This window comes from Maniola hyperantus, chromosome 28 (genome assembly GCF_902806685.2).
Source record: "Maniola hyperantus chromosome 28, iAphHyp1.2, whole genome shotgun sequence".
Classification (NCBI taxonomy): domain Eukaryota; kingdom Metazoa; phylum Arthropoda; class Insecta; order Lepidoptera; family Nymphalidae; genus Maniola; species Maniola hyperantus.
This window is the reverse complement of record NC_048563.1, coordinates 1,009,288-1,281,445: the sequence shown is the minus strand read 5'-3', so window position 1 is coordinate 1,281,445 and position 272,158 is coordinate 1,009,288. Positions and strand designations below refer to the sequence as shown.

The 272,158-nt window shown below is 38.5% G+C and overlaps 9 protein-coding genes across 15 annotated transcripts; 4 read left to right on the top strand and 5 right to left on the bottom strand.

Annotated features, from left to right (window-relative positions):
• Positions 1 to 37,721: 37,721 nt before the first annotated feature.
• On the bottom strand, positions 37,722 to 41,383 carry LOC138404372 (uncharacterized). The gene is made up of 2 exons (XM_069508097.1): positions 41,271 to 41,383; positions 37,722 to 38,723 (listed from the first exon to the last, which is right to left on the bottom strand). Exons 1-2 carry the CDS (start codon positions 41,289 to 41,291, stop codon positions 37,722 to 37,724), a joined length of 1,023 nt encoding a protein of 340 aa, XP_069364198.1. The 5' UTR covers positions 41,292 to 41,383.
• A 95,202-nt stretch (positions 41,384 to 136,585) lies between these two features.
• Positions 136,586 to 137,978, bottom strand: LOC117994894 (uncharacterized). The gene is given in 5 exon segments (XM_069508096.1): positions 136,586 to 137,289; positions 137,378 to 137,390; positions 137,562 to 137,665; positions 137,769 to 137,815; positions 137,818 to 137,978. Coding segments are annotated over 5 exon segments (444 nt in total). The 5' UTR covers positions 137,918 to 137,978; the 3' UTR covers positions 136,586 to 137,109.
• A 1,564-nt stretch (positions 137,979 to 139,542) lies between these two features.
• hrm (solute carrier family 16 member hermes) lies at positions 139,543 to 182,794 on the top strand. 3 transcript variants are annotated; one of them, XM_069508388.1, is made up of 8 exons: positions 139,543 to 139,765; positions 153,866 to 154,160; positions 160,127 to 160,246; positions 161,421 to 161,564; positions 163,767 to 163,893; positions 165,841 to 166,020; positions 166,901 to 167,027; positions 176,926 to 182,794. In XM_069508388.1, exons 2-8 carry the CDS (start codon positions 154,025 to 154,027, stop codon positions 178,141 to 178,143), a joined length of 2,052 nt encoding a protein of 683 aa, XP_069364489.1. In that variant the 5' UTR covers positions 139,543 to 139,765; positions 153,866 to 154,024; the 3' UTR covers positions 178,144 to 182,794. The 3 variants fall into 3 exon arrangements, with proteins under 3 accessions (XP_069364489.1, XP_069364490.1, XP_069364491.1); XM_069508389.1 differs by lacking the exon at positions 176,926 to 182,794 and adding an exon at positions 171,410 to 173,253 and having other exon boundaries at positions 139,549 to 139,765; XM_069508390.1 differs by lacking the exons at positions 139,543 to 139,765; positions 153,866 to 154,160 and adding an exon at positions 155,453 to 156,064.
• A 2,702-nt stretch (positions 182,795 to 185,496) lies between these two features.
• Positions 185,497 to 198,562, bottom strand: LOC117995151 (putative uncharacterized protein DDB_G0282133). The gene is made up of 15 exons (XM_034983149.2): positions 198,334 to 198,562; positions 195,230 to 195,369; positions 194,757 to 194,992; positions 194,369 to 194,539; positions 193,139 to 193,741; positions 192,553 to 192,690; positions 190,663 to 191,678; positions 190,158 to 190,287; positions 189,981 to 190,072; positions 189,549 to 189,705; positions 188,621 to 188,753; positions 187,475 to 187,547; positions 187,263 to 187,393; positions 186,244 to 186,371; positions 185,497 to 185,739 (listed from the first exon to the last, which is right to left on the bottom strand). Exons 2-15 carry the CDS (start codon positions 195,344 to 195,346, stop codon positions 185,736 to 185,738), a joined length of 3,129 nt encoding a protein of 1,042 aa, XP_034839040.1. The 5' UTR covers positions 195,347 to 195,369; positions 198,334 to 198,562; the 3' UTR covers positions 185,497 to 185,735.
• A 544-nt stretch (positions 198,563 to 199,106) lies between these two features.
• LOC117995152 (xaa-Pro aminopeptidase ApepP-like) lies at positions 199,107 to 237,562 on the top strand. Of its 5 annotated transcripts, none has more exons than XM_069508395.1 (18): positions 199,107 to 199,215; positions 212,592 to 212,647; positions 216,104 to 216,204; positions 216,885 to 217,056; positions 217,979 to 218,091; positions 222,089 to 222,224; positions 223,186 to 223,281; positions 224,072 to 224,271; positions 226,228 to 226,314; positions 226,403 to 226,492; positions 227,285 to 227,415; positions 228,917 to 229,069; positions 229,613 to 229,742; positions 231,179 to 231,356; positions 232,467 to 232,558; positions 233,955 to 234,068; positions 236,796 to 236,914; positions 237,407 to 237,562. In XM_069508395.1, coding segments are annotated over exons 3-18 (1,908 nt in total). In that variant the 5' UTR covers positions 199,107 to 199,215; positions 212,592 to 212,647; positions 216,104 to 216,108; the 3' UTR covers positions 237,408 to 237,562. The 5 variants fall into 5 exon arrangements, with proteins under 5 accessions (XP_069364496.1, XP_069364497.1, XP_069364498.1 ...); XM_069508394.1 differs by lacking the exon at positions 199,107 to 199,215 and adding an exon at positions 205,599 to 205,672; XM_069508396.1 differs by lacking the exon at positions 212,592 to 212,647 and having other exon boundaries at positions 199,172 to 199,215.
• asf1 (histone chaperone asf1) lies at positions 199,421 to 204,097 on the top strand. Its single transcript, XM_034983154.2, has 3 exons — positions 199,421 to 200,122; positions 201,010 to 201,159; positions 202,232 to 204,097. Exons 1-2 carry the CDS (start codon positions 199,624 to 199,626, stop codon positions 201,156 to 201,158), a joined length of 648 nt encoding a protein of 215 aa, XP_034839045.1. The 5' UTR covers positions 199,421 to 199,623; the 3' UTR covers position 201,159; positions 202,232 to 204,097.
• A 3,546-nt stretch (positions 237,563 to 241,108) lies between the features above and the next one.
• On the top strand, positions 241,109 to 256,712 carry LOC117994892 (xaa-Pro aminopeptidase ApepP-like). Its single transcript, XM_069508387.1, has 18 exons — positions 241,109 to 241,153; positions 242,443 to 242,528; positions 243,476 to 243,597; positions 243,893 to 244,064; positions 244,227 to 244,333; positions 245,329 to 245,464; positions 245,878 to 245,973; positions 246,420 to 246,496; positions 247,383 to 247,517; positions 247,959 to 248,033; positions 248,889 to 248,966; positions 249,303 to 249,433; positions 250,189 to 250,341; positions 251,750 to 251,882; positions 253,142 to 253,319; positions 253,860 to 253,954; positions 254,568 to 254,681; positions 256,223 to 256,712. Exons 1-18 carry the CDS (start codon positions 241,110 to 241,112, stop codon positions 256,412 to 256,414), a joined length of 2,124 nt encoding a protein of 707 aa, XP_069364488.1. The 5' UTR covers position 241,109; the 3' UTR covers positions 256,415 to 256,712.
• A 129-nt stretch (positions 256,713 to 256,841) lies between these two features.
• LOC117994891 (uncharacterized) lies at positions 256,842 to 257,784 on the bottom strand. Its single transcript, XM_034982866.1, has 2 exons — positions 257,747 to 257,784; positions 256,842 to 257,628 (listed from the first exon to the last, which is right to left on the bottom strand). Exons 1-2 carry the CDS (start codon positions 257,782 to 257,784, stop codon positions 256,842 to 256,844), a joined length of 825 nt encoding a protein of 274 aa, XP_034838757.1.
• Positions 257,785 to 259,510: 1,726 nt separating this feature from the next.
• Positions 259,511 to 268,461, bottom strand: rept (RuvB-like helicase 2 rept). The gene is made up of 11 exons (XM_034983152.2): positions 268,306 to 268,461; positions 267,952 to 268,138; positions 267,089 to 267,205; positions 266,034 to 266,115; positions 265,403 to 265,565; positions 264,860 to 264,956; positions 264,019 to 264,263; positions 262,830 to 263,050; positions 262,135 to 262,273; positions 261,349 to 261,460; positions 259,511 to 259,559 (listed from the first exon to the last, which is right to left on the bottom strand). The coding sequence occupies exons 1-11, from the start codon at positions 268,309 to 268,311 to the stop codon at positions 259,528 to 259,530; spliced, it is 1,401 nt and encodes a 466-aa protein (XP_034839043.1). The 5' UTR covers positions 268,312 to 268,461; the 3' UTR covers positions 259,511 to 259,527.
• Positions 268,462 to 272,158: the final 3,697 nt, after the last annotated feature.

The window sequence follows — 272,158 nt, the reverse complement described above, 5'->3', positions numbered from 1 at the left end:
TTTCAACAACAAAATTCAAGATTTCTTCAAGTAATTTGACGAGTATGGAGAGTAGATTTTTAAGATTGTCCCCGAGCATGTCGCCCTTGTCTGCTATAAGCTTTTTGAGTGCTTCCAGAGTTGTTGCAACAATTTTATAGAGAGCTTCACACTTTTTCAGGTCTTCAGCGGTTCCAGTGGTGATCGTTATACAAACACATTTGAAAAGTGCTATGATTCTGTCTAATAGATCTCTTATAAGGCATTTAAGTTGAGATAAGAACGCTATGACATCTTCACTAAGGTTACCATCAGCCAAAAGCTCGTCTAAAGCCTTTATAATAACAGCTACAAGTTCTTTAACTTTAATAAGCAGTTGTTCTAGAAGTACAAAGAGTTTGGTAAGGGCCTGTCGTAGTGCTTCAATTACCTTGTCGAGGATGTGCGTAATAACAGTAATTAGGCTATCGTTATTTGGGAATTCTTCCAAGACATTAGGGATAGCTGCTAAGATCTTTCCAACGAGAGCCTCCAATTTCGGGATATCTTCAACAACAATGTTACCAAGAACTAATTTTAGAAGTTCACTAAGAAGTTTTACTATTCTAGCAACAAGTTCTTTAACTTCACTTCTAAGTTTTTCACCAAGTTTTTCAAGTTTAGCTTTAAGTCCGATTAAGAATTTATCAGCATTTCCTTTGACGTTGGCAACTGCTTCCGTAAGCTTCTCTTTGATGGCTGTTTTAAGATCGTCGAGGGCATTAGGCGCGCTGGAAGTTTCCAGGAAAAGGCTGGTGAACACCGTCTGCAACAAGCCAAATTAAAAATTCAAAACCGGTCAGGTGCGAGTCGAGCGTATTTGGGTATTTTTTTCGACATTTTGCGCGATAAATCAAAAAATATTTTGCATAAAAATAAATAAAAATCCGTTTTAGAATGTAACAGGTACAGCCCGCTCATATGATACCCCACTTGGTATAGTTATCTTACTTTGAAAATACTAATTTTATTATTTTGTTCATTAACACATTTTTTTGTGATGTAACCACAAACTCACTGTTTTCAGATTGTTTTCTTTGTGCCAAGTGGGCCATGTGCGGATTGGCAGACTTCACACACCTTTGAGAAGATTATGGGGAACTCTCAGGCATGCAGGTTTCCTCACGATGTTTTCCTTCACCGCTAATGCTTAGTGATATTTAATGATGTACTTAAAACGCACATAACTCCGAAAAGTTAGAGGTGCGTGCCCGGGATCGAACCCCCGACCTCCGATTAGGAGGCGGACGTCCTAAGCATTAGGGCTAGGCTATCACCTATCAAAACAAGTGCGAGTCAGGCTCGCGTAACGAGGGTTCCGTAATACAGACGTATTTTTTCCACATTTTGCACGATAATTCAAAAACTATGATTTGACTTTCATAATATGATATCCCACTTGATATAGTTATCTTATTTTGAAAATTGAAATTACTACTTATTAGTTCATGACCACAATTTAATTTTTTTTTCTAAAAATGATATGAAATGTCCACATTTCATACCCTGTAGATTGGTTCGAAAGTTTAACTTCCCGGACAGTATTACAACTGTCCAAAAAAGAACTTAAGTGTGGGATTTCATTTCTGTACAGTAGGTACAACAGCTGTTCAGAAAAGTAAGTTTGTATGTTTCATTTCATATCATAAGTTTGAATTTGGAATAAATAATCTTTCTTCCTGAATATTAGCTTTTAACGTCAGTGGCATCTCACACAGACAGCCATATTATCAGCGACTGGCTGAGTTTAACATGACATCTCTTCGAAATAGGCGCGAAATACTTGACTTGTGCTTTTTACATAAAATATTACGAAATAAAGTTAAATGTAGTAACCGTCTCAATCGAATATCCTTATTTGTTCCACATAGACACTCCCGTAGTTTTATATCCCCAAAAATCTTCCATATACCTTTCACCAAACCTCATCTAGGAAATCAAGCCCCAATTATGCGTATATGTGCAAAATTTAACGAAATATCAATAAAGATACCTGGTATCGACATATTTCATGACTCAGCTACTGCATTCAAAAAAAAGCTCTTATCATTTTACGGTGGGTTCATCTCCTAAGTAACTTAGTTATTTGTTTAGTTAAGTAGTTAGTTAAGTTCTTTTTATTTGTCTAGATATTTTGCAAATGCTGTGTTCACATTTTATAGATACATTTATCAGCCTGTGTTTGTTTATAAGTGTCATAGTTTGTGTTAAATTAATGTATTGTGTGTGTTCCTAATAAATAAAAATAAAATAAAATAAATATTATCGTATTAATATTCTTTTTTTTTCTTTAGCTTAAATAGTTTGAATATGGAACTCTACCGAGTAGCGATTTCAGTTAGTATAGGATCCCGACATAGAAAGACCTTCACCGAGCTGGTAAATGGATGAAACGTATTTTATATTCAATTTAATATGTCAATAAATATATTGCATATGTGTTGCCTAAAAAATTTCAATTTAATCATTTCAAAATTCTACACCAATCGAAAGTATGAAGCCCATAGAATATGCAAACGTTAGGTTAATGAAATAATGTTTATTTTCATTTAACTTTTATTCATTAACGCGGTGTAAGTTACTAGTATCGATTTACCTGTTTATACTTGCCTACCCGGGGAAAAATAAACGTTTGCATATTCTATGGGCTTCCCATACTTTCGATTGGTATGGAATTTGTCAATTAAACAAACCGGTGAAATTATTTAAAAAAATAATATTTTTTTAATTATTAATTAATCATATCCTGGCCTGAAATTTTTTAGGCAACTCATATGCAATACATTTATTGACATATTAAATCTATATATATGGAAATTCAAAGTCCTGACTGACTGACTGATATATATATCAACGCACAGCCTAAACCGCTGGTTCTAAAGACATGAAATTTGAAGGGTCTATTCTTTGTAAAGAATAGGTATCCACCAAGAAAGGATTTTTCGAAATTCCACCCCTAAGTGGGTTAAATGGGGGATGAAAGTTTGTATGAAAGTCCGTCATTTTTCAAGTTATTTGCATGAAAATTGGTATTTGTGTTGTCGATTACAAATGAAGAAAATTGTGATTTAGGAGTTTTGGAAAAAGCGTCCATAAGGGTGGTAAAATAGGGGATGAAAGTTTGTATGGGACAGTTTTAATTATTGATATTAATTACTTGAAATTTGGAAAGTAGGTTTTTTCTCGAGGTTAGATGTCAGCTAAGAAACGACTATGAGAAAATTCAAAGAAGAGTTCAAGTGAGGAAAGTATAGAATTTGATTGGACACCTCCTAATTTGAGAGCAGAGCCCGAATTAGCAAAAAAATTATTTTTTTAAATAATTGACTTGTTTCATTTTTTAGAAAAGCACTATACATGCCTCGACCGGGAGTGCCTTTCTGGCCTCGTGTTATAGATGTCCTCGCCAAGGCTCGGCCGTCTAACTCATACTCGACTAGAAAACGCTTACTTCCCGGTCTCGTGCAGTAATGCACTATTGTGTGATGTAACCACAAATTCAGATTTTTCCCCTAATGTCTGCTATAAGACCAGGTAGGTCTTATAGCAGACATTGCCACCTACCAAATTTCATGATTCTAGGTCAACGGGAAGTACCCTGTAGGTTTCGTGACAGACCTACAGACAGACAATAAAGTGATCCTATAAATTATTAAAGAAAAAAAAGAAAATGCATTTATTTGTTGTTGGTGTCACAGATAAAAACAAAGTACAAATGTAACATTTTCATCTGTGACACCACCCCACATGGGTGTACAGCTCAGCATAATGTCTTGCATCATATGCGTTAACACACATAAAATGCAGGACGATGATTTTCAGCTGTGAAAAATAAGAAATAAAATATATTTAATATAAATATATTTTATATAAATATATTTTATACAGGGGTTCCGTTTTTCCTTTTGAGGTACGGAACCTTCAAAAGTAAACGAAAACAAATTAAAAAATAATAATTTAATAAAAAGTTATTTTCTTACCACAGCAACTATGAGGATGGTTGCAGTCTTCATGTTGAAAGTTGTAGTAGCTTTCAGTAGTGTAATGAATACCTCTCGCTGCACCCCCTTTATATACTCAGTTAGAACAATAACTTAAAGACGTCAGTGAAAAAAGTCAATATTGTACTCAAAATTAATATTAAAATTTTCATGTCAATAATGTATCAATTGTGCAAACACTTTTTACAGTTTTTTTCAGGGCTGCTGTAATCATCATCATCATTATTTATTTATTTATTTTATATCTACAATGAACCAAATCTTAATCTTATATATATAAAAGGAAAAGGTGACTGACTAACTGACTGACTAATCTATCAACGCACAGCTCAAATTACTGGACGCATCGCGCTGAAATTCGGCATGCAGATAGCTTTTATGACGTAGGCATCCGCTATGGATTTTTCAAAATTCAAAACAGGGGTTTGAAGTTTGTATGAAAGTGTGTCAGTTTTGAAGTTAGAATCGCGAAATTTTGCAATTCACACTAATCTCAAAAGTCAACCCCTAAAGGGGGAAAATAGGGGTTTAAGTTTGTATGAAAGTCTGTCAGTTTTGAAGTGCTTATAAAAAAGTTTTGTAAATAATTTTTGCAACTAGAAGTATGACATATTTTATTAAGCTCATTATGTTAAAGATCAATCCTAAGGGTGTAAAATAGGGGTTTAAAATTGGTTTAGTCCACGCGGACATAACCTAGTTGGATATAATCCGCTGAAACAGGTCGAATCTGTATGGTGCAACATGCAGCATGCGAAATGCACCGCCCGCCCTCCCACTGCTAAACTTTGTAAAGCTTTGCAATTGTGCATTGTAAGGTCTACATCTCCTGAGGATGCTCCGGTGTCGGGGCGGAACGTGCGTCGAGTGTGTTTGGGATTTGTGTGGTGCTGCGTGGTGGTGGTGCGTATTGCTTGCCTGGTGGCTGCTTCTTCCTGCATGTTTAGCAGTGGGAGGGCGGGCGGTGCATGTTGCATCATACAGATTCGACCTGTTTCAGCGGATTATAGCAAATTAAGCTTTTGGTTCATTGTATATCATGGACTTCTGCAAAGTAACGCCTGGTTCTTTACAATATTTTATATCTAACTGGCTTATGCTCGCGACTTTGTCCGCGTGGACTACACAAATTTCAAACCCCTATTTCACTCCCTTAGGGGTTGAATTTTCAAAAATCCTTTCTTAGCGGATGCCTACATCATAATAGCTATCTGCATGCCGAATTTCAGCCCGATCCGTCCAGTAGTTTGAGCTGTGCGTTGATAGATCATTCAGTCAGTCAGTCAGTCACATTTTCCTTCTATATATTTAGACTAGCTTATGCTCGCGACTTCGTCCGCGTGGACTACACAAAGTTCAAACCCCTATTTTACACGCTTAGGGGTTGAATTTTCAAAAATCCTTTCTTAGCGGATGCCTACATCATAATAGCTATCTGCATGCCGAATTTAAGCCCGATCATCCAGTAGTTTGAGCTGTGCGTTGATAGATCAGTCAGCCAGTCAGTCAGTCACCTTTTCTTTCTATATATTTAGACTAGCTTATGCTCGCGACTTCATCCGCGTGGACTACACAAAGTTCAAACCCCTATTTCACTCCCTTAGGGGTTGAATTTTCAAAAATCCTTTCTTAGCGGATGCCTACATCATAATATCTATCTGCATGCCAAATTTCAGCCCGAACCGTCCAGTAGTTTGAGCTGTGCGTTGATAGATCAGTCAGTCAGTCAGTCAGTCAGTACTTTCCTTTTATATATTTAGAAGAAGAAGAAGAAGAAGCATCACTGTCGTGGGCTAGTGATGTGCAATGTGTGATAGAAGCTATGTGGATAACTTCTTGTGATAATGCCAAAAAATATACTAACCCAAGAAAGACAGTTGTCATGGGAAAGTTGTAAAAAAAGGAATCAGTTCTCATCAATGGCGTGCAGCTCATAGAAGCGCTGCTTACCCTAATTAAAATATCTCAATGCTAATTTTTTTTATTTTTTTATTTTTATTCAGATACAAGTTAGCCGTTAACTGCAATCTCACCTGGTGGTACGTGACGATGCAGTCTAAGATGATAGCGGGCTAACCTGGAAGGGGTATGGCAGTTTTTAATAAACCCAAGCCCCTTTGGTTTCTACACGGCACCGTGCCGGAACGCTAAATCGCTTGGCGGCACGGCTTTGCCGGTAGGGTGGTAACTAGCTACGGCCGAAGCCTCCCCACCAGACCAGACCAGAAATTTAGAAATTATAAAATTCCAAATCCCTGCCAGGAATCGAACCCGGGACCTCCCACTAATAAGACCACAGCGCTTAACACTGCGCCATGGGAGTCGTCAATTTATTATGAACTGACAGTAAATAGGTAATTATCTAACTAATACCTACCCTGACTTCAACCACCTGTGCAGGCCACTGGTTTCCATAGTTGTGCTTGTGCCACGAGTTAGTAGGTCTACGACAATAGTGCAACGGGTGGGGTATTGAACCGGTAACCTTTCGGATTTCAGTCCGCTCCTTTAACCGCTGAGCTATCGAGAAAGAAGGATCTGGCACGACGGACGGACGTTGGGTGGATCCGTCATCAATGGTGTGGTGGTATGTTCAAGAAAACGTACCTATTAGGCAGTGGTCCGACCGCCGGCGAGAAAACGACTAACTGTCGGCGATTTTCTCTCTCAAGAAACGCATTATAAATGTAGGTACATTCCGTGTAAACGAAAGAGATGCATATATCAAAAGTTGCTCTCTGACTGTTCACACTGCCGGCGACGACTCGCTTTACTAGTCTTGTCACTGAGCGACGAGCTTTCAAAAATAAACTCGCTCAGCGATGCTCGCTCGCTGTTGTTGTAAACACGTGACGCGCGCGCAGGTTTGCACAGGACTGAGCGACCGCGGGCGAATGGCGCGAGTAATCGCTCGTCGCACATGCACACTCGCTTATAGCCCGGCGACAAAACTATCGAAACTACACACTCGCTTCCCGCTGATCGCCAACTCGTTTATAGTTTCTAGTTCTACTCGTTTCTCGTTCATCGTCGCCGGTCGGACCACTGCCTTAATAATAGGTAGATACTTAGGTATAGTCTGCGACAGGTTCAGATGACAATCGGGGTATGAGGCGGGGGTTTCCTCCCCGATTCCAACCTGTCGCGTACTATAGGCGACCTTGGCGCCCCGAAGTGTCAACCCTAACCTAGCAGACTGCATTTTGTGCCACATTAGTTTATTTGCCCTCCCATTGTCATTAAGATTAATTGCTGGAAACGTCTGCACTTGTTATGTGACCCTGAACACATTCCTGCACTTTTGCAATTATTGGGCCACGTATTGCAAAAACGAATAAAATAAAATAAAATAAAATAAACGTCTTTAATACGGTATTTATCTTTTCAAGGCGTATTGTCAATCTTTCTACTCGAGCGGTCTGTGGGTCAGATTTTTTTTTATTTATTCATTATAGATATACGCTTGACCACAATCACACCTGATGGGAAGTGATGATGTGGCCTAAGATGGGACGCGTTTACCTAGAAGATGCCTATTCACTTTTGTTTTAAAGATACCCGGGTTGTAATTGGTAGGAAACACACATCGCGGAAGAGTTTTCCAAACCTTAGCCATACGTATGAGGAATGATGACGCAAAACGTTTCGTGCGTGTAGATGGGATGTCGACGACATAAGGATGGAAACTCGCCCGACGACGTCTTGCGGTTCGGTGGTAAAATGGTGAAGGGAGGACAAGATCGAAAAGTTCCACGATACTCCAATAGCGCTGAACTCACTGAGAGAGAACTCACTTGTCTGGTGGGAGGCTTCGGCCGTGGCTAGTTACCACCCTACCGGCAAAGCCGTGCCGCCAAGCGATTTAGCGTTCTGGTACGATGCCGTGTAGAAACCAAAGGGGTATGGGGTTTAATAAAAGCTGCCATACGCCTTCCAGGTTAGCCCGCTATCATCTTAGACTGCATCATCACTTACCATCAGGTGAGATTGCAGTCAAGGGCTAACTTGTATCTGAATAAAAAAATAAAAAAATAAAAAAAGAGTACAATACAATAATGCATTCAGAATGCTGCTGGGGCTGCCGAGGGGCTGTAGCGCTAGTGGAATGTTCACGGAGGCCAGGACTATGTTTCTTATGTTCTATTGAACATATTATATATAAAACTAGATGATGCCCGTGACTTCGCCCGCGTGGATTTAGGTTTCTAAAATCCCGTGGGAACTCTTTGATTTTTCGGGATAAAAAGTAGCCCATGTCTTTCCCCGGGATGCAAGCTATCACTGTACCAAATTTCCTCAAAATCGGTTAAACGGATGGGCCTTTAAGAATCCCGTGGGAACTCATTGATTTTCCGGGATAAAAAGTAGCCTATATCCTTCCCCAGGATGCCCGGGCTACCTCTGTACCAAATTTCATCCAAAACGGTTAAACTGTTCGGCCGTGAAAAGCTAGCAGACAGACAGACAGACACACATTCGTATTTATAATATTATTAGTATGGATTGCGTTAAAAATCATCATCCAGCTTCATAAGCTTGGATTTGACTCCCTCGTTCTTCTCGGTAGGAACGGCATTCTGAACCAGTGGTAAATTAAACTAGTTGACGATTCAAAAGTACTTGTAAAAGTTTACTTGAATAAAAATATATTCTATTCTATTCTATCATAATCAATCCATCGCCGGTTCACTACTGAGTACAGGTATCTTCTTAGAATGAGAAGAGTTTGGCCATATTCTACCACGTTGGCCAAATGCGGACTGGTAGGCTTCACACACCTATGAGAACATTATGGACTCATCTCAGAGAGAAACATCCGCCTCTTTTTCGAAAAATCTTGGGTTCGATCCCAGGCACGCACCTCTAACTTTCGGAGTTATGTGCGTTCAAGCAATTAAATATCACTAACTTTAACGGTGAAGCAAAATATCGTGAGGAAACCTGCATGCCTGAGAGTTCTCCATAATGTTCTCAAAGATGTGTGAAGTCTACCAATCCACACTTGGCTGTAAAAGTGACAAATAAAAACAAATAAAAATTTGCAATGTAATTTATTTATTTGTAAGCAAGTAATTTGGTGATATGAACATCATGTATTATAACAGGATTAATTTTAAAACAATTATTAACATTTATAACAAAAATCTTTCTCAAATATTAACATATTATAACAAAAATCTATCTCAGAATTACATTTTAATTCTTCAAAAGATATACAATACTTAAAAAATATAATAACAAAAGTATAGGCTTCACGTAGACGTTCGATTTTCACCCAATGACGGCGAGAAAGCTGTGTCCGATTTTATGGCCATACCTACAACATTTGGCATTATTTGATATGTTTGGATGCCAAAAATTTAGGTCATTCATTTCATCATTCCAATTTCAAATGGTTCTTATTCATTGATAAACAGGACAATTTACGGACGTAGCTTTCATGATTCATGGATTCGGATTTTGATAAAGAACTTTGATTTTCTGCGGTAGCTACAATTGCCCGATATCCCTACAAAGTCAATTCCGTATTCGCGGTCAAGTGACACGTCGACATTACGCTGGATCCTGGTGGTCACGAAATGACCGTGGATTAAAAACCAAAATTTGACTTATAGATTCGACGCTCGCTATCTTTGGCTATATTTTGGTTTTTAACGAGTTTTTCTTGATTGTTTGTCGCGATGAACTGACTGAGTGTAAAGACTGTTTTGTTCTATTAGTCTTTATCAAAATTCGGCTTGAAGTCGGTGACAGTTGGTCAGTATATTTCGATGTTTTCTGAACCGTTTCTTATGCGATGACTTCGTTGGCAAAAATACATGTCTTGAGTTTTATGTTCGCCGAATTTCGTCGAATCGATAAACTTTTCGGTTGTCTGCGATGATCGTGTATAAATTTATCTTTTCTTGTTGGATGGAGGAATGGGGAAATTGTGTTCTGACTTATGTTCTAGTTCTTGAGTAGCCTGTAAATAGAAACAGATATAGATAATAATAATATTACATTGTTGATTCTTAGCCCAGTTAGCCAGCTTCCATCTTAGACTGCATCATTACTTAATACTAGGCGAGCGCATTCAAGGGTTAACTTATAAAATTCAAAGTCCTGACTGACTGGCTGACTGACTTATATTATATCAACGCACAGGCTGGTCTTAGAGACATGAAATTTTGAGGGTGTGTTTTTTGTAAAGAGTAGGTATCCACTAAGAAAGGAATTTTTCGAAATTCCCCCCTAAGTGGGTGAAATAGAGGATGAAAGTTTGTATGAAAGTCTGTAATTTTTCAAGTCATTTGCATGAAAATTGGTATTTGGGTTTTCGGTTACAAATGAAGAAATACGTGTTTCAGGATTTTTGGGAATTCAACCCCCACCTCGATTTTCTAAATTCCACCCGATCGAAGTGAAGAATTTAAAAAAAAAAACTTACTTGTTAAGCAACGGTGATTCCTTGTAAGGAGCCCCCGAGTGCAGCGACAAGTTTACCAACATTCACCAAGATGATTCCAGCTGTCTGGATCACGGTAGTTAGTATACCCTTAAGGGTGGCTCCGAGGAGGCCTGTATCGCTTTCTACAATTTGTTTGAGCTCAGCCAGAATAGTTTTAAGCTTGTTCAGTACAGCTTCAAGTTTAGTCAGAGCGTCAGTGGTACCGGTGGCGATGAATTCTTCGACAGCTTTGAGTAATTCAGCGATAGTTACTCCTAAATTCTTCAAAAGCTCTTTAACTTTAGTGATAAGCGCTTTGACCTCTCCTGTAGCGGTGGCCAATTTCTCGTCTAAAGCTTTTACAATGCCACCTAAAAGTGTGTCAAGTTTGGCGACAGCTTCCTTTATAATAGTACCGAGATTGGTAATGATAGAATTTAAAGCCTCTTCTAGCTTCTTCTCAATGTTACCGATTACTGTGAGAACGTTTTCAAGAATAGCCTTAGCTTCGTCACTGATTTCTTGTAAGGCAGCAGCAATGACTGCTTTAAGTGCTGCAATATCTTCCTTAAGATCCTTGATATCTTGAATAGCAAGATCAGCACCTGCTTTAAGAATGTTATCCAACTTTTCTTTTAGTTTTTCTAAACCGGTTAAAATGTCTGCGACCAATGCTTCGCCGAGTGCTGCAACTTCTTGAATAGCAGCTTCAATAGTAGCTTTAACTTCGCTTAGAACTTGAGCTAGGGCATTCTTGAGAGTTTGAAGGTCTGCAGCTACTTTATCAGCGATAGCTGTCACGGCTTCCTTAACACCAGCCAAGGCGCCCTTGAGTAACTCGATAAGGCCAGCAACCTTAGCCAAAACTGCGTCAACTGCATTAACGACGAGAGTAAGTGTTTCCTTAAGACCACCCACGAGGAGGGCTGCGTCTTTTGCTAGAAGTTCTTTAAGTGCAGCCAGACTTGTTCCAACCTTGTTAAGGACAGCTTCGAGATCAATCAAGGCTTCATCAGTTTTGCTGGCAATTGCTACTTCAATAGCTTTAAGTAATTCAGGAATACCTGCTAATAATTCTTTTACAATCTGTTTGAGTTTGATGAGAAGATCTTTTGCCTCTCCAGTAGCATTGACCAAAGCCTTGTCGATAGCTCCTACAACGCCAGCTAGAACTTCTTTAAGTTTGTTGATAGTTTGTTTTACACCAGTAACGATTTCGGCAACAATAGATTCTACAGCCTTAAGTACCTTGGCCACAACAGTGTCGACTACATTGAGAACTTTATCAAGGACAGCCTTAACGTTGACGTTTCCTCCGAATTTTTCCAATACACCAGCAATTAATGCTTTAAGTTTTGCGATTTCTTCAGCAAGGAGAGATTTAAGTGCTGTGACGTCTTGAATAGCACCGTCAGCAACTGCTTTTAGAAGTTTAGCAACAGTTTCTTTGACTTTTTCGAGAGCACTTAGAACTTCATTAAGGGATTCTTTAGCTTCACCTTCGATAGCTGCAACTGATTTGATAAGGCCATCAAGAGCAGCTTTAGCTTCGCTTGCGATTTTCTCAGCCTTTGCTTTAGCAGCACTAGCGGTTTTAACTAAGAGATCTGCGACTATTTGAATGTCACTAGCTACCTTATTTAAAATAGCACCTATAAGGTCACCAACTGCATCGATGGTGTTTTTAACACCATCGATGACACCACTTATGATGGGGAAACCAAAACTAGTTGCAGGCGCTGTTGAAGATTCCAGGAAAAGTGTGGCGAACACGGTCTGAAACAAGTCAAATTCGAAATTCAAAATCTATACCCGGTGTTTTTAATAGGGTCTTGTACTGTAATAATAAAATAATGTGATGTTTTGTATAGCAGTAGGCTAGAATTCAATAATTAACAAATTATGATTTATTTATTTTGATCATGAACGTCACGCTGTTCGGATGGTGATTAATGATGTCACATATTGAAAAATATTTGACAAATACTCGCAAATGACAAATATTTTTTTATATAACAAATTAACTGCCCCGGCGAACTTCGTACCGCCTAACAGTCGATTCAAATTTTTAATTTTTTTCTCTCCGTAAGAACCATCCTCGTACTTCAAGGAATATTATAAAAAAAGAATTAGCAAAATCGGTTCAGCTGTTCTCGAGATTTGCGATCAGCAACACAATTAACGATTCATTGATAATAGGCAGAATTTGGCTGAACCTTTTCGTTTGAAATTGGAATTGAATTGAATTGAATTTAAAGTAATTGACTCTGTGTCTACTTGAGTGAAATTGTACTTGGCCGTCTGGCCGCCTGTCCGTCTGTCAGAGTGAAATTGTTTCATTTTAATGTACATTAGTATGTTTAACATAACGTCACAATAATGATAATAGATGGCGCTGTTATGGGATAATGGAATTGGGTATTTGACTACATCAAAAATAAATTATTTCTCAGTGATAATTAAATAGAGGGTCTTCCAAAATACGTAAAATCCACGTCTTTTGATGGTTTTAAGTATAATAATCATTTTAAATTATCGATTAAACTAAAAAAAGCACGTCAAATGATTGTGACGTCACACACCGGTATCTCATAGAATCTCGCATACAAAGCGCCCGTTTTGACATTTGATAAAAAGTTACTGATTTGACTAGTTGTCAAATGCCGTATATTATGGTTTATAACGGAATTTTTAATCTTTATAAAGACTTACAAGAAGTCATAATGTCTAGCTAGGTAGGTATATTTTTGTAAAGGTTATGTTAACTTGTAAATGGCGGCTACATTTAGTAAGTTATATAAGTTCAGAATAAGTAATTTTTAATATATTAGTGTAAGTAGCCGAAAGTTAACCTAAAAAATAATAAAAAATAAAAATAAAAAATTTCTTATGAAGTTAGTTTAATTTTATATCTGGTATTATTTTAATTATAGATTTTAATTTATTAAAATTTACAAATTATCAAGTAATAATTTGATTTATTAACTATAATTGCCTTTAAGTTTACTTATGTTTTTTATCTTCATTCATGGCTGAAGTTACGGTGGTATCCTATTGCTCTGTTCACTCACCGATTCAGCAGAACCAATCTAGGTTCGTTAAAACCTAGATTTAGTAATACATACAAGGAATTTTTAGTCAAGGAAAAAAGGCCTTCGATCTGTTTTGTGATAAATTGCCCAAATTTAAACCCAAGCTACTTAATCTTAAACCACTTGATTCCTCAGTAGGATAATTATTATGTCAGGCCCTAGTTGTAAGAATTAATATATATAGCTGTTCGTGCTGATTCACTGATTGACTGACTGACTCACTCATTGATCACCTCTCCTGAACATTTATGTATGAAAAAAAAATTTTTTGACTGATGGTTTCGTATAGAAGACAAAAATTCATTCGGAGGAAAAATACGGAGAGAGCTGATGATTGAGGATTTCGGAGACGGCTGAAGAGCACGCTTAAGGTATTGAAGATAGGTGGGTGGTGCTCGAGCAAATGTCACTCGAAACGTCATCCAATTGCCAATAAGCTGAAAAAAAATCAAAATGGCGAAAAAACGATGGCCGCCATACAAAGTTCGTCGGTGTCTATCTCGGAGAGTATAAAAGATGGAAGAGTAGTTTCTTCACAAAAGATGATCAGGATCCAAAGGTCTACTAGATGAATAAAAAAAATTCAAGATGGCGGAATTTATTTTTCCATAGAAAATGCATGGCGAATAAAGTCCACATTTTGAAAAACCAACGCTGCATGCTGACGGACCACTTCAGTGGTCCGCGCACCCACGCAACCTACTAGTTGTATATAATATTACATAATTTTAGTTTAATTATAATATTCTCTTAGTACCTACCTATTCGTTTTGTATTTTATAGCTTAGGTATATTTTTCATGTTCAGGTTAGGTTATTTTAATGTACCTACGACTTGTTTTTTCTTAATGCTAGTTGTGACTGTCCGTAAATTGAGTTACACGAGATCTATATAAATCTCAAAAAACGTTTGATGTAATTTTAAGTGTGTAAGTTCTTTGACAAATAAAAATAAAAGTTTACATTGCCGTGCGAAGGCTGGGCGACTCACTAGTTAATTAATAATAAGTTAATCACTTACCACTGCCACTACGAAAACTGTTGCACACTTCATTTTGAGGGTTGGAGTTACTTTCACTAATGATACCACTTTCTACCATTACCCACATTATATAGTTTGTGGAACAATAGCTTTAAAGACGTCAGATTAATAAGTGAATAATATTGATTTATTAGATATTTAAATTTCAATATAATCAATAACATATTTGGTCTAATATCATTTGTGTAAATAATAAAACTCGTATAATTACAAGTAGGTAGAATTTTTTTCAGGGCTGCTGCCTTTTTCTTATTGCGAGATAAGCTTGCGAGAAAATCATGAAAAAAAAGAAAAAAATAAAAAAAAAATCTTTTTTATTCAAATAAACTTTTACAAGTACTTTCGAATAGTCGGATGCATCTACCACTGGTTCGGAATGCCTTTCCTACCGAGAAGAACCAGCAAGAAACTCGAAGGTTGCTCTTTTCAAATATTTGATATAGCTATGCATGCTAGCATGCTATGCAAAATGCGGTAGGTATTCTACACCAAGCGCGAAAAAAATTAAAAATAGTATTCATTATCATCATCATTCATCATCAGCCTGTGGACGTCCACTGTTGGACATAGGCCTTCCCTAAAGAGCGCCACCGCACCCGGTCCTCATCCAGCCGCTTCCCGTTAGCCTCTTTATATCGTCGGTCCATCGTGCTGGAGGGCGTCCCACACTACGCTTGCTTAAACGCGGTCTCCACTCCAGGACTTTCCGGCTCCAACGGCCATCGCCTCTACGATAGGCATGACCTCCCACTGCCACTTCAGCTTGCTAATAGTTTGGGCTATGTCAGTGACCTTGGTTCTCCTGCGGATCTCCTCATTTCGGATCTTATCCCTCAGGGAAACTCCTAACATAGCCCTCTCCATAGCTCGCTGTGCGACTTTCAATTTGTGAACAAGGCTGTTTGTCAGTGTCCACGTTTCAGCACCACACATCCTGTATAGTTAAAAAAACCGGTCAATTCCGAGTCAGGCTCGCGCAACGAGGGTCCCGTACTACAGTCGTATTTTTTAGCCATTTAGCACCATAATTCAAAAACTATGATGCATAAAAATAAATAAAAATCTGTTTAGAATGTACAGGTGAAGACCTTTCATAATATGATACCCCACTTGATATAGTTATCTCACTTCGAAAGTTGAAAATACTAATTATTAGTTCATGACCACAATTTAATTTTTTTTGTGTGATCTAACCCTAAATTCACGGTTTTCAGATTTTTCCCCAAATGTCAGCTATAAGATCTACCTACTTGCCAAATTTCATGATTCTAGGTGAACGGGAAGTACCCTATAGGTTTCTTGGCAGACAGACAGACAGACAACAAAGTGATCCTATAAGGGTTCCGTTTTTCCTTTTGAGGTACGGAACCCTAAAAAAAGAATTAGCGAAATCGGTTCAGCTGTTCATTCATTCATTTTCATTTTTATACTATAGAGGAGATGTGCTTGGTTTATTTAATTTTACCCGAAGTGACAGCCCTGAGGAAGTAAACACCTTAATTTTACCCTATTTTATTTTTCCGTTTCATTGTTTTCAAAATGTAACTACTGGAAACTTCTACGCGTGTTTTGTGACCCTGAAACACCCATATTTAATAAACACCATGCAGGAACTGAATGCTCACTCCAGTACGCTTAGTACGAAATTTTGCGCTAGTTCAGACATGCGGGAACCGCGCGTTTACGAATCGCGCGGTTTGAACCCGCAAAATTGTGATGCTATTCAGACACCGGCGGTTATTACTTATGCGACCTTTGTGCGGGGATAACGTCAGTTTGAAAAAGGATGTCGACGAAGAAGTGTTAGTCTTTTCCTTCTTAATAATCACTAATATTCTTCTTCTTTATAATTTTACTAGCTTATGCTCGCGACTTCGTCCGCGTGGACTACAAAATTTCAAAACCCTATTTCACCCCCTTAGGAGTTGAATTTTCAAAAATCCTTTCTTAGCGGATGCCTACGTCATAACAGCTATCTGCATGCCAAATTTCAGCCCGATCCGTCCAGTAGTTTGAGCTGTACGTTGATAGATCAGTCAGTCAGTCAGTCAGTCATTCATTCAGTCAGTCAGTCAGTCACCTTTTCCTTTTATATATATATAGATTTGAGTAATCTTCACACTGAAGATCTCATATTGCAGGTCTCTTCTCCACTTCCTCAATAAATAGTTCAGTGTCGAAACGATCCATGGCGAACTCACCAACTGTGACGTGCGAACCGTGCGGTATCCGCAACGCAACTGAACGCGAAGTAAAGACTCCATAGTAATAGAAACACGCGGCAGCAGCGCGATTCTATTATCTGGTGGTTGGGTTGCGGTAACCGCGCGGGTTGATTAACCTCGCGGTTATGTCTGAACGATTGCTTTTTTTTTTTTTTTTTAATTCAGATACAAGTTAGCCCTTGACTGCAATCTCACCTGGTGGTAAGTGATGATGCAGTCTAAGATGATAGCGGGCTAACCTGGAAGGGGTATGGCAGTTTTTATTAAACCCTTTGGTTTCTACACGGCATCGTACCGGAACGCTAAATCGCTTGGCGGCACGGCTTTGCCGGTAGGGTGGTAACTAGCCACGGCCGAAGCCTCCCACCAGACGAGACCAGAAATTTAGAAATTATAAAATTCCAAACCCCTGCCAGGAATCGAACCCGGGACCTCCCACTATTAAGACCACAGCGCTCACCACTGCGCCAGGGAGGTCGTCAACTCATTCTTCACTTACGAACTTATTTAAATAAGACCCGCGCGATTTCCATGCGATTCTAAAATCGCGCGGTTCCCGCCGTGTCTGAACTAGCGCTTTATGTCTCACAAACGTTGATAGTATTCGAGTGTCGAAACACTTCCGCGTTACAGTAAACTGGATCTTATGAGCCTTGTTTTAAAGCTCAAGTTTGTCTACACATCTACAGCCAGCGCTCCAAGCGGAAACGTTGCGAAATTAAAATCAGTGGAATTGAATTTATGACTTCAATTCAAGGCTCTTTAGGTCCATTTTACTTTGATGTTATTGTGTTTCGAGTCTTGAATTCTAACAACGTTTGGTGAGACGTAAAATCTTATACTAAGAGTACGGAAAGACGTTTAAATGAAAAATGAAAATATTTTATATTTAAGTAAACATTTTTTTTTTCTTTGTTTTTAAAGAATATTAGCCATGTTAAATGACTAATATTCCCCTTTTTCCTCTCCAACTAAGCGTCAAGCTTGTGCTAGGAGTAGGTACGACAATAGTGCAACGGGCGGGGTTTGAACCGTCGACCTTTCGGTTTTCAGTCCACTACTATACCGGTTGAGCTATTGAGGCTCTGAGGCTTTCACAAGTACTTTTGAATCGTCGGACGCATCTACCACTGGTTCGGAATGCCTTACAAAATACATACTAGCTGACCCGCCCCGTCTTTGCTCGGGTGGAATTTAGAAAATCGACGTGGGGGTTGAATTTGTAAAAATCTTGAACCAAGTATTTCTTCAGTTGTGACTAGGGTTGCCAGATGTCCGGTTTTCGACCGGACAGTCCGTTTTTCTTTATGCTTGTCCAGTCAAGAAAATCTTGGTAAACCGGACAAAAGATTGTCCGGTTTTAGTAAAAATTACGAGTAGTTCATTCACCTGGCGCTTAAACCACTCTCGAACGCTTCGTTCGACGCGCCGCCCGCCACCCCCGACCCGCTCCCACGCACTTGTTTCACTTCAGTCGCTTAATAGTTACAAGTGAAAGTAGTCGCGCCCTAAAGTATTTTTAGCGACGCTTGCAGCGTGTTATTATTGTTATTATATTTTGTTTCCTGTGCTGTGTTTCATCGTTATCTTGTTTGTGTGTGGCTTTGTCAATCAAAATGGAAGACGAGGAAGCATCAACAAGTAAAGAAACTCCACCTAAAAAAGTAAGAAGGGTTTGCCACTATAATGTTGACTGGGAATCTCGATTTTCGTGGTTAAATAAATGTTACGAAGACAACACAAAAGGCTACTGCAAATTGTGTAAAAATAAGTTCACGGTGGCTTATGATGGCTTGAAAGCATTAACGCATCATGCTGCGTCAAAGAAGCACAAAGATTCAGAAAGTGCTGCAGCCATGTCTCAGCGAATGAGTTCTTTCTTTACACGAAAAGGCAGCGCACAAAGTGAAAAAGTTAGTATTGCCGAATTGACTGAAGTTTATCATGGTATCAAGCACCATATTTCGTATCTTGCTCAAGATTGCTCATTTAAAGTTTTAAAAAAAATAATTATAGATTCAGATATCGTAAAGCAAATGACAGGAGGACGCACTAAATGTACTGCTATCGCAAACCAAGTTTTATATCCATATTCGATGGAACTTGTGCAGGAGGATTTAAAGAATGAAGTTCCGTTTTCCATTGCTACCGATGCTTCTAATAAAGGAAACAGAAAGTTCTTTCCAGTTGCGATTCAATATTTCTCACCAAGAAACGGTATTTGTCATAAAATTTTGGACTTTTATGAAGACTCATTCGAAGATTCAAGATCTATTAAGGAACAATTATGTCAAGTCATGAATAATTCACAACTGTCGTGGAGTAGAGTAACAGCATATGGAGCAGATAATGCCTCTGTAAATTTTGGAGTTAATAATTCCGTTTTTCAAAAGCTAAAATCTGAAGAAAATAATGAAATTATAGCTGCTCACTGTAATGACCACATATTTCACAACTGCGCAAAAATCGCTTTGAAAGTAATGCCTGTTGATGTCGAAAATATAGTGATGAAAGTATTTGCAGAGTTTTCTTGTTCCGCGAAGAAACGAGAAGAGTTGAAGGCGTGCTTTGATTTCTTTGAGAGCGAATACAGAGAAGTTATACGACATGTTCCTACAAGATGGCTTAGTTTGTTTAAAGCTCTTGATAGGATGCTTTTGTCGTGGGGACCATTGAAAAGGTACTTCTTAGAACAAGGTTCTGATAATTGTCCTAGGGCTCTTTGGGCTATCTTGTCTGATCAAGTAGACGAAATTGCAAGTGAAACCACTCCTACTTACAATGAATTATATTTATATTTCACTCATAATTTTATGGCTTCTTTTCAAGAAATTTTACTTTTGTTAGAAAAACGTACCACAGCAGCATTTCATTTGCACAATATAATGGTGAAATTCCGGGACAGTATTGCAAAGAAAATAAGTGACAAACATTTCGGAATGAAAGTTCATATGGCATTAAGACAAGGCTATCTTTCAGAAAATCAATCAAGAGAATTTACTAAAAACGCTCTAATAGTTTACCAAAGAGCACTAGCATATATAGAACAGTGGTATTCTTTTGAAAATAACAATTATAAGGCATTTAGTTGTTTAGATCTCGAATGCGGAAGATTTCCTACGCTGGATCAATTGATTGAGTTATGGTCATTGTCTCCATGGAAGCAGCAAAATCCCCCTGAAAACATTTATGAAGAACTGGCTGCACTTCAAAGTGTTTTCTCTTCACTTGAAGGAAACTCTATTAATATGTGGTGCAAGTTTTTTACCAACGAAGCAGCGCCTAATTTATTGAAAATAGTGCAGTATGTGTGTAGTATTCCCATATCTAATGCTTTTGTGGAACGAATCTTTAGCGTCATGGGAAATGTATGGACAGACGAAAGAAATCGTCTCGCCGTTAATACTGTGAAGAGTGAATTGTGCGTTTTCTTTAATATATCTGCTAGTTGCACTGAATTCAAAGATGCCATCTCAGACAATACATCTTTATTGAAAGCAGTGGCATCTAATACAAAATATATTAAAAAAGTTTAAGTAGATTTACCTACTGTTATTGGAAATAATGATTTTCTCTTCTCTTTTGATCGTTTTTTTTTCTTATTCAATGTAAATTTAGTTAAGATAGAAAGTTACCTTTTTAGGTAAGTTAATTTTATGTTAATAATATTAAAATTAAAAACTGGTCCGGTTTTTTTTTTTCAACACATCTGGCAACCCTAGTTGTGACCGAAAACCCAAATATAAATTTTCTTGGAAATAACTTGAAAAAATGACGGACTTTCATACAAACTTTCATCCCCTATTTAACCCCCTTGGTAGTAGAATTTTCTAAAATCGTGAAATACGCATTTTTAGGGTCCCGTACCTCAAAAGGAAAAACGGAACCCTTATAGGATCACTTTGTTGTCTGTCTGTCTGTCTGTGGGTCCGTTAAGAAACCTACAGGGTACTTCCCGTTGACCTAGAATCATGAAATTTGGCAGGTAGGTAGATCTTATAGCTGACATTTGGGGAAAAATCTAAAAACCGTGAATTTAGGGTTAGATCACACAAAAAAAATTAAATTGTGGTCATGAACTAATAATTAGTATTTTCAACTTTCGAAGTGAGATAACTATATCAAGTGGGGTATTATATTATGAAAGGTCTTCACCTGTACATTCTAAACAGATTTTTATTTATTTTTATGCATCATAATTTTTGAATTATGGTGCTAAATGGCTAAAAAATACGACTGTAGTACGGGACCCTCGTTGCGCGAGCCTGACTCGGACTTGACCGGTTTTTTTAACACCGGTTACATCACACAAAAAAAAATTGTTGTTATGAACTACGCTGTGATAGCCTAGTGGTTAGGACGTCCGCCTTCTAATTGGAGGTCGGGGGTTCGATCCCGGGCACGCACCTCTAACTTTTCGGAGTTATGTGCGTTTTATGTAATTAAATATCACTTGCTTTAATGGTGAAGGAAGACATCGTGAGGAAACCTGCATGCCTGAGAGTTCTCCATAATGTTCTCAAAGGTGTGTGAAGTCTACCAATCCACACATGGCCAGCGTGGTAGACTATGGCCAAAACCCTTCTCTCTGAGAGGAGACCCGTGCTCTGTAGTGAGCCGGCGATGGGTTGATCATGATGATATGAATTAAAATTACCTAGTTGAATTAGAAAATATGTGAAAGTGTGGATATTTGAATGTTTGTTACTCAATCACGCAAAAACGGCTGAACGGATTTCTATGAAATTTGGAATGGAGAAAGATTATACCCTGGATTAACACATAGGCTACTTTTTATCCCGGAAATTTAAAGAGTTCCTGCGGGATTTTGAAAAATGTAAATCCACGTGGACGAAGTCGTGGGCATCAACTAGTAGGTCTATAGTATAACAAACACCATGTACCCGTGGCTGCCGTCACAAGAGTCGCTGTAGTCTTTATCTGACTGACTGACTGACTGACTTATATATAATATCAACGTATAGCCTAAACCACGGGTCTAGAGACATGAAATTTGGAGGGTGTGTTCTTTGTAAATTAGTATCCACTAAGATAGGATTTTTTGAAATTTCACCCCTAAGTGGGTTAAATGGGGGATAGAAGTTTGTATGAAAGTCCGTCATTTTTAAAGTTAATCGATGAGAATAAAGCTTTCAATCAAAAATAAAAAAAAACTGGCCAAGTGCGAGTCAGGCTCGCGCAACGAGGTTTCCGTACTACAGTCGTATTCTTTCGACATTTTGCGTGATAATTCAAAAACTATGATGCATAAAAATAAATAAAAATCTTTTTTAGAATGTACAGGTGAAGATCTTTCATATTATTATACACCACTTGATATAGTTATCTCACTTCCAAAATTGAAAATACTATTTATTAGTTCATAACCACGATTTTTTTTTGTGTGATGTAACCACATTTTCGCGGTTTTCAGAATGTTCCCCTAATGTCAGCTATAAAACCTACCTACCTGCCATATTTCATGATTCTAGGTCAACGGGAAGTACCCTGTAGGTTTCTTGACAGACAGACAACAAAGTGATCCGTACCGTATTAGGGTACCGTAATAGGTAGAGAGTTGAAAATTTTACACAATATTATGTGATTCTATTGTCGCTATAACAACAAATATTAAAAACTAGATGATGCCCGCGACTTCGTCCGCGTGGATTTAGGTTTTTAAAAATCCTGTGGGAACTATTTGATTTTCCGGGATAAAAAGCCTATGTCCTTCCCCGGGATGCAAGCTATCGCTGTACCAAATTTCGTCAAAATCGGTTGAACGGATGGGCCGTGAAAGGCTAGCAGACAGTCAGACCGACAGACACACTTTCGCATTTATAATATTAGTATGGAGGATATGGATTGTACGAAAAAAAAACACGTAAGTTACTTTTTTATTTTGTTAATTATTTTTTATTTTATCAAACTTAGATTACCTACCTAGTTAGGTTTCAGCTGTAACTTCACTGTTACTTTCGATTACATTTTCGGGTTTACTTTACTGTACTGAAGCAATAAAATCTTCGAAACCATCTAACCAGTCTCTAATTTGGGTTAAACCATCCTTCACATCACCCCAGTAGCTGCACCTTAAGCTTTGTCTACAGCTATTTTGTGTGTCAGCCAATCAGAGGTGCTTGCGGTCGTCACTCTGTACCTACTTAGCTGTCAAAGTTAACTACAGTTCTTGCAGTTCACGAAGGCGAGTCGACTTTACTTGTGGTTACGTCGGATGTACACGGGCATTGCATAAGTGTGCGTGCATGTCGGACCAATCAGTCGCGAGCAAGCGCTCGCAAACGCACACATTTAGCGTACCTTACTTATATCGACACGACTTAAACACAAGCATGAGCCACTCGCCTTCGTGAATTGCAAGAACTGTACTGTGGGAGGCAAACTTAAAATCTATAAAAAACTAGCTGACCCGCCCCGGCTTTTCTCGAGTGGAATTTATAAAATCGAGGTGGGGGTTGAATTTCCAAAAATCCTGAAATACATATTTCTTCATTTGTTGCCGAAAACCCAATTACCAATTTTCATGCAAATAACTTGAAAAATGACGGACTTTCATACAAACTTTCATCCCCTATTTAACCCCCTTGGTAGTAGAATTTTCAAAAATCGTGAAATACGTATTTTTTTAACTGAAAGCATGCTGAAAGCTTAAATACCAATTTTCATCGATGTAACTTCAAAAATGACGAACTTTCATACAAACTTCCATCCCCCATTTAACCCACTTAGGGGTGGAATTTCAAAAAGTCCTTTCTTAATGGATACCTACTCTTTACAAAGAACACACCCTCCAAATTTTATGTCTCTATGACCAGCAGTTTAGGCAGTGCGGTGATATATATGTCAGTCAGTCAGTCAGTCAGGACTTTGAATTTTATATATATAGAAGATAGATGGACACCTGGACCTAAGGCATTTTTAGTTAATTGTAAGAAAATAAAACATGTAATTAAGTAACTTTTTTATTTTGTTAATTATTTTTTATTTTCTCAAACTTGGATTACCTATTTAGGTACTTTTGACCACTTTTTTGGGTTTACTTTACTGTACTGAAGCAATAAAATCTTCAAAACCATCTAACCAGTCTCTAATTTGGGTTAAACCATCCTTCACATCACCAGAAGCTGCATCTGAAGCTTTGTCTACAGCTACTTTAACGCCAGCAAGCAAAGTTTTTAGAGCATCTACAGCAAATTTCGCTTTAGCATCGCTAGCGAATTGAGCTGCAGTATCCTTTACAGTTTCTATATCTTTCACTGCTTTATCATGGATATTCTTGACAGTTTTTTTAACGTTTTCAGTGACAGTTTTTATATCTTTAACGGCTTCTTCTTGGACATTTTTGACAGCTTTATGAACGTTTTCTTGGACATTTTTGACAGTGTTATGAATATTTTCAGTGACAGTTTTTATATCTTTCGCTACTTTCTCTTGGACATTTTTTTGAACATTTTCAGCTGCTTCGCTAATATTTTTTCCAACTTTGTCTACAGCCGTTTTAACGTCCGTGGCAACGTCTCTGATGACATCACCAGCGAATTTTCTGGCTTTTTCAACAGCGTTGGCAAAGGGTCCAGTTAGGGCAATTGTTGCGGACTCCGCAGGCACGGCGGAAGACTCCAGGAAGAGGGTGGTGAAAACAGCCTGAAAGAAGTTAAATTCAAATTTAAATATCCAAAAAAAAATTACAAACGGTCCAGAAACCTCGAAAAAATGGGTGAACATACATTTAAAAAAAAACGGGCGGAATTGAGAACCACCTCCTTTTTGGAAATCGGTTAAAATCAAAGAGTTCCCACGGGATTTTTAAAAACGTAATTCCAAGCGGGCGAAGTCGCGGGCATCAGCTATTAAAACATATTTTTATTTATTTATTTATTACTAGCTGATGCCCGCGACTTCGTCCGTGTGGATTTACATTCTTCAAAATCCCAAGGGAACTCTTTGATTTTCCAGGATATAAAGTAGCCTATGTCACTCTCCAGGTGCTAAACTATACCCATGCAATAAATCACGTCAATCCGTTGCTCCGTTGTGACGTGATTGAAGAACTAACCAACAAACCAACACCATTATATATTCTGTGCCAACACTCCAACAAATCTACAAACCAATAAACCAACAAACAAACACACCTTCGCATTTATAAAAGGGGTACTGATTTTTTACTAAATTGAACTTTTACAAGTACTTTTAAATAGTCGGATGCATCTACCACTGGTTCGGAATGCCTTTCCTACCGAGAAGAACCAGCAACTCGGCAGAAATCGGACAGACAGACGGACAGATAGACGACCGTTTTTCCTTTTGAGGTACGGAACCCTAAAAAAGGAGAGAGAGCAACCAGAGGGTCAGCACGAAGTAATGTAATACGGTTCCGTGCTGATCTCGCAAAGGGGGAGGTGTTTTTAGTCCGTGCGAGTCAGACACACACTGTCGATAGACAGAAGTCCGTTAGGGATTTTTCCTCCTCCTAGAGAAAAAAAAATAGGCAGGTGAGCGTTGACCTTTATTTTTTATTTTATTTTATTTTATTATAAAGGCACACAAAACAGGTTTCAGCTATAAATGGTCCAAATAAAAATAAAAAACAATAGATTAAGATCTAAGCGGTAACCCTAAATATGTGTACACAACAATTCTTAAATAAATATATGCACTAACTAACTGATAAGATACAATTTATAAAAACACAGAAAAAAGAAATACAAGAAAATTAACTATGAAAAATATACTTAAAGTGGAGGAGATGCAAAATGTTGATTAATATGTTTTTTAAATGTGTTCAAATTATTATTAAAATTTACTTTACATAGTCTAGCCAACTACGCAGGAAGAAATGTACACAAGTGTGTGCACCATGTGCACAAACACAAGTGATCATATAATGTGATCACTTCAAAAACATATTTATAGTATACTAGCGCTCGCTTATCCCCACGACTTCGTCCGCATGGACTACACAAATTTGAAACCCCTATTTTACCCCGGAAAGTCCTTGAGTGAAGACCGTGTGTGTGTGGGACGCCCTCCAGCACGATGTAAATATAAATAAATAAATAAAAATCTTATTCGTAATAAATAAAATTTTTATTCGTATAAACTTTTACAAGTACTTACGAATGGTCGGATGCATCTACCACTGGTTCGGAATGCCTTTCCTACCGAGAAGAACAAGCATATTTGATATAGGTACAAGATTATGCCATGTATAAAATAGTATTTGCAGTCTTGTGCGTTGCTGGAACGAGCTGCAGGTCAAATCCACGCTCTTTTATCATTTAGATAATCTTCAATTGTGTAATATGCTTTTTTCAGGAGCATATTTTTAATAGATTTTTTAAACTTGTGCAAAAATAAGTCCAAAATAGTTTGCGGGATTTTATTATAAAAGGTAATACCCATACCCACAAATGACTTTTGGACTTTCCTGAGGCGGAAGGCAGGAGCTGCAAGTTTGTCTCTGTTTCTAGTTAGCCTATTGTGTAGATCACCAATTTTCTTGTAACTAAGAATATTTTGTCTTACAAAAATTATGTTATTATAAATATATTGAGAGGCTACAGTAAGGATATCTATTTCCTTAAATTTCTCTCAAAGGGAATCGCGTGGTCTTAAGTTATAAATTGCGCGTATTGCCCTTTTTTGTAATACAAAAATTCTCCCAATATCTGCCGCTTTACCCCATATTAAAATTCCATAAGACATAATACTATGGAAGTAAGCAAAATATACTATCTTTGCGGTTTCCACGTCAGTTAACTGCCGAATCTTTCTAACAGCGTAAGCGGCAGAGTTTAATTTGCTAGCAAGAGTTGATATATGGGTGCCCCATTGAAGCTTCGCATCTAAGGTTATCCCCAAAAATGTTGTAGCCTCCGACCGACCGTCGATGGACCGACGATATAAAGAGGCTGGCGGGAAGTGGCTGGATGAGGAAGGCTGAGGACCGGGTGCGGTGGCGCTCTTTAGGGAAGGCCTATGTCCAACAGTGGAAGTCCACAGGATGATGATGATTATGATGATGATTTTACCCCTTTAAGGTGTTGTCCTAACTCCTAATCTAACGCGATTACGCGATCATCGCAGGTTCGCGCGAAATTTACTCGTACGAACTACGAACGCGCGATCAATCATTCAGCTGCTCGATTGTAGCTGTCATTCTGACAGCTACAATGTCTCGATCGCAATCACCTCTGATTGGTTGACGCTCGCTCACTATTGGCTACAATGCATTGTTGCAACAAGAATCGCACAAATTCAGCCAATCACAACACATTGAGCTTGTGCGTTGATAGATTAGTCAGTCAGTCAGTCAGCTTTTCCTATTATTTATTACTGCTCGCGACTTCGTCCGCGTGGTCTACACAAATTTCAGACAACTATTTTACCCCTTTAGGGGTTGAACACATTGAGTTTGTGCGTTGATAGATTAGTCAGTCAGTCAGTCAGCTTTTCCTATTATATATTACTGCTCGCGACTTCGTCCGCGTGTTCTACACATATTTCAAACAAACATTTTACCCCTTTAGGGGTTGAACACATTGAGCTTGTGCGTTGAAAGATTAGTCAGTCAGTCAGTCAGCTTTTCCTATTATTTATTACTGCCCGCGACTTCGTCCGCGTGGTCTACACATATTTCAAACAACCATTTTACCCCTTTAGGGGTTGAATTTTCTCTTTAGCGGATATCTACGTCATAATAGCTATCTGCATGCCTTTCAGCCCGATTCGTCCAGTAGTTCGAGTGCGTTGATAGGTCAGACAGCCAGTCAGTCAGTCAGTAACCTTTTTCTTTTATATTTTTTTTAAATAATAAGAAATGGTTACAAAATACCAAGAAAAATAAAAGTTGAAGTAGATAACATTATTATGAATATTAAACGTGTCTGCGTAAACACAGGTGTTACCCCCTCTCTTAATCTGTTTGCGCAAGATTCGTCCTTGAATTCTCCGTGAAAGTGATCATGATCATGTTGTATAGAAGCAGGCGTTACTTTGCGGAAGTCCATGATATACAATGAACCAAAAGCTTAATTTGCTGTAATCCGCTGAAACAGGTCGAATCTGTATGGTGCAACATGCAGCATGCGAAATGCACCGCCCGCCCTCCCCACTGCTAAACATGCAGGAAGAAGCAGCCACCAGACAAGCAATACGCACCACCACCACGCAGCACCACACAAATCCCAAACACACTCGACGCACGTTTCGCCCCGACACCGAAGCATCCTCAGGAGATGTACACCTTACAATGCACAATTGCAAAGCTTTACAAAGTTTAGCAGTTGGAGGGCGGGCGGTGCATTTCGCATGCTGCATGTTGCACCATACAGATTCGACCTGTTTCAGCGGATAACAGCAAATTAAGCTTTTGGTTCATTGCATGATCATGATGATCATCATCCTCAGTATCAACCGCCAAATGTTACCTACTAGTTATTGACGAGTTAGTGATCTACACAATAGGCTAACTAGAAACCGTAATAAGCTTGCAACTCCTACCTTCCGCCTCAGGAAAGTCCAAAAGTCATTTGTGATATAGGTATGATATAGATACTATAGGTATTATTTTTTATCTTTAGTGGTGAAAGGTGAAAAAAAAAAAGTCTATTGTATTATGCCCTTTTGCCATTAATTAGATTATAATAATTTTATGACTTACTTAATATTAAACTTTTTTTTTTTTTTAAATGCAAAATAATAATAAATGATTAAATATAATGAATAATATGTTAATAATGAGATATTTGAGCTATTGTATTAATAAATAATTGTTGTGTTGCCTATTGTTGTAGTAAGGATTCCTATTAATAATTCTATTTGTGTACCTATTCAAATTTGCACACCATAGTATGGTAGATTGTAGCTCGAAACAAAAATTGTAATTGACAACTTATAAATGTACCTACAATCAGCAAAAAAAAAAAAAAAAAAAAGCATTCAGCGCCATCTATGAAAATTATCTCAAATGTTGCCTGGAAACCTCCTCATTATTAAACGGACAACGGACCGTACGAGCACCTCCACGGCACCGCTCCACTCACCCCTAGACCGCCGACCGGACAGTGCGAACGCCGCCGCCCGCGCGCGGAGAACAAACAAACAGAACAAGTCCCCTAGGGCCATAAGCCAAGATTGGCAGGCCCAAGTCGGTGTAATTCCGACTTAAAAACAGTCACCAGGGCACAAAGTTGCCCTGCGCCCCACCCGGGTAAGGAGGCCATGCCTCGAGGCCCGTACCCCCGCTTGGCCGTTCCGGCCAAACGGAGAAAACCCGCAATGTCATTATTAAAAGATCCTGTACCAGATCCTCACCGCAAGCCTCTCACTGAAGACCAAGCTCCGGATCTACGGAGCCTATGTCCGCTCACGTCTGACGTACGCGGCTCCTGCATGGTATGCTCTCTGTTCAGAACACCAGAAGAGCCGCTTACAAGTCCAGCAGAACAAGTGCCTACGCATGATCGTAGGAGCGCCGAGGTACGTGAGGAATGATGTCATTCATCGCGACCTCAAGACGCCCACCGTGGAGGAGTACGTCCACACACACCTTCACGGCATCGCTCTGCTGATCATTCGACCACCGACCGGGCGTCCTCTGCCTCGGGAACTCCTACGATCGCCACCACTAGCGTGGCACGCAGGCGATCCTAGCGATGATGATGACGACGCGAGACGAGAGACGGCCAGCCTATCGTCCGCAACGCGGAGATCACGACCGGACCAGACACCACCCCCGCGCGCGACGGCGACTCTATCGCCCTCAGCGCGGGGAACACAACCAGCCACGAGGCCCCAAGCCAAGATGGCGGGCCCTAGCCGGTGAAATTTCGGCTAGAAGACCAACACCGGGGTAACATGAATACCCCGCGCCTTGCCCGGGTAAGGAGGCTACGCCTCGAAGAAGAAGAGAAGACCCTGTCGTCGTCATTATTAATAAAAACCTACTAAAGAAGTTTGATCACTTTAAATTAAATAAAATTTTTTTACAAAAAAAATAAAAACCGACTTCGTTACACAAACACTAAAAATTTTAAAATTATTTAATTTATTACCGAATATATTATGTACTAGCTGACCCTGCGAACTTCGTTCCGCCTAACAGTCGATTCAAATTTTTTAATTTTTTTTTAAATCCCCACGATTTAGGACTTCAGTACTTTGCAGCATCAGGATTGAGGAGTTAGGATCCGAAGTTCAATGATGTAGCCTATGCTTGGTACCCAAAATAATTTTGCATCATCCGCAGTTCCTGAAACATTATAGTTTAGGAGTGCTGTACCCTACATCATCAGGGTTGAGGAGTTGAGACTTGAAGTCTGAGAATAAAGTCGTTGCTTGGTACCTACAATATGAATTCACTATGAACACTTCCTGAATCTTGATAACTCAGGCGGGCAGTAACCCTGCAGCATCAAGATTAAGGAGTTGAATCCAGAATTTTTTATGTGACCACCACGAAAACTTTTTTTGTTGATTTAAAAAAAAAAATTGCAAATCGGTCCAGAAACCTCGAAAAAATCGATGTAGAAAAAAGAACCACCTCCTTTTTGACAGTCGGTTGAAAACTGATTACCTTGAAATATTTACGGAACAATTTTTAAAATATCCCCTTTCTAACAAAAAAAGAATGAATGAAATCGGACTACGCGTTAATGAATTACAACTCAGTATACATTTTAACTTTCATCCCCTCTCCTACGGGAACCATGCTGAATTTCGGGATAAAAAGTATCCTATATTCTTCCTCATAGTATGACCTCAAATCGTACCAAGTTTCATTGGAATCCATTCAGTAGTTTCAGCGTGATGCGCGGCCGTGATACAGACAGACAGACAGACAGACAGACAGATAGACAGACAGACAGACAAAAATGAAAAGAATTACAGTTTTGGGTTCAGTATCGATTATAGAGTGCCCTCGAAAAAAAATTTTCAAAATATCTTCAATGTACAGAATTTGACCTGTTACAGTTTTATTATAAGTATTGAGTATGATTGATACAAGAGTTAATATAGTTCCATAATAATACTTTTTGGTGCCGGTGCCAATTAGCTTTAGCTGCGCGAATCGTCTAGACTTCATATTTTTATGGGACTCCACCATGGCACCTCATTGGCACCGACCCCAAAAAATATTATTATGGAACTATATTAACTCTTGTATACATAATATATTCGGTAATAAATTAAATTATTTTTCAATTTTTAGTGTTTGTGTAACGAAGTCGGTTTTTATTTTTTTTTGTAAAAAAAATTTATTTCACAATTTTTAGTGGCCCCATGGAATTATGCTATGACTGGTTAAAAGTCTACTGTTTACTAAGCTATTACACTGATCGCGAGCAATTTACTCTTATCCGTTGAGGAGTTCCAGTATCTATCTTCGAAGATGTTCATCAGATCTTCACCAAATTGAAATGGGACCAACTTTGAAGTATACCCTTTCAAACAAAAAAAGAATTTTCAAAATCGGTCTAGGCGTTTTCGAGTAATCGGGGAACATACATAAAAAATTAAAAAAAAAAAAAAAAAAAGATTCCGACGAATTGAGAACCTCCTCCTTTTTTTGAAGTCGGTTAAAAAAAGCTTAAAACAATATCTTACCAGTCCCACTAGCAAGATGGTTGCGCTGTTCATTTTAGGAGGTGATGTAACTTTCAATAATGATACCTTCAGCTTGTTTTTACAGACTTTTATACCTAATTAGAACAAATTTTACACGTAATATAAAGTCAATATCAATAGCCGCAACAGAAACGACTGAAAACGGCAAGCGGCGCAAGTATGCCTCTCTTATCGAGAGTTACATTTTTCGTAGCCAAATGGCAAAAAACTGAACCCTTATATTATGTCTATTAGAGCGAACATGATCGCTCGCAGGTTTGCTCGTTGTTCTGTCCCTGTAAAAGTAACGCTCTTTAAAGCTTACTGCACTTCTTTTTACACGAGCAGCCTGTGGGTGGACTACACGCAGAAACAGTACAATGCCCTGCGTGTTCAGTTCAATAATGCATTCACGATGCTAATGGGTCTACCTCGTTACTGCAGCGCGTCGGGTATGTTCGCGGATGCGCATGTGGATGGTTTCTTCACTACCATGCGTAAACGGTTCACATCCCTGGTGCGCAGGGTACGGGCTAGCTTCAGTGGCATCCTGAGGGCATTTGCTGACAGGTTTGATTGTCAGTACCTGAACCAATAAAATCCCGCAAACTATTTTGGACTTACCTTTGCACAAGTTTAAAAAATCTATTAAAAATATGCTGCTGAAAAAAGCATATTACACAATTGAAGATTATCTAAATGATAAAAGAGCGTGGATTTGACCTGCAGCTCGTTCCAGCAACGCACAAGACTGCAAATACTATTTTTAACCGACTTCAAAAAAAGGAGGAGGTTCTCAATTCGTCGGAATCTTTTTTTTTCTTTATACATGGCATAATCTTGTACCTATATCAAATATTTGAAAAGAGCAACCGCCGAGTTTCTTGCTGGTTCTTCTCGGCAGGAAAGGCATTCCGAACCAGTGGTAGATGCATCCGACTATTCGTAAGCACTTGTAAAAGTTTATACGAATAAAAAAAGATTTTCATTTTCATTTTCATTGTCATAATATGGTGCACGTGCTGACTAATCAAGCCTGTCTTAGATATAGTATTAGGATTAGGTAAATAGTTATAAGATTACTAACATTAGTTTTTAAGGCGTGTGTTATTACTAACAAATTATGATCAAGTTTTATGGTCGAATTAAAGGATTTTTTTTTAAATATTTATTTATAGATTCGTCATGTCTGTGTGTCTGTCCGTACGTATGTCACAGACACCTTTCTCCGAAACTATAAGAGCTATACTGTTGAAACCTGGTAAGTACATAATATTCTGTGAACCGCATTAAGATTTTCACACAAAAATAGAAAAAAACAATAAATTTTGGGGGTTCCCCATACTTAGAACTGAAACTCAAAATTTTGTTGGAAAAACGGAACCCTTATAGGATCACTTTGTTGTCTGTCTGTCTGTCTGTCTGTCCGTCTGTCTGTCAAGAAACCTACAGGGTACTTCCCGTTGACCTAGAATCATGAAATTTGGTAGGTAGATAGATCTTATAGCTGACATTTGGGGAAAAATCTGAAAACCGTGAATTTAGGGTTAGATCACACAAAAAAAAATTAAATTGTGGTCATGAACTAACAATTAGTATTTTCAACCTTCGAAGTGAGTGACTATATCAAGTGGGGTATCATATGAAAGTTCTTCACCTGCCTACATTCTAAAACAGATTTTTATTTATTTTTATGCATCATAGCTTTTGAATTATCGTGCAAAATGTCGAAAAAATACGACTGTAGTACGGAACCCTCATTGCGCGAGCCTGACTCGCACTTGGCCGGTTTTTTTCATCAAACCCATACGTGTGGGGTATTTATGCATAGGTCTTCAGAAATGATATTGAGGTTTCCAGAACATTTTTTTCTAAACTGAATAGTTTGCGCGAGAGACACTTCCAAAGTGGTAAAATGTGTATCCCCCCCCCCCTGTAACTTCTAAAATAAGGGAATGCTAAAACTAAAAAAAATATATGATGTACATTACCATGCAAACTTCCACCGAAAATTGGTTTGAACGAGATCTAGTAACTAGTTTTCGATTTATCGTGCAAAATGTCGACTCAGTGCGCGAGTCTGATTCGCACTTGGTTGGTTTTCGTTCCGTTTGCCGTGGAGACCATGCCATGGAGTCCTAGGTTCTTCTTACATTACGATACTTACAGACGACTAGTATCCTACGCGAGTCTCGAAGATGAGTTGATAATATTCCCCTTTTTCCTCTCCAACTAAGCGTAAAGCTTGTGCTAGGAGTAGGTACGACAATAGTGCAACGGGCGGGGTTTGAACCGTCGACCTTTCGGTTTTCAGTCCACTCCTTTACCTGTTGAGCTATTGAGGCTCTAATATCACACATACATTTGTATGGTGATTCGCACACTTCGCTACCGGTATCAGAGGCGTCTCTAGCCCTTGTGGCGCCCGTGTGCAACCAGTACCCTGGCGCCCTCTAGTCTAGTCGGAGCAGGGTCAAAATGGAATACTAAAAGTTAAATTTTCGAACGGAAATTCGGATGCAAATGGTGCAATTTTAAATGATGATTTTAAATGATGACGGCGTCGGCCATAACACGAGCGCAGGGTCTTTGAGAGCGCCGGCATCGACGCATCTTTAGAGGTGTCACATTAGAGGGCGCTCGGCGCCCCCTTAGACCCGGCGCCCGTGTGCGCCGCAGCCCGCACACCCTGCACCATAGGTAAAGACGCCTCTGACCGATATCCACGCATCTGCTACTAGTCTCATATCCACCTTGTCGTCGCCCGCGCGTCGCGTCTTCTACGAATCTCGGTAAAATGGCGACGGATGAGCAGACTAAGAATTCTTTGTTGTTAGTAGCATAATGTACGAAACTCGAACGAAACTCGAGTAGCGAACATGTATTCTACTGGCATGCGACTGCGGTATCGTCTCTTGCGAGTAACGCATGAAATATGTAAAACTAGCTGGATGGAATTTAGAAAATCGAGGCGGGCGACGAGGGTTGAATTTCCAAAAAATCTGAAACACGTATTTCTTCATTTGGGGTCGAAAATCCAAACACAAATTTTCATGCAAATAACTTGAAAAATGACGGACTTTCATACAAACTTTCATTAACCCACTTATAGGGATGAAATTTTGAAAAATCCTTTCTTAGTGGATTGGATTTCTACTTTTTACAAAGAACACACCCTTAAAATTTCACATCTCTAGGACCAGTGGTTTAGGCTGTGCGTAATATAAATTTTATAATATAACTAGCTTATGCTAGCGACTTCGTCCGCGTGGACAACACAAATTTCAAACCCCTATTTCACCCCCTTAGGAGTTAAATTTTCAAAAATCCTTTCTTAGCGGATGGCTACGTCATAATAGCTATCTGCATGCCAAATTTCAGCCCGATCCGTCCAGTAGTTTGAGCTGTGCGTTGATAGATCAGTCAGTCAGTCAGTCAATCAATCAGTCAGTCAGTCCTTTTCCTTTTATATATATTTAGATTAGAAGAGAGAAGATGTATGAAGGGCATTAGTGCAAAAAACAATTACAGACATAATTCACCGCGATTAAAAGCTCCATCTGTTGGCAGAAAGGCTGGCTCATTTATTGCGCAAAGGTTCAGAAGAAAGAAGAAGAAGAAGAAAATATATTTAGATTAGAAGAGAGAAGATGTATGAAGGGCCTTAGTGCAAAAAACAATTACAGACATAATTCACCGCGATTAAAAGCTCCATCTGTTGGCAGAAAGGCTGGCTCATTTATTGCGCAAAGGTTCAGAAGTAAGAAGAAGAAGAAGAAAACCCTCTTCTTCTGCTTTCTGATAAAACCCCGATAAACAGGTGACATTTCTGTAAAATCTGTTCTGTAACATAGTGTAGCGTACATCCGCAGGCGCTTGTCATTTTGCTTTTATTACATTATAAATTTTCACTGTGTTTGTCAAATAGATTGTTTTCTATACTGAGAATAAAACAGAATTTTATATTATTCTTATGGTTATAGTAATAAAATACGAATATAATAAATAATAAACACAGGTTGGGTAGCGAGTAGCGACACTATGTTATTTAACAGACTTTAAGCTGAGCAATTTCTCCTGCGTAAGTAATTGATAGCAAAATTCTTCTGGCGCAGCGATCTGATGAGTAGGTACTTAATGAGTATTGCATCGAGTTGGTACAACTTCAAAACAAACCCGTTGCACTATTGTCAAAAAAAAAAAACAACCGGCCAAGTGCGAGTCAGGCTCGCGCAACGAGGGTTCCGTACTACAGTCATATTTTTCGACATTTTGTACGATAACTCAAAAACTATGATGCATAAAAATAAATAAAAATCTGTTTTAGAATGCACAGGTGAAGACCTTTCATATGATACCCCACTTGATATAGTCACTCACTTCGAAAGTTGATACTAATTATTAGTTCATGACCACAATTTAATTTTTTTTGTGTGTTGTAACCACAAATTCACGGTTTTCAGATTTTTCCCCTAATGTCAGCTATAAGACCTACCTACCTGCCAAATTTCATGATTAAAGCTCAACGGGAAGTACCGTAGGCGTCATGACAGACCGACAGACAGACAACAAAGTGATGCTATAAGGGTTCCGTTTTTCCTTTTGAGGTACGGAACCCTAAAAAACAAAAAAACTTGGCAGAGCCCTCTGAATGAGCCATTAAAGATGTCACCAGTACTCCATGCCAGACTCAACTCTGATCAGTATTTAAAATTCTCTCACACAAGCTTATGCGTCCTTAGGTACCTCGTCCGCGTGGACTACACAAACTCAAGCCGCTATTTTACGCCCTTAGGGGTTGAATTTTCAAAAATCTTTTCTTAGCGGATGTCTACGTCATAATAGTTATCTGCATGCCAAATTTCAGCCCGATCCGTCCAGTAGTTTGAGCTGTGCGTTGATAGATCAGCCAGACAGTTAGCTGTACCTTTTCCTTTTTAGAGTTCCGTAGTAGGAACCCTTATAGTTTCGCCATGTCCGTCAGTCTGTCTGTCTGTCCGTCCGTCCGTCCTCGGTTAATCTCAGAGTCTATTAGTGCTAGAAATCTGTTATTTGGCATGGGTATAAATATTAATCACGCCGACAAAGTGGTGAAATAAAATTTTGATAAACATTTTTTTTAGGGTAGCTCCCCTACATGTAAAGTGGGGATGAAATTTTTTTTTCTCGTCTACCCCATAGTGTGGGGTATCGTTGAATAGGTCTTTTAAAAATACTGTGGGTCTGGGAACATCATTTATTGATTACTAGATCCGTTTGTAACATAATATGATGTTTTAAAGTGTTAATTTTTAATTAGAGTCAAGTGTCCCCCCCTCTATCAGCCAAATGGTAGTATATAGGAACGTGAAAAAATTCACACCAGTAGTATATATAATCAATTTTAAAAGAAAACTATCATGGCTAAGCTAAGTAGGGTTCACAGGTTAAGGAGTTACATCTGTTTTTCGAGGATTGTGACTACGGAACCCTACACTGCGCGTGGCCCGCCACGCACTTGGTCGGTTTTATAATTATTTTAGAAGATGTTGGGAAGTAAATAGTAATAGCCAATATGGCGGAAAGGGCCAAGAGGCACACATATGAAAATATAAATATCCGCCTCGGGAAAGTGGGAAAGTCATTTGTGGGAAAGAGTGTAATATTTTTTATAATAAAATTCCACAATCAATTTTAGATTTGCTTTTACACAAGTTTAAAAATCTATTAAAAAGTATGCTCTTAAAATAGGCATAGGTATTATACAGTCGAAGACTATGTAAATAATAAAAAACCGGCCAAGTGCGAATCAGACTCGCGCACTGAGGGTTCCGTAGTGCAATCGTATTTTATCGACATTATGCACAATAAATCAAAAATTACTTACTTTTTTTTTCTATTTTTGTGTAAAAATCTTAATGCGGTTCACAGAATACATCTACCTACCAAGTTTCAACAGTATAGCTCTTATAGTTTCGGAGAAAAGTGGCTGCGACATACGGACGGACGTACAGACAGACAGACATGACGAATCTATAAGGGTTAAGGGTAAGCTTTGATTTGACTCGCTCCAGCAATGCACGGGGCTGCAATTATTGAACAGTATGGTATAATAATATTGCAAACTGGCTGAAAAATCCTGTTTTTTTTTTTAATTATACTCTTTAACAATTGAATTCTAGTCCCATAAACTACCGCTATACAAAAAAATCACGTTATTTTATTTTATTTCAACACTCCAAGACCCTAGTATAAAATAAAAAATGTCACAACAAAAATATACCTTAGTCTAATTAATTATTAATTAGTCCAATAATTTGTAACTCAGCAAAAGTTTTAGAGCTTTTTTAAGAGTTTCACTTTTTTTGCTGGCTTCGATTTTTTTGTAAATTAATTGTTTTAGATCAAATTTTTTTGGTTTATTTTCTGGACATTCTAAATTCTCGAGTACTTGAATAACGTCTAACGCATTACCCACTATAGTTTCAATAATATTCTCTTCCAGGATTGCCCTAAGTTCATCGGGAATTCGCTTGAAGCTAGCAACGGTAGCCTCCGTGTCATTGACAGCAATTTCTAATTTCTTTATATTCTCATCGCGATCTTTGCAAGGTTCGCCGTTGACCAAGTTTTCGAGGTCATTGTGTCTATTAGCAACCAAGTCTTCGAAACCCGTTAACCATTGACCTACTTGGTTAAGACCTTTTTTGTACTCATTAGAACCGTTAGCCATAGCGCATTCAAACGCTTCTATAAACTCAGCCAGAGCGTCATTGCTAGTTCCGATTCTTTCGAAAATAAAGTCTTTAAGAGCATTTCCAGTACTGTTTTCTGGACACTCTAAATTCTCGAGTACTTGAATAACGTCTAACGCATTACCCACTATAGTTTCAATAATATTCTTTTCCAGGATTGCCCTAAGTTCATCGGGAATTCGCTTGAAGCTAGCAACGGTAGCCTCCGTGTCATTGACAGCAATTTTCAATTTCTTTATATTCTCATCGCGATCTTCGCAAGGTTCGCCGTTGACCAAGTTTTCGAGGTCATTGTGTCTATTTGCGACCAAATCTTCGAAACCCGTTAACCATTGACCTACTTGGTTAAGACCTTTTTTGTACTCATTAGAAGCGTTAGCCATAGCGCATTCAAACGCTTCTATAAACTCAGCAAGAGCTTCATTGCTAGTTCCGATTCTTTCGTAGATGAATTCTTTTAGAGTTTCATTAACACAGTCTTTAATAGTGACGTTAGCGGTTGAATCCACAGGCGCAGTGGAAGATTTCAGGAATTGACTGCTGAAGACAATCTGGAACAAGCCAAATTAAAATGAGGAGATGGGTAACAAAATTATGTAATTTTGCATGAAATAAAATTTACAGCTGAAGTGGCAGTGGGCAGGCTACGTCTGCCGCAGAACCGATGGCCGATGGGGCAGACGTGTTCTGGAGTGGAGACCGCGTATCGGCAAGCGCAGTGTGGGTACCTCCAGCCCGCTGGACTGACGACCTTAAGAAGGTAGCAGGAAGTGGGTGGATGAGGAAAGCAGAGGGCGCCCTCTTGGGAAGGCCTATGTCCAGCAGTGGACGCAAACAGGCTGATTGATTGAAAATTTACAGGGGGAGCTGAAAAGCTGTTGAAACTTTAATGTACTTTTATCTACACCCCATGCTTTAAATCCTCTATAAAAGATTCTGAAACAGTTAGCTTATTGCCAGCATTAAAACACCCAATGGCACCGATTCTAAGCACAACCTAATTTTAGAGTATTCGCACCCTCTTCTTACTATTGTAGTATGAAAAGGACAGAAGCAGTTTGACATTTCTAAATTTAATTTTTAGATGGTAAAACCCGTGATTTTAGCACGCACTCGCGAATCTACTGTTTAAATTTGTATTGTGCACTAAAATTTAGAGTCTTTAAATGTGAAAGTCATGTTCCGTTCCTTTTTTAGCATTAGTAAAAAGAAAAGGATGCAGATACTCTAAATTTAGTTTAGAGAGAGACTAGAGAATCGGGGCCAATATCTTAATAACCATTAAAGCATTTAAACGAGTGTTATAATGTTGTACTGAATTTCATTATAACACTCCTGTGAAAAAGAGACAGCGCTATACTGCTGATGCTGGCATAAATCTGTCTCGTTCTAACCGAACCTTAAGTCGTGATCCGTGGTATTTATGGGTATTTCTATGAATTTCAAAAAAAGAACATTGACATTCACGCGCGTTTCACTACCAGAACGCCGTGCGTTTTTAAAAAAAAGTAAGTTATTTGAATCCCCGCCATTTTTCTTCGATATTTTTATTGTTTTGTTTACAAAAAAATGAGGGATTTATGTTTAGAGAGGACACTGCTAGATTTTTCAGATATTTTATATTCTATAGTGAAGTGGTATTTAAATATAAATATTCCGCCGAGTAACTATATCGGGATCGGGACCTTCCAACATTAAAATAAAATAAAATAAAAATCTTTTTTATTCGAATAAACTTTTACACGTACTTTCGAATAGTCGGATGCATCTACCACTGAAACGAACATAATATTCAAGTAAATTTTAATAAGTGCACTATACAAAATGTAAATTACTACTACAATAAATAACTCTTTCATAAACATTTAGTTTATTTGTATAAACTCAGTAATGGATGATGTTAAGTTACTAGGACTGGCTGTTTTAATGTTAGCAGTACCAGTAAGCTAACTGTTTCAGAATCTTTTATAGAGGATTCATAATAATATTATGGGTGTAGATAAAGTCTTGTATGCAACTGTTTATAATTAGGTATTAAAACACTCAAACCGTCTTTCGTGTTTTAATGCCCCTCTTTATACAACAGTTGCATAAATAACTATACTGATACATGTATAAATAGCTGTGGTAGCCTAGTGGTAAGGACGTCCGCCTTCCAATCGGAGGTCGGGGGTTCGATCCCGGGCACGCACCTTAACTTTTCGGAGTTGTGTGCGTTTTTAAGTAATTAAAATATCACTTGCTTTAACGGTGAAGGAAAACATCGTGAGGAAACCTGCATGCCTGAGAGTTCTCCATAATGTTCTCAAACGTGTGTGAAGTCTGCCAATCCGCACTTGGCCAGCGTGGTAGACTATGGCCAAACCCTTCTCACTTTGAGAGGAGACCCGTGCTCTGTAGTGGGCCGGCGATGGGTTGATCATGATGATGATGATGATGTATAAATAAATAAATAAAAATATTTTTATTCAATCAAACGTTTACAAGTACTTTGAATCGTCAAATGCATCTACCACTGGTTCGGAATGCCTTTCCTACCGAGAAGAACCAGCAAGAAACTCGAAGGAGAAGAATCGGCGCCAATGGTACTGATTCTGAGCTCAACCTAATTTTAGAGTATTCGCATACCTACTCTTCTTACTAATGTAATATGAAAAGGACAGACGCAGTTTGAGAGTTTTAAATTTTATTTTAAAATGGTAAAACCCGTGATTTTAGCGCACAGTCGCGAGCCTACAGCTGTTTAAATTTGTAGCGTGCACTAAAATTTAGATTCTTTAAATGTAAAGTTCATGTTCTGTCCCTTTCTAGCATTGTTAAAAAGAAAAGGATGCAGATACTCTAAATTTAGTTTAGAGAAAGACAACGGAATCGGTGCCGATCGATCCCCTAAAATAATCAAACTTTTTATACTTTGGGTCGACTGACTCGAAAATTCTGTGCTTAAAATTAAATAAGTAACAATTTAGGTATGTACATATAAGGTATTTTGGATCAGCTTATTAAAAGGATAATGTGTTGCTCTGAAATACAAGATTTATTTTGTTACTTTTTATAGGTTTCTACATACTTATATTTAACATCACAATAACACACACCTGAAATACAAGAAACGACATTAAAGTTTATACTTTAATTAGTTAAGCTGTTATCCTTATTAGTAAATTTTGATTCTTTTTATTAATAATTAATCTTTTCACGTAATCCCAAACTTCTAACCTCCCATCTTGTCAAAATCCTCGTCCCTTTAAAACACAGATTAATAATACAACTCGCTGACAAATGACAGTCCTGAATGACTAAGAAAATAGGAACGTATTTTCTTTACATACATTATTGCTAGCTACGTTCAAATAAATTACATTTGCAAATTAATTTTTTTCTTCGCAGTATTGTTTTTTTTTTTAGTCAAACGGCATGACATTAATTCTATTTCTCGACTCTAGTATCATAAGGTCGGATGTGTACTTCCGACCAAACTCACTTTTTTACATAAAGGTAATGAGCATTTCGGGCTCTTTCTGCCAAGCTGACACCAGTATTTCTATCTCTTTTCGTTGCAAAGATAAATACATGCATAATGTCGTATCTGAACACATTCTAAAAATTTGGAGAACCATAATTATATTTTTTGACTTGCGTATGTATGCACCAAAGCAATGGAGAAAATTATAGGTGTATTTTGACTTCGACCATTATGCTACGAAATAAGTTTATTTGTCATACTAGCTGGTACTGCAGTTACGCACTTCTGCTTCTAAAATATGTAATAATTTTGTTAGGTAAAATCACAACAGATGTTATGCTTCGAATTTTTTGTATTAATATTTGGACTGTGAATCATTTAAGACTTTTTGCCTTGTAATATAAATAATTTTACAATAAAATTCATGGAAGTAAGTTGAAATAAAGCTTTTTGTTTGTGACTACATTAAAGTTGATGTGATTAATAGGTAAGAGATCCATCCTATTTCACCAAAATTTTGGACTAAACTGCGGGAAAAAAGTAAAGAGCCAGAATAAAGCTGAAGACATTTTGAAAATGTAGACTAGAAAATCTTTTAGGACCACGAAAATTACACCATGGAAATCTAAACATATATTATAATAATAATACCCCACTAAGCAAAAACCGTGCATTTATGGTGTTTTTTATGAATCATAGTTCAAATCATCAGTTCAAAAATTTATTGCCCTAGTTTTTAAGGTAGCCTTAAAAAATGAGAGTACCTAATCAATTTTTTTCTTCTTTGCCCGTCTTATAATCGACCGAATTTGATATTAATCGAGAGCAGAAATTATAAGGCACCTACAATATGTGATGATAGTGATTCTAACGAAACATTCCTAACTATAGGAAGCTTTAGATTATGTTAATTTAAATATATATGTAGTATAAATTAATTTATTAATTAAACAACTAATAAAAGTGAAAGTAAAAAATAAAAAAACTTAACTAAAACACGAAAGAAACAGTTTAAAAAAGTATCTGTTAAAAAAAACAGTCGAAACAGAAGCAATGGAATTTTCAAAAAAGCAGAAAGTATTTTTTTTTATTACAAAAGTGGCAATGCCAGATTTGACTAACAGTAAATCCTTATACCTGCGTAGTTTCTGCACCTTAAAAACGATTCATGATGCTACCAGTAGTGTTGCTACTTTAATGTAGTCTGAAAACATCAGCTGCAGCGGAAGGAATAAAACAGTATCTTGTCTTATTTCATTAATCTACTAGAGAAGAAACAAAGTATTCTCGAAATTGTTAAAGAATTGACTTTGTGGTCTGATATTTGTGTCGGTCATAATCGGAGCATGATAATCGTTATGGCTTACTTATGATTATTATAAGGATTACCACACTAAAAGGTGATAAATCACAAGCTTTATGCTAAAATGCAACATGTACCTACGTGGAGTAAGATGTAATCCATGCACAAATAGAAAAAAAGGGAACAGCTGAAAACAATGCAGATTACTAAACTAAGAGATTGGTCACAGTTTACAAGAACATGCGAAGGAAACAAAACTTTTTGATAAGTTTGATTTGGCACTACAACATATTTTTAAAGACCACATCCCTTTACAAAGGTGATATATCAGGACCGTTTGTTATATCAAAAAAAAATAAGAACGGCGGGGATTTTCAGATTTCGGAATATAATACCTGGCTACAACTAACGCAATAATGCTGGGTGTTATTATTTTATAAAAACTACTTTAAAGAAGACTTTTTTGTATTTCATTAGTAAGTTATAGGTACATATAAACTTAAAATTCTTCCCCGCTTTCGCCCAATATACGACATAATGAGAAACCATTATCCACTATAAAATATAAGCAATTTTTGCAGTAGGTACCTGCTGACCTCCATTCTTACTTTACGTACCTAATCATTATAAGGAAAATCAGGCTATGTTGGCATGTTTTAGATTTCTATATTGATGTAACCGCAATGTATGCAATTCCACAAAAAATTTTTGGCCCACTGTAGGTTTCTAATTACTTTGTATTTTTTTTCCAATTTTTGGCCGTTGTTTTTAATTAATGGGCTTTATTTGTGAATTTGTAAATGTTATTTTCATTCATTCAGAAGTCATAAGGTTTACACGGATGCAATGGTCAGACTATCGGGTGAATGCAATTATTATGTTTCAGATCTAACTAATCAGTTTCAGAAAAATCAGATAGGTACATTGTTGCTATCTCACAAAACTCCTAAATGATTTTTGTGAGATAACTACTGTGATCTTTTGTCCGAATATTACTTATGTATAATCAGTTAAGACGTATTATGAAATATTAAGTAATAGATCCGACTTTTATTTCAAATTTGTAATAGTAAAAATTGCAGCCATAAAGTCGGTTTACAACTTATGCACACAATTTTTTAGCACAGTTACGAATATTACCAGCATAAAGTCGCATATCGTCCATTTTGAAGAAATTGTGAGTTTATATTTTATTTATTAATGATAAAGTATTTCTAGTAATGGTTAATGATAGATACAGTTAAGTGTTAAACATTACAAAAACAACTGAAATTGTATCTCAAGTAGTTTAGAAATTATGACCCGATTTCCCTAGCATTTTTGTTTTGGCTCTCCTGAAAAGTAGCAAAAATCCACATCCGACCTTATGATACTAGAGTCGAGATTTATGTTTTTATGTTTTCTGCAATCAACAGCGATACATACAATATAATTTTACATAATAACAGACTGAAAATAAGGCCAAATAGGATTACAATTTTTCACAGATTACTTAAATATATATTAATTATAAATTAATAACAGTACGTTTGATAATTTAAACAAGCTTTACAATAATATAATAATATGAAAATATAAAAGTCAATTTAACTAGTAAAAATACCTAGTAGGTGATTCACAACATATGCATGTGTGTGTGTATATGTGAGTGTATGTGTGTCTGTGTGTTTGTGTGTGGGAGAGAGAGAGAATACGTGAGAGAGTATGCGTGAGTGCGTGCTTGTGGATTATGATATGCGAATTTATGTACTATTATAGATACTAGTATAATTATTATTAGTTACATATTATTATTTTTCCGATGCAGTTTAATTATTTCCTTTTTTAATTGCATTTTGGACAGGTGGAAAAGGTCGAAGTCTGAGTAAATTTTATTATAGGTTCGCGCCAGGTGTAAAATTACGGAATTTTGGGCGTAGGTTGTATTTGATTTCGGATTTCGGATTTCTCAGCCTATTTTTAAATTTACTATTTTAATACAAGTTACTTACCACTGCTACCAGAAAGAAAGTTGTAATATTCATCTTGAGTCTAATATTAAATAATTAATAGATAATTTATCTTTGTACAATATTTGTTTCAAGACTGGATGTGTTAATTGAATGCCTTCGTCTATGAATTCTAATGAATATAAAGTAATCTATTATTTTTTATAGTACACTTACAAAAGACAAAAATATTAGATACTAGCTTATACTCGCGACTTCGTTCGCGTGGACTACACAAAATTCAAACCCCTACTTTACCCCCTAGAAGTTGAATTTTCAAAAATCCTTTCTTAGCGGATGTCTAAGTCATAATAGCATGCCTTTCAGCCCGATCCGTCCAGTAGTTTGAGCTGTGTGGACTACACAAAATTCAAACCCCTACTTTACCCCCTAGAAGTTGAATTTTCAAAAATCCTTTCTTAGCGGATGTCTAAGTCATAATAGCATGCCTTTCAGCCCGATCCGTCCAGTAGTTTGAGCTGTGCATTGATAGATCAATCAGTCAGTCAGTCACTTTTCCTTTTATATATTTAGACTAGTTCACCTGCCCTGGTTTCGCTTAAATGTAATTCATGAAAACCTTCCGTAGTGAGATTCTTATAGTAATTTTGACCCAAGTAGGTAATGAACCCAAAAATCTGTGATAGCCTAGTGGTTAGGACGTCCGCCTTCCAATCGGAGGTCGGGGGTTCGATCCCGGGCACGCACCTCTAACTTTTCGGAGTTATGTGCGTTTTAATTAATTAAAAAACACTTGCTTTAACGGTGAAGGAAAACATCGTGAGGAAACATGCATGCCTGAGAGTTCTCCATAATGTTCTCAAAGGTGTGTGAAGTCTACCAATCCGCACATGGCCAGCGTGATAGACTATGACCAAAACCCTTCTCACTCTGAGAGGAGACCCGTGCTCTGTAGCCGGCGATGTGTTCATGAACAAATAATTAGTATTTTCAACTTATGATAACTATAATTATATCAAGTGGGGTATCATATGAAAGGGCTTCACCTGTACCTACATTCTAAAATACATTTTTATTTATTTTAATGCATAATAGTTTTTGATTTATCGTGCAAAATGTCGAAAAAATACGACTGTAGTACGGAACCCTCGGCGCGCGAGTCTGTCTCGCACTTGGCTGTTTTTTTAAGACAGGGACAATATTATAAATGGTCGAAATGGATGCGGGTTTGGTTTTTAGCAAATTACACATATCTACATTTTTAGCAAATTACACATATCTACATTTTTAGCAAATTACACATATCTACATTTTTAGCAAATTACACATATCTACATTTTTAGCAAATTACACATATCTACATTTTTAGCAAATTACACATATCTACATTTTTAGCAAATTACACATATCTACATTTTTAGCAAATTACACATATCTACATTTTTAGCAAATTACACATATCTACATTTTTAGCAAATTACACATATCTACATTTTTAGCAAATTACACATATCTACATTTTTAACCGACTTCAAAAAAGGAGGAGGTTCTCAATTCGTCGGAATCTTTTTATTTTGTACCAGATGATGCCCGCAACTTTGTCCGCGTGGATTTTGGTTTTTAAATTCCTGTGGGAACTCTTTGATTTTCCGGGATAAAAAGTAGCGCATGTCCTTCGCCGGGATGCAAGCTATATCTGTACCAAATTTCGTCAAAATCGGTTGGGACAGGATAGCAGACAGACAGACAGACACATTTTCGCATTTATAATAAAAGTCAAAAGTCAAATGATTTATTCAAAATCCATACTTAATATTATAAATGCGAAAGTGTGTCTGTCTGTCTGGTAGCCTTTCACGGCCCATCTGTTCAACCGTACTGTAGGCTACTTTATATCCCGGAAAATCAAAGAGTTCCCGCGGGATTTTTAAAATCCTAAATCCACGCGGACGAAGTCGCGGGCGTCGTCTAGTAGGTAATAAATTACTCTTTTTGATAGTCAGTAATATTATTATTAATAATTATATTATTAGTAATTAGTATATTAGTATACCTACTAGCTAATGCCTGCGACTTCCTTCGCGTGGATTTAGGTTTTTAAAAATCCCGTGGGAACTCCTAAATTTTCCGTAAAAAGTAGCCTATGTCCTTCCCCGGGTTGCAAGCTACCTCTGTAGTAAATTTCGTCAAAATCGGTTGAATGGTTGAGCCGTGAGAAGTTAGCAGACAGACAGACAGACACACTTTCGCATTTATAATATTAGTATGGATTAGTATATTAGTATTGTAACACTTGTTACGTAGGGGAAGGGCTGCTGCGAGTATAGTAATAGCGTATATTCGATACTACAGACTATTACATGTCCTACTAGACCAGCACTAGGACACCGAGGGCAGTGCCGACTCGGCGGCTGCAAACCCAGGGTAAACCGTTATACCGGTATATTAGGCAAGTGGCAAGTCTCAAGAGTGCCGACTCGGCGGCTGCAAACCCAGGGTAAACCGTAGCAAGTCTCAGGAGTGCCGACTCGGCGGCTGCAAACCCAGGGTAAACCGTAGCAAGTCCCAAGAGTGCCGACTCGGCGGCTGCAAACCCAGGGTAAACCGTAGCAAGTCCCAAGAGTGCCGACTCGGCGGCTGCAAAGTGCAAACCCAGGGTAAACTGTTGCAAGTCCCAAGAGTGCCGACTCGGCGGCTGCAAACCCAGGGTAAACCGTAGCAAGTCCCAAGAGTGCCGACTCGGCGGCTGCAAAGTGCAAACCCAGGGTAAACTGTAGCAAGTCCCAAGAGTGCCGACTCGGCGGCTGCAACTTGTTACTTGCGGACGAAGGATACAGAACATTTTTTTTGTGTTGTTTCGGATTGACTATGCTGCGTAGGCCCTACTGGCCGCTACAACGTCACCGGGGGGGGACCATTGTACAGCTTTAAGATATATGGGGCCCAACAGCGTTGGGGGATCGCGCGTTATATCCACCTAGTGGCGCCATCTGTTATCGCCGTTGTAACTACTTATATGTTACAGTATGGAGACATGGATTTTATTTTTTTATGTATGGTCCTCGATTATTTGTACAGAAATCGTTCAATTACAGTTTAATTATAAGTGGTTAGGTATACTAGGTATATACAGGTTGTCACAAAAAAACAAAAAAACACATTTTAATACTCATTGATAGATACGCACATTAATTACAATAATTAAGTAGTGTGTTACTTATCATTAATTAACGATGTCAATGCAAACATTATTATTTAGATGTTGCATACGTGTTACTTACCTAGAACCTATTTTTAGGGTTCCGTAAGTACCTCAAAAGGAAAAACGGAACCCTTATAGGATCACTTTGTTGCCTGTCTGTCGGTCGGTCTGTCTGAAATCTGCAGGGTACTTCCCGTTGACCTAGAATCATGAAATTTGGCAGGTAGGTAGGTCTTATAGCAGACATTAGGGGAAAAATCTGAAAACCGTGAATTTGTGGTTACATCACACAAAAAAATTTAAATTGTGGTCATGAACTAAAAACTAGTATTTTCAATCATCGAAGCAAAATAACTATATCAAGTGGGGTATCATATGAAAGGTCTTCACCTGTACATTCTAAAACAGATTTTTATTAATTTTTATGCATCATAGTTTTTGAATTATGGTGCTAAATGGCTAAAAAATACGACTGTAGTACGGGACCCTCGTTGCGCGAGCCTGACTCGGACTTGACCGGTTTTTTAACTATACAGGATGCGTGGTGCTGAAACGTGGACACTGACAAACAGCCTTGTTAACAAATTGAAAGTCGCACAGCGAGCTATGGAGAGGGCTATGTTAGGAGTTTCCCTGAGGGATAAGATCCGAAATGAGGAGATCCGCAGGAGAACCAAGGTCACTGACATAGCCCAAACTATTAGCAAGCTGAAGTGGCAGTGGGAGGTCATGCCTGTCGTAGAGGCGATGGCCGTTGGAGCCGGAAACTCCTGGAGTGGAGACCGCGTGTGTGGGACGCCCTCCAGCACGATGGACCGACGATATAAAGAGGCTGGCGGGAAGTGGCTGGATGAGGAAGCATAAAAAAAGCATAATTTATTATACAGTCGAAGACTATGTAAATGATAAAAAAGCTTGGATTTGACTCGCTCCAGCAATGCACGGGGCTGCAATGGCTTCTATCTTCATCATCATCATCATGATCAACCCATCGCCGGCTCACTACAGAGCACGGGTCTCCTCTCAGAGTGAGAAGGATTTTGGCCATAGTCTACCACGCTGGCCATGTGCGGATTGGTGGACTTCACACACCTTTGAGAACATTATGGAGAACTCTCAGGCATGCAGGTTTCCTCACGATGTTTTCCTTTACCGTTAAAGCAAGTGATATTTCTCGACTCTAGTATCATAAGGTCGGATGTGGATTTTTGCTACTTTTCAGGAGAGCCAAAACAAAAATGCTAGGGAAATCGGGTCATAATTTCTAAACTACTAGAGATACGATATCAGTTGTTTTTGTAATATTTAACACTTAACTGTACCTATCATTAACCATTACTAGAAATACTTTATCATTAATAAATAAAATATAAACTCACAATTTCTTCAAAATGGACGATATGCGACTTTATGCTGGTAATAATCGTAACTGTGCTAAAAAATTGTGTGCATAAGTTGTAAACCGACTTTATGGCTGCAATTTTTACTATTACAAATTTGAAATAAAAGTCGGATCTATTACTTAATATTTCATAATACGTCTTAACTGATTATACATAAGTAATATTCGGACAAAAGATCACAGCAGTTATCTCACAAAAATCATTAAGGAGTTTTGTGAGATAGCAACAATGTACCTATCTGATTTTTCTGAAACTGATTAGTTAGATCTGAAACATAATAATTGCATTCGCCCGATAGTCTGACCATTGCATCCGTGTAAACCTTGTGACTTCTGAATGAATGAAAATAACATTTACAAATTCACAAATAAAGCCCATTAATTAAAAACAACGGCCAAAAATTGGAAAAAAAAATTACAAAGTAATTAGAAACCTACAGTGGGCCAAACATTTTTTGTGGAATTGCATACATGACAGTTACATCAATATAGAAATCTAAAACATGCCAACATAGCCTGATTTTCCTTATAATGATTAGGTACGTAAAGTAAGAATGGAGGTCATCAGGTACCTACTGCAAAAGTTGGTTATATTTTACAGTGGATAATGGTTTCTCATTAGAGCTCGTCTAATAACTATAGGCCTATTTCTCTGGGCACCGTAGTGGGCAAGGTGTTTGAGAGACTGCTGCAGCCCGAACTGCTGCAGAAGGTGTGTATAGATGATGCACAGTTTGGATTCCGTCCCGGTGTCTCAACAGACTCTGCCATCGTCAGCCTCAAGTACACGGTTGACTATTATGTCAGCCGTAACACGTCAGTCTATGCGTGCTTCCTGGATCTGAGCCGCGCTTTTGATCTAGTGAATTATGAAATCCTCTGGAGCAAACTGCGCGGCTCAGGTGTCCCGGAATCAGTGGTAGAGGTGTTGAGTTACTGGTACGGGGGACAAACGAATCATGTAAGGTGGGGTGACACGACCTCTGATGCCTACAGGTCAGAGTGCGGGGTTCGTCAGGGCGGACTGACCTCTCCGGACCTTTTTAACGCGTACGTCAATGGACTGATTGGCGAGCTGAGGGGCACTGGAGTCGGCTGCCATATCGATGGTGTTTGCTTTAACAACCTGAGCTATGCGGACGACATGGTGCTCCTTAGCCCGTCAGTCAAAGGTCTTAGAAAGTTACTGTCAGTCTGTGAGAGTTATGCCAACTCTCATGGACTGAAGTACAATGGCCTGAAGACCGAAATGCTGATTTTTAAAGCGGGAAAGGGTCCGGAGAGAGTTCCCGAAGTGTTTTTGGATGGAACAGCGGTTCGGATTGTTAGGCAGTTCAAATACCTTGGTCACATCGTCACTGACGATCGCAAGGACGACCTTGACATGGAGCGGGAAGGGCGGGCATTGTCGGTTCGGTGCAACATGCTCGCGCGCAGATTTGCTAAATGCAGTAAGGAAGTCAAGGACACCCTCTTCAGGGCTTACTGTCAGTGTTTCTATACCTGTCAGCTATGGTACCGGTACAAGAGGGCGTCCTTCAGCACCATAAGGGTGCAATATAATGATGCATACCGCATCCTTATGAAGTTTCCCAGATACTGCAGCGCATCGAGCATGTTCGCCGAGGCGGGAATGCCCGACTTCTTTGCTGTTATTAGGGCGCGTATATCTTCCTTTTGGGAAAGATTGCGTAGCTCTGATAACAGCATCCTCCGAGTGGTGGGCCAGGACCTACGTAGTCCAATGGTAGCACATTGGATCTTGACACATCGAAATGCGAATAGAAAATAGCTCAGCACACCTTTAGTGTGCAATTTTGACTTAAATAATCTTATTTTATTTTACTTTATATACCTAATTAATTTGCAAAAAATTACTTTTGGCTATTTATTTTATTTTAATTTAATTTCATTTAAACGTTATTTTATTATATTGTATAACTGGATTTTTATCTGAAAATAAAGATTTATTATTATTATTATATACATCTACTCTCACGCCCGCGTACAAAATAGATACATATAAAAGCCAAAAGAGTTATAATATACTTACATACATAAAAATAAATAAACCTACATAAACATTACATACATACATATTTGTACCGGGCGGAGGATTACACCCCGGCAGGGGAGACCAAACGGCCGGGGGTCAGGGCGACAGGTGAAGAAATCGGCGGACTATCCTAGCCGAGTCCAGCAAGACCGCTTTTTGCATCCTGGCTGCGAGCGAACTGCCACGGAAACCCAGTCGCCTCAGATGTTGAGCGAGGCTGACTGGGATCAACCCATTCGCAGATATGACGATTGGGATGATTTCAGTGGACTCCACATGCCACATGTCGGAAACCTCGTGAGCCAGATCGAGATACTTGCGCTTTTTCTCCGTCTCAGCTCTCACGAGGTTCTCGTCATACGGAATGGTGATGTCCACCAAAAACACCCTCGACTGTGCCCGGTCCACCACCACGATGTCAGGCTTATTCGCTAGAATAGTCCTGTCCGTGATGATGGACCGGTCCCAATAGAGCCGGACTCCGTCGCGCTCGAGTACCGGCACCGGTGTGTACTTGTAATACGGCAGCCTCTCATCCAGGAGACCGTACTTCAGAGCAAGCTCTTGGTGAAGGATTTTGGCTGCTTGGTTGTGTCTGTGCAGATACTCAGTGTTGGCAAGCGCTGAGCATCCCGAAAGCACATGTCTGAGTGACTCGCCGGGATGGCGACAAGCTCGACAGATGTCATGAGTGCCATCCTTCAGAATGTACTTTCGGTAGTTCCGCGTCTTGACCACCTGATCTTGTATCGCACAGACAAAACCCTCGGTTTCCCCGAAGAGGTCACCAAAGCGCAACCACTGCACGGACGCTTTTTTATCTACGTGTGGCTCATTAAGAGCTTTAAAAAAGCGTCCGTGCAGCTCCTTCTCCCTCCATACGGCCTCCCGGTCAGAGGTGCTAAGTACCACCGGTTTCTGCCACTCGGTTTGGGCCAAGGATAGTGGGGTGAGTCCTTTATCACATTCTATGACCTCTCTATGCATGGGGGACCCCCTCATCGTCTCAAAGTAGGTTCTGAGGTTGGCTATCTCCCGGTTATGCATGGTCTTGACGCTCAATACGCCTCGACCACCACACTTCCGGGGGATATACAACCTCATCACAGACGATTTTGGGTGGTGCATGCGATAAAGAGTCATAGTTGTGCGGACTTTTCTGTCCAGGGCGTCAAGTTCGGTCTGAGTCCATCTGAGCACGCCAAAGGTGTACATGAGAACGGGCATGACCCAGCCGTTATAAGCTCGGATTTTATTGGCGCCTGACAAATAACTTTTACAGATTTTTGTCAGACGGCTAAAAAAGGCCTCGCAAACAGACTGTTTCACGTCCGTCTCTTTTACCCCTAGCGACTGTGACATGCCCAGATACCGGTATGACTCAGCTTCAGAGAGGGTTCTGATGGTGGACGGCTCGAGACTCATCTCAGCCGAATGAGTTACCTGTCCCCTTTCCACATGCATGACCGCACACTTGTCCAGCCCAAGCTCCATCCTGATGGAATTGCTAAAGTCAGTGGTGACATTCAGCAGCTCCTGCAGGCGGGTGGCATTGGGTGCCAGCAGTTTGAGGTCATCCATGTAGAGAAGGTGAGGCACTTTTGTCCCTCCTCTCCGAAACTGAAAGCCTGTCCCCGAACCCTCCAGCAAAGTGCTGAGTGGGTTCAGAGACAGACAGAACCAAAGCGGGCTCAGACAATCACCCTGGAAGATACCCCTTCCTATCCTTATCCGGTCATCGGCATCCGCCAGCCGCTCGCCATGGAGACACAGAATCGTACTCCACTGCCCCATGCATTCTCCGAGGAAGTCTCGAACTGTACCATCGACTTTGTACAGCTCAAGGACCCTCAGGAGCCATGAATGGGGCACCGAGTCGAATGCCTTTCTGTAGTCGATCCAGGCGGCGGAGAAATTCCGACGGTTGCGTTTGACCAGTTGGCCCGCAACGGAGTCGATGAGAAGGAGCTCCTTAGTACCACGACTACCGCCCCGACATCCGTTTTGAGCCCCAGATATGATGTTATTCTCGTCCACGTGACGGGAGATCTTGAGGCTCAAAACAGATGTCAGTGTCTTATAGATGGTAGTAAGACACGTAATAGGACGGTACTTAGCCGGATCAGTGGTATCGGTGGACTTTGGAGCTAAATGAGTGATCCCGGTAGTGAAAAGGCTCGGGAGTGTCCTCTGCTCGAGAGCCTCTTGAAATTGTCGAGCCAAGGTCGCATGGCAAACCGAAAAACCCTTCAGCCAGTAGTGATGTAGTCCGTCGGGTCCCGGGCTTTTCCAGTTCGGGGCCCGCCTTACTGCACCAGCTACATCCTCCGTAGAGATGGCGATCGGGTTCATCGGCTCTATTGAGGCACATGCTTCCTCTATCGCCTCAATCCAAGGGCCCTCCTCATGCTCTACCTCCCTCGACCACACACCCCGCCAAAAAGTGACGAGGTCGGCCGGGTCCGGTCGCTGAGAGGTAGAGCAGACTGCTGGGCACTCCAGTCTCTTGTAGAACCTTTTCTGATCACTCAAGAAGAGGCGATTTTGCTGAAATCGCTCGACTCTTTCCGAATTTATTATTATTATTATTATTATTATTATGTCGTATATTGGGCGAAAGCGGGGAAGAATTTTAAGTTTATATGTACCTATAACATACTAATGAAATACAAAAAAGTCTTCTTTAAAGTAGTTTTTATAAAATAATAACACCCAGCATTATTGCGTTAGTTGTAGCCAGGTAATATATTCCGAAATCTGAAAATCCCCGCCGTTCTTTTTTTTATTATATATAACAAACGGTCCTGATATATCACCTTTGTAAAGGGATGTGGTCTTTAAAAATATGTTGTAGTGCCAAATCAAACTTATTAAAAAGTTATGTTTCCTTCGCATGTTCTTGTAAACTGTGACCAATCTCTTAGTTTAGTAATCTGCATTGTTTTCAGCTGTTCTCTTTTTTTCTATTTGTGCATGGATTACATCTTACTCCACGTAGGTACATGTTGCATTTTAGCATAAAGCTTGTGATTTATCACCTTTTAGTGTGGTAATCCTTATAATAATCATAAGTAAGCCATAACGATTATCATGCTCCTAATATGACCGACACAATTATCAGACCACAAAGTCAATTCTTCAACAATTTCGAGAATACTTTGTTTCTTCTCTAGTAGATTAATGAAATAAGACAAGATACTGTTTTATTCCTTCCGCTGCAGCTGATGTTTTCAGACCACATTAAAGTAGCAACACTGCTGGTAGCATCATGAATCGTTTTTAAGGTGCAGAAACTACGCAGGTATAAGGATTTACTGTTAGTCAAATCCGGCATTGCCACTTTTGTAATAAAAAAAATACTTTCTGCTTTCTTGAAAATTCCATTGCTTCTGTTTCGACTGTTCTTTTTAACAGATACTTTTTTAAACTGTTTCTTTCGTGTTTTAGTTAAGTTTTTTTATTTTTTTACTTTCACTTTTATTAGTTGTTTAATTAATAAATTAATTTATACTACATTTATATTTAAATTAACATAATCGAAAGCTTCCTATAATTTGGTATGTTTCGTTAGAATCACTATCATCACATATTGTAGGTGCCTTATAATTTCTGCTCTGGATTAATATCAAATTCGGTCGATTATAAGACGGGTAAAGAAGAAAAAAATTGATTAGGTACTCTAATTTTTTAAGGCTACCTTAAAAACTAGGGCAATAAATTTTTGAACTGATGATTTGAACTATGATTCATAAAAAACACCATAAATGCACGGTTTTTTGCTTAGTGGGGTATTATTATAATATATGCTTAGATTTCCATGGTGTGATTTTCGTGATCCTAAAAGATTTTCTAGTCTACATTTTCAAAATGTCTTCAGCTTTATTCTGGCTCTTTACTTTTTTCCCGCAGTTTAGTCCAAAATTTTGGTGAAATAGGATGGATCTCTTACCTATTAATCACATCAACTTTAATGTAGTCACAAACAAAAAGCTTTATTTCAACTTACTTCCATGAATTTTATTGCAAAATTATTTATATTACAAGGCAAAAAGTCTTAAATGATTCACAGTCCAAATATTAATACAAAAAATTCGAAGCATAACATCTGTTGTGATTTTACCTAACAAAATTATTACATATTTTAGAAGCAGAAGTGCGTAACTGCAGTACCAGCTAGTATTACAAATAAACTTATTTCGTAGCATAATGGTCGAACTCAAAATACATCTATCATTTTTCTCCATTGCTTTGGTGCATACATACGCAAGTCAAAAAATATAATTATGGTTCTCCAAATTTTTAGAATGTGTTCAGATACGACATTATGCATGTATTTATCTTTGCAACGAAAAGAGATAGAAATACTGGTGTCAGCTTGGCAGAAAGAGCCCGAAATGCTCATTACCTTTATGTAAAAAAGTGAGTTTGGTCGGAAGTACACATCCGACCTTATGATACTAGAGTCGAGATTTAATTACTTAAAACGCACGTAACTTCGAAAAGTTAGAGGTGCGTGCCCGGGATCGAACCCCCGACCTCCGATTAGAAGGCGGACGTCCTAACCATTAGGCTATCACAGCTGTTTTATGGCTTGTATAGTATGGTATAATAACCTTGTATATTGAAAAATTAAAAAGAGCAACCGCCGAGTTTCTTGCTGGTTCTTCTCGGTAGGAACGGCATTTCGAACCAGTGGTAAATTACAACTACCCGACGATTCATAAGCGCTTGTAAAGAGTTTACTTAAATAAAACAATATTCTATTCTATTCTATTCTAGAAGGCTGAGGACCGGGTGTGGTGGCGCTCTTTAGGGAAGGCCTACAGTGGACGTCCACAGGCTGCATGCTAGGCATATGCTATTAGAAATTTTTGCTTTTGCTAGCGCTTTTACGACAGGCGATAGTAAAAATCAAATAATATTCAAATTGGGCATCATTGTACACTTTTTGACTGTCAAATAATTGTGGAATTTGTAACTTGGACAGCGCGTCGCTCGCTGCGCTCTGAGATCCTTAAGGCCTCGTTTACGGAGACGCCGTCGCGCGTCGCGTGTGGCGTGGCGTCCCGCGGCGCGTCGTACTGTTATAAACTAATAATTTTAACATGTGCTAATTCACTGCTTCAGCATTTCAATTTATATAAAGTAAACAAAACAACCAGCGAGGCGGCGAAGCAGTCCACATTTCCATATTGAATAGTTAACATTGAAACTACTGTATTCGCGTGAAGTAAAAGTTCCGTGTGTGTGAATTTCCAAATTAAATTAGTTGGACATTTCTTGTGGTTTTTTTTTCTCAAAAGACTGTCGAAGCGGACCTCCTAACAGTACGTTTTTAGGGTTCCGTAGCCAAATGGAAAAAAACGAATTCGTCATGTCTGTCTGTCTATCCGTCTGGCCGTCCGTATGTCACAGCCACTTTTCTCCAAAACTATAAGAGCTATACTGTTGAAACTTGGTAAGTAGATGTATTCTGTAAACCGCTTTAAGATTTTTACACAAAAATAGAAAAAAAAACCATAAAATTTTGGGGTGAAACTGAAACTCAAAATTTTTTTTCATCAAATCCATATGTGTGGGGTTATCTATGGATAGGTCTTCAAAAATGATATTGAGGTTTTTAATATAATTTTTTTCTAAACAGAATAGTTTGCGCGAGAGACACTTCCAAAGTGGTAAAATGTGTCTCCCCCCCTGTAACTTCTAACTTAAAATAAGAGAATGATAAAACTAAAAAAATATATGATGTACAAACATGCAAACTTCCAACGAAAATTGGTTGAACGAGATCTAGTAAGTAGTTTTTGATTTATCGTGCAAAATGTCGATAAAATACGATTGTAGTACGAAACCCTCAGTGCGCGAGTCTAATTCGCATTTGGCTGGTTTTTTTGTTAACGGTGCGGCGGCGCGTTAAGCGGCAATTAGCATCGCATGCGTAATCACAAACATATGTCAATATACGATGTTGTTCATTGAGATGCGAGGCAGGAAGAGTGGCGGTGCGCGCGGCGGGCGCGTCTGCGTTATGCGATTTCCAAATAAAGACTGGCAGAAGGTTCCGCTGCGGGCATCGCTTCATCGAGAATTGCCGCCGCGATGAACGCCGCGTGGGACGCGTCGATGCCATCCGCGGGCTCGGCCGCAAAAAACGCCCCATCTCAAACAGACGCGTATAAAATTGCTTCTCCGTAAACGCACTCATACAACGCCATATGTGCGGGCCGCGCCGGCCATCGTAACGCGCGACGCTCCGCGTCTCTGTAAACGAGGCCTGAGATGCTGTGCCTGTGTGCGCACACCTTATTACACACATATACACATATACAGTATGGGGCCACGAGAGTCGCTGAGAACTAAATTTAGGGAAGTTAAAATTATGACAGTGCATAATCAATATATTTTTGAACATTTACTGTACGTACATAAAAACATAAATAAATTTAAAAAAAAGTGACTGTCATAATATAAATATTAGAAATAAAAATAAACTTGTAATTCCCGCCTCTAGGCTCAGTAAAGTTAGCAATTCATTTGCTCGTAATTCCATACGTTTCTATAATAAGCTTCCAGAAGACATATTGGAGATGTCTCTCAACAAGTTCAAAGTTTTCATAAAACGTAAACTAATTGAAAAATCCTATTACAATGTAAAGGATTATTTAAATGATAAGCAAGCTTGGGAATGAGTTGCTTAACGACTTTGTGATAGTTCTAATAAGTTTCAATAAATTTGTAAAGTGGTGATAATAAAAAGAATACCCGGCTGAGTTTGTTGTGGGCTCTTCTCAGACCTGGGCGCGTTTGGAACCCTCGTAGCTTTAGTTTTAAGTTTGCGTTATAATTATCACCACTATATTATCTTACAAATCTAACACTATACCAGACAATCAATAAGAGTAATTTATTACCTATTTTGAATAAATCATTTGACTTTGACTTTATTATGTAAAGCTGTCAATTATTGGATAAAGGAGTTAAATAAAATAAATTAAAATTCTGGCATGCAATTTATTTATTTTCGTTACCTTTAAGTACATGCCTAAATTAAATATGTATTAATTTTAAAACATTTATTAATAGAGGATGCAAGTGGTTTCGTCCGCGTGGATTCAGGATCAAACCGAGAGTTCACTCTGACAAAACACTGTATCTGAAGATACATTTATTGTCAAGACAGCGCGTCGCTCGCAGCGCTCCGAGATCCTTAAGGTGACGCAGTACGCTCGACCGAAATTGGCAGCGCACGTGGGTAATCTGTTTGCTTTTCACTTGACATTGTATGAGAAAGGTGAGAGGCAGGATGATTTTCACCGAAATCCAGCGCACGAAAAGGGTTTAGGAAAAGTATTTTAGAGAAAAAAATACTAAATGTATTGTGGCGATTGCCACAGTACAAACTAGATGGCGCTGTTCAGTCGATGACGTAGTCCCGAAAAAATGTACCGTCGACATTACTCGCACTAACAGAGTGTTCGGCAATCTGGACTATATATAGAAGTTTCAAAATACAACCGTCGGCCCAGCTGGCGCTACCGAGCACGACCAACCGCTCGGTGGGAGATCTCCCCTTTAGTACCGTGAGCTTGCACACCGTTCACGTACAGTATGTTTGCAAAATAAAGATATTTCAACTAATAAATAAATAAACTATGTCTTATGTTAAATTGTTTTACAATTTTCACACTCCTAATCTTATTTATTTGCGCCTAAAGTTGTCATAAATTTAGTGTGAAAATAGGAATATTTAGGCTCGTAACTTTAATATCAATATTTTTCAATGTTTTATATATCATTAAACCTAGATAATTACGAGATAAATCGATATAATACTTAGTTTTGAGCGTACAGTAACAAATATTGTTGTGATTACCCTCCTACGTTTGTATGGAGAAAGCACCGGCCTGAGTGACCTTAAGATTCTGCACCTGTGTGCGCACACCCTAATTATGTAAAGCTGATATTATTGGACAAAAGAGGTAAATAAAATAAAATTAAAATTCTGGTATGCAATTTATTTATTTCCGTTACTTTTAAGGATGTGCCTGAATATTATGTATTAATTTAAAAAAAAATAGAAATACAGTATGCCTGTGGTTTCGCCCGCGTGGATTTAGGTTTTTAAAAAATCCCATATACCTTTTACGGCATAAAAATAAATAAATAAATAAATAAAATAAAAATCTTTTTTATTCAAATAGACTTTTACAAGTACTTTCGAATAGTCGGATGCATTTACCACTGGTTCGGAATGCCTTTCCTACCGAGAAGAACCAGCAAGAAACTCGGCGGATGCTGTTTTCAAATATTTGATATAAGTACAAGATTATGCCATGTATAAAATAGTATTTGCAGTCTTGTGCGTTGCTGGAACGAGCTGCAGGTCAAATCCACGCTCTTTTATCATTTAGATAATCTTCAATTTGTGTAATATGCTTTTTTCAGGAGCATATTTTTAATAGATTTTTTAAACTTGTGCAAAGGTAAGTCCAAAATAGTTTGCGGGATTTTATTATAAAAGGTTATACCCATACCCACAAATGACTTTTGGACTTTCCTGAGGCGGAAGGCAGGAGCTGCAAGCTTGTTTCTGTTTCTAGTCAGCCTATTGTGTAGATCACCAGAAAAGTAGCTTAAGTCCGTCTCTAGGATGCATGCTACTCGTGTCTACAAAATTTTGTCCAAGTCAGTTAAATGGGCAAGGATAGGCATTTAAAAATCCCTTGGGAACTTTGACTTTCTGGGACAAAAAAGTAACCCATGTCCATTTCTGCGAAGCAAGCTATCTCTGTACAAAATTTCGTCAGAATCGGATAAGCGGATGGGCCGTGAAAGCTAACAGACGGACAGACACACTTCTGCATTCTAATATTATATATGGATTAACAATTTACTAGTACAATAATAGTAATGAAATGTTAGGTTACAACAAAATTCTACATTAGTCTAATTTATAATTCACCAAAAGATCTTCAAAAGCATTTAACAATCAGCCAACGCTTCTTCGCCAGTTCCAGTTCTTTCGTTGATTTGTTGAGCATCTTCTGAACAGTTTAAACTCTCGAGTACTTTGATACAATCTATTGCATTGCCTACAATGGTTTCTATAATTGTCTTTTCCATTATTGCCTTGAGTTCGTCAGGAATTCTTTTGAAGCTAGCAACCTTAGCCTTAGTGTCTTTGACAGCGATTTCCAACTTCTTTACAACTTCATCGCGATCTTCACAAGGGTCTCCGTTGACCAAGTTTTTGAGATCATTGTGTCTATCAGCGACCAGTTCTTTAAACATTTTATACAACCACTGACCCACTCGAGGTAGATCTTCTGTTTTATCACCACAATCGTTAGCAATAGTGTCTTCATAAGCTTTTATAAACTCAGCAAGCGCTTTATTGCTAGTTCTGATTCGTCGATAGACGAATTGTTTAAGAGCATTACTAGCTCTATTTTTCGTACATTTTAAACTCTCGAGTACTTTAATACAATCTTCCCCATTACCTACAATAGTTTCTATAATCGTCTTATGCATTATTGCCTTGAGTTCGTCAGGAATTCGTTTGAAGCTAGCGACATTAGCCGTAGTGTCTTTGACAGCAAGTTCTAACTTCTTCACAACTTCATCGCGATCTTCACAAGGATCTCCGTTGACCAAGTTTTCGAGATCATTGTGTCTATCAGCGACCAGTTCTATAAATTTTTTGTACAGCCACTGACCCACTCGAGGTAGATCTTCTGTTTTATCACCACAATCGTTAGCAGTAGTGTCTTCATAAGCTTTTATAAACTCAGCAAGCACTTTATTGCTAGTTCTGATTCGTTTATAGACAAATTGTCGGAGAGCATCTTCAACACTGATTTCTTTAGATTCCTCAGCAGATTTACCTGCGGATTGAAAATAGTTTGCTACTTTCTCAAAAACGAGTTGTACGATTGAATGCACAGGCGCAGTGGAAGATTCCAGGAATTGGCTGCTGAGGACAATCTGGAACAAGTCAAATTCAAAATTGAGGAGGTGGTAAACAAAATGGTATGAGCAATTGCACGTAATAAAACTAACGTAGGAGCAAAAAACCGAATGAAAGCTGTTGAAATAGTTATTATTAGTTTATGATGAGTATTGTAAGATTGAGTAAGTTGTGATAGCCTAGTGGTTAGAACGTCCGCTTTCTAATCGGAGGTCGGGGGTTCGAGCCCGGGCACGCACCTCTCACTTTTCGGAGTTATGTGCGTTTTAAGTAATTAAACATCACTTGCTCTAACGGTGAAGGAAAACATCGTGCGGAAACCTACATGCCTGAGATTTCTCCATAATGTTCTCAAAGGTGTGTGAAGTCTACCAATCCGCACATGGCCAGCGTGGTAGACTATGGCGAAACCCCTTCTCACTCTGAGAGGAGACCCGGCGATGGGTTGATCATGGTGGTGGATGAGTATTGTAGATTTTTATAATTTTTTTTAGTGTTTTACCTACACTTCAAGGAAATCTAAATATATAAAAGGAAAAGGTGACTGACTGACTGACTGACTGACTGAATGACTGACTGACTGACTGATCTATCAACGCACAGCTTAAACTACTGGACGGATCGGGCTGAAATTTGGCATGCTATTATGACGTAGGCATCCGCTAAGAAAGGATTTTTGAAAATTCAATACCTAAGGGGGTGAAATAGGGGTTTGGAATTTGTGTAGACCACGCGGACGAAGTCGCGAGCATAAGCTAGTTACTAAATAATTTTAAATACATTCAAAAATTGCGTAACCGGCAGGAATCGAACCTCCATCTTCTGGGTTTGCGCCCTATGCAATTTTTGAATGTATTTAAAATTATTGAGTATTGTAGAATTATTGTTAGTTTATGATTCCGTGGCGTCACCCGGATCAGGGTACTAGCTTAAAATATAATAGCTGTATGTTCTTGTGCAACAAGGCATACAGCATAACGCTGAGCTGGGACCCTTGTTCGGGTTGTGCCATATATGACAGTTTGTTCCGGCGCTTCTTTTGCTTGAAGCGCGTTGGTCTTATGCTCAGGTGGAAGAAGCGCCGGAATAACCAACTCTTAGCTACAAGATGTAATGTGTGGCATAGTTTGGTAAATAAACGTCTTTTCTTTCCTTTAAATGGTCTCTCGATTGACACATGTTTTATCATTGGCCGCCAATGCGAGGTTTTTTCAAAATGTAGGACGTTTAGGTATGCCAGGTTCCATGAAAAAATGTTCAACCCCCTTTAAATACTCTATGATTTAATAATATTTTTTTTTTATAATTCTTACCGCTGTTACCATTAAGATGGTTGTGATCTTCATTTTGAGTCTTGAGAGTTGGCAATTAACTTTCTTCAATATACACTTTATATGTCTAATATTATGGTGAAATAGTGGTTTTAGAGCCGTAGGCTATGTGAAGCACCTTAAGCAGTACTATCGACTACAATTGTTTTTTTTTTTTTGGATAACTAGGCACTTTTTTGGATAATAAAATATCTTGACACAAACTACCTACTTCCTTAGACTTAGAATCATGAAACTTGGTAGATAGGGAGGTCATATAGAGCAGACATTAGGGTAAAAATCTGAAAACCGTGAATTTGTGGTTACATCACACAAAAAAAATTGTCGTTATGAACCAATATAATTAGTATTTTCAATTTTCAAACTAAGATAACTATATCAAGTGGGGTATCAAATGAAAAGGCTTCACCTGTGCATTCTAAAACAGATTTTTATTTATTTTTATGCATCATAGTTTTTGATTTATCGTGCAAAATGTCAAAAAAGACTGTACGGAACCCTCGGTGCGCGAGCCTGACTCGTACTACGACTACGACAGACAACAAAGTGGTCTTATAAGGGTTCCGTTTTTGATTTTGAGGTACGGAACCCTAAAAACAAAAAAATCTCCTGTAGTCGAGTAAACAGATTACATTTTATGTGGCTAATGAGAGCTATGCCTTAACAGTGCGTGGTGACGATGCACCCTTAAAGTGGCCCAAATATATATATGTACTAGCTGATGCCCGCGACTTCGTCCGCGTGGAATCAGGTTTTTAAAAATCCTGTGGGAACTCTTTGATTTTCCGGGATAAAAAGTAGCATATTATGTCACTTTCCAGGTCTTTATCTATACACACGCAAAAAATCGCGTCGATCCGTAGCACCGTTGCGACGTGATTTAAGGACAAACCAATTTTTTTTTATTTAAGGATTTAAGGACTTTTTATCCCGGAAAATCAAAGAGCTCCCAAGGGATTTTTAAAAATCTAATTCCACGCGGACGAAGTCGTGGGCATCAACTAGTTAATAATAAGAATAAGATAAGAAGTACTGAAAGTACGAATAGGAAGGTACTGATTTAAAGGTACCACGTCCACTAAACTCAAGGTGTCGATTAAAGGCACACTAGGTGTACACAACTACATTTTCAATGCATTTCGATTGCTTTTTATAGCATTTTTATAAGCATAGGTAATTTTGGAGTTCCGTTCCTCATTTTTTTATTTTATTTTATTCATTTATTTGCAATCAACAGCGATAATCTATATAAAAGGAAAAGGTGACTGACTGACTGACTGACTGATCTATCAACGCACAGCTCAAACTACTGGACGGATCGGGCTGAAAGACATGCAGATAGCTATTATGACGTAGGCGTCCGCTAAGAAAGGATTTTTGAAAATTCAATCCCTAAAAGGGTGAAATAGGGTTTTGAAATTTTGTAGTCCACGCGGACGAAGTCGCGAGCATAAGCTAGTTTCATATAAATCGGTTAAACGAATGGGCCTTTAAGAATCCCGTGAGAACTCATTGATTTTCCGGGATAAAAAGTAGCCTATATATCCTTCCCCAGGATTATTATTATGACGACCTCCCTGGCGCAGTGGTGAGCGCTGTGGTCTTAATAGTGGGAGGTCCCGGGTTCGATTCCTGGCAGGGGTTTGGAATTTTATAATTTCTAAATTTCTGGTCTGGTCTGGTGGGAGGCTTCGGCTGTGGCTAGTTTTACATAATAACAAACTGAAAATAAGGCCAAAAAGGATTACAATTTTGTTTTACATAAACAGTGACAGGCACTACGGTACGGTACGGTACTAAGGGTTGGGGTGTCTAAAAATAAAATCGGGGTATGAGGCGGAGGGATGCTACACCCGTACGTCATCCGCGATGGCCCGCACCGGGTTTGCGCGGGGGCTGTGCGGGTGTGCGAGGTGTTCCCTCTCCGATTGCCATCTCTCTATACAATAGACATATCTATACAAGAGAACTATGCTCCTGAAAAAAGCATATTTAGAGCCTCAATAGCTCAACCGGTATAGGAGTGGACTGAAAACCGAAAGGTCGACGGTTCAAACCCCGCCCGTTGCACTATTGTCGTACCTACTCCTAGCACAAGCCTGACGCTTAATTGGAGAGGAAAGGGGAATATTAGCCATTTAATATGGCTAATATTCTTAATAAAAAAATAAAAAAATAAAAAATAATAATTACACAATTGAAGATTATCTAAATGATAAAAGAGCGTGGATTTGACCTGCAGCTCGTTCCAGCAACGCACAAGACTGCAAATACTATTTTACACATGGCATAATCTTGTACCTATATCAAATATTTGAAAAGAGCAACCGCTGAGTTTCTTGCTGGTTCTTCTCCGTAGGAAAGGCATTCCGAACCAGTGGTAGATGCATCCGACTATTCGTAAGTACTTGTAAAAGTTTATTCGAATAAAAAAGATTTTTATTTTATTTTATGTCCAACTATCTAAAAACTATATTGAGAAAGCCATTAGACACCCTAACCCCCTAGTAGTTTAGGCAGCAACATACACCCCCGAGCAAAACGACCCCCCTATAAAAGACGCCCTAAGCACGTCCTTAACGATCCCGACGATCAAATCATGACCGACAATGCAGGTTGCATTCTCTCGTAGGGCTACGCAACTCAACTTTAAGTACTACATTGTCTTCGCCGGCTAAGACGAGGTCCCCGATTTCTAACCAACCACCATTAATAGTTCAACAAATCCACCCATCCCAACGTCATCCTAAGCCGAGGTCCGAGCCTCACAGGAGGCGCCCTTAGGAGGACGTTGCCCCCCCCGACCTCTTATAATAATTCTTCGAGCCCTAGGGCTCACCCCCAGGCGGAGCTTCGCGCTCGGCGCCTCTCCTAGTGAAAAATGGTCAATATGGCCTACGCAGCATCCCATTAACCCATCGCCGGCTCACTACAGAGCACGGGTCTCCTCTCAGAATGAGAAGGGTTTTGTCTATAGTCTACCACGCTACCCATGTGCGGATTGGCAGACTTGACACACCTTTGAGAACTTTATGGAGAACTCTCAGGCATGTAGGTTTCCTCACGATGTTTTCCTTCACCGTTAAATCTTATATTTAATTAATTGAAACGCTTATAACTCGGAAAAGTTAGAGGTGCGTGCCCGGGATCGAACCCCCGACCTCCGATTAGAAGGCGGACGTCCTAACCACTAGGCTATCACAGCTAATAGTCAGTCCTAAACAATACACATCCAACAGTTGACGTCTATCGGTTAATGATGATGATGATGATCTTGTGTGATGGTACGGAACCCCTCGTGTGCGACTCCAATTAGTTGACTGGTTTTCCTTAATTATGTCACAATTTCATACAAATGACGTCTTTGCACACAATCAGTAATTAATATTAGGTACTATTTTAATTTGACACCAAAACTAATTGAAAAAAACCGGCCAAGTGCGAGTCAGGCTCGCGCAACGAGGGTTCCGTACCTACTACAGTCGTATTTTTTCGACATTTTGCACGATAATTCAAAAAGGATGATGCATAAAAATAAATAAAAATCTGTTTTAGAATGCCCAAGTGAAGACCTTTCATATGACACCCGACTTGATATATGTAGTTATTTTACTTCCAAAATTGAAAATATGTACTAATTTTTAGTTCATGGCCACAATTTAATTTTTTTTGTGTGATGTAAACCACAAATTCATCGTTTTCAGATTTTTCCCCTAATATCTGCTATAAGACCTACCTACCTGCCAAACTTCATGATTCTAGGTCAACGGGAAGTAGGTACCCTGTAGGTGTCTAGAAAGACAGAAAGACATCAAAGTGATCCTATAAAGGGTCCGTTTTTCCGTACGGAACCCTAAAAAGGAACCCTTATAGGATCACTTCTTTGTCTGTCTGTCGTCTGTCAAAACCCGTCAAGGATCAAATTACCACTTCTATATTTCACCCCTTGGGGGTTGAATTTTCAAAAATCCTTTCTTAGCGAATGTCTACGTCTTAATAGCATCTGCATGCCAAATTTCAGACAGACAGACAACAAAGTGATCCTATAAGGGTTCCGTTTTTCCTTTTGAGGTACGGAACCCTAATTAACTAATTAGGTAACCACATAAATGATTATGGCGTGTATGACGTGGGTAGATATAAATATATGTCGTCTTGCAATCTACATTAGTTATAACTAGACAATGCCCGCGACTTCGTTAGCGTAGATTTAGGTTTTTGAAAATCCCGTGGGAACTCTTTGATTTTTAAAAAAAAAAAAGAAAAAAAAAAAAACAAAAAAAAAAAAAAAGAAAAGAAAAGAAAAGAAAAGAAAAGAAAAGAAAAGAAAAGAAAAGAAAAGAAAAGAAAAGAAAAGAAAAGAAAAGAAAAGAAAAAAGAAAAGAAAAGAAAAGAAAAGAAAAGAAAAGAAAATACGACCTTTCAGATTTCAGTCTAGCTGTTGAGGTATTGAATCTCTTAATAAATAAAATAAATTAAAATTCTGATAATAATATATGCCATTTATATTTTAATTTCAAACAGTTATGAAAAACGTTAACAAATTATAACGGTAACAAAATTTAAAACAAAATTCTACTTTAGCAGTTAATACAATATATATTATAATAATAATTATTGAGCAAAAGAAGTTATAATCTTATAGAATTGACTTGACTTGACGCAGACAACCGATTTTTATCCACCTCCGATTTTACACCGAATCAACGCACATTGGTACTGACTCTGGTCGCAACTAAACTGTACGATATTCGCAACTTTTTCTTACCAATGTCATGAAAAAAGGACAGACAAACTTAATTTAAATTAAAACTGTCAAACCTCGTTAATTTAGATGCCAGTATTGGCATGGTGTTTAACTTTGTAGAGTAGCACTAAGGACTCTTCCGTCCTTTTTTAGCAATACTAAAAAGAAAAAGATGCTCTTTAGAGCATTTAAATTTATTTAGTTAGAGAAAAACACTAAAATCAATGCCATTGTTGTCATCTCTTTGTCAAAAATCGGATTGAGTCGATGAAACTAAGTCATACTTCGATTTTTGTATGACCGTTTTTATGTGGGACGTCGTTCAAGTAGTAAATGTCCCGTGTTCCATGTTGGCCGATTTTCGTCGAACCGACTAAATTTTTGGATGTTGGCCAATTTTCGTCGAACTGACTTTTCGGATGTCTGTGATGAGCTTTAGTCTGTGATTGTAATTGTTATCTTCAATTAGGATGAATGAGGGGTTGTGTTTCAATAACCTGCAAAAAATAGCTGTATATTATTATTAGTCTACTAGCTGATGCCCGCGACGTCGTCCGCGTGGATTTATATTTTTCAAAATCCCACAGGAACTCTTTGATTTTCCGGGATAAAAAGTAGCTTATGTGTGAATCCAGGGTATAATCTATATCCATTCCAAATTTCATCGAAATCCGTTCAGCCGTTTTTGCGTGATTGGATAACAAACATCCAAACATCCACATTTTCACATTTATAATTATTATTAGGATATTAGTTCGGTGCAGTTTTATTGACTGTCTTTTAGGGTTCCGTGTGTCTCCATAGAAAAAACCGGGCAGGTGCGAGTCAGGCTCGCGCTCCGAGGGTTCCGTACCACAGTCTTATTTTTTAGACATTTTGCACGATAAATCAAAAACCATGACGCATACAAATAAATAAAAATCTGGTTTAGAACGCATAGGTGAAGCCCTTTCATAATATCATAATTCATACCCCACTTGATATAGTTATCTAACTTTGAAAATTGAAAACACTAATTATTAGTTCATGACCACAATATTTTTTTTGTGTGATGAAACAACAAATTCACAGTTTTCAGATTTTTCCCCTTGTGTCAGCTATAAGACTTACCTACCTGCCAAATTTCATGATTCTAGGTCAATGGGAAGTACCCTATAGGTTTCTTGAAAGACAGAAAGACAACAAAGTGATCCTATAAAGGGTCCGTTTTTCCTTTTGAGGTACGGAACCCTAAAAAGGGACCCTTATAGGATCACTTCTTTGTCTGTCTGTCGTCTGCCAAAACCCGTCAAGGCAATCAAATTACCACTTCTATATTTCACCCCTTGGGGGCTGAATTTTCAAAAATCCTTTCTTAGCGAATGTCTACGTCTTAATAGCTATTTCATGCCAAATTTCAGTCCGATCCGTCCAGTAGTTTTAGCTGTGCGTTGGTAGATCAGTCAGTCGGTCAGTCACCTTTTCCTTTTATATACCTAATATTTAGACAAGCTCGCGACTTCGTCCGCGTGGACAACACAAATTTCAAACCCCTATTTCACCCCCCTTAGGGGTTGAATTTTGAAAAATCCTTTCTTAGCAGATGCCTACGTCATTGGTTGATTCGCTGTTTACATTTTTTCACAGCCAATCAGAGGGCAGAATTTGTTGACTATTACGATAACGATGAATACATTTTTCTTACACAATCGGGGGGCTGGTCACGCTAGAAGAAATTAAAATTTTGACGACCTCCCTGGCGCAGTGGTAAGCGCTGTGGTCTTATTATTGGGAGGTCCCGGGTTCGATTCCTGGCAGGGATTTGGAATTTTATAATTTCTAAATTTCTGGTCTGGTCTGGTGGGAGGCCTCGGCCGTAGCTAGTTACCACCCTACCGGCAAAGCCGTGCCGCCAAGCGATTTAGCGTTCCGGTACGATGCCATGTAGAAACCAAAGATGTATGGGTTTAATAAAAACTGCCATACTCCTTCCAGGTTAGCCCGCTTCCATCTTAGACTGCATCGTCACTTACCATTAGGTGAGATTGCAGTCAAGGGCTAACTTGTATCCGAATAAATAAAATAAAAAAATAGAAAAGAACGCCACGCCAAAAAAGATCTTCACTTACTTGCATCTTAATGTTTGCTCAGTATTTCAACAACAATATCACAATTGGGTATCATGATTCCTTCTATGTATTGGCTCAAACATTTCTTGACTTCCGGAATGTTTTGGAGGCTATCCAGATTAGCCTTAGTATCTTTGCTAGCTTTGCGCAACTCAATTATAAGCTCACCACGGCCTTCACAAGACTTACTATTCGTACATTTATTGAGTTTTCCAACTAGACCAAGGAAAAGTTCTTCTAGATCTTTTAAAAAGACGTCAGCTGGGGTTAACTGATCTTTTTCATCCCCAGTAGCATTAGCCAGGCACTTTTTGGCTTCCTCTAGAGCGTCGGCGTTAGCTTGGATTCGTGCATCGATTTCTTGTTTTTGATCTTTGCTAACAACGTTTTCTTTACAGTCGAGTACTTCATAGACGTCAAGTGCATCATACACGATGATTCCTATGTTCTTTTCGAAGACCGCTTGGAAGCCAGCTGGGATATCTTCTAAGTTGGCCATAAAAGTCTGCGTGTCTTCAATAGCTGTCTTCATTTCAGGAATAACTGCTGCACGCTCAGCTTCGGAGCCACCGTTGCACAATTTCTTAATATTATCGTGTAATTCAGGGACTAAGGAATTAAATTTATTCAAAAACTCAGTCACTTTGGTAAGACCTACTTTATGTTCATCACCAGCGTCAGCCAGAGCCTTTTCTTTAGCCATGTTAACTTCAGCTAGAGATTTTTCACTCGTTTCGATTCGTTCGTGGATCATTTTACATTTCTCATCATCTAAAGTACAGTAGTTCGCTTTAACATCTTTAGTACCGATGACATCTAAAACATCATCAACAACAACATCAACCATTCCAAACATTCCACCTATTAATGATGGCGCTGGCGTAGCGGAAGATTCCAGGAAAATGGTACTGAACACGGTCTGTAATAAAACAAATTATATTTTCATCTCACTCGCTCGGAAACAATCATTTTGCCCTTTAAAATCTGAGTGGAAAGTAGTAATTTTGCTCACTTGCGTGCAAAGTACGAGTTGAAATTCGAACGTGACGAACTGTCGTCTATGGATTCGTACCGTAGATAGATTTCTATTGTTTTGGTTTTGGTGTACAACGTCGATAGAATAATAGGTAGATTTAAGTACTGTGTAACCGCGTATGAGATAGCGATAGCACGACGTAACGACGTAACACGACAATATTATTACCATTTGTTTAGTATATTTGTATTAACCGATCAACAATGTTCGTATTAAACTTGAGAATTCGTGGCGTAATAATTTTGGTTCTCATGAGTTATTTACTTGTTTTCACATAAAACACTTATGTGAATTCTCAAAGTTTTTTTTTTGCAACTTCTTGTATGTAAGTTGTATGTATTCTTGAAAAAAACCAGTTACACGATAAGGGACAAAAAATAGGTTAGCTGCGTCTCTGTTTATCATATTAGTAACTTTATCTGTGCTCTCTTTTTAGTGCGAATGAGAAAGCAAACGTTCCTGCATCTACCTTTATTACTCTATCTACGTGCCCTATTAATATATAGAAACTTTTTATTGAAACCTCCACGGTACCGGCGCCTCTTGTATCGAGCATCAAGCGTTTTCCTCGCTGTAGTGAGATGAAAAGTTGTGTGTTTTGCACGGCTGCTAATTTATATGCGCCCGAGCCTCTGAATTCAAACTTTCGCGACAAAATAACAATTTTGCAGCCTTGCAAAACAAAAAACTATTATTTACTACTAGCTTAAGCCCGCGACTTCGTCCGCGTGGACTACACAAATTCCAAACCCCTGTTTTACCCCTTTAGGGGTTGAATTTTCAAAAATCCATTTAGCGCCATGCCAAATTTCAGTCCGATTCGTCCAGTAGTTTGAGCTGTGCATTGATAGATCAGTCAGTCAGTCTTATAACAGCTCATAGTATAGGCATCAGCTAGTAACATAATAAAAGCAAAATAATATTAAGTGTGCCTGTCGCAGGTGTAGCGACATTGTCAGCGAACAGACTTTAACCGAGCTGGGTGCTGCAAGCGCTATTTGGTAGAGTTCCGAAATCAATTTATAGCTAAAGAAAAAAAAACCGGCCAAGTGCGAGTCAGGCTCACGCAACGAGGGTTCTGTCCTACAGTCGTATTTTTTCGACATTTTGCACGATAATTCAAAAACTATGATGCAAAAAAATAAATAAAAATCTGTTCTAGAATGCACAGGTGAAGACCTTTCATATGATACCCCACTTGATATAGTTGTCTTACTTCAAAAGTTGAAAATACTAATTATTAGTTCATGACCACAATTTAATTTTTTTTTTGTTTTATTATTTTTTTATTATTATATTTTGTGTGATGTAACTACAAATTCACGGTTTTCAGATTTTTCCCCGAACGTCAGCTATGAGACCTACCTATCTGCCAAATTTCATGATTCTAGGTCAACGGGATGTACCCTGTCGGTTTCTTGACAGACCGACAGACAGACAGACAACAAAGTGATCCGAATAAGGGTTCCGTTTTTCCTTTTGAGGTACGGAACCCTAAAAACAGGTCTTACAGTTCTATAAGGTTCTTAAGTATAGGTTGCCTGGAAGAGATCACTGTAGTGATAAGACCTAAGTAGGTATATCCCGTATTTTAGGGTTCCGTAGCCGAATGGCAAAAAACGGAACCCTTATAGATTCGTCATGTCTGTCTGTCCGTTCGTATGTCACAGCCACTTTTCTCCGAAAGTATAAGAGCTATACTGTTGAAACTTGGCAAGTAGATGTACTCTGTGAACCGCATTAAGATTTTTTTTTTTCATCATACCCATATTATGTGTAAGTATCTATGGATAAGTCTTCAAAAATGATATTGAAGTTTCTAATATCATTTTTTTTTTCTAAACTGAATAGTTTGCGCAAGAGACACTTCCAAAGTGGTATATTGTGGCGTCGTCCCCCCCCCCCTTACCCCCCCCGTAACTTCTAAAATAAGAGAATGATAAAACTAAAAAAAATCTGTGATGTCCATTACCATGCAAACTTCCACCGAAAATTGGTTTGAATGAGATTCTAGTAAGTAGTTTTTGATTTATCGTGACAAAATGTCGATACAATACGATTGTACTACGGAACCCTCAGTGCGCGAGTCTGATTCGCGCTTGGCCGGTTTTTATTTATTCTTTGTCATAGTACCCTAAGTATTAAGAAATAAACATTTTTAATTTTTTTAATTAAATTAAAAATGAAAAAAAGTTAATTCTTACCAGTGCCGCTACGAAAATGCTTGTAGTCTTCATGTTGAGAGAATCTTGAGAGCTGCGAGATACTTTCAATAATAAAATAAATGGATACCATACTGACCTTTTATACATATTGAGAACAATAGTTGCACATATTATCGTAACGAAAGTCAACAATAAATTAATATTAAAATTGTAATGTCAATAGTATATTGAGTAAATATTAAATATTAATTATATTATGCAGTAATTTTCTTTCAGGGCTGGTGCAGTTTTTGCACTGAAAATTCCTATAAAGAGCTACCTGCCTGCTTCCTGCCAGGCCTGGGTGCTTGCCTAGTGGCTGCTTTTTCCTGCATGTTTAGCTGTGGGAGGGCGGGCGGTGCATGTTGGTAAAATATCAATTCACCAGCAAAACTTTCCAAATCAACACGAGGAGAGTTGAGACTTGGAATTCAATAACAAAGTCTATGCTTGGCATTTACAATATTACTTCACCAGGAACAGTTCCTGAACCTCTATGGTTTAGGAGTGCTGTACCCTACATCATCAGGGTTGAGGAGTTGGGACTTGGAGTCTAAGCATGAAGTCGTTGCTTGGTAGGTACCTACAATATTAATTCACTATGAACACTTCCTGAATCCTGATAACCTTAGGTGGGCAGTAACTCTGCAGCATCAGGATTAAGGAGTTGGAACCAGAAATGTTTATGGGACCACCACTGAAACTTCTTCTGTTGATTAAAAAATAAAATTGCAAATCGGTCCAGAAACCTCGACAAAATCGATGTAGGTACCTACATAAAAATAAAACGTGCCACGTGAATTGAGAACCACCTCCTTTTTGGAAGTCGGTTAGAAACATAGGTTCGTTTGAGATTGTTTGATTTTTCAAAATGGTTAACGCCTGACTTTTTGTCTTTTTTAGGATTCCGTACCTCAAAAGGAAAAACGGAACCCTTATAGGATCACTTTGTTGTCTGCCTGTCGGTCTTGGTAGACTATGGCCTATTTATATATATATTTATTTATTTATTATTATATATTTATTTCTATTTATATATATATATATATATATATATATATGTATATTTTGACGACCTCCCTGGCGCAGTGGTGAGCGCTGTGGTCTTAATAGTGGGAGGTCCCGGGTTCGATTCCTGGCAGGGGTTTGGAATTTTATAATTTTATAATTTCTGGTCTGGTCTGGTGGGAGGCTTCGGCCGTGGCTAGTTACCACCCTACCGGCAAAGCCGTGCCGCCAAGCGGTTTAGCGTTCCGGTACGATGCCGTGTAGAAACCAAAGGGGTATGGGTTTAATAAAAACTGCCATACCCCTTCCAGGTTAGCCCGCTATCATCTTAGACTGCATCATCACTTACCATCAGGTGAGATTACAGTCAAGGGCTAACTTGTATCTGAATAAAAAAAAATGGCCAAAACCCTTCTCACTCTGAGAGGAGACCCGCGCTCTGTAGTGAGCCGGTGATGGGTTGATCGTGACGACTGTAACAGAGAGAGCCATATAGTTATCTTCTCTCCATGAATAGAGGATAGTGACAGCCCTGATTGAGTAGAATATCATATTCTCCGCCAAATTATCTCAATTGCTGTCTCATTGTTCGCCATATTAACAAATAAGGTAATGGAAACTTTTGCACTTGTTATTGTACCCACAAAGTAGCAGTGCACTAAAATCGCTTCACAGGTAGCACTGTGAAAAATCATATGAAAGTAATTTCATAGTAGCATCTATACATTTACATCACTGAAAAAAATTAAATCATGAACTTCTGTCTCTGTCTGTCTGTCTGCCTGTCTGTCTGTCTGTCTGTCTGTCTGTCTGTCGGTCCGTCCGTCCGTCCGTCCGTCTGTCTGTCAAGAAACCTACAGGGTACTTCCCGTTGACCTAGAATCATGAAATTTGGCAGGTAGGTAGATCTTATAGCTGCCATTTGGGGAAAAAATCTAAAAACCGTGAATTTAGGATTAGATCACACAAAAAAAATTAAATTGTGGTCATGAACTAATAATTAGTATTTTCAATTTTTGAAGTAAGATAACTATATCAAATGGGGTATCATAATATGAAAGGTCTTTTTTTGCATCATAGTTTTTGAATTATCGTGCAAAATGTCAAAAAAATACGACTGTAGAACAGAACCCTCGTTGCACGAGCCTGACTCAAATTCAAATTCAAATTCAAATTCAAATTCAAATTTCTTTATTGCGAATCTGGGTAAACAGTGGAGATGTTACAAAACAAAAAGGTACAGCCAAATTCTGCCTATTAGCATGCAATATGATATTCCTAACAAACGTGTACATAGTTTTGATAAAATTTGCCAAATTTAATACTTAGTCACAAAAGAATAGAAAAAACAAGATAGTACTTAATACAAAATATGTCAAAAGGTAACCAAATACACACTAAAGGAAAAAATGTCATCTTAGATATTCGTCAACACTATAAAAAATGTTTTTAATTAAATATTCGAATAACTTCTTTTTAAGGCTTTCTATTTTATTTATATTTACAAGTTCTCTTATTTCCAAAGGTAGTTTGTTAACAATTTTTACTGTCATAACGTTAAAACTATTATTGATGAGAGCGGTTTTATGTGATGGGAATTTTAATTTATGTTTTTGTCTTTTGTTAAGTTCTGTAAACATATTTTTATTATTAGCAACAAACAAAATGGTTTCATAGATATATAATGAAGGTACTGTTAATAAACGAAGTTTTTGGAAGTAAGGTACGCAGCTATCTCGCTGGGACAACCTACAAATGACTCTCACACATCTTTTTTGGGCCAGTAACACGCTTTTTATGTTAGAACCGTTGCCCCAAAATATTATACCATATCTTAACACAGAGGCTACATGACCATGATAAGCCGTCATTAGTACTTCAGGGCTAACTTTTTTTGACTCGCACTTGGCTGGTTTTTTTAATAAATAAAATTGAAGTGTCTGTCTGTAGTTTCGAAATAACTACCCCAGTTTTACCCCTGTGGGATTGAATTTTCGAAAATCCTTGCTTAGCGGATGTCTACGTCATAATAGCTATCTGCATGCCATTCAGCCCGTTCCGTCTAGTAGTTTGAGCTGTGCGTTGATAGATCAGTCAGTTAGTCAGTCAGCTTTTCCATATAATCATTCTAAATATTTCTTTTTTACGACCAAAATCATTGTCTGTGAAAATTCACTTGTGAAGGAAAAATGGTTTTAAAGTAGCAATCATTAATTTCAACAAAGAGATGGGTCTTTGTTTGTACAGTTGTTGTTAGCAGTTGAGAAAATATCGCCATTTTCATCTGGCATCACTTAAAAATAACTCAGACCTTGAATTTTCTGAATGTTATAGATGCATGGAAGCAATAATTGGTTTCTTTTTATAACCGACTTCAAAAAAAGGAGGAGGTTCTCAATTCGACTGTATGTTTTTTGTTTTGGTATACAATGCTAAAAGGCCGACAACGCATCGGCGGTTCCTCTGGTGCTGCAAATGTTCATGGGCGGCGGTAATCACTTAACATCAGGTGACCCGCCTGCTCGTTTGCTCGCTATATCTATTAAAAAAAAAAAAAAAAAACAATGAACCAAAAGCTTAATCAGTAGGTACCCTTATTATCAGTATCCTTATTATAAATGCGAAAGTGTGTTTGTTTGTTGGTTTGTTGGTTTATTGGTTTATTGGTTTGTTGGTTTGTCATTCAATCACGTCGCAACGGTGCAACGTATTGACGTGATTTTTTGCACGAGTATAGATAAACACCTGGAGAGTGACATAGGCTACTTTTATCCCGGGAAATCAAAGATTTCCCACGGAATTTAAAAAAACATGCAGTTTGCGACGTGCACCGCCCGCCCTCCCACTGCTAAACATGCAGGAAAAACCAGCTACCATTGGATGATGTACGGAGATGTAGACCTTACAATCCACCATGCATTGTAAGGTCTACATCTCCTAAGGATGCTCCGGTGTCGGGGCGAAACGTACGTCGAGTGTGTTTTGGGATTTGTGTGGTGCTGCGTGGCTACTTTTTCCTGCATGTTTAACAGTGGGAGGGCGGGCGGTGCATTTCGCATGTTGCATGTTGCACCATACAGATTCGACCTGTTTCAGCGGATTACAGCAAATTAAGTTTTTGGTTCATTGTATATCATTGACTTCTGCAAAGTACCTAACCCTGCTTCCGGCTCCAAAAAATATTGCTATAGAACTACAATAACTCTTGTATACATAAAATATTGGGTAGGTAATAAATTAAATTATTTTTAAATTTTTAGTGTTTGTGGTTATTGAAGTCGTTTATAATTTTTTTTTTGTTTTTTTTTTTATTAGGTATTTATTAGGTTTACTATGATGTCGGTTCCCTACGTCAGAATAGCTATCTGCATGCTAAATTTCAGCCCTATCCGTCCAGTAGTTTGAGCTGTGCGTTGATAGATCAGTCAGTCAGTCAGTCACCTTTTCGTTTTATATAAATGTATTTAGATTTAGATTTGCAGGTATAAATAAAATATACTTACGGATTCCGAGCACGGATCTCCTCTCAGAGTGAGAAGGGCTTAGGCCATAGTCTTCCACGCTGTCGCAAAGCGGATTGGCAGACTTTACACACCTTTGGGAACATTATGGAGAACTCTCAGGTATGCAGGTTTCCTCACGATGTTTTCCAAGTGATATTATTTTTGTTGCTTAAAACGCTCATAACTTAGAGGTGCGTGCCTTGAATCGAACCCAGGACCTCTCCACTAGATGGCTAACTTTTTAACCACTAGGCTATCATCGCTTGAAGGAATGAGATGAGAAGGAAAATGGGAAGAGTCATAAAGTATTAATTAATAAAAGAAATTAAAATTCTGATAATTATCATGCATATTTAATTTAAAAAATGTAATAAATTACGAAAAACGTTAACAATTTATAACAGTAACAAAATTTAAAAACCAAAATTTTACCTTAGTAGATATAAAACAATGGGGCCGATTCTCTAGGCGGTTTTCTAATTTTAAAATGTCTAATATTAGACTTAGAAAGGTGTGTTATTCTGAAAACCCACTTAAATGACAGGTCTAACCTAAAATTGAATTTGACAGCACTAAACTATTCAATTTAGATTTTAAAGAGCAAAAGTTATTCTGTTGCACGAACTAAATGCCTAAATTAAGAAACGTCAACCTAAAATTTTCTAAAATTAGAGTGGACCTCGCGAGGTGCCCACTAAATTTAAAGAGTCTGCTTAAATGGCAAAATGGACGTGTTTTGAAAGAAATATTTTTATTTGAGTTTAGAATTGTTATATTTAAGATAAAAAAAGTGTCTTTTAAGTGTTTTAATTTAATTTAAACTTTATAAAATGGAAATATACGTGGTTTCTCTGGCTCGTCGTTAATTCACAAAAAATAATTAGGTTGGTTATCTACTTTGTTGTCTAAGAGTATCAGACACCTCCACAGACATCCTGGCGGCTTCAGCAAGGCAAACCTAAGATCCTTAAGTCTCCTTATTTCTTAACTAGCAAGTGGCAGCTGTTCGAAAATCCTGTGGGACTAGGATACTTTTCTGTAGGTACTTAGCTTACCTACCTACCTAATAAAAGTAGCCTATAAGTATATCCTTCACTAGTATGTGTCCTTGTGAAAAATCTCTGTGCCCAACTAGGTTAGATGCATAAAGGAACATACCCAGAGACAAAAACTTGCATAGGTAGCTACCTAAATATTAGTGTGAACATAAATCTTTGCCAATTAGGTATGCCAAGGTAAAACTTGATGCCTTGTTATCATTATCAATGAGATTAATTCCTACTACCTACTACTTATTGCTAAACATATCAATAATAAAGCAGAATAAGTGTGGTGGTAGAGTAGGTACTTATAATAAAGTTTAAGTTCTAAAATCTTAATGAGTTCACCTAAAGGTTTATTTATAGGCTAAATTAACAGATTTTACATTTAGTTATGTCTTATACTTACATACCCCTAGTATTGAACTAAGTACTTGAGTAGTACCCAGTTACTGCTTTATTTTCAACTCAGTAGATACCTGCTTGAAATCTGCGCCGTGGAACCAAATCCTGGAGGAATTCAAGAGGAGAAAATTTCCTGGGTACATCAGCAATATTATTAGCAGTTACCTGGATCAGAGGACCATTATAGTTACTGACTCTGCGGGGACTTCAGAGACAATCAAAGTAACTAGCGGAGTACCACAGGGCTCCATTCTTGGGCCCACGTTATGGAATATCCTGTACGACGGCGTATTTAAACTAGACATTGGTGATGAGGCCCGCCTCATTGGTTTTGCGGACGATTTGGCTCTGGTAGTATGCGCCAGAACAGACCAACTACTCATACAAAGGACGAACAGGGCCCTTAAGAAAATAAATGAATGGATGGTCAAAAAGAAACTGAAACTGGCTCCAGAAAAAACAGAAGCAATAATCCTAAGTGGAAGGAAAAAGCACGGCCCCATCACCTTCAACGTTGAGGGAGTGCAAATAAAACCAGGTGACAAGCTAAAATATCTTGGAGTGTGGCTAGACCGTAGCTTGAAGTTTGACAAGCATGTGGCCCAAACTGCTGAAAAAGCCGAAAAGTTAACAACAGCACTAAGCCAGCTTATGCCCAGGAAAGGAGGACCAAGAGCCAGCAAAAGAAGGATCCTAGCATCAGTGGCACACTCGGTGATGCTGTACGGAGCACCAGTCTGGGGCCAAGCACTCCAAATGGCTAAATATAGCGACATGCTTGGCAAAATACAGCGGCGACTGGCTATCCGAATCTGTGGTGCATACCGGACAATATCTAAAGAAGCGGTCATGGTCATAGCAGGGACGATACCCATAGAAAGGCTAGTCATGGAAAGAATGAGGATATTCAAAGGAAAAGACCAAAAAACCCCACAGGAACAGCGGCAACGGACCCTAGAAGAGTGGGAAAAGGAGTGGAAGGAAAGAGGAAAGGGGCAATGGACTAGAGACCTCATACAGGACCTCCGAAAATGGATTAATAGGAAACACGGGGAAGGCGATAAATTAATCACACAGGCACTGAGCGGGCACGGAGTATTCAACACTTACCTGCATGCCATCGGCAAGGCACCCAGCGACAACTGTCCCTACTGCGGTGAGGAGGACACACCGCACCACGCAATTTTTGAGTGCAGTATGTTCGCAGATATAAGGAACGAAGCACGTGGAAACGGAGAACCTCTCACCAAGGACAGTTTGGTGCCACAGATGCTAAACGATGAAGAGGGGTGGAATAAGGGTGCAAAAATGCTCCAGGAAATAATGAGGAAGCGTGTGAACGACGAATGGTCCAGGCAAAGGGCAAACGAGGCCTGACCGGACAGCCCCTTTCCTGAAGATTTGCGTATTGCAGTACCGGGGAAGGACGGCCAGCGAAGGGAGGAGGTTTTAGTCCGTAGGTCGCTGAGGAAGCCTCAGCGAAGTCGGGCATGCCAATTGGTATCCATGAGGATTTCCTCCTACCCAATTAAAAAAAAAAAAAAAAAAAAAAAAAAAAAAAGATACCTGCTTGAAAGACTACCTATTACATGCATAAGTAGGTACTTATACTAGCTACAGTACAGTATAGATAACTACAACTAACTGACATAGCCTGGGTTCACTTTAATCATCTGATAAGTTTTAGTTGAGAAGTACCTAGTAGATACATCTTGTAATTCCTAAACATATCATGATAGGATCTTGTTGAGTTTACCTATATAGGTATACCCATAGCCATATGGGTATCACATTTCAGGTTAACTAGCTGACCTGCCTGAGTTGTACCTGCCCCAGCTTTGTTCGGGTGGAATAAGTACCTATGTAAGTATCTGAAAATTATGTCGTAGTGGTCTATATAGGTACTTAAAGTAAACGTTCCTTACATGCAAATTCTCAAGTTTTTAAACTCAGCAGCTTAATAAACTACTAGACTCAGGAGTCAGCAGCTTATATGCTGATGTCAGTCAGTCAGTTTATATTTTTACATTTACATAATATGTACAGAAGAGAGAGAGAAAAGCTAGGACTTCTCCATAACATCCTCAAAAATGTGTGAAGTCTGCCAATCCGCACTTGGTCAGTGTGGTAGATTATGGCCAAAACACCTTATTCTGAGAGGTGACCCGTGCTCAGTAGTAGTGACCCGGCGATGGATTGATAATGATGATGATGATGATGATGTACTGACCTAGCTACCTGCCTTTAGGTCACAAGAAGTATATAGGGTACTTCTAGTACCTAAAGTGATCCTATAATGGTTCCTTTTGAGGTATGGAACCCATGGTTAGAAGAGAAATAACGTCAAAAAATAATTTGATTTCTTTTATCTTTTCTAGATCTATTTTATTGAAAACGGACTAAAGTTTTCTACACATTCCTATAATTCTACAAATTAATACAGAAATCTATAGACTCAACCTTTATTTAGTTTGAAATCTATAGATCTCTGACTTTGCATAGACTTAAGATACTGATAAAAGAGACAGAGTTATATCATTGGCATAAATCTGTCTCGTTTTAACTGAAACTTACGTCAGAGCAAAGTCAAAGTATGCTCTCTATACATATCTGTGCTTAAAGTATTATGTTTTAACTATGTCTAGTCTGAGCTAATTCAAAGTATGAGTACTCTATAGATTTTAGCCAAAGAATATGCAAACCTCAAAAAATGATTTTATAATTGTTATGGTGAAGACTGCATTGAAATTGATATAAATAGGGACTGAAAACTAATTTTGAACTATTTATACCTATAGATTATAAATTTCATTTTTCAGGTAGTACTAGTACAACTAAGTCATACTACAGCTGCTCAGTATGATGAAGGCAAGAATTTCCTAACAAAAGCAAGAAAACTTCAATCAGATACTTAATTAACAATTACTTTTATTAAATAAAATAATAAAATATATACATATGTTTCATTCTGTACTGTACATAATTAATATTTATTTCAATAACATTTAAATAAAAATTAAGTTTAGGAAACAACTGTTCATTTTTGGTAGATGAGTGACGGAACATCTTTTTAACTCGCAGGCTCCATATACTTGGTTTCATAAAATGGGCTGAAATAAAAATTATCAACGTTGAAAGTTTGTTATGATGATGTGTTGAAAGGTGTAATGTATCCTACACTTCAATTTTTTGCTATGCATACTAGCTGTTTACTATGCAATTAAGCATCACTTTCTTTAACGGTGAACCAAACCATTGTGAGGAAACCTAAATGCCTGAGAGTTCTCCATAGTGTTCTCAAAGGTGTGTGAAATCAAGGTGTGTGTGTTGACAAATGTGCACTCGGCCAGAGTGGTGGACAATGGCCAAACTCTTCCCGTTTTGAGAGGAGTCCCCTGCTCAGTAGTCAGCCGGCAATGAGTTGATCGTGTGATGATACTAACTGTTGCCTGTAATTATTATTTTTATATAGGTATGCTACACTTCCATTTTTTGCTATATTATAATATGTACTAGCTGTTTAATAAGCAATTAAGTATCACTTTCTTTAACCGTGAAGGAAAACATTGTGAGGAAACCTACATGCCTGAGAGTTCTCCATAGTGTTCTCAAAGGTGTGTGAAGTCTGTCAATCTGCACTTGGACAGAGTGGTGGACTATGGCCAAACTACATTTTGAGAGGTGAGCTGGCAATGAGTTGATCATTATGATGATACCAGCTGTTACCTGTTATTATTATTATTATACACGTAGGTATATACATTCAATCTTGATCTTGTAGGTACTTTCATGCCTTAAATCACATTACCGCCTTAGTTTGTTGAATTCATAGCAGAATTCATGGATACCTCGTTCCACGTCCTTGCACGCCAGATTTGTAAGTATACCGCCAAGTTTCAGAACTTCCTCGCTGTATATTCCTTTACCTGTATATTCAATGTACTCTGTGGCAGTCAGTTATTTAGGATGATTGCTTTTCATCTGTTTGCATTGATTTCCTAGCAAGAGTTTGACAATTAGGTACCTCGGTGATTTCAAGGTAAGGTAGGTAGGTAAGATTCCAAGCAAAATTCTTTGCTTTTATCTATTTTATGCACATAACCACTATTTTCACAAAGTTTTGTAACAAAAACTAAGATTCTTTAACCACAAAACATAAAGAAATTAGGTTAGAAATTATATTTGCAACAAAAATAATAGATCTGTTTTTTTAACTGGTTTTACGGCTCTGGGTTCTAGCACTTTTGATCAAACACTTAAGCCTACTTCACACGATAAAATGAACAAAACTTCAATTTTCGACACTTTTATTGTGATTCGACCTAAATAAATCAAGTTAAGTTATTATTTTTGTATTTCAAGTAACATCGTTCGATATTTTTCGCAAAAAATAGTTTTAAGATTAAAGGGGAAAATCAAACACAACATTAGTGCAGTTCTTGTTATCTTAAATAGCAACACTTACTATTCAATTCAAACGTCATTTTAGACGGCCATTTAGGATGTTTAAATTTAGTTGAAGCAAAATTGCGAATGCAGCTTAGAAATAGAAATCCTAAAATTAAAGAATCTAAAATTTAGTTTAGGTTTAGGTTAGGGTACAACAGAATTACCACCAATATATTATAATTCACCAAAAGACAGAAGAGGCTGCATTCAAAGCGCAAGAGAAATGTTTTAAATGGATAATGGTGGTAATTCTGTTGTACCCTAACCTAAACCTAAACTAAATTTTAGATTCTTTAATTTTAGGATTTCTATTTCTAAGCTGCATTCGCAATTTTGCTTCAACTAAATTTAAACATCCTAAATGGCCGTCTAAAATGACGTTTGAATTGAATAGTAAGTGTTGCTATTTAAGATAACAAGAACTGCACTAATGTTGTGTTTGATTTTCCCCTTTAAGGTTCGTACGCACCTGAGCGGCGCGGCGCGGCGCTTCAGTCCGACTGCAGAACGCTTCACCTCAGGCCGCTCGACGGTGCCTACCGCACTACAACTTCAGTACGCGGCAGCTCGCGTCACTTGCGCGTCACTTTTACACCCGTTCGCGTACGAGCAACAACGTCGCAAGATGAGCGACAGTGAAGAGGATTTGATTATTATTTCTTTGTTGTGCAGAAGAAGAACGAATTATCGAAGAGAAAAAACCGGCCAAGTGCGAGTCAGGCTCGCGCAATGAGGGTTCCGTACTACAGTCGTATGATTTCGATAATTCAAAAACTATGATGCATAAAAATAAATAAAAATCTGTTTTAGAATGTACAGGTGAAGACCTTTCATATGATACCCCACTTGGTATAGTCACTCACTTCGAAAGTTGAAAATACTAATTATTAGTTCATGACCACAATTTAATTTTTTTTGTGTGATCTAACCCTAAATTCACGGTTTTCAGATTTTTCCCCAAATGTCAGCTATAAGATCTACCTACCTGCCAAATTTCATGATTCTAGGTCAACGGGAAGTACCCTGTAGGTTTCTTGACAGACAGACGGACAGACAGACAGACAGACAGACAGACAGACAGACAACAAAGTGAAAGTGAAAGTGAAAGTGAAAAAAAAATGCAACTAGATGATGCCTGCGACTTCGTCCGCGTGGATTTAGATTTTTCTATAGGTGAGCACATTTCCGGGAATTACCTACTAGTACCTATATACCTGAGATAGATTATACCCTGTAGGATAAAAGTAGCCTATGTGTACCTACACATAGGCTAGTTTTATCCCGAAAATCAAAAAGTTTCCACGGGATTTTTAAAAAACCTACATCTACGCGAACGAAGTTGCGGGCATCAGCTAGTCCCTTAGGTTCTGTGGAAATTACATTAGAAAAAGCATTTTCGCAAAATGTCTTTGTTTTATGTGCAATAGAATATATAAAATAGGCAGGTAAACACAGGTACATATTATATCTAAATACCTATATAAAAGAAAAAGGTGACTGACTGACTGATCTATCAACGCACAGCTCAAACTACTTGACGGATCGGGCTGAAATTTGGCATGCTGGCTAGCTAACTAGCTAATATGACGTAGACATCCGCTAAAAAGGGATTTATGAAAATTCAACCCCTAAGGGGGTAAAATAGGGGTTCGAGATTTGTGTAGTCCACGCGGACGACGTCGCGGGCATAAGCTAGTATAATATAAATACAAGTACAACAATAGGTAGGCATATTTCCGAAACTATTAATTCTACCTAGATGAAGTAGGTAGGTATAATATGTACATAATATATTATAGTTATTTAATCAGGATTATTTTTACCATTGATGTTTTCTCATAACGCTCGGAGAGACATTTATACATTTAGACACTGGGAAGGGGGGAAGCCGACATCCTAGGGGTTGGGACCTTTGAGGATATACTTCTAAGAGCATGAGGAACACGTCATGTGTCAAAAATTAAACCTACGTTATTTATTTTGAGGTCTATCTTGCCGATTCTTGCCTGTACTTTAAATACCTAACAAGATGCGCGTGTATCTTATTCGAGCGACGTACGCATACTGAAGCGCCGCGCCGCGCCGCTGGGTATGTCGCACTAGCGTCACTGCACTGCGCGTCGCTTCAGTGCGCTTCAAAATATTCTCTCCAGCCGTGCCGCGCGGCAACGCGCGGTGAAGCGCCGCGCCGCGCCGCTCTAGTGCGATATGCGCCATACAAAATGATAGAAATGATATTTTGAAGCTCTGTGCCGCGACGTGAAGCTCACTGAAGCGCCGCGCCGCGCCGCTCAGGTGCGTACGAACCTTAAATCTTAAAACTATTTTTTGCGAAAAATATCGAACGATGTTACTTGAAATACAAAAATAATAACTTAACTTGATTTATTTAGGTCGAATCACAATAAAAGTGTCGAAAATTGAAGTTTTGTTCATTTTATCGTGTGAAGTAGGCTTAAGTGTTTGATCAAAAGTGCTAGAACCCAGAGCCGTAAAACCAGTTAAAAAAACAGATCTATTATTTTTGTTGCAAATATAATTTCTAACCTAATTTCTTTATGTTTTGTGGTTAAAGAATCTTAGTTTTTGTTACAAAACTTTGTGAAAATAGTGGTTATGTGCATAAAATAGATAAAAGCAAAGAATTTTGCTTGGAATCTTACCTACCTACCTTACCTTGAAATCACCGAGGTACCTAATTGTCAAACTCTTGCTAGGAAATCAATGCAAACAGATGAAAAGCAATCATCCTAAATAACTGACTGCCACAGAGTACATTGAATATACAGGTAAAGGAATATACAGCGAGGAAGTTCTGAAACTTGGCGGTATACTTACAAATCTGGCGTGCAAGGACGTGGAACGAGGTATCCATGAATTCTGCTATGAATTCAACAAACTAAGGCGGTAATGTGATTTAAGGCATGAAAGTACCTACAAGATCAAGATTGAATGTATATACCTACGTGTATAATAATAATAATAACAGGTAACAGCTGGTATCATCATAATGATCAACTCATTGCCAGCTCACCTCTCAAAATGTAGTTTGGCCATAGTCCACCACTCTGTCCAATTGCAGATTGACAGACTTCACACACCTTTGAGAACACTATGGAGAACTCTCAGGCATGTAGGTTTCCTCACAATGTTTTCCTTCACGGTTAAAGAAAGTGATACTTAATTGCTTATTAAACAGCTAGTACATATTATAATATAGCAAAAAATGGAAGTGTAGCATACCTATATAAAAATAATAATTACAGGCAACAGTTAGTATCATCACACGATCAACTCATTGCCGGCTGACTACTGAGCAGGGGACTCCTCTCAAAACGGGAAGAGTTTGGCCATTGTCCACCACTCTGGCCGAGTGCACATTTGTCAACACACACACCTTGATTTCACACACCTTTGAGAACACTATGGAGAACTCTCAGGCATTTAGGTTTCCTCACAATGGTTTGGTTCACCGTTAAAGAAAGTGATGCTTAATTGCATAGTAAACAGCTAGTATGCATAGCAAAAAATTGAAGTGTAGGATACATTACACCTTTCAACACATCATCATAACAAACTTTCAACGTTGATAATTTTTATTTCAGCCCATTTTATGAAACCAAGTATATGGAGCCTGCGAGTTAAAAAGATGTTCCGTCACTCATCTACCAAAAATGAACAGTTGTTTCCTAAACTTAATTTTTATTTAAATGTTATTGAAATAAATATTAATTATGTACAGTACAGAATGAAACATATGTATATATTTTATTATTTTATTTAATAAAAGTAATTGTTAATTAAGTATCTGATTGAAGTTTTCTTGCTTTTGTTAGGAAATTCTTGCCTTCATCATACTGAGCAGCTGTAGTATGACTTAGTTGTACTAGTACTACCTGAAAAATGAAATTTATAATCTATAGGTATAAATAGTTCAAAATTAGTTTTCAGTCCCTATTTATATCAATTTCAATGCAGTCTTCACCATAACAATTATAAAATCATTTTTTGAGGTTTGCATATTCTTTGGCTAAAATCTATAAGTACTCTACTTTGAATTAGCTCAGACTAGACATAGTTAAAACATAATACTTTAAGCCACAGATATGTATAGAGAGCATACTTGACTTTGCTCTGACGTAAGTTTCAGTGTAAAACGAGACAGATTTATGCCAATGATATAACTCTGTCTCTTTTATCAGTATCTTAAGTCTATGCAAAGTCAGAGATCTATAGATTTCAAACTAAATAAAGGTTGAGTCTATAGATTTCTGTATTAATTTGTAGAATTATAGGAATGTGTAGAAAACTTTAGTCCGTTTTCAATAAAATAGATCTAGAAAAGATAAAAGAAATCAAATTATTTTTTGACGTTATTTCTCTTCTAACCATGGGTTCCATACCTCAAAAGGAACCATTATAGGATCACTTTAGGTACTAGAAGTACCCTATATACTTCTTGTGGACCTAAAGGCAGGTAGCTAGGTCAGTACATCATCATCATCATCATCATTATCAATCCATCGCCGGGTCACTACTACTGAGCACGGGTCACCTCTCAGAATAAGGTGTTTTGGCCATAATCTACCACACTGACCAAGTGCGGATTGGCAGACTTCACACATTTTTGAGGATGTTATGGAGAAGTCCTAGCTTTTTCTCTCTCTCTTCTGTACATATTATGTAAATGTAAAATATAAACTGACTGACTGACATCAGCATATAAGCTGCTGACTCCTGAGTCTAGTAGTTTATTAAGCTGCTGAGTTTAAAAACTTGAGAATTTGCATGTAAGGAACGTTTACTTTAAGTACCTATATAGACCACTACGACATAATTTTCAGATACTTACATAGGTACTTATTCCACCCGAAAAAAGCTGGGGCAGGTACAACTCAGGCAGGTCAGCTAGTTAACCTGAAATGTGATACCCATATGGCTATGGGTATACCTATATAGGTAAACTCAACAAGATCCTATCATGATATGTTTAGGAATTACAAGATGTATCTACTAGGTACTTCTCAACTAAAACTTATCAGATGATTAAAGTGAACCCAGGCTATGTCAGTTAGTTGTAGTTATCTATACTGTACTGTAGCTAGTATAAGTACCTACTTATGCATGTAATAGGTAGTCTTTCAAGCAGGTATCTTTTTTTTTTTTTTTTTTTTTTTTTTTTTTTTTTTTTTTTTTTTAATTGGGTAGGAGGAAATCCTCATGGATACCAATTGGCATGCCCGACTTCGCTGAGGCTTCCTCAGCGACCTACGGACTAAAACCTCCTCCCTTCGCTGGCCGTCCTTCCCCGGTACTGCAATACGCAAATCTTCAGGAAAGGGGCTGTCCGGTCAGGCCTCGTTTGCCCTTTGCCTGGACCATTCGTCGTTCACACGCTTCCTCATTATTTCCTGGAGCATTTTTGCACCCTTATTCCACCCCTCTTCATCGTTTAGCATCTGTGGCACCAAACTGTCCTTGGTGAGAGGTTCTCCGTTTCCACGTGCTTCGTTCCTTATATCTGCGAACATACTGCACTCAAAAATTGCGTGGTGCGGTGTGTCCTCCTCACCGCAGTAGGGACAGTTGTCGCTGGGTGCCTTGCCGATGGCATGCAGGTAAGTGTTGAATACTCCGTGCCCGCTCAGTGCCTGTGTGATTAATTTATCGCCTTCCCCGTGTTTCCTATTAATCCATTTTCGGAGGTCCTGTATGAGGTCTCTAGTCCATTGCCCCTTTCCTCTTTCCTTCCACTCCTTTTCCCACTCTTCTAGGGTCCGTTGCCGCTGTTCCTGTGGGGTTTTTTTGGTCTTTTCCTTTGAATATCCTCATTCTTTCCATGACTAGCCTTTCTATGGGTATCGTCCCTGCTATGACCATGACCGCTTCTTTAGATATTGTCCGGTATGCACCACAGATTCGGATAGCCAGTCGCCGCTGTATTTTGCCAAGCATGTCGCTATATTTAGCCATTTGGAGTGCTTGGCCCCAGACTGGTGCTCCGTACAGCATCACCGAGTGTGCCACTGATGCTAGGATCCTTCTTTTGCTGGCTCTTGGTCCTCCTTTCCTGGGCATAAGCTGGCTTAGTGCTGTTGTTAACTTTTCGGCTTTTTCAGCAGTTTGGGCCACATGCTTGTCAAACTTCAAGCTACGGTCTAGCCACACTCCAAGATATTTTAGCTTGTCACCTGGTTTTATTTGCACTCCCTCAACGTTGAAGGTGATGGGGCCGTGCTTTTTCCTTCCACTTAGGATTATTGCTTCTGTTTTTTCTGGAGCCAGTTTCAGTTTCTTTTTGACCATCCATTCATTTATTTTCTTAAGGGCCCTGTTCGTCCTTTGTATGAGTAGTTGGTCTGTTCTGGCGCATACTACCAGAGCCAAATCGTCCGCAAAACCAATGAGGCGGGCCTCATCACCAATGTCTAGTTTAAATACGCCGTCGTACAGGATATTCCATAACGTGGGCCCAAGAATGGAGCCCTGTGGTACTCCGCTAGTTACTTTGATTGTCTCTGAAGTCCCCGCAGAGTCAGTAACTATAATGGTCCTCTGATCCAGTAACTGCTAATAATATTGCTGATGTACCCAGGAAATTTTCTCCTCTTGAATTCCTCCAGGATTTGGTTCCACGGCGCAGATTTCAAGCAGGTATCTACTGAGTTGAAAATAAAGAAGTAACTGGGTACTACTCAAGTACTTAGTTCAATACTAGGGGTATGTAAGTATAAGACATAACTAAATGTAAAATCTGTTAATTTAGCCTATAAATAAACCTTTAGGTGAACTCATTAAGATTTTAGAACTTAAACTTTATTATAAGTACCTACTCTACCACCACACTTATTCTGCTTTATTATTGATATGTTTAGCAATAAGTAGTAGGTAGTAGGAATTAATCTCATTGATAATGATAACAAGGCATCAAGTTTTACCTTGGCATACCTAATTGGCAAAGATTTATGTTCACACTAATATTTAGGTAGCTACCTATGCAAGTTTTTGTCTCTGGGTATGTTCCTTTATGCATCTAACCTAGTTGGGCACAGAGATTTTTCACAAGGACACATACTAGTGAAGGATATACTTATAGGCTACTTTTATTAGGTAGGTAGGTAAGCTAAGTACCTACAGAAAAGTATCCTAGTCCCACAGGATTTTCGAACAGCTGCCACTTGCTAGTTAAGAAATAAGGAGACTTAAGGATCTTAGGTTTGCCTTGCTGAAGCCGCCAGGATGTCTGTGGAGGTGTCTGATACTCTTAGACAACAAAGTAGATAACCAACCTAATTATTTTTTGTGAATTAACGACGAGCCAGAGAAACCACGTATATTTCCATTTTATAAAGTTTAAATTAAATTAAAACACTTAAAAGACACTTTTTTATCTTAAATATAACAATTCTAAACTCAAATAAAAATATTTCTTTCAAAACACGTCCATTTTGCCATTTAAGCAGACTCTTTAAATTTAGTGGGCACCTCGCGAGGTCCACTCTAATTTTAGAAAATTTTAGGTTGACGTTTCTTAATTTAGGCATTTAGTTCGTGCAACAGAATAACTTTTGCTCTTTAAAATCTAAATTGAATAGTTTAGTGCTGTCAAATTCAATTTTAGGTTAGACCTGTCATTTAAGTGGGTTTTCAGAATAACACACCTTTCTAAGTCTAATATTAGACATTTTAAAATTAGAAAACCGCCTAGAGAATCGGCCCCAATATTTAGATTAAAAATGACGGACAGCTGTTGTAAACCCTATTTTAAGAAATATAATATTTTGACCATGCCACGCATATATATTTATGAGACTATCATTTTTATTAAACGAAACTTGAATTTATATGAAAACCTTAAAAGTAAAAGGCATGTGCTTAAACTGCGGCACCCTCCTAGTAGAACCGCTCATTTCTCCAAAAGTTTTTCTCCACTGGGCCACTCTTGTATAATCACTTGCCCAAATATATAATTGTGACGCGAGAAAAAACTACTGTAAGACATAAAATATGTCTTTCTAAAAAAAAAAAAAAAATTCTCTACAAGGTAATCATTAATCGAGTAACTCGATTAATGATTACCTTGTAGAGAAATTTTATTTTTATTTTTATTTTTGACATTTATTTTGTAATATTATTATTTAAATTTGTATTTTTTTTTGTGACCAAGTATTTAATGTGACTAATTTTATCAAAACTATGTACACGTTGTTACATACATAAGCATAAAAAATAGGTTTGACGTCTTGTCATAGGCTTAGAATTTTTTCGCTAATTTATCCGCTTTGATGGTTAGGTAGGATCCGATTTTACACACATCTGATTCTGATCACAATTAAATTGTAGAGCATTTGCATCTTTTTCTTACCAAATGTATAAAAAAAACCGACATACTTAATTTAAATTAAAACTATCAAACCTCCTGAATTTAGGTTTCAGTCTTGCGGCATAGAGACTTTAATTTAAAACTCGTTTCCGTCCTTTTTTAGCAATACTAAAAGGAAAAAGATGCAGCTACCCTCCAAATTTACATTGTTGTTATTTCTTTGTCAAAAATCGGATTCTATCGACGAGAATAAGTCAAAGTTCGATTTTTGTATGACCGTTTTTATGTAGTAGTAAATGTCCTATGTTCTATGTTGAACGATTTTCGTCGAACTTATTTTGATTTTTCGTCGACTTTTTCTGGTGTTTGCGATTAGTTTTGGTCTGCGTTTGTAATAGTTGTCTTCAAAGTGGGGTGAATGGGGGTTGTAATTAGGGTTCCCTATCTCCAGAGGATAGAAGGAAGCCTTATCAGTACCCTTCACGTACACTTTTTGGATCGCATTGGAGTGATGCATAGACGGCATTTGACTTATCCATGCAATTGTCAAAGTCCGCTTTCAAGATAGCAGGTGCCCTCAGATTGCCCATAATAAATTTAGTGGTTCCTATAGCAGTATTCAACTTATCGCAAAGTGCTACACGATCTGATTCTGAGCCGCCATTGCACACATTTTTCTTCAGTAACTTGTGAACTGAAGGGACTCTCCTAAAAGTACCCAACAGTCCCATACCTTCTGCTAACTCTAATGCTCCACCATTTTTTTTGTCATGCATAAGCTCAAAGAAACGGTCGTTAACTGCATCAATGCATTTGTTGCTGCTGTCGAGTTGTCCGCCGATCGTTTCGCATGTTTCATCTGCAGTACATTCCAGGACAATTGTACTGAATAAAAGAAACACCGTCTGGAATAAAACACATTATTTTTATTTATCACTAGCTTATGCTCGCGACTTCGTCCGCTTGGACTACACAAACAAACCCCCATCATCATCAACCGATAGACGTCCCTGCTGGACATAGTCCTGTCGGGACTTCCAAACGCCACGGTCTAGCGCCGCCCGCCTGAATACAGCGGCTCCCTGCGACTCGTCTGATGTCATCCGTCCACCTAGTGGGGGGGGAGAGTTCCAACGCTACGTCTTCTGGTGCGAGGTCGCCATTCCAGCACCTTGGGACCCCAACGTCTATCGGTTTTACGAACTATGTGCCCTACCCATTGCCACTTCAGCTTCGCAAGACGCAACCCGTTGAGCTACGTCGGTTACTCTAGTTCTCCTACGGATCTCCTCATGTCTGATTTGATCACGTAGAGAAACTCCGCACATAGCTCTCTCCATCGTCCGCTGAGTGACTCTGAGTTTTCTTATGAGGCCCATAGAACTAGTGACAATGTTTCGGACCCATATTATGTCAAAACCCATATGGGTAGTGTTTTCAAAAATCCTTTTTTAGTGGATACCAACGTTATAATAGCTACCTGCATGCCAAATTTCAGCCCGATCCATCCAGTAGCAAGCTGTGCATTGTGTTTTATGTGTGTCTATTCTACTGCCAAGGGGGTTAAATAAGGGATTAAAGTTTGTATGAAAGTGCGTCATTTTTCAAGTTATTTCTATGAAAATTGATACTTGGGTTTTCGGTTACAAAAGAAATAAAATACGTTTTCTAAATTCCACCCGAGCGAAGCCGGGAAGGGTCAGCTAGTAGTATTATAGAGATCATCATCATCATTATTATCAACCCATCACCGGCTCACTACAGAGCACGGGTCTCCTCTCAGAGTGAGAAGAGTTTTGGCCATAGTCTACCACGCTAGCCATGTGCGGATTGGTAGACGTCACACACCTTTGAGAACATTATGGAGAACTCTCAGGCATGCAGGTTTCCTCACGATGTTTTCCTTCACCGTTAAAGCAAGTGATATTTAATTACATAAAACGCACATAACTCCGAAAAGTTAGAGGTGCGACTGCGTGCCCGGGATCGAACCCCCGACCTCCTATTAGACCTACTAGGCGGACGTCCTAACCACTAGGCTATCACAGCTTATTATAGAGATCAATCAAAAACAAAACCTAAAGAAAGTTAATTCTTACCAGAGCTACTACGACAATGCTTGTAGTCTTCATGTTGAGAGAATCTTGAGAGCTTCAAGTTACTTTCAATAATACAATATCTGGGAGCTATACTCACCTTTTATACGTATTGAGAACAAGAGTTTTGCAGATGTAGGTCCTACCGGTAGCTATCGAATTAAAATCAACAACACTAAATTAATATTCAAATTTTAATGAGGGAATTCCAGTCGTGACTGACCTTTACTGTTAATCACCTTGACACTAGCAATTTTTGTTTAGGCGTGGTTTTGGCGCAATGTATTGACAGTTAATCAGCGGGGCGACTGTCTAAAACCTGCATCAATCATTATTACAATCTCAATTGTTCTGATTGGCTGAATTTGTGCGATTCTTGTTGCAACAATGAGCAACAATGCATTGTGGCCAATAGTGAGCGAGCATTAACCAATCAGAGATGATTGCGATCGTGACATTGTAGCTGTCAAACAACCGCGGTAGGGCCACAGATACTAATACGCTGACATTTAGTACTTTTACGTACCTACTAGGGTAAAGGGCTCCAGTAAATAAACGAATTTAACTAAAATTAAGGTATTATTAGATCACATATAAAACCTACTGTAAGTATGTGATCTGATACTGGTCATGATTCTGAAAAGCTGTGCCATCAAGACGTTGCTATTGGATACGTCATTGTCAAACAAATTTTTATTAACTAGCTGATGCCCGCGACTTCGTACGCGTGGATTTAGGTTTTTAAAAATCCCGTGGGAATTCATCAATTTTCCGGGATGAAAAGTAGCCTATGTCCTTCCCCGGGATATAAGCTAACTCTGTACCAAATTTCATCAATATCGGTTGAACGGTTGGGCCGTGAAAATCTAGCAGACAGACACACTTTCGCATTTATAATATTAAGTATGGATTATTGTTGATATCTCTGAAGCTCAACTAATTCAAATTCGATATCTTCCTACGATTATATTATTCAAAATTGCCCTATTTTCCTTATATTATGTAACATCAGAAGTGGGATAGAAGGCCTATTCTGCTCGATACCATCTCTGAGGAGTATTATCTAAATTTCGAAGATTTTTATGTGTTCTAAAATTTTCGAGAAAATTTTTCATAGTTCTGTTAACGTTGAGCAGATATACTTACAATGCCGTCTGATATCTAGCAGACGTAGTAAAACAAAAGGGAGACGTCCTTACGGACTCTCTAATCCACTAATTGCTTGAAAAAGTTTTTACAGAGTTTCCATGTTCGAAGAAATGTCACGTGCGGGTACGAAGCAGCCAGTCGCGATCTGTGTCGGTGCCGATAGCGGAGCCTAGCCAGGCTGTGCTGGTCAGCACGCCACTGTGAGCTTCGCCGCGTTTCGCGAGCGCGAGGCCTTGCTGTCATGCCGTGGCGCGATGTCACGACTGTCTTTGCGAGCTTCAGCGCTCTCCGGAGCGCGGCGTTGCTACGAGTTTCGACGCACTCCGCCATAGATAACACAGTACGAGGCCCATAGAGTAAAGTAATACACTGGAAATAGAGAGCCTTCTCATAAGATTTTAATGTCACCCAAATTCCTAATGCAAACCTAGCACCATCTATTAGTTGGTCACCTACAACTGTAACTGTATACATACCTATAGGTATCTACATACATATATACCTACTATACCTATAAATAAATAGGTGGTACCTACTACGTGCATTATATAGGTAAACCAAAACCACAATAGACCTTTGACTTTACAGTGTTTTATTGAGTTTCAAAACAAGTATGAATTTAACAATAATACTTAATTTATTAGTGAATTGAAAACAATAAAACACTGAAAAGTCAAAGATCCATGTGATTTTGGTTTATCTATTTAATGCACGCAGTGTAACAGGACCACCTTTTTATTGGCACCTTAATTATTATAGGTTCATTGGAATAACAACACTGATTGTGATTTACTTTTTATTTTTATTATGTCTCACAGATCACTAAATGTTAATTTCACGAGAAGACGAAGAAGAAACCACTCGACTCGACGTACTAGTAACGGAATTTACCTTTCGCCAAAACAGAAAAAACAAAACACCATGCCGATTCAAAACACAAATGGCAGCCATTTGCAATCTCTGACCATAGAGTAGTAAATCAAGCAATAATTTAGTTCAGGTGACCACTATAGACGGCGCTAATAAAACTACATAGGTGATAATAAGCGACTTTCCGGCCCCCTGACGAGCCTAATTGCTACAAAATCGATGCCGCGCTGTGCAGCGACAGGTAACGCTGCCGACTGTTTTGTTTAAATCTATCGTTCCCTTTTAGGGTTCCGTAGTAAACAAGGAACCCTTATAGTTCGGCAATTGTCCGTCCGTCTGCCTGTCCGCCGTCCTCGTTAATCTCAGAGACTATTAGTGCTAGAAAATCTGTTTATTTGGCATGGGTATAAATATTAATTACGCCGACAAAGTGGTGAAATAAAATTATGATAAATATTTTTTTAGGTAGCTCCCCTACATGTAAAGTGGGGATGAATTTTTTTTTTCTTGTCTACCCCTTAGTGGTGGGGTATCGTTGAATAGGTCTTTTAAAATAACTGTGGGTGTGGACATCAGTTTTCGATTTCTAGATCCGTTTGTAAAATATGATGTTTTAAAGTGCTAATTTTTATTAGAGTCAAGTTGTCCCCCCCCCCCCCTATCAGCCAAATGGTAGTATATAGGAACGTGAAAAAATTTACAGCAGTAGTATATATAATCAATTTTAAAGGAAAACTATCATGGCTAAGAAGGGTTCACAGGTAAAGGAGTTATATCTGTTTTTCGAAGATTGTGACTACGGAACCCTACATTGCGCGTGGCCCGCCACGCACTTGGCCGGTTTTAATAATATGAGTGTTCATGATATCGATAGATGGTGTCGTAAAGCACTTTCTTTGTATAGTTGGAAAATAATTAGCGCCGATCTTTGCCTTAAGAGTGAAAAATACCTAGCTCAATGAATGCGAGTGGTCTAGCACTGCACACATAGTCACTATTAATTATTTAAATTTTGCTCTCGAGTTGTCGACATTAAGAACATTCTTTATTAATTGTTTATAGTGACAAACTTTCCAATTTTTGCTGAAACTTTGTTGATTTTTGCTGAAAATGTGTTAGAAATGCTTTAAAGTTTTGCTGTTCACCTGATTGAAAATGTTAAAATGCTTTAACATTTTGCTGTTCACTTGATTGACGACAATTAATGTAATGCACGGATTACGCCACATTATTAATGAATAAAATATTTGTGCATATGCTTGGATGAATTGATTCTTAATAGCACTGTGGAATATTTGTCAAACTGTTAAGAGAACAAACTCGTGTCTAATCGAACCAGTAATTTTAATGTTTTTAAACCAGTTTTCAAATTAGCTGTTGGTCTGCGAATCAAGAAATGGCTTATTAGGAAGTAGTTCTGTTATCAGACCGGGTAAATACAACAGTTGACCGAAAATGACCGATTCCGAAACTACTTAGATTTAGATTTAGAAAAAGTAAAATCAAAAATACATGGACAACAGAAGTAGCGAAGTTGTTAATCGAAATTAATCTGATTCTGTTAAAAGATGAGTAATACAATATGGTTTAATAAAAAATGCATTACATTGCTTTTATAAGTGCGATTTTTTTTATAAAGAATATTAGCCATGATAAATGATTAATATTCACCTTTCCTCTCCAACTAAGCGTCAAGCTTTTACTAGGAGTAGGTAAGTACGACAATAGTGCAACGGGCGGGGTTTGAACCGTCGACCTTTCGGTTTTCAGTCCACTCCTCTACCCGTTGAGCAATTGAGGCTTTTGGTCAGCCGAAGATCAGTTCCGGACCTCCTCTAATCATAGTCAGTTTTGTGACAGAAATGTAGAAGGGATTCCAACATCAATGTGTAGAATCGTATCCCGCGTTCCTAGTAAGCCAACATAATAACCATGTAGATAAACGCCCAATAGAAGGAAATACGACGATCCTAGAGCTCTCTGCCGACATATATATATATAATTCAAAGTCCTGACTGACTGACTGACATATATATCAACGCACAGCCTAAACCGCTGGACCTAAAGACATGAAAAGAGGGTCTATTCTTTGTAGAGAATAGGTATCCACTAAGAAAGAATTTTTCGAAATTCCAACCCTAAGTGGGTTAAATGGGGGATGGAAGTTTGTATGAAAGTCCGTTATTTTTCAAGTTATTTGCATGAAAATTGGTATTTGGGTTTTCGGTCACAAATGAAGAAATACGTGTTTCAGGATTTTTGGAAAATTCGCCCATAAGATAGAAGATTGTATGGGACAGTTTTAATTATTGATATTTGGAAAGTAGGTTTTTTCTTGAGGTTAGGTGTCAGCTAAGAAACGACCATGAGAAAATCAGTAATAAAACGTTCGCAAAATACTGGTCAATTAGACAGCGGAATGAGAGATCCGTATAAAGTAAATCAAGTTCGTCCAAAAATTAGAAATGAAAGTAGCTTTTAGCTATGTGACTTTTAGCTATGAAGCTTTTAGCTATGTGTGGTACTTATCGTGGGTCTATGTGTGCTGCTGCTTATGGCAAGAGCAGTGAGGCAACTGAGGCAACTGCTGAATTAATGGTGCTGTGGTGTGAAGGGGATACACAATGTTCTGATACTTTGAACTTTCTGAGGTTTGTATTTACTGCTTGAATCCAACCTGCTGATTCTACTGATTTTAGATTTTACAGTCTATGTACCAACCAAACAATCACAAGTTGCTTTCGTCCGAAAAATCCTATTACAATGTAAAGGATTATTTAAATGATAAGCAAGCTTGGGAATGAGTTGCTTAACGGATTGTGATAGTTCTAATAAGTTTCAATAATTTTGTAAAGTGGTGATAATAAAAATAATACCCGGCTGAGTTTGTTGTGGGCTCTTCTCAGACCTGGGCGCGTTTGGAACCCTCGTAGCTTTAGTTTTAAGTTTGCGTAATAAATATCACCACTATATCTTAGAAATCCAACATCAGACCATCAAAAAGAGTAATTTATTACCTATTTTGAATTAATCATTTGACTTTGACTTCCAGTTATTTTTGTGACTTTGGTGACTTTTATTTCTGTGGAAGCCTATGGAGAAATATTGTGTTAAGCCTATGGAGAAAGACTACGTACGTAAGGAGAGATATCGACCGTTGCAGCTGTTAGTTTTGCCAAACGAGGGTTTACCGTTTGTGTATGTGAGTTTTGCCAAACGAGGGTTTACCGTTTGTGAATGTGAGTTTTGCCAAACGAGGGTTTACCGTTTGTGAATATGAGTTTTGCCAAACGAGGGTTTACCTACCGTTTGTGAATGTGAGTTTTGCCAAACGAGGGTTTACCGTTTGTGAATGTGAGTTTTGCCAAACGAGGGTTTACCTACCGTTTGTGAATTTGAGTTTTGCCAAACGAGGGTTTACCGTTTGTGAATATGAGTTTTGCCAAACGAGGGTTTTCCGTTTGTGGCTATGAGTTTTACCAAACGAGGGTTTACCGTTTGTGAATATGAGTTTTGCCAAACGAGGGTTTACCGTTTGTGAATATGAGTTTTGCCAAACGAGGGTTTTCCGTTTGTGGCTATAAGTTTTACCAAACGAGGGTTTACCGTTTGTGAATGTGAGTTTTGCCAAACGAGGGTTTACCGTTTGTGAATGTGAGTTTTGCCAAACGAGGGTTTTCCGTTTGTGGTTATAAGTTTTACCAAACGAGGGTTTACCGTTTGTGGCTATAAGTTTTACCAAACGAGGGTTTACCGTTTGTGAATGTGAGTTTGCCAAACGAGGGTTTACCGTTTGTGAATGTGAGTTTTGCCAAACGAGGGTTTACAAAATATAGATTGGACCAAAATAATTAAATGGTTTTTAATTGATGCTTAATAGTTATCGTCTAGTTCTCCGAAAACTTTGCATTGCACAGATTGAACTTTTAAAAAAACCTGCCAAGTGCGGGTCAGGCTCGCGCAACGGACGGACGGACAGAAAGACACACTTTCGCATTTATAACATTAGTATGGATTAGTATGGATGGATTTGCATGGCAGCCATTTTGTTTTATTTCTTACTAGCTTATGCTCGCGACTTCGTCCGCGTGGACTTCAGGGGGTGAAATATGGGTTTGAACAAATTTCAATTTCATATTTCACCCACTTGGGCGTTGAATTTTCAAAAATCCTTTCTTAGCGGATGCCTACGTCATACTAGCTATCTGCATGCCAAATTTCAGCCCGATCCGTCCAGTGGTTTGAGCTGTGCGTTAGTAGATCAGTCCTACTAGGTGATTCGCTAACTCAGTCTCTAACACAGAATGATAGCCACCGAGGTTGGTTGGTTTTACATTGCTGCTTCACTGGGTGGCAGTAAAATATTTTTTCGTAGAAAACCTTCAACGGATTAAAAAATGAGCTCTGTGGCTATCGTTCAGTATTAGACACTGAGTTAGGGAATCACCCCACTGCACTGGTCAGTCAGTCACCTTTTCGTTTTATAAAAATGTATTTAGATTTAGATTTGCAGGTATAAATAAAATATACTTACGGATTCCGAGCACGGGTCTCCACTCAGAGTGAGAAGGGCTTAAGCCATAGTCGTCCACGCTGGCCCAATGCGGATTGGCAGACTTTACACACCTTTGGGAACATTATAGAGAACTCTCAGGTATGCAGGTTTCCTCACGATGTTTTCCAAGTGATATTTTTTGTTGCTTAAAACGCTCATAACTTAGAGGTGCGTGCCCTGAATCGAACCCAGGACCTCTCGACTTGGAGGCTAATGATAATGATAATAATGATAATGTTATTTATTTCCAGGCAAATTGTACCCATATTATTACAAAGTACAAATATAAAATTAAATTAAATTTTAGATTCTAAGTTAAAAATCAATATTTGTTTGGTGTACTATCATACTCTGGTGTGTTACTTAGTGGCTAACTTCTTAACCACTAGGCTATCATCGCTTCGAAGGAATGAGATGAGAAGGAAAATAGGAAGAGTCGAGAATTAAAAGAAATTAAAATTCTGATAATTATGCAATTTTAATTTTAAAAAATTTAAAAAATTATGAAAAACATTAACAATTTGTAACAGTAACAAAATTTGAAAACAAAATTCTACCTTAGTAGATACAAAACAATATTAGAATTCACCAAAAGACAGTATTACATAAGCATAAAAAATGGACTTGTAGACAAATAACTATCCGCCTTTAGTTGGTTAGGTAGGATCCGATTTTACACACATCAGTATTGATTCTGATCACAATTCTTATCTTACCAAATGTAATAAAAGAAGACCGACATACTTAACTTAAATTAAAACTTATCAAACCTCGTGAATTTAGGTTCCAGTCTTGGCATAGAGTCTTTAATTTAAAATTCGTTTCCGTCCTTTTTTAGCAATACTAAAAGGAAAAAGATGCAGCTGCACTCCAAATTTACATTGTTGTCATTTCTTTGTCAAAAATCAGATTTTATCGACGAGAATAAGTCAAAGTTCGATTTTCGTATGGCCGTTTTTATGTAGTAGTAAATGTCCCGTGTTCTATGTTGGCCGATTTTCGTCGAACTTATTTTGTTTTTTCGTCGACTTTTTCGGGTGTTTGCGATTAGTTTTGGTCAGCGTTTGTAATAGTTTTCTTCAAAGTAGGGTGAATTAGGGGTTGTAATTAGGGTTCCCTATCTCCAGAGGATAGAAGGTTAGTTTGCCTGGCATAGTGATGCATAGACGGCATTCGCATTATCCTTGACGATTCCACCTAAGCAATCGCGAATTTCCGCTTGCAAGGCAGGCGACTCTGGTATAGGTGTGTTCACAAAAGATTTAATTTCTTCCATAGTACTACCCAATTTATTGCAAGTGCTATCTACTTCAGAGCCGCCGTTGCACACAATTTCTACGAGAGCATTGTGAATTTCAGTGACTTTTATTCTCAGAGCCCACATAAAAAAGCCCGCTCTGTTGGCTAGATTCATTTGGTCATCATAACTAAGTTTGGCCAGCTCCTCTGTGTAAACGTCGTTAACTTCATCAATACATTTGTCACTGCTGGCAATTCGTCCGCGGACCGATTCGCATGTTTCTTCTGCGGCACATTCCAGGACAATTGTACTGAACACCGTCTGGAATAAAACAAATCTATACTTAAATATAAAATTAAAAGTACTAGGTTAACCTATGCTGTCTTTGGCATGAATAATTATTCGTCTCAATGAAACCAAAATCAAAAAAATAGAACAAAACATTAGCTGTGCCTCATGATTTTCTCATAGTCGTTTCTTAGCTGACACCTAACCTCAAGAAAAAAAACCTACTTTCCAAATTTCAAGTTAATAATATCAATAATTATAACATTCCCATACAAACTTTCATCCCCTATTTTACCACCCTTATGGATGAATTTTCCAAAAATCCTGAAACACGTATTTCTTCATTTGCAACCGAAAACCCAAATACCAATTTTCATGCAAATAACTTGAAAAATGACGGACTTTCATACAAACTTCCATACCCCATTTAACCCACATAGGGGTGGAATTTCGAAAAATACTTTCTTAGTGGATACCTACTCTTTACAAAAATAGACCCTCCAAATTTCATGTCTTTAGGTGCAGCGGTTTAGGCCGTGCGTTGATATATATTATGTCAGTCAGTCAGTCAGTCAGGACTTTGAATTTTATATATATAGATAGATGGTTCTACGTTTACCTAAGTAATTATTATTTAGAGTGAATCATTTTTTTAAAATTATAGACTAGCGCTTGGCTGCAATCAGACCTGGTGGCAAGTGATGATGCAGCCAAGATGGAGCGCGCTTGCCTAGAAGATGCCTACTCACTTATGTCTTGAAGCTAGGTACCTACCCATACTATAAATTATTACAGGGGAAAACTGATGCTGGAAGGGCGTTCCAAATCTCAGCTGTTCAGATTAGAAAAAATATCATTATTGTGAAATTTCTAAAAAAATTATACACATAGTCTATATTATCTATAAAATTCAAAGTTTGACTGACATGAAATTTGAAAAGTGTGTTCTTTGTCAAGAGTAGTATCAACACGTATCAAGTAAGAATGGATTTTTCGAAATTCCACCCCTAAGGGAGGTAAATAGTAGAGGTAATTTGTATGAAAGTCTATCATTTTTAAAGTTTTTTTTTTTAAATATATTATTATCAGGCTTTTACAATTTTTAAAGTTACATCTATGACAATTGGTATACAGGCTTTCGGTTAAAAATAAAACGTTTTTTGAAACTTCTACTGCCAAGGGGGTTAAATAAGGGATGATAATTAATACCACTTTGGTTTTCGGTTACAAAAGAAAAAAATACGTAGGTACCTATGTCAGGGTTTTTGAAAATTCTACCCCCACGCCAATTTTCTAAATTCCACCCGAGCGAAGCCGGGGCAGGTCAGCTAGTAGAGAGTAGTAGAGTAGGTAGTAGTTATAGAGATCATCATCATCATCATAATGTTCAACCCATCACCGGCTCACTACAGAGCACGGGTATCCTCTCAGAGTGAGAAGGGTTTTGGCCATAGTCTACCACGCTGGCCATGTGCGGATTGGCAGACTTCACACACCTTTGAGAACATTATGGAGAACTCTCAGGCATGCAGGTTTCCTCACGATGTTTTCCTTCACCGTAAAAGCAAGTGCTATTATTAATTACATAAAACGCACATAACTCCGAAAAGTTAGAGGTGCAACTGCGTGCCCGGGATTGAACCCCCGACCTCCTATTAGAAGGCGGACGTCCTAACCACTAGGCTATCACAGCTTATTATAGAGATCAATCAATAAAAAATAAAAAAGTTAATTCTTACCAGAGCCACTACGACAATGCTTGTAGTCTTCATGTTGAGAGAATCTTGAGAGCTGCGAGTTACTTTCAATAATACAATATCTGGGAGCTATACTCACCTTTTATACGTATTGAGAACAATAGTTTTCCAGATGTAGGTACCTATCGAATTAAAATCAACAACACTAAATTAATATTTAAATTTTAATGTCATGTGCAGTAAAGTTTTTAGGGTTGATTCATATTTTTCACTGACAGAAATTTCTTATAAGGATTTCTATATTATAGGGATGGGACAACCCTCCACCTCCCATGGGCCCTCCGACCTCTCGGTTATATGTGGAAAATCACTGGAGGGCGCCCGTTCGGTACTTGCTCTTGGCGTTTTCCCGGGGCGTCTGCTTGACTTCCTACAAATTATTTTATGTCTTCCCCTTGTCCCTTATGCTTCCCCTTGGAGGCTAGACGTCACTAGCACAGCTGAGATCTCCGCTGCTGCTCCTCCGTGGTGCCGGCCTGGCACCTGTACGCTCCGAGCTGCTTCGCCTCTTATGCCAATGGTGCGCGAATTCCCGTAGCCGGTTGTAGTTCCCCGCCGATGAGACGAGGTCCGTGTAGAAGACCGGCCCCGCTTCCCCGCGTACGATCCCATCCCACATCGTCACCAAGTCCTCATAAAGATCTGTACGCACCTAAACTGCGCTGCGCGTCACTGCACGTCGCGGCACAGAGCGTCAAAATATTATTTCTATCATTTTGTATGGCGCATATCACACTAGAGCGGTGCTGCACAGCGCTTTACCGCGCGTTGCCGCGCGTCGCGGCTGGGAGAATATTGTGAAGCGCAGCGAAGCGACGCGCGATGCAGCGACGCTAGTGCGACATACCCAGCTGCGCGTCGCGTCGCTTCAGAATGCGTACGGCGCTCGGATAAGATACACGCGCGTCGAGTTAAGTATTTAATGTATAGGCGTGATAGACCTCAAAATAACTAACGTATTTTTAATTTTTGGCACATGACGGGCTCTTAAAAGTATATCCTCAAAATTCCCAACCCCTAGGATGTCGGCTTCCACCCTTTCCCTCTTCAATGTCGTTCATCTTGCGACGTTGTTGTTCGTACGCGATCGGGCATAGACGCGCAAGTGACGCGAGCTGCCGCGTGCTGCAGTTGTAATGCGATAGGTACCGTGAGCGGCCTGAAGTGACGCGCCCTGCAGTCGGACTGAAGCGACGCGCAGCGCAGCTCAGGTGCGTACAGATCTTAAAGAGGACACTCCCACAGGACATGGTGCCTCTCCTCGTCGCCAAAGCCGCACTAGAACAACGTCATCCCGTGCAGGGCCGTCTCTACCCGGTCTCTATTTCTTATCATTTAAATAATTAACATTTTAGTGGGATTTTTCAATAAACTTTGAACTTGTTGAGAGACATCTCCAATATTATGTCTTCTGGAAGCTTATTGTGAAACCGTAGGAACACAGTTTAAAATAAATGAATTAGATACACTAAGCGGCAGAAAATAATGGCACCGATTTCGTTGTCTTACTGTAAACTAAATTTAGAGTATCTGCATCCTTTTCTTTTTAACAATGCTAAAAAGGGACAGAACATGAACTTTACATTTAAATACTCTAAATTTTAGTGCACGCTACAAATTTAAACAGTAGGCTCGCGACTGTGCGCTAAAATCACGGGTTTTACCATCTAAAAATTAAATTTAAAACTGTCAAACGGCGTCTGTCCTTTTCATATTACATTAGTAAGAAGAGTAGGTATGCGAATACTGTAAAATTAGGTTGTGCTCAGAATAAGTACCACTGTACATCGACCTTTAGAAGGGATAGCGGATTTGTTTAGCATTGTCTCTGTCGTTGAGACAGACAAAACGTCATACAGGTATGAGTGACGCTTTGTCTGTCCCCACGCTCTACAAAGTCGAAGTGGGGCCGATTCTCTTGTACACAATCTCTAAACTAAACTAAATTAACAGGTCTAAATCTAGTGCTATCCTTTTCCACAAGCAACATTATAAAAGGGATAGCAATAGATTTAGACGTGCCATTTTAGTTTAGTTAAGAGATAGTGTACAACGGAATTAGCCACAACGTCATTCTAAAGGCCGATGTACATTATTGAGAGTGTGGTGCCAGCCCTGACCAAGTAGACATATTATTTTCCACCATGTTATGTTAGTTGCTATCCCACTGTTGCTAAGATTAACAAAGAAGGTTCTGGAAGCTTGTGCACTTGTGTTTGTCTCCGCAGAATTGCAAGGCCATCGATTTAATTCGATGCTCAAGGCTATAAAATAGAGATGGATCATTTATCACAGGTAGCATTGTGAAAAATCATATGAAATTCATTACGAAAAATCATATGAAATTCATTATGTAAAATCATATGAAAGAGTTTTCATAATTATGATGAGTGATCAACCCATCGCATCGCCGGCTCACTGCAGAGCACGGCACGGGTCGGCCGGGTTCTCCTCTCAGAGTGGGAAGGGTATTGGCCATAGTCTACTACGCTGGTCACGTGCGGATTGGTAGACTTCACACACCTTTGAGAACATTATGGAGAACTCTCAGACATGCAGGTTTCCTCACGATGTTTTTCTTCACCGTTAAAGCAAGTGACATTTAATAAATTAAAACGCATATAACTCCGATAAGTTAGAGGTGCGACTGCGTGCCCGTGCGTGCCCGTGCGTGGTGCGTGCAGGTGCGTGCTCAGGATTGAACACCCGACCTCCGATTAGAAAGCGGACATCCTAACCTATTGGTTAGGTTAGGATGTCCGCCGTGATAAAAAAGACTTGATAGCCTAGTGGCTATCACGGATTTTTAAGAGGAGTATGGCATATACTGAATGATTGTAAATTGAACACTTGAAAAGAGCAACCGCCGAGTTTCTTGCTGGTCCATCTCGCTCGCTTGGTTGGCCTCGCTCGCACTCCGAACTAGTTGTTAAAGTTGATATGAATAAAAAATCATGAAAATCATTGCCTGTGAAAATTCACACGTGAAGGAAAAAAAGAGAAATCATTCATATAATTTCAGTCCACGTCAGTCTGTACAGTTGTTAATGCAGCTGAAAAAATATAGCCATTTTCATCTCTCGACACTTAAAAATGGCTCAGACCTTGAATTTTCTGAACATGTTACTGAAAATTTATATTACAACACTTAGCGGACGCCTGCGTCATAATAGCTATCTGCATGCCAAATTTCAGCCCGATCCGTCCAGTAGTTTGAGCTGTGCGTTGATAGATCATTCAGTCAGTCAGTCAGTCAGTCAGTCACCTTTTCCTTTTATATATTTAGATAAAACTTAAAGGAAAAGCTAGCCTTATCGGGATCAGCCTGGCTGTCCAGCGCGGAAATGCAGCCAGTATTTTTACAGTAAAAATAATTAGAAATAAGGCTAGCTTTAAGTTTTTTTGGAATATTTTCAACTTTTTTTTTTTAAATAAGAATATTTGCCATGTTAAAATGACTAATATTCCCCTTTTCCTCTCCAAATAAGCGTCAGGGTTGTGCTAGGAGTAGGAACGACAATAGTGCAACGGCGGGGTTTGAACCGTCGACCTTTCGGTTTTCAGTCCACTCCATTACCCGTTGAGCTATTGAGGTATTTAACTAGCTGATGCTCGCGACTTCGCGTGGATTTACGTTTTTGAAAATCCCGTGAGAACTCTTTTCCGATTTTTCCGGGACAAAAAGTAGTAGTAGTATATCACTCTCCAGTGACCAATTTATTTATTAACCTGTTAATTTAACACATATTAAAGTTTGTTGATTAACTGCGATACTAAAACTTAACAATTTTAAATAAAAAAATATTATTAAATCAAAAAATACAAATTATTATAGTTAGGACCTATACCTACGTTCTAAGTAGCTGCAGTAGGTACTTAAATAGGTAGCGCGAAGATTCCAGGAAATTAAATTTCGAAGGGGGCGCGCGGTGCAAAACGCGCGCGCGACGACATTATACCTACCGATTGCGACCGATTACGTCATGCGCTAAAAATACCGATGCATTGAATATGGTTAAAAATAGCAAGTCAACTAATGTTAAATAGCACCACATCGATATGATGATAAATTTAGCATATCAAATGATTTTGTTGTTCCCATCGAATACCTACGAAGTGTTAATAAATAAGTTAAATAATTTTGTTATTTTTGTTGATGCTTTGATTTGATACATAAATAATACAATAGTCGAAATTTTTGTTATTTCTGTTTATTACCGATACTGTTCGATTAACGATAGTGCGCGTTCATAGACTTTTTGCTAGTTTATTTTTTCGGGTAATTTGATGGTGTTGTTTATTTTGCTCACTTCGTTGTCTGTCCGTCCGTCTGTCTGTCTGTCTGTGCGTCCGTCCGTCCGTCTGTCTGTGCGTCCGTCCGTCCGTCTGTCTGTGCGTCCATCCGTCCGTCTGTCTGTGCGTCCGTCCGTCCGTCCGTCTGTCTGTGCGTCCGTCTGTCTGTCTGTCTGTCAAGAAACCTACAGGGTACTTCCCATGGACCTTGAATCATGAATTTATCAGGTAGGTAGGTACCTATCTAGGTTTTATAGCACACGCAAGGGGGAAAATTTGAAAACCGTAATTTCTGGTCACGTCATCATCATCATCAACATCATCATCATCAACCGATAGACGTCCACTGCTGGACATAAGTCTCTTGGAGTGACTTCCACTCCACACGTCACGGTCTTGCGGCGCCTGAATCCAGCGGCTCCCTGCGACTCGTTTGGTTACATCACCAAAAATAAATTGAAATGTGTTCATGAAAGTAGGTAGTGTTTTCAATTTTCAAAGTAAGATGAAATCAAGTGGGGTAGGTATCGTGTTTTTTTTTTTTAGTCAGTGTTATATTTTTAACGTGTTTATTTATCAATAAATTTTAATAACAATTATTGATATTATATTATGTAAGTTTAACAGTATTTGACACCACTACTCTCCAGGTCTTTGACTGTACCTATGCAAAAAATCAATCCGATCCGTTGCTCCGTTGCGACGTGATTGAAAGACAAACCAATAAACCAACACACTTTCGCATTTATAATAAGGGTACCTACTGATAAAAAAAACCTTATATAATTACACGCGTAGAATATTTTACAGCATTTCCACGCTGGACAGCTAAGCGGATCCTTTGCGCAAAAATTGAGCCAGCCCTTCTGTGGCTGAGGTTATGTCTAGTAAACATTTTAGCACTAAGACTCCATGGCCCCCAGGGTCTCCACGGCAAACGGATAAGAGAGGCATACTTGCGCCGCTTGTCGTTTTCAGCTGTTTCTGCTGCGGCTCCCGGTCTTGATGCTATCTCCCTGATATGACACGGGGCCAATGTGTCAACGCAAGTTGGGTCGCACATTAGCGCCCGTCCCCGTTCCCAGGGAACCAGCGACCATTTTTTTTAATACAGTAGAAACTCGATTATCTGGCCCTCAGTTCTTTTTCTTCTTCTTCGCTCTGGGCTGGTTTCCGCACTTAAACGTTTCCGTCTGTTGTGCGTGCGTTGCCCCTCCCCGCTGAAGTCTTCACTCCAGCCATCCAAGCTCACTCCAGAAGCCGGCCCTCAGTTATACGGATTCGCGATTATCCGGACTACCAACCGAAAATTGTTCGGCCAAGTGCGAGGGTATCGAGGGCTATTTTTTCCGCCATTTTGTACGATAAATCAAAAACTATGATGCATCAAAATAAATAAAAATCTGTTTCAGAATGTACAGGAAAAGCCCTTTCATATGATATCCCACTTGGTATAGTTATCTTACTTTGAAAATTGAAAATACTATTACAGTGAACTACATAATGCACAAATCCCGATTTTCTTCATACATTCGATTATCCGGATCCCTAACGACAACAATTAGTTAATCGAGTTTCCACTGTATATAATATATTCTTTCTTACCTCCAATTAAGCTATACCTCAATGGCACTGAACTCAACGTTGTTGACACGTTTAGATACCTGGGACACATTGTGACCCAGGCGTTGAACGATAATGAGGACATAGAAAGGGAGCGCAGAGCTCTCACTGTGAGGAGTAATATGCTGACACGCAGATTCGCTCGATGTACTAAAGAAGTAAAAATTACCCTATTCAAAGCGTATTGTCAATCCTTCTACTCGAGCGGTCTGTGGGTCAGATACTCCAAAAAAGCGTTGAACTCACTGAGAGTACAATACAATAATGCATTCAGAATGCTGCTGGGGCTGCCGAGGGGCTGTAGCGCTAGTGGAATGTTCACGGAGGCCAGGACTGATGGCTTTCATGCCATCATCCGTAAAAAGATGGCCTCCTTCCTACAGCGTCTTCGTAGCAGTTCCAACAGCATTCTGGGTGCAGTTAAAGATAGGATAGGCTGCCCAATAATTAAGCACTGGGTGGCTGTGGCCACCGGGCGCCTAAAGCTGCCACGTTAGGCCACTTTATTTAAATCAATAAGCACTAACATTACTAACATAACTATAAGGAAATATTGTTACTAACACACTAACTCTAGTAAATATATAGTTGTAAATATAAATATGGACTACTGGTCTGAAATAAAAGATTATTTATTTATTTATTTATTTTAAGCGGCAGGCTTATGCTAGGAGTAGGTACGACAATAGTGCAACGGGTGGGATTTGAACCGGTGACCTTTTCGGTTTTCAGTCCGCTACTTTTAACCTTTGAGCTATCGAGGCTCTAGAGTCCATCAGGTCTCTTGCCATCATCCCGACTAATCCCTGCCGGCCCAATGAGCGCAATGTTTAAGTTCATTATCATCATGATCAATCAACCCATTACCAGCCCACTATCGAGCACGGGTCTGCTCTCAGAGTGAGAAAGGTTTTCGGTCATAGTCTACGCTGGCCAAGTGCGGATTGACATACTTCACACACCTTTTTTAGGGTTCCGTACCTCAAAAGGAAAAACGGAACCCTTATAGGATCACTTTGTTGTCTGTCTGTCTGTCTGTCAAGAAAGCTACAGGGTATTTCCCGTTGACCTAGAATCATGAAATTTGGCAGGTAGGTAGGTCTTATAGCTGACATTTGGGGAAAAAATCTGAAAACTGTTACAAGTGTTAGGGTTTTATGCGTATTATTGAGATTAATCTATACTTATTACTTATTACTTATATGAAAAGGATGCAGATACTCTAAATTTAGTTTAGAGAGAGACTAGAGAATCAAAATATCGTATTGCAAGTTCAATTCGGGGTTCGCATTTGAAAAGAAAAGGAAGATGGCGGAATATGGATTGGAGTGTGAACGTTTGACAAAGGGGGGGGGGGGGTATTAATAATATTTGGTGATAAATGAAGTCAGATTGTAAAATAGAATGATTAAGTAATAAACATGTTGCAAATATTGATGAGGTTGTTTGAGCTTTTGGCCGTTGCCAACACAAGCTGTTAGCCCTTGACTGCAATCTCACCTGGTGGTAAGTGATGATGCAATCAAGTTGGAAGCGGGCTGACCTGGAAGGGGTATGACAGTTTTTTGGCTTCTACACGGCGTCGTACCGGAATGCGAAATCGCTTGGCGACACGGCTTTTGCAGACCAGTACCAAACCAGAAAAAATTTAGAAATTATAAATTTCCAAATTTTCGCTGCCGGGAATCGAACCCAGGACCTCGCACTAATAAGACCAATAATAATTCAGATTTAATTTAATATTTCTCTTAATCCAATTTTACTTTGTGAATAAAATTGTAGTCATGTAAAACATGATAGAGCCTCAATAGCTCAACCGGTAAAGGAGTGGACTGAAAACCGAAAGGTCGGCGGTTCAAACCCCGCCCGTTGCACTATTGTCGTACCTACTCCTAGCACAAGCTTGACGCTTAGTTGGAGAGGAAATGGGAATATTAGTCATTTAACATGGCTAATGTTCTTTTTTTAAAAAAAAAAACAGAGTGGAGTGAAAAAAAAAAACAAAATTTTGATATGTAATTTATTTATATCCATTATTTTTATTGATGCACAATAATTAGTGTATTTATTTTAAAACATTTCTGTAATATTAGAAATATAAAACAGTACCTAATAAAATGTTAAAACCAAAATATATCTTAGACCATAGTAAGCAGTGGCGTGCACAGGGTTTTTTTTTTTGAAGCCTGGGTAAGCATTAGTTTGGTAGGAACCTGTTTACTGGCAAGTTATAATGAAAAATATGCATTGAGCTATTACAACTGGGAGCAGGAACAAGCAATGCTTTCATGCCTCTATAGTAAGTACATGTTAATTTACCAAAAGCGAATAGTGATATTACTGTTGGTATCTAGTTACTTAAGATATAATTTTTATTCAATCAGTAAACTTTTACAAGTGCTTTTGATCGGCAAAATAATTTAACATAACAAAAAATGGACTTGACTTAACGTAGACAAACGATTTTTATCAGCCTTTAGATAGGTAGATTTAGATACAAAATATCTCCGATTTTACGCCGAATAAACGCACAATTGTTGTCATCTCTTAGGGGGCATCCATAAATTACGTGAGGTGTTTTTTTTTAATTGTCTGTCCCTCCCTCCCCCCCTGGTGAGATGTCGTGAGATTTTATTCAACCCCCTCCCCCATCCCCCAATCTCACGTGAGATTTTTCAAAATGTGGGTTTCTTACGTAAACGCGTTGGATTGTTATTGTAAAATGAAAAAAAATTGCTTCGTGCTTTTATTTACGACTAGTTAAGACTGGTAATCAATATTGCTGAGAGTTATAAGTGTAATAAAAATTTAACAATAGAATACTTAAATCGTATTACGATTACGCTTAAGATTAAATCTTAAGCATGTACAATCTGGATTAAATGGACCAAAATAGTATAAATTTTTTTTTGTTTCAATCAGAAAAAAAATTGCCGATACCCCCCCCCCCCCCCCCCCTCCTCTCCAACGTAAGATTAGAATATGAGATTTGACTCGACCCCCTCCCCCCCTTAAACATCTCACGTAATTTATGGACGTCCCCTTATCAAAAATCGGATCGGTCCGGCGAGAGAGAGAGTTGACCGAGTTTCATCGAACTGACAAAATTTTCGGATGTCTGCGATTAGCGTCAGACTGCGATAGTAATATTAATCTTCAAAGTAGGATGAATGGGGGATTGTACTTGAATAACCTGTAAAAAATAGTCTATGACCTGCTGGAACCACTGTTGTGGAAATTTGGATTTGACTTTAATTACAATGAGGTTTCCAGGCAACGTTCGAGAAAATTTTCATAGATGGAGCTGAATATATTACCACCAGTAAAGACGAAAAATAATACCTATATCTATATCATATTATGTTTTAAATTTTTAAATTTAAATCGGATGCGAAATTAATTAATTAATTCTATTATAGTTCACAGATTTTGTGGGGAAGAAACGTAAGGAAATTTCAGAGTAACAGCTAGCGTGCACTGCACGCTAGCTGTTACTCTTCATCTATGTCATTGATTGACACGACCTACACATTAAAGCATAGATCATAAAGATATAGGTATTATTTTTCCGAGCTATGCGAAATATTTAGGAGACATTTATGAAAATTTTATTGAAGCTGTCCCTGAAACTTCCTTATTGACGGAGTGCTATAATGACATCATTTGCATTAGCAAAGATGGTTTCTATTGCCTTGTCAAAGACTTTTTCGACGTCGCATGGAATATTTTCGAAGCAAGGGATAGAAGCTTGAGTTTCTTCAACAGCTGATTCGATTTCAGCGGCCAGTTCATCGCGAGCTGCTTGAGTGCCTCCGTTGACGACCGACTTGAGTTTATCGTGTTTTGTAGTGACTAGGCTTTTAAAACTCTTTAACCAATCACTCAATTGGGCTAGATCTTCTCTATCTTCATCACAAACATTAGCCAAATAAGCTTGAACGGCTTTTATAACTTCAGCTAGAACTATTTCACTACTTTTGATTCGTTCGTAGATTAATTGTTTCAGAGAATCTTTAGACGATGCACTCTTGAGGTCTCTAAGTTGATCGCGTGCATTAACCAAGATAGTTTCTATTTTCTTGTACAAGATTGCTTTGACGTCTTTACGAATATTTTTGAAGCTAGCAACAGCCTTCTCAGTTTGTTCAATAGCTGTGATTAATTGAGTGATAACTTCATCGCGAGCTGCTTGAGATCCTCCGTTGACTACTTTCTTGAGTTTATTGTGTACTGTTACGACTAGGCTTTTAAAACTCTTCAACCACTCACAAACTTGGGTTAGACCTTCTCTGTCTTCATCAGAAGCTTTAGCCTGAGCAGCTTGAAAGAATTTTATAACCTCAGCTAAAATTGTTTCACTAATCTCGATTCGTTCGTAGGTTATTTGTTTCAGAGAATATGTAGACGATGCACTCTTGAGGTCTTCGACTTCAGCTCTCGCATTAGCCAAGATTTCTCCTATTTTGTTAACCAAGATTGCTCTGACGTCTTCTGGAATATATTTGAAGCTACCAACAGCCTTCTCAGCTTGTTCAATAGCTGTGATTAATTGAGTGATAACTTCATCGCGAGCTGCTTGAGATCCTCCGTTGACTACTTTCTTGAGTTTATTGTGTACTGTTACGACTAGGCTTTTAAAACTCTTCAACCATTCACAAACTTGGGTTAGACCTTCTCTGTCTTCATCAGAAGCTTTAGCCTGAACAGCTTGAAAGAATTTTATAACCTCAGCTAAAATTGTTTCACTTATCTCGATTCGTTCGTAGGTTATTTGTTTCAGAGAATACGTAGACGATGCACTCTTGAGGTCTTTAACTTGAGCTCTCGCATTATCCAAGATAGATTCTATTTTTTTCTTCAAGATTGCTTTGACGTCTTTACGAATATTTTTGAAGCTAACAACAGCCTTCTCAGTTTGTTCAATAGCTGTGATTAATTGAGTGATAACTTCATCGCGAGCTGCTTGAGATCCTCCGTTGACTACTTTCTTGAGTTTATTGTGTACTGTTACGACTAGGCTTTTAAAACTCTTCAACCATTCACAAACTTGGGTTAGACCTTCTCTGTCTTCATCAGAAGCTTTAGCCTGAGCAGCTTGAAAGAATTTTATAACCTCAGCTAAAATTGTTTCACTAATCTCGATTCGTTCGTAGGTTATTTGTTTCAGAGAATATGTAGACGATGCACTCTTGAGGTCTTCAACTTCAGCTCTCGCATTAGCCAAGATTTCTCCTATTTTGTTAACCAAGATTGCTCTGACGTCTTCTGCAATATTTTTGAAGCTAGCAACAGCCTTCTCAGCTTGTTCAATAGCTGTGATTAATTGAGTGATAACTTCATCGCGAGCTGCTTGAGATCCTCCGTTGACTACTTTCTTGAGTTTATCGTGTACTGTTACGACTAGGCTCTTAAAACTCTTCAACCATTCACAAACTTGGGTTAGACCTTCTCTGTCTTCATCAGAAGCTTTAGCCTGAGCAGCTTTAAAGAATTTTATAACCTCAGCTAAAATTGTTTCACTAATCTCGATTCGTTCGTAGGTTATTTGTTTCAGAGAATATATAGACGATGCACTCTTGAGGTCTTCAACTTCAGCTCTCGCATTAGCCAAGATTTCTCCTATTTTGTTAACCAAGATTGCTCTGACGTCTTCTGGAATATATTTGAAGCTACCAACAGCCTTCTCAGTTTGTTCAATAGCTGTGATTAATTGAGTGATAACTTCATCGCGAGCTGCTTGAGATCCTCCGTTGACTACTTTCTTGAGTTTATTGTGTACTGTTACGACTAGGCTTTTAAAACTCTTCAACCATTCACAAACTTGGGTTAGACCTTCTCTGTCTTCATCAGAAGCTTTAGCCTGAGCAGCTTGAAAGAATTTTATAACCTCAGCTAAAATTGTTTCACTTATCTCGATTCGTTCGTAGGTTATTTGTTTCAGAGAATACGTAGACGATGCACTCTTGAGGTCTTTAACTTGAGCTCTCGCATTATCCAAGATAGATTCTATTTTTTTCTTCAAGATTGCTTTGACGTCTTTACGAATATTTTTGAAGCTAACAACAGCCTTCTCAGTTTGTTCAATAGCTGTGATTAATTGAGTGATAACTTCATCGCGAGCTGCTTGAGATCCTCCGTTGACTACTTTCTTGAGTTTATCGTGTACTGTTACGACTAGGCTCTTAAAACTCTTCAACCATTCACAAACTTGGGTTAGACCTTCTCTGTCTTCATCAGAAGCTTTAGCCTGAGCTACTTTAAAGAATTTTATAACCTCAGCTAAAATTGTTTCACTAATCTCGATTCGTTCGTAGGTTATTTGTTTCAGAGAATATGTAGACGATGCACTCTTGAGGTCTTCAACTTCAGCTCTCGCATTAGCCAAGATTTCTCCTATTTTGTTAACCAAGATTGCTCTGACGTCTTCTGGAATATATTTGAAGCTACCAACAGCCTTCTCAGCTTGTTCAATAGCTGTGATTAATTGAGTGATAACTTCATCGCGAGCTGCTTGAGATCCTCCGTTGACTACTTTCTTGAGTTTATTGTGTACTGTTACGACTAGGCTTTTAAAACTCTTCAACCATTCACAAACTTGGGTTAGACCTTCTCTGTCTTCATCAGAAGCTTTAGCCTGAGCAGCTTGAAAGAATTTTATAACCTCAGCTAAAATTGTTTCACTTATCTCGATTCGTTCGTAGGTTATTTGTTTCAGAGAATATGTAGACGATGCACTCTTGAGGTCTTTAACTTGAGCTCTCGCATTATCCAAGATAGATTCTATTTTTTTCTTCAAGATTGCTTTGACGTCTTTACGAATATTTTTGAAGCTAGCAACAGCCTTCTCAGTTTGTTCAATAGCTGTGATTAATTGAGTGATAACTTCATCGCGAGCTGCTTGAGATCCTCCGTTGACTACTTTCTTGAGTTTATTGTGTACTGTTACGACTAGGCTTTTAAAACTCTTCAACCATTCACAAACTTGGGTTAGACCTTCTCTGTCTTCATCAGAAGCTTTAGCCTGAACAGCTTGAAAGAATTTTATAACCTCAGCTAAAATTGTTTCACTTATCTCGATTCGTTCGTAGGTTATTTGTTTCAGAGAATACGTAGACGATGCACTCTTGAGGTCTTTAACTTGAGCTCTCGCATTATCCAAGATAGATTCTATTTTTTTCTTCAAGATTGCTTTGACGTCTTTACGAATATTTTTGAAGCTAACAACAGCCTTCTCAGTTTGTTCAATAGCTGTGATTAATTGAGTGATAACTTCATCGCGAGCTGCTTGAGATCCTCCGTTGACTACTTTCTTGAGTTTATTGTGTACTGTTACGACTAGGCTTTTAAAACTTTTCAACCATTCACAAACTTGGGTTAGACCTTCTCTGTCTTCATCAGAAGCTTTAGCCTGAGCAGCTTGAAAGAATTTTATAACCTCAGCTAAAATTGTTTCACTAATCTCGATTCGTTCGTAGGTTATTTGTTTCAGAGAATATGTAGACGATGCACTCTTGAGGTCTTCAACTTCAGCTCTCGCATTAGCCAAGATTTCTCCAATTTTGTTAACCAAGATTGCTCTGACGTCTTCTGGAATATATTTGAAGCTACCAACAGCCTTCTCAGCTTGTTCAATAGCTGTGATTAATTGAGTGATAACTTCATCGCGAGCTGCTTGAGATCCTCCGTTGACTACTTTCTTGAGTTTATTGTGTACTGTTACGACTAGGCTTTTAAAACTCTTCAACCATTCACAAACTTGGGTTAGACCTTCTCTGTCTTCATCAGAAGCTTTAGCCTGAGCAGCTTGAAAGAATTTTATAACCTCAGCTAAAATTGTTTCACTTATCTCGATTCGTTCGTAGGTTATTTGTTTCAGAGAATATGTAGACGATGCACTCTTGAGGTCTTTAACTTGAGCTCTCGCATTATCCAAGATAGATTCTATTTTTTTCTTCAAGATTGCTTTGACGTCTTTACGAATATTTTTGAAGCTAGCAACAGCCTTCTCAGTTTGTTCAATAGCTGTGATTAATTGAGTGATAACTTCATCGCGAGCTGCTTGAGATCCTCCGTTGACTACTTTCTTGAGTTTATTGTGTACTGTTACGACTAGGCTTTTAAAACTCTTCAACCATTCACAAACTTGGGTTAGACCTTCTCTGTCTTCATCAGAAGCTTTAGCCTGAGCAGCTTGAAAGAATTTTATAACCTCAGCTAAAATTGTTTCACTAATCTCGATTCGTTCGTAGGTTATTTGTTTCAGAGAATATGTAGACGATGCACTCTTGAGGTCTTCAACTTCAGCTCTCGCATTAGCCAAGATTTCTCCTATTTTGTTAACCAAGATTGCTCTGACGTCTTCTGCAATATTTTTGAAGCTAGCAACAGCCTTCTCAGCTTGTTCAATAGCTGTGATTAATTGAGTGATAACTTCATCGCGAGCTGCTTGAGATCCTCCGTTGACTACTTTCTTGAGTTTATCGTGTACTGTTACGACTAGGCTCTTAAAACTCTTCAACCATTCACAAACTTGGGTTAGACCTTCTCTGTCTTCATCAGAAGCTTTAGCCTGAGCAGCTTTAAAGAATTTTATAACCTCAGCTAAAATTGTTTCACTAATCTCGATTCGTTCGTAGGTTATTTGTTTCAGAGAATATATAGACGATGCACTCTTGAGGTCTTCAACTTCAGCTCTCGCATTAGCCAAGATTTCTCCTATTTTGTTAACCAAGATTGCTCTGACGTCTTCTGGAATATATTTGAAGCTACCAACAGCCTTCTCAGTTTGTTCAATAGCTGTGATTAATTGAGTGATAACTTCATCGCGAGCTGCTTGAGATCCTCCGTTGACTACTTTCTTGAGTTTATTGTGTACTGTTACGACTAGGCTTTTAAAACTCTTCAACCATTCACAAACTTGGGTTAGACCTTCTCTGTCTTCATCAGAAGCTTTAGCCTGAGCAGCTTGAAAGAATTTTATAACCTCAGCTAAAATTGTTTCACTAATCTCGATTCGTTCGTAGGTTATTTGTTTCAGAGAATATGTAGACGATGCACTCTTGAGGTCTTTAACTTGAGCTCTCGCATTATCCAAGATAGATTCTATTTTTTTCTTCAAGATTGCTTTGACGTCTTTACGAATATTTTTGAAGCTAGCAACAGCCTTCTCAGTTTGTTCAATAGCTGTGATTAATTGAGTGATAACTTCATCGCGAGCTGCTTGAGATCCTCCGTTGACTACTTTCTTGAGTTTATTGTGTACTGTTACGACTAGGCTTTTAAAACTCTTCAACCATTCACAAACTTGGGTTAGACCTTCTCTGTCTTCATCAGAAGCTTTAGCCTGAGCAGCTTGAAAGAATTTTATAACCTCAGCTAAAATTGTTTCACTTATCTCGATTCGTTCGTAGGTTATTTGTTTCAGAGAATACGTAGACGATGCACTCTTGAGGTCTTTAACTTGAGCTCTCGCATTATCCAAGATAGATTCTATTTTTTTCTTCAAGATTGCTTGACGTCTTTACGAATATTTTTGAAGCTAACAACAGCCTTCTCAGTTTGTTCAATAGCTGTGATTAATTGAGTGATAACTTCATCGCGAGCTGCTTGAGATCCTCCGTTGACTACTTTCTTGAGTTTATCGTGTACTGTTACGACTAGGCTCTTAAAACTCTTCAACCATTCACAAACTTGGGTTAGACCTTCTCTGTCTTCATCAGAAGCTTTAGCCTGAGCAGCTTTAAAGAATTTTATAACCTCAGCTAAAATTGTTTCACTAATCTCGATTCGTTCGTAGGTTATTTGTTTCAGAGAATATGTAGACGATGCACTCTTGAGGTCTTCAACTTCAGCTCTCGCATTAGCCAAGATTTCTCCTATTTTGTTAACCAAGATTGCTCTGACGTCTTTACGAATATTTTTGAAGCTAGCAACAGCCTTCTCAGTTTGTTCAATAGCTGTGATTAATTGAGTGATAACTTCATCGCGAGCTGCTTGAGATCCTCCGTTGACTACTTTCTTGAGTTTATTGTGTACTGTTACGACTAGGCTTTTAAAACTCTTCAACCATTCACAAACTTGGGTTAGACCTTCTCTGTCTTCATCAGAAGCTTTAGCCTGAGCAGCTTGAAAGAATTTTATAACCTCAGCTAAAATTGTTTCACTAATCTCGATTCGTTCGTAGGTTATTTGTTTCAGAGAATATGTAGACGATGCACTCTTGAGGTCTTAACTTGAGCTCTCGCATTAGCCAAGATAGATCTCCTATTTTTTTACTCAAGATTGCTCTGACGTCTTCTACGAATATTTTTGAAGCTAGCAACAGCCTTCTCAGCTTGTTCAATAGCTGTGATTAATTGAGTGATAACTTCATCGCGAGCTGCTTGAGATCCTCCGTTGACTACTTTCTTGAGTTTATTGTGTACTGTTACGACTAGGCTTTTAAAACTCTTCAACCATTCACAAACTTGGGTTAGACCTTCTCTGTCTTCATCAGAAGCTTTAGCCTGAGCAGCTTGAAAGAATTTTATAACCTCAGCTAAAATTGTTTCACTAATCTCGATTCGTTCGTAGGTTATTTGTTTCAGAGAATATGTAGACGATGCACTCTTGAGGTCTTCAACTTCAGCTCTCGCATTAGCCAAGATTTCTCCTATTTTGTTAACCAAGATTGCTCTGACGTCTTCTGCAATATTTTTGAAGCTAGCAACAGCCTTCTCAGCTTGTTCAATAGCTGTGATTAATTGAGTGATAACTTCATCGCGAGCTGCTTGAGATCCTCCGTTGACTACTTTCTTGAGTTTATTGTGTACTGTTACGACTAGGCTTTTAAAACTCTTCAACCATTCACAAACTTGGGTTAGACCTTCTCTGTCTTCATCAGAAGCTTTAGCCTGAGCAGCTTGAAAGAATTTTATAACCTCAGCTAAAATTGTTTCACTAATCTCGATTCGTTCGTAGGTTATTTGTTTCAGAGAATATGTAGACGATGCACTCTTGAGGTCTTCAACTTCAGCTCTCGCATTAGCCAAGATTTCTCCTATTTTGTTAACCAAGATTGCTCTGACGTCTTCTGCAATATTTTTGAAGCTAGCAACAGCCTTCTCAGCTTGTTCAATAGCTGTGATTAATTGAGTGATAACTTCATCGCGAGCTGCTTGAGATCCTCCGTTGACTACTTTCTTGAGTTTATTGTGTACTGTTACGACTAGGCTTTTAAAACTCTTCAACCATTCACAAACTTGGGTTAGACCTTCTCTGTCTTCATCAGAAGCTTTAGCCTGAGCAGCTTGAAAGAATTTTATAACCTCAGCTAAAATTGTTTCACTAATCTCGATTCGTTCGTAGGTTATTTGTTTCAGAGAATATGTAGACGATGCACTCTTGAGGTCTTTAACTTGAGCTCTCGCATTATCCAAGATAGATTCTATTTTTTTCTTCAAGATTGCTTTGACGTCTTTACGAATATTTTTGAAGCTAGCAACAGCCTTCTCAGTTTGTTCAATAGCTGTGATTAATTGAGTGATAACTTCATCGCGAGCTGCTTGAGATCCTCCGTTGACTACTTTCTTGAGTTTATTGTGTACTGTTACGACTAGGCTTTTAAAACTCTTCAACCATTCACAAACTTGGGTTAGACCTTCTCTGTCTTCATCAGAAGCTTTTGGCCTGAGCAGCTTGAAAGAATTTTATAACCTCAGCTAAAATTGTTTCACTAATCTCGATTCGTTCGTAGGTTATTTGTTTCAGAGAATACGTAGACGATGCACTCTTGAGGTCTTTAACTTGAGCTCTCGCATTATCCAAGATAGATTCTATTTTTTCTTCAAGATTGCTTTGACGTCTTTACGAATATTTTTGAAGCTAACAACAGCCTTCTCAGTTTGTTCAATAGCTGTGATTAATTGAGTGATAACTTCATCGCGAGCTGCTTGAGATCCTCCGTTGACTACTTTCTTGAGTTTATTGTGTACTGTTACGACTAGGCTTTTAAAACTCTTCAACCATTCACAAACTTGGGTTAGACCTTCTCTGTCTTCATCAGAAGCTTTAGCCTGAGCAGCTTGAAAGAATTTTATAACCTCAGCTAAAATTGTTTCACTAATCTCGATTCGTTCGTAGGTTATTTGTTTCAGAGAATATGTAGACGATGCACTCTTGAGGTCTTCAACTTGAGCTCTCGCATTATCCAAGATAGATTCCTATTTTTTTACTTCAAGATTGCTTTGACGTCTTTACGAATATTTTTGAAGCTAGCAACAGCCTTCTCAGCTTGTTCAATAGCTGTGATTAATTGAGTGATAACTTCATCGCGAGCTGCTTGAGATCCTCCGTTGACTACTTTCTTGAGTTTATTGTGTACTGTTACGACTAGGCTTTTAAAACTCTTCAACCATTCACAAACTTGGGTTAGACCTTCTCTGTCTTCATCAGAAGCTTTAGCCTGAGCAGCTTGAAAGAATTTTATAACCTCAGCTAAAATTGTTTCACTAATCTCGATTCGTTCGTAGGTTATTTGTTTCAGAGAATATGTAGACGATGCACTCTTGAGGTCTTCAACTTCAGCTCTCGCATTAGCCAAGATATATTCCTATTTTTTCTTACCAAGATTGCTCTTGACGTCTTACTGCAATATTTTTGAAGCTAGCAACAGCCTTCTCAGCTTGTTCAATAGCTGTGATTAATTGAGTGATAACTTCATCGCGAGCTGCTTGAGATCCTCCGTTGACTACTTTCTTGAGTTTATTGTGTACTGTTACGACTAGGCTTTTAAAACTTTTCAACCATTCACAAACTTGGGTTAGACCTTCTCTGTCTTCATCAGAAGCTTTAGCCTGAGCAGCTTGAAAGAATTTTATAACCTCAGCTAAAATTGTTTCACTAATCTCGATTCGTTCGTAGGTTATTTGTTTCAGAGAATACGTAGACGATGCACTCTTGAGGTCTTTAACTTGAGCTCTCGCATTATCCAAGATAGATTCTATTTTTTTCTTCAAGATTGCTTTGACGTCTTTACGAATATTTTTGAAGCTAACAACAGCCTTCTCAGTTTGTTCAATAGCTGTGATTAATTGAGTGATAACTTCATCGCGAGCTGCTTGAGATCCTCCGTTGACTACTTTCTTGAGTTTATCGTGCACTGTTAGGACTAGGCTTTTAAAACTCTTCAACCACTCACAAACTTGGGTTAGACCTTCTCTCTCTTCAGCAGAAGCTTTAGCTTGAACGAATTTTATAACCTCAGCTAGAATTTTTTCACTACGCTCGATTCGTTCGTAGGTTATTTGTTTCAGAAAATGACTCTTGAGGGCTTTAGATACAAAGGCCGCATTAGCCAAGATGGTTCCTATTTCCTTGTCCAAGCATGCTTTGACGACATCTGGAATGTTTTTGAAGCCAGCGAGAGCAGCCCTTGTATCTTCAATACCTTTGTTCATTTGAGCGACAACTTCATCACAAGCTGCTTGAGAGCCACCATTGACCACTTTCTTGAGTTTATCGTGTACTGTAGTGACTAGGCTTTCAAAACTCTTTAACCATTTAGTTACTTGGGCTAGACCTTCTTTATGATTATCAGAAACGTTAGCCGAAGCATCTTTAACTATTTTTTTAACCTTAGCTAGAACTTTGTCACTAATTTTAATTCGTTCATAGACTAGTTTTTTCAGAGAGTCTTCAACATAGTTTTCTTTGGCTTGAACTGCGGATTTAACATCCTTTACAAATTTACCAATTTTTCTGACGGTTGTTTTAACATCCTTGGCTATTTTACTGGTGACTTGTTTTACGGTTTTGTCAGTGAAGGTGCCAAAGTTTCTGATGAATCTGCCAGCATCAGCACCACCTTTCTCAACAGCATTGCCCAAAACGTCAGTGATTTTACGTAATCCTATCAACGATGCACTCTTGAGGTCTTCAACTTCAGCTCTCGCATTAGCCAAGATTTCTCCTATTTTGTTAACCAACATTGCTCTGACGTCTTCTGGAATATTTTTAAAGCTAGCAACAGCCTTTTCAGCTTGTTCAATAGCTGTGATTAATTGAGTGATAAGTTCATCGCGAGCTGCTTGAGATCCTCCGTTGACTACTTTCTTGAGTTTATCGTGCACTGTTAGGACTAGGCTTTTAAAACTCTTCAACCACTCACAAACTTGGGTTAGACCTTCTCTCTCTTCAGCAGAAGCTTTAGCTTGAACGAATTTTATAACCTCAGCTAGAATTTTTTCACTACGCTCGATTCGTTCGTAGGTTATTTGTTTCAGAAAATGACTCTTGAGGGCTTTAGATACAAAGGCCGCATTAGCCAAGATGGTTCCTATTTCCTTGTCCAAGCATGCTTTGACGACATCTGGAATGTTTTTGAAGCCAGCGAGAGCAGCCCTTGTATCTTCAATACCTTTGTTCATTTGAGCGACAACTTCATCACAAGCTGCTTGAGAGCCACCATTGACCACTTTCTTGAGTTTATCGTGTACTGTAGTGACTAGGCTTTCAAAACTCTTTAACCATTTAGTTACTTGGGCTAGACCTTCTTTATGATTATCAGAAACGTTAGCCGAAGCATCTTTAACTATTTTTTTAACCTTAGCTAGAACTTTGTCACTAATTTTAATTCGTTCATAGACTAGTTTTTTCAGAGAGTCTTCAACATAGTTTTCTTTGGCTTGAACTGCGGATTTAACATCCTTTACAAATTTACCAATTTTTCTGACGGTTGTTTTAACATCCTTGGCTATTTTACTGGTGACTTGTTTTACGGTTTTGTCAGTGAAGGTGCCAAAGTTTCTGATGAATCTGCCAGCATTAGCACCACCTTTCTCAACAGCATTGCCCAAAAAGTCAGTGATTTTACGTAATCCTATCAACGATGCACTCTTGAGGTCTTCAACTTCAGCTCTCGCATTAGCCAAGATTTCTCCTATTTTGTTAACCAACATTGCTCTGACGTCTTCTGGAATATTTTTAAAGCTAGCAACAGCCTTTTCAGCTTGTTCAATAGCTGTGATTAATTGAGTGATAAGTTCATCGCGAGCTGCTTGAGATCCTCCGTTGACTACTTTCTTGAGTTTATCGTGCACTGTTAGGACTAGGCTTTTAAAACTCTTCAACCACTCACAAACTTGGGTTAGACCTTCTCTCTCTTCAGCAGAAGCTTTAGCTTGAACGAATTTTATAACCTCAGCTAGAATTTTTTCACTACGCTCGATTCGTTCGTAGGTTATTTGTTTCAGAAAATGACTCTTGAGGGCTTTAGATACAAAGGCCGCATTAGCCAAGATGGTTCCTATTTCCTTGTCCAAGCATGCTTTGACGACATCTGGAATGTTTTTGAAGCCAGCGAGAGCAGCCCTTGTATCTTCAATACCTTTGTTCATTTGAGCGACAACTTCATCACAAGCTGCTTGAGAGCCACCATTGACCACTTTCTTGAGTTTATCGTGTACTGTAGTGACTAGGCTTTCAAAACTCTTTAACCATTTAGTTACTTGGGCTAGACCTTCTTTATGATTATCAGAAACGTTAGCCGAAGCATCTTTAACTATTTTTTTAACCTTAGCTAGAACTTGGTCACTAATTTTAATTCGTTCATAGACTAGTTTTTTCAGAGAGTCTTCAACATAGTTTTCTATGCCTTGATTTGCGGATTTAACATCATTTACAAATTCACCAATTTTTCTGACGGTTGTTTTAACATCCTTGGCTATTTTACTGGTGACTCGTTTTACGGTTTTGTCAGTGAAGGTGCCAAAGTTTCTGATGAATCCGCCAGCATCAGCACCACCTTTCTCAACAGCATTGCCCAAAACTTCAGTGATTTTACGTAATCCTAGTAAGGGTGTGGTGGAAGATTCCAGGAAAACGGTGCAGAACACAGTCTGGAACAAATGAAATTCAATATCTTAATACTGTAGGGTTTAAAAAAACCGTAGTTTTTTTTCAATACGTCATAAATCGTAAGCCGCAATTTACCTTTAATAAAATCAACTCCAATATCAACTTTTAAAGTAAGATTACTATTTTTTTTTTTATTTTTTTTTTTATTTTTTTTTTTTTTTTTTGAGACAAACAGTTACAATTAGTTAACTAGATAGTATATATATATAAACACTTAAACCAAAGCAGTCTCCAATGAGAAATTAACACTTATAATAAAGAATTATGTCCACAACACACGGGCATAGTATGCGTATGAAAAACTAGGCACAGAGTATTTAAAACTAACTAGGTAGGTAAACTTATGGAACACAGAACTGAAATCGACTAAAGTATAAACTATAACTAGGCAGAATTTGATATAACATCCTTAATTGCTAATTTACACCATGGAGAGAGAGATGAAAAATATCACTTTTCGCGAATAGATGATAGTCACATAGTCTCTACCCTAAAGGATAAATTCCAACCTATTCAAGTTGGATTCGGCAGTAAAGGAGGTTGTGAAGCAGCAGTTCATTCGGCTCGTACTTTCTTAACGAATGGCGAGGTTGAGGTACTGCTGAAAGTAGATGTAAAGAATGCTTTTAATTCTTTGGACAGGGCAACTTTGCTGACAGAAGTCTCAACGCAACTTCCTGAAATTTACCCATATGTTTGGCAATGTTACAGCTCTGCTTCTAAATTATTCTTTGGAGATAGCGATATTAAGTCTTCTGTAGGCGTTCAGCAGGGGGATCCTTTAGGTCCGGCCCTGTTCAGCTTAGGGATCCATAACCATATCTCAAATTTAACATCTAAATTTAACATATGGTATCTTGATGATGGAACCATTGGGGGCAACGTGGATGACGTTCTAAAAGATCTTAATCATATTAAGCAACAGTTTGGGAAAATTGGTTTAGAACTTAATTTTTCGAAATGCGAATTGTTTTTTACAGAAAAACTGTCGCAAGAAAGAATTCTATTGGCCTCTGAATTATTCAATGAAATTTCACCTAATATTAAAATACTTGATAAACGTTCACTTTGCCTTCTCGGTGCTCCTCTTTATAATGAATCCATACAACCACTCTTGGATCAAAAAGTCAGAACATTTTCGGCTAATACCGACAAATTGGGCACTCTAAATTCTCACATTGCATTTTCGATCCTAAAATATTGCCTTTTTGTACCTAAATTAATTTACATTCTCCGCGCGAGCCCAATTTGGAAATTTCATGGACTACTCGATAACATGGATGCCACCCTTAAAAGTACACTAGAACAAATTCTAAATTTAACTTTTGATGAGCACTCCTGGAACCAAGCAACTTTACCGGTCAAGTACGGTGGCATCGGCGTGAGGAAAATTTCCAGTGTAGCTCTTCCGGCTTTTCTGTCCTCTGTGCATAGTATAAAAGAGCTTAGCTCTCAAATTCTCAAATCCAATTCATCATTGACCTATGCCGCAGAGGCCCTAGAGAGTTGGAAGGTCAGATGTCCCAATGTCGACATCCCGAAGGAACGTACTACACAAAAACTTTGGGATTTGCCATTGGTTCAACTGACACATACGAATTTGGTTCAAAATCTTACAAGTGACAGAGATCGTGCCAGGCTTCTAGCATTATCCGAAAAGGAATCTGGGTATTGGCTGCATGCCTTGCCATCAAAAAATCTCGGCACACTTTTAGATAACGAAAGTTTTCGTGTGGCTCTAGGTCTCAGATTGGGAACACCACTGTGCCATCAGCACAGATGTCCGTGTGGAAAAGAGGTTGATAAATTTGGAATCCACGGACTCTCTTGCCAAAGGAGCTCCGGTAGGCTGTTTAGGCATGGCTCTCTTAACGATACAATTAAAAGAGCTCTTGCCACCATAAATATTCCTGCGCTCATTGAGCCGGCAGGGATTAGTCGGGATGATGGCAAGAGACCTGATGGATTGACGCTGGTTCCCTGGGAACGGGGACGGGCGCTAATGTGGGACGCAACTTGCGTTGACACATTGGCCCCGTGTCATATCAGGAAGACAGCATCAAGACCGGGAGCCGCAGCAGAAACAGCTGAAAACGGCAAGCGGCGCAAGTATGCCTCTCTTATAGAGAGTTACATTTTTGTGCCGTTTGCCGTGGAGACCCTGGGGCCATGGAGTCTTAGTGCTAAAAATTTTTTACGAGACATTTCACCGCGATTAATAGCCTCAACTGGTGACAGAAGGGCTGGCTCATTTTTTGCGCAGCGGATCAGCCTGGCTGTCCAGCGCGGAAATGCAGCCAGTATTCTTGGCACCATTCCACGCGGTCATGATTTATATAGTAATTAGATAAGGCTAGCCTTAAGTTTTATTGTATTAAAAAAAAAAAAAAAATAGATGATTAACTTGGTTGCAACTTCGTCGTATGAATGTGTTATATCACCATAGTGTGTTATCACCATAAGTGTTATACCAAGTGGGGTATCATATGAAAGGGCTTTACCTAATTATTCTAAAACAGGTCGTGTAATTTTTTCTTGATTTTATAATTTTTCCTGTAATTTTTACGTACCAATGGCTAGCTAACGATACGTAGATATTTTTAAAATAATCCGCAGGATAAGTGCCATAGTAATTTTTACAGAAAATTTGCAAGTTATTCAAAGAATTAAATTTGAAAATCGAAAACTTGTACAGTTTTTGGGCTGTAATTTTAAAATGCTTGAAGATTTTTCTTGTTTTATAACTGTTTCTTATTAACAAGGACATGTACTAGCAAGAAATAAAAAAAATCTGATGAAATACATTATTTCTTTTTTTTACTAATTTTGAAAGTGGCAAACACCCCTTTATCAAGATAAAAAAAAAAAAAAACTCGAAAACGATACACTTTTGCATAAGCACTTTAGGGGTCGTTTGATAGCTAATGTCCTGTACTATATATAACCCCTTAATGGGATCGTGTCCTATTTTCCTGTAACCCTGTATATCGATATTTTTGGACACTTCCGACATCCCTATTCGGCGGTTTTTACTCCATCGGATTTCCCCGCTTCTCCTCAAGGAAGTGTGCGAAGACCCGAAGAAGACCGACTCCAGTCTCGTTCCGACTCCCAGGAAGCCGCTGGATGGCGGCGGCGCAAGACCGTGGCGTGTGGAAGTCGCTACAAGAGACCTATGTCTAGCAGTGGATGATGATGATAATATTTTAAAAAACTTACCAGGAAGATAATTGTGATCTTCATGATGACTCTCGAGAGGTAGCCATTAACATTGTATAATGAAATAAGTGGGTGCCATATCGACTTTTTATACATTTTGAGAACAATTTGCCTATTGAAAATTATATGATAAGTCAACATTGCTAAATTAATATTGTAATGTCAATAGCAGATCGAAAACAGATTGAATAAATATAATGTTATTCAGAAAAAAATTCAGGGCTAATCATTGACTTAGGTAGGCCTACATTTTTTTAAATATTTATATTCAGAGATAAGTTAGCCGTTGACTACAATGTTACCTGGTGGTAAGTGATGATAATAACCAGTAACCTATATACCTTACCTACCTATTTAGTGGATACCACTGTTTTAAGGGTTCCGTACCTCAAAAGGAAAAGTGAAAACGGAACCCTTATAGGATCACTTTCCGTTGACCTAGAATCATGAAATTTGGGTAGGTAGGTCTTATAGCAGACATTCGGGGAAAAATCTGAAAACCGTGAATTTGTGGTTACATCACAAGAAAAAAATTAAAATGTGTTCATGAACAAATATTGCTATTTTCAACTTTCAAAGTAAGATTACTATACTACTCTACCTACCTACATTCTAAAATAGATTTTTATTTATTTTTATGCATAACAGTTTTTGATTTATCGTGCAAAATGTCGAAAAAAATACGACTGCAGAACGGAACCCTCGTTGCGCGAGCCTGACTCGCACTTGGCCGGTTTTTTTTAAATATAAATAGCGAGCAAACGAGCAGACGGGTCACCTGATGTTGAGTGATTACCGCCGCCCATGAACATTTGTAGCACCAGAGGAACCACCAATGCGTTGCCGGCCTTTCAGGAATTTGTTGGTCCGCCCCTTGAATAACCCCATGTTGTAATCTAATGGGAACGAAAGAAGGATCTGACACAACGGCCAACGGGTGGTTGAAGTGCACCAGACACCCAGGTGGTGAGGATGAAATTGCTCGTGACGCGTACCTTCAAGGCAAGAGAGCATTTTCTAGGCAAGCGCGCTCCAATTTAAGGTCTTTACGCACCTAAGCTGCGCTGCGCGTCACTAGAATAAGAATAAGAATAAGAATAATTTATTTTGAATTTAGAATTTAGAATTTAGACACGAGAAACAAGTTTTCTGCCCTCTGCACTAGGAAAACCCTGTATTGCAGAAGGCAGTTACAAGTTTTTTAAAAACTAAGGACTTAATATATTAAATCTAATATTATACTAAAATTATAGGTAAGAGAACGAGTTTCCTACCCTCTGCACTAGGAAAAAAAAAAAAAAAAAAAAAAAAAAAAACCTAATATTATACCTCACCTAATACTATACCTAATATACTAAAATTATAGATAAGCGTGAAAGTGTGTACGTGTGTGTTTTCTGTATGCGTTTGTGTATATATATGTGTGTGAGCGTGTGTGTGTGTGAGTGGGCTGCACTGCACGTCGCGGCACAGAGCGTCAAAATATTATTTCTATCATTTTGTATGGCGCATATCGCACTAGAGCGGCGCTGCACAGCGCTTCACCGCGCGTTGCCGCGCGTCGCGGCTGGGAGAATATTGTGAAGCGCAGCGAAGCGACGCTAGTGCGACATACCCAGCTGCGCGTCGCGTCGCTTCAGAATACGTACGGCGCTCGGATAAGATACACGCGCATCGAGTTAAGTATTTAATGTATAGGCGTGATAGACATCAAAATAAATAACGTAGTTTTTTTTTTGCACATGACGGGCTCTTAAAAGTATATCCTCAAAATTCCCAACCCCTAGGATGTCGGCTTCCACCCTTTCCCTCTTCAATGTCGCTCATCTTGCGACGTTGTTGTTCGTACGCGTTCGGGCATAGAAGTGACGCGGAAGTGACGCGCCCTGCAGTCGGACTGCAGCGACGCGCAGCGCAGCTCAGGTGCATACAGATCTTTAGACCTCATCATTGCTTTATTTAAGACATGATTTTCGTCAAACGCAAACCTACTGCAATAAAAAAAATCCAAAACTGACAGCCCTGCTTGTGTACACATCAAATTTTTCAGCCATTGTTATATTTTTCAGCCTAAGTATTATTGTATTTTTTGTTATTATGATTTATTACCTAACCTTGTAAGTAGATAGGCCCTGGAAACTTCGACGCTTATTTTTTTTTTTTTTTTTTTAAAGAATATTAGCCATGCTAATCAGGACTAATATTCCCCTTTCCTCCCCAACTAAGCGTAAAGCTTGTGCTATGAGTAGGTACGACAATAGTGCAACGGGCGGGGTTTGAACCGCCGACCATTCGAAATTTAGTCCGCTCCTCAAGCGTTGAGCTATTGTATCCACAAACATATGGGTTAGATAATAGATAAAACATGGGGGTTTTCCAGGGGGCGCCCAACAAACTCCTGAAAGACCGACAACGCATTGGCGGTTCTGCTGGTGCTGCAAATGTTCATGGGCGGCGGTAATCACTTAACATCAGGTGATACCGGTTATTTTGCAAAGAATTCAATATGGCAGGCAGTGGTGTTTATATTAGCGTTCCCTACCCTGTAATGCCAACGGGACCCTATTATGTAAAGTACGCGACCGAAAGTAATGTACATCGGCCTTTAGAATGACATTTCGGCTTTGTAGAGCGTTGTCTCCGTCACTCCTACCTATATGTCGGTCTCAACGACAAGGACAACGCTCTACAAATCTGCTATCTAAACGTCGACGTACATTACTTTCGGCCACGTAGGTACTGTACTAGGTAAGTCTCCGCTGTGCGTCTGTCTGTCAGCGGTCTGTATCTCGTGAACCGTAATAGGTAGAGAGTTGAAATTTTCACAGAATAAATTTCAAAATGGCCGCTATGAAAATTATAAAAAAAATTAAAAAGCACATAGGTACCTAGTCAGTGATATTCAGTACGATGGTACGGAACCCTTCGCGTGCGAGTCCGACTCGCACTTGACCGGTTTTTTCTCAACTAAGCTAGTGTGAGCTAGTGTGAATTTGGACCAGTGAACATATTGGGGGGTTGGACCAGGGTCCATAATTTTTTGCCCATGGACCTTTAATGCCGGAGTGCTGTGCGAGCTGAATTGGACTTTATTACGTCGCGACAAGAGTCGCTATTTCTTTAATCGTATTTGTAGAGTTATCCTCCTCTAATAAATATTAAGTATTTTGAAATAAGCTTTCCAAGCTGAGATAGCCTAGTGGTTAGGACGTCCGCCTTCTAATCGGAGGTCGGGGGTTCGATCCCGGGCACGCACCTCTAACTTTTCGGAGCTATAAGCGTTTCAATTAATTAAACGTAAACTAATTGAAAAATCCTATTACAATGTAAAGGATTATTTAAATGATAAGCAAGCTTGGGAATGAGTTGCTTAACGGATTGTGATAGTTCTAATAAGTTTCAATAATTTTGTAAAGTGGTGATAATAAAAAGAATACCCGGCTGAGTTTGTTGTGGGCTCTTCTCAGACCTGGGCGCTTTTGGAACCCTCGTAGCTTTAGTTTTAAGTTTGCGAAATAATTATCACCACTATATCTTAGAAATCCAACATCTGACTTTCAAAAAGAGTTATTAATTACCTATTTTGAATAAATCGTTTGACTTTGACTTTGACTTTAAATATATTATGCTTTAACGGTGAAGGAAAACATCGTGAGAAAACCTGCATGCCTGAGAGTTCTCCATTCTCAAACGTGTGTGAAGTCTACCAATCCGCACATGGCCAGCGTGACTCACTCTGAGAGGAGACCCGTGCTCTGTAGTGAGCCGGCGATGGGTTGATCATGATGATGATGATTCTGAAATCACTAGGTACCTATATAAACGAAATTTAAGATAAATAAAGCTGTTTAAAACATGTGTCACATATTATTATCAATTATTATAATATAAGTAAATAAGTTTCGTATGTTTTTCTTTATTCTTATGTAAGTTAACTATGTAAATGACGCTTAAAATGTAATATATTTTTGCCAATTTTTAGGGTTCAGTACCTTAAAAGGAAAAAACCGGCGAAGTGCGAGTCAGGCTCGCGCAATGAGGGTTCCGTACTACAGTCGTATTTTTTCGACATTTTGAACGATAATTCAAAAACTATGATGCATAATAATAAATAAAAATCTGTTTTAGAATGTACAAGTGAAGACCTTTCATATGATATCCCACTTGATATAGTCACTCACTTCGAAAGTTGAAAATACTAATTATTAGTTCATGACCACAATTTAATTTTTTTTGTGTGATCTAACCCTAAATTCACGGTTTTCAGATTTTTCTCCAAATGTCAGCTATAAGATCTACCTACCATCCAAATTTCATGATTCTAGGTCAACGGGAAGTACCCTGTAGGTTTCTTGACAGACAGACAGACAAACAGACAACAAAGTGATATCTATCCTATAAGGGTTCCGTTTTTCCTTTTGAGGTACGGAACCCTAAAAAGGAACCCTTATAGGATCACTTCGTTGTCTGTCTATCTGTCTGTCCGTTTGTCCGTCGTGTCTGTCAAGAAAACCTATAGGGTACTTTCCGTTGACCTAGAATTATGAAATTTTGTAGGTAGGTAGGTGGGTGTCATAGCACAAGTAAAGGAATAAATCCGAAAACCATGAATTATTATATTATATATATTATGGTTGCATCACAAAAAAAATGATTTTTCAAATTTCAAAGTAAGATCATAATAAAATTATGAAAGAACTATACCTGTACATTCTTAAACAGATTTTTGTTTATTTTTATGCATAATAGTTATTGATTTATCGTCCAAAATGTCGTAAAAATATCTGAGTACGGAACCCTCGGTGCGCGAGTCGCACTTAGCCGTTTTTGTCTTTTACTTGGTAGATATTTCTAAAAATACTTTAATAATGTGGCTAATTCTCTTGTACACAATCTCTAAACTAAACTAAAATTACACGTCTAAATCTATTGCTATCCCTTTCATAATGTTGTTTGCGGAAAAGAATGGCACTAGATTTAGACCTGTTAATTTAGTTTAGTTTAGAGATTGTGTACAAGAGAATCGGCCCCACTGATTCTGAGCACAACCTAATTTTAGAGTATTCGCATGCTCTTCTTACAAATGTAATATGAAAAGGACAGACACAGTTTGAAAGTTCTAAATTTAATTTTTAGATGGTAAAACCCGTGATTTCAGCGCGCAGTCGCGAACCTACTGTTTAAAATTGTATTGTGCACTAAAATTTAGAATCTTTAAATGTCAAAGTCATGTTCCGTTCCTTTTTTAGCATTAATAAAAAGAAAAGGATGCAGATACTCTAAATTTAGTTTAGAGAGAGACTAGAGAATCGGGGCCAATTACACTATTATTTTTAGGTAACATTGGCCCCAATTCTCTAGTCTCTCTCTAAACTAAATTTAGAGTATCTGCATCCTTTTCTTTTTACTAATGCTAAAAAAGGAACGGAACATGACTTTCACATTTAAAGACTCTAAATTTTAGTGCACAATACAAATTTAAACAGTAGGTTCGCGAGTGCGTGCTAAAATCACGGGTTTACCATCTAAAAATTAAATTTAGAAATGTCAAACTGCTTCTGTCCTTTTCATATTACAATAGTAAGAGGGTGCGAATACTCTAAAATTAGGTTGTGCTTAGAATCGGTGCCAATAAATACTCTATCTACGTCTTTATGTCACTCATAGAGAAAAAGTTGATAGTGTCTATGGGCCATAGCATCTTTTGTCTATGATACGCTCATAGATAATAAACTTATTTATCACTTTGGCAATGACACATGGAGTTTTTGACACTTGACGTGTCAATGGTGTCACTGTCAAAGTTGTTTTTATTTTATTTTCACCTTTTTGTTTTTTGTTAGTTTTTCATACTTGTTTTAATTTTTACATAAAAAAATATATACATCTGTGAACCAAATAGAATTTAAGTTTATTAAATTAATATCAAAAACGCACATGTGACGGATTCTACATTCATCATGACCAAGACGGGAGCATCGTCGAAACGAGTGAAATTAGAAAACTACTGCAATATTTGCGACAAAACAATCAAAGGAAGCTCTTATAAATTCAAGTCACACCTTTTCAAACACAACGCTGTCCAAGAAAGGTACAACTGCGAGTTTTGTATCAAGAAGTTTTTTCGAAAAGACGCCTACAATATTCATGTAATTAGACATAAGGGCGGCCCACAAAGGACCTACACTTGCGACTACTGCGGTCGTGCGTTCGTGATAAAAAACAATTTAATAACCCATTTAAAAAGAGTTCATGATGAAAATGTAGATACTAAGCTAGGTACGAGTAAGTTTCGTTGCAACGTATGTGACCTTAAATACTGTGAGCGACGTCTGTTAGACCAGCATGTACGGAAAGTACATTTCAACATACAAGTATTTAAAGAACCGTTGCACACCAATAAGGCAATCAACGAGACATGGATTGAAAACGTTAATAATAAAAACGCAACTGTAAGCATCACAAAGGTAAACAATAATGTCATCGTTATAAAACAGTTAAAAATTAATGTTAAGGTTAACGAAATAAAACCGAATTTAAACTATTTTAATAATTCCGAATGCACGGATCAGTATTCTAAAGGCACGTGTGATTATTGTAAGAAAGAGATGTTGAAAAAAAGTCTGAGAACACATATAAGAGAAGTTCATATGGATATACGGAACTTTTCATGCAAAGTATGCAAAGAAACTTTTAGTAGGCAATACCAATTAATTGACCATAAGTGCGGTCAATTTAGAAGGAAAAAGAATAAAAGACTTATCATCAAGAAGAAGGATTTAAAGACAAACTCAAATTCAAAATTGTTAGTGGTCAAAAAGGAGTTTTGAATCATTCCACCGTCATTTTTCTACAACCGCACCGCGTGCCACCGTAAGGAATTTCACCCTCACCACCTGGGTGTCTGGTGCACTTCGACCGTCCGCTGCGCCAGATCCTTCTTTCCACGCACATGCAAACTGTGAAACCAACTCCCATCGACGGTGTTCCCACTAGATTACAACATGGGGTTATTCAAGGGGCGGACCAACTAATTCCTGAAAAGCCGGCAACGCATCGGCGGTTCCCCTGGTGCTGCAAATGTTCATGGGTGGCAGTAATCACTTAACATCAGATGACCCGCCTGCACGTTTGCTCGCTATCTCTATTTTAAAAAAAAAACTAGCAACTACACAACAACTATAACTATACTAGCAACTATGTGCCTCATATAAGCTCACTGGGTTTGACTCGCTCCAGCAATGCACGGGGCTGCAATGGCTTGTATAGTATGGTATAATAACATTGTAAATTGTAATTAAAAAGAGCAACCGCCGAGTTTCTTGCTGGTTCTTTTAGGTACGGCATTCCGAACCAGTGGTAAATTAAAACTACCCGACGATTCGAAAGCGCTTGTAAAAAGTCTACTTGAATAAAAACATTCTATTCTCAGAGTCACTCAGCGGGTGATGGAGAGAGCTATGTCAGTTACTTTGGTTCTCCTACTGATGTCCTTGTGTCTGATTTGATCACATAGAGAAACTCCACACATATCTCTCTCCATCGCCTGCTGAGTGACTCTGAGCTTTCTTATGAGGCCCATAGTTAGCGACCATGTCTCGGATCCGTATGTCATCCGTCCAGTAGTTTGAGCTGTGCGTTGATAGTTCAGTCAGTCACCTTTTCCTTTTATATATTTAGATTTAGATTTTTACAAAATGGTACAAAATTAAACTAGGTCTTATAAAATAATATTAAGGGGCTAATTCTCTTGTACACAATCTCTAAACTAAACTAAATTAACAGGTCTAAATCTAGTGCTACCCCTTTCCGCAAGCAACATTACGACAGGGATAGCAATAGATTTAGATGTGTCATTTTAGTTTAGTTTAGAGATTGTGTACAAGAGAATCGGCCCCTAAGTCTTCCAAATCAAACTTCATTTGTCAACTTATACTACTCACACTAAACTTATACTATACATCTCACAAAAGATAGTATTAAAACTATTTAAACTAGGTTAAGGTATACATATTTATCTACTCTAAGTATACATATTTTACATTAACTAAGTGCCTTGCCCTTAAATATTTTGTGACTTTTTTATACATGTATGTAGCATGATTGTAGAGATAAGTAAATACTAGTTTTGAAATCTGAACATTTTTTACCTATCAACTGTTTTATTTAGAACATAACTTGTTACTTATAATAAATAACTATTATAATAAATAATCTCTGCTCTTTTCTTTTTCAAAATACTTTTCTGCTAATTTTTTACATGGGCTTTTAGTTACGCTACTTTTTACTTTAAACTTATCGCGCTTAGGTTCATTTTAGTTTGGACTAATCTTGTTATTTCCAATATCCAAGTGTATTCCAAACAAAAAGTTTCCGTTTCCTTTTTGTTTACTTTTAGAACATTTTTTTTTTTGAATAGGCAACATTGATGTCAAAGACAAGAGATCTTCTCGTTTATTTTTTTTTAAATAAATCAAGCCTGTAGGGATGTTCTTTTCTTGAAATTAGATTCGTTTTCGGATCGATTATGCCACAGTCGCATACATAGTTCTTGAAACCGTTTTTCATTACTCTTGAATAGAAGATGTGATTCGTTGAATTAATTATTATGAAGACTATCAAATCGGGTAGAATCTAAAAAAATATTTCAGACAGTTCTGTAAATGTATTACAGTGCGACAAGGCTATCTTGGCGCGTGGCGAAAATTGGAACTAACGTTGCCGTCAAGTGCCCCCTTTGTTGGTGTTTGAATATTCTAAGCCTTTACTTTCTAACAGCGCTCCCCTGTCAATGTCATTCAAGTGCCAAGAGAGCCTTGTCGCACTGTAGGTAGGTAGTTAACTATTTAGATTTTTTTTAAATATAAATGCCATCAAATAGCGAATTCTCGATGGGTAACTCCTACCTATTTGGATCTGGATATTGGTTATATTCAACAGTATATATTTCCCAACCTGTTTTCAATGAAAATATTTCGTATGGACATGGTGGTGGTTTTTCTTCAATCACCTACAAAAATAAACAATTTATTAAAACAAAAATTTAATCAAGAACATCTTGTGTTTGTAGACGGGGACCAAAAAAACATTTTTTTAACTCTGTAAAAAATTACCCAATATCCACCGTTTTGACACTTGCCATTCCTGTTATTTTGACACCAGAACACACCACTGTCAATCTTCCATTGTTTTCCACTTGCCTCCAAGTTCGCCAAAAGAAATCCCTTTTGAAAATATATTTCACTCCCTTCATAGCTAACATATTTCTGAACGATTCCTCAATTTTCAATACTTTAGAATTATTACTAAACAAATGCAAAATATTTTCGATAAAAACGGTTTTATTTAAATTTATTTTATCAAATAATTCGATTTTTTCTTTGTTTTTTCTTATCAAGATACTTTGAGCGCAGCCTACTTAACACTATCTTTAAAATGGTTATTGAAATCATAATGGGTATTATGACTGTGAGAATTAATAAAAACAGGAGATTTAATATTGACATTTTAAGTATGTCTCTAAATCACTGATTGAGTTATCGATTAGATGCATATTTCGAACTGTTGTTATTTAAAATTAAAATAAAACTACTATCAACAATCAACTCATAAAAGAACGTAGTTTTATTTGAAAAAAATCATTTCTAGATTTTATCAACAGCTGTTGATTAATTCTTTTTTTGTAAATGTGTTGTAAATATCGCACAGAAATATCGGATAGCAAAAACTGGATGGTGTGATGATTCCTAAAGGTAACATAAACTATAGAATTACGAGAAGCCGATTCACGTGTGAATCGGGAAATTAGTATTGGCCACATTCCCGATCCACATGTTGTTGAGCCAATGTTGTGGTCTCAGATTAAGGATCAAGAAGACTTGGCATCAAAATAATAATACCTTGTTAGAGCAAGCTAGGTGTATAGAAAAGCTCTGAAGCTAGGTGTATACTGTATAGAGAAGCTCTGAGAGACAAAAACACTTTTTTTTTTGTCTTTGTCATAATTTAGTTTTTTTTTGCTGGGCCAGTTGCCATCTGTGCCCAACAAACCTCTGTGATTTTTAAATTTAGTATTGAAGGTGTGTAGCCAATTATGATGCTTTGCTCTGTGATCGGCTGTAACAGTTATAGCGAACGCAAATTATGAAACATAACCTTTCATACGTAAGTATGATTTCTTTTGTTGCTTTGTCCCTTTCGGACGCGCGTCTGACAAGTCTCCTTGGTTCTTAGTCTGAGGTTGGGGCAACAGTGTTGGGGCCTACGTTGGGGCCAACCTGTGGAGCCAGCGTAAAAAGCACATCACTATTTCATTGATACCAAAATCATTCATTTTATATTCTACGTTCATAGATTATAAATGACAACCGTAGATAGAGCACAGTTAGAGTAATAAAGGTAGATGCAAGAACGTTTGCTTTCTCATTCACACTAAAAAAAAGAGATACACAGATAATGTTACTAATGTGATAAACAGAGACTCAGCTAACCTATTTTTTGTCCCTTATCGTGTAACTGGTTTTTTCAAGAATACATGCAACTTCCATACAAGGCATGCAACTTTAGTTGCGAAACAAACTTTGAGAATTCGTGGCGTAATTGTATTTCTCATGAGTTATTTACTTGTTTTTACATAAAAAACGTTTAATACAAATATTGTTGATCGGTTAATACAAATATTGACTACTAAAAAATGGTAATAATTGTCGTGTTATTCATCGTTGCGTCGTGCTATCGCTATCTCATACGCGGTTACACAATACTTACATCTACCTATTATTCTATCTACGATGACAACTGAGAATGACAATAAATAAAACTCATTCATGGTACCTACATAGTATCCTATCCACAGATTAATAGAGTTAATAGTATCCCTTCCCTTTAATCTGTGCTCATTCATCAATTTATCATTTTATTGTCATCGCATGATCATGGTTCACGATTTTTTTATTATTTCAGTGGAATTTCCCATAATTTATTTAGATAAAAGACTTTAAAAACAAGTTTTTGGTGTTTTAGCTTTGGTGAAATGTGCTAGTGGTTATAATATTGAGTGTAACATTTTTTATTGTGGTTTTCATTTGACACAATCTACTTGTATGTGTTGGTAAGTAATAAATAACGATATGAAGTGATTTATTTACATATATTTATGTGTTTCCTTAGATAATTATGACGTTACTATAATAAATATTCTTTAATAATAACTTATAATAATTTTGGCTAATTACTCATTGATTTCTGTATGATGCCAAGTTATTACAGTCAAAATAATTTCATTTCAAAATGGATTTCTTTGTTAAAAACTAGTTATAATTAATAAAAGAGATCGTCGGATATAACTTCTGTTTGTCTGAAGTATTTTATTACCTCAAATGACTATAGATTTTGAGCTAGAAAGTATGTTTTTCAGTCATTTCTTTGTCTGAAACTTGTTGCTATTTTGTTTATAGCAGTATAACAATCTAGCCGCCTACTCCCCCAGCTTCGCTCGGGTGATATTTCTGAACATCATCATCATGATCAACCCATCGCCGGCTCACTACAGAGCACGGGTCTCCTCTCAGAGAGAAGGGTTTTGGCCATAGTCTACCACACTGGCCATGTGCGGATTGGTAGACTTCACACACCTTTGAGAACATTATGGAGAACTCTCAGGCATGCAGGTTTCCTCACGATGTTTTCCTTCACTGTTAAAGCGAGTGATATTTAATTACATAAAGCGCACATAGCTCCGAAAAGTTAGAGGTGCGTACCCGGGATCAAACCCCCTACCTCCGATTAGAAGGCGGACGTCCAAACCACTAGGCTATCACAGCTTTTTCTGAACATACTTTCTATGTAATAAAAAAGTATTTGATAATTTTATTTCAGACTAGCTTATGCTCGCGACTTCGTCCGCGTGGACAACGCCAATTTCAAACCTTTATTGTACCCCCTTAGAATTTTCAAAAATCCTTACTTGGCAGATGTCTACGTCATAATAGCTAAATGTGTAAAAGGAAAAGGTGACTGACTGACCGACTGATCTATCAACGCACAGCTCAAACTACTAGACGGATCGGGCTGAAACTTGGAATGTAGATAGCTATCATGATGTAGGCATCAGCTAAGAAAGGATTTTAAGATTTTAATTTTAATTCCAGTGGTTTAGGCTATGTGTTGATATATAAGTCAGTCAGCCAGTCAAGACTTTGAATTTTATTAATATTGATTACTAGCTTATGCTCGCGACATCCTCCACGTGGACTACACAAATTTCGAACCCCTATTTCACCCCCTTAAGAGTTGAATTTTCAAAAATCCTTTCTTAGTGGATGCCTACGTCATAATAGCTATCTGCATGCCAAATTTCAGCCCGATCCATCTAGTAGTTTGAGCTGTGCGTTGATAGATCAGTCAGTCAGTAAGTCAGTCAGTCACCTTTTCCTTTTATATACATATATATAGATTATAAATGTGAAAGTGAAAGTGTGGATGTTTGGATGTTTGTTACTCAATCACAGCTGAACGGATTTGGATGAAATTTGGAATGGACATAGATTATACCCACATTTAAACCCACGATTAACACATAGGCTACTTTTTATCCCGGAAAATCAAAGAGTTAACACAGCTATTTTGCAAAACGTAAATCCACACGGACTGTGATTGTGTGTGCTCATTTTAATTATTGTTTGTTTTGATCTCACTGCATGGGTCACTTCAGGGCAGCGTTTGATTAAAATCATGTGTTTCTGTTTGTTAGTCACCACTTACCAGTCTGTAACATACGCCTAACTTTGTTATGACTAACTGTTTACTATTGTTTACCATGTACTATGTCTTTTGTTTATTTTTAATATATTTTACATAATATATTATGCTTATAATTGCCTATATTAGTGCCTACATTATAAAAGGAACCTACTGTCCAAATATTCATGCTTCTAACCCCAGTGGTATATAAGTCAGTCATTCAGTCAGTCAGGACTTTGAATTTTATTTATATATTATAAATGCGAAAGTGTCTGTCTGCTAGCTTTTCACGGCTCAACCGTTCAACCGATTTTTACGAAATTTGGTACAGAGGTAGCTTGCAACCCGGGGAAGGACATAGGCTACTTTTTATCCCGGAAAATTTAGGAGTTCCCACAGGATTTTTAAAAACTTAAATCCACGCGTACGAAGTCGCAGGCATCAGCTAGTAGATTATAAGTATAGATTGTTTTGTACATATAAACCATTTTCCTCTTATCAAAATGGACAAGAATATCTGTCCCAGTTTGTATAGCAACTATTATTTAGCAAACATATAAATATGTATGACAAATCGCATTTATCACGGTCATATATCTAAACCGGTAGTATGTAACTGTGTAACATAAAAACATATGGACTAAGAGCCAGCGCGTGCTATACCTTCGTTATTTTATAAAAGCTGAAAGTTTCTCTGCATATTGTACCCAACACTGGGAGGAACTTTTGTCAAACACGTGATACCCACGTGTTTTGGTTTTGGTGTACAATAAAGAATATTTTACTTTACTTTACTTTACCCTTACAGTTTAAGGGTGTCTGGCAGGGAGTTGCCAGGACACTAAGTGTCTGGCAAGGCATGTCGTGATTCCTAATACTATTACCGAAGAAAATATAAAAAAATTAGCTGAGTCCCGCGACTTCATCCGCATGGATTTAGGTTTTTAAAATCCTGTGGGAACTTTTTGATTTTCCGGAATAAAAAGTAGCCTATGTCACTCTCTAGGTCTTTAACTATGCCCATGCAAAAAATCACGTCGATCCGTTGCTCAGTTGCGACGTGATTGGAGGACAAACTAACAAACAAAGACACTTTCGCATTTATATCTAGTAATCTGTAATATTGTATTATTTGACTGCGTAATCTATAATCTATAATATTGTATAATTTGACTGAGTAATTTGAAATTGTACTGTTTGACATTATATACGAGTATAATTAAGTGACTAAAGTTTTCGATTTCTATTATAAATGTATAATTATGTTAATATTAAATTCAAGCTAAATATTTTCACACTGTCCGTGACAGTCAATTGTGTAAGGGACTGTTGTGTTATTGTTAACTTGTTATGCCCACAATTTTGCAAATAAAACATTTATTTATTTATTATTTATTTATTTATAATATGGGTATAGTGATTAGACTAGATTTATAAGTATTTTGACGTAAGATTTTTTACACCATTGTTACCTGTTATCTCCCAAAGCCACCATGATCCAAACAAACGTTCCTCCCAGTGTTGGGGACAATACGCAGAGAAACTTTCAACTTTTATAAAATAACGAAGGTCTGGCACGCGCTGGCTCTCTAATATATGTACTTATTCAAATTGTTTACCGCAAAAAATTCTGAGTAATATGTATATTGGTTGTAATAAAAATATATAACAGTGATAGCCTAGTGGTCAGTGGCGTGCAGCTCATAGAGGCACTGCTTACCCTCATTGTAATAAGTCAATGCTTATTTTTCATTTTAACCTGCCGTAATATAAGTTCATACCTAAATGCATACCCTGGCTTGAACTCCTGTGCACGCCACTGCTAGTGGTTAAGACGTCTAGCTCCTTCGAGAGGTCGAGGTTCTCTCCCGGGCACGCACCTCTAACTTTTCACAACAGCTATAGGCTATAGTATGCGACAGGTCGAGATGCCAATAGGGGTGGGGACGCACCGCACACCCGCACAGCCCCCGCGGTAACCTGGTGCGGGTGACGTGCGGGGCGTCCCCTCGCCTCATACCCTAATTTTTTTATTAATTTAATTTTTTTATTTATTTAAATACTAGATGATGCCCGCGACTTCGTCCGCGTAGATTTAGGTTTTTTAAAATCCCGTGGGAACTCTTTTATTTTCCGGTATAAAAAGTAGCCTATGTCCTTCCCCAGGATGCAAGCTATGTGTGTACCAAATTTCATCAAAATCGGTAGAACGGATGGGCCGTGAAAGGCTAGCAGACAGACAGACACACTTTCGCATTTATAATATTAGTATGGATATCACTTGCTTTAACGTTGAAGGATAACATCGTGAGGAAACCTGCATGCCTGAGAGTTCTCCATAATGTTCTCAAACGTGTGTGAAGTCTACCAATCCGCACATGGCTGGTCAAGGGCGGATTTGGCAGACTTTGAGAGTGTATTTAATATGTTCGAGGTTGAGTAGGTATTTAAAATACCTTTGAATTTTATTTGTTTATTTATGAAATGATTTATTTGTTCCTACAAAGGTCTTTTTAAAATTGTGCCAGGGACCCTGAAGTAAGTTTGCAAAACCTGTATCTCAGGTTCCCTGCTCTCCCTCCTCCGTCATTCACAAATAAACACTTCATCATCATCATCATGATCAACCCATCATCGGCTCGCTACAGAGCGCGGGTCTCCTCTCAGAGTGAGAAGGGTTTTGGCCATAGTCTACCACGCTGGCAGTAGCGTGCAGGTCATAGAGGCATAAATACACTGCTTACCCCAGTTGTAATAGATCAATGCATATTTTTCATTATGACCTGCCAGTAAACAGGTTCCTACCTAACTAATGCCTACCCTGGCTTCAAACACTGTTCACGCCACTGCACGCTGGCCATGTATATTGGCCACGCTGGCCATTGGTAGACTTCACACACCTTTGAGAACATTATGGAGAACTCTCAGGCATGCAGGTTTCCTCACCGTGTTTTCCTTCACCGTTAAAGCAAGTGATATTAATTAAAACGCACATAACTCCGAAAAGTTAGAGGTGCGTGCCCGGGATCGAACCCCCGACCTCCGATTAGAAGGCGGACGTCCTAACCACTAGGCTATCACAACTTATCGCTTATAATAAACACTTACAAAACTAAATTTAGAATATGAAACTTAAAAATACGTTTGTGTGCGTGTGTGTGAGTGTATGTGTGTGTGTGTGTGTGTGTGTAAAATGTATTTTAGTTTCATAAATTACCGGCTAAGAAATAATGCCGCCAATTTTTTCTTAGATGGTAATTTATGAAACTAAAATACATTTTACACACACACACACACACACAAGCCGCCAAAGTTTTTATTTAGCACAAACTTGAACAGTTTTTTATCAGCCGTTTTCCTCACACTGTCTAATCTTCAAGTCGCCGATAAATAAAACACACTATACATTTTTATGTTGATAAAGATTTCTAAGAACACGGTAATCAGCTGTTATTGTAGGTATACTAGGATGAGGAAAAGTTATTATTTTACTAGATGCTCGCGACTTAGTCGGCGTAGATTATACAGATTTCAAATACAGTCGTATTTTTCCGACACTTTGCACGATAATTCAAAAACTATGAAGCTTAAAAATGAATAAAAATCTGTTTTAGAATGTACAGGTGAAGACCTTTCATATGATACCCCACTTGATATAGTTATCTCACTTCGAAAATTGAAAATACTAATTTTTAGTTCATTCATGACCACAATTTAATTGTTTAGGGTTCCGTACCTCAAAAGGAAAAAACCGGCCAAGTGCGAGTCAGGCTCGCGCAATGAGGGTTCCGTACTACAGTCGTATTTTTTCGACATTTTACATGATAATTCAAAAACTATGATGCATAAAAATAAATAAAAATCTGTTTAAGAATGTACAGGTGAAGACCTTTCATATGATACCCCACTTGATATAGTCACTCACTTCGAAAGTTGAAAATACTAATTATTAGTTTATAACCACAATTTTTTTTTGTGTGATGTGATGTAACCACAAACTCGCGGTTTTCAGATTTTTCCCCTAATGTCTGCTATAACACCTACCTACCTGCCTTTCATGATTCTAGGTCAACAGGAAGTACCCTGTAGGTTTCTTGACAGACCGACAGACAGACAGACAACAAAGTGATCCTATACGGGTTCCGTTTTTGCTTTTGAGGTACGGAACCCTAAAAATGAGCAGATATAAACAGCATATTGTTTATGGTTAGTGTCGTTGTTATCATGCGTTGTGACGTCACGTCCGGTCAGTCAGTCCAGTCGATGAATGGCGACTTGCGCGAGCCCATAATAATCACTCAAATCGATATCACAAGCCATATTATAAATGCGAAAGTGTGTTCGTTTGTTCAATCACGTCGCAACGGATTGACGTGATTTTTTATGGCAATAGATAAAGACCTGGAGAGTGACATAGGCTACTTTTTATCCCGGAAAATCAAAGAGTTCCCACGGGATTTATAAAAAACCTAATTCCACGCGGACGAAGTCGCGGGCGTCAGGTGGTTTTGTTATAAAAGGTTATACCCACCCACAGGTGCAATATCTAGGTAGGTAGATATTAGGTATAGACCACGACAGGTTGAAATGGCAATCGGGGAGGGAACGCCCCGCACACCCGCACAGCCCCCGCGCTAGCCCCGTGCGGGTGAGCGCCTCATAGAATAGAATATGTTTTTATTCAAGTAAACTTTTTACAAGCGCTTTCGAATAGTCGGGTAGTTTTAATTTACCACTGGTTCGGAATGCCGTTCCTACCGAGAAGAAGCAGCAAGAAACTCGGCGGTTGCTCTTTTTAATTTTACAATTTACAATGTTATTATACCATACTATACAAGCCATTGCAGCCCCGTGCATTGCTGGAGCGAGTCAAATCCAAGCTTTTTTATCGTTTACATAGTCTGCGACTGTATAATATGCTTTTTTTAGGAGCATACTTTTAACACATATTTTAAACTTGTGTAAAGGCAAGTCTAAAATTATTTGTGAAATTTTATTATTAACTAGCTTATGCTCGCGACTTCGTCCGCGTGGACTACACAAATTTCAAACCCCCTATTTCACCCCCTTATGGGTTGAATGTTCAAAAATCCTTTCTTAGCGGATGTCTACGTCATAATAGCTATCTGCATGCCAAATTTTAGCCGGATCCGTCCAGTAGTTTGAGCTGTGCGTTGATAGATCAGTCAGTCACCTTCTAACACCATACCAGACCATCAATACGAGTAATTTATTACCTATTTTGAATAAATCATTTGACTTTGACTTTGACTTTGAGTTATTCAGTCAGTCAGTCAGTCACCTTTTCCTTTTATATATATAGATATTATACTCATTACCACAAATGACTTTCCCACCTTCCAGAGGCGGAGCGCAGGAGTAGCTAGTGTAGCTGATGGGTTGATGTAATGAAGAACCAGCTACATATAGTGATGTTTATTTTACACTTTACAATTGATATGTTATGTACAATACAGACGGGCTCGCGAGCTTTATATAATACAATGGTAGAAGATGTTGACGTGACGAGCGGATGATAGGGAATGTGGAATCTTGTAACGTGCGTGACCAGGAGGATTCCCCACTGCGTTCCAAATTTGAATATTGATGTGGCAGCTGCGAAGTTTTCCTAATAGCTGCCAGCCAAGTAACGGTAGAGGTTGCACCTCTACACTAGCTTATTTTTTTTCTAGTTTGCCTATCTAGTTTCTAGTTCATACCTCGATTGCCAACTTAACCTATCGCGGACTATACCTAATATCTACTACCTAGGCATTGCAATAGGCATCTATCTAGTGTTGTAACTTGTAAGTGATAAGACGTCGTGATAGTGATATGTAAACAAGGCGTAATTGAAAGCAATTAAAGATTATTTTATTATCTGCTATTGTGACATTGTTGATTGTTATATATACGCATGATCGACCCTTCGCCGGCTCACTACAGAGCACGGGTCTCCTCTCAGAGTGAGAAGGATTTTGGCTATAGCCTACCACGCTGGCCATGTGCGGATCGGTAGATTTCACACACCTTTGAGAACATTATGGAGAACTCTCAGGCATGCAGGTTTCCTCACGATGTTTTCCTTCACCGTTAGAGCAAGTGATATTTAATTACTTAAAAAGCACATAACTCCGAAAAGTTAGAGGTGCGTGCCCGGGATCGAACCCCCGACCTCCGATTAGAAGGCGGACGTCCTAACCACTAGGCTATCACAGCTTATAAATGATTAGTGAATGATAAATGGTAATCTATTTAATGAATCTTCATTATCATGATCAACCTTTGCCGAGTTTCTTGCTAGTTCTTCTCGGTAGGAAAGGCATTCGGAACCAGTGGTACATAGGTGTGTAAGAAAGAAAGAAAGAAAGAAAGAAAAAACGTTTATTTTTTAAAGCTGTACCACACATTACCATTACATTATTATTATTACCAGTTAGACCTGGTTAGAGGTTTCTGGTGGGAGGCTTCGGCCGTGGCTAGTTACCACCCTACCGGCAAAGCCGTGCCGCCAAGCGATTTAGCGTTCCGGTACGATGCCGTGTAGAAACCAAAGGGGTACGGGTTTAATAAAAACTGCCATATCCCTTCCAGGTTAGCCCGCTATCATCTTAGACTGCATCATCACTTACCATCAGGTGAGATTGCAGTCAAGGGCTAACTTGTATGTGAATAAAAAAAAAATGCCATATGTCTTGCACAAGTACAAAAACATACAGCGCTGGTTTTCAGTATGAACCCTGATTCGGGTGTGTTCGTGTGTGTGTGTGTGTGTGTGTGTGTGTGTGTGTGTGTGTGTGTGTGTGTGTGTGTGTGTGTGTGTGTGTTCGGCGAAAAGCGAAGTCACAGACGGTCGCTAGTCGAGTTAGAAGGGGTTTTCATCAAACTCTTGAAGAAAGTGGCGCATCACACACAATTGGGCTACGACAACGTCAATTAAGACATAGTCTGAGAGATCCATACTAATATTATAAATGCGAAAGTGTGTGTGTCTGTCTGTCTGCTAGCTTCTCACGGCCCAACGGTGTAACCGATTTTGATGAAATTTGGTACAGAGTTAGCTTACATCCGGGGGATTGAAAATTCAAAGGGGGTGAAATAATGGTTTAGTCCACACAGACGGTGTCGCGAGCATAAGCTAGTTGCATACAAAAGCGAAAGTATAAAATAAAGATGGTAGCATTGGCACCGATTCCGTTGTCTTTCTCTAAACTAAATTTAGAGTATCTGCATCCTTTTCTTTTTAACAATGCTAAAAAGGGACAGAACATGAACGTTACATTTAAAGACTCTAAATTTTAGTGCACGCTACAAATTTTTAAACAGTAGGCTCGCGACTGTGCGCTAAAATCACGGGGTTTAACCATCTAAAAATTAAAGGAGATCGCCCGTGAACGGGGGGCCCTCTTTTGTGGCGTCGTGTCAAAACTTAAATTAAATTTAACAAAATGTGGTTTTTTTTACGATTATATGTTTTATTACGACTTTTTTCACTCTATTATTGAAAATATCCGCAATTACAGTTAGAATCGTAAACATCCATTTATTTTGAAGAAGTATTAATTAAATATAACCTCAATATCAGCAACATAAAAAATAAGATTTCTTTATAACCAGGGTGAATAAATGGAAATCGTTTGCAGAATATGAAAAGGTAATTATTTGTCTACAAAACCAAATTAAAACTATGGTGACAACAATTATATTAGGGGGGGGGGCCCAAAGCTCCTAAGAAAATGGGCAATCTCTTTTAAAACTGTCAAACTGCGTCTGTCCTTTTCATATTACATTAGTAAGAAGAGGATGCGAATACTCTAAAATTAGGTTGTGTTCAGAATAAGTACCATTGTCTCTTGGACTATAGCCCATTGGGATCATTTAGTTGACATCATAAGTTCGTCCCCTTTTCTGAACGAAGCCTTTGTACTTATAATAAGTTAGCTGCCGCGCCCCGAATTCGCTCGGGCGTAATTTCCTCAATAGTTAATAGCCTCAATAGCTCAACCGGTAAAGGAGTGGACTGAAAACCGAAAGGTCGCCGGTTCAAACCCCGCCCTTTGCACTATTGTCGTATCTACTCCTAGCAGAAGCCTGACGCTTAGTTGGAGAGGAAAGGGGAATATTAGTCATTTAACATGGCTAATATTCTTTATAAATAAAAAAAGCTATCTGCATGCCAAATTTCAGCCCGATCCGTCCAGTAGTTTGAGCTGTGCGACGTGCCTTGACAGATCAGTTAGTCAGTCAGTCACCTTTTCCTTTTATATATTTAGACTAGCTAGACGATGCCCGCGTCTTCGTCAGCGTGGATTTAGGGTTTTTCAAAAATCTCGAGGGAACTCTAGTTTTCCGGGATAAAAGTAGCCTATGTCCATCCCCCGGATGAAGCTGCCTCTGTGCCGTGAAAAGTTTGCAGACAGACAGACCTGTCGCGTTAAGTACGCGATATATACTTTAGGTATTTTTTTTTTTTATTCAGATACAAGTTAGCCCTTGATGATGCAGTCTAAGATGATAGCGGGCTAACCTGGAAGGGATATGGCAGTTTTTATTAAACCCGTACCCCTTTGGTTTCTACACGGCATCGTACCGGAACGCTAAATCGCTTGGCGGCACGGCTTTGCCGGTAGGGTGGTAACTAGCCACGGCCGAAGCCTCCCACCAGACCAGACCAGAAATTTAGAAATTATAAAATTCCAAACCCCTGCCAGGAATCGAACCCGGGACCTCCCACTAATAAGACCACAGCGCTCACGACTGCGCCAGGGAGGTCGTCAATATAAGTAATATTGACCTATTTATTTATCTATTGACCTTTGCAGCAGCATTGCAATAGTTAACTACAAGGCAAGCACAGCAATTAAACCTATCAATTAAGTAATGATCATTATGCCGGTAATGCAACCACTTTCTAAGGGCGGTTTCAGACTAGCGTATTATACGCGCGTAGCTCGTTTTTGGAAGCGCATGTAGGCGCGTATAGGCGCGCCTTTTGGCACACGCTCAACTCGTACGAGCGTTGACGCCAGTGTTTCCATATGTAAATCGAGAATTACCGTGTTCAAGGGTTAAAATTACGGTGTTTCTAGATTAAATTACGGTGGATTACCTAAAAGAATACCGTGTAAATTACCGTGTCATTTTTAAAAGAAAAAACGTCACGAATTTGCTTTTTAATCAACTATTAATATTATTCTGAATCTGACTCTCCTAGCATAGCAATATCTTTTTCATATACTGATTTATTCATATTAATATTTTGTTAAATCTCATTAGTTTTACATTTTACTCCTTCCTAATTGCTTGAATAAGGACGAAAATAGATTGCTGAGATTTGATGCTTAAACCGAGAGCAAGAGAAATGTTGCCATTACGAAATATGCTTAGGTGACTGAGATTCGTACTCGTATTACGCAGTATATTATGAATTTTTAACGTGATTTTGTATTACGGTGACACGGTCAAGGTAATGGCCATATTACCTTGACGGTAGATTAGGGCTGAATTACGGTGCATCTACGGTAATTACCGTGTACATGGAAACACTGGTTGACGCGCTTCTAAGCTCGTATAAGCCCGAGCCGCGAGAGACAGTTCCATGTTGATACTGACAACACCACCGCACAGTGAATCGCCTAGAACAAGCTAGGTGGACAAAAGTCAATTCAAAGAATCACTTAATTGATGGTCATTTGTCACTAATGATTACCCAGGGATCATTAATCCAGGTAATAATTACGCCAAACATTCCATTACGATAAGTTATACACATTTGAAGTCAGGTGATAAGGTAATTACATTTACGTAAACAATTTAGTTGCAATTGTGCAGTGCTTTCGAGAACACCTATTAAAATTTGTGCTGAATATTATAGTTTCTGCTATGATGGATTTTACTTTAGAGGGTAAGTACTTTCTTATTTTACTTCAAATTGATTCTAATAACAGATAATGTGTAGTCTAAAATTTTTTGAACAAAACACTCAATAAAATGTCGTCTTTTTTAAATATCTTTATTTCCAAGGAATGTAACTTTTTGTATCCACATGTATCCAGTCTAATTTTTTTATATAATATAGCTACTACTCTAAGCTTCAATATGATATATAATTTTAATACTACAACGATTCCAATTCATCGTAATAAATTTTTTTCAGAACACGTGCATTCCATTTCGAAAATAGAATTTTTCGAAGAGTGACGGAAACATGCCAAAGAAGAGAGAAATGCTCGTCTAATGAGTTTTATTACTGAAAAATTTTCTATAACTGATATGACTCCTGACTCACGGAGGAGTATTCAGTCACAAATAGCAAGTGTTTCGTCAAAATTAGCTGAAAAGTGGGCTGCATCGAAAATGGTGGAGGATCGTTTTCTTCAGAAAAATAAAAGTTGGCTCGAGGGGACAGACATACAATTTAAAGTTAGCATACATCAGGCTTGTCCTTCCACATCATCTGAAGGAAGTCGGCCTAAGGGAGACCTAAAAAGAATTTTGAAGAAACATCTTTCAAAACCAAAAAACGCAGGGTTGAAGATTTAGTGCAATCGTGCAGTGCTTGTGAGTTAACTACAGCTGCGGAAGTGGCACATCGTTTGTCGGGTCACAGAAACGTAGCTTCTTTGATAAGAAGTTCGGAATCTCCAGAAAAAAGGAAATCTGGTGGTGATGTTTGTAGTGGTAGGCGATTAAATATTGATGAGGCATTAGCTTATTATGTAGATTCTACGTGTACCAGTCACGCTTATAAAAAGACGCGAAAGTGGTCATTAAAGGCGGGACATGAAGTGTTTCCATCTTATCATAGTCTCTGTAAAGCCAAAAAATCGTGCTATTCTTCGCAGGAAGACATTTCCGTGACCGAAACGCGCGCTGATATTAAGCTTCAAGCTATTTTGAATAAAACTGTTGAACGTTTGATTGAAGAGCAGACTTGTTGTATATGCTCTTGATAACATCCGATCCTGTAATAAACTCACTCAGAGAAGTGCCAAGAAAGAAGACTGAGAAATTACCAGTAGAAGTACTAAATTTGATTGTCCCTCCTTCAATACCAACACATCAATCACGTAATATTCAACCGTGTGATGAAGAAGATTACGTGATATCTGATTCGTCTGATTGTGAAAGTGATGATGAGTGCTCTGATTAATTATATTATTGTATACTTTTAGGTTTTGTTTATTTTAAGGTAGTTTAAGTGATTTTAACTGGTATTTTATGTTGTGTTTTATTTTCTTCTTTAACTTGTTATTATATTACTGATTTTAATCATATTATTTTTTACACCAAATTTGATTTTTTATTTTAAAAAATTCTGAAACCTTTAAATAATTATTTATTTATAATTTATGCAGTATCACAACAAAATATCATTTTTCATAGCTATAATAATTAGAATCCACAAAAAAATGTTTTTGTCCAGCTAGCTTGTTCTAGACGATTCACTGTGCACCGGTTCGAGCGAACACGCCGCAATATGCCCGTATACGCGAGGCCGGTTTTTGAAGCGCGTGTAAGCGCGTATGCTGAAACGACCGTATACGCGCAAAAAAATACGCTAGTCTGTAACCGCCCTTATGAATTAATTATAAATGCAATAAATTGTTTTTTTATGCCCTTCAAAACCATACTAATCGATACTAATATTATAAATGCGAAAATGTGTCTGCCTGTTTGTCTGTCTGCTAGCTTTTCACACACTTCAACCGATTTTGATGAAATTTGATACAGAGCTAGCTTACATCCCGGGGAAGGACATTGGCTACTTTTTATCCCGAAAAATTAGAGTTTTCACGGTATTTTAAAAACCTAAATTCACGCGGACGGAGTCGCGGGCATCATCTAGTTGCAAATAAAACTTCTGACTGATGGTAGAGGTCAACGAACGTTGCGTAAGTACGCCACTCGGAGTCAATGCCGCATCGTAGGGGGAGCATTGTCCCGATTTTTGCACGCTATACATTGCTGGTTTGAAAAATACTAAATCACTAAAACTACAAAATGAGGCAAATGGTTATTGGTATTGGATTGTGTTTAGGTTGTGTTTTGAAGACCTCCCTGGCGCAGTGGTGAGCGCTGTGGTCTTATTAGTGGCAGGTCCCGGGTTCGATTCCTGGCAGAGGTTTGGAATTTTATAATTTCTAAATTTCTGGGCTGGTCTGGTGGGAGGCTTCAGCCGTGGCTAGTTACCACCCTACCGGCAAAGCCGTGCCGCCAAGTGATTCAGCGTTCCGGTACGATGCCGCGTAGAAACCAAAGGGGTATGGGTTTAATAAAATCTGTCATACCCCTTCCAGGTTAGCCCGCTATCATCTTCTGTATCATCACTTACCACCAGGTGAGATTGCAGTCAAGGGCTAACTTGTATCTGAATAAAATAAAAAAAAAGGTAGTACAACAATAACGCTAAGTTTTTGCTAGCGTTCTGGCTACACCCTGTATTTATGACATTGTTTCCTTGTTCCAGACCAAATCAAACGCAAGCCAAAATAAGAAGACTGAAAAATTAAAAAAAAAACCAAAAACATGTCTAGACAGCGAATCACATTCCAGAAGATGCTAGAAGACTAGAGCACAGCAACCGGAAGCGCGTGATGCGCCATTTTGTCGACTCGCGATAAGCAAGATGGCGGCAGATCCGGTCAGGTCTGAGAGACAGTTGCTGGATGAGGCGCAGAAGGAGCTTCTGCTGGACCGGAGTGAAGTTGTCATAGTACCTGCGCAGAGGGATGAGCTGCGAGCTGTCAAATCCTCCAAGAAAGGTGAGGCTATACCACCAAGGTTATTCTTCCTTAGAGAATCTGACGCGGCCGACTCGTTTTCTTCGTCGCGTTCAATGCTGCTGATCTTGTTTTTTTACACAATTCTGACTGTATTTCAGCTAGGGTAAGCAGTGCTTATGTGCCTCTATGACGTGCACGCCACTGTATTTCAGCTAGGGTAAGCAGTGCTTTTGTGCCTCTATGACTTGCACACCAATGTATTTCAGCTAGGGTAAGGAGTGCTTTTGTGCCTCTATGACTTGCACACCAATGTATTTCAGCTAGGGTAAGCAGTGCTTTTGTGCCTCTATGACTTGCACACCAATGTATTTCAGCTAGGGTAAGCAGTGCTTTTGTGCCTCTATGACTTGCACACCAATGTATTTCAGCTAGGGTAAGCAGTGCTTTTGTGCCTCTATGACTTGCACACCAATGTATTTCAGCTAGGGTAAGCAGTGCTTTTGTGCCTCTATGACTTGCACACCAATGTATTTCAGCTACGGTAAGCAGTGCTTTTGTGCCTCTATGACTTGCACACCAATGTATTTCAGCTAGGGTAAGCAGTGCTTTTTCGAAAATCTAGGATTTTGTAAAGTGTATAACGCAATGGTGCCGCTTTATGCTTGTGGCCAACAACAAACTATAGGCACTGGCAAACGTGTGGACGGGTGTTTGCGTATGTTCGCCAACGAATGTCGTTCGATCTGAATTGGCTGCGAGCCAAACCATAGCCAACCACTATAAAAAGTACTCTGTGGTGTTTGCCGATGCTTGCTGTACGTTGTTTGCCATAAGCATGAAGCGGCACCAAAACCATACAGATATAAAGAGTTGCCCTAATGTCCTATTGAAAATAGCGGATCGGAAACTAGCTCAAGCTTATCGAAATTTCCATAAGTGTGTAAGAGACAACACTACATTTCAACATAACTATAAAAACAGGGGTTCGGAAAAATCCGCCATTTGCTGTGCCAGTGTAAGTACTTGTTTTTCTTGTAAATAAATAACCTAATCTTTTGTTATGACAGCTGATTAGCTGATACTATGAACAAGCGCCGCCATTTTCTGTGCTAAAAAATACACGGTAAAACCATAGATATTTTCTCTATATTAGTTTAGACCAAAACATTGTACGATAAAATATAATAGACAAGTTAGTCACAGATAACCGATATTTTATTTTAAAAAATGCTTTTTATGCGGGTAGTCAAAAAAAAAATTTGACGTATCTATTTACTATCTAAGATCGCAATATCACAATATAACCTTTAAAACCTGTTGTATCGAATTAACTTAGTAATCACAGTCAACTATAAACTTAACTTAAAGTAAAGGATAACATATTATTCTGTATTTCGGTGGTTAATATTCTGTACTAACTTCAAAGTTGTTATAACTTTTGAATAACAATTTCGAGTGTATATTTTTGAGTAACACTTGAAAGTTACTTCTGAACATTTACATTATTTTAAGGAGTGAGAAAAAGATGTGAAACGTGTTTTTTTTAATATTTGTTACTTTCACGTCTCAGATCTTGGGTTAGGAAAGTGAAGTGATTTTAACTAGTTCTAAACTTTAAACTGTTTAAAGTCTATTAGTGATTTTTTTATATATTGTAAAAGCCAAAAAAAAATTCATTTTACTTTTATATAAACACAAAACTTATCTTACTTATCAGTGATTATTTTACGAACACTTTTTGAATTATTATTCTAACCTTCTTGATTCGATTGATTTCTTAAACGTTTTTTTAATCTAGTTATTTGTATGGTTTAAAAAAGATGCATCTTTTACCTATTTCAAAAAAGGAGGTTTTCAATCTATCAAATCGGAATCTTTAATTAATTTTTTTTTTTTTTGTAAAAGAACTATGTCACGTGTCAAATACAAAAGGATTAACTCGGGTAAGTTTTTTTAAATTCTATTACCAGGAAATACATAGGAATTTGTGGACAAAGGGTTCCGTACCTCGAAAGAAAAAAGGGAACCCTTATAGGATCACTTTGTTGTCAGAGATCTCCATAATGTTCTCAAAGTGTGTGAAGTCTACCAATCCGCACATGGCTAGCGTGGTAGACTATGGCCAAAACCCTTCTCACGCTGAGAGTAGACCCGTGCTCTGTAGTGAGCCGGCGATGGGTTGATCATGATGATGATGTCAGTGACCCTGATTCTGCGGGTTTTTTTATAGCCCTTATATCTGGGTAATACAGTTTTATATTGATTGGCATATTATAATTTTATATATATATTTATTCACATGCATGCATCTAATAGGTAGTTTTTAATTACATACAATTTAAAACATGCGATCTCATCTCAGTTTTAATCCTATATTTTCTAGTGTACAGTTGCATTTAGTTTAAAAACAAAAAAAATATTTTTTGTGGTGAAATATTGTTTTTATTTTTAAATAAATTAAGGTTCTAAGTTCGTACCAAAAAAAATTACATAATTGAAAACAAAAAAGAAACAAATGTGCTGATATCAAAATAGAAACAATTAAATAATTAATGTGACATACTTAAAATAATATTAACTATGATCATAGTTTATACAATAAAAAGTTTTTAGTGGGGATGTCTAAAAAGAAATTGGGGAAAAAGGGTAAGTGATGCAGGTAAATCTAAATATATTAAAGGAAAAGGTGACTGACTGACTGACTGATCTATCAACGCACAGCTCAAACTACTGGACGGATCGGGCTGAAATTTCGCATGCAGATAGCTATTATGACGTAGACATCCGCTAAGAAAGGATTTTTGAAAATTCAACCCTTAGGGGGGGAAATAGGGGTTTGAAATTTGTGTAGTCCACGCGGACGAAGTCGTTTCAAACCCCCATTTAGGGGTGGCATTTCGAAAAATCCTTTCTTAGTGGATACCTACTCTTTGCAAAGAACACACCCTCCCAATTTCATGTCTCTAGGACCAACGGTTTAGGCTGTGCGTTGATATATACAAGTCAGTCAGTCAGTCAGGACTTTGAATTTTATATACATATACAGATATAATTATGTAGAATTTATGAAGGGGAGTGAAAAGACTATAAATAAACCACTGGACATTGATATTGGCTAAACGCCAGCAAATGTCTAGATTATCGACTACCTATGGAGTACTTAATGGAGCAAACTTCAGAAACATCTATAATATAAAAATGAATCACCAAATGTGTTGCTGATCGCAAATCTCGAGAACAGCTGAACCGATTTCGCTAATTCTTTTTTTATAATATTCCTTGAAATACAAGGATGGTTCTTACGGAGAGAAAAAATAAAAAAAAATTGAATCGACTGTTAGGCGGAACGAAGATCGCCGGGGCAGCTAGTTTCAGATAAATTAATGTTTTGATTTTAAGCTTATTTCATGGTTTAACGACATATTTTAATGTAGATAAAGGGTAAATACTACGATTAATTTCATATTTTTATTTGTCGATACTAGTTGATGCTTGTGACTTCGTCCGCGTGGAATTAGGTTTTTTAAAAATCCCGTGGGAACTCTTTGATTTTCCGAGATAAAAGTAGCCTATGTCATTCTCCAGGCCTTTATCTATACCCATGCAAAAAAATCACGTCAATCCGTTGCACCGTTGCGACGTGATTGAAGAACAAACCAACAAACAAACACACTTTCGCATTTATAATAAGGGTACTGATTAAATCTCTATACATAAAAATGAATCACTAAATGTGTTGCTGATCGCAAATCTCGAGAACAGCTGAACCGATTTCGCGAATTCTTTTTAGGGTTATAGAAAACGGAACCCTTATAGGATCACTTTGTTGTCTGTCTGTCTGTCTGTCCGCCTGTCTGTCAAGAAACCTACAGGGTACTTCCCATTGACCTAGAATCATGAAATTTGGCAATAAGGTAGATCTTATAGCTGACATTTGGGGAAAAATCTGAAAACCGTGAATTTAGGGTTGCATCACACAAAAAAAATTAAATTGTGGTCATAAACTAATAATTAGTATTTTCAATTTTCTAAGTAAGATAACTATATCAAGTCATATGAAATATATCATATGAAAGGTCTTCACCTGTACATTCTAAAACATTTTTACGCATTATAGTTTTTGAATAAAATGTTGAAAAAATACGACTGTAGTACGGAACCCTCATTGCGCGAGCCTGACTCGCACTTGGCCGGTTTTTTTAAATATTCCTTGAAGAACCATGCCGTTCTTACGGAGAGAATTTTTAAAAAAAAATCCTGGAAAAGAATCGACTGTTAGCCAGTTAAATATAAATACAAATTTAAGTAGGTACAATATAAATATTTTTTCGTTGAAGTATCCATCAGATAAAAAAAACTCAAATTTTACATTGCATAAAGATTAAGAATGAGGTAAAGTGCCTACACTTGAAAACAAGGTCGATTATCACAAGTGATATTTATTATCAACTAGCTTATGCTCGCGACTTCGTCCGCGTGGACTACACAAATTTCAAACCCCTATTTCACCTCCTTAGGGGTCGATTTTTCAAAAATCCTTTCTTAGCGGATGTTTGCGTCATAATATCTACCTGCATGCCAAATTTCAGCCCGATCCGTCCAGTAGTTTGAGCTGTGCGCTGATAGATCAGTCAGTCAGTTAGTCAGTCACCTTTTCCTTTTATATATTTAGACTAGTTGATGCCCGCGTCTTCGTCCGCGTGGATTAAGGTTTTTAACAATCCCGTGGGAACTCTTTGGTTTTCCAGGATATAAGCTAGCCTATGTCACTTTCCAGGTCTTAAACTATACCCATGCAAAAAATCACGTCGATTCGTTGCTCCGTCGCGATGTGATTAAAGGACAAACCAACAAGTCAACAAACAAGCACACTTTTGCGTAAATAATACTGACTAGCTTATGCCCGCGATTTCAAACCCCTATTTCATCCCCTTAAGGGTTGAATTTTCAAAAACCCGTTCTTAGCGGATGCCTACGTCATAATAGCTATCTGCATGCCAAATTTTAGCCCGATCCGTCCAGTAGTTTGAGCTGTGCGTTGATAGATCAGTCAGTCAGTGAGGTTTTAGTCCAATACCCATAACTTATACTTGTAGTTTTTGTGATTTAGTATTTCTCAAACCTGCAATGTATAGCGTCCAAACTTGGGGTCGATGCCCCACCTACGATGTGGATTTGACTCCGCGGCATCTATCTACGCAATGTTTGTTAACCTCTAGCGTGACCTCTAGATGACGCCCGCGACTTCATCCGCGTGGATTTAGGTTTTTAAAAATCCCGTGGGAACTCTTTGATTTTCCGGAATAAAAAGTAGCCTATGTCCTTCCCCGGGATGCAAGCTATCTCTATACGAAATTTCGTCAAAATCGGTAGAACGGATGGGCCGTGAAAGGCTAACAGAGAGACACATTTTCGCATTTATTAGTATGGATGGTACGGCCTTCGAGCGCGAGTTTGACTTGCACTTAGCTGGTTTTATTTGCAATACACGGTAAAAATATTTAACAACTATTTTATAGTAAAAGTCCCGCAAAATTGCTATTGTGCTGGAACCATGTCTCATTAACATCGAAATGACGTCATTTTGAAGTCAGCTAAAATAAAAATATACCATCAGCTCGAAACTAGACCCTCAATAGCCTCAATTTTAGAGCCTCAATAGTTCAACCGGTATAGGAGTGGACTGAAAACCGAAAGGTCGACGGTTCAAACCCCGCCCGTTGCACTATTGTCGTACCTACTCCTAGCACAAGCCTGACGCTTAATTGGAGAGGAAAGGGGAATATTAGTCATTTAACATGGCTAATATTCTTTAAAAAAAAAAAAAGCTTCGGTCTAGTGCTGACGGCCAAAAATGGCGGCCACGAGCATTAGCAATTTGCGGGACTTATATTAAGAATAAGAATAATTTATTTTGAATTTAGAATTTAGACACAAGAAACAAGTTTCCTACCCTCTGCACTAGGAAAACCCTGTATTAAACCTATTATGTTTTTTTTTTTCAGTAAAACTTCCGGAGGATGAAGCCGGCGTGGGGGGCGGCCGGTTTACGATCGGCCCGGCGCCGGAACGGGACTGGGAGATGGTACCACCGGATGGGAAGTGGGGCTGGTGCATTCTCGTAGGTAAACACTCTGCTTTGACCCTAGCATGCTCCAGTACCTCTAGTTATTTTTTTTTTAATATTCATTATAGATATACGCTTGACCACAATCACACCTGATGGTAAGTGATGATGTGGCCTAAGATGGGACACGTTTCATCATTCATTATCATCATGATCAACCCATCACCCACGTCTCCTCTCAGAGTTAGAAGGGCTTTGGCCATAGTCTACCACGCTGCCCATGTGCGAATTGGTAGACTTCACACACCTTTGGGAACATTATGGAGAACTCTCAGGCATGCAGGTTTCCTCACGATGTTTTCCTTCACCGTTAAAGCAAGTGATATTTAATTAATTAAAACGCACATAACTCCGAAAGGTTAGAGGTGCGTGCCCGGGATCGAACCCCCGTATAGAATAATCATTTGCCTCATTTTGCAGTTTTAGTGATTTAGTATTTTTCAAACCCGCAATGCTATACAAAACTCAGAGTCAGTGCCCTGCCTACGACGCGGCGTTGACTCTGCATATGCTATTATATGTATGATATCCATACTAATATTATAAATGCGAAAGTGTGTCTGTCTGTCAGTCTGTCTGTCTGCTAGCTTTTCACGGCCCATCTTGATAGCTTGCATCCTGGGGAAGGGCATAGGCTACTTTTTATCCCGGAAAATCCAAGAGTTCCTACGGGATTTTTAAAAACCGAAACTCACGCGGACGAAGTCGCGGGCATCACCTAGTCAGTACCCTTATTATAAATGCGAAAGTGTGTTTGTTTGTTGGTTTGTTGGCTTATTGGTTTGTCCTTCAATCACGTCCCAACGGGGCAACGGATTGACGTGATTTTTTGCATGGGTACAGATAAAGACCTGGAGAGTGACATAGACTACTTTTTATCCCGGAAAATCAAAGAGTTCCCACGGGATTTTTAAAAACCTAAATCCACGCGGATGAAGTCGCGGGCGTCATCTAGAGGTCACGCTAGAGGTTAACAAACATTGCGTAGATAGATGCCGCGGAGTCAAATCCACATCGCAGGTGGGGCATCGACCCCAAGTTTGGACGCTATACATTGCAGGTTTGAGAAATACTAAATCACAAAAACTACAAGTTATGGGTATTGGTTTTTAAAAAACTTAATTCCACGCGGACGAAGTCGCGGGCATCAGCTAGTATTATATATTTTCCAGGCGCGACCCTGGTGAACATTCTGATTCCTGGAACGATCAAGTCGTTTGGAGTGCTGCTCCTGGAATTCCAGGATCTATTCCAAGCCAGCGCGTCTGCTTCCAATGGCGTCGTCGCGCTGTGCTACTTCCTCTACAGTAGTTTAGGTAATGTACAATGCCCTCCCCCCACTACACTTGCAGGAAAAGCAAGCGATATGCACCACCATCACACAAAAAATCATCTGTTCACATATATAAGTACAATTTAATACGTAGATTATAGTTATTTTTAAGGAGCGCCAGCTCGCCAACAAACTGGCTCACCAGTTTGGCGAGAAAATAATAATGTAAATATTTGGTGTACCTACGCTTGTTATAAATAAAAAAAAAAAAAAAAAAAAAAAAAAAAAAATCTAAAATACACTTAAGGTGACGCAGGACGCTCGACCGAAATTGGCAGCGCACGTGGGTAACATGTTTGCTTTTCACTTGACATTGTATGAGAAAGTTGAGAGGCACTATGATTTTCACTGAAATCAAGCGCGCGAAAAGGGTTTAGGAAAAGTATTTTTGAGAAAAAACTGCTGAATTTATGTTTGCAAAGTAAAATTTTTTCAACTAATGAATAAATAAACAACGTCTAATGATACATTTTTTTAGAATTTTCATATCCCTAATCTTATTTATTTACGCCCAAAGTTGTCATTAATTTAGTGTTAAAATAGAAATCTTTTGAGCCTCGTAACTTTTAAATCAATATTTTTTTCAATATTTTATACATCAATAAACCTAGATAATGACGAGATAAATCGATATAATTCTTAGTTTTGGGCGTACAATATCGAATATTGTTGTATTTTCCCTCCTACGTTTGTATGGAGAAAGCACCGAACTGAGCTACCTTAACGTACGCGACCGATCGAGATGGCAATCGCGGTGTGAGGCGGGGAGACGCCCCACACACCTTTACGTCGCGGGTCTGTGCGGTTGCGTGGGGCGTTCCCTCCCCGGTTGCCATCTCGACCTGTCGTGTACTACAGTACCGTAAGACCTATTTCACTTATTATTACGCCTTACTCACAACCTTGAATGGGAAGCTGGAAGAAATCTCTGTTTAGAGATAAGCATTTCCAATGTAATTTTATTTATTACTAGCAGTTGCCCGCGACTTCGTCCGCGTAAAATTTCTGGTTTCTCATGAGATCTGAAATTTTCCCGCTGCAAAAGGTCTCACTTACCTACTCACTCAGTCTCACCTTGAGGCACGGAACCCAGAATACCTAAATGTCGATTTTCATGTCTCTAACTTCAAAAACATAGGACTTTCATACAACCTTTTAACCCCCATTTCACCCCCTGGGGGGGGGGGGGGGGGGGATTTAGTTGGATCCTTTCTTATCGGATACCTACCCCCTAGAAAGAACCTACGTTTCAAATTTCAAGTAAAAATAACAATAGTTAAAACTTTTCCCCCCTATTTTACCACCCTTAAGGGGGGAATTTCCCCTTGAGAAGGGGGGAATTGACTGACACAGATTTTTATTATTTAAAGCTTAAATGTCAATTTTCATGTCTCTAACTTCAAAAACATAGGACTTTCATACAACCTTCGACCCCCTCTTTAACACCCTTAGGGGGGAATTTTTCAAAACCGTTTCTTAGCTGACACCTATGTCCTAGAAAGAACCTACCTTCCAAATTTCAAGTTTGTAGGCTTTATAGTTTCTGAGAATTCGTGATTAGTCAGTGAGTGAGTCTTATTTCGCTTTCATATATTTAGATTACTTTGTAACTACATGTTCGATTCCCGATTGGGGTTTGAAATTTTATAATTTCTAAATTTCTGGTCTGGTGGGAGGCTTCGGCCGTGGCTAGTTACCACCCTACCGGCAAAGCCGCGATGCCGCGTAGAAACCAAAAGGGTATGGGTTTAATAATAACTGCCATACACCTTCCAGGTTAGCCCGCTTCCCTCTTAGACTGCATCATCACTTACCACCAGGTGAGATTGCAGTCAAAGGCTAACTTATATCTAAATAAAATAAAAAAATTATTCGAGTACCGAGTAATTTCGAGTAGATTAGTAAATTATTTAGTCAAGTGATCCATTTTATTTCATTAATATTTTTTGAGCTAAATTGACTGGGCTATCCCGGCTGAGTTTGTTGTGGGCTCTTCTCAGACCTGGGCGCGTTTGGAACCCTCGTAGCTTTAGTTTTAAGTTTGCGTAATAATTATCACCACTATATCTTACAAATCTAACACCATACCAGACCATCAATAAGAGTTATTTATTACCTATTTTGAATAAATCATTTGACTTTGACTTTATCAAAAGATTTTGACTTTGACTGTTCTGGTTTCCAGGTCCATTATCCTCGATCCTGTCCGTGAAGTGGTCGTACAGGACGGTCACCCTCATAGGCGGAAGCTTCGCTGCGTTCGGGATGATATTTAGCAGTTGGGCCTTCTCCGTCAGCTATTTGTATTTTAGGTGAGTTTATTTTAGTGATGTGCCGGATCATTAAAAATGTAGATCCGCGGATACGGATCCGGATACGGATCATTGGCGTCAAGATCCGCGGATACGGATCCGGATACGGATCATTGGCGTCAAGATCCGCGGATACGGATCCGGATACGGATCATTGGCGTCAAGATCCCCGGATACGGATCATTGGCGTCAAGATCCGCGGATACGGATCCGGATACGGATCATTGGCGTCAAGATCCGCGGATACGGATCATTGGCGTCAAGATCCGCGGCTACGGATCCGGATACGGATCATTGGCGTCAAGATCCGCGGATACGGATCCGGATACGGATCATTGGCGTCAAGATCCCCGGATACGGATCCGGATACGGATCATTGGCGTCAAGATCCGCGGATACGGATCCGGATACGGATCATTGGCGTCAAGATCCGCGGATACGGATCCGGATACGGATCATTGGCGTCAAGATCCGCGGATACGGATCCGGATACGGATCATTGGCGTCAAGATCCGCGGATACGGATCCGGATAAGGATCATTGGCGTCAAGATCCGCGGATACGGATCCGGATACGGATCATTGGCGTCAAGATCCGCGGATACGGATCCGGATACGGATCATTGGCGTTGGCGTCAAGATCCGCGGATACGGATCCGGATACGGATCATTGGCGTCAAGATCCGCGGATACGGATCCGGATACGGATCATTGGCGTCAAGATCCGCGGATACGGATCCGGATACGGATCATTGGCGTCAAGATCCGCGGCTACGGATCCGGATACGGATCATTGGCGTCAAGATCCGCGGATACGGATCCGGATACGGATCATTGGCGTCAAGATCCGCGGATACGGATCCGGATACGGATCATTGGCGTCAAGATCCGCGGATACGGATCCGGATACGGATCATTGGCGTCAAGATCCGCGGATACGGATCCGGATACGGATCATTGGCGTTGGCGTCAAGATCCGCGGATACGGATCCGGATACGGATCATTGGCGTCAAGATCCGCGGATACGGATCCGGATACGGATCATTGGCGTCAAGATCCGCGGATACGGATCCGGATACGGATCATTGGCGTTGGCGTCAAGATCCGCGGATACGGATCCGGATACGGATCATTGGCGTCAAGATCCGCGGATACGGATCCGGATACGGATCATTGGCGTCAAGATCCGCGGATACGGATCCGGATACGGATCATTGGCGTCAAGATCCGCGGATACGGATCCGGATACGGATCATTGGCGTCAAGATCCGCGGATACGGATCCGGATACGGATCATTGGCGTCAAGATCCGCGGATACGGATCCGGATCTTAACTTTCTTAGGTACTAAATTGGTGTCGGTGCTCGTGTATTTGACGCCACTTGACGCTTTGCGTGACAAGACAAATGTTTCGACTTGCATTGCGCGGGCCTTTCTTTTGTTTTGTTTATAATTCAGTGCGACATTGAGTAGCAATAAAGTTTGTGTTTGTTTGTTGTGGAATTATTTAATATTATTTTTAACCGACTTCTAAAAAGGAGGTGGTTTTCGATTCGGCCCGTTTTTTTTTATTGCTACCTAATCACCTAAAATAGAATTTAATCTATGTTCCTATTAAAAATTAATAGGGTAAAAGATCCGTTAAAGATCCGCCAACAAAGAAACGGATACGGATTATTTTTCCCCGCGGATATCCGCGGATACGGATACGGATATCCGGAACATCACTAGTTTATTTCGAACTGGTGGTTTTAAGACTAAATTTTAGTGCACGTTACAAATTTAAACTAGCGACTGGCAGCTAAAGTCACGAGGTTTGACAGCTCTAAATTAAATTTAAAACTGTCAAACTGTATCTGTCCTTTTCTAAATGCATTAGTAAGAAGAGGATGCGAATACTCTAAAATTTAGGTGTGCTCAAAAATTTTTTTTTTCTTTTTTTTCAAGTTTTGGTGCCATGGTCGGCACGGGAGCGGGTCTGGCGTTTCCGCCCACAGTCTACATAGTGACGTCATACTTCGTACGTCTACGCGGATTGGCCAACGGGATCTGCATGTCGGGATCTGCGTTCGGCAGTATCATACTGCCGCCCGTGCTGAGATATCTGTTGGAAGAGTTTGGCTATAAGTGAGTATGTCTGTTTGTTTGTATGTCACTTTAACTATTAATAGTTTGTTTACTTTTCAAAAATTACTTATAAACTAACATGTACTAACTTAAGGTGACGCAGGACGCTCGACCGAAATTGGCAGCGCACGTGGGTAACGTGTTTGCTTTTCACTTGACATTGTATGAGAAAGTTGAGAGGCACTATGATTTTCACTGAAATCAAGCGCGCGAAAAGGGTTTAGGAAAAGTATTTTTGAGAAAAAACTACTGAATTTATGTTTGCAAAGTAAAGTTATTTCAACTAATGAATAAGTAAACTATGTCTAATGATAAATTGTTTTAGAATTTTCATATCCCTAATCTTATTTATTTACGCCCAAAGTTGTCATTAATTTAGTCTTAAAATAGGAATTTTTTGAGCTGTGTAACTTTTAAATAATTTTTTTTTAATGTTTTATATATCAACTAGCTCATGCTTGCGACTTCGTCCGCGTGGACTTCACAAATTTCAAACCCCTATTTCAAACCTTTAGGGGTTGAATTTTCAAAAATCCTTTCTTAGCGGTTGCCTACGTCATAATAGCTATCTGTATGCCAAATTTCAGCCCGATCCGTCCAGTAGTTTGAGCTGTGCGTTGATAGATCAGTCAGTCAGTCAGTCAGTCACCTTTTCCTTTTATATATTTAGATAAAGAATATACATACATGCAGTGGCGTGCACAGGATTTCAAGCCAGGGTATGCATTTAGGTATGAACTTATTTTGCGGCAGGTTTTAATGTAAAATAAGCATTGGATTTTTTTCAAAGAGGGTCAGCAGTGCGTTTATGCCTCTATGAGCTGCACACCACTGCATACATGCATAGTTGTATAATAACAGAGTTGTATTTTGTCGACAGTGGCGCCGTGCTGATCCTGGGCGGCGTAATGCTCAATGTTTGGGCTGCGGCGTTGCTCTTCCAACCCGTCGAAGTGCATATGATCAAGAAGTATAAAGAAGTTGAGGAGGACGAAGACGGGCCTCAGGTGAGTTGAGTCTCCCTCATGGCTGAGGGTTTCTTGGGGTGTTCAATCGATTCACTCACCTCAATCAATTCCACCCTGACCACCTGGGCACGGTAATGTTAAAAGCAGTATTCCAACTTCATACAAACGGGCGAAACGCGAGCTATACCTACGCGCCTCGATCTCGCGGTGCGCTCGCGGTGCAGCCAGTCGCGACTGTGAAATGAAATGAATGAAATCATGAAATTTGGCAGGTAGGTAGATCTTATATTATAGCTGACATTTGAGGAAAAATCTAATAATCGTGAAAAAATTAAATTGTGGTCATGAACTAATAATTAGTATTTTCAACTTTCGAAGTGAGTGACTATACCAAGTGTCCTGTACATTCTAAAACAGATTTTTATGCATCATATAGTTTTTGTATTATCGTGCAAAAGAAAAAATACGACTGTAGTACGGAACCCTCATTGCGCGAGCCTGACTCGCACTTGGCCGGTTTTTCTAATAACCGCGCGATTTTTTCACTAAAAATAAGTTCGAGTACATATTTAATATGACAAGTACATATTTAATATGACAAGTACATATTTAATATGACAAGTACATATTAAACCGGGAGCCGCAGCAGAAACAGCTGAAAACGGCAAGCGGCGCAAGTATGCCTCTCTTATAGAGAGTTACATTTTTGTGCCGTTTGCCGTGGAGACCCTAGGGCCATGGAGTCTTAGTGCTAAAAATTTTTTACGAGACATTTCACCGCGATTAATAGCCTCAACTGGTGACAGAAGGGCTGGCTCATTTTTTGCGCAACGGATCAGCCTGGCTGTCCAGCGCGGAAATGCAGCCAGTATTCTTGGCACCATTCCACGCGGTCATGATTTATATAGTAATTAGATAAGGCTAGCTTTAAGTTTTATTGTATTAAAAAAAATCTTTTAGTGTCAAAAAAAAAAAAAAGTACATATTTAATATGACAAGTACATATTTAAACACAAAGTAAGCAAATGTAATTAAAATCCCGGAGGCGGGCAGCCCTATCGCATGTTTACGTACCGCACTGTTGTAGGTATTTATTTCAAAGATACGGCCGAGTTACAATACTGTATAGATAACATTACCGTGACCTGGGTTTCTGGAGCACTTCGACCACCCGTTGTGCCTTTTTTCCACGCACATGCAAACTGTGGAACCAACTCAGAGCCTCAATAGCTCAACGGGTAAAGGAGTGGACTGAAAACCGAAAGGTCGACGGTTCAAACCCCGCCCGTTGCACTATTGTCGTACCTACTCCTAGCACAAGCTTGACGCTTAGTTGGAGAGGAAAGGGGAATATTAGTCATTTAACATGGCTAATATTCTTTTAAAAAAATTAAAAAAAACTTCCTTCGACGGTCTTCCCTTTAGATTACAACATGGGGTTATTCAAGGACCGGACCAACAAATTCCTGAAAGACCGACAACGAATCGGCGGTTCCTCTGGTGCTGCAAATGTTCATGGGCGGCGGTAATCACTTAACATCAGGTGACCCGCCTGCTCGTTTGCTCGCTATCGCTATTAAAAATGTAAAATGGGTGGGCCTCCAAATCTTTCCGTTTACAACTCAAGTAAGATTGCAATTTCGACTTGTGGGTAACAAAAACCCGTTAAGTAATAATAGAGAAGAATTTTATAAGTTATGGAGGCAACAAAAAACCAAATTTGGACCTCCAAAATCGGGCACCCATGTATTTACCGACTTGAGTCAACGACGCTTAACCAGCGCAATCAATTGATATGCGCTGTCAATACTAGGTCGTCCTTCGAAGTACAGTAATGCCGAAAGTAATGTACATATTAATACATGTCGTTGAGACCGACAAAACGTCATATTGGTATGAGTGACAGAGAAAACGCTCTAGACGGCCGAAATGTTATTTGTAAAGGCCGACGTACATTACTACTGTATCGAGATGAAAATGTGAGAAGGATAGATTTAATCACTTAGTGACCAAGAAAGAGATGGCGATAAAGCAATGTTGGCCGCGATGCGAGCAACAAAAAATATTAAAAAACTAAGTTAAAAATACAAAAATCAATTTAATAATGTTTTGGAAATTGTAATTATCTACACTGAAAAAACTACGGGAAAATTAATTTTATCGTTTCTGATTAAAACTTTAAATCCAGAAATTTGGGGGCAGTTTTCGAATTTTTTTCCATCCAGGAAATTATATCCAATTGTGTTTCTATTTCATGACGAATTTATATAAACCCGAAAAGCACATATTGAAATATAAATGTTACAATATATTGTATTTGTTGTAATTGTCTATCCCTTTTTTAATCATAAAGCATAAATAAAATAAATGACTTTTATAGTTTTCAAATAAAAAGGCTTCTAAAAGTCTCAAAAATGGGTCTTGTTCTTGTTTTATTTTTAAATGACTAATAATCCGTGTGGGGTAGAGTTACGGGTTCGGAATTAATATATATATATTTTTAATTTTTTTTAAACTAAGTTTAATAGAATCTTTTGACTATTTGAATTAAACTCTTTATTTGTTATTTATTTTATGTGGGGTAAAGTTACGGGTTCGGTTTTTTAAAAATTAAATTTAATAAAATCTATTGACTATTCGAATTAAGCTGTTTATTTGTTATTTATTTTGTGTGGGGTAAAGTTACGGGTTCGGGAATAATTCACGAGTGTTCACAATTTTTTTTTTTACTAAAAAAGTTTTTATTCGCTTGTTTTTTTAATGTAGTTTTGGGAAGTGTGTGTTTTTTTGAAAATGAACTGAGTCCTCATCCCGGCACTACTCATTGGTGAGTTATATGTCATCAAGTAAGCCCTTTACATTACATATATACTATGTCTTACTATATTCTATTATAAATATATATATTTTTGGCTTTTTCATTGCTGAAGCAAAACTTTTAACTTATTTTTACAAAATCATAAATGTTTCGTAAAAAAATGACGTTAAAAATATTGTTTAGCAAAAATTCAATATTATAATAAGATATAAAATACACTCGCTTAGAACTAACATTTTAGATATTAATATATTGCTCGCTAATTAACATTCACTTTGCTTCACTTTTCACTTCACTTTCACCTTAACCGTTCACTTTTCACAGCAATAATCACTTTCTTTTTACTTAAGTACCCATAAAAAAACTTGATTCATTTTCAAAATGGCGCACTTATAATGTGAATAAATCGTAGTAGGTACTTTAATTTTTTTTGCGACGAAAGTGATTATGCGTTTATTGTTGTTTTTTTTTCTTTTGAATAATAATTGTTAGATTAATAATAGTTGTTATTAATTAATAATTTAAAAATGATTTTAGATGCTTTTTAAATTACTTTTTTTTACATTATTAACTTGGTGGAAGGTGTTATAATGGTGTCGGTTTTTGAAATAGTTTTATATGTATTCTAAAATACAGTGGAAACTCGATTAACCGGACTAATTGTTGTCGTTAGGGATTCGGATAATCGAAAATCCGGATAATCGAATGTATGAAGAAAAGCGGGTTTTGTGCATATTATGTAGTTCACAATAACAGTATTTTCAATTTTCAAAGTAAGATAACTATACCAAGTGGGATATCATATGAAAGGGCTTTGCCTGTACATTCTAAAACAGATTTTTATGCATAATAGTTTTTGATTTATCGTACAAAATGGCGGAAAAATTACCCGAGTATGGAACCCTCGGTACGCGAGTCTGACTCGCACTTGGCCGAACAATTTTCGGTTGGTAGTCCGGATAATCGCGAATCCGGATAATCGAGTTTCTACTGTAATAAGAATATAATTAGGATATTTATAGCCAAGCTGTAATCAGTTTTTTTTTCTTATTACCAGGCTGGGCTCATTTGGTCATGTGACTCGAGAAATATACCTAGGACGGTGCGTCCCTTTAACGGCTCTTGGACAAATATATTATAAAAAGAAAAGCTGACTGACTGACTGACTGATCTATCAATGCACAACCCAAACTTTCGGACGGATCGGGCTGAAATTTAGCATGCAGATAGCTGCTGTGTAGACATCCGCTAAGAAAGGATTTCAGAAAATTCAACCCCTAATGGGGTAAAATAGGGGTTTGAAATTTGTGTAGTCCTCACGGATGAAATCGCGAGCATAAGTTAGTCTCTTAAGAGAGAGAGAGAGAGAGATAACAGATAAAAGTTAACGGGGTAGAAAAGGAGGCGTTGATTAAGTTTTAGGCCTGCAGCGATGTTATAGTTTATAGTTACTTAGCAACATTGTTTTTTTATTTCTTTTTTTAACAAAATAACAACGTTGTCAAGTAACTTATCGAAAGATTACAGATAAATTAATTGTTTATTCTAGGCGCTTAATGCAAGTATCTGTAGTTACAGGATAAATATAAAATTTCTTTTTCAGGACGACATTCTCTTCGAGGAAGAAGAACCGATCGACACATACGATATGACGGTATCCGACAAGCAAAACGGCTTACCCGACGGTTTGAGCAAGGAAAACTCGATCAAAAACCTATCCCAAGCTCAGATACATAGCAGCCAAAGTTGCATGAACTCCTCACAGAACTTACGCTATAATGTATCTAAAAGAAAACTTTCATATTCCCGACCGATAACTAAAAATACTTTAAGTTCTGGATCAATTACCACAGATGGCGTACCAGATGGTAAAAAATTAGGTTCTCAAGAAGGATTTGGACGTAAACTGAGTGTTACAAAAAGGAATATGTCCACTTCAAGTTTCGCTTATGTATCTACACCGTTTCACGGTTCAACGTTATCAGCGTTTGAAAAACCTAACGAATTCGCCTCACAGTTCTCTCTAAAATCCATAACCGATAGCGTTGCGGACGTCGCATATTGTTGCTTTTGTTGCAAGCGTAAAAAAAGCGCTGAAAAAAATAAGTTTTTCGATATATCTCTTTTCAGCGATCCTACTTATTTGGTTATTTTAATATCGTCCAGCACTGTTGCTATATCTTGCACAAATTTTATTATATTACTACCCTCGCATGCGAAAAACATTGGTTTCGACAAGTCGCGAGGGGCGTTGTTGCTCAGTACAGTTTCGTCTCTCGACTTGGTCGGACGTATCGGCGGTTCCGCGTTAAGCGATTTAAACTTCATGCCTAAATCATTTTATTTTGTAGGCGGCTTATTGTTTTCAGGAATAAGCTTGGTTGTAATACCCTTTTTGAAATCTTATGAAGCCATTAGTGTTGCTTGTGCATGTTTTGGGTTAGCGTCTGGAATTAATAATGGGGTCACGACTTTAGTTATGGCAGAAATTTTGGGGATAGACAGATTGATGTCGACTTATGGTATTAGTTTGTTTATCAATGGTTTGCTGCAGCTGATTGGACCGCCTCTATGTGGTCTATGGTTCGAAAACGACAAGAACTACGTCCATATGTTTGTGACTTTTGGATTTATTTTCATAGGCGGTGCGTCTCTGTGGTTGTTCATGCCGATGATTAATAGGCACAAGAAGAAGAAATTGGAGAATGCAATGGTGGTTAACAAGGCATAATGTACAAAAAGTGGACGTCCACTGCTGGATATAGGTTTCTTGTAGGGAGTTCGGAATTTTGTTTGTATCTTGCGACTTTGATGTTGCCATTCACTTGTGGGGGGAGGGGGTTCCAATATACAGTACGCGCCAGAAAATAATGTACAACGAAAGAGATATCGGTTTTGTAGAGCATTGTTCTTGACACTGACAAAACGTCACATAGGTATGAGTGACAGAAACAATGCTCTACACAACCCAAATTTCATTCTAAAGGTTGATATACATTAATTTCTTTCGCGTACTGTAACTTGCTTTAACGGTAAAACATCGTGAGGAAACTTGCATGCCTGAGAGTTCTCCATAATGTTCTCAAAGGTGTGTGAAGTCTGTCAAGCTGTATTGGCCGTAGTAAATGTGAGAAGGGTTTAGGGCCTGACATGCTATCAGGTCAGTCGCACAAACTAAATAGGTACAATTATAAGTCCCGCAAATTGCTATTGCGCCGGAACCATGTCTCATTAACATCGAAATGACGTCGTTTTGACGTCAGCCGAAATAAAAATATACCATCAGCTTAAAACTTCAGTCTAGTGATGACGTCAATAAAATGGCGGCCACGCGCATTAGCAATTTGCGGGACTTATATTAGATTATTTAAATGAATAGCTGTGAAAAACCAAAATTGAATAGAACAATTAAATATCGATACTAAATAATGCATATCAATAGATTTAAAACTTTTCCGTCTGAGTTTGGCAACTTGACAATTTTTTTATATAAATATACTTAATCTAGGTATTAAAATCCGAATTATTTTTTGTTTTTGATATAACTATTAAATGTGTTAAGGTTTTTATCGAAAAGTTAACTTATTTACTACCAATTTTAATGTTATTTACTCCCTATATTTTTTAATATTACTTTTTAGTATATAGTACGGCTTCCATTTTATATTTCTTGTTATCGTATTTTTACGTCTCGATTTTGATAAAATTACTTGAGACGGACACAGGCTACATTCTTAAATATAAATTTGGAATATAATTAATGAATTAAAATGCTAAGGAAAGCTGAAATTTTATACAGAGGTTCCCTCCATAATGAACAAAAAAAATGACAAGGAATGAATTCTCTCGGGATAGGGAATAAAAAGGATTTATATTTTCGCCGAGTGAAGCCACGAGCGGTCGCTTGTCTAGTAATAATTTGACTGTGTAATATATTTTGTGTCCAAAAAAATCCATTCCAATTTCATTCCTGTGTCAAAGTAAATTATTACTATATTTCTCGTTGATTACAATTTTTTAAGAAAATGTAAAAGAAAAAATTGAATAAACTCAAAAATAATATCTTATTTACTACAAAACTCCAAAGATATTTGTTATTATTCAACTCCAGATAGGTTTAAAAGACTCCAGACACTTTTTATTGAAGAAAAAGGGGGAAATTACCATTAATAAAAAGTGAAGACAAATTCGTACGCTTGCGGAAAGTAACATATCTATTGTGTAATATTAAACTAAAGCACAAAAATCGTGATATATAACTCGTAACTTTTACATCTCACTTATTATCATTATTGTATTAACATTGTTTTACAGTAATTATCTAAATATATAAAAGGAAGAGGTGACTGACTGACTGACTGACTGATCTATCAACCCACAGCTCAAACTACTGCACGAATCGGGCTGAAATTTGGCATGCAGATAGTTATTATGACGTAGGCATCCGCTAAGAAAACATTTTTGAAAATTCAACCCCTAAGGGGGTGAAATAGGGGTTTGAAATTTGTGTAGTCCACGCGGACGAAGTCGCGAGCATAAGCTAGTTAGCTTATATTTTTCATATAATTTTATAGATTTGTTGTAGTTACCATTTTTAAAGCTCAACACACAGTACGCAGCAGAAAATATTGTACATCGACCTTTAGAAAGAGATAGCGGTTTCGTAGAGCGTTTTCTCTGTCGTTGAGACTGACAAAACCTCACATAGGTATGAGTGACAGAGACAACGCTCTACAAAGCCGAAATCTCATTCTAAATGTCGATGTACAATATTTCTTGCCGGCTACTGTAACATAAATATGAACATAAATAAATATTGTTTCGTAACTTTACATCTCACTTTTTTAATATGAGTTTCTACGAATTTGATAATTATTGTAATATATTTCAAATGTTATATTGATTATGTGGGTAATGCTTTGGGTACCGTACCTTTTTTTTTTTTTTTTTATTCAGATACAAGTTAGCCCTTGACTGCAATCTCACCTGGTGGTAAGTGATGATGCAGTCTAAGATGATAGGCGGGCTAACCTGGAAGGGGTATGGCAGTTTTTATTAAACCCATACCCCTTTGGTTTCTACACGGCATCGTACCGGAACGCTAAATCGTTTGGCGGCACGGCTTTGCCGGTAAGGTGGTAACTAGCCACGGCCGAAGCCTCCCACCAGACAAACCTAAAGGAAAACAGGAACCCTTAGAAAAATAGGATCACTTCGTTGTCTGTCTGTCTGTCTGTCTGTCAAGGGAAAACCTATAGACCTAGAATCATGAAATTTGGCAGGTTGGTTCCTCTTATAGCACAAGTAAAGGAAAAAACCGAAAACCGTGAATTTGTGACAAAAAAAAAAAACAAAAAAAAATGTGATCCCGAACATAATTAGTTTACTAAATCACATATAGATGGCGCTGTTCGTTGTTAACTTGCAATGTTAAAAATGGTTAAAATATCTTGTACGATGGTAAGGAACCCTTCGTGTAAGATCAAGATCAGATACGTTTTTCAAATTATTATCGTAAAGTTTTACTAAACCTTTTTTAATGAAGTTGTTATGTAATTGAAATTAGTGGCATAGTATGAAAAGCTATTTTGTGTAAATAAATATACTTAACTATTTTTATTATAATTCGTTTGTTTTATTTCGAACCCTAAACGCTGTGATAGCCTAGTGGTTAGGACTTCCACCTCCTAATCGGAGGTCGGGGGTTCGATCCCGGGCACGCACCTCTAACTTTTCAGAGTTATGTGCGTTTTATGTAATAAAACATTATTACAACGGTATATAACGGTGAAGGAAAACATTGTGAGGAAACCTGCATGCCTGATACTCCGTAATGTTCTTAAAGGTGTGTCAAGTCTACCAATCCGCACTTGGCCAGCGTGGTAGACTATGACCAAAATCCTTCACACTCCAGACCCGTGCTTTGCAGTGAGCCGGCTATGGGTTGATCATGATGATCATCGAGCCAATGAGCTCTTTTGACATTGGTTGGTTCTGCATTGCTGCTTCATCCGCGTGGAATTATGTTTTTAAAAATCCCGTGGGAACTCTTTGATTTTCCGGGATAAAAAGTAGCCTATGTCACTCTCCAGGTCTTTATCTATACCCATGCAAAAAATCACGTCGATCCGTTGCACCGTTGCGACGTGATTGAAGGACAAACCAACAAACAAACGCACTTGCATTTATGATAAGCGTACTGATAATTTGTCGTAGAAAACCTTCTAAATATATAAAAGGAAAAGGTGACTGACTGACTGACTGACTGATCTATCAATGCACAGCTCAAACTACTGGACGGATCGGGCTGAGATTTGGCATGCAGATAGCTATTATCATCCGCTAAGAGAGAACTTTTGAAAATTCAATCCCTAGAGGGTTAAAAGTAAAACTGATTTGTAATTTGTAAGTCGTAGGCATAGGCTAGTGTATACTATAATATTATAAATGCGAAAGTGTGTTTGTTTGTTTGTCGTTCCTTCACGCCCTAACTAAGCAACCAGTCGACTTGATTTTTGTTGACAAGTTCATGAGATACAGACAGACGGACGGATGGATAGACAGCGGAGGTTTAGTAAGGGACTCCCGTTAGTACCCTTCCAATATGGAACCCTGAAAATAACCTGCATTAAAATTTTTAAAAAAGTGTTATTTCTCTTCCGCTTTCTTTAATTTTTAGGGTTCCGTACCTCAAAAGGAAAAACGGAACCCTTATAGGATCACTTTGTTGTCTGTCTGTCAAGAAACCTACAGGGTACTTCCCGTTGACCTAGAATCATGAAATTTGGCAGGTAGTCAAAGTCATAATAGGCAAATGTCATCTTATAGTTGACATTTGGGGAAAAATCTGAAAACCGTGAATTTAGGGTTAGATCAAAGGGTAGGTTAGGGTCAAGCTTGTGCTAGGAGTAGGTACGACAATAGTGCAACGGGCGGGGTTTGTACCGTCGACCTTTCGGTTTTCAGTCCACTCCTCTACCCGTTGAGCTATTGAGGCTCTAAATCTAATTTTGTACAATAAAGACGAATATGGTACCCTGAAAATGAACTGCATGAAAATTTTAAAAAAAGTGTCATTTCTCGTAATCTATTTTTTTTATTACAAAACGTTATTTTCAGTTGGAACCCTTCGCCGAAGAGGACCCCAATTACTTGGAGGACACCCACCCAAAACTCATCCTCACCCCAGAAGACACTTGCCGCGATAAATACCAAAACGGATCCCCACCCATGTTCAAACAGCACTCCAACGCCACGCTAGACGAAAAACACTCCCCCAAAAACGATTTCGTCCGATCCGCTAGCGCTGTACACGTGTCACATACCGATAATAGCCGTTCCAGGAAAATATCGTCGACAAGTTCCAAACATGGCCTCCAACACATATCGAGCAAAATCTCCAACCATTTACCTAGCAACCTATCGTTATTGGAATCGGTACCAGAAGGAAAACCTAGTAGAGTCAATTCCCAAGAGGCGTTCAGTAAAAAGTTAATAGTACCGAAAACTCCGAAGCGTAGCCCGTCAACTTCAAGTTTCCAATACATGTCCACACCTTTTCATGGTTCAACTCTGTCAGCATTCGAGAAACCTAGTGAATTCGCGTCACAATTCAGTCTAAAATCAGTTACAGATAGTTTAGCACCTATTAGCTATTGTTGCGGTTGCAAAAAAAGACCTAGAGATGATGATACCAAAAAAGAACCGAGTAAATATTTCGATATACAACTGTTGAAAGATCCGATATACTTAGTTATATTGATATCGAATTGTACTTGTGCCATATCGTATACAAATTTTATTATATTAGTTCCGTTGTACGCCAAAGAATGCGGTTTCGATAAGACGCTGGGCGCGTATTTGTTATCGATAATATCAGCGTTGGATTTAGTCGGTAGGATCGGTGGCTCGGCGCTATCCGATATCGTTAGTACTCCGAAACGGTATTTTTTTATTACCGGTTTGTTATTCTCCGGTATAAGTTTGGCTATGATACCGTTAGTGTCATCATATGCGGCGATAAGCGGTTTTTGTTGCGTATTCGGTCTTGCTTCTGGTATAAATGTGGGTGTTACAGCGTTGGTCATGGCGGAAATGTTAGGTACGGAACGGTTAATGTCGTCATACGGTATTAGTTTGTTCGTTAACGGTATGTTGCAACTGATCGGGCCGCCGATATGTGGCCTGTGGTACGAATATGCTAAAACGTATAAGCCTCTGTTGGTCACTCTCGGTATAATACTGGTATTCGGTGCGTCACTGTGGCTATTTGTACCTATTATACATAGGCGTAGGAGAAAAGCTGAAGAGTTGAAGAATAATATGGATAAACCATAAGTTACCATTACCAATATTTTATAAAGCCTAGGCTTGTGGTAGGGTGGTGGTAGGTTTTAGGAACTCGGATTGAAATATCTGGCAAAAATCTGAAGGTGCCGAAAAATAATACCACAATATGTTGAGGAGTTGGCTTACAAAACAGCGTAATTGCACGAAATAAAATTTAACAGGAAAAGCAAAAAACTTTAGAATAGAATAGGATATATTTTTATTCGAGTAAACTTTTACAAGTGCTTTCGAATCGTCAGAAATATTTTCCACTGGGTTGCAATGCCGTTCGAGAAGAACCAGCAAAAAACTCAGTTTTCATCATCATCAGCCTGTGGACATCCACTGCTGGACATAGGCCTTCCCTAAAGAGCGCCACCACTCAGTTTTGGATTCAATTAATACAGTTTTAGGCCGTTTGCATACAAATCAGTACAGATCTGTATTCAATGAGCAAAAAATGACCGGATTAATGAAAAAAAAAGTATTTCGATCAGAAGTGCAACCACCTCGTTTTGCTCGCCAGCTCCGCACATTCGCGCCTTTTTAAATTAAAAAAAAACTGGAACCGAATCATCATCATCATCATCATCGAATGGAAACAGTGTGAGATCGATTGAATTTTACAAATTCTCGCAATACATTTATACTATTCAGTATTAATATGCACCATTTTCTTTTTAATTTCTCGAATAATTATCGAATATAATATCATAAAAATAAGTGTACAAAAAGTACGATAAAAATGTATAGTGTTTGTTTTTTATTATCTTGTACACATTTAATTAGTAATTAGAAGAAAAACTGATCTTTAATAAATCTAAAACCTCATTTAACAGATTATAATATTAAAAAACACACGACCTGGTAGAATGATTAATTTGGATTTATTAATCGAATATTTCTATTTCGCGCGCAAATTTTTATTATTATTAAGCCTATATTTATTTCCTTATTTTACATAATTTTTGCTTATTTCTAAACTTAACTATTAAACATTACAATTTTGTTTCTTAACCTAAAGTTAAGTTAACATAAACCAGAAGTTGGAGGCGCGCGCAAATTATTCATAGACAATCTTTTTTTCTAAGTTTATATCTTCTAATATTCTATATTAAAATATCTTTTACATTTACCATTAGATTAATAATTACTTGTGTATTATTCGCAATACCTATAGTAAATTTTTAGTCTTATATGTTCTTATTTTTAATATATTTAATTATAATTTTATATTTGCAAAAAAATAGGATTAATGCATGAGTGTATAATAAAGGCACTTCTAATACCTATATTGGAACCTCTCGCTCTCACTCTGAAGTCGAAGTGGGATAGCGATAGGTATTTGCTTTAAATAAGTAGTATCTTGAAATTGCTAATGCGCGTGGCCGCCATTTTAGTGACGTCAGCACGAAACTGAAGTTTCGAACTGATGCTATATTTTTACTTAAATAAGACATGGTTCCAGCGCAATAGCAATTTGCGGGACTTATATCTGTTATAGATTCATGAATTAAGTAATACAATGTAACTTTGACATTCTGCGATAAAATTAGTATTGATTTAAGAATTAAAAATTCAAAAGGGTTCAAGAAAAAGCTGAGAATTTATTTTGTTTTTCATTGAATGTCAAAGTTTGTTTCTTAATTTAAAAACAAAAAGTAGTGTTAAAAAACAACAAAATATTATCTATCATGGTTATTATTGTCGGTATTTTTGCTTAGTTACTTCCAATAAAAAAATCACGTCCCACTGTCTCATGAAATACGCTTTTGAAGTCAATTCGACGAACAAAATAGTATACTTACTATATATATACTAAGAAATCATGCCTTAATAATATTAATTAATTATATCATATTTATTATAGAATTTTAGTGTATATATTTGAAATATCAATGTAGGTATAATATAATTATTAGGTACATACAAGTATGTGCAAAAAAGCCTTTAAAAGCTCTGCACATTGTGACAAGGCTATCTTGACGCGTGGCGAAAATCGGAACTAACGTTGCCGTCAAGTGTCCCCTTTGTTCTTGTTTGAATTGTTCTCCAACAGCGCCCCCCTGTCAATGTCATCCAAGTGACAAAAAGCCTTGTCTTACTGATCAACTGTCATGTCCAAAGTACGATTTTAGTTATATCTATGATTTTATGCATTGGGTACAGTGCGAAAAGGTTCTCTTGGCACTTGAATGACATTGACAGGGGGGCGCTGTTGGAGAACAAAGGCTTAGAATATTCAAACAAGAACAAAGGGGACACTTGTCGACAACGTTACTTCCGATTTTCGCCGCGCGCCAAGATAGCCTTGTCGCACTGTATATGGTAGTTTTTGGACAAATAACAACGTCGCTAAGTAACTAACTTATCGACAGATTGAAGATTGATTAATTTTTAGCTCTTTGGTTTATCAAAATTTATTTAATTTGCGGGGTCATTATTATATTTTACGCACACTTTATTAACTCGAAATAGTTTTGAATTAAAAACATAATATGTTGAAATGTGGCAGTCGCAACTATTAGTTGCTATAAAAACAGTTTGTAATAAAAAAAAAACTGCATTTACAATTTATTTACATTTAAATGAATGTACATCTACACAATAGTAGTCCAAAGTGATGGACATCTATCTTTAGAAGGAGATAGCAGATTTGTAGAGCACTGTCTCGGTCGTTGGGACGGACAAAACGTCATATGGGTATGAGTGACAGAGACAACGCTCTACATAGATGAAATGTCATTCTAAAGGATTTATATTCGTTTTGGTAGCTCATTATTATTATTAGGTCCAGTGTACTTATTATGAAAATTAAAAATGGATGTTAATGTACCTACAGTTCTTGCAATTCACGAAGGCGGGTGAACTTTACTTGTGGTTACGTCGTATACATGGACATTGCGTAAGTGTGCGTGCATGTCGCACCAATCAGTCGCGAGCAAGCGCTCGCAAACGCACACATTTAGTGACTTTTTTACGTATACCGATACGACTTAAACACAAGCATGAGTCAATGGCCTTCGTGAAATGCAAGAACTATATCTTTTTAAGGGGTGTTATTTTATTAGTTATTCTAATTATTTTTTAAGATAATATTAAGGTTTGGAGTTTGGGCATCTGAATGACAAATATTGACATTATACAGGCTCAATACGGCTAGAACCCTGAGCCGTAAAGCCAGTTTACAAACAAACACATGACCCTCCTTTGGGCTTCGCCACAGTCGGGTAAAAAAAGAAGTGAACTCAATTTCAAACGTAGTGATTATAATCTCTTTGTCAATTTCTATAAAAACAGTGCCAAGTGAATACTTTTACCAAGTGTGTGAACTGTTAAAATCAGTTTAAAAAATTCTTCTTCTTTCTTCTAAAAATTCTTTAATTTAGCTACTATCTTTCTTTATTTTAGCTAATATCTTTAATTTTATAAGCGCTTTTATAATTCCAGTGTTTTAGTGGTAACCAAGAATTTAATATGAGCCAAAATTTGCTAACCAATAAACAGTTTGATAAATCTTTGCTAATAAAATAACACTACATATTTTTTTTAACTATTTTTTGTAGTTAATTTTTATTTGATACGGGTTGTGTACAACTTTTTAAACTGCTTATAGTGTATTTCTCTATATATAAAAATGAATCATTAAATGTGTTGCTGATCGCAAATCTCGAGAACAGCTGAACCGATTTCGCTAATTATTTTTCATAATATTCCTTGAAGTACGAGGACGGTTCTTACGGAGAGAAAATTTTTAAAAAATTTGAATCGACACGAAGTTCGCCTGGGCAGCTAGTTCAATATAAGAATAGGAAAGCCGATGACCTCTATCTGTCAACTGTCACTTGAAAATTACGGTTTACACGAAAAATACTTTATTTAGTTGATGATCTTATTTTTGTACATTAAGTTTTTCTATTGAAAATATATTAAATTAAAAGATTTGACAATATGGCTGAAACTCTTTCCTATTCTTAATTTGGATTATGAAGTGTAGAGAACAGGAGCACGATCTTCCTAAAAAAGGGTGGCGCTACTGTAGCAAAAGAGCAAATAATTAAAAGAGTGGTAAAAGAGAAATAAACTTCGTAACTACGTAAATAACTACATAAATTGTTGAGCCGCCCTTCTTAACAGATAGTGTTCTTAATCTCTACAATCCATAATTTGGATGCATATACACATAACTGGGTTGTCGTGGGTACCAACTTAATCCGACGTGACGATCGGCATTGATCGGATGACTCCGAACGCCTTACAAACCGAAACGTGGCAAAACTGTAAGCTTTGGGTCTATATCTATCGAAGTTCAGAAAGTCAATAAATATCGCAATAAAAATACCGTGTTATCGGTCTCGATGTTTATCAAAACGATAATGTTCATAACGTTAAAACTGTTAGTGTTTAGTAACGTTATCAGCGTATCGTTATTATCGTTATAAGATGGTAGTGTTACGCATTTATACTTCAATATATTTTAACCTCTAATTTGGTTATTACTGTACGGGATCAGGAAATATCGCAATATTTAATGACCCTCTGAACTTTGCCATTATTAATTAATGTACAACATTATTGCTTACAATGTATAAATGTTTCGTATTACAGGTTTTTGTAATAATAACTACAATTATTATGTAAATTAAAGCATTTTATATCATTTTTGTGTTATTTATTTTACCCGTTTTGGCCATGTACCCTAACGGCTATTACGCACTGCACCGTCATCCGAGTTCCATCCGTCATCCGTCATCCGTGAGAATACCAGCGATTATCTACGACATATGTCATAACTCATAATAAGCTAAAGCTTCCATATAAAACAAAAACCGGCCAAGTGCGAGTCACACTCGCGCAACGTGGGTTCCGTGCTACAGTCGTATTTTTTCAACATTTTATTCAAAAACTATATTGCATAAAAATCTGTTTTAGAATGTACAGGTGAAGACCTTTCATATGATACCCCACTTGATATAGTTATCTTACTTTGAAAATACTAATTTTTAGTTCATGACCACAATTTTTTTTGTGTGATCTAACCACAAATTCACGGTTTTCAGATTTTCCCCGAATGTCGTGTGCGTAATCCCAGCAAAATATTGACGTATTCCTGGCAAAACGCATTTTTTTTCGAATATCTACTTATTGGTTGGACGCACAAATTTAAAACTTTCACGCACAATTACACGACGTTACGCACTAAAAATCTATCCAACTCAAATCCTGAAATTCAACATTATTTTGCTGGGATTACGCACACCCGAATGTCTGCTATAAGATCTACCTACCTGCCAAATGTCATGATTGTCAACGGGAAGTACCCTGTAGGTTTCTTGACAGACAGACAATAAAGTGATCCTATAAGGGTTCCGGATCCGATAAGGGTATCGGATGAGTGCGTAACCGCCGTTAGACTGCGTTTCCACTGACGTGAAGCTGGGCGAAGTAGAGTGGAGCGGATTAGCCAATCACAGTGTTCGAAATCTCCAATCTGCATCAGTGGAAACTGTGTAACTTGATGACCTCCCTGGCGCAGTGGTAAGTGCTGTGGTCTTATTAGTAGGAGGTCCCGAGTACGATTCCTGGCAGGGGTTTTGAAATTTTATAATTTCTAAATTTCTGGTCTGGTCTGGTGGGAGGCTTCGGCTGTAGCTAGTTACCATCCTACCGACCGAGCCGCCAAGCGATTTAGCGTTCCAGTACGATGCCAAAGAGGTATGGGTTTAACAAATACTGTCATACCCGTTCCTGGTTAGCCCGCATCCATCTTAGATTGCATTATCACTTACCACCGGATGAGATTGCAGTCAAGGGCTAACTTGTGTATGACTAAAAAAAACATTCGGGACGACATGAAAAGAAAAACACAAAAACCACTTCATAACATTTTAATTAAAAGTAAAAATGGATCACAAAGTTCGAGATATGTTTACATTAATAATATAATAATATCATTATTAAACTAGTGTAATAATGTAGAAGTTATTGTATATTAGTGTAAAAGTAATCACAAAAGTTTACAACTAGTTATGTAAAAGGGTAAATATTATATATTTCATTCACGATTTTCTTCTCTTATTAATAAATAGCTACATTTTTGTGTTCCACTGGAGGTGCGAAGATATACGAAGCGATTGAAAAAAATATATATAATTGAAAACTAACTGTTGCCCGCGACCTTCGTCCGCGTCCCGCGGGAACTGACTTTTGTCGTGGATTTTCAAAAAAAAATCTATACAACGGATTTTCCAAAAAAAATTCTTAACAACGAACACAAAAGAAAAGAATTATCTAATTTGGTGCAGTCGTTCGGAAGTTATGCGTACATTTCGCGATTCATCATTTTTTTAATATATAAAAGGAAAAGGTGACTGACTAATCTATCAATGCACAGCTCAAACTACTGGACGGATCGGGCTGAAATTTGGCATGCAGATAGCTATTATGACGTAGACATCCGCTAAGTAGGGATTTTTGAAAATTCAACCTTTAAGGGGGTAAAATGGGAAAAGATCGCGGGCTACAGCTAGTTTATAATATTAATACGGCTGTATGGATTAATACAAATCAATTATAAATCCATCAGAATATATTTTTATTTAAAGCTATACTTTTTTTAATCGCTTCGCTTCTCCAGTGGACATCCAGCCTTAACAGAGATCTCTTTTTTTATTTTAGTTTTTTATATAAAATGGAATGAAAGTATCCGAATGTTGTCAATAAATTAATATAATTCTTTTAAATGTTATAAAACTTGTGGATGGAACATGATATTATACACGATGAAAAAAATAATCAAAATTCGATAAAAAAATCAAAATAAAGATTTTTAGATTCGAATACAAAACTCGTTTTTATGAAGCTGCCTTTATAATATTTGTTAGCGTAAGAAAATAATAACCAAGTGTGTTATAGGCTTAACGCATAACTGAGTATTACGCGACAGGTTGAGATGGCAATCGGGGTATGAGGCAGGGGGACGCCCCGCACACCCGCACGTCACCCAACATCAACGTCAACGTCAATGACAGGGAAAACGCTCTACGATACTCTCTCTGTATCTCTTTGTAAAGGTCGATGCATAGTACGCGGCCGAAAGTAATGTACACCGGCCTTTAGAATGACATTTCGGCTTTGTAGAGCGTTGTCTCTGTCACTCATACCTATATGACGTTTTGTAGGTCTCATCAACAGAAAAGGTTCTACGAAACTGCTATCTTTTTGTTAAGGTCGAAGCATAGTACGCGGCCGAAAGTAATGTACATCGGCCTTTAGAATGACATTTCGGCTTTGTAGAGCGTTGTCTCTGTCACTCATACACATATCACGTTTTGTAGGTCTCAACGACAGAGAACGATCTACGAAACTGTTATATCTCTTTGTAAAGGTATCCCTTTAGTAGCAGCTCAAATCTTCAATTGCCAGTCTATTTTCAACTCTATCTCATAGTCATTACAGGTTATTTTCCTTTAATAGCAGCTCTCATTTAACTTACTTTATCATTGCCAGACGATTATGAACCATATCTAAAACTTTATATGGTTCTATTTCCTTTAGTAGCAGCACAAATGTTTACTACTATTGCTAATCGACTGTGAACCCTATCTCATAGTATATAAGATCCTATTTCCTTTATTAACATCTCACGTTTACTCAACTGTGGCCAGTCGATTTAAAACTCTATTTCACAGTCTCACAATACTACTCAATAAGGGCCTATTTCCTTTAATAGCAGCTGTCATCTCCATTAAAACTCATATAACTTTAATCTATCATTGCCACTCGATTTTGAACCATATATATAAGAGTATAAGGTTCTATTTCCTTTACTAGCAGCTCAAATCTTCATTAATGTTCCCAGTTCATTAATTCGCCCTTTTTTCTTATATTAAAAGTTCCCTATCGTCTCTATTATTGCCAGTCGATTTTAAACTCTATTATATCGTGAAATAAGGGTTTATTTCCTTTAACAGCGCCTCCTCCACTGAAACTCTTACACTTTGCCATTGCCAGTCGATTTTGTACCATATCTCGTAGCCAATAAGGTTCTATTTCCTTTAGTAGCAGCTCATATCATCATTACTATTGCCAGTCGACTATGAACCCTACCTTATAGTCAATAAGGGTTTATTTGCTTTGATAGCTGCTCGGATCTTCTTCACTAAAGCGGCCGGTTGTATGAGAACGGATACTTCTGTACCGTTCATTGCTATCCTGTTCATCTCTTCTTCACCACCCTGAAAAAATTTTTTTTTTTTAAACTTAGACGTGACTTGAAAGTAACTATGATCTTTCTTCTTTCTTTCACTTCTAACGCACATATGCAGTAGCAGCAACCAACAACCCTTATAGGTTCATGAACAAATAAAAATGGTATTTTCAAAAACATAGGACTTTCATATAACCTTCCAACCCTCAATTAACCCCCTAGGGGGGATTTTCGTGAGATCCTTTCTTATGTTGTCACTTGCGCCCTAGAAAGAACGTACCCTCCAAATTTTATATGACGGCAGTGCCGTCTTTTAGTTGTAAATAGCTTGCTCATTGCAAATCACGTCATCCTCCCCACCGTCGTAGTGAGACTATAAAATGGAACGCGTTATGCGTCACGAGGCATTATTGGTCTGGCTCTCGCCAGTGGCACTTTACAGTTCTAGACATGGTGTATCATACTGTAGGTTTTATAATTGTTGTTGTAACCTAATGTGGTTTCAGTTGATTCAGGTTATAGTACTTGGTTGTGGTGTGCTAGGTTAGCTGGTTGGTCTGGGACCGGTATGGGGATGGAGGAGCCGGTCTAGGTAGGGTTAGTTGGGGTTTTCTATTCGCATAGTAGACGTTGGTGTCATTAATGAGGGTTGCTATAGTTATCGTTGAGGGTAGTTTGTGTTGTCTCTCATAGTGTGCGAGAATATTGTTAGTGCGCCCACGAAGACTCGGTTATTCTAAAGGCTGTAATCCTGACGTATCCATTTAACCATTACCTATGGTATAAGTGGTTTAGTCTTCCTAGAAGAAACCTACCTTCTAAATTTCAAGTTTGTAGGCTTTATAGTTTCTGAGATTTCGTGATTAGTCAGTCAGTGAGTAAGTGTATTTCGCTTTTATATAATATATAGTTTACTCACTTTGAGGAGATTGATGGGTCGGTTGTTGACCTCGGTGACCGCCCACTTGCCGGCCGGGGGCAGGCCCGCTTTACCGGCCGGCGACTGCCCCTCCACTGATGTTATTGTACATTCATTATCTAGCTTTATACCTGGAAAGGAAATACAAGTGTAAGTACGATGATATCCGCGCAGTGGACGTCTATCAATGATCATGATGATGATGAACTTACCTAAACCCTCTTGGTCCTTTTTATTTATCACATAGATCTTCCCGAGCGGCACCCGGTGAAATAATATGTCTACCTGAAATAAAAATCTAAATATATAAAAGGAAAAGATGACTGACTGACTGACTGATCTATCAACGCACAGCTCAAACCACTGGACTGATCGGGCTGAAATTTTGCATGCAGATAGCTATTATAACGTAGACATCTGCTAAGAAAGGATTTTTGAAAATATAAAAAATAATTACCCCCTAAAGGGGTAAAATAGGGGTTTGAAAAATAGGGGGTGCATTCCACGCGGACAAATTCGCGGGAAGAATTTAATCTCTCATGAAGGTAATATTATAAAAGGCTCATGCTTGGAATCAAACCCCCGACAGCTTTAACACTAGTATCGTGATTTATGAGTAAACATCATATAATTTACTACAAATACAGTACAAACATTTATATCATTGGTAAAAGTCAATGTTATCTGGCTTATTAGTACCTGTAATGTCAGATGGCCGAATGTCGTAATTCGATTAAATTACTGTCTGATAATTCCGTCATGATTCGGTGTTTTGAACAAATCGTGTTTGTCTGTGGTCAATTATTGCTTTCAAGTGGCAATTGTGGCAAGAATGGCGGTATTGCTTTTATATTGGTAGTCTTGCGAGCGTGTTTGAATTGACCAATGGCAATTCCCAATTTTCAGCACGTGTTTTTAAAAAGAAATATAGAGACGAAGGAAGGGAAAACTGAGGATACATCGAAATGAGAGATCGGAAATTCATTACGCATCGTGCTCTGAAAGAGCCGAGTTGTGAAAGGGCGCTTTGACTCAGTTACTGTGAAAGTGATTTTGTGTAGCTGTTACTATAGGTGAGTCTTCTTGTATCGTTCCTATTTTACTAATTTTACCTATCTGTGGATATTGTTGGTTAGGAATGTTGATTGGAAGGTTGTAATAGTTAGATATTGGTTGGTCTGGGATCGGTATGGGGATGGAGGAGCCGATTTAGGTAGGTTAGGTTAGGTTTGCCTGGCCTAGTTACTTTTTATTATATTAATAGTTCTACTAGTCGTTGATACAATATATTAGATCTATTTATGGAGTCTCGTGCCATTCTATGAATTCATAACAATAGGCTATCCCAAGATACTCACGATGGGCGAGTGTGCCGCCTTGAGCAAGTGCCTGGCGTGCGTGGCGGAGCAAGGCTGCGTGCCCACCACTCCGGACACGCGGTCCCCGGCCCGGCCGCCGCCCCGCGTCCCTCCCATGCCCCAGCGGGCTACCCTGAAGACAAATTATACTATTTAAAAGGCCGTACATTAAATCGGTTAATAACAACTGTACTTTTAACCGACTTCCAAAAAGGAGGTGGTTCTCAATTCCTACTCAGTTATGCGCGTAATAAGTCCCGCAAATTACTATTGCGCTGGAACCATGTCTCATTAACATCGAAATGACGTCATTATGACGTGAGCCGAAATAAAAATATACCATCAAGTGCTGCCGTCACTATAATTGCGGCCACGCGCATTAGCAATTTGCGACTTATAACTATAATTTAATTCAATGCACAGTATGTTAACCTTCTGATTCTGAAAGGGCGGTAATGGATTGAGATCGGAATGAGTGTGTGGGTGGGTGTGAATGATGTGTGTGTGGGTGTGGATGGTGTGTAGGTCTTCGTGTGTGTCAGACAGAGAGAGTGAGCTAGTGTGTGTCTTGGTATAATAATTGTGTTTACAAGTTATGTACTATGACGAGATACTCTTCTTTGTTAGTTTCCTAGAATAATATTATTAGAGTTCCATACCCGAAGGGTAAAACGGGACCCTATTACTCGGCTATCCGTCCGTCCGTCTGCCCGTCTGTCACCAGGCTGTATCTCATGAAACGTGATAGTTAGACAGTTGAAATTTTCACAGATGGTGTATTTCTGTTACCGCTATAACAACAAATACTAAAACACAATAAAATAAATATTTAAGGGGGCTGCTATACAACAATTGTGTTTTTTTTTCAATTTTTATGAACCCTTCGTGCGCGAGTCCGACTCGCACTTGGCCAGTTTTGGTTACTTACCATACTTGTCTCTCATAATCAAACAGTAACGGCGGATCTCTGACAGGGACAGTGGTAGCTACGCACGCCCCGCGGCGTTGCTCGGCTCGCAAGGCGGCCGCTTGCCGAGCTCGTAAGGGTTGTAGCGCGGGATTTTGCGGGATCGACGGTGATTGACCTGGTAATTTATAAAATGGCGTCAATCGGATATCCCAAGTTATTAAAAAATGGCGACAAAAAGATAAAATTTTCATATTTAATAAATATCGAACTGGGTACCGTTGTCGGTCATCACAGTCGAAGGGATTCCGAGTACAATAACTAAAATTCATTTTTTCACCATTTAAATTTAGAAGACAAATGTCGTCGTTTTTTGTTATGTTTATTTGGGAGTCAAGTGATATTATTGATAATAATTCTTTCTTTTCTGCCAAAAATATAAATGCATCTTACTGTTAGTCAAAGAGTTACTTCTTCGTCGCGAGCTGTCAACTCTGCCGGCCGGCCGCGATCTGTGCACCACTTTGACAGGTGATGTCACCCCTCTGTAAAAAAGTCTGACATTACAATTTACTGTAATAGGAACCCTCGGCGCACCAGTCTGACTCGCGCTTGGCCGGTTTTTCTTACCTATCTTCATTTTCGTTCCTCGTAGGACTTTCTTGCCTTTTCGTCTGTCCTATACCACGTAGCCTGCTCAGAAGTGACAATTCTGTAAGACCTCTTTTCCATATCGGTTTAGGTGGCGGGTCGGATTTTTCTGAAAAAACAATATTTTGACATCAATCCAAATTTGATATTGAGACGTCCCAGGTTCGATTCCTGGCTGGTTTGGAATTTTATGATTTCTAAATGTCTGGTCTGGTCTGGTGAGAGGCTTCGGCCGTGGCTAGTTACCCTTACCTAGCGGCAAAGCCGTGCCAAGCGATTTAGCGTTCCGGTACGATGCCGTGTAGAAACCAGTGGCATGGGTTTAATAAAAACTGCCATACCCCTTCCGCTCCCATCTTAAACTGCATCATCACAGAGATTGCAGTCAAGGGCTAACTTGTATCTGAATAATAATAAAAAAGTCAGTCAGTCAGTTTTTCCTTTTTATATATATAGATTTGAAACAATTATTGTAAAAACTTACCAATTTTAGCTTCTCTTTTGGGACTATTATTCGGCACTCTTCTACCATCGTGCTGTCTCTGTCTCGGGCCTATGTCGTATGCATTTTGACTTTGCGACCTTTCGACATTAGACCTTAAGGTCCTTGCAATAGATTCCACATTTATATTTGATATATTCATCCTAGGTATATCAGTATTGGTAGGATTTGCATCGTTTCTACCATTTGATATGATTTCTCTATTAGTTGGTAGATTCGACTGTGCGTTTCTACTATTAGGTATGATTTCTCTATTAGTTGGTAGATTCAACTGTGCGTTTCTACCATTTGGTAGATTTTCTCTAGTGTTCGATAAATTAGATTGAGGATTTCTACTATTTGGTAAGATTTCTCTATTAGTCGGTAAATTTGACTGAGCGTTTCTACCATTTGTTACGTTTTCCTTACTGTTTGGTAAATTCGTTCTACCATTGCCACTATTAGGCACAACATCTCTACCATTCGTCCGAACATTTCTACCAATTGGTAGGATTTCTTCAACATTCCTACCATTCGGTAAATTAATAGTACTATTTAGATTTCGGTTATTTTGACTAGAATTAGGAAATAAATACTCATAATCCGATTCAATTTCTAAATTAGGGAGAGAAGACTTTCGCATTTTTTCCATAGATTTGACATTCCTTAACGGTAATGGAGAAGATGTTTTATTTGATGTTGAAGCCATACATAGTCTTTCGTAGACGCCATCTTTATCTGTCACTTTGACGTCTCCTGTCAGATTGACAGTAGTTGTCAAACTTATATGCCCATAGTCGGATTCCGAATTATTTTTTTCGAAGACGGTTCCGTAGCTATTTTCTTCTGTATTAACTATGTTGATAAAGTCGTCTTTTGCTTGTCCGGGGTTAACAGCGAGTTTCTGTTTGAATTCAAAGTCGAAGACGTCCGTTTCCGGGCCCAAAACAGGTATGGCGGTGTGCGGAGGTCCTTTATTTGAGACTTGGATGACTGTTATGTTAGTCCTTTGAGGTGTACTGTAAAAAATTAATCCATACTAATATTATAAATGCGAAAGTGTGTCTGTCTGTCTGTCTGTCTGCTAGCTTTTCACGGCTCAACCGTTCAACCGATTTTGATGAAATTTGGTACATAGTTAGCTTATATCCCGGGGAAGGACATAGGCTACTTTTTATCCCGGAAAATTAAAGAGTTCCCATGGGATTTTCAAAAAACTAAATCCACGCGGACGAAGTCGCGGGCATCATCTGTGCATAATAAAAACCATTAGTAGCCTTTAACTAAAATAAGTAAAATTCCTTTGACGTTGTGCAGCTATACTTATTACAATTAAGTTGAAATTTTCACTGAATGTGTATTTCTATTGCCGATATAACAACAAATAATAAAAATTTCAGAACATCCCCCATGAATATTTAAAAAATTAAAGTGTTATTTCTTGTACGACATTACGGAACCCTTCGTATGCGAATCCAACTCGTACTTGACCGGTTTTTAGGGTTCCGTGCCTCAAAAAAAAAGAGCACTTATAGGATCACTTCGTTGTCTGTCTGTCCGTAAGTCGTGTCTGTCAAGAAAACTTATAGGGTACTTCCCGCTGACCTAGAATCATCAAATTTGGTAGGTAGGTAGATCTCAGTGGCGTGCAGATCATACAGGCATAAATATACTGTTTACCCTAGTGACTCTAGTCCTAATAACTCAATGCTTATTTTTCACTATGACTAAATAGGTTCATACCTAATTGCCTACCCAGGCTTGAATACCTGTGCACGTCACTGGTAGATCTTATAGCACAAGTGATGGCACGGGACACTTCGTGTGTGAGTCCGACTCGCCCTTGACCGATCTTTTAATTTAATTTTGTTCAATAAATACATAAACACTTACCTGGATTCGTTTTCTGTGCTTTGATTCCCATTATTTACAACAACTCGTTGCTTGTACTCAAAATCGCTGATATTCTCATTCGAATCGTGAATTTTGTCGATTTCAGCGAAAAATTCCTCGTCACTCTCCGTTACGTTCCTAAAAAATGATAAATTATTAATTATCTATACTAATATTATAAATGCGAAAGTGTGTCTGTCTGTCTGTCTGCTAGCTTTTCCCGGCTCAACCGTTCAACCGATTTTGGTGAAGTTTGGTACAGAGGTAGCTTGCAACCCGGGGAAGGACATAGGCTACTTTTTATCCCGGAAAATTTAAGAGTTCCCACAGGATTTTTAAAAACCTAAATCCACGCGTACGAAGTCGCGGGCATCAGCTAGTCTTAAATATATAAAAGGAAAAGGTGACTGACTGACTGATCTATCAACGCACAGCTCAAACTACTGAACGGATCGGGCTGAAATCTGGCATGCAGATAGCTATTATGATGTAGAAATCCACCAAGAAAAGATTTTTGAAAATTCAACCCCTAAGGGGGTAAAATAGGGGTTTGAAATTTGTTTACATATAATAAAATTAGATATACCTTTTCAATATAGAATCATCCAAGCATATATTTTGTCCGCATATCTTCGCGACACTTTGCTTAGGCTCGGCGTCTCTACTTGTACTTGGTAAAGAAAACGGCTCCCAATTCGATATATCCACTTCTGAACTCAACTGTTCGTTGGTTAAATTTGTGGTTGCGTTCGTAAAATTCGTTAAAGTTGTGGTTGCGCTCGTAAAACTCGTTAAATTCGCGGTTGCGTTCGTAAATGTTGTAATATTCGTCGTATTTATCGGTGTAAGTGATACTGAGTTGGTTGTGCTAGCGTTAAAACTTGGGGTTGCGTTCGTGAATGTCGTTAAACTTGTGGTTGCGCTCGTAAATGTCGTTAAATTTGTGTTTGTAGACGTAAATGTTACATTTGGTGTAGATACAGTTATGTTTAGATTAGTCGTTGAGCTGCTCGTGGGTTTTGTACTTGTAGAATTTGCGGTTGTTCTAGGTGTGTTTGTGTTCTCTTGTGTGGTTGTGCTTGTGGTTGCGCCGTGGTTGTCAGCGGTTACGGTTGTTGAAGAGTTTTCCGAAGGTTGTGTACTTTCTATTGTTGGACGAGTTATTGGTGCTAGATCTATTCCAGGTACCCTGTAAACAAGGAAAATTATTAATGTAGACATGTGTTTGTTTGTTCTCGCTCATAAGACAACATCACGCTATAAGAGATTGATGTGATTTTATGGATAACTAGATGTCACCCGCGACTTCGTCCACATGGATTTAGGTTTTACGATAATCCAGTGGGAACTCTTTGATTTTCCGGGATAAAAAGTGTCCTAGATCTGCCTTCAGGGTGCATCATATTTTGTACAGAGCTCTCTCTATACAAAATAGATGATGCCAATGATGATGATGATTCATGTATGGGTTTAAGTTTTTTTAAGAATCTTGAGTAAACTCTGTTATTTTCCAGAACAAAAAAAAGCCTGTGTTCTTCCTTGGGATGCAAGCTATCTTGTTCTAAGTTTGATACAGGCATAGGCCTGTATCAAACTTCGTAAAAAAAGGTTCAACAGATGGGCCGTGAAAAGCTAGCAGACAGACAGACACACTTTCGCATTTAAGTGGATGGATTATGATCATGCTGTGAATTCAAATCATTTATTCAAATTGTACACTTTTTGATTGTCACTTGTTGAATTTGTAAGATGTAATGGTGATAAATTAACTATGTTAACTTAAAACTAAAGCTAGTCGCCAGGTCTGAGAAGTTACCTGTCAGGTGGCACGGGTGGGGTGGGCGGTAGCGGTGAGGTGGGGTCCCTGGCAGCGGCCCTAGGGGTGGGTGCCACGGGTGGGGCTCCATATACGTTCTCACCGAGTGATAATATACGTAACTCGTGTAGTTTCGAACGGAGAAGGGTGACCCAGTCTTGCATTGAGTCCCTGAAACAAAATAATTTGTTGTGTTTGTAATTTAGGTTCAATTTTGCGGTTGTATTCGTAAATGTGGTTAAATTTTACAGTTAAATTCGTAAATATGGTTAAATTATATTGTTGTGTTTGTAAATGTAGTTAAATTTTGCAGTCACATTCATTAGTGTGGTTAAATGTTGTTAAAGCTTGCGGTTGCGTATGTAAATGTCGTTAAATATAAGCTCACCAATCTGGAGCTAGCATCCTGACGGGTCCATGGTCGGTGTCTATGAGGAAGTCATACTCCTCGCCAGCATGAGGCTTCACGCTGGCAGTGACGTGTCGCGCAGTCTTGAGACAGGCCCGCCAGGCAGGCCTGTGGGCTACAGTGGCGGCCGAGTCGGGCTCGGGGTACTGTTCGAGGAAGGGGGTGCGACCATTGTGCACGCAGAGCAGGGTCCACATTGGTTTGAGGGGAGGTTTCTGGAGATAAAAAAATATGTTTCCTTTATACATTGGTTATAAAAATTGATTGATTGATTGATTTATGATTTGATCTTTTTGTCTTCATGCTTTGTTTTTTGTTGTGTTTTTTGTTTTGTTTATGTACGTTTGTCTGGTGTTGTTCTGTTTTGTACTGTGCGCTATGGTCCCAAATAAAAGGTTATTTATTTTATTTATTTATTTATATTGGATACTATGGGGTTACGAAGTACAAACCTTATGGCCCAGGGGTCGCAGCTTGCTGGTGGGGACGTCATTGGGTATCCGCTTGAGGAAGGCGTTCTTTTGTATCTCCCTGTAGTACACCGGGCCCTCGTCCTGGCCTGACAGCATTGCGGGCTCAGCATTCAGGGGAACTGGAGCACATAAGAATTTATTATTTTACTAGCTGATGCTTTAGTTTTTACTGACTTCGTCCGCCTGGAATTAGGTTTTTAGAAATCCCATCGGAACTCTTTGATTTTCCGGGATAAGAAGTAGCCTGTGTCACTTTCCAGGTCTTTAACTATATCCATGCAAAAAATCACGTCGATCCGTTGCACCGTTGCGACGTGATTGAAGGACAAACCAACAAACAAAAACACTTTCTCACTTATAATATGGTTAGTGATGTGTATAAGTCCCGCAAATTGCTAATGCGCGTGGCCGCCATTTTTGAGACGTCAGCACTAGACTGAAGTTTCGAGCTGATGGTATATTTTTATTTCGGCTGACATCAAAATGAAGTCATTTCGATGATAATGAGAATTGGTTCCAGCGCGTTTACCCGGCTGAGATTGTTGTGGGCTCTTCTCAGACCTGGGCGCGTTTGGAACCCTTGTAGCATTAGTTTTAAGCTTGCATAATAATTATCACCACTATATTGTACAAATCTAACAACTGACAATCAAAAAGAGTAATTTATTACTTATTATGAATAAATTATTTGAATTTTGAAATTTTTTTTTGAGTTTTTATCATACACACACAAAAGTTTACTATGCCAACCTGCTAAAATAATTTATGTATGTAAGTATATTTAAATAAATATATTTTATTTATTTTTATCAAAGAAGTAATTAAACTATTAATAAACTTAAATCTAAAAAAAAACAACATTAAATTAAAACTAAAATAAATTAAATTAAATCTAAAACCTCGTCGAGACCACCGCAGCGAGGCATTGTACCCAAGATGCTGGCAGCATTACCCCTTTGGATGGCCAAACTAATTCTTTGACCAAGGTAGCTGCCAGCTCTCGGGTCCCCGGTTGACTCGATAACTCTTTTCGCAATTTCTTCAAAAAGAGCTCGAGCCCCCGGGCCCCACGGTCTCCACACCAAAAGGCACGAATACGAAGCTCCCATCAAGGTTTTCATATTTGCGCCTCTTGGCCTGTCCGGCGCTGATGGCCGCTGCACCCGCCATAGAGGAGGTCGCCTGAATGTGGGATGCAGCTAAAGTGTCTACACAAGTTGCATCCCAAACAAGCGACCTGCCCATCTTCCACGGTACGAGCGTCATACCATCAGGTCTCTTGCCATCTCTACGTGCCAAACCAATAGGTTCTAGTACAGCTGGCACATGGGCGGTGGCAAGGGACCTCCAGATGATGTCGTTAAGGGTACTATGGTGGGAGAAGCGTCCAGCGCTTCTCGAACAGGAGAGCCCATGGTGGCCGAAGGCGTCAACGCAGTCACCGCAGTGGCAACGGTGAGGCTGGTTTATTGTGGCGCCAAGCCTAAGACCAATGAGAACAGAAAGTGTCGTATGGTCTAACATAGTGCCCAGGTTGGCAGAGGGAAGAGCATGTAGCCAGTAACCGGACTCTTTTGCAGAGACAGCGAGAAGACGAGCACGGTCTTTTTTAGAATTTGCGTTTGCAAGTAAAGTGTCAAATGTCATTTTGCAAATAATGTCGTCCCAGTCTCTGGGAATAAAGAGAAACCGGCACTTGGCTGGGACTATGCATGGACCATTCATTTCTTGCCTCTGTTAAGCCAGACACCTCTATGGAACCCAAAGAATTGGATATAATCTTGCTAAACCTGCTAAAATTGAGTTCTAAATAGCATGTGCAATATCAATTAGCGTAGATAAGTTAACAAACTTGATGTCACCTTATTCCCAGAACCTTCCAAGTGAATCAGTAATTTCTATGAAGACATCACTCATACAATTTAATTCGGTATTTTCCTACTTTTGAATTTGATAAATATTATTACTTTATTATAAACAAAAGGGCTTAGATTAACTTTTATTATTTAATAATTACTTGAAGATGGAAACAAATAAACTATTAATAAACTTAAATCTAAAAAAAAAGAAAACAATATTAAATTAAAACTAAAATAAATTAAATTAAATCTAAAACCTCATCGAGACCACCGCAGCGAGGCATTGTACCCATGATGCTGGCAGCATTACCCCTTTGGATGGCCAAACTAATTCTTTGGCCAAGGTAGCTGCCAGCTCTCGGGTCTATATTATAAACTAGGATAAAAATAATGACGTACACTGGTAGACTACGGCCAAAACCCTGAGAGGAGACCCGTGCTCTGTAGTGAGCCGGCGATGGGTTTATCATGATGAGATGATGTGGTAAATTATATGACGACAAAGGCACTTGTAAGAAACTCTATGAAGAACTCTCAGGCATGCAGGTTTTCTTACGACGTTTTCCTTCACCGTTAAAGCAAGTGATATTTAATTACTTAAAACGCACATAACTCCGAAAAGTTAGAGGTGCGTGCTCGGGGATCGAACCCCCAACCTCCGGTTAGAAGGCTGACATCCTAACCACTAGGCTATCACAGCGTCAGCGTTGTGTAAAAGTTTACTTAAATATAATTATATATTCTATTCTATCTACTATACAGCATCATACCAGTACACTAAATTGCTTGGCCGTACGTCAGTAAGGTAGTAGCTAGCCACGACCGAAGCCTCACACCAGAATATATAAAGAGAGTTACACTGCACAGGAGTTTATAGTGTAATACAATTAGAATCGCGCCAAACTTCACCAAGTGGTGTTAAATTAGTAATCTACAGTTGATTATATTCAATTGCGTCGGTTTAACGCCCGCATTAATTAGAGGACATTGTATGACTCAATACAAAAGAATTCAAGTCCTTAAAAGTTAGCCCATAGGTACTATCTGTTCACAATCACTTGTTTCTAAAGTGAAAGTGAACAAAAAAAAACCGTTTTACTTAATGCATTTCACGCAACAGTGCGTCTAAACTTGATAGATTGCACGCGTTACGCATAAATCTACCAGACAATAAGTAATTGGTATGTAAATAATAATATTTACGTAAATAATTAAGCAAATTACCTGAACGAAATTATTGTTTACTTCCTTAGCATATGACACTAAAACAGTCACCTTCACTATTATAACAGTATTCTTATTAAGAAACAGTCTTCACAATTAACTATTGGACCACGGTTAAATAAATTCATTGAATTCTCAGAAATTATTACAATTTGTTCACAACTGAACCTAACATAGCTTCACTGTAAACTTTAAATGCGCCATCTTTGTTTTGTTTGAACCACAGTGGTTTGAACAATGACGTTTGAATTAGTGCTGCCAGATCAGAAATATTATAATGGAGCTACAGTATTAAGTCATGGGTAACATTGTAAATGAGTCAAACATTGAAAGTCGACGGTTCAATGGCGAATGGTTTATTAAGACTATGGTTCGATCCAAATATCGCCGATGGTGTAGCATTCGCAAATGGAAATAATGGCCTAGCTACATTATAAAAATCAAAAACTACCTAATTTTGAAAATATTTAAAAATGTTCTTCGTATATAATATGTTCTTCGTGATGCATATGCATTCAATTCAGTAGATGAAATAAAAACATTCCTCATTAGTGTAACAACAACAGTAATTTCTAGTAGGCCATTATTTTCATTGACCCTTGGATGAATGCATTGACCTTCAACTGCCAATGTTTGCCATGACGTTAACAATGTTACCCGAGACGAAGAATCGTCGAATCGTTATCGAAAATCATCACTATTGCCTTGATTTTTAATCTGTCACATTGATAAATGTGACCTATGACATTTTCTTTTCTGGTTTCCGGTACCTACATGTTTCCGGAATCGAACTCTGTGTCTGTCACCGACCAGAAATAAAAGTGTCTGTGTCATTGACCATTGAAATTGGTGCTTCACGAAGTTGAAAATATTAGATATCTCGTAAGTTTCCTTTACTTTTATCTCAGTTTTTCTGTATTATCCTATATAATCTACTTATCTTCAGAGTACAATAGGTGTTTTAGAATTTTATTATAGAAAACCGTCCTGTTTTTGCAATTCAATAATAATTCATATTTACATCATTTTTAGTACGCGATTTTTCCGCGTGTAGCTCTGTCGTCAGAAACTATTTTGGTCACGTGACAGTTTCAAACCGCCAAAATAAATGTCATTTGTCTGCCAACCATTAACCACAATTTTTCTCGTATTTTTGTGCTGAAAAAAGGTTTCGAATCGTGTTATTTAATCGGATTTTTCGTTAAAAAGCATTGTTTTATTATAACTAACGTTTTTCGAGTGCAATCAAACATAAAGACGCTACAAAACAGCAAATATAGTGAAAACAAAATGGCTAAGGTGCACATAACCAACGTCGTCGTCCTGGACAATCCTAGTCCATTTTTAAACCCTTTCCAATTCGAATTGACCTTCGAATGTATTGAAGAACTGAAAGAGGACTTGGAATGGAAGATGATTTACGTCGGATCGGCGGAAACTGAGGAGCACGACCAGGTTTTGGACACGATTTACGTTGGTCCAATTCCAGAAGGTCGACACATGTTTGTTTTCCAAGCACCGCCACCTGATGTGACTCGGATTCCAGAGAATGATGCTTTAGGGGTCACAGTAGTGTTATTAACGTGTTCGTACAGAGGACAGGAGTTTGTAAGAGTGGGGTACTTCATAAATAATGAATATAGTGAAAGTGAGCCGGAGTTACGCGAGAATCCGCCAGCGAAGCCTCAGTTTGACAAAGTGGTGCGGAATATCCTGGCGTCCGAACCCAGAGTGACTAGGTTTAAGATAAACTGGGCGGAACCGGATGCTGCCACTGCTGCTGATTCAGGTATGTTTGTTTATTTGATATTTATTTTATTTTAAATGCTTATGAATGTGCATTGTGTAAAATAAGTTCTAGCACGCCTAGTATGCCATATTGTAAGTGGTGTCTTTTTCTTAAACTAGATGATGCCTGCTATATCGAAGTTAATTTAGGTATTTTGAAAACCCAGCAAGAACTCTTTGATTTTCCAGGATAAAATTACTATATATCCACGTATAGGTTCTAAGCCATATCTGAATGGACATCATCTAGTGTATAATATTCCTGTTTCCTATCTAATCAATATTGCAAATAACTCAGTTGACTGTGCGCCGCTTCTTGAGAAGTTATACTTTAAAGTCCCTAGCAATACTCATCCTCGCTTCTTTTCAATGTTTCACACACCGCATACGCATACCAATTTTCGTAGAAACTCGTTTATGCTTAGATCTGCCTCATCGTTTAATAAAATTTGTAAAAATGACAAAATTTTTGATCTATTTTGCATCACTGCTACCACTATTCAGAAAGCTCTGACCAATGAATTCTTTTCGTAGCTTTAGTTTTAAGTTTGCGTTATAATTATCACCACTATATTATCTTACAAATCTAACACTATACCAGACAATCAATAAGAGTAATTTATTACCTATTTTGAATAAATCATTTGACTTTAACGCTCATACTTCAGTTAAATAATTCATTCGTTTTTACTACTTTTCCCTGAATTCTCTCTCCCCCAGTCGAGTTTTTTTGTTTTGCTTATGTTCATTCTATCTGTGAAAACTTGTCATTAGCTTCAAATCTTCTGTTTTTACCTATTAATTTTTTCATATTAGCTGTAAGTTTTCCTGTTAAATAAAATAAAAATAAAAAATAAATAAAATAATATTTTTGTAATTTGGTTCTAGGCGATGGCAATATAGAGACTCACGCACCGAGCAATGATTCATATGGAGCATTCAACAATGACAGTCAGAGTCAGATTAGCGGTATCTTCCAAGGCAGCCTGAGTGGGTACGGGGATAACTCCAACTCGGTTGTGCATATGGAGTGCTGAGGTGGGTAGTCCCTTGATTTCAGGATCTTTAGAGAGAGGGCTAACGTCGACTACACACGTGAGTAAGCCGGGACAGATAGTATTTATAATGGAAATCACTCACGGTAGTTTAAACGCTAAAATCTTTAGAGAAATCAAAAGTTGAAAACTAAAACCCCACTAGGATTGTCGTCTTAATAAACGCTGAAATATTATAGTAAAATTGGATTTCTGTCGCTTGGTATACCAAGCTACCGAAAAAATAAAAATATGGAGTTCATAAATATAAATATAGTATACTATTAAAATATATTTTAATATTTTTACAAGCGCTTTCGAATCGTCGGGTAGTTTTAATTTACCACTGGTTCGGAATGCCGTTCCTACCAAGAAGAACCAGCAAGAAACTCGGCGGTTGCTCTTTTTAATTTTACAATTTACAATGTTATTATAGGTATATATAGGTTTTGATTCTCTTGACGGGTCTTGACGGACACAACAGAAAGTCAGATAGACAACAAAGTGATCCTATAAGGGTTCCATTATTCCTTTTGAAGTAAGGAACTCTAAAAAGTAATGTCCATCTGTATGTAAGCTAACTCTGCACCAAATTTCATCAAAATTGGTTTAACAGATGGGCTATAAAAAGTTACCAGGCAGACAGACACTTTTACATTCATAATGTGTCTAATTCCACTGTACACAATCTCTAAACTAAACTATAATGACACGTCTAAATCTATTGCTATCCCTTTCATAATGTTGCTTGCGGAAAAGGATAGCACTAGTTGACGGGGTGATACGACGACAAGCTTGCGACAGGCGTAAATCTCGCGATCATTGCTGTCAAACGTCCGGCTAGAGGGAGACAGCAATAGCCACAAAGCAAAATAAGAAGAAAAAGAAGAGAGACAGCAAATGAACTCTCGCAATGCTACTGCTGTCGCTACTGCAAAGTTTTACGTAATCACCCCGCCGTTAGTTTAGTTTAGTTTAGAGATTGTGTACAAGAGAATCGACCCCATTAATTAATATCTTATTATGTTAATTGTGTGTAATAATTGTTTTTAATTTGATTTTTTCGTTAATTTCAGATAGATTAATGAATGAATGAATGAAGACATGATCTGCAGTACTAGGATATAATACAAATGATGGACTGATGGAATAATAATGAAGATATAGATTTTGTATGGATGTTATTGAACAATGCACTGAAAACGCATCGTGCGGATGCGTTTTCGGTGCGTTGCTGCGCCGTACCGCTGTGGATTTGAGTATTGGGTGCCATACGGACACTGCGTTGCCGCTCCGTAGGACAGTATGATGCCAATGTCGAAAATTTGGTGACTCAAAATGGTTATAGATTTTGTATAGAAGTTATTGTACTGGCACACCGCTGCTGTGGGTTTGAGTATTGTAGGCCATACGGGCACTGCGTTGCCGCTTCGTAGGACAGTATAATGCCGACAATTTGGTGTCTCAAAATGGTTATAGATTTTGTGTGGATGTTATTGTACTGAGGCTGCACGATGCGTTCCCGGTGCGTTGCGGCGCCGCACCGCTGTGGATTTCACTATTGTAGGCCATACGGGCACTGCGTTTCCGCTCAGAAGGACAGTATAATGCCAATGTGAAAAATTTGGTGTCTCAAAATGGTTAACTTCCACTGAGTTTTTTGGCTTTATCATTTGTATAGCATTTGTAACAGAGAGCCATATTACTATACTAACATTTCTCCGTGGAAGACTGCTTCTAACTGCCGCTGTATGACTGATGTATGACCTCCCTAAGTCCTAACGTCTTGAAGAATTGACTCGATTCTGTTTACTTAGATATCTATAATATAAAAATGAATCACTAAATGTGTTGCTGATCGCAAATCTCGAGAACAGCTGAACCGATTTCGCTAATTCTTTTTTTATAATATTCCTTGAAGTACGGGGACGGTTCTTACGGAGAGAAAAATTTGATTCAACCTCCCCCCCAATTTTCTAAACTCCACCCGAGCGAAGCCGGGGCGGATCAGCTAGTCCAATGAAAATCTCTTTCTTATTTTTTACTAGCTGACCCGGCGAACTTCGTACCGCCTAACAGTCGATTCTTTAAAAAAAAATTATACTTTAATTTTTTCTCTCCGTAAGTTCATCCTCGTACTTCAAGGAATATTATAAAAAAAGAATTAGCGAAATCGGTTCAGCTGTTCTCGAGATTTGCGATCAGCAACATATTCAGCGATTCATTTTTATATATAGAGATGTTGAACAAATATTATATAATTTTTTTCACAATAAGAATATGCTGGGCACTTTTGGGCCAAATTTTGCCATTCCCCTTTAGTTAAAAATAATGAAAAATCCACTAAAATATAACTATCTCTGCCTCTGCCTATAATTGCCTCTTTGTTTCATACAAAGAGAACCATCCTGCAAGTTCCAACAACAAATGTACAAAGCTTTAACTCCATCAGATGACATACGAAGCTGTGATAGCCTAGTGGTTAGGACGACAGCCTTCTAATCGGAGGTTGGGAGTTCGATCCCGGGCACGCACCTCTAACTTTTTGGAGTTATGTGTGTTTTAAGTAATTAAATATCATTTGCTTTAACGGTGAAGGAAAACATCGTGAGGAAACCTGCATGCCTGAGAGTTCTCCATAATGTTCTCAAAGGTGTGTGAATTCTACCAATCCACACATGGCCAGCGTGGTAGACTAGCCAAAACCCTTCTCTCTGAGACGAGACCCGTGCTCTGTAGTGAGCCGGCGATGGGTTGATCATGATGAAGTCTTAACTGGTTGCAATATTAAAATACCTGTTAAACCATAGACTGTATTTATTTTTCTATTTTAAGTTTTTCAAAACGTAAAGTAAAAACAAATGTAGATTAATTTAGTGTGAATATTTTCTACCAAAACCATGCGATATTGATTAAAAATTAAAATTAATTAAGTGAAATGATATTTTGGTTTTATTTTTCTGTTCTCACCTATTTTTATAAGTTTTTTGACAGACACGACAGAAACAAATTGGTCTTATAAAATATAAAGTTTTTTCCGTTTTGAGGTACGGAATGCCAAAAAACCGGTCAAGTGCGAGTCAGTCTCGCGCACCGAAGGTTCCGTACTACAGTCGTATTTTTTTAGGTTTCCGTTTTCCCTTTAAAATTAATTATAGTACCTACTGTTGTGAATTTTTTCACGTTTCTACTACCATTTGACTGATATAGGGGGGGGGGGGGGGGACGACGACACTTGACTAATAAAAATTTGCACTTTCAAAGAGGATCTAGAAATCGAAAAATGTTTTTCCCACACCCACAGTGTTTTTAAAAGACCTATTCAACGATACCTCACACTATGGGGTAAACGAGAAAAAAAAATTCATCCCCACTTTACATGTAGGGGAGAGCTACCCTAAAAAAAAATATTTATCAAAATTTTAAATTACCATGCCAAATTACAGATTTCTAGCACTAATAGTAATAGATTAACCGAAGACGGAAGGACATGGCGAAACTATAAGAGTTCCTTGTTTACTATGGAACCCTAAATAGAGAATCACTTCGTTGTCTGTAAAGAAACCTATATAGTACAGTACGCGACCGAAAGTAATCGGTAATCATTCATCTAAGAATCGGCCTTTAGAATGACATTTCGGCTTTGTAGATGGTTGTCCGTCATACCTGACGTTTACCATATACATATGACGTTTTGTCGGTCTCAACGACAGAGAACGCTGTACAAAACCGCTACCTCTTTCTAAGAGCAATAGTGCACTAACGGCTAAGCCGCAGCGGCGCCGGCACCAGTGTACGCGCACTAGCCGCGGCGGCCGCACGTATTGTGGAACTACAGCGTGATTTGTGATCATCGCGATGTCTTTCGACACGGAAAGATTTATAACCGAGATTGAGACAAGGAGGGCGTTGTGGGACATGTCCTGTGTCTTTTTCCGCTTCTTACTTATAAGATACAAAAGCACTGCTATTTCCTCAACGTCCATTTTGAAGCGCGCTGTGTGTGCAACTGACGATCGTAGCCGCGGTTTTGGCCGCGTTGCAAATCGCAACCCCTGCGGCCGGGCCCGCGCGTTGCGCTGCCAGGTCGCTAGTGCGCTATTGCTCTAAAGGTCGATGTAGCATTATTTCTGTTACCTACATTAGTTCAAACGTCCTTGCGGAGTTGGGCTTCTTTCCATGAGCATTCTATTTGGTAAAATATATTCAGTGCCGTGTCGCAGTTTCTTGTATACCTACCTAGTTATGTGAATATTTAATTTTTATAAATACTTTTAGTAGTGTACCTATATAATAACTAAATTATAGCCGCTTACTCAGAGAATTTATTACACAGTAAATAAACAAATAAATAAATTATAAATTATCTCTGATTTAGTGAACTGAGCGAAAAAGTCGTTGATTTTTATTTATTTTACTACCAATGTAATATTACTTTCCGATATTTAACTAACTAAATAGTTTGAAATAAATGTTTTTGAAATGTGGGCGCTTCGGTTCTCAATATTAATTTATGCGTAAGTAATTTTATAATAATAGAATTTATTACTAATTATAATAGTTAATATGAAAGTTAAATATAAAAATAATCTATATTAAATAAACTTAAATCAAAATTAAAAGTAGGTACATAAAAATATTAAAATAAAACATACAAACTTAAAATTAAACGTTGTCAAAAAGTCCGCCCCTGGTTGCCCCTGGGCCAAAGGTGCCCATTAAGCTGGCACTATTGCCACGCTGAATGGCGATGGACAACCTTTGGACCAGGTAGGCCCCAGAGCGCGGATCGCAACCTCTTTCCCTTAGACGACGGCCGATGTCACGCACGAAACCCTTCGCTTCCTCACCCCAGCAACCCAACGTTTCCACCGCCAGTGGAACAAAGAGGTATTTCCCCATAAGAGGGGAATAATTAGCTCGTTTCTTCGCGGCAGCGGACTCTGCAGACACTCTCTCATTTTATAATAATTAGGTACCTAATAGCGAATGCCCGCGATTTCGTCCGTGTGGATTAGGTTTTTAAAAATTCCAAAAAATATTACAATAGAACTACAATAACTCTTGTGTACATAATATATTGGGTAATAAATTAAATTATTTTTTACTTTTGAGTGTTTGTAGTTTTTTTTTTTTTTGAAAATTTTTGTTACAGTTTATTGCAATTTAATATGAGTAACTTGCCTTTTCATTCGTGTGCAATGTGCCTGCATGTGGGAGTGCTAACAGATTAAAAAGTTATAGGAGAGAAACTTGGTATAAAATTGCAAGAATACTTAGTATGAGAATAGTAGATAATCTATGGAGCTACCTATATGCTTTTACGAACCGGTTTTCCACTGCAATAAATGAAATATACTGAACGCTTAGTACGAGATTTTATGTCTTACCAACGTTGATAGTATTCGAGTGTCGAAAACCTTCCGCATTACATTAAACTGGATCTTAACTGCCTTGTTTTAAAGCTCAAGTTTGTCTACACATCTACAGCCAGCGCTCTAAGCGGAAACGTTGCTAATTTAAAATTAGGGGCATTGAATTTTCGACTTCAATTCAAGGCTTTTTAGGTCCATTTTACTTTGACGTTATTGTGTTTCGACTCTCGAATTCTAGCAACGTTTGGTGAGACGTAAAATCTTATACTAAGCGTACTGTACGGGAACGGGAGTAATAATTTATTTATGAATCTGAATAGGCTACTTGACAATTTTTTTAAGTTGGTCTTAAATGGTTAATATTTGTCCTATTATATCAAAAAAATTAACACTATATTTTTTTGCGCCCTAGAAACCGTAAAACTTTAATTAAAAAAAATATTTTTCTTAGACAGGTGAAAACACTGTCGGCCATGTTTGGCCGATAGATTATCTGTGCTCTGACGTCATGCATTTGTAAACAACAGTATAACCCTGTGGTTATACTGTAACTGTACATAGCTATGCGTTGATAGATCAGTCAGTCAGCCAGTCAGTCAGTCACCTTTTCCTTTTATATATTTAGATATAGATAAGGCACACTTTTAAGAGGTTTCAACAACTTTAACAAAAACATTAACAATAATGAGAAAAAGAGAGTCAAAGTGGACTGGGAAGCACTTATCTCTATGAGAGATCTCTACCAGTGACACTTGGCAGTGCGAGAGGTTTTTAATCGTTTTCCGAGATAAAAAGTAGCCTATGCCCCTTCGTGGGCCGTGAAAAGCTGGTAGACAGACAGAGAGACGGACAGACAGATACACTTTCGCATTTATAATATACTAGATGATGCCCGCAACTGCGTCCGCGTGGATTTAAGTTTCTGAAATCCTGTAGAAACTCTTCAATTTTCCGGGATAAAAAGTAGCCTATGTCCTTCCCCGGGATGCAAGCTATCTCTGTACCAAATTTCGTCAAAATCGGTTGAACGGTTGAGCCGTGAAAAGCTAGCAGACAGACAGACATACACACTTTTGCATTTAAAATATTAGTATAGATTAGTCATCAACCGATAGACATTGACGACCTCCCTGGCGCAGTGGTGAGCGCTGTGGTCTTAATAGTGGGAGGTCCCGGGTTCGATTCCTGGCAGGGGTTTGGAATTTTATAATTTCTAAATTTCTGGTCTGGTCTGGTGGGAGGCTTCGGCCGTGGCTAGTTACCACCCTACCGGCAAAGCCGTGCCGCCAAGCGATTTAGCGTTCCGGTACGATGCCGTGTAGAAACCAAAGGGGTATGGGTTTAATAAAAACTGCCATACCCCTTCCAGGTTAGCCCGCTATCATCTTAGACTGCATCATCACTTACCACCAGGTGAGATTGCAGTCAAGGGCGAACTTGTATCTGAATTAAAAAAAAAAAAAAAAAACATAGGTCTCTTGTAGATACTTCCACACGCCACGGTCTTGCGCCGCCGCCATCCAGCGGCTCCCTTCGACTCGTTTGATGTCGGCCACCTAGTGGGGGGTCTTCGAACGCTGCGCTTTCCGGTACGAGGTCGCCATTCGAGCACTTAAAGTTATCCTATCACTTACCCATATCTGCCTACTGTGACCCAGTGATATGCAACTACTGAATATGTTTCGCTGAAATATAATACCTATTTCATTGATAAGGACGTCATATGAAGATTTAGAGTGATAACATATAATCTCTACTATCGACAATCTAGATACTAATATTATAAAGAGGAAAGATTTGTTTGTTCGGAAGGTACGGGGTTCGATCTTGGGAACGCACCAGTCCAGTGGCGTGCAGGGCATAGAGGCATAAATGCACTGCTTACCTCAGTTGTAATGGCTCAATGCATATTTTTCATTATGACCTGCCAGTAAATAGGTTCCTACCTAACTAATGCTTACCCTGGCTTCAAAAAAAAAAAAAAAAAAAAAAACACTGTGCACGCCACTGCGCACCACTATAACTTTTCTGAGTTATGTGCGTTTTAATGTAATATGGGATAGAAGAACATGATTCTAGGTCAACGGGAAGTACCCCCCGAAGTGCTGAATCCCTTAACAAATTTAAAATTGACGTCAAAGATCATTACCTATCTCTTTGCTATCATCAGTAACGGCATAGTTTATTATTTAAATCTATATGTGTATATATATCTATGTAGTCTTATGTATGTCTATTATATTCTATTTGTATGTATTAGTGTATTAACAATATGTATTTTATATTCTTATTATATGGTTTAGTTTATTTAGCTATTGGTATTTAGGTTTATTTTACACCACCTCCCATTGTCCATTTGTTCGTTTTTTCCCTAGCGTTAAGGTTGTCTGGAAGAGATCGCTATTTAGCGATAAGACCGCCTTTTTGTACCTACTTATTAAGATTTCTTTTTGTAACCTGTAATTTGTGTTTCTGTGGTGCAATAAAGTATATACATACATACATACATACATACCCTGTAGGTTTCTTGACAGACAGACAGACAACAAAGTGATCATAAAAGGGCTCCGTTTTTCCTTTTGAGGTACGGCACCCTAAAAAAATTTAAAATTGGATTGGAAATTTAGTGCGAGATTAAATGCTCTATTTACTGGCCTAAGAGTACTCCATAATGTTTTTGACGACCTCCCTAGTAGGTATTTGTAGTTATAGTCAAAGTCAAAGTCAAATGATTTATTCAAAATGGGTAATAAATTACTCTTTTTGATGGTCAGTTGTTGGATTTGTAAGATATAGTGGTGATAATTATAGCGACAACAGAAATACATCATCTGTGAAAATTTTAAGTGTCTTAACTGTCAGTTTATGAGATACAACCTGGTGACAGACAGACAGACGGACGGACAGCGGAGTCTTAATCAATCAATCAATCAATTTATTAATTAAATCGGACAACAATTGATCCATTGTTAGTAACAATAAATACGTAATAACTATGTTAATACTTAAACACTAAGGAGTTAGTAACAAAATACTTAATCACTATGTTAGTACTTAATAACTAAAAGGGATTTAGTGGTCTGCACGAGTTTCCCCATCAGTCTTAGTAACAGGGTCCCGTTTTACCCTTTGGGTACGGAACCCTAAAATGTATTATGTGAAGTCTGCCAATAGGCACTGGCCTAGCGCGGTGGGCTATGACCAAACCTAACCCCCTCTTATTCTAAGAGAAGACCCGTGCTCAGTAGTGCACCGGCGAGGGATTGAGTTGAGATGAGAGACAACTTGTAACTTTACCTGTATTGTTTGAGGTCTTCCGATGTTCTAAATTGAAACCATCGGCAGTTTGTAACCTGGAAAGGTGAATGAAAATTAATCCATAGTACTTTTAGGGTTAGATATAAGCCTAATAAGCAATCAATATTTAAAAAAAAAATTATTAAAAAAAAGGTAGGATTAATAATGGAAAAAAAGTAAAAAGAAAAAAAGAAAGATAATAAAAAAAGAATTAATATTTATGTATACAAAATAAAACAAAGAAAAAGAAGACGTAGGCTTATTTATTTATTTATTATTTTTAGGGTTCCATAGCCAAATGGCAAAAAACGGAACCCTTATAGATTCGACATGTCTGTCCGTCCGTATGTCACAGCCACTTTTTTCCGAAACTATAAGAGCTATACTGTTGAAACTTGGTTAGTAGATGTATTCTGTGAACTGCATTAAGATTTTCACACAAAAATAGAAAATAAAATATTTGGGGGCTCCCCATACTTAGAACTGAAACTCAAAAATTTTTTTTCATCGAACCCATCCATGTATGTATGTATGTATGTATGTATGTATGTATATACTTTATTGCACCACAGAAACACAAAGGACAGGTTACAAAAAGAAATCTTAATAAGTAGGTACAAAAAGGCGGTCTTATCGCTAAATAGCGATCTCTTCCAGACAACCTTAACGCTAGGGAGAAAATGAACAAATGGACAATGGGAGGTGGTGTAAAATAAACCTAAATACCAATAGCTAGATAAACAGCCATGTATCTATGCCTTCAAAAATTATATTGAGGTTTTTTTCTAAACTGAATAGTTTAGAAAAAAATTATATAGCGATTAGCGAGAGACACTTCCAGTGGTAAATGTGTCCCCCCCCCCCCCCTGTAACATCAAAAATAAGATAATGATAAAACAAAAAAAATTATGTACATAACATACAAACTTCCACCGAAAAATATTACTATCAGTTTATGAAATTATATAATGAATTTTAAAGATTTCATTTTTTTAATATGTTCTACAAGTATCCGAAACACACGAAGCTGCAGCCGCCATGATTGATCCCGACTGTGACGTCACAATGTCAATGTTGTGTAATGTCACCCAATGTCACCTTAGCACTTGTTAGAGATTTCGCTTGTCTCAATTTAAGTTTTTTTTACTTTGTTTTCGAATCAAATAGTAGGTATAATACAATAGGCTACTTGACAATTTTTTTAAGTTGGTCTTAAATGGTTAATATTTGTCCTATTATATCAAAAAAATTAACACTATATTTTTTTGCGCCCTAAAAACCGTAAAACTTTAATTAAAAAAAATATTTTTCTTAGACAGGTGAAAACACTGTCGGCCATGTTTGGCCGATAGATTATCTGTGCTCTGACGTCATGCATTTGTAAACAACAGTATAACCCTGTGGTTATACTGTAACCACAGGGTTATACTGTTGTTTACAAATGCATGACGTCAGAGCACAGATAATCTATCGGCCAAACATGGCCGACAGTGTTTTCACCTGTCTAAGAAAAATATTTTTTTTAATTAAAGTTTTACGGTTTTTAGGGCGCAAAAAAATATAGTGTTAATTTTTTTGATATAATAGGACAAATATTAACCATTTAAGACCAACTTAAAAAAATTGTCAAGTAGCCTATTGTATTATACCTACTATTTGATTCGAAAACAAAGTAAAAAAAACTTAAATTGAGACAAGCGAAATCTCTAACAAGTGCTAAGGTGACATTGGGTGACATTACACAACATTGACATTGTGACGTCACAGTCGGGATCAATCATGGCGGCTGCAGCTTCGTGTGTTTCGGATACTTGTAGAACATATTAAAAAAATGAAATCTTTAAAATTCATTATATAATTTCATAAACTGATAGTAATATTTTTCGGTGGAAGTTTGTATGTTATGTACATAATTTTTTTTGTTTTATCATTATCTTATTTTTGATGTTACAGGGGGGGGGGGGGGGGACACATTTACCACTGGAAGTGTCTCTCGCTAATCGCTATATAATTTTTTTCTAAACTATTCAGTTTAGAAAAAAACCTCAATATAATTTTTGAAGGCATAGATACATGGCTGTTTATCTAGCTATTGGTATTTAGGTTTATTTTACACCACCTCCCATTGTCCATTTGTTCATTTTCTCCCTAGCGTTAAGGTTGTCTGGAAGAGATCGCTATTTAGCGATAAGACCGCCTTTTTGTACCTACTTATTAAGATTTCTTTTTGTAACCTGTCCTTTGTGTTTCTGTGGTGCAATAAAGTATATACATACATACATACATACATACATACATACATGGATGGGTTCGATGAAAAAAAATTTTTGAGTTTCAGTTCTAAGTATGGGGAGCCCCCAAATATTTTATTTTCTATTTTTGTGTGAAAATCTTAATGCAGTTCACAGAATACATCTACTAACCAAGTTTCAACAGTATAGCTCTTATAGTTTCGGAAAAAAGTGGCTGTGACATACGGACGGACAGACATGTCGAATCTATAAGGGTTCCGTTTTTTGCCATTTGGCTATGGAACCCTAAAAATAATAAATAAATAAATAAGCCTACGTCTTCTTTTTCTTTGTTTTATTTTGTATACATAAATATTAATTCTTTTTTTATTATCTTTCTTTTTTTCTTTTTACTTTTTTTCCATTATTAATCCTACCTTTTTTTAATAATTTTTTTTTTAAATATTGATTGCTTATTAGGCTTATATCTAACCCTAAAAGTACTATGGATTAATTTTCATTCACCTTTCCAGGTTACAAACTGCCGATGGTTTCAATTTAGAACATCGGAAGACCTCAAACAATACAGGTAAAGTTACAAGTTGTCTCTCATCTCAACTCAATCCCTCGCCGGTGCACTACTGAGCACGGGTCTTCTCTTAGAATAAGAGGGGGTTAGGTTTGGTCATAGCCCACCGCGCTAGGCCAGTGCCTATTGGCAGACTTCACATAATACATTTTAGGGTTCCGTACCCAAAGGGTAAAACGGGACCCTGTTACTAAGACTGATGGGGAAACTCGTGCAGACCACTAAATCCCTTTTAGTTATTAAGTACTAACATAGTGATTAAGTATTTTGTTACTAACTCCTTAGTGTTTAAGTATTAACATAGTTATTACGTATTTATTGTTACTAACAATGGATCAATTGTTGTCCGATTTAATTAATAAATTGATTGATTGATTGATTAAGACTCCGCTGTCCGTCCGTCTGTCTGTCTGTCACCAGGTTGTATCTCATAAACTGACAGTTAAGACACTTAAAATTTTCACAGATGATGTATTTCTGTTGTCGCTATAATTATCACCACTATATCTTACAAATCCAACAACTGACCATCAAAAAGAGTAATTTATTACCCATTTTGAATAAATCATTTGACTTTGACTTTGACTATAACTACAAATACCTACTAGGGAGGTCGTCAAAAACATTATGGAGTACTCTTAGGCCAGTAAATAGAGCATTTAATCTCGCACTAAATTTCCAATCCAAGTTTAATTTTTTTTAGGGTTCCGTACCTCAAAAGGAAAAACGGAGCCCTTATATGATCACTTTGTTGTCTGTCTGTCAAGAAACCTACAGGGTATGTATGTATGTATGTATGTATATACTTTATTGCACCACAGAAACACAAATGACAGGTTACAAAAAGAAATCTTAATAAGTAGGTACAAAAAGGCGGTCTTATCGCTAAATAGCGATCTCTTCCAGACAACCTTAACGCTAGGGAGAAAACGAACAAATGGACAATGGGAGGTGGTGTAAAATAAACCTAAATACCAATAGCTAAATAAACTAAACCATATAATAAGAATATAAAATACATATTGTTAATACACTAATACATACAAATAGAATATAATAGACATACATAAGACTACATAGATATATATACACATATAGATTTAAATAATAAACTATGCCGTTACTGATGATAGCAAAGAGATAGGTAATGATCTTTGACGTCAATTTTAAATTTGTTAAGGGATTCAGCACTTCGGGGGGTACTTCCCGTTGACCTAGAATCATGTTCTTCTATCCCATATTACATTAAAACGCACATAACTCAGAAAAGTTATAGTGGTGCGCAGTGGCGTGCACAGTGTTTTTTTTTTTTTTTTTTTTGAAGCCAGGGTAAGCATTAGTTAGGTAGGAACCTATTTACTGGCAGGTCATAATGAAAAATATGCATTGAGCCATTACAACTGGGGTAAGCAGTGCATTTATGCCTCTATGCCCTGCACGCCACTGGACTGGTGCGTTCCCAAGATCGAACCCCGTACCTTCCGAACAAACAAATCTTTCCTCTTTATAATATTAGTATCTAGATTGTCGATAGTAGAGATTATATGTTATCACTCTAAATCTTCATATGACGTCCTTATCAATGAAATAGGTATTATATTTCAGCGAAACATATTCAGTAGTTGCATATCACTGGGTCACAGTAGGCAGATATGGGTAAGTGATAGGATAACTTTAAGTGCTCGAATGGCGACCTCGTACCGGAAAGCGCAGCGTTCGAAGACCCCCCACTAGGTGGCCGACATCAAACGAGTCGAAGGGAGCCGCTGGATGGCGGCGGCGCAAGACCGTGGCGTGTGGAAGTATCTACAAGAGACCTATGTTTTTTTTTTTTTTTTTTTTAATTCAGATACAAGTTCGCCCTTGACTGCAATCTCACCTGGTGGTTAGTGATGATGCAGTCTAAGATGATAGCGGGCTAACCTGGAAGGGGTATGGCAGTTTTTATTAAACCCATACCCCTTTGGTTTCTACACGGCATCGTACCGGAACGCTAAATCGCTTGGCGGCACGGCTTTGCCGGTAGGGTGGTAACTAGCCACGGCCGAAGCCTCCCACCAGACCAGACCAGAAATTTAGAAATTATAAAATTCCAAACCCCTGCCAGGAATCGAACCCGGGACCTCCCACTATTAAGACCACAGCGCTCACCACTGCGCCAGGGAGGTCGTCAATGTCTATCGGTTGATGACTAATCTATACTAATATTTTAAATGCAAAAGTGTGTATGTCTGTCTGTCTGCTGGCTTTTCACGGCTCAACCGTTCAACCGATTTTGACGAAATTTGGTACAGAGATAGCTTGCATCCCGGGGAAAGACATAGGCTACTTTTTATCCCGGAAAATTGAAGAGTTTCTACAGGATTTCAAAAACTTAAATCCACGCGGATGCAGTTGCGGGCATCATCTAATTTTATTATAAATGTGAAAGTGTATCTGTCTGTCCGTCTCTCTGCCTGTCTACTAGCTTTTCACGGCCTACGAAGGGGCATAGGCTACTTTTTATCTCGGAAAACGATTAATTAGGCGATTTTTAACTGCCGATACTTCGACTCAGTTACCACGAAGTTGAATCCACGAAATAAGCTGTTTTAATATATGTATGTATTGTATGTATATATATGATATTATATAGTAGATATTTATTATGTTCTTTTCATGAATAACTTTATATCTTTTCTAAACCTCTCGCACTGCCAAGTGTCACTGGTAGAGATCTCTCATAGAGATAAGTGCTTCCCAGTCCACTTTGACTCGCTTTTTAACCGACTTCAAAAAAAGGACGAGGTTCTCAATTCGTCGGAATCTTTTTTTTATTTTTTATTTATGTAACCGGATTACTCGAAGACGCCTGGACCGATTTTGAAAATTCTTTTCTGTTCGAAAGGGTATACTTCAAAGAAGATCTGATGAACATCTTCGAAGATAGATACTGGAACTCCTCAACGGATAAGAGTAAATTGCTCGCGATCAGTGTAATAGCTTAGTGAACAGTAGATTTTTAACCAGTCATAGCATAATTCCATGGGGCCACTAAAAATTGTGAAATAATTTTTTTTTACAAAAAAAATAAAAACCGACTTCGATACACAAACACTAAAAATTGAAAAATAATTTAATTTATTACCGAATATATAATAATGTATACAAGAGTTAATATAGTTCCATAGTAATACTTTTTGGTGCCGGTGCCAATTAGCTTTAGCTGCGCGAATCGTCTAGACTTCATATTTTTATGAGACTCCACAATGGCACCGACCCCAAAAAATATTATTATGGAACTATATTAACTCTTGTATACATAATATATTCGGTAATAAATGAAATTATTTTTCAATTTTTAGTGTTTGTGTATCGAAGTCGGTTTTTATTTTTTTTGTAAAAAAAAAAAATTCTCATTATTGTTAATGTTTTTGGTACAAATTTAAAAAAAACCATTAAAATATCTTGTTTCAGACAAGATGTCGCTGCAGCGCTTGTCAGCGCTTCGCGCGCTGATGGCTAGTCAGCCGACAGCACTGGCAGCATACATCGTCCCCACAGCTGATGCGCACAATGTATGAATCCATACTAATTTTATAAATCTTCGTAACTGTAATTAGTAATATTATATAAAATATTCTAACTGCTAAACTTTCCTAGTCCTCAAGAAACCCACTAGGAACTCATATATGGTCTCCACGTCACAGGTTTAACCTAGTGTGGAGACCACTAGTAAACGACGCCAAAGTAACTTGTTTTTGTTAAATAAAGATATTTTATTTTATTTTTTTATTTTATTAAATGCGAAAGTGTGTCTGTCTGCCTGCTAGCTTTCCACGGCTCAACAGTTTAACCGATTTTGATGAAATTTAGTACCGAGTTAGCTTAGGTATATCCCGGAGAAGGGATACTTTTTATCCCGGAAATTCAGTCTCCATGGGATTTTTGAAAACCCAAAACCACGCGGACGAAGTCGCGAGCATCATCTAGTTTTTTAAAATAGCTTATTTTTTGTTGAGCTTCTCTCGAACAGTGCGTGTTACCAGTGATGACATATAGATCCGAGACATGGTCGCTAACTATGGGCCTCATAGGAAAGCTCAGAGTCACTCAGCGGGCGATGGAGAGAGCTATGTGCGGAGTTTCTCTATGTGATCAAATCAGACATGAGGAGATCCGTGGGAGATAATAGAACACTGATGATTTAGCATTTATAATATTAACATAAATTACAAACATTGTTTTTATTTTCCAGTCAGAATACATATCCCCAGTAGACGCGCGCAGAGAGTGGATATCCGGTTTCACAGGCTCAGCCGGTACCGCCGTCGTCACCAGTGCACAAGCGCTAGTATGGACAGACGGAAGATACTACACGCAGTTCGAAAAGGAGGCCGATTTGACGATATGGACATTGATGAAGCAAAGTAAGTCAATATTGTACTTAGGTAGCTTTATTTTTGCCATTTATACATATGAGGAATAAAGCTGGTCCCAAGTGACTACCTTGAACGATACCTCCTAGTAGGAGAAATAAGATTGGTCTAAGTGGTGTGCCTTGCGTGATTCCCTTTACATAGTAAGTATACCTACCGAATAAGCGTTATAATGGCATGGACGACACTACACATGGTTTGAAAACAAAGCCGATTTAACTCTGTGGACATTGATGAAGCAAAGTAAATCAATTTATACTTAGTTAGCCTTACTTTTGTCATTTATGTAGATGAAGAATAAAGATGGTCTCAACCGGCTACCTTGGACGACACGTAGTAGTATTACAAAAGGAATAGGATTGACCCCAATGGTAATTGTATATAAGTTGATTTGGGTATTTATCTTATATATATATAAAAGGAAAAGGTGACTGACTGACTGACTGACTGACTGCTGCTGTGTGTGACGCACAGCTCAAACTACTGGACGGATCGGGCTGAAATTTGGCATGCAGATAGCTATTATGACGTAGGCATCCGCTAAGAAAGGATTTTTGAAAATTCAACTCCTAAGGGGGTGAAATAGGGTTTTGAAATTTTGTAGTCCACGCGGACGAAGTCGCGAGCATAAGCTAGTTATAAGATATTTAAGTAGTTTATTAGATTCTAGTACCGTAGACCTATTCCACTTCTTGATACGCCTTACTCACATCCTTGAATGGGAAGCTGGAAGAAATCTCTGTTTAGAGATAAGCATTTCCAATGTAACTTAATTTATTATTACTTTGTAACTACAATTTTTGGTACATGAATAATAAAAATAAATAAATAAATAAGCCTTGTGTAAGTGCGGACGAGCGAGCATAAGCTAGTCTTTCATATGATGATAGTGTCATCTTACACTTTGTTTCAGCATTACCAGAAACGCCAAGTATGGAGAAATGGTTAGTGACCAACCTTCTAGCGGGCTCCATCGTGGGAGTAGACCCGAAGACTATGACGAGAGAGGAGTGGACTCCTTTGCAGGTCTGTCTCTTTTTACCTTATTAGGAGCCAACCCTGAGAGCAGTAGCCATGTCGCATGGAGAAACTTTGAAAAGGCTTTCACAGTTAAATGCGAAATAAAGATTTTGTGTCTGTGCTGTTAACCGTTGAGAAGTTCCCTCGTTAGGAGCTAACCCTAAGTGCAGTATAGCCATGTGATGGGGAAACTTTGAAAAAGCTTTCACAGTTAAATGCGTATACAACATTTTGTGTCTGTGCTGTTAACCGTTGAGGAGTTCCCTCGTTAGGAGCTAACCCTGAGTGCAGTATAGCCATGTGATGGGGAAACTTTGAAAAAGCTTTCACAGTTAAATGCGTATACAACATTTTGTGTCTGTGCTGTTAACCGTTGAGGAGTTCTGATGAGTCTAACAACAGTATTTTAAAAAGACACCATAAAATCTACAGTAAGTTACTTAAAAAATGCATTAAACTATCTAGGAAATTTAATAATGTAAAAAAGATGCGAAGCTCTAAAAACAAAACTAAAACCATGTGGCACATAATAAAGGACGTAACGAATAAAAACAAACAGACAGACACTAAAAACATAATGCTTTCGACACAATCAGGCTTAATTAAAGAACCACAAGCAGTTGCAAATCTATTTAATGAATACTTCACATCAGTTGGCAAGTCATCCTATGATGACGGGACAGCTTCCAAAAGCTACAATACCTATATGTATAATAATGAACCGCGATCCCTTAACTCCTTGTTTCTAGAGCCGGCTACAGAGCAAGAAATATACAAAATCATTCGTAGATTAGAAAACAAACGCAGCTTCGGCGCAGATGAAATCCCACCGACATTAATAAAAACGTGTATAAATGAATTAACCCCTCCCCTGACATTTCTTATTAATCAATCCTTTGACGAGGCCTACTGTCCTGATAAACTAAAGATAGCTAAAATACGACCTATCCTTAAGAAAGGCGGGAAGCCAAAAGAATCGAGTAGCTATCGACCCATCGCCTTATTGCCCGCGCTATCAAAGATCTTCGAAAAAACCATAACAAACCGTATATACAGATTTCTGGAAAAATACAACATCTTGAAAGAAAACCAATACGGTTTTAGGGAAAATCGTTCGACAACGCTGGCTGTCTTTGAATATATACAAGCAATCCTGAACTGTCTAGAACAAAAAAAGTACGGTGTCGGGCTGCTACTAGATATGACTAAAGCATATGACAAAGTTTCACACAAACTACTATTAAAAAAAATATACGACTCAGGTATACGAGGAAACGCTCACCGATGGCTAGAAACCTACCTGAAGGATAGACAACAATTTGTACAAGTGCAATATCGCGATGAACGGACAAACGGAATAAGCGACTTTCAATCGGACGTACGCGTTACGAACTGGTCTATACCACAAGGAAGTGTCCTCGGATGTACCCTTTTTTTGGTATACATAAACGACCTACCTAACATTATAAGCCCACACTCGCGATGCATTATGTTTGCGGATGACGTATCGGTCCTGTCTATGTGCACGAATGTGACAGAATGTGAAAACATCATCTCGGAAAACCTAGCAAACATTCAAAACCATTTATCACACAATAATCTAGAAATAAATCTAAATAAAACTAAACTCATACAATTTAAGCCGCACCAAAAACATCCACTAAATCTAAAACCACTCGCGAATAATATAAAAATTAAAGAAGTTAGTAACTTTACTCTTCTCGGTCTAACGATCGATACTCACCTGGACTGGAAGAGCCATGTTCACAACCTAAGCGTTAAGCTTTCGCGATTTGTATATGCTCTCAGCATACTGAAAGCAAATACAAATTACGAAACTGCTCTTTCCGCGTACTATGCATACGCATATTCTTGGATCCGATATGGGATAATCCTCTGGGGGGAGAGTACCAACGCACAGGATATCTTCATCCTGCAGAAAAAATGTATCCGTATCCTAGTCAACATAAAACCACGCGAAAGCTGTAGACCGCACTTCCTAAACAAAAAAATTCTAACCGTACCCTGAATATATATAATGGAGACGGCTATGTTTGTCAGAAAGCATAACAGTTTATACAAAACTACCGAAAACACAAAGAAACACGGAAGAAGCACACGTTTGCAAAATAAACTAGTATACCCCACCTATAAATTACAAATCTCTAGTCGCGGCCCGTTATACAGAACAACTCACATATATAACAAAATTCCTAAATATATTACAGACGAAAATAACGATAGGACCTTTAAGCGTAAACTCAAACAATGGCTCATACAGAATAGTTTCTATGAGATAGACGAATTACTGCAAAACTAATCATACCTACCTATTTAATACATGACCTCAATTGCACGACCGACACTATATTTGCATATCCTATTTGTATGTTTAGACTTTAGACCAAAGAATTTTTAAATACCTACTAATACTTATGTAAGTTATAAGAATTATTAGTTCTAAATCCATGCTTCAGACTATGTTGTACTTACTATAACCTGTTAATTTAAGTTTAATATGACATTCTTACTGATAATCGAAACTATTTTATATTAACATACTTGTACCTACTTAATATTACTAAATTATTAACAAAGAAGAAACTAATTGACATTATAACAAACTTAATTAATTAGTGCGATCAATAAATAAAAATAATTTCGATTCAAATGAATGCCCTATATAATTACATGATAAAATCTATTATAAAATAATGTAACACGTAGTTTGCATGTAATTGTATAATAATTATATATTTAGCATGTATGTATTGTTAATGTACCTAACTTTGCAATGCCCTAACGGGGCTTCATGTAACCATGAAAGCAAATGAATAAATAAATCATATTATTATTATTATTAAAATGCAAATTAGCGCTAACGTTCGTTAAAAAGTTACGTTTACGTTAACCAGTGCTGGCGCCATTGGTGATCGTCAAATCAGTTCGTAACTTCATACTTCTTACAAACGGAATATTTTATTTACAAATTATAATGGAATCAATTTAATTCAAAGCTTTTAATGATAGTTTTTTTGAAGATTTTGTAAGAAAGAAAAAGTGTTTAAAATGCGAAGTAGCAATATTAATAACTATGTATATAATTTAATATACTTAAAATGAAATAAGAAAAGGATACGGAGAAGTAAGTTAATTTTTAGGGTTAGTTTCGCAACCAAAATAACAATGACGAACAGTTTTTTGTACAATGAAGCAACGCACTTAAATTAACAGATGTTAAAGTTCGTCTACGTCCGTTAAATTTTAACGAACGGATCTTACGAAGACCAATGGTTTGAAACAACCGGCCCTTAGTGTTTACCTTGTAAATTTTAATCAAATAAAGATTAAGATATTATTATTATATTCTACTACTAGCAGTTGCCCGCGACTTCGTCCGCGTAAAATTTCTGGTTTCTCATGAGATCTGAAATTTTCCCGCTGCAAAAGGTCTCACTTACCTACTCACTCAGTCTCACCTTGAGGCACGGAACCCAGAATACCTAAATGTCGATTTTCATGTCTCTAACTTCAAAAAACATAGGACTTTCATACAACCTTTTAACCCCCATTTCACCCCCTTAGGGGGGGAGTTTAGTTGGATCCTTTCTTATAGGATACCTACCCCCTAGAAAGAACCTACGTTTCAAATTTCAAGTAAAAATAACAATAGTTAAAACTTTTCTATAAAAACTTTTCCCCCCTATTTTACCACCCTTAAGGGGGGATTTCCCAAATTGACTTACACAGATTTTTATAATTTAAAGCCAATAACCTAAATGTCGATTTTCATGTCTCTAACTTCAAAAACATAGGACTTTCATATAACCTTCCACCCCCTTAAGGGGGATTTTCTCAAAACAGTTTATTAGCTGACACCTACGTCCTAGAACGAACCTACCTTCCAAATTTCAAGTTTTTAGGCTTTATAGTTCCTGAGATTTCGTGATTAGTCAGAGAGTGAGTGGTATTTCTCTTTTAAATATTTAGATATGTTTTTCAGACTGCGTTGACAAAGGCAAGGATGCAATTAATAGCCATAGACAATAACCTAGTCGACCAGACGAGGGTACTCCTAAAAGACTCCCCACCAGAGAGGTCTCATAATGACATTATACATCTACCTACACAATACACAGGTATGTACTATACCTATATAATAAATATAATATATTACATTTTAAAAAGATACAAATTAAAAGTTAATTAATTAATAATTTAAACTAAAACTAAAACCTTAAAAAATATAATATTATAACTAAAATATATTATTAAAAGGAGTCCCTTTAGGCAAGGTTCCGAAGATACTGGCAGCGTTCCCCCTTTGAATAGATAGGCTAATTCTTTGTCCGAGGTAGCTGCCAGCTCTTCGGTCTCCTGTGATGACCTGTCTCGACTAACCTTTTTGCTATTTCCTTAAAAAGTCTTATAGCGCTAGGACCCCACGGACCAAGGGTCTCGACACCGAATGGGACAAATTCATATTCGGAGCCTAGACCCCTGTATTTGCATGTACTATATTATACTAGCTGATGCCCGCGACTTCGTCCGCGTGGAATTAGGCATTTCAAAAATCCCGTGGGAGCTCTTTGATTTTTCGAGACAAAAAGTAGCCTATGTCACTCTCCAGGTCTTGAACTGAAATTGTAATATTTAATATTTGGTAATGATAGTGTGATAATTTTATTTCTATTCTTATTGTATTTCAAATTTTATTAACCTTTAATTGTATCTTTAATGTTTATTATTTTACTGTACCTACCTAAAATTGTATTTGTATCAATTAATGTACATGAAAGCAAATAAATAAATCTAATTAAAAGAATATTAGCCATATTAAATGACTAATATTCCCCTTTCCTCTCCAACTAAGCGTCAAGCTTGTGCTAGGAGTAGGTACGACAATAGTGCAACGGGCGGGATTTGAACCGTCGACCTTTCGGTTTTCAGTCCACTCCTATACCGGTTGAGCTATTGAGGCTCTCAAATCTAAACTACACTCATGCAAAAAATCACGTTAATCCGTTGCACCGTTGCGACGTGATTGAAGGACAAACCAACAAACCAATTATAATAAGATTACTGATTTTGTATTGACAGGTAAAACGGCTGGTCAGAAGATATCAGAGTTAAGAGAGAGTATGGCTCAAAAGAAGGCCTCTGCTCTCGTCATCACCGCATTGGATGAAATTGCATGTAAGTGTTTATAGAATAGAATAGAATAGAATGTTTTTTTAGGGTTCCGTACCTCAAAAGGAAAAACGGAACCCTTATAGGAGCACTTTGTTGTCTGTCTGTCTGTCAAGAAACCTACAGGGTACTTCCCGTTGACCTAGAATCATGAAATTTGGCAGGTAGGTAGATCTTATAGCTGACATTTGGGGAAAAATCTGAAAACCGTGAATTTATGGTTAGATCACACAAAAAAAAATTAAATTGTGGTCATGAACTAATAATTAGTATTTTCAACTTTCGAAGTGAGTGACTATATCAAGTGGGGTATCATATGAAAGGTCTTCACCTGTACATTCTAAAACAGATTCTTATTTATTTTTATGCATCATAGTTTTTGAATTGTCGTGGAAAATGTCGAAAAAATACGACTGTAGTACGGAACCCTCATTGCGCGAGCCTGACTCGCACTTGGCCGGTTTTTTTATTCTTGTAAACTGTTTACAAGAACTTATGAATAGTCCGGTGGTTTTAATTTACCACTGGTTCTGTCTACTGGTTCTATATAAGCTTATATCCCTTTTATTAGATATCTCTTAGATATCCCTTTGGTTTGATTTGGTTTGGTTATTACCTATTTTTAACCGACTTCAAAAAAAGGAGGAGGTTCTCAATTCGTCGGAATCTTTTTTTTTTTTTTTTGAATAAATAATTTGACTTTGACTTGATAGCTTTTTCCTTTTATATAATATTTAGATGTATCACAAAAAAGGCGGCAACTACAAATGCGACAACACTAACAATATTATTTCAGACACACTAAACCTACGCGGCAGTGACATTGCCTACAACCCCGTGTTTTTCTCGTACCTGCTGGTAACCCCTACTTCCGTGGTGCTGTTCTGGCATAGGGGTCACATCCCAGGGGTCATAGCGGACAAGTTGCTGGAAGAAGGGGTCAAAATCGAGGGCAAACCATACGAGGACATAGAAGCCACGCTGAGGAGTTTTGCTGTGAGTTATCATAATCATCATCATCATCATCATCATGTAAACAAACAAAATAAACAAAATTGAAGTGTCCGTTTTTAATGTCTTAAAAACATGAATAAATACATCTTTTTACTAAATGCATAATCTATATATATAAAAGGAAAAGGTGACTGACTGACTGAATGACTGACTGATCTATCAACGCACAGCTCAAACTACTGGACGGATCGGGCTGAAATTTGGCATGCAGATAGCTATTATGACGTAGGCATCCGCTAAGAAAGGATTTTTGAAAATTTAACTCCTAAAGGGGTGAAATAGGGGTTTGAAATTTTGTAGTCCACGCGGACGAAGTCGCGAGCATAAGCTAGTTTAGTTATAAGATGTATTTACTAAATTGAAAATTTAATAATTTAAGTTAACTTAGCTATCGCATTGGGTTAGCCTGTAATGTTAATTTTAAGTTGTCAAACAAATATTTTTTTTTTTTTAAAAGAATATTAGCCATGCTAATCATGAATAATATTCCCGTTTCCCCTCCAACTAAGCGTCAAGCTTGTGCTAGGAGTAGGTACGACAATGGTGCAATGGATGGGGTTTGAACTGCCGACCTTTCGGATTTCAGTCCGCGCCTTAACCGTTGAGCTATTGAGGTTATTTCACCCCCTTAAGGGGTTGAATTTTTAAAAATCCTTTAGCGGATGTCTACGTCATAACAGCTATCTGCATGCCTAATTTCAGCCCGATCTGTTCAGTAGTAGTTTCTTCCATTTGATCGGATCCAAAGGCGGGCTGTTCGACTTGTGGACGATCCCAAACTAACCGGCTCGTTGGAAAGCCTGGAGCACCGCAGAGACGTTAGCTCTCTATGCGTGTTCTATTCTATCGCATTTATAATGGGGATTGCTCTGAAGAGCTTTTTGACCTCATTCCACCCTCTTTTTTCTACAACCGCACCGCGGTACACAGCCACCATAAGGAATTTCACCCTCACCATCTGGGTGTCTGGTGCACTTTGACCGTCCGTTGTGACAGATCCTTCTTTCCACGCACATGCAAACTGTGGAACCAACTCCCATCGGCGGTGTTCCCACTAGATTATAACATGGGGTTATTCAAGGGGCGGACCAACAAATTCCTAAAAGGCCGGCAACGCATCGGCGGCTCCTCTGGTGCTGCAAATGTTCATGGGCGGCGGTAATCACTTAACATCAGGTCGCCTGCTCGTTTGCTCGCTATATCTATTAAAAAAAAAAAAGTAGTTTGAGCTGTGCGTTGATATATCAGTCAGCCAGTCAGTCAGTCAGCTTTTCCGCGATGTTTTTCTTCACCGTTGAGGCGAGTGACTAGCACTTTTTACGCTAGCTAGACTATACTAGTATTGTAAAGAGCTATTGTTTGTAAGTTTGTTTGTAGGAAGTAATCTCTGGAACTCCTGAACCGATCTTGAGAATTGTGTCATCAGTAGAAAGCTACATTATTCTCGAGTGACATAGGCTCTCTTTTATTCATACTAATATTATAAATGCGAAAGTGTGTCAGTCTGTCTGTCTGCTAGCTTTTCACGGCCCAACCGTTCAACCGATTTTGATGAAATTTGGTACAGAGTTAGCTTACATCCCGGGGAAGGACATAGGCTACTTTTTATCCCGGAAAAACAAAGAGTTCTCACGGGATTTGTAAAAAACCTAAATCCAATTCTCTAGTCTAAATATATAAAAGGAAAAAGTGACTGACTGACTGACTGATCCATCAACGCACAGCTCAAACTATTGGGCGGATCGGGCTGAAATTTGGCATGTAGATAGCTATTATGACGTAGACATCCGCTAAGAAAGGATTTTTGAAATAGGGGTTTGAAATTTGTGTAGTCCACGCGGACAAAGTCGCGAGCATAAGCTAGTTTTCAATAAAATTAGACATCCCTTGCGAAGCCGGGGGTGGGTCGGTAGTATTTAAATAAAATTGTGATTCCAGAAAGATTTATCTCAAAATGGCGACGGCGAACATTCCATTTGGTTGTCGGGAGAAGCAAGCGAAGCTGTACATAGAGCTGCTTCTGGGGTGAGTCTGAGAAAAAAAATTGCGCTTACTGCGCTTTTATTCACTGAAAGTTATTTAACTTTTGATATCTTTTCCTTTGTTTTTGCAGGAAGGTGATCTAAAAAAACCTCTGAATTTGATATCTGAGGTGTCTCCGGTAGCTTTGGTGAAGTTAATCAAGAATGATGTAGTACTTGAGGTAAGTTGTTGAAACCTCTTAAAAGTGTGCCTTATCTATATCTAAATATATAAAAGGAAAAGGCGACTGACTGACTGACTGACTGACTGACTGGTCTATCAACGCACAGCTCAAACTACTGGACGGATCGGGCTGAAATTTAACACGCAGACAGCTATTATGACGTAGGCATCTGCTAAGAAAGGATTTTTGAAAATTCAACTCCTAAAGGGTTTGAAATTTATGAAGTCGTGAGCATAAGCTAGTCCATACTACATTATAAATACGAAAGTGTGTGTGTCTGTCTGTCTGTCTGCTAGCTTTTCACGGTCTGTTTGCTAGCTTTTCTCGGCTCACCCGTTTGACCGATTTTGATGAAATTTGGTACATCTCTGTACCTGCATCCTGGAAAAGGACATAAGCTACTTTTGATCTCGGTAAATCAGAGAGTTCCCACGGGATTTTCAAAAACCTAAATCCACGCGGACGAAGTGTGTGCAGCACTGCAAGACAATGACAACAGCGCCATCTATATGTGATTTGAAAAATTAATATATCAATTCACGTATACATAGATGGCGCTATAAATTAAAATACTTTTTTTTGTGATGTAACCACAAATTCACGGTTTTCGGATTTATTCCTTTACTTGTGCTATAAGACCCACCTATCTACCAAACATGATTCTAGATCAACGGGAAGTACCCTATAGGTTTTCTTGACAGACACCGGACACGACAGACAACAAAGTGATCCTATAAGGGTTTCTTTTTCCTTTTGAGGTACGGAACCCTAAAAATGTAACATTTTCAGGGTTTCCGCCAATGCCACATCAGAGACGGTGTCGCGGTGGTCCGCTTCTTCAGATGGCTTCACTCTCAGGTAGACAAAGGTGAAACTGTCACTGAAATACAAGCTGCAGATAAACTACTAGAGTTTCGCGAGTGAGTATAATTCCTCCTGTCGCTGGCCCACTACCGAGCACGGGTCTCCTCTCAGAATAGGCTACTTGACTCATATCTAATTTCGTCCAATAAATTATTATTTATTATAGTATTTTGCTTAAGACAACGAAATATATCAATAACAATTAATAAAAACGCAGGATGGATATATAAATCCAATTTTAAAAAACACAATTTTTATTTTTATTTGAAACGCAGAAAATGCTGTCAGCCATGATGTGACGTCATTAAATATGTAAACAAAGAAATGTCATCCCTATGTCACGCGGGGACTAACGTAGTATCCATATATATAAAATTTAGAGTCCTGACTAACTTATATATCAACGCACAGCCTAAACATCTAAACAGCTGGTCCTAGATACATGAAATTTGGTGCGTGTGTTCTTTGTAGGTAAAGAGAAGGTATCCACTAGGAAAGGATTTTTTGAAATTCCACCCCTGAGTGGGTTAAATGGAGTTTTGAAATTTATGAAGTCCACGCGGGCGAAGTCACGAGCATAAGCTAGTTTTTATATATTTCTAAAAACTCATAGTAAACGTAAAAAAATATCGTTTTCTCTTTATAAATTGAATAAGTTATTAAGTAAGACTTACAACAAAGTGATCTTTGCAAAAATAAATTTGGGTTGAAGTCGTTAGTGATATAGGATCCCTTTAAGCAAGTCTTCGCGTGTTACGTATATTTATTTCACTGGGCACTCTAATCCTCAACTTTCCTGTGGTCTTTATCGATGCGTTTTTTACATTCTTGGATGATACAATAACGATAATTACTATATTTTTCATGTAAACTAGTATAGAAGTCATGTTTATTAAACTTTGGGAGGTTATGCTGTTGTTTACAAATGCATGACGTCAGAGCACAGATAATCTATCGGCCAAACATGGCCGACAGTGTTTTTACCTGTCTAAGAAAAAAATATTTTTAAATTAAAGTTTTACGGTTTTTAGGGCGCAAAAAAATATAGTGTTAATTTTTTTGATATAATAGGACAAATATTAACCATTTAAGACCAACTTAAAAAAAGTGTCAAGTAGCCTATTGTCGCGATTTGACAAGAATGATTTATTTTTATGTTGGTACTCCTGCGAGCATGTTTAAATTGACCAATAGCAATTCAGCACGTGTTTTGGAGGCAAAATGGCGTGAATGGTAGGGATAATGAAGAAGAGATATTGAGATTGGGAGTCAGAGATTAATTACGCATTGTGCTTTGAGAGAGTCAAGTTGTGAAAGGGCGCTTTGACTCAGTTACTGTGAGAGTGATTTTGTGGGGGCTGTTATTATCGGTGAGTCTTCTTGTGTCGTTCCAATTTGTATAAATAAATGTGATTTTACCTATGTGTTGATACTGTTGGTTAAAAATGGCGGTTAGAAGGTTGTAATAGTTAGATAATTTGGATAGGTTGGTTTGGGATCGGTATGGGGATGGAGGAGCCGATCTAGGTTGCTCAATTAAAAAAAACACTTTCACAGAGATGAAAAAGAGTTCATGGGTGCATCTTTCGAGACTATCCCGGGGGCGGGTGAAAACGGCGCCATTATCCACTACAGCCCGTCCCGGGATGGACCGCAGAGGGACATCCGGTCCACGGACATGTTCCTGCTGGACTCTGGCGGACAATACAAGTAAGATACTTATTTTTAGGGTTCCGAAACCTCAAAAGGAAAAACGGAACCCTTATAGGATCACTTTGTTGTCTGTCTGTCTGTCTGTCTGTCAAGAAACCTACAAGGTACTTCCCGTTGGCCTAGAATCATGAAATTTGGCAGGTAGGTAGACCTTATAGCTGACATTTGGGGGAAATCTGAGAACCGTGAATTTAGGGTTAGATCACATAAAAAAAATTGTGCTCATGAACTAATAATTAGTATTTTCTGCTTTCGAAGTGAGTGACTATATCAAGTGGGGTATCATATGAAAGGTCTTCACCTGTACATTCTAAAACAGATTTTTATTTATTTTTATGCATCATAGTTTTTGAATTATCGTGCAATATGTCGAAAAAATACGACTGTAGTACGGAACCCTCATTGCGCGAGCCTGACTCGCACTTGGCCGGTTTTTAGATAACGGGTACATTCCATGATTAATTTTATGTTTTTATTTGTCTATAATTTTAACCCAATTGCACGGGTCTGGTCACGACGGGACTTTTTTTTCTCACCCAGGGATGGAACGACGGACATAACTCGAACAAGGCACATGGGTGAACCGACACCCTTCCAGAAGGGTGCATTCACCCGCGTCCTAAAAGGGTATATCGCCGTAGGCAGTGCACTATATCCTAAAGGGGTGAAGGTAAGTAATATAACGTACTCTTTATCTAAATATATAAAACGAAAATGTGACCGACTGACTGATCTATCAACGCACAGTTCAAACTACTGGACGGATCGGACTGAAATTTGGCATGCAGATAGCTATTATGATGTAGGCGTCCGCTAAGAAAGGATTTTTGAAAATTAAACCCCTAAGGGGGTGAAATAGAGGTTTGAAATTTGTGTAGTCCACGCGGACGAAGTCGCGAGCATAAGCTAGTCTTAATTATTATGACATTAGCCATCGGCTAAGAAAGTATTCTTGAAAATTCAACCCTAAAATAGGGGTTTGAAATTTGTGTAGTCCACGCGGACGAAGTCGCGGGCTTAAGCTAGTTGTTTATTATGTATTTTAAAATTCACGAGTCCGGCCTAAACATCGGGCAAATTCTGACCTAGGCGTAGACTGAGGGATATAGAGTGGGATTACACCATCTGCCATATCTAAATATATAAAAGGAAAAGGTGACTGACTGACTGACTGATCTATCAACGCACAGCTCAAACTACTGGACGGATCGGGCTGAAATATGGCATGCAGATAGCTATTATGACGTAGGCATCCGCTAAGAAAGGATTTTTGAAAATTCAACCCCTAAGGGGGGGAAATAGGGGTTTGAAATTTGTGTAGTCCACGCGGACGAAGTCGCGAGCATAAGCTAGTTTATGATAATATGTCCCAAATTTACAGTGCAGTGTGTTGCATAATGCCCCAATTGCAAGCAACTATCACATAGCTCATTACCATGTTAATATTGTCTCCCTCTTACCTTGTAATGATCCACCCACAGCCATTTACCCATTGTCCACCATTTTTGTACATTTCGACGTCTTCATTTTTGGAGGAAGAGATTTTAATTACGCAGTGCTCAATTTTATCGATCGTTAACGATCTATATAATTATTGTGTATGCGTCGTTCTCAAACTGGGGTTGTGTCATTAGTGTAACGTACTTGACAGTCAAGTGTGGTATGTGTTGTCTCTGTCACACCTTACGTTATAATATATGCGTCAAAGTCAAATGATTTATTCAAAATAGGTAATAAATTACTCTTATTGATTGTCTGGTATAGTGTTAGATTTGTAAGATATAGTGGTGATAATTATAACGCAAACTTAAAACTAAAGCTATGAGGGTTCCAAACGCGCCCAGGTCTGAGAAGAGCCCACAACAAACTCAGCCGGGTATTCTTTTTATTATCACCACTCACACCATCATTACAAAATTATTGAAACTTATTAGAACTATCACAAAGTCGTTAAGCAACTCATTCCCAAGCTTGCTTATCATTTAAATAATCCTTTACATTGTAATAGGATTTTTCAATTAGTTTACGTTTTATGAAAACTTTGAACTTGTTGAGAGACATCGTTACGTACGACATACGTCGTTCTCACACTGGGGTTGTTATCAGGGCAACGTGCTTGACAGTTTCGCACGCAAAGCGCTGTGGGACGTGGGATTGGACTACGCGCATGGCACGGGACACGGCGTGGGACACTTCCTCAATGTGCACGAGGGTCCGAGTGGCATATCCTGGCGACCCTACCCGCATGATCCTGGCCTAAAGCCCGGACAAATCCTGAGCAACGGTAAGTGAAAAACAACTACTCTGACGACCTCCCTGGCGCAGTGGTGAGCGCTGTGGTCTTATTAGTGGGAGGTCCCGGGTTCGATTCCTGGCAGGGGTTTGGAATTTTATAATTATAAATTTCTGGTCTGATCTGGTGGGAGGCTTCGGCCGTGGCTAGTTACCACCCTACCGGCAAAGCCGTGCCGCCAAGCGATTTAGCGTTCCGGTACGATGCCGTGTAGAAACCAAAGGGGTATGGGTTTAATAAAAACTGCCATACCCCATCCAGGTTAGCCCGCTATCATCTTAGACTGCATCATCACTTACCATCAGGTGAGATTGCAGTCAAGGGCTAACTTGTATCTGAATAAAAAAAAAAAATACAATTTCGGTACATGAAAAATAAAAATAAAATAAAAATAAATAAATAAAATAAGTGGGTATTCAGTGGGTGGGTGGGTATTACAGCAAATCCGTACTTTTGACGACCTCCCTGGCGCAGTGGTGAACGCTGTAGTCTTATAAGTGGTTGGTTCCGGATTCGATTCCCGGCAGGGGCTATGGATTTTATAATTTTTAAATTGTCTCTGGTCTGTTGTGGTGAGAGATATGCGGTACGATGCTGCGTACAAACCGATAAGGGTTTAATAAAACTGCCATACCCCATCCAAGTTAGCCCAGTTCCATCTTAGACTGCATCATCACTGAGCCACCACCAGCTGAGATGGCAGTCAAAGGAATAAAAGTAAAAAACTACCAAACCATACCAATACTATAAAAGCGAAGGTGTGTCTATCTGTTACGTATGTATTAGTTGTGTTTTGTTGTACAACTTTTGCATGGTTCAAATGTGCAGCCTGTTGCAAAATGTCCCGACGGCAAGCAATTATAACATTTTTTTTGTACCTATATACCTATACCTATAGGTCTGAGGCTGAGATCTATAGAGCGCACTTTGACTTTGCTCAGACTTAATATGGAGTTAAAATAAGACAGATTTATGTGAAAGATATAGCGCCGTCTCGTTTTAACTCTGCCTTAAGTCCAAGCTAAGTCAAAGTGCGCTCTATAGATCTCACCCTAGATCCCAATAGGACCTCTATGTGTGTATGTTGGGTATATTTTTCAGAGCCGGGTTATTACAAAGTGGGCGAGTTCGGCATAAGACACGAAGACTTGGTAGAAACTATTGCCGTCACAAAAGAGACCAAACATCCCAGGGTAAGATCATTTTCAACAAACTCATCAAACCCATCACTGGCTCACTACAGAGCCCGGGTCTCCTCTCAGAGTGAGTTTTGGCCATAGTCTACCACGCTGGCCATGTGCGGATTGGTAGACTTCACACACCTTTGAGAACATTATGTAGAACTCTCAGGTATGTAGGTCTCCTCACGATGTTTTTCTTCAACGTTAAAGCAAGTGATATATAATTACTTAAAACGCACATTACTCCGAAAAGTTAGAGGTGCGTGCCCGGGATCGATCTCCCGACCTCCGATTAGAAGGCAGACGTCCTAATCTAACTAACTAGGCTATCACAGCCTTTTTTCACCAAGGAATAGCCTAAATTCATACTAATATTATAAGTGCGAATCTGACTGACTACTTGTCTGTCACGGCTCAACTAAATCCAAAAACAAAAAAACCACTTGTATCGAGTTACTCCATTGGCAATGTTGTATTACAGGAGTTACCGGAGATTAGAGACTTAGGAGTCACTATTGACAAAAAGTAAAATTTTAGATCACATGTGAACAATATTGCTAATAAAGCTGCTCAGCTCTTGGGGTTTTTAAGACGCAACACTAAGGGATTCTCAATCAAGACAAAAATTACTTTATACAATGCCCTAGTGAGAAGTGGTCTTGAATTTGCCAGTACTATCTGAAATCCTACTTACATTGTGCATTCTCAACGCATTGAAAGTATACAACGCGCCTTTACTCGACACTTAGCTTTTAACGTCAGTGGCGTCTCACACAGACAGCCATATTATCAGCGACTGGCTGAGTTTAACATGACATCTCTTCGAAATAGGCGCGAAATACTTGACTTGTGCTTTCTACATAAAATTTTACGAAATAAAGTTAAATGTAGTAACCTTCTCAATCGAATATCCTTATCAGTTCCACATAGACACTCCCGTAGTTTTATATCCCCAAAAATCTTCCATATACCTTTCACCAAATCTCATCTAGGAAATCAAGCCCCAATTATGCGTATATGTGCAAAATTTTACGAAATATCAAAAAAGATACCTGGCATCGACATATTTCATGACTCAGCTACTGCATTCAAAAAAAAGCTATTATCATTTTACAGTGGGTTCATCTCCTAAGTAACTTAGTTATTTGTTTAGTTAAGTAGTTAGTTAAGTTCTTTTTATTTGTCTAGATATTTTGCCAATGCTGTGTACACATTTTATAGATACATTTATCAGCCTGTGTTTGTCTATAAGTGTCGTAGTTTGTGTTAAATTAATGTATTGTGTGTGTTCCTAATAAATAAAATAAAAAAATAAAATAAATCGACAGATCAGTCAGTCAGCTTTTCTTTATATATATATATATATATATATATATATATATATATATATATGGAAGTATTTTTCAAGGCTGCAGATTTAATCGGTGACTACGACGGACGTGGCGTGTTGGGCTTCAACACCATAACTTTGGTCCCCCATCAGCTGACATGTATCAACCGAGGGCTTTTGACAGATTTTGAGGTAATTATATAATCATTTAGCGTTTTTAACCGACTTTAAAAAAGGAGGAGGTTCTCAATTCGTCGGAATCTTTTTATTTTTTTTATTTTTTAGTTTTTATGTATGTTACCGGATTACTCGAAGACGCCTGGACCGATTTTGAAAATTCTTTTTTTGTTTGAAAGGGTATACTTCAAAGTTGGTCCCATTTAAATTTGGTGAAGATCTGATGAATATCTTCGAAGATAGGAACTCCTCAACGGATAAGAGTAAATTGCTCGCGATCAGTGTAATAGCTTAGTAAACAGTAGATTTTTAACCAGGCATAGCATATTTTAATACCATGGGGCCACTAAAAATTGTGAAATAAATTTTTTTTACAAAAAAAATAAAAACCGACTTCGATACACAAACACTAAAAATTGAAAAATAATTTAATTTATTACCGAATATATTATGTATACAAGAGTTGATATAGTTCCATAATAATATTTTTTGGGGTCGGTGCCAATGAGGTGCCATTGTGGAGTCTCATTAATTAGCGTTCCAGTACGATGCCGTGAAGAAACCAAAGGCTCCCTGGCGCCAGTAGTGAGCGCTGTGGCCTTATAAACGGAGGTTCCGTAATCGATTCCCAGTAGGGGTAATCAAGAAATTTATAATTTTATAATTCCTAAATTGCCTCTGATCTGGTCTGGAGGGAGGCTTCGGCCGTGGCTAGCTACCACCCTATTGGCAAAGCCGGGTTGCCTCGCAATTTAGAATTCTGGTGTAGAAACCGATAAGGACTATGAGCTTAATAAAAACTGCCATACTTCTAGGTTAGACTGCATCATCACTTACCACCAGGTAAGATTGCAGTCAAAGGCTAACTTGCATTTGAATAGAAAAATCTATAGTTTCTTTTTTAAATAAAAAACCGGCCAAGTGCGAGTCAGGCTCGCGCAATGAGGGTTCCGTACTACAGTCGTATTTTTTCGACATTTTGCACGATAATTCAAAAACTATGATGCATAAAAATAAATAAAAATCTGTTTTAGAATGTACAGGTGAAGCCCTTTCATATGATACCCCACTTGATATAGTCACTCACTTCGAAAGTTGAAAATACTAATTATTAGTTCATGACCACAATTTAATTTTTTTGTGTGATCTAACCCAAAATTCACGGTTTTCAGATTTTCCCCAAATGTCAGCTATAAGATCTACCTACCTGCCAAATTTCATGATTCTAGGTCAACGGGAAGTACCCTGTAGGTTTCTTGACAGACAGACAGACAACAAAGTGATCCTATAAGGGTTCCGTTTTTCCTTTTGAGGTACGGAAAAAATGGCGAGCAAACGAGCAGGCGGGTCACCTGATGTTAAGTGATTACCGCCGCCCATGAACATTTGCAGCACCGGAGGAACCGCCGATGCGTTGCCGGCCTTTTAGGAATTTGTTGGTCCGCCCCTTAAATCACTACCCCTATTATAAAGTTTGTTGGTTTGTCCTTCTATCACGTCACAACGAAGCAACGGATCGACGTGATTTTTTGCATGGGTACAGTTTAAGACCTGGAGAGTGACATAGGCTACTTTTTATCCCGGAAAATCAAAGAGTTCCCACGGGATTTTTAAAAACCTAAATCCACGCGAAAGAAATCGTGGGCATCAGCTAATCCTAATCTATATATATAAAAGGAAAAGGTGACTGACTGACTGACTGACTGACTGACTGACTGATTGATCTATCAACGCACAGCTCAAACTACTGGACGGATCGGGCTGAAATTTGGCATGCAGATAGCTATTATGACGTAGGCATCCGCTAAGAAAGGATTTTTGAAAATTCAACCCCTAATGGGGTGAAATAGGGGTTCCAAATTTGTGTAGTTCACGCGGACGAAGTCGCGAGCGTAAGCTAGTCCTACTACTCGCGGACAGTGGTTGGAATGGGTCCCGAGGTCTATAATCGGATTCCCCACGACATAAAAAATGCGCAAAATATTAAGATTTTCAAAAGAAAAATGAAAAGCTGGCTTTGTCGAGGAGTCTTTCTATAGTTATAATGAATTTCTACTTGGGAAGATCCAAGACTAAATTGTTTAAAACATTTATTTTATTTTATATTTTTAAAAAATCTATTCTTGAAACAAGAATGGCCCCGATTCTCTAGTCTCTCTTTAAACTAAATTTGGAGTGTCTGCATCCTTTTCTTTTTACTAATGCTAAAAAAGGAACGGAACATGACTTTCACATTTAAAGACTCTAAATTTTAGTGCACAATACAAATTTAAACAGTAGGTTCGCGACTGCGCGCTAAAATCACGGGTTTTACCATCTAAAAATTAAATTTAGAACTGTCAAACTGCGTCTGTCGTTTTCATATTACATTAGTAAGAAGAGGATGCGAATACTCTAAAATTAGAAAGACAAAGGAATCGGTGCCAATATGTTATTAAATATTAAGAAAAAGAATTTAAATTATTGTAATTGACGTATAATGTGTATTTATGAATAAATGACTATGACTATGACTATGACTATGACTATAATAATATAAATGTGAAAGTGTGGATGTTTGGATGTTTGTTACTCAATCACGCAAAAACCGCTGAACGGATTTGTATGAAATTTGGAATGGAGATAGATTATACCCTGGATTAGCACATAGGCTACTTTTTATCCCGGAAAATCAAAAGTCCCGCGGGATTTTGAAAAATTTAAATCCACGCGAGCATCAGCTAGTATTTTTATATATTTCAGGTAAACTATCTGAATGTCTACCACGATAGAGTTTTCAAAACTCTTGGACCAGTTCTGATGAAACGCGGTTTGAAAGAAGACTACCAATGGTTAGAGAAGGAATGCTCGCCACTTTCCTGGTAAGATAATTAACTTCACCCTTATTATATTTATTTTTAGGGTTCCGTACCTCAAAAGGAAAAACGGAACCCTTATACGATCACTTTGTTGTCTGTCTGTCAAGAAACCTACAGGGTACTTCCCGTTGACCTAGAATCATGAAATTTGGCAGGTAGGTAGATCTTATAGCTGACATTTGGGGAAAAATCTGACAACCGTGAATTTTGGGTTAGATCACACAAAAAAATTAAATTGTGGTCATGAACTAATAATTAGTATTTTCAATTTTCGAAGTAAGATAACTATATCAAGTGGGGTATCATATGAAAGGTCTTCAGGATTTTTATTTATTTTTATGTATCATAGGTTTTAAATTATCGTGCAAAATGTCGGAAAAAATACGACTGAAGTACGGAACCCTCGTTGCGCGAGCCTGACTCGCACTTGGCCGGTTTTTTTATGTATAGATGATATTTAAGATTTGAAAGTAATATTTTGTTTGTTTTTTGCAGATCCTGAACTTATTTGAGTTTGAAGTTGCAACCAATCGCTTCTTATTTAATACCTAGAGTACTAGTAATGTTATTGTACTTTAAGTTTAATTTAAATTAAATTATTCCACTTGTATAATCATATTACATATTGCAATAAAAATGTATGTTACGAAATTTCGTCTTTCATTTTGCAAACCTTTTACTTGAAAACTCATAAGTTACAAAGTTTGAACTTATAATCCCGGAGACCAAAATGACATTTCGTGTATTATCTGTTTTTTACGGCTCTTTGTTATGCAAGGCTGCAAAATTGTTATTTTGTCGCGAGAGTTTATATTTTCGTGTGATCAACCCATCGCCGGCTCACTACAGAGCACGGGTCTCTGCTCAGTGTGAGAAGGGTTTTGGCCATAGTCTACCACGCTGGCCAAGTGCGGATTGGCAGACTTCACACACCTTTGAGAACATTATGGAGAACTCTCAGGCATACAGGTTTCCTCACGATGTTTTCCTTCACCGTTAAAGCAAGTGATATTTTAATTACTTAAAAACGCACATAAGTCTGAAAAGTTAGAGGTGCGTGCACGGGATCGAACCCCCGACCTCCGATTGGAAGGCGGACGTCCTAACCACTAGGCTACCACAGCTTCATATAAGTGGGGACAATACGCAGAGAAACTTTCAGCTTTAATAAAATAACGAAGGTAAGGCCATCTCCTTTTTTTTTTTTTAACGCTGGGAAATGCGTTTACGCATCCCCCCTCCTAGAAGCCAGCCAGCTAACCAGCCAGCCAATTAACTGGAGGGATGTGGGAGAGAGAGCGACCAGAATATCCACTAAAACCCAGCGGCATTCCTGCATGTCGCCTGGCGACTGGGTCACGGGAACGCCTTTAGGGGATATAGAGCCTCTCCTTAGAACAAGAGGAAGGAAATACCAACTTCCCTTTATATCACATTTATTCACATGACGTGTTCCCAATAGTCTGTCAGAGCCTCAATAGCTCAACCGGTAAAGCAGTGGACTGAAAACCGAAAGGTCGACGGTTCAAACCCCGCCCGTTGCACTATTGTCGTACCTACTCCTAGCACAAGCCTGACGCTTAGTTGGAGAGGAAAGGGGAATATTAGTCATTTAACATGGCTAATATTCTTTAAAAAAAAAAAAAAAAAAAAAAAGTGAACTGAGTATGGACTGGATACAAAATATAAAACATATTCCTAGGTACGGCGACAATACGCCGAGTCAGGTGCAAGCGTCGTGTTACATGTGCATATGTGTCCCTACACGCCGAAGCAAACCACCGCGACCCAGTCAGCGACATCCGCCGAGGCGGACCCTCCACCGGGGACCCTACTAACGAGGTCCCCCACACCGCACGTCCGAGGCGCACCGACCAAGTGCGTGCGCCTCCCGACCCGGGGACCCAACGAGCGACAACTGCACACTCCGTGCACGTCGCCCGCGTCCCATCATCCGCCTCGTCCACTGTGCCCTCTGCTAGTCAGAGGGACACGCGGTTGACGACCTCCCTGGCGCAGTGGTGAGCGCTGTGGTCTTAATAGTGGGAGGTCCCGGGTTCGATTCCTGGCAGGGGTTTGGAATTTTATAATTTCTAAATTTCTGGTCTGGTCTGGTGGGAGGCTTCAGCCGTGGCTAGTTACCACCCTACCGTGCCGCCAAGCAATTTAGCGTTCCGGTACGATGCCGTGTAGAAACCAAAGGGGTATGGGTTTAATAAAAACTGCCATACCCCTTCCAGGTTAGCCCGCTATCATCTTCGACTGCATCATCACTTACCACGAGGTGAGATTGCAGTCAAGGGCTAACTTGTATCTGAATTAAAAAAAAAAAAAAAAAAAAATCTCCCCCCTGCCAGGTCATTAGCCCTGGCCAACAATATCCCCGAAGAGAGATTATTAGCCATGTTACCTGGGTGCACCGGCCCGAATACTGAACCCCTCGGATCCCCATTGCATCCAAAAGGGACCAGCAGCACCCAGCCACACTGGGAGGTTACCTGTATGGCACCCCAAGGTAAGGCCCTCTTCTTCTTCTCTTAATATATGGCTTTTTCCAGTGCCATGTCAGCACAATGCACTTTGCCAGTCTCAAGTAACTTGAAGGAGACAGAGGAGATTGACCGGTAAAAATGTGCAGTTAAGATCTTAAACTGTTTACTGTAATAGAAGGGTTAATTTATTGTTAGTGACATAATATAACTATAACATAAAATATTACAACTGGGATCACAGAGACAGACACACACACGGGAAGGACAACAGAGAAACATAAATACACAAATTATAGCTTTATTTTGTTAATTTTAAAAAAATTGCATAGATACTTAATATAAGGACTATTCTCTATGGTATCTTAGCTTAGCCCACTATCTTTCTACTAGGTACCTACATGAATTATCGAATAATTGTTTGATAACTGATTATACCGAATTGTTCGTGTAATTGCATCTTTATGGGTCATATAATATAAGTTTATCTTTTAAGTACATAACTATTTGTATTTAACACTAGCTTTTCCAGCGACTTTTCCGGATTATATTATACTAGCTTCTGCTCGCGGCTTCGCCCGCGTGGCCTACAGGAATCAAATGGCATTTTTTTCAGAAACAAACATTACAACATCAGGACACGCACCCTGAACAGCACCGAATATATAACATATATATAACACATACATAGGTTATAACACATATAACCTTCCAACCCCCATTTCATCCCTTTAGGTGGGGATTTTCTTATAGTCGTTTCTTAGCTGACACCTAACCTCAAGAAAAAACCAACTTTCCAAATTTCAAGTTAATAATATCAATAATTAAAACATTCCCATGCAAACTTTCATCCCCTATTTTACCACCCTTATGGGCGAATTTTCTAAAAATCCTGAAACGTATTTCTTCATTTGTGACCGAGAACCCAAATACCAATTTTCATGCAAATGACATGAAAAATGACGGACTTTCATACAAACTTCCATCCCCCATTTAACCCACTTAGGGGTAGAATTTCGAAAAATCCTTTCTTAGTGGATATCTACTCTTTACAAAGAATAGACCCTCAAAATTTTATGTCTTTAGGACCAGCGGTTTAGGCTGTGCGTTGATATATTATATGTCAGTCAGTCAGTCAGGACTTTGAATTTTATATATATAGATACAACACGTGGCAGAAAGTAATGTACATCGACCTTTAGAACAACAACGTTGAGACTGACGAAACGTGATATAGGTATGAGTGGCAGAGACAACGCTCTACAAAGCCGAAATGTCATTCTAAAGGCCGATGTACATTACTTTCTGCCGTGTACTGTATGCTTAGTATGCGACAGGTCGAGATGGCAATCGCGGTGGGGATGCCCCGCACACCCACGCTGTGGGCATTTTTTTACACTTTGATAGAATTATGTATCATGTAATAATGGTGAGACGTGAAGGTAATACCGTAAACTTAAAACTAAAACTACGAGGGTATAAGGGTTCCTTGTTTACTGCGGAACCCTAAAATCGAGCTACAGCCCGCGATTGGAATGACCCGTCTAGTATGTAGTACCTACTATAAGAAGTCGTTGGTCTAATTTTTGTATACCTACATCATGTAATACATACCTAAAACATATGTTATCAAAACAATAGGGAATAATATTATATTGATAAGATTTAAACGATAAAATCCTACCTAATACTTATTCACTATTTTCGATATGAGCAAAATGTGCGCTCGTGTGATCTTTGTGTTATATTTATTGTAAGTAACTCCATATCTATTATATTTGTTCTAAATAAGGGAATATTTATACCTACATGTGGAAAAAACTTATCAATAAAAAAAATTCGACGACGACCTTCCTGGCGCAGTGGTGAGCGCTGTGGTCTTAATAGTGGGAGGTCCTGGGTTCGATTCCTGGCAGGGGTTTGGAATTTTATAATTTCTAAATTTCTGGTCTGGTCTGGTGGGAGGCTTCGGCCGTGGCTAGTTACCACCCTACCGGCAAAGCCGTGCCGCCAAGCGATTTAGCGTTCCGGTACGATACCGTGTAGAAACCAAAGGGGTATGGGTTTAATAAAAACTGCCATACCCCTTCCAGGTTAGCCCGCTATCATCTTAGACTGCATCGTCACTTACCACCAGGTGAGATTGCAGTCAAGGACTAACTTGTATCTGAATAAATAAATAAAAAATATTTTTACAAAAAATATACGCCATCCAAATGGTCATTTATGGGCATTGTGCCCAATACACTGGCGCTATTACCTCGCTGAATGGAAAGGCTTAAACGTTGAGCGAAATAAACACCCAGCTCTTGGGTCACCAGACGCGTGGACCAGCTTTTGGAACAGACGTTTAAAAAGCTTTCGTGTCCGATGACCATGGGCCCAGAGTCTCAAACACACGCGCCGTTAATTTTCTAATAGATAGGTACCTCTACTTATATTTACTTTTTTAGCCTTGAAGCGGAAAAGTGCATTTTTAAATCTTGATTATATCATTTTAAAAGATATAAAAAGAAAAAAAAATAGTTAATAATATATAAATAGTAATAATAAAAATAGACAAAGACCTGGAGAGTGACATAGGCTACTTTTTATCCCGGAAAATCAAAGACTTCCCACGGGATTTTTCAAAAACCTATTTTCAATCAGCTAAATATCTGATAGCTTAATAAAATAAAACATAGTTTAGTTATGTGGGTGGGTGTGGTCAGAGGCGTCTTTACCTATGGTGCAGGGTGTGCGGCGCACACGGGCGCCGGGTCTAAGGGGGCGCCGAGCGCCCTCTAATGCGACACCTCCAAAGATGCGTCGATGCCGGCGCTCTCAAAGACCCCGCGCTCGTGTTATGGCCGACGCCGTCATCATTTAAAATTGCACCATTTGCATCCGAATTTCCGTTTGAAAATATAACTCTTAGTATTCCATTTTGACCCTGCTCCTACTAGAGTAGAGGGCGCCAGGGTACTGGTTGCACACGGGCGCCACAAGGACTAGAGACGCCTCTGGGTGTGGTATTTAAAAAATCCATGTTTCTTTTTGTAGGCTAGCAACCCATAGCTTAGTAGTGGGAACTGTGCCACCAAATTACGACTATTTCAACTATGGGGAAGAGGACACACCAATTTATGGTAAGTCCCATGTTCTCAGAACATGATTTTATTCCATTAATAGGGATATAAGGCGGGGGACGTCCCGCACACCCACGCTCGCCCGCACTGGGTTAGTGCGGGAGCTGTGCGGGTTTTTTTTTTGATAAAGAATATTAGCCATGTTAAATGACTAATATTCCCCTTTCCTCTCCAATTAAGCGTCAGACTTGTGCTAGGAGTAGGTACGACAATAGTGCAACGGGCGGGGTTTGAACCGTCGACCTTTCGGTTTTCAGTCCACTCCTATACCGGTTGAGCTATCGAGGCTCAAATTGAGGTTGTTCCCTCCCCGGTTGCCATTTTGATCTGTCGCTTACTATATAGCGCTTTACTGCGATCTCACGTCGATTCAGATGGTAGCGGGCTAACCTGGGAGGAGTATGGCAATTTTTTTTTATTAAACCCACGGCTCTCCTCTCAGTGTGAGAGGGGTTTGGCCATAGTCTACCACGCTGGTCATGTGCGGATTGGTAGACTTCACACACCTTTGAGGACATTATGGAGAACTCTCAGGCATGCAGGTTTCCTCACGATGTTTTCCTTCGCCGTTAAAGCAAGTGATATTTACTTAATTAAAACGCACATAACTTGAGCCTTAATAGCTCAACCGGTATAGGAGTGGACTGAAAACCGAAAGGTCGACGGTTCAAACCTCGCCCGTTGCACTATTGTCGTACCTACTCCTGGCACAAGCCTGACGCTTAATTGGAGAGGAAAGGGGAATATTAGTCATTTAACATGGCTAATATTCTTTAAAAAAAAAAAAAAAAACTCCGTAAAGTTAGAGGTACGTTCCCGGGATCGAACCCCCGACCTACGATTAGAAGGCAGACGTCGTAAGCTCCTAACCACTAGGCTATACCACGGCTTTCCCTTCGTGTACGGAACGCCAACAAGTGATTTTTTTTTTAATATACTTTTTACAGCGGGATCAGCTATAACTAAAGCCAATAGACAAACGAGTCTAGAACGACTGATGGCGGTTCGTGAGGTGATGAGTAGAACACACGTACACGCCTTTGTAGTGCCTACCGCTGACGCACATAACGTAAGTTCGCTTTCATCATCATCATGATCAACCTATCGCCGGCTCACCTACTACATAACACAGGTCTCCTCTCAGAGTACCACCAGGTGAGATTGCAAGGGCTAACTCGTACCTACGCGAATAAAAAAAAACCTTAGGTACGTATATCGATTATTAAACACAAACATGAGCCACACAATCGGCATCCTGACAGGACCCTATAGACTTATCTCTAAAAATTGCACTCGCTTCGCTCGCGACATTATGACTTCGTATATTTTCCAGTTGCGACGTTATGACTTTGTATATTTTTCAGTCCCAATACATAGCGCCGTCAGATGCCCGACGCGAATGGCTGTCAGGTCTGTCAGGCTCATCAGGCACCGCCCTGGTGACTCAGGACCACGCACTAGTGTGGACGGACGGACGATACTTCACACAGTTCGAGATCGAAGTGGACACCACTGTGTGGACTTTGATGAGACAAGGTAAGACAAGATCTAACCGATCATAGTCTAAGAGTTAGCGCGCACTACGGTAAATTTCCGTACGTTTTTTTCCCGTGAAAAAAAACGTACGGAATTTTACCGTGGTGCGCGCTAATTGTAAGAGATAGCGCGCACCACTTATTTTTTATCAAAATGTTTCAGGCACTGATCTATCACTTCAAGCCTGGTTAGCACAGAATATGCGCAGAGATTCAGTTGTGGGAATCGATCCCACTACCTACACGCGATCCGCCTGGACATCCTTAGAGGTAAAAATAAATATCAACTTAATTATAATTAATTACTTACGAGTACAACAACTTCTAATAGGATCCAGTTATTTGCTCGAGAAATAGAAAATGGTCACCAAACTGAAAATGGTCGAAAAATTGCAATAAAATGGTTTGAGTATTTAAAATCATAACACATAGTAATGATATCATGTCGCTCTTAAAACTTCGTCTGTTTTCAGAAATTGGTTAGTTAGAAATAATAATAATTAAAGAAAGAAAGAAAGAAAGAAATAAAGAAAGAAAGAAAACTTTTATTTGATCACAATACCTACTACAATAAACCTTAAAAGCTAATTAAGTTAATCTACATAATTAAACTAATAACAAAAAATATAATAATAAAAAATAATACCTATATATATACAAGTACGTGTGACCAAATATAGGTCTCCCACTCAGCATCATGCTGCAGCAAGCTGCAGCGCTGGTTTTCAGTGGGAGCCTTAACAAGTGAAGTCACGGACGATTTACCTAGTACAGTATATTATAAAAATAAAATACGCAAACAACTAAACTAAGGTTTGAACAAGTAACTAAAAAAAAAAGACAAACAATATAAGAAAACTAAGACCGTACATAAAAAAATAAAAAAATAAAAAAATAAATAAAATAAATATGAGAAGAGGTATAACGGAATTATTATAAATGATGATTGTAAAAACAATAAGTGCAATATAATATGTGACATAAGTGCTGAAACGATAGGTGCTAATTAGAACAAAATTCGTTCATTTTTTTTTGAAAAAATAGATAAAATAAATAGATAGAAGTAGGTAGGTAGGTTATGTCTGAGTAAAATATCTTACTGGAGCATTTATGAAAACGAGATTCAGATGTTTACCAAACTACGGCTTGTTATTTAGAATTTTAGCTCTGCGGAAAAATATTTTAACTGATAGCAGTAGTGTTAATTTTAACTTAAAATGTAAAATGGTCAGGCGCCAAATCAAAGGTGGTCGTTTTAATTTCAGAACGCCTTATTACCAAACAACGTGACTCTGTTAGCAGTGTCCGAGAACATAGTGGACGAAGCAAGGGTTAATATAGGGGACGTTCCACCACCCCGACCAAATAATCCACTTATACCACTCGGCGTTGAATTCACTGGTACGTATGATGTTTTTTTAACGAAAATTAGCCAAGTTTGTCATGATGACTAATATTTCCCTTTCTCCTCCAACTGAACCGGAACGTTGCTAGGATTAGATACGATTGTAGCGCAACGGGTGTGGTTTGAACCGGCGACCTTTCTGATTTCAGTCCGTTCCATTAACTGCCTCATTGGTATATTTTGCCAACTCGGCTTTGCAGCATTTGAAACACTTTAAGATATCTACTGTCCAAAATTTCTCAGTGCTTGAAGACCAAAGTCTTCGAACAATGCGTATTGCCAGTGATGCCGAATGAAGTCTAGTTAAAGTCTAGTTAAGTTATTTTCTATGTAAAAATCCATAATAGGCGTTGTAAACTAGGCAGTCTGACTTATGTTCTATTGAATTTTTTAAACTTGTTCTTTTCAGGCAGAGTATCGAGTGATAAAATATTGGAGCTTCTCAGACAAATCCGGGCGCGAGACGCAGCGGCGCTTGTATTGACTGCCTTAGATGATATTGCTTGTAAGTTCTCCATAACCTTGTTCAAAAGTTAGTAAAATCAACAAGCACAGCAAAAAATTGCATTTTTTTTAAAACTGCAATGCGTTCTTTTATTTGTGTTTTTAAGCCAGAAAACTAGGAGGTACTAACTTCAGAAAAAAGGAGGTTCTCAACACATGTGTAGTTCTATTCTTTGGCGCTTTTACTCTATGACTTCGTTAAATTTGAACCGATTTCAATTTATTTTCATTTTCTAAAGGTTGTTGCTATTTACATTTCATAAAGATCTGATTTAAATATCTTCTGACATGGAATATAAGAACCGTCAAGAGATGAGAGTAAATTGCTCGCGATCAGTGTGATAGTTTAGTAAACCGTTTAGTAGGTACATAGCATATAGATGTAAGTCATAATATACCTAACTAATTGAAGTAGGCTTTTAATCCGATTTTTTTTGTCTGTTTTAGATACTCTGAATCTCCGAGGTACAGATATTCCATACAATCCAGTGTTTTTCGCTTATCTGGTCATAAGAGCTGATGTGGTATGATTATTATTTTAGCTCTAAATCAATCGGATCAATTTTTTATTTTGAATTAATTACTTTCTGAGACCTAAATGTACCTGCACTTAGCTTAGACATTTTTAAAATTGTTGTTTCCCAGCTAAATTACTTTCGAATATATTTTAGTTATTTTTATTTTTGTACATTTTAAACAAGTCACAAGCTATATTTATTTCATCGGATGCACGTAGCCCGCTCAGGCGCGCCACTTCTCTTTTGATTTTTGTTGTCAATAACTAACTTACTAATACTTACCTACGTATTCATTCCAACAATGCCATAAAGCTAAATTTAAGTTGTTATTAAAAAGAATCGCTCTACCGTTCTAGTTCACTTCGTATGAATACGCTGGTCCTTAGTTATTTCATAAGGGTTCCTTATGTTTTTAGGGTTCCTCAAAAGGAAAACCGGAACCCTTATAGGATCACTTTGTAGTCTGTCTGTCTGTCTGTCCGTCTGTCTGTCAAGAAACCTACAGGGTACTATCCGTTGACCTAGAATCATGAAATTTGGCAGGTAGATAGATATTATAGCTGACATTTGGGGAAAAATCTGAAAACCGTGAATTTAGGGTTAGATTACACAAAAAATTAAATTGTGGTCATGAACTATCTACCTGTGGTCATGAAATAATTAGTATTTTCAACTTTCGAAGTGAGTGACTATATCAAGTGGGGTATCATATGAAAGGTCTTCACCTGTACATTCTAAAACAGATTTTTATTTATTTTTATGCATCAAAGTTTTTGAGTTATCGTGCAAAATGTCAAAAAAATACGACTGTAGTACGGAACCCTCATTGCGCTAGCCTGACTCGTATTTGGCAGGTTTTTTTTGTAAAGAATCATACTTATCGATTTTTCAGCAAACCAAGAATGTGATTCTATTCTGGGGCAACGGGCAGCTTTCATCAGATATACAACAGCACTTACAATCCGAAGGGACTCAGGTTGAAATTCAGAGTTACGGCCAAATATTTCCATATTTGAGGAATATGGCGGTTAGTTCTTTTTAGAATAATTATAGAAAGAAAGGTTTACAAGCGTATCTATTATTTTGTTTAAATATTTAGTTCCACTAGGAACACAATTTTAATTTTTGGGCCCAAACTTATTCACCGACAGTTGTGTAAAACTGAAAATGGCCACCAAATAAAAAGTGGTCGTCAACAAAACACATCAAAGCAAAAATAGTCATAATAGTTTAAAATGTTTATGATATCAATTTTCGAACTTATATTTTTATTAATTTGTTTTAAATTTAACTATTTTTATAATTATAAGTAACCTATGTAATTCATTCATAATTCAGTACGACAGGTCACACGTGCAAGGCGTCCCCTCGCCTCATACCCCGATTGCCATACTTTTAAATTTTTACATGTTGCTTCTTTTAGTGGTTGCTCGTATAGTGTTGTCATTGTGTTGTGTGGCTCTTTCAGAATGAACTGCAGGCCGGCAGCACAATATGGCTGTCACGTGATGGTAGCCACGCCATTTACTTGGCAGCGGAATCTGTAAGCATAATATTCTTCTTCTTCTTTCTGGGCTGGTTTCTGCACTTAAACATTTACCTATTCACACAGCTAATTTGGAAAAATGATTTATTTACACAAGGAACCAACAAGTTTAATTTGCTGTAATCCGCCAAAACAGGTAAATCTGTTTGGTATAACGTGCAACAACGTAAGTAAGCAAGCAATATACACCTCCTCTACATCTCCTAAAACACAGTCAACGTTCGACGACCTCCCCGGCGCAGTGGTGAGCGCTGTGGTCTTAATAGTGGGAGGTCCCGGGTTCGATTCCTGGCATGGGTTTGGAATTTTATAATTTCTAAATTTCTGGTCTGGTATGGTGGGAGGCTTCAGCCGTGGCTAGTTACCACCCTACCGGCAAAGCCGTGCCGCCAGGCGATTTAGCGTTCCGGTACGATGCCGTGTAGAAACCAAAGGGGTATGGGTTTAATAAAAACTGCCATACCCCTTCCAGGTTAGCCCGCTATCATCTTAGACTGCATCATCACTTACCACGTGAGATTGCAGTTATGGGCTAACTTGTATCTGAATAAAAAAAAAAAAAAAAGTCATACCATAGAGATTTGTTTGTCCTGGCGGATTACAGCAAATTTAGCTCATGAACTGCCCAAACATAACACCTGCTTCAATCCAAGTTCCAACTACTAATTTATTCCCAAGCCGATTCTCTAGTACACAATCTCTAAACTAAACTAAATTAACAGGTCTAAATCTAGTGCTTTCCTTTTCCGCAAGCAACATTATGAAAGGGATAGCAATAGATTTAGACGTGATATTTTAGTTTAGTTTAGAGATTGTGTACAAAGGAATTAGCCACAATTGTCTTTTTTTTAGAATAACGCAATAAACACGTTGTCGACAGTGTCGCCGGTTGCGCTCATGAAATGCGTTAAAAATGATGTCGAGTTACAGGTAAATGAGACTTTTGCTTTTTCAAAATTTTTCAGCTGGTGTATGCGCTCAAGTCATTCAACTCAGTGTTCAAACTTGCAGGATTTTAAAGTATTTTTTGGTCAAAATATGACCTGTACCTACTAAAAATGATTGCAATCGATTCTGTTACTGATTCTGAACAAACTACTTTCAGGTTTTGCGTATACTAAAACTAACGTTGTTATAAGTTTTTCGAGTTATGTCCTGCTCATTGCCACTTCAGCTTCGCAACCCCCGCTGAGCTACGTCGGTTACTCTGGTTCTCCTACGGATCTTCTTTTGCATATCACGTCTATTTAAATTTTTGTCCACTAGGGTTTTAGATCGGCGCACATCAAGGACGGCATAGCGGTGGTTCGATTCCTGCGCTGGGTACACGAGCGTGTGGCGGCCGGCGTCAACGTCACAGAGATCGACGTTGTGGACAAATTGGATGAGCTGCGGGGGTTAGTGTGTTTTTTATTTATTATTTATTTATTTAAGTTAGCCCTTGACTGCAATTTCAGTGGTATTTTTTTTTTATTTTTTTTTTTGTAGAGACAAACAGTTACAATTAGTTAGCTAGATAGTATATATATTATATAAAACACTTAAACCAAAGCAGTCTCCAATGAGAAATTAACACTTATAATAAAAAAATTGTGTCCACAACACACGGGCATAGTATGCATATGAAAAACTAAGCACAGAGTATTTAAAACTAACTAGGTAGGTAAACTTAAGGAACACAGAACTAAAGCAAAATATAAACTATAACTAGGCAGAATTTGATATAACATCCTTAATTGCTAATTGCAAATTATCCGCCATAGCCTATAAGGGCTATGGCGGTTAGTAAGCTGGTAGGGTGGAACTTCGTTGTCTGTCTGTCTGTCGGTCATTGAAACCTACAGGGTGCTTCCCGTTGACCTAGAATCATGATTTTATAGCAGACATGAGGGGAAAAATCTGAAAACCGTGAATTTGTAATTACCTACATCACAAGAAAAAATAAAATGTGTTCATGAACAAATATTGCTATATAATATAAAAGGGCTTCATCTGTGCATTTTAAAACAGATTTTTATTTATTTTTATGCATAACAGTTTTTGATATATCGTCCAAAATGTTGGAAAAATACGTCTGCAGTACGGGAATGCTTGCTACGCGAGCCTGACTCACACTTGGCCGGATTCTAAACTTTTCATTTTTATTTTCCAGTGAGGAAAATCTATACAGAGGCCCATCTTTTGCCACGATAGCTGGCGCGGGAGAGAACGGCGCCATCATTCACTACAAACCGTCTCGTGAGGGCGTACAGAAGGTCATCCTGCGAGACCACATGCTACTTGTTGATTCTGGAGGGCAATATATGTGAGCCATTGTTTTTTTTTTTAATCAGAATATTAGCCATGTTAAATGACCAATATTCCCCTTTCCTCTCCAACTAAGCGTCAGTCTTCTGCTAGGAGTAGGTACGACAATGGTGCAACGGGCGGGGCTTGAACCGTCGACCTTTCGGTTTTCAGTCCACTCCTTTACCGGTTGAGCTATTGAGGCTCTATATTTACTAGATTTAAGTTCACTCAGAAGCTGTGATAGCCTAATCGGAGGTCGAGGGTTCGATCCCGGGCACGCACCTCTAACTTTTTGCTTTAACGGTGAAGGAAAACATCATGAGGAAGCCTACATGCCTGAGAGTTCTTCATAATGTTCTCAAAGGTGTGTAAAGTCTAACAATCCGCACGTGGCCAGCGTGGTAGACTATGGCCAAACCCTTCTCACTCTGAGAGGAGACCTGTGCTCTGCCGTGAGCCGGCGATGGGTTGATCATGATGATGATCAAGTTCAGTCATCTGTAGTTGTTCGTTACAGTCTTTTAAGTTGGTCTTACAAAAAGTAGTCACATACATAGTTGAAAATGGCCGTGAAATCCGGAGTGGCCGTCAATTATTCTGTTGTTTGTTTTATTCCCTCCAGTTATGCTAGTTTATTCAAACATGCGTTGAGAATCCGAAAGTCTTGCCAGAGTGAAAATGTCCGGAAAATCTTAAATGGCCAATCAACTTATTCATATTCCTAGGGATGGTACAACAGACATAATGTAGCTGAAGGGTTGATGTAATGAAGAACCAGCTACATATAATGTTGTTTATTTTACACTTTACAATTGATATGTTATGTACAATACAGACGGGCTCGCGAGCTTTATATAATACAATGGTAGAAGATGTTGACGTGACGAGCGGATGATAGGGAATGTGGAATCTTGTAACGTGCGTGACCAGGAGGATTCTCCACTGCGTTCCAAATTTGAATATTGTTGTGTGGCAGCTGCGAAATTTTCTTAATAGCTGCCAGCCAAGTAACGGTAGAGGTTGCACCTCTACAATAACTCGTACGAGGCATTCACTCCCACTCAAGTGAATGGCCGTGAAATCTAAAGTGGTCATGGTCTTATGTCACTGTTTTTTTAATAGAGATAACGAGCAAACGAGCAGGCGAGTCACGATGTTAAGTGATTACCGCCGCCCATGAACATTTGCAGCACCAGAGGAACCGCCGATGCGTTGCCGGCCTTTTAGGAATTAGTTGGTCCGCCCCTTGAATAACCCCATGTTGTAATCTAGTGGGAACACCGCCGATGGGAGTTGGTTTCACAGTTTGCATGTGCGTGGATAGAAGGATCTGGCACAACGGACGGTCGAAGTGCTGCAGACACCCAGGTGGTGAGGGTGGAATTGCTTACGGTGTGTTTGTGTGATTGTTTGTTATCTTCCAGGGATGGCACGACAGACATAACTCGCACGAGGCACATGAGCTCGTCGCCCACCCCCGCGCAGCGCCTCGCCTTCACGAGGGTGCTGAAAGGGCAGATATTGCTGGGAACTGCTGTGTTTCCCAGAGGAACTACGGTAACATTGATTCTTATTTGTTACTAGCTTATGCCCGCGACTTCGTCCGCGTGGACTACACAAATTTCAAACCCCTATTTCACCCCCTTAGGGGTTGAATTTTCAAAAATCCTTTCTTAGCGGATGCCTACGTTATAATAGGCTACCTGCATGCCAAATTTCAGCCCGATCCGTCCAGTAGTTTGAGCTGTGCGTTGATAGATCAGTCAGTCAGTCACCTTTTCCTTTTATATATTTGTTACTAGCTGAGGCCCGCCGACTTCGTACCGCGTGGATTTAGGTTTTTAAAAATTACGTGGCAACTCTTTGATTTTCCGGGATACAAAGTAGCCTATGTCACTCTCCAGATTTTTAACTATAAGTACCTATACAAAAGATCACGTCTATCGGTTGCTCCGTTGCGACGTAATTGAAGGACAAACCAATAAACAAACACACTTTCGCATTTATAATATGGGTACTGACTAGTATATGCTCGCGACTTCGTCCGCGTAGACTACACTTTCAAACCCTTATTTCACCCCCATTAGGGGTTGAATTTTATTTTATTTTTATTTTATTTATTATAGGAAAATCAACAGCGAAATAATATAATAAGTTTCTTAAATGCTAATTACAGAAGTATGGCCAATTACAGATTTTCTCGAAAAATTAACAATATACAAGAGTGAGTTAAAATTATTTCATCCCATTAGGGGTTGAATTTTCATAAATCCTTTCTTAGCGGATGCCTACGTCTTAATAGCTATCTGCATGCCAAATTTCAGCTCGATAGTCCATTGAGCTGTACGTTAATAAGTCAGTCAGTCAGTCATCTTTTCCTTTTATATATTTAGACTAGCTGATGCCCGCGACTACCTATCGCGTGGATTTTGGTTTGTAAAAATTCTTTTTCGAGATAAAAACCAGTCAAGTGCGAATTGGACTCGCACACGAAGGGTTCCGTAGCATCGTACAGGATATAACACTTTTGTATGCAACACCGCAAAGTTAACAGACCAACAAGACAACGCCATCTATGATGTATACGTTGTCTCTGTCACTCACACCTATAATATGATGTTTTGTCGGTCTCAACGACAGAGACAATGCTCTACAAATCCGCTATCTCCTTCTAAAGGTCGATGTACATTATTTTCTGCCGCGTACTGTACCTTACAGGTTTTGATTTCCTTATCTTGACAGACACGACAGACAGACAGACAACACGCACCGCAAGTATTGTGGGAAGGCCTTTACACGCACAAATTTTGTTCCAGGGCAATATCCTAGAGACCCTGGCACGCAAAGCGCTTTGGGACGTAGGGTTGAACTACGCGCATGGCACGGGACATGGCGTCGGACATTTTCTGAACGTCCATGAAGGACCATCCGGGATAGGCGCCGCGCTTATGTCTGGTGATCCCGGGATTGTACCTGGGATGATCTTTAGCAACGGTGAGTTGTTGCTGAGGCCCCTGATGAGAGGGGGCCTTGGAGGCCTCGACATTGAAACCTTGGGGGTATCTGTAGGAACGTTGGGAACTATCTGGTGCGCTAGGGACCTTAGGGAGACTTGATTAAAATGAGAGGGCCTCGACTGGAATAAGAGGGACTTGTCTCTTAGAGATAGGGGATATGGAATTAAACTACACGCATGACACGGGACATGGCGTTGGACATTTCCTGAACGTTCATGAAGGACCGTCCGGTATAGGTGCCGCGCTTATCTCTGATGATCCGGGAATTGTACCTAGAATGATCTCTAGCAACGGTGAGTTGATGCTGAGGCCTCTGACTCGAGGGGGCCTCATCATAGGGGCCTCGAGAAGGACCCTTGGGAGACTCGTGTAGAAACGATGTGGACTGCCTGATGCAATTGGGTGCCCTAATGGGATTGAAAGCTGGAATTCTTTATTGATTTCCAATTTATTCTAAAGGTTTTTTGGAACTAATGAAACAATTGCGCAGAGCTTTAATGCTTTTTTTTATTTACAGAGCCCGGTTATTACGAAGTAGGCGAGTACGGAATACGGCACGAGGACCTAGTAGAAGTTATAGAGATCAACAATAGAACTGAAGATCATATTTTTGTAAGTATTTACTTAATAAAAACAAGCTTGCAGCTAAGCTTGGAGTTTCTCTACGTGATCAAATCAGACATGAGGAGATCCGTAGGAGAACTAGAGTAACCGACATAGCTCAACGGGTTGCGAAGCTGAAGTGGCAATGGGCAGGGCACATAGTTCGTACAACCGATAGACGTTTCGATCCCGGGCACGCACCTCTAACTTTTCGGAGTTTTTTTTTTTTATTCAGATTATCGATATATAAGTAAATGACATACCTCTTAAATACTAATGAACTACCCGTTTGAAATCCAGACGTCACTGAGGTTGCATTGGTGCATAAGCCAATGAGTTGGTGCCATTTTGTTTGTTCAATAACCCTGTCCATACGAAGTAATATATATATATATATATATATATATATATATATATATATATATATTTTATTATTAACACACAAGAAAATTTACATATAATAGGTAGTACGCATTGTAAAAAAACCACAGAGGTTTGACCCTCAATGCGTACGTCTGCGCATTACATCATGCCTACTTAGTCATAAAACAAAATTAGAAATAATACAAATAAATCAATGTAACGAATATAAGTCAATGATTTTTTTGTTTCTTTCTTTCAGGCGGAGGGGATGGTGGGTGACTTCTTGGGTCTTGGCGCGGTGGGGTTCCGGACCATAGCCCTGGCGCCGCATCAGACCGCCTGTCTTGATGTTAAGTTGCTGAACAATGACGAGGTATAGTCCACGACAGATTTTTTTATTTTTTAAATTTATTTTTTTATTTAGACAAAAAAAAGCGAATAATACACACCACACTTCCAGACCAAAGCACTAGACAAAAAGCCGCGACTGGTGTTGGCAGTTTGCAGCCCAAATAGACCGTAGTCTGTGCTAGGGCTGACAAAGTTCATCGACCTCATTCATACTATATTATATTATATACTATACTATATTTATACTATACTATATATATATTCATACATTACTAAAACTATACTTTATTTGGTGCAACAGTGTTAATGCATACGGAGTTTAGATTGAGATGACAATCGGGGAGGGAACGCCCCGCACACCCGCCGCGCTAACGCAGGGCGGGCGAGCGCGGGTTGTATGCGGGGCGTTTCCATTCGATTGCCATCTCGAGTTCAGATGGCAATCGTTAATTAAATAATGTTTCGTGCATAATGAGTAAAATAATCTTACGAAATGTGTAATTACGAGATTATAAAGTCGCACTAGTCGTAATCACATATTATTTGAAAGACTTAAATAATAATTAGTAACAAAAAAAAACACCTTAGGAATTTTTCAATAGTGGCACCGATTCTAAGCACAACCTAATTTTAGAGTATTCGCACCCTCTTCTTACTATTGTAATATGAAAAGGACAGAAGCAGTTTGACATTTCTAAATTTAATTTTTAGATGGTAAAACCCGTGATTTTAGCACGCACTCGCGAACCTACTGTTTAAATTTGTATTGTGCAATAAAATTTAGAGTCTTTAAATGTGAAAGTCATGTTCCGTTCCTTTTTTAGCATTAGTAAAAAGAAAAGGATGCAGATACTCTAAATTTAGTTTAGAGAGAGACTAGAGAATCGGGGCCAGTGTTAATGCATACGGAGTTTAGATTGAGATGACAATCGGGGAGGGAACGCCCCGCACACCCGCCGCGCTAACGCAGGGCGGGCGAGCGCGGGTTGTATGCGGGGCGTTTCCATTCGATTGCCATCTCGAGTTCAGATGGCAATCGTTAATTAAATAATGTTTCGTGCATAATGAGTAAAATAATCTTACGAAATGTGTAATTACGAGATTATAAAGTCGCACTAGTCGTAATAGCATATTATTTGAAAGACTTAAAGAATAATTAGTAACAAAAAAAAACACCTTAGGAATTTTTCAATAGTATGTAAAATTAATAAATTGAGAATCAGCCCATACTACAAATATTGATCGGTAAGTAAGTATCGATCATATCGATTGTGCCACATCACTATTAAAGAGCTGTAAAAAACAGACAAACATACCAAACGTCATTTTGGTATTCGGGATAAAAAAAATTTTTTTTTTTTTAAAGAATATTAGCCATGTTAAATGACTAATATTCCCATTTCCTCTCCAACTAAGCGTCAAGCTTGTGCTAGGAGTAGGTACGACAATAGTACAACGGGCGGGGTTTGAACCGTCGACCTTTCGGTTTTCAGTCCACTACTTTACCCGTTGAGCTATTGAGGCTCTATAATTGACTATAATTCATATTAATTTTGTTTTCAGATAAGATACCTAAATAGTTACCACGCTAGAGTATTAGCAACTTTGGGGCCAATTTTAAAAGCACGCAACCTAAACGCAGATTACGATTGGCTGGAGAAGGAGTGCGCGCCGATACGCAGCGGCGCCATCTTTGTTGCCTCGTCGCCATTTTTAGTTTTAAGCGTTGTTTATAGTCTGTGGTTTGGCGCGTGATTAAAAAAAACTACCTACGGTCACCACAGAAAAAATGAAAATTTTCGCAAAACACATATCCGCAATCTGAAGTTACAACATGTACAGTAACCGTATGTGCGACAAGGCTATCTTGGCGCGTGGCGAAAATCGGAACTAACGTTGCCGTCAAGTGTCCCCTTTGTTTTTGTTTGAATATTCCAAGCCTTTGTTCTCCAACAGTGCCCCCCTTTTTTTTTTTCGAGGGGGAAATCTTCTAAAGATACCCAATCGGGTTATGTGGGATTTCTACCCACTAAAACCCCCTCGGTGGCCCTCCTCAGCGCGTTATTGAGAGGCTCCGGGAACTCTAAAGAACGTACGCCGGTGCCTCTCCCGCGCGACGCCCGTTGGACACATCCTGGCGAAAGTGCAGCTAGTCGCGACCTCGAAGTCCTAGCGCCTGGGACTATTGGTTAGACTGATCAGGTCTCCGCCTTCGAGCAGGATCAGCTCGCTCGCGAACCCGCTCGGCGGCCTCCTTCTTGAACATTACTGTTTCACAGAAGGAGACCACTGTCCGCCATGCTTGATTGTCCTCCAGCATTGCCGCTATGACAGCCGGTGGTGACAAGTCTCTCCCTATGCAGCCGACCAGGGTGCACCGCTCGGACTCCCAGGTAGGGCACTCTTCAAGCGTGTGCTGCGCGGAGTCCCTGTCCTCTTCACAGTGGTGACATCGCGGGGTCATCTCGCGACCGATCCGACACAGGTACTCACCGAAACAACCATGTCCGGTAAGTACCTGCGTCAGTCTGAAGGTTACGCTGCCATGTTTTCTCCCCAGCCAGGCTTCGAAGTTTGGTAGAATGGCACCGACAGTGCGTTGGCGTGCGTTTCTCTCCTCGTCTAAACGCTTGCGCCAATTTACTAATTTAACCCGCCTGCACTCCTCTCGCAAACTGCGCGGGTCTGGGTATACAGTCTCGCATCCATGTCCGCCAATATATCCAGAGGCGGAAAACGAGCCAGAATAGTAGCCGCCTCGAAGACGTGCAACCCTTATGGCTATCTTGCGCTGTACGCTATTTAGCTTCTTCCTGAGACGCTGGACACCTGGAAGCCTTTGCGACCATACAGGCGCCCCGTAGAGAGCTATTGATCGTACTACCCCGGCGTAAAGTCGACGAACCCCTTCTCGTGGCCCCCCGAATTTAGGCAGCAGACCGTGCAGTGCACCAACTACTTTTTGGATTCTGGGGACAAGGCGCTCAAAATGTTCTTCAAATCCCCATCTGCCGTCCAAGGTAAGACCCAAATATTTTAGGTATTTTCCTACCTGGACATCTACGTCACCCACGCGAATCAACGAACTGGGTGGTTCCAGCCGCCTGGGTAGCCCGTGGAACCATAGTGCCTCTCTTTTAACAGTGCCCCCCTGTCAATGTCATTCAAGTGCCAAGAGAGCCTTGTCGCACTGTAGACTAACAGCAGCACACTCATCCGATCCGTGAAAATACGGATATAAAAGATATCTACGACATATTATGTCATAAGCTACCATACAAAACAAAAGGAAACATTTCACGGACTCGGATCGGATGAGTATACAAGCCTGGCTGGAATCTGTTTTTATACAATGCATAGTCATGTGCCTCGTGTTCAGACTGGACAACATGTTTTGCGAGCACTCTATTGTAAATATCGTGTATATAACAGTGTATTTAATACATAAAAAAAATATTTTTCATGAAATATAATACAGTATTATTGCTTAATCTTTTGTTTTATTTTTCATAATGTCTTATAAGTGGGACGTTCCTGGTTCGATTCCCAGCAGGGCTATAATTAGGGAATATTTAATTTCTAAATTGTCGCTGGCCTAGTCTCGTGAGAGGCTTCGGCCATGACTAGTTACCACCCTATCAGCAATGCCGTGCCGCTAAGTGATTTAGGGTTCTGGTACATTGCCGTGTAGATACCAACAGGGGGTAAGTACCTACGGGTTTAATAAAAACTTCCATAAAATAAAATAAATAAATAAAAAATCTTTTTTATTCGAATAAACTTTTACAAGTGCTTACGAATAGTCGGATGCATCTACCACTGGTTCGGAATGCCTTTCCTACCGAGAAGAACCAGCAAGAAACTCGGCGGTTGCTCTTTTCAAATATTTGATATAGGTACAAGATTATGCCATGTATAAAATAGTATTTGCAGTCTTGTGCGTTGCTGGAACGAGCTGCAGGTCAAATCCACGCTCTTTTATCATTTAGATAATCTTCAATAATTGTGTAATATGCTTTTTTCAGGAGCATATTTTTAATAGATTTTTTAAACTTGTGCAAAGGTAAGTCCAAAATAGTTTTCGGGATTTTATTATAAAACGTAATACCCATACCCACAAATGACTTTTGGACTTTCCTGAGGCGGAAGGCAGGAGCTGCAAGTCTGTCTCTGTTTACGCTTTCCACGTTAGCACGCTTCCATCGTAGAATGCATTATCACTTACCATTAAGTGAGATCGCAGCCAAGGGCTTACTTGAAATCGTTTAAATCTAACGGATACCGTAAACAAGGAGCCAGTTCAGTGGAAACGCACACTTACATTAGGATGGAGGGTAGAAATAAATGCAAAAACCAGATATTTATCATTATCCGGCAAAGCCGTGCCGCCAAGCGATTTAGCGTTCCGGTACGATATGCCGTGTAGAAACCAAAGGGGTATGGGTTTAATAAAAACTGCCATACCCCTTCCAGGTTAGCCCGCTATCATCTTAGACTGCATCATCACTTACCACCAGGTGAGATTGCAGTCAAGGGCAAACTTGTATCTGAATAAAATAAAAATAAAAAAAAATAAAAAAAATCCTATATTTATTACAAAACTTATAACATCACACTTATTTTAACCTTAACTAAAATGTACCTTCGGCGAACTTAAATGTCACTCTTCATATAAATCACAAAATAAAGCTTTCTCTGGAATAATTAACTATCTCTTTTTACAGCCGCACTCAGCGTCGCTTAATCGCTACTTAAGATGGAGTTAAACGAGACAGAGTGTATATCTCGCACATAAATCTGTCCCGTTTTAAGTCAATCTTAAGTAACGATTAGCGACTCTGAGTGCGGCGGTTAAACTTTTCTTTTTTTCACTGTGAAACTTCCATGAACTGTGATCCATCTGAAAAAAAAAAGATTATTTCAAAATATGAAAACCAGTCAAGTGAGAGTCGGACTCGCACGCGAAGGGTTCTGCACCATCGTACAAAAAATAACACTTTATTTTTTAATCTTCATGGCGGCAATTTTCAAATTTTTAGTATTTTTTGTTATAGCGGCAATCATCATCATCATCATGATCAACCCATCACCAGCTCACTACAGAGCACGGGTCTCCTCTCAGAGTGAGAAGGGTTTTGGCCATAGTCTACCACGCGGGCCATGTGCGGATTGGCAGACTTCACGAACATTATGGAGAACTCTCAGGCATGCAGGTTTCCTCACGATGTTTTCCTTCACCGTTAAAGCAAGTGATATTTAATTAATTAAAACGCACATAACTCCGAAGAGTTAGAGGTGCGTGCCCGGGATCGAACCCCCGACCTCCGATTAGAAGGCGGACGTCCTAACCACTAGGCTATCACAGCTTATTAGCGGCAATAGAAACACACATTCTGTAAAAAAAAATCAACTCTCTACCTATTACGACGTTTACGTACTCATCCGATCCGAGTCCGTGAAAATACGTTCCCTTTTATTTTGTATGAAGGCTTATGAGTTATAGCCATTTGGACACGGATTTGTTATAAGATTAAAGGAAGATTTCACTTGTGAAACAATATGGCAACCGATTTACATATTTCGTTTCCTTATTAGTTTCGGGATATTTGTTTTGGGGCCGCCGAATTTACATCCACTGACCGATTAAATGGCCCTTAGGCATCTTTAATGGGGGTGCCGCGTGGTCGTTGTTGGCCTTAGCAAATGTGTGCTTATGAGTAATTGAATATTTTATGGGCTGGAGTAAATTTAGTGCGGAAACTTTATTGATTTCTAGTTTGCATTGCGTTTCCACAAATAAGCTTCGTTTTGCAGTTGAAAATATTTGCATACATTTCAAGTGCTCATTGAGGTGACAGGTGAGTCAACGTTGACTTTTAAATCTCGCCTTTTCAGTTGTCGCATGTGTTTATCGTGGGCATTTATCTGTTGACTGTTTATATTTCGCGGTTGACATTTACCCTCTGTTTCAACAAACTCATCCTGTTCCCGACGAGTTACTGTAATTCCATGCAATTCGGCTGGGAAAATCGCCGCCTCTATACACGTACAGTCGTACACTATCTATAGGAGCTAAGTAAGTGCGGTGGTTTTCTCGGTTGAAATGCATGGAAAGCCGCGTATTAGTTAAGTATTTGTGATCTTTTTGTCTTCATGCTTTGTTTTTTGTTGTGTTTTTTTGTTTTGTTTATGTACGTTTGTCTGGTGTTGTTCTGTTTTGTACTGTGCGCTATGGTCCCAAGTAAAAGGTTATTTATTTATTTATTTATTTTATTTATCATTCCTCATACGTAAGGCTTGGAATACTCTTCCACGATATGTGTTTCCTACCAACTACAACCCGGGTAACTTTAAAACAAGAGTGAATAGGCATCTACTAGGTAAACGCGTCCCATCTTAGGCCACATCATCACTTTCCATCAGGTGTGATTGCGGTCAAGCGTTTGCCTATAAGGAATCTAAATATATAAAAGGAAAAGGTGACTGACTGACTGATCTATCAACGCACAGCTCAAACTACTGGACGGATCGGGCTGAAATTTGGCATGCAGATAGCTATTATGACGTAGGCATCCGCTAAGAAAGGATTTTTGAAAATTCAACCCCTAAGGGGGTGAAACAGGGGTTTGAAATTTGTGTAGTTCACGCGGACGAAGTCGCGAGCATAAGCTAGTATTAAAAAAAAAAACCTCCAGATCCGTCAGAGAACATGAACTCGTCCTGGTACTCCTTGAGGAACTGCTCCGAGCGGTGCTCGTCCAGGAATAGGGAGTACACCTTCTTCACGTCTTCCATGCTCACCTACAAACAGAGTAAGGTATCATCATCATCAACCGATAGACGTCCACTGCTGGACATAGGTCTCTTGTAGGGACTTCCACACGGTCTTGCGCCGCCTGAATACAGCGGCTCCCTGCAACTCGTTTGATGTCGTCCCCACCTAGTGGGGGTCTTCCAACGCTGCGTCTTCCAGTGCGAGGTCGCCATTCCAGCACCTTGGGACCCCAACGTGTATCGGTTGTACGAACTATGTGCCCTGCCCATTGCCACTTCAGCTTCGCAACCCGTTGAGCTATGCCGTTGTGTATGGTATACTAATATTATAAATGCGAAAGTGGGTCTGTCTGTCTGCTAGCTTTTCACGGCCCAACCATTCAATCACTTACAGCCGTATTCAGAGTCGCTAATCGTTACTTAAGATTGAGCTAAAAGGAGACAGATTTATGTGAGAGATATAGCTCGGTCTCGTTTAACTAAACTTAAGTAACGATTAAGCAACTCTGAGTACGGCTGTTAGACGGACATAGGCTAGGCTAGAGCGAAGAATCTCAGTGGGTGTTAACCATTTTGAGACACCAACCCAATCACAAACATGTTTTCAAAAAACATTCGAAATTCAATTAGAAAACATAGTTTCGTCTGTGATTGGTTGGTGTCTCAAAATGGTTAACGCCCCCTACGAGTGTAATACATACCTCTGCCGCCTTTCTCCGCTTGGCAACGAGCGAAGCCGTGGTGATCAGTTGTATGGCGTACCGTAACGACGTCTCCGTCGCCACTCGCGTCAGCACTGTCAAAGCGTCGCCCGACATCTGACAGTCCTCCTCCTCACATCTAACAACGATTTGATAATGATTACTAAAATAATATTCGGTAATACATATCATTTTATATGTTTATACAGTTTAAATGATGCTAAGACTTGACAATTAACAAAACTGCGTGTATTACCAAAAAATTACCGAGATAATATTTGGTAATACTTACCATTTCTAATCCTATACTATATTATAGGATAGCAAGTCCTAAAAACAAGAAAACTACATATTTAATAAAATATTTAGGTGATATTCAGTAACTCTTTATTTCGTCAAAATACTCAGCAACCAGTTGCTAGACTTAAAAAAAGAGGAAATTAAGAATGTTCACCGACTTGGAAGGTAAAAATTACCAATGATTACCGCGGGAATATTTGGCAATATTCTCGATTTTTTATGAAATTACATTGTGCAATGCTACGAGCACTTAAATAAGCTAGCATCACAAACATTGCAAAAGATTACCAAGGTAATATTCGGTAATACTTATATTTTTTGTAGAAATACACTGTGAGGGATGCCAGGACCTGCGAAATGGTTAAATTACCGATATAATATTGGTGATTACCAACCTGATATTCAATATTTCTCTGAGCTCCTGGTGGGAATAGGGCGAGGTGGGCACTATGATCATGCGGTCGAGCAGGTCGAGCGGGATGCCGTGCGGGCTGCGGTAATCAGTGCCGCGGATCCGCGTGATGCCGCGGTTGGTGGCCATTATTACTACGGGTGCGGTTTCTGATTCTAACGCGCGGTTCAGGAAAGAGAAGCATTCGATGTCCAGCATGTGGGCCTGGGAAGATCAATATTAGGTGAGTTTTTCAAGCGGTGTACGTACTGGCATAGTGGTTAGGACATAGGCATACTTTTCAGGGAACACATCTAACTTTATGTTACATTTATATTTTATGGAGTTACTAGCTTATGCTCGCGATTTCGTCCGCGTGGGCTACACTTTCAAACCCATATTTCACCCCTTTAGGGGTTGAATTTTCAAAAATCCTTTCTTAGCGGATGCCTACTTCATAACAGCTATCTGCATGCCAAATTTCAGCCTGATCCGTCCAGTAGTTTGAGCTGTGCGTTGATAGATCAGTCAGTCAGTCAGTCAGTCAGTCATTCAGTCACCTTTTCCTTTTATATTATTATGTTACATTTATATTTTGTGGAGCTACTAGCTTATGCTCGCGATTTCGTCCGCGTGGGCTACACTTTCAAACCCATATTTCACCCCTTTAGGGGTTGAATTTTCAAAAATCCTTTCTTAGCGGATGCTTACTTCATAACAGCTATCTGCATGCCAAATTTCAGCCTGATCCGTCCAGTAGTTTGAGCTGTGCGTTGATAGATCAGTCAGTCAGTCAGTCAGTCAGTCATTCAGTCACCTTTTCCTTTTATATTATTATGTTACATTTATATTTTGTGGAGCTACTAGCTTATGCTCGCGATTTCGTCCGCGTGGGCTACACTTTCAAACCCATATTTCACCCCTTTAGGGGTTGAATTTTCAAAAATCCTTTCTAAGCGGATGCCTACGTTATAATAGCTGTCTGCATGCCAAATTTCAGTCCGATCCGTCTGTCTCGTTTTAACTCAATCGAGTAACGATTAGCGACTGAGTGCGGCTGTTAGTGTTTTTAATTTCTTCTATCAATGTTCGAGATATATAAAATCGTACTAAGCCAAAGATAGTTGAATCTGGTCTCCGCATATTGATGCTAGATGGCCATGGACCATCTGGTCCCCGGAGATGTCACTAACCTCATCAATGAACAGCACCCCGGGTATCATCTCTGCCTTGCCCTCCTCGCGCCACTCTTGCAGCTTCCCGCTGATTTGCTCTCTGATCTCCGCCTTGATCTCGCCTGTGTCACCAGAGAACAGCGCCAGGAAGCCGTGGGTGCGAGAGTTGATCACGTCCACTTCATGGAGAGTGACAGTGTGGACTACTTCTTTGCGTTTCTGGAGCTCGCCTTCGGGGCATTGTACGAAGCGTGCTTGCTGACCTGACATAAAAACAATCAGTGGAAACTTAAAACTCAAACGACGATAACCTCCTAGGAACAGTGGTTGAAATTTTAAAAAAAAGCAGATACAAGTTAGCCGTAGACTGCAATCTCACTTGGTGGTGTGGCGGTTGCCAGAGATGCAACTAGATGGCGCTATTCAATCGATAACATTTCATGACGTAGTCCCGAACAAATGTACCGCCGACAGTACTCGCACTAACGGAGTTTTCTGCAATCTGCACTATATTAAGAAGTTTCAAGATACAACCGTCAGCCCAGCTGGCGCTACCGAGCACAACCAACCGTTCGGTGGGAGATCTCCCTTTAGTACGGTCGAGCCTGCACACCGCTCCCCTACAGTGGTAAGTGATGATGCAGTCTAAGATGGAAGCGGGCTAACCTGGAAGGGGTATGGCAGTTTTTATTTAACCCATGTCCCTTTGGTTTCTACACGGCATAGTACCGGAACGCTAAATCGCTTGGCGGCACGGCACGGCTTTGCCTAATGTACAGAGAAACTTTCAGCTTTTATAAAATAAAGAAGGTCTGGCCATCACGGGCTCTTAGTCTATTAGTAAAATTATAAAGATTACCAGTAGCATCATAGTCCCTGGCGCGCGCAAAGCTTCGTCCCAATTTGTTGATTTTGCCCGTCGCCTTGTCTATAGTGATGACATCTCCCGCCTGGACCTGCAAGGAAATACAACTTTTTAATACTAAAGGGGTATTTCGATCCCCAAACAATAAGGGGTATTTTTGACCCTTCCTCTGTTAACCTATGGGGCTATTTTTGGAACTCAAGCTCTATGAAGGTATGGTGACCCATGGGAATTATTTTCTTATCTCCACACTTTGCACTATCCCAAAGCAATTTTATAAAAAATTAACACGTACACATACACTATTGTAACCTGTAAAAAATCATAGAGGTCCTTAGGTGACCTCCTAACACTACATGGTACTATTGAAAAATAGCACATAGGAATACTTTCGACCCCCAATCCTTTGAGGATATTTTCAACCCATTTTAGAAGTCTTTTTGACACCTAATCCTTTAGGGGTACTTTTAGCCCCAAAATTCCCAATTTTGGGGGGTATTTTTGACCCCCAACTTTTTAGTGGGTATTATAACTAACCTTCTCTTTAAGCAGCGAGTCAATCATCTTAGTGCCCATATCATAGTTGGTCTCCATATCTGTGGTCTTCAGGGTGAGTCGGCCCGTCCTCGCCCCTCCTCCCCCCGCGGCCCTCTCTACTATCACCTCAACCACCTCCCCCTCTATTATTTCTGATTCCTCCCTGAAATCACACTTTGTTAATAGTGTAAACAACAACTAAAAACTATAATGTAAGGGTAACATTGAATTTGGTTGGTATACCTTAATTTTAAACTTATGTAACACTAGCTGATGCCCGTGACTTCGTCCGCGTGGATTTACATTTTTCGAAATCCCACGGGAAGTCTTTGATTTTCCGGGATAAAAAGTAGCCTATTTCATCCAAATCAATTTCAATTTCATCAAAAGAATTTTCAAAATCGGTTCCGTAGTTCCAGAGATTACTTCCTACAAACAAACTTACAAACTTTACCTCTTTATAATAATAGTAAGTATAGAAGTATAGACTAGCTGACGTAAAGCTGAGGAACGTGTGACCTAGTTGTGCCAACGCATATCAATCGATGGCGATTGTCAAGCAACGTTGACCGAAGTCGGTAACTGGATGGGTAACCAATTTTGGAGGTCTACTACTATTTATAACACTTACTTAATTCTGATGCCAATAGACTTCCTTATAGCTTGCGTTAGGGCTTCAGTCTTGCTCATTTCCAGTGAATATATTTCCGAACCTGTGAAATAATGCTAATTATATTACCAAGTAAGTCTGCCAATCCGCATTGGGCCAGCGTGGCAGACTAAGGCCCTTCTCACTCTGAGAGGAGACCTAGCTCAGTAGTGGGCCGGTAATGGGTTGATCATGATTATGATAATGCAAACTACAAGGTTTTTAAAAATCCTGTGGGAACTCATTGATTTTCTGGGATAAAAAGTAGCCTATGTCACTCTCTAGGTCTTAAACTATACCCATGCAAAAAATCACGTCGATCCGTTGCTCTGTTTCGACGTGATTGAAGGACCAACCAACAAACTTCGAATCTTTATCTAGCAAGCCAAGCTCTATAAAACAATATGAATCTGTGGGATCACAGCGGACCCCACGGCCTGCTGATAAAGTCAACGTCGTGTCCCGCCGATAGCCCACATGGCGTGCTACACAAGTTACTTTGTTTAGAATAAAAGCTAATGGACGGTCAGTGTTTGTAAATGTAGTCACTTACCGGATTAGATAACGTGCTCCGCTGATGGCGGCCCCCAATTGCGCTGGTAAGGTTCAGGGTTGCTGATCTGGTCCAAGATTGCTGAACTTCGCATCTATAATTTCGGTTTTGTGCCGAGAGCCGTTAAGGCTTGTTTGCTCTAGCGTCGCGATTCGCGGAGAGATTACGGAGTGTGTGTCAAATTCGAATGACAGCACTGTAGTGTTGCCGTTTTAGGTTAGCCGTACCATTTTAGAAGTGGTCACATTTTAAACCCTGGCTGATTTTAATAAAATTATAAGAATTTGGAAAAGGCAACTGTTTTGTGCTAGAACTATGAAAAATTTCAAAAGTACAGAACATACTTAAAATCAAGCATGGGGTGAGGTCGCATGTAATCGCATGGGCAGCCCGCCGCCCACAGGGCTTACTGCACTAGGAAAACCTTAAATAATTATGGCGGTGAGTGTTAAGGGTTACAATTTCAACTCATAAGATTTCTTACCAGCCATGCTAGTGAAGGGTGTGTCAGGACCCAACGCCTGCGCTAGACCCATGGCGATCGCTGTCTTGCCTGTGCCAGGCTGGCCTGCTAGAAGCACTGCTCTTCCCGCTATTTTACCTACAAAACAAATAAAACAATCAAGTACAAGTCAGACTTGCACACTAGGGGTTAGATCTATAGAGTGCACATTGACTTTGCTTAGACTTAAGATTGAGTTAAAATGAGACAGATTTATGTGAGAGATATAGCTCTGTCTCGTTGTAACTCTGACTCAAGCCTAAGCTAAGTCAGAGTGCACTCTGTAGATCTCACCGTAAGGGTTGAGTCCACGCACAACAGACGGAAACCAGCCTAGAGGGAAGAAGAAGGGTTGAGTACTACCTGTCACTACTCAACGGCTCAACCAATTTTGATACATCATTAGAATTGTCTTGATGGTGCAAGCGTCACCAGGTACATAAAATTTTTAAATAATTAAAACGACTGATTTTATGCACATTAATATGTGGGTTCTTTATCTAGACAATGTGGATAATTCCCTTATACACAATCTCTAAACTAAACTAAAATAACATGTCTAAACCTTTCATAATTTAGCTTCCAAAAAAGGGTAGCACTAGATGTTATTTTAGTTTAGTTTAGAGATTGTGTATAAAAGAGAATCGGTCCCAATGTGGCAGTGATTGCTATACTAAAATTCCCTACATTTGTGGAACCCACAATTGTGTAGGTAGCAGACCGTTTATAATTTTTATAACAATAACAAAGACTAATTGAATATATTCATTTACACTACTATAATTTAAACTACAAACATAACCTCAATGTAACCATGACAACCAAAAAAAAAGTTAAATCGTTACCTTCTCGAATCATCTGTAGGACAACACCAGCGGCTTTTCTGGCCATCTTCTGTCCCACCATACCCTGAGACACTGCCCTAGGCTCCAGGGCATCGTCGAGACCTAAGCCGCGAATATGAGAATGCGCTCCTATTCTTTCAATACGCGTTATCGATCGCACTTCCTGTACTTGGGCGGCTGCTAACGACTAAAAAACGATAATAAACCACTAAATTAACAGTAACATAGCAAAATACAATCGAAAACGTAAAAAACCGCTAAAAGTTAGGTTAGAAAAAATTTAAAGGTTGTTTATGATAACAAGTTCGGGTGTAAGTTAAATTGTGGGTGTTTTATATTGTAAAATTTACTTACAGCCATGTCTTAAAATTGAATTAAATACGAATAAACTAGTAATGGAGTTAACTTGTTTATTGTAGCAAGCTGTGGTAGCAAGCGTTTTCAAAATTCAAGCCGCTCGAAAATAAAACCAAAAACAATTTGAGATTTTGAGACAGTCTGACAGTGACATTCATTTGACTTTGACGGTGATTGATAGAGCAGTGTTTTCATTAACGATTTTAGTTTTGCCCTAGTTCTGTAGAAATTTACCCTAAATGAAATTAAAAATACCCTGATTTAGGGCGCATAGTTCTGATATTCTGATATATAAAAAGAAAAACAACATTTACCTTTCAGTATAATTTCATGATCGTAAATCTTGATTCTTGTGACAAAGGTAGGCAGGTAGGTAGTTAACTAAGTAGTTAAGATCATAATTTTGTTCCAATTTCAAAAAATAATAACTCTGAGTCTTATATGAATACATAATGAATATCTAGCTTATTAACTAAATTAGCTATATTATATAATCTTTATATATATATTTTCGTGTTTTCGCACCTATCCTCTTTGGATGAATTAAGGAAAATACAAAATATAGATACGCCCCAGCGCATCCATATTTTGAATATATTGGTATAAAAAATAACCACCTGAATTTACATTTTACCCTAAATCCCTGTCAACCTAAAAAAGCCTAAGAAACTTACTATTAGTCGTTTCCCCCTAAAATAAGGTAAACTCTAATAATAGAAACACTGTTCTGACTGACAGTGACATTCACGATTTAACTTAATCATTCATCCAAGGACTTAAGTCCACTTTTTATCTTTTAATATTGAATTTGAAAATGGCGGGTTCGATTCTCGTTGGGCAGTAAACTGTAGTTAAAACGTATAGTTAAAATATTTTTAAAGCGCTATCTCTCCTACTCTCATGCGTATTTGTATCTTCCGTTTTACTCATCAGCGAGAACGGATTTTATCCGTCATGTAATAATCAGTGAGTAAAATTATATAATGTTATGGCTACACAGAAAAAGTGAACAAGTGGCATAATTTTAAGTTATAAATATTTTTTATATTTCAAAAAATGTATATTTTTTAACAACAAATTATGTATAGGTACAAGTGTTAGTTATAAATCAAACTAAGAAATCTAAATTAAAACTAAATAATTAAATACTTAAAAGCTAAATAATTAAACCTTATCGATTTAATCGCAGCGAGGTGTGAGGTAATTGCAATAAAAAAAAAATTTGCATTCGTGACTCCGCAATGTGCATACCTACCTGCAAGTACGCGACAGGTCGAGATGCCAATCGGGGAGGAAACGCCCCACCCACCCGCACAGTCTCCGCGCTAACCCGGTGCGGGCGAGCGTGGGTGATTTGTGGGTTTGCGGGGCATTCCCCCACCTTTTACCCCGATTTGCCATCTCGATCTGTCGCGGACTATAGGTATCTAATTACTTCAAAATGATTACGAATCCTTTGTACCATCAATTTTAATTAACTAAAATATTGGAAATTAATAATTATTACCTATGGATTGATCAAAGGAACGGCTTCAAAAGCGGCTTTACTTTGGTTTGCTTTTGCAAAATGGACGGGTTTTCGTTTCATTTCATTTCTATTCATTTATTTATTTGCATTATATTGATGAGGTACAATCATATCAATCTTCTCATCAAACTTTTATGAATGTGGGATTTGTGGAGTTTTTAGGGTTTAGGCTTCGATTTATTATTATTAATAGTAATAAAATGGGATTGAGGCTATAGTCCACCACGCTGATAGTTATAGTCCACGCCAATCAATTAATAGTCGTTCTTGAACTGAACCGCAAGACGCGCATTTTTAAACGTCAGTGGGAAGCGCGACGCGGGGGAGTGGAGCACTCCAGCTCGCGCACAGCACCACACCCCGCGTTCGCCAACTGCATTAGTGTGAGTCATACACCCGCACTCACATCGTAGGTCAGATGCGGCTATTTAACTGCTGGGAACTATAAATACTTCAGCCTCATATTCGGGTTCGATCCCGGGCTCGCACATTTAACTTCGTTTTACTTCTTCTGTAGTATGGAACCCTCGGTGCACGAGTCTGTCTCACACTTGGCCGGTTTTTGTTTAGGTCATGGGGATCGGTACATTAATGGTTGTATACCTTTATCTGTCATATAAATTATAAACTGCTTTAAACATATCAAGGATTTAAAAGCATGGCTTTAAAAGCTCCCATAAAACTTTAATGTAAAAACGGCATAAAATTGTTCGTTTTAAAATATTTCAAAGTTTATAAACGATTCCACAAAAAGGAGATTAAAATATAAGAGAAATTTTATTTTTAAACGCAGATTTAGTATGTTAAGTATTAGAAAAGCAGAGATGTACAACGTTATAGTAAACAAAATATAGTTTAAGGACTTAAGTGAACAAAAGCATTTTTAAAATATACTTTTTTACAAAAAAATAAAAACTGACTTCAATACCTATCAGTGTTTGAACACTAAAAATAAGAAAATAATTTAGTTTATTACCAAATATATTATGTACCTATACGAGAGCTAATATAGTTCTATTATAATATTTTTTTAACTGTACTCTATGCCAGACAAACCTGAGTCAGATAAAGAATGAGGCATTGTTTTGGAGTGGAGTTTTCCACTTCACCTTATTTAGTATACCAAGTATCTATCCTGAACAATGTGAAGCGCTACGAGTAAAATATAAGTTGTTCCTGCGAGTAGTTAGCCTACAAACAAACAAATAAAAACAAATAACTAACAATCCAGTAGTCGTGTAAAAAGAGCAAAATTTCAGCTCAGCGACAACAATGGTATGACAAAATCTGCTTGTTTAGCCTTCCGACCTATCCTCATTCCTCATACTATACCATAGGTACCTACAACCAGAGAGATGTCACATCACTAGAGCTAGGTGATTCACTAACTGAGTGTTCAATGATTAATGATAGCCACCGAGCTCATTTGACATTGGTTGGTTCTACATTGCTACTACACTGAGTGATATTAAAATGATTTTTCGTACAAAACCTTCAATGGATTAAGAAGAAATGTCAAATGAGCTCGGTGGCTATCATTCATCGTTGAACACTGAGTTAGCGAATCACCCCGTAGGTCTGATTGCAGCCAAGCGCTAGTCTATAAAAAAACCGGCCAAGTGCGAGTCAGGCTCGCGCAATGAGGGTTCCGTACTACAGTCGTATTTTTTCGACATTTTACACGATAATTCAAAAACTATGATGCATAAAAATAAATAAATTTTTTTAGAATGTACAGGTGAAGACCTTTCATATGATACCCCACTTGATATAGTCACTCACTTCGAAAATTGAAAATACTAATAATTATTAGTTCATGACCACAATTTAATTTTTTTTGTGTGATGTAACCACAAATTCACGGTTTTCAGATTTTTTGCGAAATGTCAGCTATAATATCTACCTACCTGCCAAATTTCATGATTCTAGGTCAACGGGAAGTACCCTGTAGGTTTCTTGACAGACAGACAGACAGACAGACGGACAACAAAGTGATCCTATAAGGGTTCTGTTTTTCCTTTTGAGGTACGGAACCCTAAAAAGAAAACTCTGACTCAACCAACATCGGGATACTTTACTTTAGGTTCCCTAGTTTGCTTTAGAGCCATTATGGACGGTCGATAGTGGCCCGACAACTCAATCGCAGGAACCACCTCAGAGAAATGCGTAAGCGACGCGATTTGCCCGGTGCTTTAGACTTTTTGGAGTTAGGTTCTTAAGTTGTATCCTGATTTTATTGTCAGTTCGCGAGAATAAGCGTGCTTTAGAGCCTCAATAGCTCAACGGTAAAGGAGTGGACTGAAAACCGAAAGGTCGACGGTT

Bases quoted from the DNA above. Each gene is read 5' to 3' on its own strand.
- LOC138404372 (XM_069508097.1), bottom strand. From the start codon at position 41,291: ATGTCGTTTCTTGTATTTCAG. The intron at 38,724-41,270 runs GTGTGTGTTATT...GGCTTGTTCCAG, and splicing joins TGTCGTTTCTTGTATTTCAG to ATTGTCTTCAGCAGTCAATT.
- hrm (XM_069508388.1), top strand. From the start codon at position 154,025: ATGGCGGCAGATCCGGTCAGGTCTGAGAGACAGTTGCTGGATGAGGCG. The intron at 160,247-161,420 runs GTAAACACTCTG...TATATTTTCCAG, and splicing joins GGGCTGGTGCATTCTCGTAG to GCGCGACCCTGGTGAACATT. The intron at 166,021-166,900 runs GTGAGTATGTCT...TTTTGTCGACAG, and splicing joins TTGGAAGAGTTTGGCTATAA to TGGCGCCGTGCTGATCCTGG.
- LOC117995151 (XM_034983149.2), bottom strand. From the start codon at position 195,346: ATGCTGTCAGGCCAGGACGAGGGCCCGGTGTACTACAGGGAGATACAA. The intron at 194,540-194,756 runs GTGAGCTTATAT...ATTTTGTTTCAG, and splicing joins AGGATGCTAGCTCCAGATTG to GGACTCAATGCAAGACTGGG. The intron at 192,691-193,138 runs GTATATCTAATT...ATCATTTTTTAG, and splicing joins GATGATTCTATATTGAAAAG to GAACGTAACGGAGAGTGACG.
- asf1 (XM_034983154.2), top strand. From the start codon at position 199,624: ATGGCTAAGGTGCACATAACCAACGTCGTCGTCCTGGACAATCCTAGT. The intron at 200,123-201,009 runs GTATGTTTGTTT...ATTTGGTTCTAG, and splicing joins TGCCACTGCTGCTGATTCAG to GCGATGGCAATATAGAGACT.
- LOC117995152 (XM_069508394.1), top strand. From the start codon at position 205,638: ATGTGGGCGCTTCGGTTCTCAATATTAATTTATGC. The intron at 212,648-216,103 runs GTAAAGTTACAA...ATCTTGTTTCAG, and splicing joins GAAGACCTCAAACAATACAG to ACAAGATGTCGCTGCAGCGC. The intron at 217,057-217,978 runs GTAAGTCAATAT...ACTTTGTTTCAG, and splicing joins ATGGACATTGATGAAGCAAA to CATTACCAGAAACGCCAAGT.
- LOC117994892 (XM_069508387.1), top strand. From the start codon at position 241,110: ATGAGCAAAATGTGCGCTCGTGTGATCTTTGTGTTATATTTATT. The intron at 244,065-244,226 runs GTAAGACAAGAT...AAAATGTTTCAG, and splicing joins GTGGACTTTGATGAGACAAG to GCACTGATCTATCACTTCAA. The intron at 247,518-247,958 runs GTTAGTTCTTTT...TGGCTCTTTCAG, and splicing joins CATATTTGAGGAATATGGCG to AATGAACTGCAGGCCGGCAG.
- LOC117994891 (XM_034982866.1), bottom strand. From the start codon at position 257,784: ATGGTTCCACGGGCTACCCAGGCGGCTGGAACCACCCA. The intron at 257,629-257,746 runs GTTCGTTGATTC...CCTTGTCCCCAG, and splicing joins CAGGCGGCTGGAACCACCCA to AATCCAAAAAGTAGTTGGTG.
- rept (XM_034983152.2), bottom strand. The intron at 264,957-265,402 runs GTTAGTTATAAT...ATTTCCTTGCAG, and splicing joins ACTCGCTGCTTAAAGAGAAG to GTCCAGGCGGGAGATGTCAT. The intron at 259,560-261,348 runs GTTTTTTTTTTT...TTTTTTTTTCAG, and splicing joins GTTCTCTGACGGATCTGGAG to ATGGATCACAGTTCATGGAA.